This window comes from Sturnira hondurensis, unplaced genomic scaffold (genome assembly GCF_014824575.4).
Source record: "Sturnira hondurensis isolate 20B ecotype Veracruz unplaced genomic scaffold, ASM1482457v3 Scaffold0003693, whole genome shotgun sequence".
Lineage (NCBI taxonomy): Eukaryota > Metazoa > Chordata > Mammalia > Chiroptera > Phyllostomidae > Sturnira > Sturnira hondurensis.
Window position 1 is genome coordinate 9,996,578 of NW_028076324.1, and position 227,332 is coordinate 10,223,909.

The 227,332-nt window shown below is 51.5% G+C and overlaps 3 protein-coding genes across 7 annotated transcripts; 2 read left to right on the plus strand and 1 right to left on the minus strand.

The window, feature by feature from the left end:
• Positions 1-5,714: 5,714 nt before the first annotated feature.
• On the minus strand, positions 5,715-17,169 carry ARRDC5 (arrestin domain containing 5). Its single transcript, XM_037042629.1, has 4 exons — positions 16,535-17,169; positions 15,078-15,550; positions 13,632-13,828; positions 5,715-6,290 (listed from the first exon to the last, which is right to left on the minus strand). The coding sequence occupies exons 2-4, from the start codon at positions 15,328-15,330 to the stop codon at positions 5,754-5,756; spliced, it is 987 nt and encodes a 328-aa protein (XP_036898524.1). The 5' UTR covers positions 15,331-15,550; positions 16,535-17,169; the 3' UTR covers positions 5,715-5,753.
• UHRF1 (ubiquitin like with PHD and ring finger domains 1) lies at positions 13,692-55,336 on the plus strand. 4 transcript variants are annotated; one of them, XM_037042627.1, is made up of 17 exons: positions 13,692-13,777; positions 19,543-19,709; positions 29,550-29,813; positions 30,516-30,676; positions 32,707-32,922; positions 38,503-38,603; positions 38,716-38,902; positions 39,395-39,518; positions 39,611-39,718; positions 40,003-40,107; positions 40,882-40,988; positions 43,352-43,514; positions 43,592-43,729; positions 45,597-45,777; positions 45,854-46,011; positions 49,409-49,507; positions 52,619-55,336. In XM_037042627.1, the coding sequence occupies exons 2-17, from the start codon at positions 19,557-19,559 to the stop codon at positions 52,763-52,765; spliced, it is 2,412 nt and encodes an 803-aa protein (XP_036898522.1). In that variant the 5' UTR covers positions 13,692-13,777; positions 19,543-19,556; the 3' UTR covers positions 52,766-55,336. The 4 variants fall into 4 exon arrangements, with proteins under 4 accessions (XP_036898522.1, XP_036898519.1, XP_036898520.1 ...); XM_037042624.1 differs by lacking the exon at positions 13,692-13,777 and adding an exon at positions 15,662-15,682; XM_037042625.1 differs by lacking the exon at positions 13,692-13,777 and adding an exon at positions 18,086-18,233.
• A 4,925-nt stretch (positions 55,337-60,261) lies between these two features.
• On the plus strand, positions 60,262-186,786 carry KDM4B (lysine demethylase 4B). Of its 2 annotated transcripts, XM_037042630.1 has the most exons (24): positions 60,262-60,377; positions 91,240-91,339; positions 96,460-96,625; positions 102,181-102,356; positions 103,433-103,547; positions 106,070-106,263; positions 129,170-129,219; positions 133,112-133,215; positions 137,777-137,914; positions 155,544-155,740; positions 163,746-163,847; positions 164,198-164,397; positions 171,892-172,334; positions 172,587-172,707; positions 173,947-174,125; positions 176,644-176,863; positions 178,477-178,553; positions 178,858-178,913; positions 179,128-179,236; positions 182,820-183,005; positions 183,080-183,244; positions 183,679-183,798; positions 184,424-184,516; positions 185,798-186,786. In XM_037042630.1, the coding sequence occupies exons 3-24, from the start codon at positions 96,485-96,487 to the stop codon at positions 185,975-185,977; spliced, it is 3,366 nt and encodes a 1,121-aa protein (XP_036898525.1). In that variant the 5' UTR covers positions 60,262-60,377; positions 91,240-91,339; positions 96,460-96,484; the 3' UTR covers positions 185,978-186,786. The 2 variants fall into 2 exon arrangements, with proteins under 2 accessions (XP_036898525.1, XP_036898526.1); XM_037042631.1 differs by lacking the exon at positions 163,746-163,847.
• Positions 186,787-227,332: the final 40,546 nt, after the last annotated feature.

The following is a 227,332-nucleotide window of genomic DNA, read 5'->3' on the forward strand; positions in this document are numbered from 1 at the left end:
ACCCAGGCATGTGCCCTGACTGGGAATCGAACCACGATCGTGTGGTTCGCAGGCCTGCGCTCAATCCACTGAGCTATACCAGCCAGGGCTATTATTGTCTTAAATTATTTGTTATTATTTCTGTTCAGACCTAGCAGCTTCCTAAACATATTTTTACTCCCATGTTCTTTCTCAGCTCTTCCATCCCCAGGGTCAATGGAGTGGTTTTCAAACCCATTTTCTCAAATCCTCCCTCTCTATCCCATCAGCAAAGAAAAACACTCCAAGCATTTCTTCATGAGCCATACAATCCAGCCCAGTGCCCTTGACCTAGCATTTCTAGAGTTCAAAATGTTGAGCAATTAATGAGATGTGTGTGTCTGTAGAAACGAACCTTGAAGGTCATCCCTATTTCAGGACCTTGAAGAGGAAGAGGGGAGGCTCCGCCCGGCATGGCTGGAAGGCATCCTGAAAGAGAAAGCATTGATGGTGTGGCTTGGAAGAAAGCAGAAGCCAAAAATCCAAAATGAGATGTGGGAGAATGAGAAGGGCGTGGCATCAAGGAGGTCCAAGGAAGAGAACATTTGAGGAAGAGGGAAATGGTCAGCTCTAAGGAATGTGGGAAAGAGATTAGATAGATAGCAGGGGTGGGGTAGGGTGGGGAGGGGAACGCTTCTCTTTGCAGAACAATTCAGGTAGCAGATAGAGAAAGACTCTATAGGATTAGACAAATCGATGTGCAACCACAGCAATGCAAGTGACTCAAGCAAGGGGCACGAACAGAGGCACAACCCACTGGGTAAAAGATTGTAAGAGACAAGGTGGTCAAAGTCTTGGAATACCCTTCCCACAGATCGCTTATGAATTATAAATGTAAGAAGGACCCTTTCACGTGGAGATCTGGTGGACACCACTGGATCCAAGTGATTGGGGTTCACGTCATTAGGGGACAAGGCAGCATCGTGCACCTCCTGGTACCGTGCACCGAGGAGGACACAGCATCACTTCTGAAATCCCAGCCTGAATCTAATCAGGAGGAAACATCGGACTGTGGGAGATGCCAGCAGATAACTGGTCCAGCCCCTTGAACAATGACGGTGGGGAAACACAAACAAGGCAAGGGCAGTGCGCTGGGTGGAAAAGCAGACGGGACAGAAAATGCAATGTGTGACCTCATCAGAGTCTGCATTCGTCTCTGCCTCCTTGCCACTCCCCGCCTCCCAAACCCCCGCATATAAAACATGTCTTTGGTGAGAATATAAAGTGATGAGAATGTAAAGTGATGCAGCAGATGGTATAGCAGTTCCTAAAAAAAAATTAAACATAGAATTGCCATGTGATCCAGCATTTCACTCTGGGTACACGTACACAAAAGAATTGAAAACAGGGTCTCAAGAAATACTTGTCTACCGGCGTTCACAGCAACATTATTTACAAGAGTCAAAAGATGGGAAAAAAACTTAAATTGCGGACTGGATGAATGGATAAACACAATGTGGTTCCCGTCTGCCCACTGGAACATTATTCAGCCTTAAAAAAAGGAAGGAAATTCTGTTTTCTGCCGCAACATGGATGAACCTTGAGGACATGCTCAGTGAAGTAAGCCAGGCACAGAAGGACAAACACTGTGATGCCACTCACAGGAGGCCCCTGGAAGAGTCAGAGCTGTAGAGACAGGAAGTAGATAGTGGGGGCCAGGAGCTGGCAGAGTTTAATGGCAGAGTTTCAGCTTGGGAAGGTGAGAAAGTTCTAGAGACAATGCACGTGAATGTGCTTACTACCACTGAACAGTGCACTTAGAAGTGGTTGGGATGGTAAATGTTATGTTACATATATTTTATTACAGTAATAAAGATACGTGGGGCCCTGGGAAGTTGGAGCATGGAGCACATAGGTGAGAAGGCTCTGCTGCCTCTGTGGAAAGCCCTGAGAGCGATGATGATACTGCGGTTTCCCAGGAGAAGCTTCTGATGCTCAGCACATGGGGTGGAGCACAAAGCGTGGCGACGAAATGCTGTGATGCTGCAGCTTTCCTCAAGGCAGTTTGCGGGGGAGGGGGAGAGGAGAAGAGCAAAAACGGTCAATACCAGCCCTTGGAGAACCGAGGGGCAAGATCGTGTGTCTGTTGTGTCACTCCATTCCTTTTCACACGACTGGAATTCTTCCGAACAGAAAGCCGAAGACAAGGACAGCGAGGTGAACAAGGTCCTCCAAACCCTAGAGGTGAATACTACTGTTCTCTCCATTTTACAGAAGGGAAAACAAGCCCAGAGCGGAGAAATCACTTGCCCTAATGCAGAAGTAAGTAGGGATGTTACAGTGAGGTGAAACATCCCAGAAGGAATCCGAGGATGCCTCCTGGTTCAGAAGTGCCCCCTCCAGCCTGACAGCACCCTGCCTGTGAGGGGCACTCACCAGCTGGCTAGTGAGCTGCTCTTGGCATGCCCGGAGTGCTGCTTCCCAGCCCCCGGGATGAGCGGAGCCCTGAACACTGCCGTCATGCAGTTGACCCTTGAACGGTGCAATTGTTCACTAGTTGCGTAAGTGTTCTAGGGTCCACTTATATGCACATTTTTTTCAGGTGACCCACACAGTCCAAATCCACGTTGTTCAAGGGGCAACTGTATTTCATTCTACAGACACGTGGGGGCTGGGGTGGTGCTGGGGCCCTGTAGGGGACTCTGCTGTGGTTCCCCCTACTTCAGTTTCCCCCAGGTATAGAGCAGAGCTAGATACAGGCCTTCGTACTGCAAACAGTCAAGACTAGATACAGGAAAGGAGCTTGGAATTGGCTCTGCGGCTTTAAAGAATGCAGCCCTTCTGGATCCCGGGATGTGGGGATGGCCGAGGCTTGGATTCTAGAGCCTCGAAAACACTCAGGCTGGGGCTGAGAACATTAGGGCAAGCAAGACCATCCCCATGTCTCCCCTTCCCCCCAAAAAGCTTTCTTTTTGGGGGGTGAGTTTCTGGTAACTGGGACAGCCAGATGATACCACCCCAAGGGTGAATTCTTTCCTCTGCAAAGGAAAGATCACATACCCAAGCCAGCAGGTACATCCCCACTCTGGCCCAGCAGTAATGCCTCCAGGGAGCTAGGAGCCCCTGCTCCAACTAGCTCTGTTGGAGATGCCCTAAGAATGTGGTTATAAGTGAAGGGATCTCTCCCTAGAGCCCCCCAAAGTTGAAAATAAATTATTAAACCTGTTCATTCTGTTCGCTCTGCCTCCTCACCAAAACAACTTTTTTCATTTAAAACAGTGGCTCAGCCCTGGCTGGGTAGCACAGTTGTTTATAGCATCGTCCGAATACACCAAGGTTGTGGGTTTGATCCCTAGTCAGGGCACATACAAAAAGCACCCAACGAATACATAAACGAGTGGAATAACAACTTGATGTTTCTCTCTCTCTTACCCTTCTCCTCTCTCTAAAATCAATGAATAAAAATTAAAAAAAAAAAAGCCCTGGCTGGTGTGGCTCAGTAGATTGAGTGCTAGCCTGTGAACCAAAGGGTTGCCAGTTCAATTCCCAGTCAGGGCATATACGTGGGTTGTGAGCTAGGTCCCCAGTAGGGGGTGCGTGAGAGGCAACCGCATGTTGATGTTTCTCTTCCTCTTTGCTCCCCTCCCTTCCCCGCTCTAAAAATAAATTTTAAAAATCTTAAAAAATATAAATACAATATTAAAAAAATTTTAAATTAGCCTTTTCCTCTTCCAGCAACAGTGCCATTAGGCATTCACAATGGTCCAGCATTCGACAGACCGTGGAGGCTGTCCGACAGTACATCCTCTAACAACAAGAGGCTGTCCCAAAGCCCTGGCAAGGGAGTGGTTTACCTTTATTCCAAAAAGGTTGGGAAAGCAGCGAAATCATGTGGCATGTGCCCAGGCTGTCGACTTCCTGGAATTCATGCTGTGAGACCTAAAGTTCTGGTGGGTTGTCTGAAACGAAAAACCACGTCAGCAGGGCCTGCGGTGGCTCTGTGTGTGCTCAGTAATCCGTGACGGGAGCAAGCGTGCTCTCCTTACCGAGGGGCAGAAAACTGTTGTCAAAGTGCTGAAGGCATGAGCACAGAGTCAGAAAGCTAAATGAAAAAAAAAATGAAGCTTTTTTGAGTAATAAAAATAATTAAAAGGCTTAAAATTTTTTTTAAATAAAAAAATTGAAACAGTTGCACAGCTGGAGCTCCCCACCTCCTCTTCTGGAATCTTCCAGGATGCCAAGGTCGGGGTGGCTGCCACCATTCAAGTCTACATGCCTCCTGCCTGAGTCATGGGTGAGGCAGGCACACATATTTTGCAGCCTATTGCTGGGAGAAGTATTTTAGAATCACTAGCCCAAGAAAATGCACTTCGGTCCATTCCCCCATTTCTGACCATGCAAGGCCTTGTGGCCCGAGGCATAGTGCTGTGAGGACCTGATGGAGATTTTTAAAAAATCCTCACCTAAGGATATGTTTTTGATTTTTTTAAAAAGATTTTATTTATCTTAGAGGGGAAGGGAAGGAGAGAGAGAGAAATATCAATGTATGGTTGCCTCTCATGCGTCCCCTGCCAGGAACCGGGAACTGGCCTGCAACCCAGGCATGTGCCCTGACTGGGAATCGAACCGTGATTGTGTGGTTCACAGGCCCGCGCTCAATCCACTGAGCTACACCAGCCAGGGCTGTTTTTATTGATATTAGAGAGGAAGGGGGAGAGAGAAAAATAGCAACGTGAGAAATATTAATTGGTTACCTCTCACACATGGCCCGACTGGGAATTAAACCTGTGGTCTTTTGATGTACGGGACAGAGCTCCAGCCAACTGAACCATGTAGCCAGGGCTGATGGAGGTGTTAAGTCAAGGGGTGAAGTGGCCTGATTTGTGTAGAGACTCCTTTAGTTGTTTGGGGAATAGGATTGCCAGGTAAAATCTAGGCTGCCTGTTCAAACTGGAATATCAGATAAATAAGGAAGTATTTTAAGCATATGTATATGTTTAAAATGGTGTGGGCCATACTTATGATACAAAAACTTTATTGTCTCTTTGAAGTTCAACTTTAAGTGGGCATCCTATATTTTTATTTTCAGGGAGGGGACAAGGTCAGGATCCAGGAGACCCAGGTGCAGCTGACTGCACTGGTCCAGGTGAGCAATGCTGATGGACGATGGAAGCAAAGGGGAGGCCGAGTGGCAGAGATAAATGGCAGGATTCTGGGTAGATTTAGGAGAAAGAGCCCCTATGCCTTGCTGACGGATTGGACGTGGCAGGTGTGTATGCCTTTTGCTGGGAGGACTTCGGTTTTACCCTGAGTGCAGCTGGGGGAGCCCTGGAGCCCCAGGAGGGCTGTGAGTAGAGGAGGCTGCTGGAGCTGACCTGGGTAAGAGGCCTGCAGGTGCAGTCCTGCAACTCAACAACCACCTGCCCCTGTGAATTGCTCCAGTCCAGCATCTCCGCCTCAGCACTGCTGACATTTGAGTGTGGGTCAGTCTCTTGGTTGGGGCCTTCCTGGACACTGTGGGGTGTTGAGCAGTATCCCTGGACCCCAACCACTTGGTTCCAGGAGCACCCCCTCCCCCAAGTTATCATCCAGTGTCCCCGGGAGGACAGAACCACCCCTGGTCTGGGCACTGAAAGACCCCAGTGAAGAGGTAAAGTCTGGATGCTCAAATGGCTGGGCTTGGGGAGGTTTAGGCAACATGCCCCACCCTTGTTCCTGTGCCAGCCACCTGTGCCAGACAAGAAAAGGGCTGCTGGTAGGGTGATAAAGCTTTTAATATTTAAAAGTGTGGGCACTTAATTCTGGCAATCCTCGCTCGTGGATAACACTGACCCCTCCTGTAGCTGGCAGCTGTCCAAGTCCAGGGGGTTGCTGGTGATGATGATGGGAATCTTGGCCTTCACGTTGGTCAGGGACCAGGGCAGGTGGATGGTGCTGACCAGCTCGTACTGGGTGCTCATGATCTCGCCATCCCGCATGTCACTGCTCACGGACAGCACCAGGGGGAGGTTGAAGGTGCTGACAATCTTGGTGGTGTTGAAGGGTGTAATTTGGGTGTTGGCCTCCTGCCGGAGCAGTTCACTGCTATACACCCGTGACCGCCGCTCTGCCTTGGGTGTGAAGCCCTCATACTGCACGTGGGTGTAGAGGGCAAAGATGACGGTCTTGATGTACTTGCTGGTCTGGTTGTTAATCTCTGTGGTGAAGACGACCCTTTCTCCTGGCACAAAGGTGTTCTTTTCCATTTGGATCTGCAGGCAGATGGTGCCCTGGCTGCAGCAATTGTAGGAGACCTTCTTCTCAGTCTCCACAAACAGGGGGTTCTGGAAGGGGTGGGGTTGGGGGGAATGAATGGACAGTTGTGAGGGGCCATGGCCACAAGATGCACACGCCAGCCTAACATCACACTATTTTAGCTCCTCCAAGCCGTGAGTCTTTTGGGACTCTCCTAGGAAGAGGCATGGAGATGGAACCTGGAATCTTGGAGATTCTGTAGCCAAAAGCCCGGAGTCATCTCCCAGCTTCCTGTAATCAAAGTCCTCTTGCCATTCTGAGTATCAATTTTCTTATATGTAAAATAGGGCTAAGAAATCCACAAGACCCTAGCTTAATCCCCAGCTCCCTTACTCATTTGCTGTGTGACCTTGAACAACTGGCTTGACTTTTCTGAGCCTTGATCTTACAGTTTAAGCCTGAGCCTTGGGCTTATTCAAGTCGTTCAGATTTAAGAAGGAAATATCACAGACTGAATCATGAAAGAGAACCTGTAAAGCTGAAGTTATGTAACATATTAACATAAATGCCTCAAAATGCAGCCCATATATCAACTGGTAAGCTGCTGGATTGCAAATAAAGTCACATATAGCCCTGGCTGGTGTAGCTCAGTGGATTGAGCCTGGGCTGCGAACCAAAGGGTCGCAGGTTTGATTCCCAGACAGGACACATGCCTGGGTTGCGGGCCAGATCCACAATGTGGGCCACATGAGAGGCAACTACACGTTGATGTTTCTCTCTTTCCCTCCCTTCCCCTCTCTAAAAATAAATAAATAAAAATCTTTAAAAATATTTTTTAAAACGCCACATATACATTATGTTTAATGTATGGCTTGGGTAACATTTTATTTTTGATTTGTGGATAATATTTAAAAGATTTCATGTAATGTGGGAAGGCTTAGAATGAACTTGCGTGCTTATTCCCCTTAAGCATGAGAAGGAGAGCCTCCACCTTCCCATTAGTGACATGAGGTTGGTAACCTGGAAATGACCATGATGGGAGTATTGACACCAAAATTGGCAAATGTTATACATTAGGGCTCTCTTGTTAACCCCATGTTTCTGCTTTGTCAGTAGGCAGGACTTCTCCCAACTTGCTTCAGAGCACTGTTTTTTTTTTTTTTTTTTTTTTTTTTTTTTAAGATTTTATGTGTTTATCTTTAGAGAGGAAGGGAAGGAGAGAAAGAGAGAAATATCAGTGTATGGTTGCCTCTCATGAGTCCCCTGCTTGGAACTGGCCTGCAACCCAGGCATGTGCCCTGACTGGGAATCGAACCGCAATCGTGTGGTTCGCAGGCCCGCGCTCAATCCACTGAGCTACGCCAGCCAGGGCCTTGTTTTACATATTTTGATATTTTATATATTTTGAGCTGCATATGTCTCCTAGAAACTTGCTTTTTTTCCAGCTCAATACTCTGTTTGGAATGCGTTCACGCTGATGCCTGTCGTTCTCGTTCATTTGTTTTCATGAATGCAGCTGAGTGTTTTGCAAAATAGTTTATCCATCCCCCTGATAGACATTTATATTGTTTCCATGTGTTCACCATCATAAAAGTGCTAGAAGGAGCAGACTGAAGACAATTTTCTTGAGCTTACACCCACAAGTATCTTTAGGGCGTGAGTTGGCAAGCTTTTTCTGTAAAGGAACTGATAATAATTATAGTTTAGGCTTTTCAGGCCACATACAGTATTTGGCATATACTATTCCTTTACGTTGTTTTATTTTATGAATTTTAGAGAGAGGAAGGGGGAGAGAGAGAGAGACATTGCTTTGTTTTTCCACTTATGCATACATTGCTTGCTTCTTGTATGTGCCCTAGAGGGGGATTGAACCTGCAACCTTGGCATAGCAGGATGATGCTCCAACCAACTGAGGTACCCAGCCAGGGCTCCTTTTTTTAAAAAAAACCAGAACCCACAGTTAAAACATAGATTTTGACATTGTGGCAAAGAATACAAATCTGTATGTATGCTTCACCTAGATTGGTGAAAAAGAAGCAAGTTTTATGAAATTTTGTTTATCCTTATATTTCCTGTTCTACTCTATTCTATGTATTCTATTCATTTAAAAAATGTTGGTGGCAACCCTATAAATTTATTTTTATTTTTAGTCTACTTACCCTATTTTATTATTTCATATAAAACAAACATTTTAGCCCTAGCTCGTGTGCCTCAATGGATTGAGCAGTGGCCTACAAACCAAAAGGTTGCCGGTTCGATTCACAGTCAGGGAACATTCCTGGATTGCAGGCCAAGTTTCTAGTTGGGGGTGTGTGAGAGCCACTGCTCAATGTTTTTCTCACTCTCTTTCTTCCCTCCCTTACCTTTTTTCTAAAAATAAATAAAATCTCTAAAAGTTTTTATGAAAATTAGCTGGTTGTAACCTACCAATTTTTTTTCTGGAAATTCTATTTTATTCTTTCATTTAAAGTTGATTGCAACCCACCAAACTGTTTTTTTTAATGTTTTTGTTTTTTTAATATTTTATTTCTTTATTTTATTTTTATTTTTTCTTAGAGAGAAGGGAAGGAAAGGAGAAAGAGAGGGAGAGAAACCTCAATGTGTGGTTGCTTCTCACATGGCCCCCAGTGGGGACCTGGCCCACAACCCAGGCGTGTGCCCTGACTGGGAATCGAACTGTGACCCTTTGGTTTACAGCCCGCGCTCAGTCCACTGAGCTACACTAGCCGGGGCCAAACTGTTTTTTTGTGTGTGTGATATCCTCTTTTTTAAAACATTTTTTTACTCATTCATTTGAGAGAGAGAGAGAGAGAACGAACCATCAGTTTGTTGTTCTACTTACTTATGCATTCATTGTTTGATTCTTGTATGTGCCCTGACTGGGGATTGAACTTGCAACTTTGTAGTATCGGTACTCTACCCAACTGAACAACCTACCCAGGCTGATATTTTCTACTACATTTATTTTACTATGTGTTCTTTTTTCACATGTATAAATATATGTATATGAAAAATATGTATCTGTATATAAGTTTATATATAAATGTGACCCACTAAATTGATATTTTCTATTTTGGTCTTGGCTATTCTTTCATTTTACAGAAATATGCTTGCAACCTGCTAAATTGATCTTGCAACCCACTAATGGGTCATGATCTGAGGTTGAAAAACACTGTTCCAGGTCCACTGTGTTTCCTCTTGGAGACCTTGGGTGAGCCTCACCCCTTCTGACCTCAGCTCCTGCCCTCTGCCCGTGGCCCTTCTCTTTAGCCTTCCCATGCTTCCCTTCCTCTAGGAAGGCTCATTGTAGGGAGTTAAGGTTATAAATCCCTCTACTCTTTTTTTTTAAGATTTTATTTATTTATCTTTACAGGGGAAGGGAAGGAGAGAAGGAGAGAAATATCAATGTATGGTTGCCTTTCGTGGGCTCCCTGCTGGGAACTGGCCTGCAACCCAGGCATGTGCCCTGACTGGGAATTGAACCATGACCCTTTGGTTTACAGCCCATGCTCAGTCAGTCCACTGAGCTACACCAGCCAGGGCATAAATCCCTCTGTTCTTATTTGAAATTCTGTGGCATGCGTTAGGGCCCTCTAGGAATTAAAGAACTTGCTGCTCTAACTCAGGGCTAAGTCAGCAGTTCTGTCCTGGTTCTGGAGGAGGTGCTAAGAGATACCAGCGGGGGTCCAGGAGACCACCAGGCCTGACCAGGTGGGGTGGCCCACGGGCCCTGATTCCCAGTCACATGACTAATGCAAAGCCAACACTGGAGTTCCTGGTCCCGAGAGTGTTCTGGAGCCCTGTATTTCTTCAGCACATATGAAGCTTCTGGGGCATTCATTCGTTTATCTGGTTTTTATTTGCATCTGCTTGGTGCCAAGTTTAGGGAAAACGCATAGATAGCAGTGAGGGGATGGACACAAATGGTACTAATGAGAACAAACCAGGTCATTTCCGGTGGGGCCAGTGATGAGGCTGTGACCGGATGCAGATGGTGGGGTACAAGATAAAGGGAGTGGGGGTGGGGGGCTCCCTTACAGTTGATAGTTAGGAAGGGACTCTGGGACGAGCTCCTCTCCCAAGTGGCATTTAATGTTGGAAGAGGAGATAGTTCCCACTTCAAAATTCTAAAGGCACAAAGAGTGGAGGGGTGGAGAAATTTGAACCCTGCCATTAGTGGTGGGAAGGTAAAATGGGGCTGGCTGTGGAAAAGGGGCAGTTCCTCAAAAGGTGAAACAGTTACCACCTGACCCATCAATTCCACTCCAGGAATCTACTCTAGGAAAGAAGCAGACTCACGCCCACTCACTGCACTGAAATGTTTACAGCAACGTGATTCGTAATGACCAAGAAACGGAAGCAACCCAAGTGTCCACCAATGGATGAGGGGATACACAACATGTGGCCATTCATGCATTGAGTGAGCCTTAAACAAGGAGTGAAGTGCTGACACTTCCTGGACCTCGAGCACATGATGCTCAGTGAGAGGAGCCAGATGCAAAGGCCACAGAGCGTGTGATTCCACTTATTTGCCGTATCCAGAGCAGGCACATCCAGAGACCAAGGGTAGGGGCTGGACCCCGGGCAAAGGGAGGTTGGGAATGACAGCTAAGGGATGTAAGATTTCTTTTGGGGGTGATGAAATGTTCTAAAACCGACTGTGGTGATGGTTGCATAACTATGCACACTTTAAATGGGTGAATCATAAGAGATGTGAATTATATCTCAATAAAGCTGTTAAAAACAAAGTGGAAGGGGAAAAAGTTTCTTTGCTCTTAGCTCCGGGCTCCCCTGCCCCCTCTCAGGAGGCAGCATCTGTTGCCAGTTGCTCTGCTGCCCTTCCCAAGATGTTAGTTACACCTGCAAGGAAGTTGTTTTCACCACCAACGGTGCAGGCTAGACACGCTGTTCTGAACTGTGCTTTTTATTCATTCCACTCAGTCACTTGGAGATCCTGACAAGGAGTGCTGTCTCATTCTGTTTCTGTCTGTCTGTCTGTCTCTCTTGATTTACTGTATCTGCAGGGGTGTCCAACCTTTTGGCATCTCCGGGCCACACATTAAATACACAAACACTAATGAAAACCGATGAGCAAAAAAAGGTTTTAAGTAAATTTATGATTTTGTGTTGGGCCGCATTCATTGCCATCCTGGGGGTTGGATACCCCTGCTAGAGTTTTTTTTGTTTGTTTGTTTTTGGACTGAGTGCTTCTACTAAAACAATTCCCTTAGCAACAAACATTATACTGTTTCCAGTTGTTCTATAAACAGTGCTGTGGAAAGTCAGGTCACACAGGTGAAAAATATGAATAGGAGAAATTTCTAGAAGAGGAATGCGCATGTTTGTCTTAATATGGATAGATGTGGCTAAGTTGCCCTGCACAGGGCTTGGGGCAGTTTATTCGGTTATCAGCAGTGCAGGTGAGTGGCTTCCGAGAAAAGATCCAAAGGATAGAAAGGTCACTTCATAGTGTTCCAAGCAGAGGGACAGCTTGTACAAAGGCCCTGGGGCAGGACTGTTCCTGGTGTGTTGGAGGAACAGGAAGAGGCCATGTGACTGCAGCAGTGGTCAAGGGGGAGTCAGGGAGGAGGTGAGGGCACCTCAGGAAGGGTAGGAGAACTTAGGTTTGTACCCCAAGGAAGGTGGGCAGGAGAGGGTCATTACTTGGTTTCCTCTGCTCTGAGCAGGGCAGACTGTTAGGGGTTAAGACTCTGCCTCTACTTGGACTAGAGCAGTGGCCTCTGCCCTGCTCCCCCAACTCCTGCTCTCACATTGCTCCCCACACTCCATCCTGCCTCAGGACCTGTGTCCTCTGGCTGAAACACTACCCGCATGGCTTTCCCCTTCTCCTCTTTCAATTCTCTACTAAATCGTCTCCTCCTCCAAAAGGCCTCCCTCGACCAGTCTGGTTAAAACAGTACTGGGTAGTTAGGAAAAAAACAGTATTTACATACTCTCAAAACTTCTCTGTGATAACTCCTGTTGCTGCTATGATAGTGATTTTAGCTCTTCTCACTTCCTGGGCACCTCTTGTATGTAAACATTGTACTGAGTGCTTAGCAGTCCTTGCAGGCACCACTGAGGGAAGTATTTTTGCTGCTGCTGTTATTATTATTAATTATCCCCATCGTACAGATCAGGAAAATCTAGGCTCTGCTAGGTACTGTTAATTGCCCAAGGCCATCTGGCTAATGAGAGTCTGGTGGCGGAGATACAAAGTGGGGTCTGACCCAACGTCAGCATTTTGCCCCCAACTCTTGCCTTGTGCCCCCTACACTCCCAGACCAGCTCCGAAACGTGGCCTAGAGGAGGGTCATATTCTGCTCAAGGTCACACAGGGAGCAGTGACCAAGTGGGCCTTGAGTTTAAACCTGTCCATCTCGAGGCTCACCCCTGCTCCAAGCATCTACCTCTCCTGGCTCCTTCCCACACCATCCTCTGAGGTTGGCTGGCCTAGAAATGACCCTGTTACCCAGATACGAGTGCAGGTGGTGGCAGCGCAGTGAGACGCACTGCCCCGTGCCGTGCACTCTGCAAAGCCCTGGACTTGCATGAAGTCCACTCGCTGCTCCCTCCACGACCGAGGAGGCAGGCACTGTCTCTATGCCCATTTTACAGACTAGTCCTCAAAGCACAGAAAGACAAGGTCACTTCTAGAGAGTCACGCAGAAGGTAGGTGGGGACTCTGGGACTTTAATCTGGATCTCAGAAATAAAAGCAGCAGGCCTCTCAGCCACCACTCTGACAGCAAATGAATCCCCAGGAAGGTGAAGTGACTGTGGCCAACGTCCCTCTACCCGCCCAACTGTCGCCTCTGCACCTGGGCCTCTAGAAGCCACCCAGAAGACCTCTGCTCCGGCCGCCTGACGCCACACTCCCTTCCCCTGGGATGGAGGCCACCTCCTTCCCTTGCTTCTTGGGGTGGGGGAGGGGGGCACCATCTGCATTCTCTGAAGGCTCAAAGCCGGATGGAGTGCCCAAGCCCTCTTTCACCCAGAGGGTGACAAGGGGGCCTCGTCTCAGTCTTGACTTACTACAGGGCCAGAGACATTGGGGCCTAATAATTTCTATGGGGGGCTACCCTGGGCACATAGGGTGATATCTCTGGCTTACTCCCACCAATCCAGGAGTACACCCAGTCATGACAACCACAGATGTCCCCACACATTGCTCAGTGTCTCCTCGGCGGGGTGGGGGTGGTGGGGGGTGGTGGTGGGGTGGTGCAGAATCACCCTGGTTGAGTCCCACTGGCTTAGTTCCTGCCCTGATTTCTGATTAACATTTGTGAACTCACTGGGTGTGGACAGCCACTGACACCTTTCCTCCTTCCCTGCCAGGGCCTTCCTTCTCTGTCCCCTACCAGCACACACGCCCCCTGCCGCCTCGGAGCTTTGGGAACAAGCCCCACCTTGCTCCTCCCCCAGTACTACCTGCAGAATGTTTTCTCTGTGCAAGTCCGAAGTCCCTTGAACCAACAAGTACGTTCTCTTCTTCGCTAGAATGTGCTCCCGGCCCATGCAGGAGGCTTGCAGGAAGTAGAAGACATGGCCGATTTTGCTGGTGAAGGTAGAAGGAAGCCTGGGAGGTAAGTTGAAATGGAAATCAAAGGTGTGGCTGCCTGCACTTAACCAATTATCTGAAAGCAAAACATACCGATGCCATCAGAAGATTCTAGAAGGGTTTTTCTTTTTTTTTCTTTTTTCGTTTTTGTCTTCCTCTTTATTGTTTTGGTGGGGAGGTTGTTCTGGACCTGGCTTGTCTGTCCCTGAGCTAGGCTGAGCTATGGGCTTTTAGGGACCTGAATGACCCATAAATATTGGGCCAAGTGTCAGCTAGGCTGGAAGGGGCTGACCCGGATGGGTGACGTGGCTGGCATGGTCACTTCGAGACACTGACTGGGACTGGCTCTGTCCTTCCTTGGGCCTGAAAGACCAGTTCTCAGGATAGTCGCACATTCATACAACAAACACATCCTGAGCCCCGCTGCCCACCAGAGACTCCTCTGGGTGGTATCTGCAGCAGTAAGTGAGGTGGCCAGACGTTGCCCTCGTGGAGCTCAGTCTTCAGTGCACTGTAAGCACGGCCTTCAGTGTGCTTAACATTTGTTGTTGATTGAGTGGTGACTGAGGACCGGGAGAAACTCACATTGTCCCCATTTCTGTGACCTTATTTTTTTGTGCATTTCCCCAAAACCCTCTTATGATCGTGTTTTCCCCACCTGATGGCAACCCAATGACAGGAGGGACTGCGTCTGTTTTCTTCACTGCTGTATCCCCAGCACCTGGCATAGTGTTGTGTGCAGCAGGTGCTCAATAAATGTTTGAGAAATAAATGAATGAACCTATGGCAGGCTTGAGGCTGATGCTTTTGAGGGGAGATACAGTGTCTTGGAAATGGGGAAGGAGGGGTTCCTAATGCTGGGGTGGAACTGGGTAGGGGAAAGTTTTGTTGAACAAACCAACACTTATCAAGCACTTACTGTACGCCCTGCATTACTAAGCCCTTTACATGCTATTAAATCATTAAGTCCCCAAAGAAATCTTATCAGGCAGCACTTATTTCCATTCTCCAGATGGCTTAACTGAGACACAGAGAGGCCACATCTCACATCTTGCCGTTCCTCCCCCAGATAGCGTCCCGTCTGACTCATATCTGAGCTATGTTGCTCTTCGGAGAGACCCCCAAGACCAGTGACTTACGTCTTGTTATTTTTGTGTTATGTGTATCTGATGCTCACTGTTTTACACGGACTCCCTCCTAGGAAGAAACTGCATCTTTGCCCATTTCTGATGCTCCTGGGGTTTGCTGACCAGCTAGCAGACATGTTCACCTTCCAGACCCAGGTTCCCATTGTGGTTGGGGTTGGCTTCTGGCCTCGTCCTTACCTGTCACTGAGAACGTCTTCGTTTTGTGCACATAGTCGGCCTTGTTGTTGCAAATAATGTCTCTGCTGTAATCACGGGATGCCCCAGTTTCCTCATTCCACTCCACGTAACCCCTTCCCACGAGCTCCACCTTCACAATGGGGTCCACCAGGGTGCTGTTCAGGGTTAGAACTACCTGCCCTTTTATGCAGGAGCCGGCCAGGTAGACCGCATCCTTGGGCAGCACTATTTCGATCAACTTCACCACAGACATGGAAGGTTAGGCGAGTGGAGAAACATCCTCCCCCCTTCTCCATGCCACTGAGATGCTGGGTTCCTTGGCTGCAGTGAGGTCACTGTCTGTGACATCATCCTGCCAGGGTTCCGGGAAGGGGTTCCCACTGGCCAGGAGGAGGGGAGGCGAGGAGTGGGCAGCAGCTTGGGAATCCCAAAGTCCTCACTGTTTTGTGAAATGGTAGCCTGATCACCTTTTCCTAGAAAATAACAAGCCAACAAACAAAAACAACTATAAGATGCCAACATTCCCGCCATGCAGGGAACACCTGTCATCATGCCAGGGTTTAGGAGCCTCGTGTGGGAAGAATCCATCCAGCCACTCTGCCGAGGTAGGTGCTAAGAGCCCCAGGTACAGATGGACAGGCACGGCAAATGAACGCACAGATTATTTTCTGCCGCATGAGATGGCCCCCAAACATGGTATGTGTGCCTCTCAGGATTCACACAGTTTTAAGTCATACATAATCATTTTACTTTTAATAGTTCTGGTTTAGAAGAAAAATTAAAGATATAGCCAGGGCATGAAATCGAATGTGAACTGAATGAAGCCCCTCAGAGCACTGTGTGGCCCACCTCACATGGACACTGCCCTGAAGGGCCATCCTGCACAGCTGACATTTCTCATTCTGCCTGGTTCTCCTCCATTGGGTGGGAAGTGCCCTCAGATGGGGACTTTGTCCCAGTAAGCTTTGTATCCCCCAAAGTCTGCTGGACCCAGGACCAGCTTCAGAGGCAGGGGGGGGATCAATAAAAAGTTTGTTGAAGTTCTTCCTGACCTTCAAGAGCATATCATTTTGCCAAAGGGAAACCGAGACCCTTTACAACCTACTGGTTATTCCTGGTGCCTGATTGGCTTGTGGGCTGGTGCCTACATGGGAGAGACACTGAAACAAAAGAGACACTAGGAAGGGTCCATCATCCAGACTCTGGCAGGCCTCCTTTGTTATCTTTGCCATGTCTTGTTTTGAATTTATCTTTTGTGGACACCAACATCTTGTCTCCCTAAAGGTTTTGTAAGCGTCTTTTAGAGATGCTTGGCATAGTCTCTTATTCTTGTTTGTTAACTAACCCAAGCAATCCCTCTGACTGTCTTAAATGACTAGAGAAATGGGGCCCTGCATCACTAGTCCTTGTGGGCTTGTGTGCCGGGAGAGCCAGACACCTATTTCTGGGTCATTTACCTTCAGATATCCAAGGAGCCTGGGCTGTGCCCTTCACCAAATATACATGAAGAATGTATTACTCCTTTGGGCCATGCTGAGTTTTTGCAACAGCAAGCAAAGCAGATGATATGTTCTCAGCAGGAACAGGCCAGGTTCCTGTTGCAGGAGTTCTCCATTTGGAAGGTGTTATTTGCTTCACAGGCCCCAGTAGGCCTGCTTAATACTTGCTCATACCTGTGATGTGGGCTACACGTAGCTGATGGCTGGGCGCTCAGAAATACATTTGGCAGTACAGACAGAGTACAGGCAGCACAGCACCCTTTTCACAGAGATTAGGATGTGGTCATCTTTGGGGGAAGGCATGATTCTGTCCATACTGGGGAAATCAAAGAAGTACCAGCGCCAGGATGAAACGGATTCCACAGTCAGAGAAAACTTGTAAAAACATAAATGGGAATTCATCACTTTTCTACTCACAGCCCTCCCACGTTACGTGCTGAAGACCAAAGACCAAAGTCCTCCTGCTGGCCTGTGAGGTCTTATCTGACACCCCTCTGACCTCACCCCTCTCTACCTCCCATTTGCTGTGTCCGTCCAGCTACGTTGGCCTCCTTGCTGCTCTCCCTACAACTCTCAGACTTTTCCCGCCTCTGAGCTTGCCCTCCCTTCCTGGACCCATCTGTCCTTGGTTTCTCCTGTCAGATCTCAGCTCAAATGTCATCCTCCCAGAGAGGCTTCCCTCTGCACCTCAACCTGAATATCCTTTCTCTCCACCCCCACATGGCTACCAGTCACTCTCCAGTTATTGCATGTAGTGTCTGAAATGATTTGCTTCATTTATTCATTTCTTGCCTGTTCCCCAGATAAGAATTTACTCTCCCAGAGACCACCCACATGGTCAGCCTTGCCCACTGCTGGGCCCCCAGCTCTGAGCTCCCTGTCCAGCTGCTTTGTAGGTACCCAGCATGGGTGTCTGCCAAGAGTGGCCGGAGCACGGCAGAGGGGGCAGGGCAGCCCTTCCCTCCTGGACAGCCCGGAAAAGGCGGGAAAGTGAGGCGGAGAAAACCCAGCAAAGAAGTCCCGTGGGTGGGTAGAGTGGGAGTGATGGCGGGCCCTGACACTAGGAAATGGGGCTGGGGCAGACCAGGCCGGTCATCGGAGTGCAGGCAGTCCGGAGGCCCTCCACATTCTCTTGCAGTGTTTAGACATTGATTCCGGCCTTCCTTGCCCTACTAGTCAGTCAGTGCGTGCCCAGGCCGGAGGTGGGGGACGGGAGGTGCAGGAAACGACCTAGTAGGTTTGGGGGGTCTTTAGTGTCCGTAGGGCTCCCGAGGGCACTCATGGTGGGGGACCCAGGTCCTACCACTTGGCCCCGTTGTACGCTGGGCGCACCCAGCAGAGCGCGCAAGGTTGGGCGGGACCGTGGCCCGCTGGTGGAAGAAGCGGGGGATTGAGGCGGGGGCGCCCCCCACCCCCTTTCTTGCTTCGCGCCACTGCGGCGGCCAATCACCACGCAGGCGCCCGCCCCCGGCGTGGCCTCCCGCAGTCCCACAACTCCCAAACGCCGAGTTTTCGCGGGAAATAAATTAGAGCAGCTGGCAGCGCGGCGGGCAGTGTTGGCAGGCTGGGCGCTCCGGGTTTCACGAACGTCCGCGCGGGGTCCGGGCCACGCACGCTGTTCCATCACCATCGTCAGGTGGGCCAGGCGCGCAGGCAGGCGAGTGGTCGGGGCGGCCAGGGAAGTGAGAGGCTGGGAGGATTGGGGTGCCAGCCCAGGTCGGGGGTGGAGTGTGGAACTCGGACACTGGATGGTGAGACTTTGCAAAACTTTCCGGATCGGTCAAAGATGCACGGTCAGCACCGGTGTCCGCACGCTCCGCGCCGTGACTGCACTGCACGTGTTCTCGGGCTCTACCCTAGCCACGCCGGAGCTGGGAAGTCGCCCTCAGAATTCCGGACTTGGGCAGGGGCGAGAGGAACATCAGTGCAACCCTGCGGGGGTCGCGCCGGCCAGGTGGGGGAGGGTTGGGAAAGCCGCTGGGGAGGATGTCAGCCTCCGCGCCTGCGCGCGGGGCGCCCCGCGATTCAATTGTCGCGCCCGAGCCCGGTTTCGCGCGCCCTTAGTTCCCCGGGCACAACTGGTCCAATGGGGAGTGAGCGGGGCGGGGCGGCTTGGTGAGACAGAGCCAATGAGCGAGGTGTATCAAGTGAAGGGGGCGGGACCTGGCGTGAGGGGCCCCGCGGCCGGTCCCGGCGGTGGGGGTGGGCGTGGGCGTGGGCGTGAGCTCACAGGCGGGAGGGAGGATAAGAGGGTCTTGGAGGACTTGAGTCGGACTCCTGGGAACGAGAGTTAGCATCCGGGGCTGTTGTGGGGCCGAGGTGAGCCCTGTAGCGCGAGGGTGGCCGGGACGGGTCGGCCGGTTACCATGGTCACCGCGGGGCTGGTCCCGTCGCGCACGCGCGCGGCGGGGTTTGGGGGGCCTCGGACACCGAGGGTCGGGAGCTTACGTGTCTCCGGTGGGGTTCTTCCCCTTTGATTGTACTTAGTTGAGTTCCTAGGACTTCTGAAGTTCCGACCCGCGCCAGAGTTTTGGGTTTTTCTCATGTCAGTATTAATTCAGTGAAAGAAAGAATGAATGAATGAATGAATGATGAATGAAAAAAACTCGATCCCTCATCGTTTGGCTGTGTCCTTTCTCCTCTGGACGTTGGTATTTTTTTTCCTCTGAAATAGGGTGTGTGTGTGAGTTGGACTGAGGGGTCCAAGGTGCGGTTTGCCTTCCTGTAATTTCCCCTTCCTCCTAAATCCTACACTGGTGTTAGTCATTTATGAATTAACTCTCTAATTTACTCTGTCAGGCCGTGGGCCAGCTCTGGAAGTCTGTGGGGAGTAGGGAGCTGGGAAGGCGGTCAGGGAGTTTCCTGGTGTACACAGACTGGACAAAGCAAGGGTGACCCAAGTATGGCATGGCCTGATGGTGGTAGCGTCAGAACTGGCCGAGGGAATCCACTCTCTACTCTCTCAGCACCAGCAGGCACCATGTGGATCCAGGTTCGAACCATGGACGGGAAGGTGGCCCACACTGTGGACTCGCTCTCCAGGCTGACCAAGGTGGAAATGTTGAGGAAGAAGATCCAGGAGCTGTTCCACGTGGAGCCAGGCCTGCAGAGGCTTTTCTACAGGGGCAAGCAGGTAAACCCGCCCTTCAGGCTGTTCGACACCCAGCACCTTTGTTCTTATCTCGTCCAGGCTTTGCTCCTCAGCGGCCACCAGCTCATACAATCTCCCCCCTCATCCGGTCCCGCTTCGTGTCTCCACAGAAAACTTAAAATGCCTGAGCCAGGAACAAAGGCTTGACTCAGATTGAGACGCTGGGCAGGCAGCTGGCACTCAAGTCTGTAGCATTTAGACTCTTAAACTCCCTTTTTATTTTATTGCTTTTGAAACTCCTCTCGAGTAATTTCTAGAAAAAGAAGTTGGAGGTGGCCGACTGAGGGCTGATGAATTTCAAGGAAGAGCCTAGAATCATTACTCAGACACTAGGACAGAAGGGACTGGGTTCTTTGGAACACGCACTGGTGGGTCTCACGTGCATCAATTAGGGTTTGACCCCACAGGGTGTGTTTTCTAGAAATTTGAGTCAGCTTACTCAGAGGTGGGAGATGGTGCTTACAAATCAGGAATTTCTGCCACTCTAGGCTTGCTCTCGGTGGGGCTGCCTGTGAGCAGGGGCTGGTTCTTTCCGCAGGGGGTAGGGGCGGGGTTGTGGCCTTGCTCCTCTGTCTCCTTTCTTTGTGCTCTCTCCTCAGCCCCTTGTAGCATTTAAAATGGCCACCCTTGTTTTAGTGGCTGCCCAAATTGGGACACTTTCTTCGGTGGCACTAGGGGAGGTTTCCAGTTTTGTAGTTGTCTTTGTAGGGTGGTGGTGGGATGTACTGTGAGTGAGATTTTCCCGAGTGGGAGACGATGGTACAACAAAGTATTGGTCCAGTCTGCTGAGACCATCTTGGAGTTGGGATGGGCTGTAGGGACAGTGTTGTGCAGATTGTACTGGATTAAAAGTCTTCAATGGGGCTGTGCGCTGGACTTTGTTGTTGCATTTTGAACTGGATCCTGCCGCCATCTGGTGTCTAGATTGAAAAATAAACGCTCTGCTCCTGGGCATGATTTTTGGGGGCTGGGAGGATCCTGAATGCTTACTTGAAATGAGACCTGATGATTAATTTCTTGGGCTTGCCCCGCCTCCTTCCTGTAAGAGATAGGATGACTTGAATGTCTTAAGAATCTGAGCTAACCCTCCTTGCCTGGGGAGGGGAAGCAGATCCGAAGTCTTGGGGATTTGACTGGAGTCTCGTGAGTGTTGAAAAGAGGCAGGGCTGTGAGTGGAGCTCTGCTGGGCTACTATCTCCAGCCTCTTTGGACAGTGGCTCGCTTTTGTGGCATCCACACCGATCCTGGTTTGCCACTTAGTGTATGTGTTTAGCACAGGTCCTTTCATAGAGTTTCTGAAAACCTCTTGCCTGCTAAACAGTTCATGCTGTGTTGCAAAGGCAGATTGGATCCCATCCTCTCCAGTTTGCACATATTTTTGATTGCCTGTTGTGTGCCAGACACTGTGCATTTTAATTTTTACATTTCAAACATGCAGGAAACTTGAAAGGACCACGAACACATAAACCCCGACCCCTAGAATTGACCACTGATATTTTGTGTAGTCGCACAGCTCTCTGTGTTGTTGCTCTATCTGTCTGCCAATTCGTCTTGTTTTTTGGGATGTATTTCAAAGTAAGCTGCAGATACTAGTTCACATCACCCCTAGACACTTAGCATGCCTGTCATTACTAGAGTTCACTATTTCTTTGTGGTTCTCATTGTTTTTTTTTTAGGTAAAATTTGTGTATATCGAGACACGTCTTAAGCAGGCCATTTGGAGTTCTGACAAATGTCTACACCCACCGAACCAAACCCCTTTCTCCCTTTACTCATCACGTAACATTTGATCCATTCAGGTCTTCCTAATATTTTTGTAAGTTACAAAGCATGATAATGACAGCAAGACCAAGATGTGTTAGACAATGTACACCGTGCCTTTAATCTTAAGGCTCTTGGCAATGAAATACAGGGCTCTTAACATTGCCTTCTCACAGTGCAGCTTTTATAGTTATCAGAAGGTACCTGGGAAATGTAATTTCTGTAACTGCTGCCCATTCTCCTGCTGGTGCCCCATTTTGCAACTTTGTGAGGGAACATGTAGTCGTTTCTGTCTTCCGGGTAGGAAAGCCAGGCCTCAGAGCCTGATGCAATTTCCCCCAAGGTTGCCTGGCCAGGAACTGGCCTGGTTGTAGGAAGTGTGGACATTGAACAGGAGGGTGGGTGACAAAGGCATACAAGCAGCAGCTTGAGGCAAGTAAAGTCTGCAAACAGCACAATTTCTAGCAGGTGCAAGAGAGCTGTTGGTTTTCTAGAATGTTCTAGAGAGTCTACAAACCTCTTTTTTCTTTTTTTTAAGATTTTATTCATTTTTCTTTAGAGGGGAAGGGAAGGAGAGAGGGAGAGAAACATCAATGTGTGGTTGACTCTTGTTGGGTCCCCCACTGGGAACTGGCCTGCAACCCAGACATGTGCCCTGACTGGGAATCGAACCTTGATCCCTTAGGTCGCAGGCCCGCGCTCAATCCACTGAGCTACACTAGCTGGGGCTTTTTTTTTTCTTTTTAAAGAAATGGGGCATAGCAGTTAAAGTTCCGCAGTGAGGTTGGCTGAGACCATAAAGTAGAACACAGCTGAGTCTTTCTTCAGGCTATGGAGGGTTTTGTGACAGCTTATTTAGGCTGAGTAGGTTGGCGGTTGTGTTGCTCAATTAGCAGAACTAAATACAGGGAGCATAGGGGGAAGGGACTTTGGTGGTAGGCTCCACCGGGGCAAGGAGAGAGGCACCTGGCACTTGTTTTTTGGCTGCCCATAAAAAAAAAAAACAGTAGCTGTCGTTTCTGGCATAGCCTCAAACAGGCTCAGGTACAATGCTTTTCGCTTTACATAATCTTCTCAAGCCTTTTGGGCAAGTGGCTTGACCACTGACTCTGTGTTCAAATGGGGCTAATGTTGTGAAACGCACCATACCTGTGGCCTGTTAGAATTCATTGAGATACTAGATGTGAGGGAATGAGCCCCATGCCTCGCTTATAATAAGGATGCAATAAATCAGCTCAGAGTCTGTCCCCCTGGGCATGCCTGACATAAGTGTGGGTCATTCTCTGTGGGGGGGCCGACCTGGACACTGTGGGGTGTTGAGCAGCATCCCTGGCCCCAAGCCACTCACTCAGTGCAAGGAGCACCCTCTAGTTGTGACAGCCACGGATGTCTGTAGCTTTACCAAATGTCCCCTGGGGACAATCACCCCGAGTAGAGAACTACTGGTTTTGTAGATAATTTAGGAAAACGGCTTAGTTGGTCCTGCTGGACTCAAGGGCTCTGATACGGGCAGCCTGAAAGATCAGTTGGAATGGTATCCTGGGAATAGCCTTGAGAGGGTTCCTTAAGTCACCGTGACCCACCCAATGTCCCTGCTATATTGGCCTTTGGAGAGTGCTGCCTATCTTCCTGAAGGGCAGGGTCAGACAGCAAATAAGACTGGTTGGATTCCCAGTCAGGGTCCATGCCTGGGCTGCAGGGCCAGGTCCCCAGTGCGGGGCGTGTGAGAGGCCACCACACATTGGTGTTTCTGTCCCTGTATCTCTCTCTTCCTCTCTCTAAAAATAAATAAATAAAGTCTTTTAAAAAAGAAAAGAGAAAGAAATTAGAATGCATACATGCATGTTTCCTTGGTCATCTGAACGGTGGCATCGTCCTGCATTGTGAGGACCTTCGCTACCCCTATGAGGCTGTAGTAGTGAAGAGGCGCAGCCTGGTGGCATCGCAAGAGTTCTGGACTTAAAAATCACTGAAACGTTGCTCCAGGGCATGTCCTCAGCTTTGGCCCTACAGGGTCAAAGGGTGGCATTCACTTGTCATGCCTGTTTTGCCCTCTCCATGTCCATCATTGAGGTTTTGTTCACTCTGCTTGCTCCTTTTCAAGTGGGCAGTTTGTCGCCTCTGCCAGATCTTGGATCCTGCTCCCTGTGGTTTTTTTTTCCTTTCTGTTCTCTCTGTCTGTCTGATCTGCACTTCAGGTTTCCGCGGATGCCTGGAGGCTGAACTGGAAACGTGGGGGGCCAGGGCTGCATGCCCTGGAAGAGGGCGGAGCGGTTTCTCACTTCCTCCAGGTTCCCTTTCCTTCTCCAGCTCTGGGTCCGTCTTGGTACAAGGCTCACACCACCTCTGTTAAGCCCTTGCAGTCTGGTTTATGTCCCCTCTACCTCTGACCCAAATTGCTACCTCTTAAGCCAACCAGAGAAACCACCACATGCTGAACCCAGTGGCATTTTCTTTTTTTAAAAAAATATTCTATTTATCTTTTAGAGGGGAAGGGAAGGAGAGAAGGAGAGAAATATCAGTGTATGGTTGCCTCTCCTGAGTTCCCTGCTGAGAACTGGCCTGCAACCCAGGCATGTGCCCTGACTGGGAATCGAACCGCAATCGTGTGGTTTGCAGGCCTGTGCTCAATCCACTGAGCTACACCAGCCAGGTCATTTATTTTCTTCTCTCATATGTTTTGGGGCAGCACTTGGCATCCTGAAAAGTATCTCCAGAAAATGTCCTGGGGGGACAGAAAGTGGTCAGAAGCAATAGGCATGGTGAGCTTTTAATACAAGTTTCTAGAAGGGTGCTTCGTTGTTAAATTGTGTATGTGTTTGTTTCGATTTACACGATGTTCATGGCATAAAGTTCCAAATGTCCAGGAAGCATACTTGGGTTAAAAGAGAGAGAGAGACAGACACGTAATTTAAATTTCATAGGCAGTTTTGCCTGCAGACCTGAATCTGTAGTACAGAATTTTTTCTCCCAAAACCACACAGTCAGTCAGTCCTCTATATTTGCAAGTTTTGTATCCACAGATTTGACCAGCTCAGCTGCAGATCAGAAATATTCAGGGGGAAAATCCCCAGAAAATTCCAAAGAGCAACACTTGAAGCTGCCACGTGCCGAGCAGCACCCTGAATCCACGTGAATGAAGGGATGTGGAAGCATAGGTGTGCCCTGTGCCACGTGCCCTGCTGTAGGCTGTATGCAAATATAGGCTATGTTCAAATACGCCATTTTATACATGGGACTTGAGCGTCTTGACGATTTGGGTGTCTGTGGAGGTTCAGAACCCAGTCCCCTGCAGGTATTTTACAGCTACAGATATGTACAGCTGCATATTTCACTACAGGCAACTTAAAGGGTTTTCAGTGGGAATTTGGGTTATACAGGATTTTAACTTTAGACTTAATTTTAACATTGGAACCTCCAATGTAACGTGCAGCTCACTTGTCATTCAGTTTTAGTAGCTTTTATTAATTTTGTTGGCCATGGTTGGAATTTCAGGATCTCGATAACAAACCCAAACTGTAGATTGTTCAATCGCCTCCCGAAGACGGGATAGCATGTGATAGGCCCGGGCCCAGCCTCTCTCCATTGTAGTTGCTGAACGTTTCTGCACAGCTGTGGGGAAGTGGGTTGCGGGGAGAGGGGCACACAATACACCTCACCACAGCAAACACACAATACACCTCACCACAGCAAACAGTTGTGCAAGCCTCTTCCTCCTGACTGCAGGGCCCTTCTGGAAAGTTCCGGAAGTGACCTCTGGAAGCAGCTGGAGTGGCATGTCCTAGAGGTAGAGCTTCATGCCAGCTTGGCCCAGCCCGAGTGCCCCCTTTCCTGCCCACGTCCTGCCCTGTTCCTCTGTTCACACCCTTGCAAGGGTAGGCTTGTTGCCTCCTCCACCAAGCCCAGGCCCTGAGCAAGCCAGTAGGCTTCCGTCAGCCTGGCTTCCTGACCTGTCACCTGTCATGGAGGTGAGGGGACGGTCAGGTCCAGCAAGAGGCTCAACTGGCGGGAGATTATTAGTAGAAAAATACCACAGAGAGGAGTGGTGTTGGTGCTGAACCCAAATCAAAGTTCCCCTGCCTCAGCCTCTCCGTGACCCTTCCTTTCTGTACCCCTCTGCACTCCCAGGGGCCATTCTGATGCATTCTACCTCCTTTCTTATTTCTGCCTCCTGGTCTCCCACCCTGGCCTCTCTTCTCTCCAACTCGACCTCCGTCTGGCACTCTTTGTGAAACAGACATCTGTCCACGTGCTCCCTTCTGGCTCAGCTCTGCCACTGCCTCTCCACGGTCTGGGTGGCTGGGTTGATTTCCTTCCTGTCCCCAAAGTCATCCTCCTCCCTGTCGATGTGTGTGAGAGACACATCTGCTTTGTTGAGTTTCTCTGTGAAGCCACGGCTTTGCTTGCAAATAGTGCTTCTGTGAATTTGCCAGGTAGGGACACTGGTGTCTGTGTCCCTCAAATACATGGTGAGGGTCTCTCTAGCTTACTAGTTCTCACTTGGGGGCAACTCCCCTCAGGAGACACTGGGCCATGTGTGGGGACCCCTGTGGTTGTCACACCTGGAGGTGGCGTTGTGTGTGGGTAGAGGCCAGGGGTGCGGTTCCACGCTCACAAGTGCCGAGAATGGTCTCCCCACAGAGAATGATCAGCTCCGAATGAGCGGGGGCTTGCCTAACCACAGAGGTGCTGGGCCTCAGGGTACGCAAGTCTCGTTTATCCATCTGGCTTGCCCTCTTCTAGTTCCTCTGATGCAGTTACAGTGGGAAAACTTGTCTTTTTCCATCTTTTTAAAAATTAATACACTTCATTTTTGAGAGCAATCTTAGCTTCTCAGCAAAGTGAAAGGCAGGTTGAGACATTTCCCATATACTCAGGCAGTCTCTCCCATGTTAACACTGGGTACCAGAATGGTGCATTTGTTACAGTTGATGAATCTATATCAACACATCATAGTCACCGAGAGTACATAGGTTACATTAGGGTTTTCTGTTGGTGAACCCTAAATTCCACGGGCTTGTACAAGTATACGGTAGTGTGTATCCACCTTCACAGTACCACACACAGTAATTTCACTGCCCTAAAAATTCTCTGCACCATCCCTGTTTATTCTCCCTCCCTCTCCCTGCTGGCAGCCACTGGTCCTTCGTAGTTTTGCCTTTTCCAGAATGTCATATACAGATGCTCCTTGACTTACAGTGGGTTATAGCCCGATAAACTTATCCTGAGCTGAAAATACTATCAGTCAAAAATATCTTTGGCCTGACTGGTGAGACTCAGTGGGTTAGATGTTGACCAAAAACCAAAAGGTTGCTTGTTCGATTCACAGCCAGGGTACCTGCCTGGACTGTGGGCCATGTCCCCACTTGGGGGCATGCGAGAGACAACCAACAGATGTTCCTCTCACATATCAGCATTTCTTTCCCTCTCTAAAAATAAATAGTCCTTAAAAAAATATATTCAATATACCTAACCTTTTGAGCACGACAGCTCAGCCCCGCCCACCTCAAATAGAACATGCACCCTCACCTCCGGTCGGGCGCCTCTCACTGCCGGGCGCCTCTCACTGCTGCTGCCCAGCACCACGGGAGAGTGCCGGCTGCCTATCGCCAGCCTGGGGCAGAGTCCAAATTCAGAGTCCAGTTGTTTCTGAATGCATGTTGCTTTTTCACCATTGAAAAATTGAAAAATCAAAAAATCGTTAAGTTGAACCATTGTAAGTTGGGCACCATCTATAGCTGGAATCATGTACCCTTTTTGGATGGCTTTCTTGCCTTTTTTTTTTTCTTAATCTTTACTGAGGTTAAATTTATACCATACAGTTCTCCCATTTAAAGTATGGATTGTTGTTTAGTGTTCTGCTCTATATTTATAACAATTTGCAACCATCACCACAGTAAATTTTAGGACATTTTCATCACCTCTAAAGGAAACCCTGCACCTTTTAGCTATCACTGTGCTGTTCTCCATCTTCCTCCCCCAGCCCCTGGCAACCATCAACGTATTTCCTGTCTCCATGGATTTGCCTGCTCTGGACCTCTCACATACATGGAACCACACACAGTGTGGCCTTCTGTGTCTGGCTTCTCTCACTGAGCACCATGTGTTCAAGGTGCATGCACGTTGTAGAGAGTGTCAGTGCCCCTCCTTTTCATGGCCAAGAGATATTCCAGCATGTGCATGGGTCACCTTGCGTTTATCCATTCACTCATCTGTGGACACTTGGTTTGTTTCACCCGTAGGCTACTGTGAAATACACCGCTCTAAACATGGTGCACAGATTGACTTGTCTCTCTCTCTCTTTTTTTTTAAAGATTTTATTTTATTTATCTTTAGAGGGGAAGGGAGGGAGAGAAGAGAAATATCAATGTATGGTTGCCTCTTGTGAGTCAGCCTGCCGGGAACTGGCCTGCAACCCAGGCATGTGCCCTGACTGGGAATTGAACCCCGATCATGTGGTTCTCAGGTCCGTGCTCAATCCACTGAGCTACACCAGCCAGGGCTGACTTGTCTCTTTTCATTCATGTTACTAACCCGGTGTGGCTGTCCTTGATTCCCTGTGTTGCAGGGCTGGTGCCACATCTATCTCCTGGGCTTCCCTGTGGCACTTGGGCAGTGCCAGGCACATTGGAGGCTCTCACTTTGTGCTGGGCTAGCAAGTGGAGTGGGCCCTGGTCACCCAGGGGGGTTTCAGAGGGGCCCTGGCAGCCTCTGCAGCTGCAGGCAAGTGATGAGGTGTTCAGATGCATTTTTGTGGGGGAGAGGGGTCATCATCAGATTCTCAGGTTTGTGATGAAAGAAGAGTAACAACCCCTGGACCAAAGGATGACCTTGAACCCTGGAACTTGCTTCTGCTGGGACCCCCTCCCAACCTGGTGCTGTTTGCATATTAATGGCAACCAGCCCTTGGTGTAAATTGGGAAGGTAGTAAAGTTGAGTTTTTTTTGGTATGTGTTTTCCTCTTTTCCATTTTTTCTTAGGGCATTGCTTCTGAACTAGGTTGTTCTGCCCTAAGGAAGTTTAGAGACATCTGTGGTGGTTTTGACTGGGGGTGCTCTTGGCATTCTGCTTGGGGGCCAGGGATGCTCAACACCTTGCAGCATCAAGTGCTCAGGACGGCCCCCCACAGAGGACGACCGAGCCCCAGTGCACTGAGGGCACAGACCTGCCTGCCGGGCAGGGGCATAGAACAAGGTGTACTTGCAGGCCTTTGTTGGGTGCTGGTGGAATACTGTGAGGTAGTTTCTAATAAAAGCTAACTCCTTGGCCTTTGATGCCGTTGGGATGCAGCTCAGAAGATAAGACTCCTTCACACCTGCCATGTCACACCTTGGGGTGCAGATTGCTGAGCTGTGCTGGTTGCAGGGTCCTGTTGGCAAGTGTCTAGCATGGATAGAATTAGCATAAAGGTGTTAGTGGAGAGGGGTGGGGTTAATGGATCTGGGAAGCTGCCCTGAGTGGGTAAGATCTGAGCTGAAGCCTTACACAGGAGACTGGCGGATGTTGGGGTGTGTGTCTCCTTGGGCTCACGTAGGCCAGGTCTTCTCCCTGGGCACTGCTGACCCTGGGGCCTGATCATTGTCTGTGGGGGGGCCATCCTGGGCACCGTGAGAGGTTTCGCAGCATTTCTGGCCCTACCCACCCCATCGTGACAACCACAGATGTCACTAGACGTTGGATGCCCATGTCCCCTGTGTGCCGAATCATCTTCAATTGAGAATCAATGATGAAGACCATGCTCGTTTACTGTAACAAAAGTCGCAAAGCACAGAGTACTAAGAAAGTCTCCCCTGACACCCAGTGTGTGTCCACAGCACAGCAGGGTTACACCATGCACTCATGGGGACATTCACCGTATGACTCCAGGAGTCCTCATTTGAGACAACTCGGGGACCCTGGGAAAGGGGTATCAGTGTGCATGCCCAGGAAGGGACAGGTTCTGCTGTGCCGTAATCCAAGGGCCGATTTGGTCCTTTGCTTGGGGTGTGTTCCCGCTGCCTGTCATCAGCAGACATACTAAATGTGTGGTGGGTGGTGACCTCCGTTTCACTATCTCTGCAGATGGAGGATGGCCACACCCTCTTTGACTACGATGTTCGCCTGAACGATACCATCCAGCTCCTGGTCCGGCAGAGCCTTGTTCTCCCCCCCAGCAGCAGCAAGGAGAGAGACTCGGAGCTCTCTGACACGGATTCTGGCTGCTGCCTGGGCCAGAGTGAGTCGGACAAGTCCTCTAATAGTGGCGAGGTGGCTGCGGAGGCAGATGGGAAGACAGGCCTCACGGATGAGGACGTGTGGGATGAGACGGAGCTGGGCCTCTACAAGGTGAGTCTCCCGCAGAAGCTTTGGGGTCGGGGTGCACCCTGCTTGGCCGGTCTCTGCACCCCCAGGAGCACTGCCTATGCCCCTCTGTCTTCTTTGTCTTCCCCACCACCTAGCTGTCGCTCACGAGGGCTGGCCAACTCCCGTCCATCCCCGAGGCTGGGCACGCCCAGCCCTGCCATGAAAACCTCCTGAACTTCCTCTGGCAGAAACACGTGCTCTTCTAGGTCCCTTTCTGTTCCCTGAAGTAGAATCCTGGGTCCAGGCCTGCAGGTGTCTTCTGTGTGGCCTTTGCAGTGGCTGTAAAATTTCTGAGTTCACTGCCGTCCTCTAAGAGCATGAAATTTTACGTAATGATCTGGATTCCCAGCTTCTGTTGAGAAATGAGCTGTTATGACCTCCCTGTGTCCCTCTTGCTCCCAGGGACACTGGGGACATCTGTGGTTGTCACGACTGGGGCTGCTGCTGATATCAAGTGGGTGGAGCCAGGGAAGCTGCTTAACACCTCATGGTGCCCAGGACCGTCCCCTCATAGAAAGTGACCCAAATGTCCACAGCACCACAGCTGAGAAACCTGTTGTGGGCATTTGGGTTTGCATCCCGGGCCGAGCATCCAGTGCCAAGAACCAAACCAGGCTTTTGTCAGTGTTGCTGATCAGATTTCCTTTTCGGGGTCGGATGAGGGAACTTCCTTTCTCCTCACAGGTCAATGAGTACGTTGATGCTCGGGACACGAACATGGGAGCTTGGTTCGAGGCCCAGGTTGTTAGGGTGACCAGGAAGGTACCGTCCCAGGATGAGCCCTGCAGCTCCACCTCCTGTTCCACGTTGGAAGAAGACATCATTTATCACGTGAAATACGATGAGTGAGTGTCATTAAAGGCAGATGGGCCTGCAGTGTTGGCTCTGTGTATATAGGACCTGGAGTTTGGTACAGCCTTGGGGGTGATGGTCAGAGTTCGAGGCCTCCACCCTCATGCTTCCAAATCACATAGGAGGCCTCACCCTGGAGGACTAGTATCAGGGGACCCGAAGCGAGGCCGACCCTACTCGGGTTTCCTTGGAGAACTCTGTTCTGCTCTTCTAGTCAGAAGCCCTCCTCACCTGTTTCCTGGTTTATTTTATTCATACCACATATCACTGGTAGGTACCATGTGAAACCGTCGTACATCCTTGTCCCTCCCCCTCACTAGAGGCGTGAGTATTTACTGAGAGCTTACTGTGTGTCGGCTGTGTGCTGGACACAGGGAGCTCTTGTCTGTGGACACAGAGGCCGTCTTCGTAGGCTTGGGCTGCCGTGACGACATGCCACGTGCTGGGCAGCCTAAACAGCAGACATTTATTTTCTCACAATTCTGGGAGTTGGAAGTCCAGGATCAAGGTGTTAACGAGGTTGCTCCCTGATGAGGACCATCTTCTTGGCTATCTTCTCACTGTGACCTCACACAGAAAGAGAGCTCTGGTGTCCCCGCCTCTTGCAAGGACTCCAACCCCATCAGATGAGAGACGAACCGTTCAACCTCATTTAACTTTAATTATCTCCCTAAAGTCCCCACCTCCCAACACAGTCACAGAGAGGGCTAGGGCGTCAATATGTGAATTGGGGGGGTACAATGTGGCCCATAGCAGAGGGCAAGTGTGCCTGCTGCGGGGAGCTTTCACCTGTGGGGTCCCTGTTGCCTCTCCCGCCCAGTTTCTGTCCCATTCTAAGCTTAGCTCTGTAAAGATTGTTAAAGTAATTGAGTAGTGAATCACAGTGGGTACCAGATTCCCGTCCTCTTTGTGAGGGGATGCAAACTAAGGCCCGAGGGCCGAATCTGGCTCGAGGCCTGTTTCTGTAAATGGAGCTTTATTGAAGCTCATCAATGCCCATTTGTCTGCACATTGTTCTGTGACTGCTTTCTTGGTGATGGCAGCACAGCCGGGTATTCATGATAGAGACCTTCTAGCTCCCAAGGCCAAAAATGTTTGCTATCTGGCTCTTTACAGGAAAAGTTTGGCAAACTTTGTTCTTGGTAGTTTACTGGGGAAAATAATGAGCACTGGGTGATAGAGCTACACATCATAGATTTGAGGTTCTCCCCTCACAGTTGGAGTTTTTCACTTTGTTTCTGATAGGTTTCTTTCAGCCCAGTCATTTTATGCCTGTTTGAGGCTGCCGGAATATTCCTGCATGCCCCACATAATGACTTCCTGTTGCCCCCTAACTTCCCACATATCATGTTTACAGAAATGAAATACTGCATGCCCCCCTGTGAAAATCATTTTCAATACGTGCAATGTGGGAAAAGGTGGTTTTCTCTCCTCCAGTTTTTTTCTGTATCAGTTTCCTAGAGCTGTTAAGTACCACAGCCTGGGTGGCTCACGGTGACAGTTCATTCACTGACAGTTCTGGGGGCCAAAATCAGGGTGTCAGCCGGGGTATGACTCTGAAACCCGCAGGGGAGAGTCCTTCCCTGCCTCCTATAGCTTCTGGATGTGGCCACATTGGTCTCTGTCTCTGCCTTTATGTGTCATTCTTTGTGTCTGTGACTCTTTTCCTCTTATCAGGACACCAGTTACAATGGATTAAGGCAGTGTGACCTCATTGTAACTTAATTACATTTGCAAAGACCCTATTTCCAAATAAGGTCCCATTGCTGGGTGACAAGGGTTAGACATCCAGCATACTTTTTTGGGAGGACACAGATCAACCCGTAACACCTTCCGTAACTGAAACCTGTCTTGTGTGCCTCTGTGTTTTTGACACCAGCGAATAACAGACTAAGGGAGGGGACTTTACTTGCTGCTGTGATGAGAATGACCCACACCTGTGTTGTGTGCGGCCTTCTTGTCTGCAAGGAGAGAAAGTGGTCTGGCTTTACTTTGGGGTCTGAGTGTGGGGTTTTTCTCCCAGCTACCCAGAGAATGGTGTGGTCCAGATGAGCTCACGGGACGTCCGTGCCCGTGCCCGACACATCCTCAAGTGGCAGGAACTGGAGGTAGGCCAGGAGGTCATGGTCAACTACAACCCTGACAACCCGAAGGATCGGGGCTTCTGGTATGATGCAGTGATCATGCGCAAGCGTGAGGGCCGGACAGTGCGGGAGCTGTACGCCAACGTCAGACTCGGGTGAGTGGCTGCCCAGCCAGTGCTCTCCGGGCAAGGCCCTCCGTCTCCACCTAGCCTCCCCTCTGGGGCTCCGCTCCCGGTTCCTGCTCACCCACCCATGATCCTTCTAAGACAGACTCCCTCATGCTCGCTTCTCGGGGTCCTTTCTCTGAGCCCCACGTGGAGACTTCAGCCTTCCTTGTTTTCTTTTACTTGTTTTAGATTTGGCAAGTAGGTAATAACGTCAAATACATCAAAATCAGAAGGTACCAAAAACCACACAGTGAATATTTTTTTTCTTTTACTTGTTTTAGATTTGGCAAGTAGGTAATAACATCAAATACATCAAAATCAGAAGGTACCAAAAACCACACAGTGAATATTTCCCTTCTCTCTGTCCCCTGGTCACCAGTTCTCCCGTCTGGAGACATGACTGTTCCCATGGCCTTCCAGGGACATTCTGTGTATAAACAAGCAGACACAAACAGAACCAAGCACACGTAGCGGTGTGCTCCGCATCCAAGATCAGCAGACTGCAGGCCAGGTCCCTCCCCCTCCCTTTGCCTTTTCGAGCAAATCAAGTTTTATTGGCACACAGCTGTGTCCCTCCGCTCGCTGATTATGTGTGGCTCCTTTTGTGTTGCAAGTGTGCATTTGAGTAGTTGGGAAAGAGACTTGAGACATTTATTTTTTTGGCTCTCGGCAGAAAATGTTTCCTGGGCTCTGCTCTACTTTATCTTTCTGTGTGTGTGTGTATTAAATTAACACATAACGGGAAACTTACATCCTAACAGTTTTTAAGTGTGCATTTTAGAGGCATTAAGTACATTCGCATTGTTGTGCAACCATCAGCACTAACCCCCATTTCCAGAACTTTCTCACCCCAAACAGTGGCTGCTTCCATTGAACACTAGTAAATCCCCCATCACACCCCTTGCGCCTGACACCCACAATCTTTCTGTCTCTCCTTCAGGGACCTCGTATGAGTGGAATCACATAGTATTTCTTTTTGTGTCTGGCTTATCTCACTGAGTGTAATGTCCTCAAGGACCATCCAGGTAACAGCTTGTGTCAGGCCTTCCTTTTCAGTGGCTGAAGAACATTCCAGTTAGATAGCAAATACAGCAGTGTCTCAGGCACGGAGAGCAGGTGCAAAGGTTCTGGGGCAGGGTCGTTTCTGGTGTATTCGTGGCCCTGTGAGGAGGCCAGGGGGCCAGAGGGAGGAAGGAGTGGAGACTGGAGGCCTCTGTGTGCCTGGACGTTCAGGGTATGGCCAGGAGTGGTCCAGAGCTGGTGTTGATTCTCTATTGCTGGCAGTCATTGGGGCATTTTGAGCACAGGGCCTGCAATTAAGAATCTGCGCTCTGGCAGCCAAGCAGGGAATGGACAGCAGGGGGCAGCATGGCAGCAGGGTTACCAGGGAGGAGGCTGCAAATGATGTTATTGTGAAAAATGACCAACTTTTTGTTCTACTGCTATTGTTTTACTGCCATTGTTTCTTGTTTCCAACTTCATTGATTTCTGTTCTTGTCTTTACCATTCTCCTTTCCTTGGATTGATTTTGTTCTTTTTCTAGTTTCTTGAGGTAGCAACTTAGACTAGTGATCTGAGAAATTTCTTGTTTTCTAGTATAAGCATTTTAGTGCTATAAATTCCCTTCTAATCACTTACTTAACTGTTCTCCACACATTCTATGTTATATTTTCTTTTTTATTTAGTTCTCTATTTCTTTTTTCTAAATATTTTATTTATTTATTTTTTTTAGAGAGAGGGGAAGGGAAGGAGAAAGAGTGGGAGAGAAACATCATGTTGCCTCTCATGTGTCCCGTACTGGGGACTTGGCCTGCAACCCAGGCATGTACCCTGACTGGGAATCGAACCAGTGACCTTTTGCTTCACAGGCCCGTGCTCAATCCACTGAGCTACACCAGCCAGGGCAGTTCTCTATTTCTTTTATTTCCTTTGAGATTTCCTCTTTGAGACTCCTGGCTTATTTAGAAGCATGGTGCTTAATTGCCAAATGTTTAGAGATTTTTTTGCACTGTCTTTCTGTTATTAATTTATAGTTTGACTTCATTATGTCCAAAGAACATACTCTGTATGATTTCAGTTCAAGTTTTTAGAAGATTTTACTTATTTATTTTTAGAGAGAGGGAAAGGGAGGGATAAAGGGAGAGAAACATTCGTCAGTTGCCTCTTGCACGCCCCCAACCAGGGACCTGGCCCGCAGCCTAGGCTTGTGCCCTGACCAGGAATTGAACCCATGACCTTTTGGTTTGTGGGATGATGCCCAACCCACTCAGCCATACCAGTCAGGACTCAGTTCTAAATTTCTTGAGGTTTATTTTATGGCCCACAATAGAGTCTGTCTTGGTGAATATTCCATGGTTGTTTAAAAAAAATTTAGTATTTTCTGTTGTTGAGTAGAATATCCTGTATATCAGTTACATTGTGTTGGTCGAGTGTCTTGTTCACATTTTCTAATTCTTTCTGATTTTCTGTCCAGTACTTCTCTCGATTGATGAGGGGCTGTCCCAGCCGTTAGCAGTAGTTGTAGATTTGCCTATTTTTCCTTTGAGATTCATAATCAACTGTTGTTTGGTGCTTACACCTTTAGAACAGCTGTGTCTTCCTGGTCGGCTGGTCTTTTTATCATGATGTAACGTCCCTCTTTGTCTCTAGTAATTTTCTTTGCTCTGAAGCCTGCTCTGTCCAAGGGGAGTTGTGTGTGTGTGTGTGTGTGTGTGTTGAGTATTCCTGCTTCTTTAACAGTTAATGTTTGCATGGTGTATCTTTTTAAAAATCCTTTTACTTTCAACCTGTGTAGTTGAATTCCAAGTGAGCTTCTTGTAAGCAGCATATAATTGGGTCATTTTTTCATCCCCTTTGTAAATCTTTGCCTTTTAATTGGCATATTTAGACTGTTTACATTTAAGGTAATTGTTAGTGGCCCTGGCGGGGTGGCTCAGTTGGTTAGAGCATCTGGTATGTGAAGCTTGTGGGTTCAATCCCTGGTGGGGCACATGCAAAAGTCACCCGATGAATGCATAAATAAGTGGGACAACAAATCGATGAGTCTCTCTCAAAATGAAATTTTTTTAAAAATCATTTATTTATTTATTTTTAGAAAGAGGGGAAGGGAAGGAGAAAGAGTGGGAGAGAAACATCAGTGTGTGGTTGCCTCTCATGTGTCCCATACTGGGGACCTGGCCTGCAACCCAGGCATGTGCCCTGACTGGGAATCGAACCAGCGACCCTCAAAGGCCCGTGCTCAATCCACTGAACTACACCAGCCAGGGCTCAAAATTAATTTTAAAAAAAGTAATTATTTGTATGTTAGGGAATAAGTCTGTCATTTTATTGTGGGTTTTTTTTTTAATGTCTTTGTTTCTGTTTCTCTGTCTTTCCTGGGGGTTACTTAAATATTTTTTAAGACTGTCTTGATTTGTTTTAGTCTCTGGAGTGGGTTGCTTTTCATGGTTTTCTTAGTGGTTTCCTGAATTTCACCCCATAAATGTCTGGTGTGCTGGTGCCACTCTTCCCTCCAGGCGCCCCCATCTGCCTAGGCTGCCGTCACTTCTGTGCTTAGAGTGAACTGTGCGAGTCTTTCCTCCATTTAGATCCCTTTTGGGTCATTTATTTTTTATTTATTTTTTTATTGTTGGTTTGAGAGGGAGAGATCAATTTATTTATTTATTTATTTATTTATTAATTAAATGTTTTATTTATTTATTTATCTTTAGAGGGGAAGGAGAGGGAGCGAAACATAAATGTATGGTTGCCTTTCGTGCATCCCCTGCTGGGAGTTGGCCTGTCTGGAACTGGCCTGCAACTCCCTGACTGGGAATCGAGCTGCCATCCTCTGGTTCGCAGGCTTGTGCTCAATCCACTGAGCTACACCAGCCAGGGCCGGGAGAGATCAATTTATTGTTCCAGCTATTTACGTGTCCTCTGGTTGCTTCTCGTATGTGCCCTGACTGGGGATCCAACCTGCAGCCTTGGCGAATCAGGGTCTTTTCACCAACTCAGCTCCCCGGCCAGCGCAGCTTTCTTTTTGTTTTTTTGCCTTCTCCCTCTGTGCTCTGAGCCTTTCCTTTATACCTTATCTATTTGAAGAACTCCCTTTAGTTAAATCTGTGAGAGTGAGTCTGCTAACAGCAAGTTCTTTTGGTTTTCCTTCATCGAGGATGCAAGGATGCTGCCAAGCCCACCCTGCTGCATTGGTGTGACTCCCGCACATCCAGTCATCTCGTCTGTGAATATTTTAGAACATAGTTTTTAAAAATTGCTCTTGAAGAATGAAGAAATGTCGCTCTAGTGCTGTTATTACAACCTAGCAGTAATTTCTGAATAACACAAATTCAGTCATTGTTCAAACTTCTAGTTATCTCTTCTTTTTTAAAACCATTTCTTTGATTAGGATCTAAGTAATGTGCATAGATTTCAGTTAGGTTGGTACCTGTGTTTTAAATCTTAACAGTTTATTTGAGGAAACCTGGTCTTTTGTCCCCCAGACCTGCAGTCTGAATGTTGTCATCTCTGATCTCATGGTGTCATTTCCTTTGATGTGGTGGATAGATCTGGACCTGTGGTGTCTGGTTCCATAGCCATGGGCCACATGTGCCACCAAGCATTTGAAGTGTGGCCCTGACATGTGCCAGGAGTATGAAACACACACTGGGTTTTGGAGACTTACTGGTGAAAAAGACGAAAAAAAAAGATGTTGATGATTCTTCACTATTCATTGCATGCTGAAATAACATTTTGTATACATTGGGTTCATAAAACATATTCACACCAGTTACATTTGTTCCTATTTTTTGAATGGCTACTAGGAACTGTGGCATGGCCGTACCCACGTGGTGTGTGTTTGTGGTGCATAGACATTTCTTTTGGACGTTGTAGGTGTAGATGTCGGATTGACTCTTGGGAACATTGTAACTTAGAGGAGCTTTTGTATTTTTATCGTGCTAAATTGATCAGACTTTACCTTTATGATTTTTGCATGATGGACCCTGTTTGATTGGCTTTTCCCGCCCAAAGGTTAGAACTTACTCTCAATTCATCGTGTAATGAAACTATTTTATATGCTGTTTTTTTTTTTTTAAGATTTTGTTTTTATTATTAGAGAGAGGAAGGGAGGGAGAAAGAGAGGGCGAGAAATGTTGATGTGAGAGAGAACCGTTGATAGGTTGCCTCTTGCACACCTCCGAATGGGGGCCTGGCCTGCAGCACAGGCATGTGCCCTGACTGGGAATCGAACCAGTGACGTTTCGTTCTGAGGGAGGACATCCAGCCAACTGAACCACACTGGTCAGGGCTATGTGCTGCTTTCTTTTATCTTTGTTTCATTTAGTAGGACTTGGTAACTCTGCTTTCTCTCTTCATAATGTACAAATCCTTCGCCTTTTACTGATTTAGCAGAACTTGAATTAGCGAGGGGAGTAGCTACAAGAATGCACAGGTGCCCTGAGAAGCCCCTTACTTAATACCATTTGAGGTGCTCCCGTGTTCCAAGAATGTGCTAGGTGGCCAAGTCCCCTTGGAGGTGCCTCGGCAGGGCTGGCCAGCTGGAATGTTCTAATGGCTTGTCTCTTGCAGGGATAATTCTCTTACTGACTGTCGGATCAGTTTTGTGGATGAAGTTTTTAAGATTGAGCGCCCAGGCGAGGGGAGCCCTGTGGTTGAAAACCCGATGCGAAGTGAGTTCTGATTATGCCCCCTATGTCTCCCATGTTGAGTGTGGGGTGGGGGCTCCTGGTCCTTCTTTGTGTGGCCAGTGCTGCCCGGGCTGATCCTGGCTCTTGTGTCCAGGGAAGAGCGGGCCCACCTGCAAATATTGCAAAGATGACCCGAGCAAGACCTGCCGGGTGTGTGCCTGCCACCTGTGTGGGGGCAAGCAGGATCCTGACAAGCAGCTTCTCTGTGATGAGTGTGACATGGCCTTTCACATATTCTGCCTCTGCCCGCCCCTCAGCACTGTTCCCAAGGAGGACGAGTGGTGAGTGGATGCCATGACTGCTTCCGGGACGGGCTCGGGGCTGTGGCACTCAGCCCTCTGGGATAGGGGGTTGGTGGGTGCCAAGAAATGACGCCAACATCTGTCTGTCACCTAGTAAACCCACGAGGGACAGTGAGAAATGGGGTGAGGGAATATCTTGTGTTCCAGGTGGGGCCTACACCTCCGGGTAACTGCGGGGAAGGAGAGCCCGCAGGTGGGAAGCAGAGAGCCGAGCATCTCGGCCTCGCCCAGGAGCAGGTCTGTCAGCCAGGACGCTCTTGGTGCACACTGACAGCTGCGGATGTGGTGGAAATGTAGGGATGCCCCAGGCTCCAGTCTCAGCACCCTAACCTGTTAACAGTTGTCACTATAAAAGATTCCCCATCTTGAACAGTGTGGGATGGCAGGGAGCTGGAAGGAGCAGGTCGTGTCTGTGGGGTTAGCAGGTCCAGGGCGGGCCAAGGATAGGCACTGATTTCCCTGTTGTGACAGGTACTGCCCTGAGTGTCGAAATGATGCCAGCGAGGTGGTACTGGCGGGGGAGAAGCTGAAAGAGAGTAAGAAGAAGGCGAAGATGGCTTCAGCCACATCATCCTCGCAGAGGGACTGGGGCAAGGTGAGGTGGCTGCGCCCCACAAGCCCAGCAGGTCTGTTGCTCTCCCATGCTTGCTCACAGTGCTCTTTCGTCTGTGTTTCTGGAATGCACAGGGCATGGCATGCGTGGGGCGTACCAAGGAGTGCACCATCGTTCCATCCAACCACTACGGACCCATCCCAGGGATCCCCGTGGGCACCATGTGGAGGTTCAGAGTCCAGGTACCCCCAAACAGCCAAAATTTGGCCACCAGGTGCTGGCCTTCCAGAAGCCCCATTGCCTGCAGAGGGCCATGCCTTGAACAGGTGGCACGGCTGGAATTCAAGCCAGCTCCTTCTGTGCTGTGGCCCGGATTCAAGGGCGAGGTTTTTCTAACAGGTGTGACACATTCAGTGGGAAGGTCAGGCCCCTGGCTCTGAAGGCAGCAGACAGGGAGAGGAGGGGTGCGATTTTTCTGCAGCAGCCAGTCCGGAAGGAGCTATTTGTTTCTCGGTGGTTTTCACAGGTCAGTGAGTCAGGGGTCCATCGGCCTCACGTGGCGGGCATCCATGGCCGGAGCAATGACGGGGCGTACTCTCTGGTCCTGGCTGGGGGTTATGAGGACGACGTGGTAAGTGGGGGTGGTTTTATTTATTTTTTAATTGTGACATACCCATAACATAAAATGTACCATTTTATGTAACTATTTTGTTTTAAAATGTAACTGTTTTAAGAGTGTAACCATCACCACTATTCATCCCCAGAATTAATCTTCCCAAACTGAAATTCTGTCCCCATGAAACACTGATCCCCCATCCCTTTCCCAAGACTTGTACCCTCTGGCTTGTACCCTCTGCTTCCTCTCTCTATGACTCTGAGTCCTCCTGGGACCTTACGAGTGTACGAGTGGAGTCCCAGTATTTGTTCTTTTGTTGTCTGGCTTATCTCACTAAGCATAATGTCCTCAAGGTTCATCCATGTTGTAACATATTGTAGAATTTCCTTTCTTCTTAAGGCTGAATAATACTTTGTTGTCTGGATGGACCACTTTGTGTTTATCCGTTTGACCGTCAGTGGACACTTGGGTTGCTTCCACCTCTTGGGTGTGAGGAACGATGCTGCTGTTGAACGTGGGTGTGCAGATAGTCTGTGAAGTGCCCTGCTTTCAGTTCTTGGGGTCTCTACAGACACAGAAGCAGAACTGCTAAATCACATGTAATTGGGGGGAACTGCCGTACCATTTGCCCTCCCCACCAATGTACAGGATTCCTGTTTCTCCACATCCTTATCATAACTGGTTATTTTACGTTTTTTTGACAGTTGACATCCTAGCAAGTGTTACGGGTTTGTTTTCAGAGGAATCTTCCTCTGTGTGAGGGTTTAGCTTGCCCCCTCTCTGTTTCAGGACCATGGGAATTCATTCACGTATACTGGTAGCGGTGGTCGAGATCTTTCCGGCAACAAGCGGACTGCAGAACAGTCCTGTGATCAGAAACTCACCCACACCAACAGGTTCGCAGAAAAAAGATTTTCTTGTGTTCCCACCAACTCGTTTCTGTCCCATACTCTGGCGGCTACACAGGGAATGGGGTCGGTTCTGTTTTGGGGTATCACGTCCAGGAAGTTAGAATCCCATTAATAATGTGGCGGAATGTATGGATGCTGAAAATCCATTCAGTGCATAAAAATAAATTCTTCCCCAAAGAGGCCAGATAATAAATCTTTTGGGCTTTGAGCTACGTGGTCTCTGTTGCAGGTGGTCAGCTCGGCTGTCAGGGCTCCAAAGCATCTGCAGAACTTACGGAAATGAGCGAGCACAGCTTTGTTCCAATAAAACTTCATTTGAAAATTAAGCATTGGGCCGGAGTTTGCTGACCCCTCAATTGCAGGATGGGAGTGGTCTTTTAAAGCATAAAAAGTATCATGAAGCCCAAAGAAAAAGGCAGAGTTGATGACCCAGCTGTTATAAATGGCACTAGTAAAACTCATGAGTAAAATGAGAAGGCAGATGACTCTTTGGGGGAAAGTCTGCAACAAACGTGACCCATGGCATGTAAAGAGCTGTTGCAAACCAATAAGAAAAGCTAATAGGAAGAAAGCAAAGGACATTCACAAAAGAAATGGAAATCTCCAATAACTGTGAAAAATTACTCAACTTCAGTAATCAAAGAAATACAAGTTGAACTGATAGTAAAATACAATTTATTTCCCCTGTGAAATTGGCCGAAAATTCCAATGTGTTGAGAAATGCCAAGGCATAGACTGATGTTGCCTTGTTGGTAGAAATACAAATTGAAAATGATCTTACGACCCTTGAATTTCACTTTGGAAGTGTGTTATGAGACATGGGGAAGGGAAGTCTTATGAGTAGTGATTTTTATCATACCATTATGTTTCTTGTTAAAGGCTTTATTTATTTATTTTTAGAGAGAAGGGAAGGGAGAAAGAGAAGGAGAGAAACATCAGTGTGTGGTTGCCTCTCACACACCTGCTACTGGGGACCTGGCCTGCAACTCAGGAATGTGTCCCAACCGGGAATTGAACCAGCAACCTTTTTTTTTTTTAAGGTTTTATTGCCCTAGCTGGTGTAGCTCAGTGGATTGAGCACAAGCCTGCGAACCAGAGGATTGCGGTTCGATTCCCAGTCAGGGCACATGCCCGGGTTGCAGGCCAGTTCCCTGCAGACCATTTCCTAGCAGGGGACGCACAAAAGGCAACCATACATTAATGTTTCTCTCCCTCTCTCCTTCCCCTCTAAAGATAAATAAATTAAAAGAAAAGATTTTATTTACTTTAGAGGGGGAGGGAAGGAGAGAGGGAGAGAAATATCAATGTATGGTTGCATTTCATGTGTCCCCTGCTGGGAACTGGCCTGCAACCCAGGCGTGTGCCCTGACTGGGAATCGAACTGCGATCCTTTGGTTCACAGGCCCGCACTCAATTCACTGAGCTACACCAGCCAGGGCCAGCAATCTTTTGGTTTGAAGGCCTGAGCTCAGTCAACTGAGCTATGTGATAGCCAGGGCTATCATACCATTATGTTAAACAGCTAAATGTCAGTACCTGAATGTCTTTTTTTTTTTTAAAGGGAAGGGTTTGCTTCACATTTATTTGTCTAGAGGAATATTTTAATTTTAGTAGCTGTTAAAAATCATGTTTTCAGAAAAGATTTAATGTGAGAGAAACCACATAAGCTAACAAATAATCCTCTCTGGACACAAACTAAGAAATTTGTTTCAAAAGTACTATTTGTATTGAGAAACAGTAGCATAGTTGCAGCTTCTTTTTCCTCTCATCTGATAGAGAGGTTGGAGCGCAGAACCTGACCTCTGCTTGGTCTGCCCCAGGCCCCTGTGCCCTTGGCTGGGACTGATCTGCTGGGCTGCCTCACGTTCACCGCCTCTTTTGTCTTCTTGATGATATCCTCCCCACATGGTGTGCTAGTATCCTGTGGCTCCAGTGAAATACAAACTAGATAATTCAAAGTAACAGAAATTTTTTCTCATAACATATTTCTGGAAGCCCAAAGTCAAAATCAAGGTGTCACAGGGCTATGCTCCCTCTGAAATTTCTGTGGGGGTGCTTTCTCCCTCTTCCAGCTTCTGGTGGCTGCCAGAAATCCTTGGTGTCCCTTAGCTGCCTCCGTCCTCACATAGTTTCTTCCCATGTATGCCTGGGTCTCAATTTCTGTTTTTTCTAAGTCACTAGTCATTGTATTTTTAGGGTCCCCATCATCCATTCTGACCTCTGAACTTTATCTGAAGTCACCCGCTTTCCAAAGAAGGTCACATTCATAGGTTCCAAGGGTTAAAATGCCCTTTCTTTTGGGGGGACACAATCCAACCTATAGTGTGTGGCCCCGGCTTTCCCTGCAGGGCACTGGCTCTCAACTGCAGTGCTCCCATCAACGACCGTAAAGGGGCGGAAGCCAAGGACTGGCGCTCAGGGAAACCGGTCCGGGTGGTGCGCAATGTCAAGGGCCGCAAGCACAGCAAATACGCCCCTACCGAGGGCAACCGGTACGACGGCATCTATAAGGTGAGAGGTCCTCCCTGTGCCTGCCTGGGCTACCTCCAGTGTCAAAGGACACTGACATCAGCTCCCACCTCCTGCAGGTCGTGAGGTATTGGCCCGAGAAGGGGAAATCTGGCTTCCTGGTGTGGCGCTACCTCCTGCGGAGGGACGACAGTGAACCTGGCCCCTGGACAAAGGAAGGGAAGGATCGGATCAAGAAGCTGGGGCTGACCATGCAGGTGCGTGCAGGCTGTGCTCATCTGGCTCAGCAGTCCTGCTTCTCTCTCACCCGAAATGCTGTCTGGGGGCCGAGCTGGCCACACCTTGCTGTCTGCCCCGGTTCAATTCTTCAGCTAGTGGATATTGGGGGTGGGCAGATCATGTGTGCTTCTATGCGTTCGTAGGCTCAGGGTTGAGGTCCAGACTTCTTTTTGCTTTTGCTTTTTTTAAAGGTTTTATTTATTTATTTTTGGAGAGAGGGAAAGGAAGGGAGAAAGAGAGAAATATCAATGTGTGGTTGCCTTTCACATGGCCCCCACTGGGGACCTGGCCAGCAACCCAGGCATGGGCCCTGACTGGGAGTGGAACTGGCAGCCCCTTGGTTCGCAGCCGGTGCTCAAATCCACTGAGCCACACCTGCTAGGGCCAGATTTCTTACTGTAGTTGTCTCAGTAGACAGGTTTGTTTGAAATCAATTTGGGAGCCCTCCCCCCCCAAAAAGCAAAAACCAGAAACACTGGTGGAATATAGAGAAGTCAGTTGTAGAGATAAGGAGAATTGGTCTTACCCAGCCATCGCTTGCCTTTTTACAGAAATGGAGTCTTCCATCTCTGGAGAATTTACCCTGGGCCAGAGTAGGGCTTTTTGGCACTATAATTAGGGTGTTTTCTGTTTATTATGGTGAGATGCTTTAACGGCCCGATGAGTCTTTGGGGACTATTTAAGGAATCTTAATTGTCATTGAGACTCGGATAGTGCCTCCCCCAGGGGAGGGGCTGGGTCACAAGGAGTTGTCATTTGAACACATTGTTTGTACCAGGGCCAATTTCAGAAGCAGAGGAGCTGGGGAGGACATAGCTGTGGTACTAAACACTGGTGTCTGGTGGGAGTGGGGTTTTTATTGATAACTGCAGTTTTCATTGGAACTTAGTGCTTCTTTTAAAGAAGGTTGGAGATTTTTTTGATGAAACGTTTCAGAATCAGACATAAGTAGAGGACTACATTGCCTTAGATACAGGATTATAATGAAGTCATGCTTGTTTGGACCTGGAGCCCAAGGCTCATCAAAATGGGACTGGCTCTGGCTGGGTGGCTAAGTCTGTTGGAGTGTCGTCCTAGACACCAAAAGGTTGCAGGTTCGATCCCCAGTGAGGGCACATGCCTAGGTTGTGAGTTCAATCCCCTGTCAGGGGGCATATGGGAGGTTAACCAATTAATGTTTCTCACATTGATGTTTCTCTTTTTCCCTTTCTTCATTCCTTCCTCTAAAAATCTATAAACATCTTCTCTTCCTCAGGTGAGGATTATAAAAATAGGGTTGGATGGCAGCTAAGGCCCTGGGCAGTTGTTTGCAAATGAAGTTTCCTTGGGGCGCAGCTATGTCTCTTCATTCACAAATGGGTTCTGGGCTCTGCCTGCTGTTGGGCCCCAGCAGAGCTGGCTGCCCCACAAAACTGGCTGGACAGTTTGCCTACCCCTTAGAGGAAGTGATAAAGATAAGATGATCACATTGGCTGAATGTGACTGCTGCGTGAGCACTAACTTGTGGAGTGTGTCACTCTCACCCCACCCGGGGAGGGGGGCAGGTTCGCCCTTCGTTCCTGGTGTGTGTCACGATCGGATTACAGCTCTGGAGTTGGAGGGGTGGTGGTCTCAGATCTGAGGCTGTCAGGTAGAAGGAGTTAAGGTTTTTAAGTCTGGGTTGGAGACTGGGGAGGAAGTGACAGTGAGGTGAGGGGAGATGGGAGGTGGCAGGAAATGCAGGGCCGGGGTGGCTGGTGTCAGGGTAGGGCAGGCCCGGGTCCCCAAACCGCCCTCGGGAGTCTGGGTGGTCCAGCAGGTGCATCGCTTCAGGCTGATTCTCACAGCCGCCTTTGCCCTCTCCAGTATCCCGAAGGCTACCTTGAGGCCCTGTCCAAGAAGGAGAAGGAAAAGGAGAAAGAGAAGGAGAAAGAGAAAGAGAACAGAAAGAGATCGTCCAAAGAGATGGAAGATGAAGAGGGGGAGGAAGAGGAAGAGAAGGATTTCACAGCCCCCAGGAAGGGCAAACGAAAGAGCAAGTCAGAAGGTGGGTATTTGTCCGTGGGCAAACTGTCCCTGTGGCCTTGGGGCTTGCCCACCCTCACCATTCTGCTCTGTTTCAGGAGGTGGCAGGACTGGCGCCTGGTCCCTAGAAAGGACACCCAAGAAAACCAAGGTGGAGCCTTACAGCCTCACAGCCCAGCAGAAAGGCCTCATCAAGGAGGACCAGAGCAACACCAAGCTGTGGACCGAAATCCTCAAGTCACTCAAGGATGGGCCGGTGAGCACGCCATGTGGTCTGGGCAGCCTTCCCCCTTCGTTTCTCTTACTGCAACAAAACAGAGGGAACATCAAATGCACCACTTTATTTCATTTCTTAACCATTTCTCAGGGCACAGCTCGGTGGCATTAAAAACATTCACATCGTCATGCAACCATCACCACCACCGTCTGCAGAACTTCTTCATCTTCCCAAACCAACACACTCTGTCCCTATAGACACTACCTCCCTCCCCTCCCCCAGCCCCTGATGCCCACAGTCTTTGTGTCTCTGTGACTCTGACTAGTCACACATACTCTGTTGTGTCTGGCTTATTTCACTGAGAGTAACGTCTCCAGGGTTCATCCACATTGTGGCAGGTGTCAGAGTGTCCTCTTTAAGGACATTTCATTTAAGGACTAACATTTCATTGTCTGATGGACCACATTGTGTACATCCATCATCTGTTGCTGGACAATTGAGTTGTCACCTTTGTGAATCATGCTATTGTGAACATGGGTGTGCGACTCTCTCTCCTAGTCTCTGCTTCCAGTTCTCTTGGGTGTTTATAGATGTCCCGTGGTTTACGATGGGGTTGTGTCCCAATAAGTTGATCATAAGTCACATGCATTTGAGACATCTAACCTACCAAACATCACAGTTTAGCTCCGCCCACCATGAACGTGCTCAGTACAGGTACTTTAGCCCCTGGTTAGGCACAATGTTCTCGCTGCTCCTGCCCAGCACCACAGGTAGGTATCAGGTTGCGTATCACTAGCCCAGGACAAGATACAAATTCAAAATTTGAAGTACAGTTTCTACTGAATGGGTACCACTTTCACACCATTGCAAAATTGCAAGTCAAATCATCATAAATTGGGTGCTGTCTGTACCCAGAAGATGGATTGCCGGGTCACATGGTCATTTTTTATCTTCTTGCCCTTGGTGGGGTGAGTGACACTGATGGGTCACTGCAAATGAGTGGCTCATTGTCCTCTGGCCGCTTTCCTCACCTGGTAGGAGCTGGTTCTCCTTGGCTCACTGTCAGTCACACCCACACTGTGGGCAGTCTGCAGACGTCCTTTGCTCCTGGGCTTTTCTTCCTGGTCATCCCGTCGCAGGTTCCATCTTCATCCGCAGCCCTGCTAGCTCAGTGCCCTTGTCCTGCCAAGTCTCCTGTGGCTGCCATAACAAGTGAGCACAGACCTAGTGGCACAAAATGACACGAAGTTATTCTCTCAGTTCTGAAGGTCAGAATCCTAGAGTTTTTCTTTCCTTAAAAAATTTTTATTTTTTGCCCTAGCTGGTGTGGCTCGGTTGTAGCATTGTTCCATAACTGAAGGGTTGTGCCGTGGTCTGGGCGCGTATGGGAGGCAACCAGTTGGTGTTTCTTTCTCACGTTATTGTTTCTTTCTTTCCCTTTCACTTTTTCTTCCTCTCTCTTTCAAAACAAGGAAAAAATGTTGTCAGGTGAGGATTAAAAGAAAAATTTATCTTTCAGTTACAGTTGACATTCAGTATTATGTTAGTTTCAGGTACACAGCCATAGTGGTCAGACGTTTCTATGACTTACAGAGCGACCCTCCGTTACGTCCCGCATCCCCCTGACAGCGCACACATGGTTGTTACAATATTGTGGTTATATTCCCTATGCCGTATCCCCATGACTGTTTTGCAACTGCCAATTTGTACTTCTTAATCTCTTTACCTTTTTCACCTCCATGAATTTGTTCTCTATATCCATGAGTTTGTTTTCTTTTGCTCTTTAGATTTCATATATAAATGAAATCATATGGTATTTGTCTTTCTCTATCTTATTTCTTTTAGCCTAATACTCTGTATGTCCATCCATGTTGTTGCAAGTGGTAAGATTGCATTCTTTTTATGGCTAAGCAATATTCCGTTGTGTATATGTACCACCTCTTTTTTATCCGTTAGTTTTGGCTATTATAAATAATGCTGCAGTGAACACAGGAGTGCAGATACCTTTTTGAATTAGTGTTTGTATTTCTTTCAATAAATACCAGAAGTGGGATCTGCTGGGTCATATGGTAGTTCTAGTTTTAAAAAATTTTGAGGGCCCTGCATGCTGTTTGCTATAGTGTGCATTCCCAGCAGCAGTGCATGAGGGTTCCCAATTCTCCAGGTCTCTACCAACCCTCGTTGTTCTGACCAGTGTGAGGTGATAGCTCGTGGTTAATTTGCATTTCTCTTATGGTAAGTGACACTGAGCATCTTTTCTTATGTCTACTGGCCATCTCTATCTCCTCTTTGTGGAAATGTCTATTTAGTTCCTCTGCCCATTTTTATTTAATTTTTTTATTTTTTTAAGATTTTATTTATTATTATAGAGGGGAAAGGAGGGAAGAAGAGAGGGAGAGAAACATCAAATATGTGGTTGCTTCTCATGTGCCCCCCACTCGGCATCTGGCTTGCAACCCAGGCATGTGCCCTGACTGGGAATCGAACTGGTGACATTTTGGTTTGCAGAACAGCGCTGGGTCCACTGAGCCACATCAGCCAAAGCACCTTGGCCCAGTTTTAAACTGGACTGTCCTTTTTGTTAAGTTGCCTGAGTTCCTCATATAAGTATTTTCTGAATATTAACCCTTTATTGTATGTATCGTTGGTGACTGTCTTCTTTCATCCAGTAGGGTGTCTTTTTGTTTTGTCGATAGTTTTCTTTGCTGTGCAGAAATTTTTTAGTTTAAAGTAGTTTCCTTTCAGGGTCCTTAATTTAATCCCATCTGCATCTATAAGGTGAGAGTTACTTTTGCTGTGGAAGGGAGTGTATACACAGAGTCCAGGATTCAGATGACATTTTTGGGGACCATGCTTCAGCCAGCCCTGTGTTCCTCAGGTTGCCTTCTCCACAGAGTGTTCTTGACCACCTGCATTTGGGTTGGCCTCTCCCAGGCTTCCCGCTGCACTTCCCAGTACCGTTGTGACATTTCTGTCTTTTCCTGTTCCATCTTCACCCTTCCCCTACCAACAGGGCTCCGGTCTCTCTGAGGGCATAAGATTCTTCTGTTTAATCCACTGCTGGAGCCTGGCACCAGGCAGCACGCAGGAGCTCAGCACTATTTACCGAGCAATCGAGATCCGTGCTCTCAGATTACACTGATAAAGCCTGCTCTTGACCCTGACCCTGGGGATCCCACTCAGCACCATCAAGGCTATGACCCAGGCCAGCTCTGCCCACGGCCAGGTCCCCGGGCAAGACCGGCACCTGTCTTTCTCATCTTAGAATGGCAACCACACCATTTCTGTCTCCTGTGGTAGGGGTAGGAGAATGAAATTAGGGGACCCAGGGCGAGGCCCTAGCAGGGAGCCCCATTTTCTGAGGATTCCATTAACATGGTTGTTTATTCTAGTGTAAGGCTCTGCTGGTCTCATGCACCCTCTTTTCTGTTTTTAGAAATTCCTGAGTAAAGTGGAAGAAATGTTCCAGTGTATTTGCTGCCAGGAGCTGGTGTTCCGCCCGATCACAACTGTGTGTCAACACAATGTGTGCAAGGTGAGGGGAGTATGCGCAGGGGCTGGGCCACCACACCGCTGGCGCACGGTGTGGGCTTGTTGGCTCGGCTTCTTCACTCCTGGCTCTTTGCAGGGCTTCAGTGTCTGCTTTCTGAGTAGCCTCGATTATAGTTGTCTCCCGGCCTTCATTCAAGGGATCCCATCGCCCCGCTTCCCTGCTCCCCACCCTTCTGTGCCTCCCTGGTGCTAGGGAATCAAAGGCCGCTGCCTCGCCTGGGCCACCAAGCCCATCTGGGCCTTCCGGCACTCCTGTCACTTTGCTGTGTGATTCCAGCCACACAGGCCCTCTGCTGTACATTGGCTGGTACTCTTCCCTCAGCCTTTCATATATCTGGGGGTCCAGGGCAGGAGAGGACATGCGGCAGGCCTGGGGTTTGGTCATCATCAAAAACTATAAAGCAGGCAGTAAAAGCATGAGGCGCTTGTCTCCTGGAGGAGCAGGAGGAAGGCTTCTTGCAGGAGGGGGCCTTAGCCTGTCACCTACCTAAAGAGGGCCTCCGGGCAGCATTCCAGGCAGTTGGGATGGCATGTGTCTGGACCAGCAGGCTTGGCTGAATAGCTGGGGCCTATGGGGGATGTGGGGCTGGGAGGGGGGCCATAGGCTCTGCCTGGTGGTCAGTCATAGGAGGGAAACAGTGTGATGGAAGAGAGATGGGAGCTGAGATTGACTAGACTAGGGTCTCCCCCTCAGCACTGCAGACACTGGGGCTAGAACTCTCCGGCGGGCGGGGGGGGCTGTTCTGGACATTGAACAGTTGAGCAGCCTCCCTGGCCCCCATTTGATGCCAGGAGCTCCTTCAGTCATGACATCCGCAGATGTCCCCAGACGGCCCAGGGTCCCCCAGAGGAAAAGTCGCACAGTTGGGAAGCCCTGGTCTGTGTCAGTGGTTTCTCTGCAGTGTTTTCTGGCCAGAGTCAGTGAGTAGGAACTTACGGGCAGTGCAAGCAGATGGTGTTGGAAGGGAGTGTCCCTGCCTCTGGGTCACTCTTAGTCCCTGAGCTGCTGGTGACTTTGTTCTCCACCCTGGCCCCATTCCTTGCCTTGGGGCTGTCTTAGTGCCTCAGCTGTCACACCAAGGGAGGAACTAGGAACGTTAAGCAGTTTGGCCGTCAGGGTCAGGCTTTTACTTCTCTGCTCTTGGGCTCTGAATGCCATGTCCTGTGGGCTGTGTGACCTGGAGGAGAGGCTCAGGATTGGTGGAAGACAGTGAGGTGAGGGCTTTGGAGTCAGAGGCCAGGGTTTGACCGCCCCCCGCCCCCCCCCGCCCCCCGGCTCTGTCCCTCCCAGCGTTGGAAAGCCCCTCGGTTACCCCTTGTAAAAAGGGGCATAGCAGCACCTTCCTGGCCTGCTTCTGGCTCCAGGTGCCATATGCTAATGTGTTGTGAGCAAGTACGCGGAGGGAGGCCTGAGATGCAGGGGGAGCTTGCAAAAGGTCAGGTCTAGCTAGCACTGCAGAAATGGACCAGACCGATGGGGTTTCAAGGAACAAGCATCTCAGGGGTCAGTCATGTGTGTTATTTAAAGTGCCAGGGCTGTGAAGGAAGAAGGTACCGACTTTTATGTGTCTGCCCTGTTTGTCCATGCAACCGTAGTTAACGTCTTCTAGAACGTTATGCTGAACGTCTTCTCAGCATGGGTGGGGTTATGGGAAAATGACCCTCTACCCTGATGTCTCAGCACCTGATTTTTTTATTCTGTTAAGTTATATCATTGTAGTAAAATACACATAACGTAAAATTTACCATCCTAACAGTTTTTAAGTGTACAGCCTAGTAGTATTAAATATATTCACACTGTCATGCAGCCATCCCCACCATCCAGCTCTGGAACTTTCTCACTTCCCAAACTGAAACTTTGCCCCCGCTAGACACTAACTGTCCCTCCCCCAGCCCTTGACTCCCACCACCCACTTCCTGTCTCTATGTATCTGACTCCTCCAGGGACCTCCTGTGAGTGGAATCACACAGTATTTTGTCCTCTGTTATTGACTTATTTTATTGAGCATGTCTTCAAGGTTCATCTACATTGTGGTGTGTGTCAGTTTCCTTTTTAAGTCCAAATAATGTTCCATCCTCTGGATGGACCATGCTCTCTGTAACAGTCTCCTGTTGATGGAGGGTGCTTGGGTTGTTTTCACCTTTTGGATGCTATGAATCACGCAGTAATCCACAACCTGATTTTTGAGTGCGGACCTGAATTGTAGTCATGTTGAGTAGAAAACAGCTACCAAGGCTATAAACTTCCTATTGAAAAAAGAATTTGGGAATGTATAAAAAGGGAAACAAAAGCCTCAGTGTGCATCCCTGTTTAAATGTGCTCTGGCGCCCACAGGCTTTCCACCATGTCGACATTTGCTCCCTTCCCCACTTATCTGCTGCAGGTACCTGCATACTCCTGTGCATTGTCTCTGTCCCGGTGGGTGGGGTCTTACCTGTTCCTCTGATTGGGAAGTTGGCTCTTTGGGCCCATCTACTTCATAGCTTGGCCTTCACCTGGCTTAGTTTGAATCCAGAAATCTAGCTCAGTGCCAGGATTCTTTCCTTCCCCTCTTCATTCTCATTGACACATCTCATTGACATATCTATTGGTTATCTCCTATGTGTCATGTCCCACACTTGGTGCTGGGAGGGTCACAGGGAGGAGTGTCTGTTCTATTAGAAACACGGTGGTAAACAAGATGATGCCAGAGGGTGGAAGGTGCTGTTTCAAGGTGCACTGGGGAGATACCGGATTGGCTGTGTGCACTGGAGCCCCAGGTAGCGGAGGGGCATCAGGGAAGGTCCTCTGAGGAGATGACTTGAGCCAAGGCACAAGTGATGAAAGAGCCAGTGGACAAACCTATTAGGTGGTGCGACCTGTAAGTGCCAAAGTCTGGGGGCCAGGATGAGTTTAGTCTTTGAGGGGTGCTGGCGAGGTCAGGCTGGCAGTGGGTGGTGAGTGGTAGAAAGTGACACTGAGGATCAGGAGGGGCCTCTGGACCCTGTGAACAGTCAATAATTGCTCTCAACTCTGTCACGGGGGACACCGGGCGGCCAGGAGTGGCCCCGCTGACATGGACAACACATCTCACCTTCCTGCACTCTCTCATAGGATTGCCTGGACAGATCCTTCAAGGCCCAGGTGTTCAGCTGCCCTGCCTGCCGCTACGACCTGGGCCGGAACTACGCCATGCAGGTGAACCAGCCATTGCAGGCGGTCCTCAGCCAGCTCTTCCCTGGTTATGGCAATGGACGGTGATCCTCAAGCACTTCTCGCCTGGCGTTTTTTAAAAACGCATCAGAGGCGTCCTTAGCCCCTCTTGTTTTTAGTGGGCGTAACTTAAACATGTAGTTTTTCCTCTCCTCCCTAAAAAGCCTTGTCTTCCTGATTTTTTTTTTAAATCTATAAATTTTCATGAATATGTATTGTGGCTCAAAGAAAGAAAGTTAGACTGCTCAGTTTTTATCTTGGTTTTTAAAAAAAATATAAAGCCTGCAATGTATCAGCAAAAAAAATTTTTTTTCTTTTTTTTAATATAACAAAATATTTTAAATAAATTGCCTCTTAGTCCTGGAGTTACAGCCATTAAACTTGATTGAAAAACCAAGTATAGCCAAGTGCAACAAGGGCCATGCGATTCCACATCTGCATCACACGTCTTTCGTGCAGAGCAGCGGCCTCACTCAGTGACTGAAAGGACAAAAACAAAGCAAAAATAGACCAACATCTGGCCAGCAGGAAGTGAACACTGTCCATGATGGGGCTTTCGAGTTTGGACTAATGGTGACTTCTGTAGGCCTCTCGGGTACTGCAGTCTGGTCTAGCCATCGGGGATATCTCCTAGGTCCATTCATTGCCTGAAATATTCTCCAAGGTGAACATACTCCTCTCCACAGCGGATGACCCTAGTTCCTGTGGCCTCCACGTCTTCTCGGAGAGTTCTGAACTCAGCTGCATCTCTCTTCCTAACCAGCATGAAATGTCATGTGACGGATCTAGGCTCCACAGCCTCTGGAACAAGGGCTTGGAGAGTAGTGTCGGGTGTAGTCCGGCCACAACCAGGAACACAGACACCTTGCTCTCATAGAGTCAGTGAAGCCCTCTCAGAACTTGAGCGTGATCGGCACTCTCCAGTACCCACCCGGGTTAACGACGGCGCCTATAGTGTTGATGTGGACGCCATGGACGTGGAACATGCTCATCTTCCACTTCTCTTGAGCCTCCTCTATGACCTTTATTGCATCATTCAAGTTGAAGGATTCGTGTTCTTTTCCCTGACCTGCTGCATACAATTCCAAGAGATTGCCAAGATGTTGAGTTAATACCAGGGCTTCATTTTCCATCTGGTGAAGAACTAACTGAAGCAGCTCTTTTCCAGAGTCTTTGATCTTCAATGCCAAGCCATGGAATACTGTGTATAGAGTCCTTGAAAGACATAGCATCTTCATTAAGTGAGAGTCTCTGAAAAAGGTCCTGGGCTACTTGAACAAGATCCTCGGTTTTCTTGAGATGTGTCTCAAATATTTTCCTGTCCTCTTCTAGATACGCGAAATCATGGGCAGCAGTCAGGAATGCCTGAATTATCTCCTTCCAAGAGCTCAGGGCTGAAACCTCAGGTGCAACAACAGCGAACGCCCCTTCCCGTCACCAGCACAAGTTCCCCAGCCTTCTTACTTGCTGAGCGTGGATACAGTGTCCTGGGCCTTCTAGTGGGAAGTTTGCCATTAAACGAACCCAAATTACATGTATCAGAGGCCTGGCTCTCTGAAGCCATCGAGTTTCTACTTCTGTTTGCTGCAAATGCTGCCGAAGTTCTGCTCCCATTTTTTTTCTGAATTAGAAATGACTTGGCCTGAAGGCCACTTAGGTTCCTGATACCAAGTTCTCAGAGGTTCCTGCGAGAAGGCATTGACTGCCTAGAACAATCTTTCCTAGGTGTGTGGGCTTGGCCCCCAAAACTGAAAGCGAGCATACCCCCTGACAGCATTTTATTGCCCAAACCCAGCAGGACGGTGCCTGGTAGTGGTCCTGGTTGTGGTATGGCCCTGCTGTCATCTGTCAGGTCATCGTTGAAAGGGAAAAAAAAAATCCCACTCAGCCCAGTTTAAACTCTGGCCTCAAAGCCGTCCGCCACCAGTTGGCTTCCATGATTAAGACCTGCAGGTAGAGACCTGTGTCCCTTGAGCAGAGTTGAAGCCACACAGAAGCTACCTCCTCTGGACTGTCCTCTCTATGGGGCTGGGTGCGCAGCCAAATGCTGTCCGACTGGAACGCCACAGAAGCAGATGCACGAAGCCATGTTCAAGTGCCTTTGGTTCTTTCTTTCTAAACAGGGCTCATTTTTTTTTTAGCACTGTATTATTGAAAATGCCAGCCAGATCCTCAGACCAGCCAACCAGTTTTTTCCAAAACCGGGTGAGTAGGGATGAGTTTTGTCCTTCCTTTAAATTGAATTTTCAACTTGCCAATTGAGAGTTACAAGAGGAAATTTGTTTTTAAAGTAAACACTTTTAAATGAAATTTTTTGTAGTTTCTGTACATGTACCAAGAAATCTATAACTTAGGGTGTTTTTATTAATTGTTAACTTTTTTTTTTTACAAACTTTACCAAAGTTTGCAGCTTATACCTCAATAGAACAGGGATATTTTAAATCACATAACTGCAGACAAACTGGAGCAATATTGTTTAAAGTGTTTTTTTCCTCTTTATTATTAGGTTGTTAATGTATTAGGAAGAAATGGCAACATCCTGTGTAGGCATTTTCTAAAAAGTTTAATATTCCTCGTCCAGATTTTAGATTCTCAGAATAAATATCTTTTACAGTTGCATTTGTTTTTGTCTTCTATTTGCAAATTGCTTTGTAGCCCACCAGGCACTTCTGTTCCTATCATTTCGCTTTCTCTTAACAAAACCACAGGAGACAGACTAGGCAGGTGGCATCCTCCCCACTTTGCAGATGAGAAAACGAGACCCAGATGATCAAAGTGATGGGCAGTGGTTCTAACTGCTTCTCAGGAGGGGTTTGGCTTTGACCTTTATGGACAGGGTCAGCAAACTATAGCAATGGGGTCAACTCCAGCGTTCTAGCTTAGAGTGGGGGCGGTCACTTATTCTCATTAAGGTGGGGGCTACTGTCCTTATTTATGTTGGAGGAAGCCGAGACTGCAGTGGTCCCCCACTGGGAGATCGATTGGGCACGGGCTATGAGTCAGCGTCACTGGTCTGAATCATCAGCTGAGAAGTTGAAGGTCCCTAGAAGGGGTGTCTGCAGGCCTGGGGAAATTCGGGTACTCTGGATGTGCGGGGACTGATGACCTGAAAAGCTATTCCAGCTCAGTGGAGGCCAAGGGCGAGAGAAGGTATTGGTGCTGAATTCTGCGGAGGCTGTTGTTTACATTGGCCTGCTACCCCTCGCCTCTTATAGATGGTCAGGTAGGACATGGGCAGATTCGATTTAATAAAAAAGTTCTGCCCCTTTGTTCTTTAAAATGTGTCAAAAGCCCTTGAAAGCATAGTAAGTGCAAGAAGGCAGTGACAGTGATCATATGTGATCTCATATGAAATCTCTAATACAGGGACCCATAGAGGCTGATTAGTGATGCTGGGGGCCAGGTCAGGGGAGGAGGTGTTAGCTGAATGATGCAGGGCTTTTGAGGTGATAAAAATGTCCTAAATCTGGTGATGGTTGCACATACCCGTAGATACACTATAGTCCATTGACTGCACTTCAAATGGGTGAGTTGTACAGGATACAAATTATATCAAAAGTATGTCACATGTGAAAGTGAAAGTGGAAAAGATAGCAATGGGGAATGGAAGGAGGTCTACAGAGTCCTCAGATGGGCCCTACACAGGGACAGACCACACTGAGGTAGGTTCATTGTCAAGATTGTGAACTTTCATTTTCAAAGTTAATGTCATTGTTAAAAAATAGCAAACCTCCCAAAAATGTATTTGTGAAACTATGCAGAAATAATCACAATATTAGGCATATTTCTTCCCTGGCAGATTAAAAAAATTTTAAATAGCTTTATTGAAATATATTTCATGTTGCCATAAAGTTTACCCATTTAAAATGTACAGTTCAGTGGTCTTTAGCAGGTTTGTAGAATTGTGTGGCCATCATCACTGTCTGGTTTGGGAGGTTCTCGTCCCTCTGAAAGCAACCCTGCTCCATCCCCCAGCCCAACAACCATGAATCCACTCTCTGTGGATTTGACTGTTCTGCACATTTCACTTGTATGGAAACCATGAGATCCTCGGTCTTTAGTTGCCCCATGTTTTCAAGGTTCATCCACGCAGCGAGCGTCAGTGCTTCACCCCTTTTGTGACTGAGTGATCGCTGTGTGAATAGTTGGCATTGCCCTATTCATCTGGTTGACTTTTTAACATAGAACTTCCTTCTTTCCCTCCATTCCAGGTTATACATCTAATACACAACCCCTTTAGAACATTTGGCACCTGACTATATAAAGGAAAAGTCAAAATACACAGTCCTTCAACCCAGAGGGTTACCATTCTCAGGCTTTGTGTGTGTGTGTGTGTGTGTGCGCGCGCGTGTTGGTTCTGTAATGTTCAGCCTCAGAACTGCACACTCATACAGTTTTGACAGCCATTTTGCAGGTGAGGCATAGAGAGGTTAAGTGGCTTACCTAAAGATATGGAAAAGACAGGATACATGTATATATAAATTTATTTATTTTAAAATATTTTTTAAAAGATTTTATTTTTAGAAGGGAAGGGAGGGAGAAAGAGAGGGAGAGAAATATTAATGTGTGGTTGCCTCTCACATGGCTCCCACTGGGGACCTGGCCTGCAACCCAGGCATGTGGCCGTGACAGGGGATTGAACCAGTGACCCTTTGGTTTATAGCCCACAATCCACTGAGCTACGCCAGCCAGGGCTATTTTTAAATATTTTATTTGTTTTTAGAGAGAGGAAGAGAGGGAGAGAAACATCAATTGGTTGCCTCTCGCATGTCCCTAATCAGGGACCTGGTCTGAAACCCAAGCATGTGCCCTGACTGGAAATCGAACTGGAATTTTTTGGTTTGCAGGCTGGCATTCAGTCCACTGAGCCAGACCAGCCAGGGCTATATGTAAATTCAAAGAACAAAATGGGCATAGTGCTCTATATTCTGCCTTTTCAGTTCATTTATCAAGTAGCCACTTTGTCTAGCACCTTAGTAAACAAACATGTGCGTGTGGTCTGGTGTTTGCATATTTGTGTCTGTGCTCAGGAATGTGAAACACGCTACACGTGCCTAACAACATATGTTTGGAGTGAAATAACGCATCTTTCCATCCATCTCTTTCTATTCATCAGACACCTGGGAGTGGGAAGGAAGTCTGTGTCAAGTTTATTTTGTGGCTCTACACCTTGCCCTTTGGGGAAGGTGAAGACCAGGTATATAAATAAATAAATAAATAGGGTCAGGCCTCAGGGTATTTGAAGGCTGGTCAGTACCAGAGCACCTCCTGGTCTCGTTTAGGGAGAGGTCCCCAATAATGAGATTTGCACCTGTCTGCAAAGACACAGAGAAAACCGGGCAATTAGGTGTTTTCCCCAAACTGATTTGCCCATGTGAAAACTCCCAAGGTATGTCCTTCCTAATTTGCACCTGACACTTTAAAATGATGGTGATTATAGTTTTGTTTTCCCTAACATTATGAAAACTTTCAAACAAAAATTCATAGGAAAAAGGTCTAAGTTAAAATAAGAAAGTTGACAACCTATTTAGTTGCCTCAATAATAAATTAAAATTTCAGTCTGAAATCCAAACACCTGTAATTAACTGTCTAATATGACTAACTTGGAAGTAGGGAAAAAAGGCTTGTGTGTGTGAAATTCCTCTGTTACTGCATTTTTGACACCACGATCAATTTCCATTTCTGTCTTTCCCACTAGTTAGGGAGGTCCTTGGGTGCAGTTACTATTTCCTATTTTTAAGTTAAATTTTAACTACGTGAGAAATATATGAATATGATCCCTTGAGGATTAAAACCCGAGAACAGATCCAAGTCCTCACCAATTTTACCAACATGGATTTCTTGTGTTCCCGAAAAGATTAAGTTTCTTGCAGCTCAGGGGTGGCCTTTTTCTGTGTGTTGACAAAGATGATGTGTCCTTAGAAGCCACATGACATTGGTTTCTGTATGTATACAAAACCCTGGATCCTTCAGCTGCTCTGCAACATCTGTAGGGGATCATTCCACCACAGTACATGTAGTTCTACCTACTTTTGCATTGCTACATAGTTAATATTCCAGAGTACCCTGTGCCACAAGTTACTTAACCCACAGGGATGGATATTTAGAACAAAACAAAACAATGAAGAACAAATACCAGAAACAATTGTACACAGTATTACAGCAAGCATCCTTGAACATGCAAGTTCTGAAACTTTTCTTAGGGTACACGACCTCCAGGAATACAGTGTAGATGCACTGAAAATATTAACTAGAAAATGTCTAACTGCCGGGTTTATGCTGCTCCCTGTGAAATGAGAGCATGCCCACACCTTTCAGATAGCGATTAATAATGATTGTAATGACAGACCTCAATTTTCAAAAGAATTTTTTAAAAATTATTTTTATAAAGAGGGGAAGGAAAAGAGAGAGGGAGAGAAATACCAATGTGTGCACATCCCCTACTGGGGACCTGGCTCGCAACCCGGATATGTGCCCTGACAGGGACTCGAACCAGCAACCCTTTGGTTTGCAGGCCTGTTCTCAATCTCCAATGTTAACTAAGCAAAGCCACATGGTTCGACCTTTTCTATGCTTTCTCTCACTTATTTCTGGCAACATTCACGGGAATTAAAGCAGACGAGTGTGTGTGTGTGTGTGTGTAACCATCATGTGCACTTCACAGGAGAAAACAGGTCCAGCGCAGTCACTTCGCTGGAGGCCACTCACAGCGAGGCTTGGAGCTCAGGTGATCTTTGCACCTAGGTCAGGTAACACCCAACTCCTCGCCTCCCTTACGTTTTAGAGACTCGAGGGAAGGCACCTAACTTAATCCGGAAGGCTTTGTTTCCTTTGCAAAAGTTTGTTGATTGTGATGGAAATGAATTTGGTTAATTTTGGAAGGTGAGAGAGTTTGTTACTTGTCTTTTTATTTCTCCTGTTCTCAGTTCTCTAGCTTTGCAAAATGGGATGCATTGGGGCTATGCTTCCTATCTCTAGATTTTGCCGACTGGGGAACTCTGAGCCCAAATTCCGGATGCGGGACTCGAACTCCGTAGCAGCACCTCCCTGACAGGGTGCTGAGGTTGTGCACCGTATCACGTACTCAGCTGCCGGCTGATAACAAGGGCGGGGCCCGAGCCGTGATTGGCATACACTTCAGCCAGCCCGCTCCTCCAGCTGACCACGCAAGCCAATACCCGCTTTTCCCCTGCGATTCCTGAGGCGTCCTTGTCGAACTGAGGCTCAACCGCCGTCCGGTTGGTCGCGATTGCCTTGGCTGGCGTGCGCTGCTTCCAATGAGAACGAAGCCGGTCAGCGGGCACGTGGGGTAGGCGCCGGCGTGTCCTCGCCTGATGGCCAATGGAGAGGTGAACCCGGCGCCTGCACCCGCCCAATCCAGGCTCGCTGGAGGCGGCCCGTGCGGTGTTGATCGTCCTGGCGGAGGGGAGGGGCGGAGCTGTCAGCCGCAGCCAATGGACGCGCGGGCGTGGGCTCAGGGGCCAATGGCAGTCGGGGCGGGGCTGGAGCGCGTCCTCATAAGCCCCGCCCGGGGCGCTCGCGGAGGGCTCGGCCGCTAGAGACCGAGCGGGGCCCGGCCCGAGCGGTACCTGGAGGTGCGACGCTGAGGGCGGGGGGACGCGCGCCGCTGCTCCGGATCGGGCCGCGCGCGCTGCCTCAGGTGAGCCCGCGGGAGGTGGCCGCCGTATCGGAGCGCGGGCCTCGCCGTCCCGGCCGCCCCGCGCCACGCCGGGGGCTGTGGGCGGGCGGGCGCCCGGGACTCGAGGCCCAGGCCTCGGGTGAGGCCTGCTCTGGCCGCGGTCGCCTGCTTTGTCCCGGCCCGCGAGGAGGTTGGGGGCGTTAACTGCTTGGCCCGGGGCGCCTGCTGGGCCTAGGGCGGGGGCGGTGCGGCCGGACAATGGCGAGGCCAGGGGCGGGAGGCGGGGGCGCCCTGCTTGGGGTTGGGGCGCGCGGGGGCTGGGCCGGGGCGTCTCCGCCGGCCCCGCACAAAAGATGACAGCGTGGGTGGCCCGGCTTGGCTCTGTTCGGCTGAGCCCTTCTATTATTCACGGCAATCTTAATAATTAAAAGAATAATAATTATAGTAGAGAGAGCCCAGGCCCTGGGTGGAACCCTCCTGTATTTCCGGCCCTTTGGGCACGGTGGGGTTAACTGGGCGCTTCCCAGGGGCGCCCCCCGAAATACCCACCATTGCATCCCACTACCCTCCCGAGTCATCCTGCAGTGCCATCGCGGCTTCCAAACTTACCTCCCATCTCTGTGAGCCCCCCTAAAAGAAGCATGCAATCTGTATTTTTTATTTAAAAAAAATGTGTTCACTTGATATGCACATCACAGATTCCAGACGCGTCCCCCAAGTCCCTCCCCCTCCCAGCTCCATCGCCATCTCGAAGCACCCCCCTTTCTCTGTAGCAATAAATTGTGGAATCGGTCCTGCAACGAACCCCTGGGGCTGTCCAAGCCACCCCCGCGGGAGCTGGGGATGGATTCATTCTGAAAGAGACCTGTCGTGGGTTATTGAAGGTCCCGGGTATGTGCTCGGTGGGTGCGATGGCACCGGGGGTATTGGGGTACACATCCACCTGGACAAGGTGGAAGGTTTTGCAGGGGATTTTTTTCTTTTCCTGGAGGCAGGGGAGGCGTGGACTGCACCTTGGTGTGTCCCATCTGTTTTTTCCGAGGAGGATCCTTTTGTTTTAATAATTCAGGTGCACCTGGGGAACTGTTTTCCCCGAGTCTGTTCGCTGGAGCCTAAGATTCTGTTATTTGTAAAGACTGTGTCCTTTTCCATGTGTTTCTGTCAATGGCATTTATTTAGCAAGCTCCTTTGGGTCCCACTGGGTGCTGGCACTGTCTTAAGGTCTGATGATGCCTGCCTTAACAGCCATTTATTTGGCTGCCCCCAGGTTGGAGAAAGCCCCTAAAACAGGCTGATTAGATGACTCCTGTGGGCTTTTATCACCTTCGACTCCATGCGAGAGCTAATGACTCCCTCTGATTCTCAAATAATAGCTTCCTTCTGAGACATGGGGACGGTTTGTCAACTCACACTGGTTAGCCTTCTTTTGCCACCTTTGCAAAAGCAGTGGGCAGCTTCTCTTGTCTTTGCAGTTTGTCTTGTGGAACCCAAAGGACAGAGTGTAAAAGTCGTGGAGTCAACTTGTGATTATATGAGTAGAGGGTTTCTGAAACTCACTGGCCCTCTTCCTATGCTTCTGATTGGATGCTTGACAGATTTTGCTGCTGCCTGTGCAGGGTGCAGGAGACATCCTGAGGGTCAGACTACCCTCCCCTGGGGGAGGTCACTTGGGAGGAGGGCAAGGGGGTGGTAGAGGTGTGGTTAGGCAAATGCTCCCATCCCAGGTATTTCACTGGGTACGCAAGTGACTACTGTGTCAGGTGCTTTGTGAGTGTGTGCATGTGTGTCATTGTCAAGACTTGAAATGTATACAGATCTTAGTAACAATTGACTTGCATTTTTAAATCCTTGCCTCTTTGGAGAGTGGGCTGCTAGGGAGTAATTAAATGTTAGAGCTTAAAGTTATTGTGGATGGGACCCCACCCCGCCTTTGTTCTACTTTTCAGTTTCCTAGAAAAGATCCTCCCTCAGTCCCTGTGCCTTCCTGCGGGAGCCCCTGGGGCAGTTAGTGGCCCTCTGTGTCCTTCCATCCTCCCCCAACCCCCTCCACGCTGCCTATACTTGATCCCGAAGCTCTTCCTCCTCTGCTGGTTTCTTATGCTCCACCCTTTTCTGCTGGCTGGCTGGCTCTTCAGAGCCTCTGCCCTGGAGAGCCCATCTGTTACTATCAGAGCCCTCTGACACCTGTGAAGGGCATTGGGGATGTTTGAGTGCTGAGACAGGTTTTGGGGAGTCCCTGACTTTAAGTGGGTTTCAGATCTAGGTAGGTCAAGAGGGGGTGTGGTCACAGTTATGATGATGGTGTGGAGCCCCGTGTCCTCAGGGCTGGCTCATGGAGCAGGCAGGATGAGGTGATATGTGATGGATGGAGGAGGGGACCATGGGGTGGGCAAATGAGCATTTCTGATTGGCTTGCTTCATGGGATCTGTATGCAGAGCCTCAGTGCAGAGTTTAGAGCTTTTTTTCTTAGGAAAGTGACCTTGGACCAGTCACTTTCTTAACAAAATGGGGCAGTCAGTAACCTTCCCAAGTGTGGTTGGGGTGTGGAGAGTAAATGAACTGTGGGCAGATGGCAGGACCGTGAGGGTTCTGTATGCGTGCTGGGTCACTGCTGTACCTCACTGGGGTTCCTGGCTCTGCCCTTCCAGGGCCACAGCTCTTACCTGCCCTCCTCCACCCGCCAGTGCCTCTGCTTCTGGCCAAGGATGCCAGATAGACGATGACAGGGGCTGAACCTGGACTCCATTCTGACCTGCTGTTCTTGGCAGTGCTCTCGGCTTCCTGTCTTCCTCTTCATCCCCCACATAGGCTTCTGAGTCTCAGGACCTGTGTTCAAATCACTTCTCTGGGGCAGGTCACTTCATGTCTAGGGCCCTCACTTTCCTCATTTGTAATGTGGGTATAAGGTACACTCAGCCCCAGTAATTGTGAGGACCAAAGGGGATGAAAGGCTCTGAAGTGCTTTGCCAGGGAGCTGTGAACCCTGAGCTGGTATGCTACTGCTGAGATCCTGTCTGGTTCTGCCCCTCTGCCCTGGCCACACTGAGGGGGGATTGTTCTCAGTGTGGGGCTGACCTGGGCACTGTGTTGAGCAGCATCCCTGGCCCCAGCCCAAAACTGCATTGCCCCAGACATTGCCCAGTGTCCCATGGAGTCATACCACAGGTGAGACCCTTTCACTTAACCTTTAACACTGCAGCAGCCTGATGTTTGGCTATGTCCCCAATATACCTCAAGTTCTAGTTCCCTTTTCCCCCTTCCTCCCTTCTAATCTTTAATAGGAAGACGCTTGTATTGTATTTGCAAATTGTGTCCAGCCCATGCTCCTGGGCCTGGCTGTCCAGGTTCTTCCTGACTGTCACTCTGACTTTCCCCTGCCCTTCCCAGCCTGCGTCTTTCATTCCCCTACCCCCCAGGAGAGAAGTTTGCAGACACACCCAAGCCACCTGAGTCTTGCTGCCTGTCCATGACCCAGTCCATGGTACTGGGGTTTCCCCAACTGTTCTTGGCTTCCAGGAACCCACGGGTCCCCCACCTAGGCTTTCACACCCTTTTGGCCACCTTATCCCTTCCTGTCAATCTGCGTAACAGTTGTTCTGGACTTGAAGGTAATGTATTTCTTTAATCTTTGCCTCTTCCTGGACAATCTTTGCCTCTTCCTGTGAAGTCATTGGACTGTTAATGTACCAGTTGCAGAAACTTTGACAAAATAAAGTGAATTTAGCCTTGATGGTTTTAAAAAAGTTTGTTATCTCTTCAATTACTAAGGCCTGAGTGGATCAATGAATTGATTTTGTTGTGGGTAAATTGGTTTTTGAGTTTACTCCCTGCTTTGACTTGGCTGTGCTGGGAACATCTTGTTGGTTGGATAAGATATCCTGACTTGTCTTTTTTCATGCCTGCTCACTCAGGGAGCTTAAAAACCTTTAAAAATAGCCTTTCCTGTGTTCAGGAACCTCCAGTGGCTCCTCTTGTCCTTGGAAAACATTTCAGACCCCTTCCCATAACCTCCCTGCTCTTTGCTCTGTGGTCCTCTCCTCTCTCACTGTCCTACCACTCTCTGTTCCTGTGCCTGCAGGCCTTCAGTCTAACCAGCTTTTACCTGCCCACTCTTCCCTCCCTGGGGGCTTTTGCACTTGCTGCTGCTTCTGCCATTTCTACTCAGCTGGCTCTTTATCTTTTAGGTCTCTGCTCACAGGCCATTCCTGACTACACTGCCTAAGTTTACCCTTCCAACCACCCTCTCTCCTACCCTGCCTTTTCTTCTTTGCATTCAGTAGTACCAGCAATGCATCTTAATCTGTTTATGTGTTTGTTGTCTGTCTCATTCACAAGGGAGACCTTTTTCTGTAAAGGGTCAGAGAGTATTTTCATCTTTGCAGGTGAGGTGGCTTCTGTTCTGACTGTTACACTCTGCCATTGTAGCACAGAAGTACAGAGATGAAGCCCTGGCTGGTGTGGCTCAGTGGATTGAGCACGGACTGTGAACCAAAGGGTCGCCAGTTGATTTCCAGTCAGGGCACGTGCCTGGGTTGCCCACCAGCTCCCCTGTAGGGGGCATGGGAGAGGGAACCACACATTGATGTTTCTCTCTCTCTTTCTCCTTCCCTTTTCCTTGGTCTAAAAATAAATAAATAAAATCTTTTTTAAAAAAGCTAAAAAATATACAGAGATGAGTGGGTGTGTGGGTGTTCCAATAAAACTTTACTTACGGCCCTGGCTGGTATGGCTCAGTGGATTGAGCACGGGCCTGCGAACCAGAGGATCCCGGTTCGATTCCCAGTCAGGGCGCATGCCTGGGTTGCAGGCCAGTTCCCAGCAGGGGATATACAATACATTGTGTGTCCTTGGCAGAGGCAACCATACATTGATATTTCTCTCCCTCTCTCCTTCCCTTCCCCTCTAAAGATAAATAAATAAAATATTTAAAAAAACTTTACTTATGGATACGGAAATGTGAATTTCATATACTTTTTACATACCATGAACTATTTTTCTTTGATTTTTCCCCCCACCCAACCATTAAAAATATCAAAACCATTCTTAGCTTGTAAGCTATACAAAAACAACACACAATACATTGTGTTTCCTCGGCAGAGGCAACCATACATTGATATTTCTCTCCCTCTCTCCTTCCCTTCCCCTCTAAAGATAAATAAATAAAATATTTAAAAAAAACCAGGCAGTAGGCTAGGTTTGACTCACTGCCACAGTTGCTAAGGCTGTGAGGTCCATGCTATAGAAATGATGTCTGTCTTGGATGCTGCATGTCTCCCCAGCACCTCGGGCAGTCCCTGGCACACAGTAAATGTTCAGTAAACACTTGTGTTACATGAACGAACGTCCATCTTTCTTACTTCAAAGCATTTTTTAAATTGCTCTTTAGAGAGACTGAGGTCGGAGGGGCAGGGGAGAGAGAGAAACATCAATTTTTTTGTTCCCCTTTCTTTTGCATTCATTAGTTGACTCTTGTAATGTGCCCTGACCAGGGACCGAACCCACAACCCTGGCATATTTGGATGATGCTCCAACCAACTGAGCTACCCAGCCAAGGCTCTTACGTCAAAGCAGTTAGAGTCATAGTCTGTACTTTAAAAAAAAATTTTAAATTTTAATTGTTGTTCAAGTACAGTTTTCTGTCTTTTACTCCCATCCCAGCTTGCCCCTTCCCTCCCATTTCCACCCCCACTAGTTTTTATCCATGTGTCTTTCATACTTGTTCCTGTATATAATCTGTACTTTAAAAAATGGGTTGTGGGTTGTTTCAAGGTGAATTAAAAGTGTAGGAGATGTAAGAATGTTATGACTCCATCTACCAAAAAAAACTTCATAATAAAGGAGAAAAGTGAAAGTGTTGACGTTAATGGTCAAAAACTTTGCTGTTCGTGATGCTTTTTTCATTTTTTTGCATTGTACCCCATCAGAAGATCAGTAAGGAGTCTATCTGGCTGTAAAGAGTTTGTTTTGGCCTGGCAGAAGCTGAGGGTTTAAAAGGAAGACTGTTTCCCAATCATTCGGTTTTGTAAGCATCTGACCCATCTGCTTTACCAATACCAATGGCCCCGGCGGAAGGGGTAATTGTAGTCCTGGGAGGTGGTTTTTTGCACGGAATACTCATGAAGAAGTAGCTTTTGTGTGAGTGACATTTGAGCTTTGCAGGGTTAGTAGACAATGAGGTGGCTGTGGGATGGCCGTGCTGGGTGCGAGGTGACAGTACCACCCCTACTTCCTTGGCCTCACTCCCCTACTTCCACTTTTGGGAGGGAAGACTGGCTGAGAATGATTTTTGAGTCAAGCAGATCTTTAGCATCTCAGGTTTGGTACTGCCCTGGGAGTGTTCTGACTTGTCAGGGAGGCGCACTGTTAATTTACAGTTACGCCTTCTTTAGTTGATTGCAATAAACAACCTGGAGAGGGCTACTCAACTTGGCTTAACAAAGTTACTTGTCTTTATTTTTTATTTTTATTTTTTGGTTTGCCTTGGTTTTCCTCTGCCTCTCCATCTCCACCTCTCCCTCCCCACCCCTCTTGTCAGTGGTTCTAGTGGGCATAAGGGGCTACTGAAAAGTTTGCATTAAGCTGTCTTTTCCCCATGTGTGAGCTGTGCCTTTTGGTCTGTGACTCTGGGGTAGAGGCCATGAGTATGTTTTTTTCAGTGGGCAAAGAATAACAATCAGAACATGCGCCACTGAGTGCCACAGCATGGAACAGGTCTCCAGGCATAAAACAATGATAACCAGTGTGGCGTTCGGCTCCATTGGTCAGCACCAGTGATGGCAGTTAGGGTTCTCAGGTGAGCTTGAATGGCAAGCTGTAAAGGGGTGGGCACTCATCATTTGTCCCCAGCACCCATTTTCCTTCTACATTTACATTTGGACCCAAACGCCGCTTGCCTTCTGGGAAGGTAGGGGTGGAGGTGAGCCTGCCTTCATGGTTTCATGGCTGTTGCCTCCAGTCTCGGGGGAGAGAACGTGGAGAGGAATGATTCATGTAAAATGAGCTGGCAGTGGATCCGGAACTGTTCTTTGTGCACAAGAAGCGAGAGGATGGATCAGGAGGCCTCCTTTGAGCAGGAGCCAGCCCTAAGCCTGTAGCAGGCCCAGTGACAGCCTGAAAACAGGAGCATGCTGGGGATCTGCAGACAAGTGGGGTGGAACCAGGCTGCGCGCTCAGCCAGAACTTGGGACCCCAGCATGCTCAGCGCCCTGTCTGTACTGGGATAGCTACAGATCTGCTAGCCGGGTACTCTGAGTCAATGCAGGGGATAACTTGCCTTAGCTCCACAGTATGTGTGGGGGACCCCAGCTAGGCTGCTGAGCTGGGAGATTGCGTAATGTGGCTGCTGGCCCCTTCATTTTCCCACTGTTCCCCTGTTCTCTTTTTAAAATTCCATCTGTCAGAAAGGGTTGACCCTAGGTAGAGTAGGCTTCCTATCTTAGGTTGGTGGCTGCATGGATCTGATTATCTTGGCCACGAATCAGTCGAGAGAGAGAGAGAGAGAGAGAGAGAGAGAGAAAGAGAATGAGAATGAATCCCTCTATCTCTAGTTGGCTTGTGAGTAAAGCCCCTAGAATTTAAACTCTTGGTTCATTGCTTTATTCAAGCTCCATCCCCCTGAGGAAGAGTAAGAAGTTGGTAAAGAAAGCTAATTCTTTTGACACCTTTTTGAAAGAGAAGGCATCTCATTTCACTGCCTTCCTGGACTACAGCAGGTGGAAGCCACAGAATGCTCTTGGCTGTTTTGGCCTCTTCTTGTTCTTCCTGCACCAAAGGCAAAGCAGAGCCCTGATCCAAGCTGATGAGCAGTGTGGCTCATCGAGGAACTGACTCCTCGGCATGTCCAGCGCTCTCACTGGACCTCATGGAAGGAGGGACAGGTTGTTGGATGGACAGATGGAGCTCATTAGCTGTTAACAGGGCTAAAGCAAGTGGGCGTGGTCAGTTTCAGGCTGACTTTTGCAGGGACCTCAGGCAGGGTGGCCTTGGTGATGTGTTACTCAGTCTCTGCAAATTCCCATGCATGTCATACCTCAACCTCAAGGCGAAGATAGACAATTGGGAAGGGAAGAAGGCCTCTCATGCAGGGTTCTGGAGATCAGTGGCTTATTTTTGTGGTTCCGGCTAGGCTGTGGCATTGCAGTTGACACACAGCTATGGGACATGTCCCCAAAGCCTTTGGTCTGGCCGTGGGTGTCTGCCATTATCTAGTTGAGTGTGTCAGTCGTTGAGCCTTTGTGCATATGGCCAGGTGCTTGTGATGGCCAGATGAATGGCATCTCCTGCCCACAGGGTTGTGGAGCCATGGATAGAGCAGGACTGGGGGAAGCAGAGGGAAAGGTGGAGGCCCGTGGGGGTGGGACATGGAGCAGAATTGCAAAGAGAGATGGAAATCAAGCCTGCGGAAGCATAGGGGTGGGGCAGCACTTGTGGCTCAGGTGGTAACTGGGGAGGCAGCAGGAGAGTTGCCATTTGAGCTGAGTCTTGTCACCACAGATAGTGGTGAGCTGGTGTGCAGAGGAAGAAGGGCGCTTGGAGGGGACACTGGGGGCTATGACCTGGGAGACCCATGTGGAAGACCAAAGAGGAGGCAGAGGAAGCTGGAGGAGGCCTGTCTGTCTCTTGGGTATCTATAGGCCCCCCCAGTGCCAGCCTCTGAGGGGGAGCAGGGGCAACAGATCTGCCCTCAAAGAACTTAGAGTCTGGTTGATGAGGCAGAACAAAGTCATTCCATTCGTTGGGGAGAGCCATGTCACAGCTGCCTGATGATTTACTCTGGTGTGCTGACTAGACTTCTAATTTTTTAAAAGTGGCTGATGCAGTGGTCTTTAGAACATTTGCAGAGTTGTGAAGCCATCATCACCATCTAATTCCAGAACATTTTTGTCACTCCAAAAGGAAACCCCATACTTATTAAACTATCAGTCCCCACCTCCCTCCCCCAGCCTCTGGCAACCACTAACCTGCTTCCTGTCTCCATTGATTTGCCTGTTCTGGACGTTTCACATAAATGGAATCACATACTATGAGGCCTTTTGTGTCTGGCATCTCTCACTGAACATCATGTGTGTCGAGGTCCATCCACGCTGTAGTGGATGTCAGAGCTTCAACTGCGCAGATTGCTCACCCCATTGACCCCCTGGGCAGAGGCAGCACAGAAGACCTTTGTGGGGCTACATCTTGGGGGCTGAAGCAGGGAGGGGTCAGCAGAGGGAGGTAAGAATCAGGGAGCCTGTGGTGCATGGGTTGTAGGTTTGGGGTTGGGCTTCCAGGGGGCTGGAAGTCTGGCATGTCAGGCATGATGCCTCAGCTCACCTGCAGGAGGTGCCCATGCTGTCCTTTGTACATGCAGGTAATGGACTCCAGTGTTCAGTGGTGAGTCCTCACATCTCTGCCCTCTTCTTCCTCCAGCCCAAGCTGGGTAGGCTCCACTGGTGGGGGTGGGGCTGTGCCTGGGCCACTGATGGGTCCCCTGAGGGACCTCTTAGTGCAGCCACTGGCCCTCTGTGTATCCACTCCATGTTGCCCCAGCCCTGTCACTCTGGATTGTCTTGTGTCCCATAGGGTCTCCCTACACCAGCATCTACCAAGGCCAGGGTCAGAAGGGGCGTTCTGGTTCCTGTCCACCCTGGTGCTGCTGTCATTCCTCCCAGCCTAGTTGGCCATGCACACTCTGAGCTCTGAGTGGACCTCCCTGAGAGCTCTGTGTGGCTCAGAGGAAGACCCTCCTCTTTGAATCCTCCTCAGTCTCACCCTGCCTTGTGTCTGGCCAGCAGGTTTGAAAGTGGGCTGCCTCCCCTAGGCCACTTCTTTTTCCTGGTCTGTTTGATCTTGGCTCTGACAAGGTTGTGAGTATCTCTTAGAAGAAAGCAGCTGCCAAGTTCTGAGTACCCCCCCATGGTCCCCACAGAGCCCCCACGAAGCCCACCAGCTACCGAGCAGTTCTGCAGGTGGACTGTGGCTCCTGCCCTGGCATGCGCCTTCCCTGGATAGGCAGGTGTGCCCTTCCCTCCAAGGCCAGTGCCCTCACTGTGCCAGGTGATTTGTCCCACTTGCTTTGCTGGTGTTTTCCCTGTGGGGAAGAGAGTGTGTGTGTGTGTGTGTGTGTGTGTGACTCACAGTCCTCCTGGCAGAGGGTACAGGTGACCCAGGGTGTCCTGAGTGTCAGGGAGCTGCTTGTGGCACTGAAAAGATGCCATGGGGTATGTGTGTGAACACTAAGTGTCAAATGACAAAATTGGACCCCTCCCTTGAGCTGTATGCAGACACTAACTCCAGATGACCACAGACCTAAATGTGAAAGCTGAAGAAACAAAAACCTCCGGAGAAAACACAGCACCAGTATAAACTGATGGCCGAGGCAGCGCTGTCCACTATCCACACATGGCAGCCCCCATATGTAATTTGAAACTTTCTAGTAACCACATGAAAAGGTAAAAACAAGTAAAATTAATTTGAATAATGTATTTTATTGAACCCAAATATCCAAAATATCATTGTTTCAACATGTAATCAATATAAAATTATATTTCACACTTGACATCTTGGTGTATTTAACACTGGACATCCTGGTGTATTTCACATTCTGACATTCTTTGTCTGTTTCACACTTGACCTCCAGGTGTATTTCACACTCAGCACTACTGTGGTAGACCTCCACAGGCTGGTCCTTGGGAAGACTTTTGTCTGGGTGAACTGAGTGCTGTGATGGGGTCCGGGATGCTATAAATGGGAGTGCCTGGCATTTCATGGAGGCTGGCCCCTTCCCAGCCCCTCAGAACATCTGTATCTGTAAACCTGTGGCTGGGGAGACGAGACAGACCCAGTATAAACCAGCTACAGCCATGTGAGCGGTGAGTAAGGAGGTCGAGACCCACCATAGTGGAGCGTGGCTGTTGGAGACCCCTTTGGAGGGGTGCGAGGGAGGCCCTGGGGCTTTCAAGGAGGAGGTGGGAATGAAGCTGGTGCTTAGAGGAGAAGGAGGCTATGGGTCTGCTTGGACAGCACAGCTGACCTCAGGGAGAGCAGGGGCTGACTCCTGGAGGGCTTGTGTTGGGGGTGCTGTGCGGAAGTGGGAACAAGCTGAAAGCCCTGCTCTTGAGACTCTGGCCAAGCCACTCCCGGATGTTGGGCTTGATGGCCAGTCCACAGAGGATTAGGTGGCCATGGCTGTGGCCCAGTCTTTCCTGTGGTCCCTTGCATGCAGCCTCTCATCTTTGATGAGAGCTTGAAACCTTGTCCTGGCAGTGAGGGCAGAGGGTCCTGAGGGCCTAACCCATTGCAGTTCATCTGTGGCATGGATGCTGGCCATACTGGGGACTGTGAACTTGGGATTTGAGATGTTTCCATGAAGGGAATTGGGGGAACTTGGAATGCTGCTTTGGCCATAGGAAAGCCCAGGGGAGAGAGTCATGTACAAGCATAGTTTGGAAATAACATCCCACAGCTGCAGATGTGTTTTTTTCGTCATTGTTTTTTTGAGAGAGAGGAGAGAGAAAGAGAAAAGTTGATCTGTTGCTCCACCCATTTATGCGTTCATTGGTTGCTTCTTCTTTGTGCCCTGACCAGGCATTGAACTGGCAGTCTTTCGCTTTGTGGGACAATGCCTAACCAAGTGACGCAAGCCCATCAGGGCTGCAGACAGTTTTAAATGGCCTGAGGTCTCGAGGCAGGATGGTGAGTGGGGTTGGCAGCCAAAGGCTGCTATGTACTTGTGCACTGGGCTGGCCTGGGCTCAGATACTGCCTCTGAAAGTCTGGGTCCTTATCTGAAAGTCTGGGTCCTTATCCTTATCCTGGGTGATGGTGGAGGTTTCTGCTTCAAGTGTGAGATTGACGAGTTAACATGGGAAAATCCCTTAGGGAAGTAGTTCCCATCGATGCTGCCCCAGGGGATATTGGGCATTGTCTGGGGACATCTGTGGTTGTGACATAGGAAGTACTCCTGACATCTAGTGGATGGGTGTTGGGAATGCTGCTCAACCTCCTGCAGTGCTCAGGGTGGCCCCCCACAGAGGGTGTCCTGATTTTGAGCACACCTGGCTCAGAGCTAGCCTTCAGTAGATTGCAGCAATGATTTTTTTCCTCTGGGTTTCTGTTCTTCCCTTGATTGTGAATCAAGGTGTTGCAATAGAAGCTTCTAGAATCCCTTTCCATTCCAGAACAGCCTATGGTTTTTGGTTCTGCTATTCCATATTTCTGCTGGGAAGGAATTAAGGAACAATTAGAGTTATTGGAAGCCATCTTGAAAATAAACCAAGCCATCTTGGTTTTTCTTTTGGAGTTTCTTTATTTTAATGGGGCAGGTAGGAGGTGTTGACAGGGTTTTATGGACCAGGAAGCTGGATGGAATTCCTGGGGGAGGCTGGACTGGAGGCAGCCCCACTGGAACTCAGAGCCCTGCAGCCTGTTCTAAATGCCTCCTCAGGCTTTTCCTTCCAGGGAACTTGGGGTTTGTCGTGGAGCCACCAGCCCAGAGTGCTGTGGTCCTGGGGTGAATGGTGCCCCAGACCCACCTGTGTGAGGCCTGGGGTGGGACTGTGGGATTGCAGACTGACTCTTGGCAGTGAGAGGGCTGGGTTAGGTTTCCTATCTTTCAGCTGTCCTGGCTTGGGTTCAGGTGTCCTAGGTGTGGCCACCATGAGATTAGATACCTGGAGATGCTACTTCAGTGTTCTCACCCCTGTTGCCTGAAGTCCCAGGTCTCCTGGGTTGATTAATTTGGCTATTTTGCCAAAAGAAGTCCTGAAAACTTTGTGAGCAGCCAAGTTGCAATGGCTGCTTCCCCTAGTGAGACTCCTAGAGAGAGCTTCATTATAAAACTGTCTTCACAATATGAAAGTCAGCAGTTACAGCAAGGCAAAAGCAAAACAATAGAGGCCACCTATAGTCCCTAGGAAGCTTCTGGTGTGTGTATGCAATCAATATGGAATTTATATGGGTCCCTCTTTGTGGTCTTGGGGTCCACTGGTCAGTTTGGGAGTGACAGGATGTTTTTTTTTTTTTTGCCCTGAGAAGCTGATGTGGTCATTGAAGAGGCGAGGACCCCTTGTGGGGCCAGTGATGTGGTCCTGTGACCAACTGGCAGGGGGTCCTATTACATAGGCTGTGTGCTTGGAAATGCTGGGGCCTCACCGTGGTCAGGATTAGATAAGAGTGAGAGAGTGGGCATTGCTCAGTGACCTTGACCCCCTGTGCACTGCGCAGGTGAGAGGTGAGTGTGCATGCGAGACTGGGCCTGGTCGAGCACCACACTCCCCTTCTTCTGCCTGCAGTGTCAGCTGAGAATGTTCTTTCCTAGGTCAGTGGTTTGGCACTGAGCCTGCGCTGGGCTCTGGGGTTAACTTGAGTTGGGGCTGAAGGAGGCCTGGCAAGAGTGGGTGTCTCAGAAAACTGCCAGAGCCCTCAGCTCTTTGCTTTGGAGCAGCCCCACAGTGACTTGACTGGCTTAGAGAGGGCCTATTCCACTCTGATTGGTCCCTGAAATGCTGACATTGCACACTGAGGTGCCGGTGAGGCTGGTGGGGAAGCAGTAAGGGCTGTGGAACTTGGTAAAGTCTTCCCTGGAAAGGAGGGCTGTCCTGGGGTCCTGTAGCACCCCCTAGGTATAGGAACCCCTAGTAGCCAAGACACTCAGGAAGGCCAGGGAACTTTTAGGGAGACCAGCATTTCTGTGGCTTCCAAGGGGTCTTCTGGACCTCATAATGAGGCAGCATTGGGTTTGATGTCTCGAGCCACAGCTCACAGTAGGACCTGAGATTCCAAATTCTGTCACTGCCACTGACTGGGGGAGAACAGCACAGGTACCTTGAGCCCTGGTGTCCTGTGTACTTTCCTTGCCAGACGATGGCGCTCAGTAAACGAAGCATGTATATTCATCAGTGCTCAGCATGGGAGCTCCAACCCCCCACTACCAAGTAGAAGTTTCAGTGGCATTGTTACAGCTGGCTGACTCCACCAGCCCCAACTACGCAGAAGACAAAGGTGTACTACACCCCCCATGTAGTACAATCAGGAGCCTGTAGTTAGATGGCTTCATGTTTATTGTGCCAAGCTAGGTGCCAAGTAGCCAGCAATAAACAATGGCCACTATGTGATGAAGACAAGAGAGAGATTTGATTGCAGAACTTTAGGAGTGATGCTTCTTTAGACTGGGTGGACAGTGAAGGCCACTCCCAGGTGACACTTGGGCAGAGATATGAATGAATGACTTGAAGGTGCTAGCCGTGAGAAGATCTGGGACATGAAACCCCATGGGGAAGAACAAACAATAGTTGCAAAGGTCCCAAGGTAGAAATGAGCTTGGCGTGTTTGAGAAGGAGAAGGAGTCTGGTGTGGCTGAAGTGTGATGAGTTAGCAGGAGGGAGCAGTAGTCCCGGGGCTCACAGAGGCCAAACTGAGTGGGTCCTGCACCTAGGCTGTAGTGAGGCAGGGGGAAGCCTTGGGAAGTGGCAATGATGTCGGAGATTTATGTTTCAAAAGATTGCTTTGGTGGCTGTAGGGAGTAAAAGCAGGGAGGAAACTCCAGCCATCATCCAGGGGAGTCGTGACCCCATGACCATGGCTTAGTCTGGAGTAAGGGTGAGCAGGGCTGGACTTGGGATGGAGTTTAGAGGTAGCAGACCTGCTAGGCCTCATGAGTAGATTGGACGTGAGGGAAAGAAGAATCAGTTCTGACTCCCAGGTAGGAACAGCTGGTTTCAGTCTCCAGACTCACCACTTCATCCCCACCGTCCACTGTCAAAACTAGGAAATTGACTTGGTCACATACTGCAGCCTCGCTAAGGTTTCACTATTTTTATCGTACACTCATTTTTCTGTATGCCTTTGTGACATCTTATCTCCTGCATAGATTTGCGTAGCTACTGTCACAGTCACCATACAGAACTGTGCCTTTGGCATGAACAAAGTCCTTCATGCTCCCTCTCCTCTAAAGTCACCCCCACTTCCCACCTCCAGCCTCTGGCAACAACTTGTCTGTTCTTGTCTCTATGATCTAATCATTTTGAGGATGTTGGGGACCCTACATCATGTGTAACCTTGGGGGAGCGGCTTTTCTCTTTTGAGATCCGTCCCCGCTGTGTTTTACCAACAGTCCATTCCCTTTTACAGCACAGGAGTTTCCACATCAACATTATTTCATAACCCCTTTTATTTATGGAAGGTGAGCAGTGGTATTAACGCCCCACCTTTCACTCCTGATTTTAAATTTGAGTCTTTTTTTCTTGATCATTCAACCTCAAGGTTTGTCAATTTTGTTGATCTTTTCAAAGAACCAACTTTTGGTTTAGTTGATTTTCTCTATTTTCTATTTTAACTTCAGCTCTAATCTTTATTATTTCTTTTTTTGGCTTTAGTTCAGTTTGCCTTCTTCTTCCAATGTCTTAAGGTGGATGTTTGAAACATGGAGTTGAGACCTTCTTTTTTTAAATATAGGCAGCTGTAAATTCCCCTTTAAGTGCTGCTGTAGCTGTTTCTGTAAGTTCTGGTTTGTTGTGCCCTCCTTACTTGGATTTTCATTTTGAATTTGGTTGTTTAGGAGTTTGTTGTTTAATTTCCACATATTTTTGAATCCCCAAATTTAGTCTTTCAGAAAGAGCATTTTTCTGTTACTGATTTCTGATTTCCATTGTGGTCAGAGAACCTACTTTTGTGTGATTTTAATTCTTTTTCATGCAGTGAGGGTTGTTTTATAGCTTAAAATGTGGTTCATTCTGGAGAAGATTTCATATATACTGAGAAGAAAGTTTAATTTCCTTTGTTAAGGAAATTAAAAGGTGGGGTTTTCTGTAGATGTCTCTTGTCTTATAGTGCTGTTTGTCTTCTTTTTTACTGATCTTCTGCCTCGTTGTTTTCTCCATCATTGAAATTGGAGTATAGCTGTCTCAAACTCTTATTTTTGAATTGTCTATTTCTTCCTTCATTTGTCTGTTTATGCTTCGTGTGTTTAGACCTTTGTTATTAGGTGCATATATGTTTCTAATTGTTATATATTTTCCTGATGGATTGGCCCTTTTATTATTATTTAATGTCCATTTTAACTTTACTAACACTTTTGTGTTAAAGTGTTATAACCAGTCCAGCTTTCTTAGTTTGCTGTTTACGTGTTATACCTTTTCCATTCTTTCATTTTCAGCCTGTTTATATCTTTCAATCTATTACTGAATTTTTTAGAGAGAGAGGAAGAGAGGGGTAGAGAAAAAGAGAGAGAGAGAAATAAAGAGAAACATTGATTTGTTATTCCACTTATTTACACATTAATTGGTTGATTCTTCCATGTGCCCTATCTAGAGATTGAACCTGCACCCTTGGCGCACTGAGACAGCACTCCAAGCAACTGAGCTACCTGTCCAGGGCCTATATCTTTCAATCTAAAGAATGTCTCCTAAAGACAGCATGTACTTAGACCTTGTTTTTTTTTTTCCTTCCAGTCTGGGAATCTCTTGTCTTTTGATTGGATTGTTTAATCCATTTACATTTAATGTCATTATTGATTCAGTTGGATTTATATCTGTCATCTTCCTTTTGCTTTCTGCCTCATATCTTTCCACATCTCCTTCCTCCTTTACTGCTTTCTTTTGCATTAAGTGAATATTTCCTAGTATACCATTTTAATTTCTTTAATGATTTTTTCACTCTATTTTGGAAGTATATTCTTTGTGGTTGCTCTAGGCTTTATCATACATATTTTTATCAGATTCTACTTCTGATTCCCAGTATTTTTTGAAGCAAATCTTTGCTGATTTTTTTGAACAGTGCTTAATCAGGATTAAACTCACTTGATCGATTCACTGACTTGGGTGTTTCAAGGGTGCTGAGGAGTCCGCTTGCCTGAACAGTGACCTTCTTTTGTTCATTCCTCCCCGCACTAGGTGAGGTGACCATCTCAAAGCCCTCTTAGAGCCTGTAGTGACTGAAATTACTTGTGAGGTTCTGCCACGTCAGGACCAGGCTTGGGAAGGCCCAACTCTGCGTTCTCGCCCTGTTTGTGGTTCTGGCCTCTCCTCCCTTGCCCAGTCTAAGCTGGGCCACTGGTTGGTGGCCCTGATTCTACCACAGGATTCCAAATCTAGGTTAGTGTGTCATGCCTACTTGGAGGCAGGTCTTTGGGCTTTAAGGAGTGCTTGTTACTCAGCTCTGAGATCAGTCTGTGGAAGGCCAGCAGGGTGGTGGATTCTAACTAGATTGTTGACTGTGACTTCTCTTTGAGCCTAGGAGGGCTGCCTGAGGGGTGGCAGGCAGGTTGGCACCAGATGAGAACCAGGGACAGATGGAGCAGGTGCTTCTTATCACTGAGAACATGGGTAGCCACAGTGTTCTGGATGAGCTTAGATAAATCTTTAAATGGCCATCAAAATTTTGGTCACAATTTTGGGGAGCTTATGTGCATTTATTTTCTGGTTTGGTATTTAAAAATTTTATTTATTTATTTTTAGAGAGAAGAGAAGGGAGGGAGAGAAGGAAACATAGATGTGCAAGAGATACATTGATCCGTTGCCTCTCGTGCACCCCCTACTGGGGACCTGGCCTGCAACCCAGGCATGTGTCCTGACTGGGAATAGAACCAGCAAAGTTTTGGTTCTCAGGCTGGTACTTAATCTACTGAGCCACACCAGGCAGAGCTGTTTTTTTTTTTTTTAATTTTAAATAGCAGCTTTGTTAAGTGTAAGTCACATGCCATACAACTCACCATTTTAAAGTGTACAATTCAGTAGTTATTTGTATATTTACGGTTGTACCGCCATCACAACTATCTAATTCCAGAACTTTCTCATCATTCCAAAAGGAAACCCCATGCCTGTTAAACAGTCACTCCCCTTTTTCTAGTCCCTGAAGACCACTAGTCTACTTTCTGTCTCTGTGGATATGCCTGTTCTGGACATTTTCTATAAGTACAGTCATACTGTATGTGGCCTTTTGTGGGTGGCTTCTGCCATTGAGCATAATGTCCTCAAGCTTCATCTATGTAGTCGCAGGTGTCAGAACTTCCTTCCTTTTTAAGGCTGTATAATATTTTGTTGTATGGATGGACCACATTTTAAATTTTTATTTTACTTTATTTTATTTTTACTAATTGAGTTATTGAGGTAACATTGGTTTGCAAAACTATACAGGTTTCAAGTATACAACTCAGTAAAACATTATCTGCACACGTTCTCTCATTTTGTTATTCTGTTCATTCATCTGTCAATGGACATACATTTGGGTTGTTTCCACTTTTTGGCCAATGCAAATAATGCATAAAATGCATCATATGAACATTCATGTATGAGTTTTTGTGTTTTTATTTTTCTTGCGTAGATACATAGGAGTAGAATTGCTGGGTCAGATGGAAATGCCACGTTTAATGCTTTAAGAAACCACTAAATTGTTTTCCAAAGTGGCTGCACCATTTTTACCACCAGCAGTATATGAGGCTTCTAATTTGGCTTGGTATTTTAAATTTGACTTAGGTAAGCAGTGGGTACCATAATTGTTTGGCGATAGTTTAATTCCAGGATGCATTGCCTCTTTCCCCTGAGATCCACTTCTGTCTACCCGGATGGACCAGCCGGTGAGCTGCTGGAGGGACAGGATCTCTGGGTCCTAGGGACAGCTTTGGAGGCGAGCTCTAAATACTCTTTGTTTTTATTAAAGTATTGTCAGTAAAGACAGAAGTCTATGTGAGTTACAAATTTCTTGAGATCCTGAAGGCTCTAATGGTCATTGCTGAGTCAGGCAGAGGTCTTTCTAGTTCTTCAACTACATACTCCTTTGTTTTTAAATGGATATGTATGATTTCCTTGCCTGTTTTCCTATTAATGGGCACTTATATTACACAGACACACACACACACACACACACACACACACACACACACAGTGCTGCAGTGAGCATCCTTGCTGTTATCTCCTGAAGTGAACTTCTGAGAGTGTGGTAACTCAGAGCTACCTTATTTATTTTTTAAAATAAATAAGAGACACCTTATTTATTTATTTTTAGAGAGAAGGGAAAGGAGGGAGAAAGAGATGGAGAAAAACATCGATATGAGAGAGAAACATCTATCGTTGCCTCTTGTACACACCCCGACCAGGGACTTGTACACACCCGTAACCCAGGCATGTGCCCTGGCTGGGAAGCAAACTGGTGAACTTTTGCTTTGCAGAATGATGCCCAATCAACCGAGCCACACCAGTCAGGGATGGACACCTTTATTATTTTAAACATGTTGCTCACTTGTCCCCAAAAAGGTGGCCTGGATTGACCTTCCTGTGACATCTGGCGGCTTTCATCATACTAGTGACAGCCCCAGCTTTGCCCCTTCTTTTAAGCTATTACCTTCTACTCCCTGCTTTTTGCTAGTTTTTAGTCGTTGTCCAGTTCTTATATTGGGATGGTTTTTTTTTTCTTGACTTATAGCAGGTTTCTCAGTCTCAGCGCGATTGAGATCTTTGAGCAGGATCATTCTGTGGGGGGCTGTCCTGGGCACTGTGGAGTGTTGAGCAGCACCCCTAGCCTCCACCCTCTCCATGCTAGGAGCACCTTCCCACCTCCAGTTGTGACAACCATAAATGTCCCCAGCCATCACCCAGTGTCCCCTGGGGGACAGAATCACCTCTGGTTGGGAATGAGTGTTTTATAATAACCTGTTCTATATTAGGGCTATTAGCACCCTTTGGTGTTACACATTTTTTTCTCAGTTTCTCATTTATCTTTCAGCTTTATTTTTGATGTGTTATTACATTGAATATTTTAAAGTTTATTGCCAAATTTGTATTTTCCTATAAAGCTCCTGGTCTTGTGACCTGCCTAGAGAGGTCTTCCCCTCCCAAGATTGTAAAAACATTAGCCCATGTTTTTCTCTTTGCACTTTTATGGATTCTCTGAAGACCTGCAGTTTAAAGCATGTGGTGGGGACAGAGCTTTGTGTTTTCCACTTGTCTCCCCACTAGGCTGCAGGGGCTGGTGAGGCTAGTGGTTAGGACGCAGATTGAAAGCTGGGCTCCTCTGGTGCTGTCTGTGTGATCTTGGGCCAGTGGCTTCACTGCTGTGTGCCTCAGTTTCCCCATGTGTGACATGGCCTGTGATAAACAGTACCTGTTTCCTAGGATTTTTGGCTGATCAGATATGCCAGGTGCTTAGAGCCATGCCTGACTGCGTGAACTGTGCCCCCATCACTGGCCTTTTCATCCTTATTGGTCATCTCTGATCCCAGCGTAGCTCTGAAGGAAGGCCCAGGACAAACTCTTGAAGGAGGGTGATGTTCAAGGTGGTCAGCGAACCTGTCCAGGATCACCAGGGCTGTGAATAAGAAGCGGGATCCCTCCTGCCACATAGTTCATGTACATGTATGTCTTTCATCCCCACCACAGATGCTCACAAAATTACAAGGCACATTTGTGGAGAAACAAAGATTATTTTGTTAATGATTATAGTTTTCAGTGGTTAATTATAGAACATCTATGGCCTATACATATGTATAAAGAATGGACTGTTGGTGTTTTGAGCCTCTGCCAGGCTGGGTTTCTGGCTAGGTGGGGAGTCTGCTTGTTCCCCTCACCTCCCGGGATGTTGGCATCGTTTCTGTCTCCATGTGGCTCCAACTCCTTGCCCTGGGCTGTGGGCCAGGAGGACAGATGGCCTTTGCCCACACTGCTTCCTTAACCCTGTTGAGAGCCTAGTAAAGATGAAGCTGGGCTGGCAGGCCCTGTCTCCTTGTCCATGACGTTCCAGAACCAAGTGCTGGCAGCTATACCTGCATCCCTCTGGGGTTCCCTGGCCTTTGCCCAAGCACTTCCCTTTTATTTTTCCAATCCAAGTGCTTTTATGTTTTTAAGAAAAAAATTTGGAGACGTAATTTCAGATTTACAAAAGTGTTGGCAGGAATAATATGAAGAATTCCCTGATACCTTTCACCCAATTCCCAATTTACCATGTCTGTTTTTATTCCCTTTGTCTCCCTTGTTCTCTCTCTGTGCATTTTTTCCCAAACTGTTCCAGATAGGGACCCCTTTTCTCTAAATACTTCAATATTTACTTCTTCCAATAAGGTATTCTCTTATCAAATTATCAAAACCAGAAAGTGAATTCTGCTAAGTCTCAGAAGAGAATTCTGAATCACACATCGCGTTCAGCTGTCATATCGCTTTTGTTTCTTTTAATTTGGAACACTTCCAGAATCTGTCTGGAGTTCATGACTGATGTTTTGAAGATCACAGGCCACTTATCCTGTAGGATGTCCCTTGATATGTGGGTTTATCTAGTAGCTTCTCATGACCAGGTTTGGGTTACACACTTTTGGCAGAAATACCCCAGAAGTGATCTTGTGTTCTTTTCAGTGCACAGTATCTGGAGTCTCCTGGTGTCAGTTTGTCCTGTTCTTGTCATGTTAGCCTCCATCACTTGGTGTCTGCCAGGTTTTCCACGTAAAGGTACTATTTTACCATTTGCGTGTGCTAAAATTCTTGTGGGAGATACTCTGAGACCACAGCAGTGCCCTGTTCCCTCCAATACTCACTGCCTGTCTTAGCAGCAATCGCTGATTCTTGCCAAATGGTGATGGTCTAATTCCATCATTTCTTCTGCATTCATTGGTTGGCTTTGTACTGTATAGAATAGCTGTCTCTTCTTCCCCATTTGTCTGTTTATATCACTGTGGGCTCCTGGATTCTTACCTGACCTAGTAGGTTATAATCCATTACTTTCCTTATGTTGCTCCCAGATTTGTCCCGAGGGAGAGCCCATGCTGGCTCCTTGTTTCTTTTCGGCTTATCCCTACCATTCCTTGGGCACTTCCTTTCTGCTGGACACAGTGAGATGTTCCAGGCCTATCCTGTACTCACCCTGCCCAGAGCTGAGGTTGACCACTTCTGCAAGGCATTCTGGTTCTTTTGTGGACAATGTCACTTAGAAACCAAGATCTGGGTGCTCAGTGTGCTCATTGCCAATGGGGTGTCTTTGCTTCTATGCCATCTCATAAGCCAGAGATGGGAAATAAAGGTGTGAATAAATAAATACCCACCTGCATTAGCATGTATGCATATCCGTACACACCTATCAAACACACAGATACACACACGTCCATTTCATTTCTGCTTCCAGCTCTCTACGTACACACAACTGCCCATGGGTTCACACCAGTGCCTCAAGTTCTAGTTCCAAACATAGGCGCATTGCTGGCTTCCCCTTTCCTTTTAATTTTTTTAATTTAATTTTAAAAATATTTTACTTATTTATCTTTAGAGGGGAAGTGAAGGAGAGAGGGAGAGAAATATCAATGTATGGTTGCCTTTCATGTGTCCCCTGCTGGGAACTGGCCTGCAACCCAGGCATGTGCCCTGACAGGGAATCGAACCGTGATCCTTTGATTCACAGGCTTGTCTCAGTCTGCTGAGCTACACCAGCCAGGGCCCCTTTCCTTTTTAGTACTCCGCTCTCTGTCAGTGTGACCCTGTGATGTCACCTACAGTAAAATAAGCCTTTGGACTAGGAGTTAATATTTTTTTATCTTTATTTCCAAGGTATCTTGTTCCAAAAACTGTGTTTAAAAGTGACTTGGGTTAGTTTGTTCTTTTCCCTCTCTTTACTATGATTATATTATTTTCTTGAAATACAGTTCAGGTTATTTGTTTCTGTTTGTACTTTGTAGTAGGATTTCTCCTCCAATTCTTGTTGATTTCATCTGTGCATTCTCATTCATTATGTGGGACATTAGCGTGGCTCCAAGTCGGGACTGTGCAGAGATGTGATGTCACCCTCCCTGCACTCCCTCCCATCGCCACCTCTCCCTAGTCTCCCTGGTCTCTCCTTTCCCAGCTGCTCAGAGGAGCAGATGTCTATTTTCTTACATCTCCATCTTTCTCACACGAAAGATGGGGTTGCAGGGGTCTCTTGTGCTTTGCTCACCTCACTGGGAACTGGTTGTGGAGATGTCCTCGCTGCCTTGCGCAGCTGTGTGGTGTGTGCACTGTGGGGCGCAACGCAGTTGATGTAGGCTCTCGCTCGTGTGGGCATCTAGGTGGTTTCCAGTATCTTGCAGGTGCAAACGGGGCTGCAGTGAATTCCCTTCTGTGTAGGTGTTTTCATATTGTTGGCAGAGTGTTGTCAGGCTGAGTCTCTAGAAGTGGGGTCGCTGGGTCAAAAGATAAGAGCAAATGTGTTTTGGTAGCTTCTGCCGAGTTTTCTTCCAGGAGGTGGTATTGGTTTACTCCCACCAGCGCCGTGGGGTGAGAGGGTCTGCTCCCACAGCCTGTTCTACTTTATTTTTAAAGTATTTTCCCATCTGAGAGGTGACAAATGGGATCTGTGTAGTTTTAATTAGCATTTCTGAAATTATGAGTGAGGTTGAGCATTGCTTAGTATGTTAAAGGTCACTTTTGTATCTTTTCTGTGAATTTTCTCTTCATGCTTTTCACACATTTTTCGATTGGATTTTTGACCTCCCCACAAAAACCTTTAAAACTTTAATATAGTATATTAGGAGATGAGCCCTTTGGGGTATGTATTGCAAATGTTTCAGTTTCTACCTTTTTATGGTGTCTTTATTTGTTAGTTTAGAAACTGTGGAGTTGTTTTTAAATACTGATATAGTCAAACTTATGAATCTTTTCATGTATTGCCTCTGGCTTTTGAGTCCTAGTTAGAAAGCCTTTTCCTACCTTGAGCTAAAGGGGAATTGACCACGCTTTCTTCTAGCCCATGTGGTTGCATTCTTTTCATGTAGATCTCTTATCCATTTGGAGTTCATGGTTGCAAAGGGCGGGAGGTTTGGGCCTGACTTGATCTTTTCCCATATGGCTACCCATTCTTCCCAGCACCTCAAGATGCCACTGTTGTCTCCCTCTCTCCCTGATCTGTAGTCACACAGCCCCTTGGAAGGGTCACCCTCTAGAAAGTCATGTGCACACATGTTCTTTTCAACATGCTAAGTGTGTATTGTGTGTACCCACTTGCACAGAAGTTGGCAAATCCTGTTCAGACTTCTCACAGGTCACGAGACCCAGCTGGAACTCTCCGTGGTCCCAGCGCTCCCTTGGCAGCCTGTTCAGTTAGTCCATACCCTGCTGCCAGCTGCTGGGGTGTCGGCAGCCCTTCGTGCTCCAGATCTTGCAGAGGAAGGCCCTATAGGTCGTCTGGGAGGATGGGCAGGCTGCATGTCTGGAGCATAAAGGCCTAAGAGTGGACAGTTAGAAGTGGGTGGTATTTTTTAAAAAAGAGATGCTGCACCCTGGCTGGGTGGCTCAGTTGGTTGGAGCATCGTCCCATAAACCAAAATGTTGTGCGTTTGTTCGATTCCCAGTCAGGGCGCATACAGGTAGAAATTGGCTGATGTTTCTCTCTCACATACGTGTTTCTGTCTCTAAAATTGATAACCATATCCTCAGATGAGGATTAGAAAAACAGATGTTGCCCAATTGTCCTTCAGAGAGGTCCTTCATGGACACTGGGAGCACAGATGGATGAGGGCACTCACTCAGTGTGTGTCATCAGGTCTGCATTCTTTGCCTATGTGAGCCTCTTAAACGACAAGGCCCATAACAGCTGCCATATATTGAGGGTTTGCAATGTGCTAGGGTCTCCTTTAAGTGCTTTCTGTCTGTTAGATCATGTAACCCCCACAACTCCCGGAGCAGGGCATCGGTATGGTTATCCTGTTTACAGATTAGGAACCTGAGGCCTGGAGGTTAGGAACTTGTCCTAGGTCACACATCTAGGGCCAGAACCAGGCCTCTGGGGCCTTTACTCATCTTCATGGCCCCACCGTGGTTTCCAGGGAGAAAGCTTGAGAGAACAGACAAGGATGTAGTGTGAAAAGTGTAATCATTAAAACTCTTTATGAAGCTCTACCATCAGTCCTGTCCTCGCCATCTCTGGGGTTTTGACCTCTGTTCCTCTCCCTTGCTCCATGGCTGTGATGTCTTCTTATGTGTTTGTTTGGCCATTTGTGTATCTTCTTTGGGGAAGAGTCCATTCAAGTCCTTTACCCATTTGTAAAGTATGTTGTCTTTTTGTTGGTGAGCTGTAAGATTTCTTTATATACTCTCAGTACCAGTCCAATATGATGTACAGGATTTGCAGGTATCTTCACACATTCTGTGGTGGTCTTCACTTTCTTGATTATGTCCCTTGAAGTCAAAGTCCAATCTTTTTCTTTTGCTGCCTGTGCTTTTGGTTGTGTGTCTAGAAACCATAGCCTAATCCAAGGTTGCAAAGATTAATTCATGTGCTTGCTTCTAAGAGTTTTATAGTTCTAGCTCTTACATTTAGATCTGTGACCCATCTGAGTTAATATTTTGTCTGTGGTGTGAGGTAGGGGTCTGACATGATTCTTTTGTATGTGCATATCTGTGTTGTCCTCGCACAGTTGTTGAAAAGACTGTTCTTTTCTCATTAAGTGGTCTGGGCAACCTCACTGAAAATCAGCTGACTTTGAACATGCGGGTTTATTTCTGGACTGTCAATTCTTCTTGCATTGATTGCTTGTGTTCATCTGTATGCCAGTACCACACTGTCTTGATGGCTGTGGCTCTGCCAACCTGAGTGGTGCCTAGGCTTGGGGGTGGGCATTACAGAAAAATGGTGTGCGTTTTACAGATCCACGTAATGAGACTAGAGCCTTCTTCACTGGGATCCAGACAACCTGGGGTGCCTGCCGCTTCCCTAACTGAGCCTTCGCAGCTTCTGCAGTTGGATTTTGGTGTCTGTGAAGACATGGAGGATTTGGTGAAATTTGTGTAAATAGAGGTTCTCTGCCCGGTGTGCAAAGGCTATGAAGAATGTCACTTTTTTTTTTTTTAGTTCTTTCAAACAGGGGGGATCTGGACCTTGTATTCAGCAGCTTGGGTCTTTGATGGTGCTGAAGCTGGATTGTAGTGTGGTGTCTGCTTACTTTTTCTTATCAGTCTGGGTCTTTTTTCAGTGGGACTCTCCTCTTCCATCTGAAACCTGCCGTGCAACAAGCTTCAGAGGACAGAGGTAGAGGGTTTTTATTTTGAAATGGTTTTAAACTTACTGAAATGCTGCAAAGACAGTGCGTAGAGTTCTGTGTGCCGTGCAACCACCTTCCCAAATGGTAGTTTTTCACCACAGAGGCATGGCCCACACTAAATGACCAAGAAACATGGAGAAATAGTGTTTACCAAACCATGGGTTTTATTAGGACTTCACCAGCTGTCCCCCAACGTCCCTTTTCTGCTCCAGGGGTGCCATGTCACATTTAGTCATCAGATTTCCACAGGCTTTTCTGGGTCGGAACCATTTCTTATTCCTTTCTCGCCTCTCACTACCTTGGCACTTTTGGAGAGTACTGGTCAGGGGTGTCGTAGAATGTTCCTCCGCTTTGTCCGATGTTCCCTCCTGATTAGATGGAAGTGATGTGTTTGGGGAATACAAATACCTTCTCCATGCAACGTATCAATGTCCTGTCACCAGTGGTGTCGGCCATCACCCCTTGGTAAGGTGGTGCCATCCGGGCATCTACGCTGGAAGGTTACTCTTTTTCCTCTTGGGATTTGAGATAGTGCCGACATCCTGTTTCTCCTCAAACTTCTGCCTGTCGATTTCAGATCGACAATAATGATATGCAACCGGAATTACTTGGGCCTTCTCATGGCGACACATGTCATCCTCAGCCCTTCTCCACTTATGAATTAGAATTCTTTTGTAGAAAAAGGCTGTCCTTTCTCTCTTTTAAGTAAAGACCTATGCCTGTTTGTTTTCTCTGCAGGTAATTATCCAGTACCATCACTGTTTATCGTGTTGCTCGAATGATCCTCGCTGTGCTCACCGGGTGCCCATCGTCTCTCCTGTTTGATTCCCTTGTACGTCCTTTGTGTCTGGAGCCTCTAGCAAGGGCTTCCTTCCTCCTTGTGCCATGTGGTGCTCAGGCTTATCTTGTGTGTCTCCAACCACAACCCTGGAGTTGACAACTTCTTCAAGGAGCCTGGCTCCTTGTGTTGGATAACAGTATTGAAAAACTGTCACCTGGCTATTGGGTACACTCAGTGCTGGGGTGCCATGGCTTCCCTGGCCTGTCACTTGACGGAGCTTGGAGATGTGAATACCAGCCTGTGCATCCATGCCCCTTTGTATTTATAGCCGTGTCTATCTATCTGTGTATTTATTTTTCAAAAACCCACAAGCGTTCAAGTCAGTGGGTCCGTCCAAGGCTCTGTGTGGCCTCCCCACTCTGTGAGGGGCACAGAGACCCTGCAGACTTCAGCAGGCAGCAGTAGATACCCGCCCTTTTGGGGGCGACTTGGGGCTTGTGCTGTGAGAGGAGTAGGCACATTTGGGAGCTGAGCCCTCCTAGGTTATGGAACTGAGTACGCAGGCGATGGTTCCCTTCCTCTTTGGTCCTTAGGACGTGCAGTCAGCTCTCCACCTCTCGGACCCCAGGCATAATGCTAGGGCAAGAACGGTAGTGTGGCCTGGTGCGAGCCCAGCCCTTGGACCCACTCCAAGGGTCAGTGTTGGGTGACTGAGAGCTGATAGGACCAGAGGGCCCATGTACCGCACCCGGGTATGGAGGCCAAGCTGTGAGGGGGGGGTACCAGAGATGCTGCTACGCAGTGGCAGCTCCTATTGCCTCAGTGTGTAGGTGTAGCCGGATCTTTCTCTGGTTCCTGGTTATTTCCTTTCTGGCCCCACCTGCCTGCCCTTTGCATAGGAGGTAGAGAAGTAGCGCCTGTGCCTTCTGCTGCTTCTATCAGCACCTGTGGGCTCGGGGCGGGTGTGTCGAAATAACAACGTCATCTAGTAGTCAGACTGCATCTTTTTAAAGGAGAAAGGAGAAATGGTCACACTGCGCTTTTTTAGGGGAATTGGTATCTGATGGTTCACCACTGCAGACTCTTACCTGGCTGCAACCAGACTCCCTCTTGAGTTCTATTCTTAGTGCCCCAGATTTCCCAGGACCCACAGCGAGGTCAGCAGCTGGGTTGGGCCAGCCTGGGTGGCAGGAGGCATGAGACCCAGCCTGCCTGGGCCTTATTGACTTGTTATTCTTTGAAAAAATTACTTTGACTTTATTACTTATTTTTTAAAAGATTTTATTTATTTTAAGAGAGGGGGAAGGGAGGGAGAAAGAGAGGGAGAGAAACATTGATTAGTTGCCTCTTGTGTGCCCCTAACTGGGGACTTGGCCCACGGCACGTGCCCTGACCAAGAATTGAACTGGCGACGCTTCAGTCTACAGACCGGTGTTCAATTCATTGAGCCACACCAGCCAGGGCTGACTTTATTTTTCAAATACTTTAGATTTAGAGAGAAATTGAGCAGATCAGTTCTCAGAAACAACCCTCCCTCCCTGATCCCCCTTCCCCCGCAGTTTCCTTGTTATGAACATCTTACATTAGGCTGGTATATTGGTCAAAATTAATAAATACATTCTTAGTAACCAAAGTCCACACTATATCCAGATTTCCTCAGTTTTTCCTGATGTCTTTCTCTGTCCCAGGACCCCAGTCAGGATCTCATGGGACAGTTTGTTGTCACATCTTAGCTCCTCTGGCCTGGGATAGTTTCTCAGATTTTTCTTGTTTTTGGTGACTTTGGCAGTTTTGAGGAGGATTGGTCAAAGTCCCTAAATTGGGGTTTGTCTGGTGTTTTTCTCGTGGTTAGACTGGGGTGATGTGTTCTGTGAGGAGGACCTCAGAGGTAAAGGGCCCATCTATCCTGTCATATCCAGGGTCAAGTGTCACCGTGACTTATTACTGTTGATGTTGATCTCGGTCCCGTGGCTGAGCTGTGTTTGCCAGGTTTGTCCACTGTAGAGTCACTCCCCCTTTTGGAAGGAAGTCACTCTGTGCAGCCTGCACATAGGGTCCTCTGATCCCTCAGTCCGGGCTGCCTTGCGCCCTGTGAGTCTGTGCCTGGTTCTGTGGCTGGATCTGCATCCCAAAACCTGCAGGGGATCCTTCAGAGGAGCAGCGGATGTGGGTTAGCCTGGACCTTTGTCCCTTGTAGACATGCGTCAGGGTGGATAGAGGCCTCGCCTGAGCCTGTGGCCTGAGAACTGGGCCTTGACCTCAGTCCCAGAGCTTCTAACCTCCAGCTTGGAGGTTGGTGCTCTTAGCCCCCAGAGTGTGGGAGAAGAAGTCCCCACGTCCTTGGTGGCCCGGCAGCCCTGGGCAACAGCAGATTGGGGTTTGTCCACCTGAGAAGCACAAGGCCCTGGTGGTTTCTCTGCCTTTCAGACCATGTGCTGGTAGGTCCAGCTCATCCAATGGGGGAGACAGCATGCCAAGAGACAGTTAAAGTGACATAGGAGACATGTGATCCCATTGAGACATGAGAGATTGGGAGTTCACAGCAGAGAGACCTTTGTGCGCAGTGGAAGTGAAAACACCACTCACTTCCTCTGTGTTGAGGGAAATGCACACTGAAGGTAAACACTAGTCTCCTTTGCTGCCCTGACGGGTAACCACAGACTTTGTGACTTGACACACATTTATTATCTCACAGCTCTGGAGGCTGGAAGGCTGACAGGGTCTTATGGGGCTAAGATCAAGGTGTGGTCACGGCTGGTTTCTTCTGGAGGCTTCAGGGGAGCGTCTGTTCTTTGTCATTTGTAGCTTCTGAAAGCACCTGCACTCCTTGCCTTCTGGTCCCTTCCTCCATCTTCAGAGCACATCATTCTGACCTCTACTTCTGTGATCACATCTCCTCTGGCCCTCCCACCTCCCACCTGTACGGTGGACCCTTGTGATGACAGAGCCCACCTGATAATCCAAGATAATCTTCTCCTCTCAAGATCCCTCACTTAACCCCACCTGCAAAGTCCTTTTTGCCCTAGAAAGGAGCATTGCCACAGATTGTGGAGGTTCAGACATGGACTCCCTTGGTGGCCCTTATTCTGCCAGCTACAGCTACATGGAGAGATTCCACAGTAATCTGATCCTCTGACTTTAGCTCTCACCAACGTCAGGTACTGGCAGGGCTGTGGGGCAGCCATGCAGGTGGGAGAGCCAGCGACGGTTTACTGTGTCAGCCCTGATCCACACATTTCACAGCTTCGTGTGGCCTTTCAATCAGAGGTTGTGACCTGATAATAGACAGTAAAATCACTAAAATGGGTTGTGCTCAGTAACTTTAAAAACCAGATTAAAATAAGATGAAGAAATGTCAGTGTGCATTGTCTGTTGTAAGGGTATTGGTGAAACTCGTGCTATTTAAAACTCTTGGTGAATTGGAGAAAGGGTATGAGATTGAGTTCAATGAAACCAAGGGGCAAGCTGCCCTTCCTGGACCTGTCAGGGTGCTCAGGTTGTGGACAGCGTGTGCAAAGGCCCAGAGGCAGGGAACATCTGGTAGACCCTGTGCCACTGGGGTTCATGTGTCCGGGCAGCTGTGGTGAGGTGTAGGAGGGAGGGCTGGTGAGTCACGGCAGCTATAGCCCAGATTGTCAAGGGTCCTGAGGCACAAGTTTAGGGTCTTGTGCTACCACATCCATTCAACAAGTACTGGAGTGTCTGTGCCCTCGGTGGGGTTCCTGCCCTCAGGGGGTCTGCACAGCCCCTGCCAGGCTCTCCCTGTGTGCACTTCATGGGGGTGCAGATGGCGGTCATCTTGAGGTGTTGTCCATGGGACTTCCTTCTTGGAGGCACCCCTTCCCTGGCTGTAAGGGTTCATAGGAGGCAGAACTTGTAAACCTCTCCAAAGCTGCCTGTACCTTAAGGTTTTCAGAAGCTTCTCTGGCTTTATTTTTTCATGGAGGTTCTCATTTCTTCAGCTATTGATTAGTGGAAGATGAGTTTAAAACGATTTTTGTGTTCAGGAAAGTGGCAAGGATTTGGAAACATCTGAATAAAGGCGAGAGCGTCCTTGGGCTACATGCCACTAATGAGGAATTTGGACTTAAGCATGCAATCAGTTTAGTTAATTGTGCTTTGTATTTTGCACATTTTAGGAACCATCACCGTTGCTGGAACCTGACAGAAATCTGAGCCTCTTACTGTAGAGCATCTGGCACTGCACTCTCGCCATCGGAATACACCAGGAACTTTCAAGTAAGTGCAGGACCGAGGCGCCAAAGGCCACAGCGTGCTCCCAGTGGCTGGGGGTTAAGGTTGCCCCAGTTAGTTCCTGGGGTGTCCAGGTTCTACATGGCCTCAGACAAAGGACCCTGGAGCCCTCTGGGGTGGCTGTGCTGGGCTTCCCTTCTCTAATCTGCACGTTCCGTGTTTGCACTCTTGCCCTTTAGCATCTGAATCCTGTCCCTCACTTCTAGAAGCCCCGAGAACCACCATGCATTTTGATTGATGCTGGGGCCACCCAGACAGGCTGTCCTGTCTGTGTCATGTGGATCTGGCAGGACACCACTCTGGGCTCCCTGAGGGCCCTGTTCAACCCACCCGACAACCTGCAGAGGATGGTGACTGGTCACAGCCAGGGGTGGGGAGGGGAGGGGAGGTATTCAAAATGGAAGATTCTTTTAAAATGCATTTAAAAGAATCCTCAGCCCTGGCTGGTGTAGCTCAGTGGATTGAGTGCGGGCCTATGAACCAAAAGATTGTGGTTTGATTCCCCGTCAGGGCACATGCCTTGGTTGTAGGCCAGTTCCCAGCAGGGGACGCACGAGAAGCAACTATACGTTGATATTTCTCTCCCTCTCTCCTTCCCTTCTCTTCTAAAGATAAATAAATTAAATTAAAAGAATCCTCTGCTCAGCTGCTCTGGGTTTCAACTCCAGGCTATTCACCTCCTCCTATACTTTTTGATAATAAACCAGGGACAGAGGACAGTGAGTTTTACAGTGGTGGCCTCTGGTGGTGTCCCAAGTGGTTACTGGTAAGAAGAGAGGGAACAAAGTAATTACCTCCCAGATCACACTTTCTGGCCCACATGGGGTGGGGTGACAGGGTGGAGCGCGAACAGTCCTGTGCACTCCTGGCCACATTGGCTGCTCCTGGTGGCCTGAGAAAGGCACCTTTGTGTTCAGTCTTGACGCTGGATGCAGGTGATGTGGCTCATTAGGGCCAGGCGTGGTCTAGAACATGGCCTTTTCAAATGCATCGGAAACCCTGGACCACCTTTCAGAGCCACTCTCCCTTTCTCCCGTATGCGTGTCCCACCGCTGCTGCAGCAGGGCCATGACCCCGGGACTGCAAACGCCTGTGTTTATTCTCTTCCAGTCCTGAGGGTCGGAAGTCTGGAATGGGTCCTTTGGGGCTAAAATCAAGGTGTTGGAAGGGCGACTCCTTCTAGAGACTTCAGGGAAGAATTGACCTCTTTGAGTTTTTCAGCTTCATTGGGCTGCCTGCTTTCCTTTCCTTGGGTGTCCTTCCTCAAATCACTTCAGCCCCTGCCTTCATTCCTCTGTCATCTCATCTCCATCTCTCTGCCTCTCACAAGAAAGGACCCTCGTGATGACACTGGATCCCCTGGGGAATCCAGGATCCTCCTCCTCTCAGGCCTCTTCATCCCATCTGCCAATCCCTGTTGCCGTGGAAGGGAGCGTACAGTCCCGATCAGGATGTGGCTGTCTGGGGGCGGGTTGGTGATGTATTATTCTGCTGATCACAATCTTGTCTAAACCCCCAAACTCTTTTTCACAACAGCTGTACCTTTTACCTTTCCTGTCTGCAGTGTGTCAGGGTTCCAGTTTGTCTACGCCCGCTTGATCTTGTCTAGACTTGATACCAGCAATGTCAGCACTTGATATTGTCTGTTTTTTCATCCTAGCCATCCTAGCAGGGGTGAGCGGAGCTCACCGGTTTCGATTTGCATTTCCCTGCTGGCTAACATGTTCAGCCCCTTTTCACATGCTTGTTGACCTTCTTTGGAAAAATGTCTATTCCAGTCATTGGCCCACTTTCTGATGTGGCTGTTGTTGGTCTCTGTATTACTGAGTTGTTAGAGCCCCGCTGTCGGCATGACACTGTCCAGGAGCATGTTGCTCCCTCTGGACTGTTCTGCGAATTCCCTCCTGGGGGGGCTCTCACTTGGTCCAGTGCACCCCCCCCCCCGCCTTTTTCTAGTAAACTGAAAGGTTGGCCCAGGGCTGGTGTCCAGTCCAGTTTCTTTTTTATTTCTTCCATATGTACACATAGGAATTTTATTTGCCCTCATTCAAAATATGTGTCAAATGTTATGAAATGTTGGGATCACACACCATTTTACTTTTCTTCTTTATATTTACCTACAAAGCAACTTCATTTCAAAAGGCACAAATGAGAGGACAAAGTTCTGTAGCATTCACGGTGGAGCCGAGTCTGCGTGCTGGTGGTTGGGTACAGCATCTCTTGCCCGTGTGCATGTGTAGTCCACCTGCTGCTCGTCTTCCGCTTTTCCCTCCTACATGGAAACCTCCTCTCTGCATCGTCGTGCTGTTGGATTTGAGAGCTTGTGTGGGCAGGGCCCTGGGGCTGCCCCAGTTCCACCTGGGACAGGCTGATCTTGGGGAGGAGACTGACATACACTGTCATCTCCCACCAATGGTGTTGGGCATTTGCATGGATGGGTAGGAGGCAGCTTCTGCAAAGGCTGTATCCCCCTCCCTGTAGGCCTTATGACCCAGCCTTGGAGGAGAGGCAGCCAGCTGGCCAAGACCAGCTGGGCTAACCATGAGAGCTATTGGGTGTGGGTATGTTTTGGCACCTGTCACTCACTAGGGTGAAAGAGAGGTAGGACACTGGTATCTCAGGATAGCGTGGCTGGGCACCTTGCCCTCCCACTTACCTGCTGTGTGGCTTGGGCATGTGACATCCCCTCATGGGGCCCTGTATCCTCAGTGGATTGTGAAAATGGGCTTATTGTGTGGACTAGTGAGTCACCCATGTAAAACTCAAAGAACTCAACTCACAGGGCTGGGGGCCTGTGAAGTGCTGATGGGTCCTCTGCCTCTGGATCTGGACACCGGCGGCCATGGCAGAGTGAGGAACCAGCCTCTGGACTTTTGCCTGGCTGTCAAGGGCTTGGGACCAGGGCCTGAGACTAGGGCAGTCATATTCTGGCAGTAGGCCTCAGAGGATGAATTTGGTGGTCCATGGGATATGGTGGGTGACAGGCCCCCTCTTTGGAGCCCATTGCTCTGTGCAGGCAGAGGCGCTGAGCCTCTCCAGTAGGTGTGGAAAATCTTGAGGGGTGATGAGGTGGGATGGGCAGGAGTGGGTGGCTAGGGGTGGTGGGATCGCAAGGAGGGCCAGCTGGCTCTCATGCCTCGTTGTCTTACCTGCGGTCCCAGCCCATGGAGCCGTCTCCTTCCCCACCCTGCTGTCCTGTGTCTCCTCCAGAGCCATTAGCACAGCTCGTGTTCACACTGATGTTTGCAGTAGTATTGGGGTCAAGGTCTGTCCCCCCAAGGACAGACATGCTGTTCTGTGTGCCACTGTGTGCCAAGTCCCACAGTGAGCCCTGCGTGACTGTGTCTGGGCTGGTGGGGCATGTGGCTTAGGGCTCAGTGGGGTGGGTGCAGGTCCCAGGTAGGGATCCAGGGCCCGATCCCAGCTGTAGGCAAGGGGCCCACTGGGATGGCGTGATGGTCAGTCTTAAGGGCTGGTCAGGGCTCCAGTGGGGGCAGCCTGCTGAGTGGGCAGCCTGCCGAGGCTGGGGCCCTCTGGTGCCTGCTGCTCCAGAGGGGGTGATGGTGATAACCCCTCTCCTCTGATAAACTGTTTTTTTGTTGGTTCCCTGTGATCCCACCCAGAGCCATAGTCACGCACTATCACAGGTACTCGTGACCTGCCATGCACATGTCAGCTTTATGGCTGCCCCTCGAGAAGCCTCGAGACTTATTGTGGACACAGACCAGAGGGTCGCGGTGGGCCCCAGCCTGGGTGCAGTGTTGAAGCAGTGACCCCCCTGCTGCCTCTGACTGTGTATGTCAGGATATTTGGGGGCTCTCACCAGCCATCCAGCTGAGTATGACCCTCAGAAGGGGGCTTTAGCTGCTCTCCCCCTGGCTCCAGCCTCATGTGCCCCAGAACCCCCTGCCTGATGCTGTCTCTCTGTTAGGGGTGGGACCAGAACAGGGTGCCTGTGAATGCGAGGCCTCTAGATCTTTCTGGAGGAAATGGACTGACTACCTCAGCAGCAATTCCTAGGCTCGTGCTGCCCTCTAGTGCCCACTGAAGGGAGCATGTTTTGGAAGCCTGTGTCTGCATCTTGGGTCTCCAACCCTTTTCTGGAAACACTGGGTTTCCTGGCTTTCTCATTCCCAGTTTGGGGTGGGATGGGGACTTGGTTAAATTGTTCTCCAAGTTCTCAGGTCTGTGTTCACTTGGATTCTGAACTTTTTCAAATCCTGGAGGAGATCTAGTCTTTTGGAACCAGGAGAAATTAATTGGCCAATGGGGACCCTTCCCAGAATCAATCACCAAGCCCATTCCTGCTCAGAGTAGGCCACTGACAACCTCTCTGGGTCCCTTTAACTCTGAGGAGAGGAAGGGGCCACTCCAGTGTACAGCCTCCTCCCTGAGAGGAGTCCTCGTCCCTAATTACCTACAGGTGCCAGCAGTGAATCTTAGAACACGCAGGCCTGGCCACGTTCTTCCCTTCTGTGCCTAAATATCTCGGCATGGTTGTAACTGAGGGTGCCTAGAGCATTTCTGATTGCAGGAAACGAGCCATTCTGGCCAGGCCTTCTCCCCTCCTGGTTCCAGATTCCTGCCTTTGGCTGCTTGTGGGTCACTGGGCCTAGGTTTGCTGACAGCAGCCAAGCTAGTGCTGGAGTGACCTACATGCTGCACTGGGTGACCCTGCCTGGAGCTGTCATTTTCCTGCTCACAGGCTTGCACCTCAAAGGAAGGCAGACTCACATGCACCCAACCTCACTTACCTTCCGAAACCCACTGTGTGATGCTGTCTCTCTGGATGTCCAGCTCCAAAGGACATGTATTAAACTGAGCCCCTGACATGAAAAGCTTTTATTTCCTAGGGTCCCTAGCTTAAAATCAGTGCTCTGGCTTCCAGTATCATGTTGGCTTTTAGAACTGGGACACCTCTGTTTTTAATTAGTTGAAGTCATTTTGGACTTTTGTGCCAGTGCAGAGCAAGGAAGTCAGCTCCCAGTCTCCTCTCTGCCTCGCGTTGCTTCCTGGGGCCACAGGCACTCTCAGCGCGGTCGAAGGGGGCAGAGCACCCGCAGTGGCGGTGCTGCCATGCTCATGCTCTCTGTCTCCCCTCGCAGGTGTGGCGGTGTCTGAGCTGCAGCCATGGGGTCTGAGGATCACGGGGCCCAGAACCCGAGTTGTAAAATCATGACGTTTCGCCCAACCATGGAAGAATTTAAGGACTTCAACAAATATGTGGCCTACATCGAGTCCCAGGGAGCGCACCGGGCAGGCCTGGCCAAGGTGGGTGATGTCCTGGTCCTGGCACAGCTTTTCTGTGTGTGTCCGTCTGAAGGTGGTGCTTCCATTAACCTGTTTGCCAGACCACTCTGGCCTTACCCTCCTCCAAACATGATGGGGTTCTGTCCCTGTGCCAGGCTCTGTACCAGGCACCAGAATTCATAAATGCCTGGCACAGCCACTGTCCCCGTGGGAGTTGGCAGGCTGGAGCAGGGGCACACAGCCGTGCTGAGCCCAGCCCAGCCCAGCAGGCTGTGGCTGCCCACTCACCTCGCCTGGGGGAGAAGGAGGTTGAGAATCTGGGAAGGCTTCTGGGCAGTTGATGCTGGGGAGGCCTGAGTTTTGCCTTTATATTCGTGATAAAACAACTTATTTATTTTGTGTTTTTTGAGATCGTAATGTGCATGGGAGGCAAACTCAAACAGTGTAACAGGACAGAGTGACTAGTGAGTCTCCTCTTCCTCTGGTCCCTGTCTCCCAGATCCTGTCCTGGAAACAGCAGAGTTACCAACACCCTTTGTCTCTTTCCTTGGCATATCACACACATGTACACGTGTGTGGGTGTGTGAAGTCAGAGAGACACACAGGCTCGCCCTGTGTATCTTCCTGAAGTAAATGGTTGTGTTTCTTCTTGTTCACGTGGACCCGTGTGGCATTATTCATCTGATTGGGAAGCTTCACAACCTGTATGCTTAGGGCTCTTCTCATTGCCTCCTGGATGAGTATCACTTTACGTAGGATTCCCAGCTGTCTGTTCTTTACCCCAGAAGGTTGGTGACCCTTTTCTGTAGAGAGCTGTGTAGTGTTTTCTGCCTGGCGGGCCTGATAGTCTCTGTTGCCACCACTCAGCTCTGCCGCCTCGGATGACCCGCAGACCGGTTGGTAAACTGCTGTGCACCAGTGAAACTTTATTTCTGGACATCGAAATGTGAATCTCACAGAACTTTTACTTGTCCTGAAATAGTCTTATTTAAAAAAATTTCCCCAATCATTAAAAAGACGCCCCAAAACAAAATCACACATTCTTAGCTCGCAGGCTCTACAACAGCAGGTGGCGGTGAGGTTTGGACCACGAGCTGCCATTTGCTGCCCCGACACCTCCGGCTGGGCTGCTTTAGTTAGTAATGCCAGTTCCCGTCCTGGCGATAACTGTACCTTCCACCTCGGCCTCAGGAGAAAGGACAGCAGCAGGCCTGCAGTGCCCCCACCCCCCGCCCCGTGCATTTTGTCCATTGTGTACATGATAATACAGACAGAGCACATTTTTATCTGGTTTGGGGACCATGGCAGCCACTGTCATTTTGGCTTCAGTTCTCCCTTGAAATGGCTTCAGTGCTCACCACCGCCTGCATCCTACTTGCCTGAAGTTTGTCATCTCACATAAGAAGGGCTCTGGACACCCTGCGCTTGGCATTCTGGCAGGTTCAGAAGCACCCATTTGGGGCTTCTCTGCCCAGCAACCAATCCATGGTCTGTTGTCAATTGTCAGTGATGCTTTCCTGTTGCCCCGCCCACTGCAGGTCCCAGTGGTGGGGAGATTCTGAGGCCAGCGGAGTTCTGGTCCCTGTGGGGGTGGGGGGAGTCCCTTTCTTTGTTTTCTGTCACTGACCTAGTTCCACTTTTCTCAGGACACACCTGGCTGTCTGCCTTTGGGTTCACATCACCCTTTATGTAAGGAAACTCATAGCAACTTACTTAGTGTCTAATCCTCCCCCCATCACCTCTGCCACCTGTCCACCGCTGTCATTTCTGTCACCCTTCTGTCACCCGGTGTTGTCCACACTGTTGCCTTCTCTCTCTGCCTCGCTCCTTAACTCTCCCACTGCCTTGGTGCTTCTCCTTTGAACGCAGATGCCTCTGCTTTGGGCTTTTAATTCCAGTGGGCCGATCTTTTGCTAATTTATTTGGATGGATGGGGAACTGTTTGGGGATTTCAGTGAGGCAGGTGTTTTCCTCTGCCTCTTGTTTTACATGTTTCTTTTCTCTATGAAGTGGTGTTTCATTGGCCACCTTCTCTCTGGCTGATCATCACCTTTGGATGTGGGAACTGTTTCTGAGTCCAGTGGAGGGGGAGGCAGGGTGAGGGTGCAGGCATGGGTTCTCTGTGCCCCTCCTGGCAATTAGGGTCACACCAATGCACAAGCACACAAACGTCCCTTCTCCTACAAGCAGGGACAGCGTGTGGATCCAGGGAAGCAGGGACTTTGTCCCTGGGCACTTCCCATTTCTTCTAAACCTGGGCTGTGGCTCTCAGGGCTGCTGGTCTCCTTGAAGGAGGGATATGATGTCCTGCTGCACTGAGTCGGCTCCGAAGACTTGGATTGTTGCTCCCCATCCCCGGCCTTCACTGCTCATCTTTGTGTGTGGGCCTCTGTGCGTGTGCATGTGTATGTGTGTGGATGTGGGGGTTTCCTCTTTTACAAAAGCTGTATTTGGTCCCTTTCTCAAAACTCTGTGGGGCTCGTAGAGCTGCATGGGGGTGGGTGCTTAGCAGGTACAGATGGAGCTAGGGCCATAGCTAGAAGTGGCTTTGGGTGTGCAGGAGCCCCGCCTTGGGGTTGTTGGGCAGCCCAGTCATGTTCCCCAGCCCCTCTGCACATGCCTGGGGACCATGTCCACTGGGCTTCTGGTTCCTACACACCAGGGCTGGGAGCCTCCCTGGGCTGCTTGGGAAATGCTGGGGTAGGAGGAGCCAGGGAAGGACATGATGTGGGATGGTGGGGTGACGGGACAGTGGGGGGCCCTGTGGGAGGGGTCAAGGTGTTTTGGTGCTCAGGTGCATCCCTGAGGACAGTCCTGCAGCCAGGCAATGCCCTGACTGCTCCCAGCTGCCAGGCCTGCCCCCTTCAGAGTGGCTTTGTGGGGGCAAAGACTGTCCCCTCACTCCTGCCCTCTTGCAAGGTCCCCCATACCTTCTGCTGCAGCTGCCCAGACTCCTAGCTTTGCCACACAACTCACACCTTGGCCATCAGCTCAGTGTCACCTTGCTCATTTGAGGTATGTGGCCTTTTCATTCCTCCTTACTTGGAACTTGCCCTCCAGGAGCTTCAAGCAAGGGTCAGTCCAGGGCAGTACCAGGCCGGTGCACGAGGTGCCAAGTGGAGGCAATCAGAATGCTAGAGATTCTTTAGGGTGCGTCCATCAGATGTGCTTTGCCTGGGATTCTCCTTTTAGATCTGATCTTGCAGAGATATGAGAGAGTTAGGCCATAATACATTACTAAGAGATTTTACCAGAAGCTTTGGGTTCCAGTCCAGCTGGAAGTGGCCCTCCTTTCTTCTCAGAACCTGCTTAGAATGTGTGCAGGAAAGAAGTGTATGCATGCCAGTTGTCACACTTGTGTCTGCAGGCCCCTCCCTGGTTTTCAGATGTCTTCACACAGCAGTGAGTTAGGGATGGCACAGATGAACAAAGTAGCCTGAAGCTGTTTTTTGAAAGTGTGAATTTGGGAGTGACACACTCTGTTCATTTTGCCCTAAGCTGGGGTTAGGGACGGACCTCCTCTAATGGAACTGAAGGGGTTCTGGAGCCTGTCCAGGGTCTCGCACTTTCCTGCAGGAGGAGATCCAGGTTTTCTCCCACAAAGAGACCAATAATATAACTGAAAAGCAGCTCCGGGTCCAGGGCCCCATGGTGTAGGAGAGCGTCTCAGACTTCGGAGGCACGGCCCCTCTCATCTCTCCGTGTGTGTCCAGCCTTCAGCACGTGAACCTTCAGATTTCTCACTTGGACTCTAAGGAAACCTTTGGCTGGCAGGCTGAGTCTGGACAGTACTCTGTTGTCCCACGGTCTTCTACCAGACACGGGTGGCACCCTAGGCCCCTGTGGTGTTGTGGCTGCAATTGATGGCACAAGAGAGAAGGTATCCCAGAAGGAGTGTTCACTGAATGGTTGTGACTTTATTCCCATTTAACTCCATATTAGGGTCCCAGCCTCAGCACTGTTGATGCTGGGGCTGGCTCACTCTCTGGGAGGCCATCCTGGGCACTGTGGGGTGCTGAGCAGCCTCTCTGGCTCCCACCCACTTGATACCAGGAGCACCCCTCGTTATGACAACCACAGATGCCTTCGATGTCACCCAGTGTTCCCTGGGGGCAGGATTGCCCTAGGTGAGACCCACTGACTTCCTCTTACTGCTCTGTTGTTATTCATTTGTATTTTATAAGTGAGCCTATGTGTGCTGATAGGGGACACAGCACCTTTCTGTTGTTAACAGGCAGCTGGAGAGTAAATGTTTTTGCTGCTGAGCAAAACATTTTCTTCCACTGATGTGATAGCTTTGATAGCCAAATCCTCAAAATGGATTTCAGCCCTTCCGTAAGCTGTTGGCATACTTGGGCGTCAGTGCAGTACCTGTCCCTCATTGGGCCCTTACCCCCAGGGTGAGGGTTTAGCCTCTCCAGAGTTTATGGCTGATGCTTCGAAAATGGATTGGGAAGCCCTGGCTGGTCTGGCTTAGTGGATTGAGTGCGGGCCTGCAAGCCAAAGGGTCACTGGTTTGATTCCCAGTCAGGGCACAGGCCTGAACTGCAGGCCAGGTCCCCAGTAGGGGTCCCATGAGAGGCAACCACACATTGATGTTTCTCTCCCTTCCCCTCTCTGAAAATAAATAAAATCTTAAATTAAAAAAACCCCACAAATGGATTGTGTTAGTTCCTTTTCCCAAAGCTGTTGGGTGGCCTGCTGGGCACCCTGAAAGGAGGGTTGAAACATGCAAATGCCCACCCAGCACTGGGAGACACGAGTCCCAGCCGGTTCTGTGGGGCTTGCACAGAAGTGTGCCTGGCACTGAGGAGGCCCTCTGTCCAGCCCAGGGGTTGCCCTCTGACCAGGAGGCTGGAGGGGCTGGGAGTGCATTCCTGAGCCTAAGCACACCCAGGCCAGTGTTTGCTCAGAGGATGTACCCAGACCTAGGGCCCCTAACACCACGCTGTCTGTGCCGGCCCTTAGTGTCCTCCTGTGTGGAAGGGCAGGACAGCTGCCATCTACTCAGGGTAAAGGCCTGGTGGTTACCTGTTGGGACCTACTTCCGTGAAATAGTGTGCCTTTTCTCAAAGGTGACCTCCTCAGGTCCCCTCCCACTGAATCGTCACCCTCCCTTCAGTCTCTGGGATTCTTACCCAACCTTTATTTTACATTCTTAGTACTTACAACTGGCTACCTTTCCACCAAGTGTCATTTCTTGTAATATTTATCATCTGCTCTCTTCCATGGAGCAGAAGGCCCTGGTGGGTCTGTTTCCCATGTCCATCCCCAGCACCTGGAGTGGGAGTACCCCCAGCGGGTGTCAATGCAGTGGGTTCCTAGAACGAGTGTTGGACACATCCTGCTCCTTTCTGAAGCAGAAGGGCGCATCGGCCCTGCCCTCCAGTGTCAAAGGTTTTAAAAAGAACTTCAAGTACAGCTGACAGTGCCCACATTACTGGCACCAGGTCCTTTGGGTGTTTGATAAAGGCTGTCCTGGGTGTGCTTCCCAGCTAGTGGTTGCTGGTTTCCCAGGAGTGAGCAGTGTGTCCTCTGCTTGGTTGCCTGTCCTGACTTCCCCCTCGGTCTTACAGATCATTCCCCCAAAGGAGTGGAAGCCACGGCAGACGTATGATGACATTGACGATGTGGTCATCCCAGCCCCCATCCAGCAGGTGGTGACGGGCCAGTCAGGCCTCTTCACGCAGTACAACATCCAGAAGAAAGCCATGACGGTTGGGGAGTACCGCCGCCTGGCCAATAGCGAGAAGTATGCATCTGGGCCCTGGGCGGGTGTAGCTGGGGTTTCCTGAAACCCCGGCTTTCAGGTGAAGCCAAACCCTGAAGGCTTCTACTCCCCTGATCTGCAAAGCCCAGGGGCTCTGGGAGGGCTGAGATGGTAGGGAACACGCACACCCCCACAAAGCTCACGAACTGTCTGCTCTGGGTGCACTGGGTGTCTTGGCACCTCATGCTCAGAGCCCCCCGATTTCAAAGAGTGCAAAATCCCAATCCTCACCAGCCCGTGGCCACCTGTCTACCTCATGCTACCTTCAACATTCACTGCTGAAGGCTGCTCTCGGGGGCTCGCCCTGTCTCCTGTCCCTGGAGTGCATCCCCCACAGCCTTCCATAATGGCTCGGTTCTGTGGGGCCTCTTCAGAGAGGGCCTCTCTGACACGCATCCCTGCGTGCTGCTTCCCAGTTCAACAGGTTGCCCACATGGGCACACTCACGCACATTCTGTGTGCTCATGGGTGCACTCGTGAGCATTCACAGTGGACTCATGGACACACCACCAGTTTTCTCCCTCCTGTTCTGTTACTCCCAGCTCCCTGGCTCTCTGAAATCGTCTGTGCACTTCCAGCAGTGCCTTTGCTCTCAAACATAAGTGTCCTTTGAGGGCATGGTGTTGTCTGCCCACTTACGTACTGCTCCTGGCACCCAGGACAGTGCCTGGACTGTAATCGGTGCTCTAAGTGTTTGCAGAGCAGGGAGATGATGAGAAACAGTAGAGCCTGTGCCCATCCACCTGCTCCAGCTGCCTGTGGTGTGCTTTGTGACTTGAATGCCACAGGCCCGGCTAGCTGATGAGATGGGATGAGTGGGCATTGTTCCAGGCAGGGCCGCCTGCCCGTCCTACACATACCCCTGGGATAAATGCTCTCCCAGCACCAGTGGAGCCCCATTGCTGTTCTCTGGGGCTGTGCTCTTCGATGGCGGCAGTGGGTGGTCTAAGCAGCCCCTGTCCCTTGGTGTATCCAACAGATGCTCTGGGCCTGGCTCAGCTGGGATCGTCAGGCCCATGCTCAGAGCCCCCCATGTTCTGTGTGCTGTTCGCTCATAGATACTGCACTCCCCGGCACCAGGACTTTGACGACCTGGAACGCAAGTACTGGAAGAACCTCACCTTCGTCTCTCCCATCTACGGGGCTGACATCAGTGGCTCCTTGTACGATGACGTAAGTTCCCAAGTCCAAGAGGTTCTGGGGAGAATGAGGGACGCAGTTTCCATGGGGTGAAGAAGTATGAATGGAAATGGAGTTGAAAATGAAAGTTAAAATAAGACAGAAGCTTAGGTGGGCTTTTTGTTTGGGCTTCCACTACAACTATGTGCCCAGTCTTATAGTGAATGAAGAAGGGGTCCTGTGGTTTTTCTGATTTGCAAAATCTTTCTTACTGAGTTGTGGAGCCCTACCTGCCCCAATCTGCCACCTCTAGAACCCTAGGAGCCCCAAGTTCTCAGCTGGCCAGGCTGCCAGTGGCTTTACCTACATTTGGTCGCTTTGCTGGGCTGGGAGGCTCTGGGGACACCCAGACAACAGAGGGGGACTGGCCTTGGCCTAAGGACATAGACCAGATTCTGGTGGCAATGATGCAGAGGCCTAGAAAAGTGCAGGTGTTTAGCAGAGACAGATTTGAGTGGGACCTGTGTTTTTGAGGGGAAGTTTCCTTATATTTATGGGACCTCAGGTAATCCTGGGATGGAAGTCCTGGGGTTAATTTCAGAGTTACTGAGCCTACCTCCTGGGAGTGTTGTGCATGGGGCACCCTAGGCTAAAATCTGACCTTTTCCTGGGGTGGCCCTCACCCCAAGTTGTCATTTTGACGGTCATCTCTTACCAGGACACTCTCTTTCATCCACTCAGCCCGTGCTCACCATGAGAGCAGCTGATGAACACCACCTAAGTCCTGGTTTTGGGTGGGAACAGCGCCTCCTCCTGAGGAGGGTGGGAACCCTTCTGGATGCCAGAGGGGAGCCCTTTGGAACAGGCAGGGCTTGTGACTCCCAAAAGGTATCGGGAAAAAATAGGACCACTGCGTGGGTCTGCACATGTATCGCTGGCCAGTGTTTTATTTTGCCCAGAGTGGCTGCGCCTGTTCCACCCACCAGCCGTGAGTGAGAGTGCCTGCTGCTCCACATCCTCGCTGGCTTTGGTGCTGCTGGTGCCCTGGATTTTGGCCGTTCTGATAGGCGTGTAGTGGTAGCTCATTGTGGTTTTAATTTGCATTTCCCTGATGACATAATGAGGTGTAGACTTTTTTCATGTGCTTATTTGTCATTAGCATACCTTCCTTGGTGAGGTTCAGGTCTTTGGCTCATTTTTTAAGTGGGTTGTTTCTTTTCTTATTGCGTTTTAAAAGTTCTTTGTATATTTTGGAGAACCATCCTTTATCAGAAAATACTTTTTGTACATATTTTTTCCTAGTCTATGGCTTATCTTTTTAATCTCTTGAAGACCCTGCATTATTATCATCAAGTAAAAATTAAAAAATTAGAGCCTTGTCTGGTGACAATCTCTAGGTTTGCTCTCATGTGCAGCCTGCTGTCGGGTACAGTGGTGGCCCTGGGGAGGACTGTGTTGCCCAGTGCAGGCTCGTTGGGGCCAGTGCTGACATGGTGAGCGATACCTCCCCTGGGTTCCTGAAGAGGATGCGGGACCCTGTGTTTCCCACGCCCAGCCTAGTGCAGCAGTTTCCTTTTACAGTTGGGGAAACAGGCTCAGAGCAGAGAAATGACTCGCCCTGGTCACACAATGAGTTATTGCCTGGCTTAGACTAGACCCCAGGCCCCCTTCGCCTGTGGCTGTACTGTGGATATGTAGGCTAGACAGTGAGGTAAGGTGGGCAGGGCCTTAGGGAGGTGACCTGTCTTTGATGTGCCCTGACCTTGGGCAACTTCTGTTCAAGGCAACCTTGGGCTTTTTTTTTTCTTATACTGAGGGGCTGGCCGCTGTCCCATCCCATGTTCAGGGCTTCTGCCAGGACTCACCTTGCAGAGACCAGCCACTGGCCTGGACATCAGGGGCCCGGACTGTTCCAGGAGTGGGTGGTGCAGGGTGGGTTGGGATGGGGAGGACGCTGATGTTCCCTCAGCTGCTCCACAGGCTTGAAGGGTTCTCCAGGGAATGGAAGTTGATTAAAGCGTATTTTAGGAGCTCTTATGACAAGACACGGTTTGTTTGCTTGTGGCCTTAAGGATAGATTAGACTGGTAGGTGAAGATTCCAGCCTTATTTGCCTGGTTCTGAGAACCACCTCCTCCTCCATGGGGAAGGACCAGGAGGACTGTCTGGCACCTTCGCTGGTATAGCCCCATTTGGCAATTGTCTTCCTCCTTCAGTGTCACTGACTTTGGGGCACATTAATTACTCATGACCAAACTGCAGTCTTTACTGCCAAGATTAACACACAGCTCAGTGTGGAATCCAGAGAAAGCTCTTCCTGGCTGCCTGGCACAGGGCAGTCATTTGGCGTCTGCAGTGTGTGAGCAGCCCAGGACGTGTTTGGGTTACTGGGGTGGGCCAGGCTCTGAAGTGGGCAGGTGTGGGGCTGACTGCTGGCTCTTGGGATTTCATGGGGGTCACAGTGCAGCTGCAGGCTCCTAGGGAGTGACACTTCCCTTCTCCCACCAGTGTCTGGGGCTGATGGGGCCCAGGCGCCGAAGAGTGGCCCCACAATGACTCTGTGCTCACTGCCCACAGGATGTGGCACAGTGGAACATCGGGAACCTTCGGACCATCCTGGATATGGTGGAACGTGAGTGTGGCACCATCATTGAGGGCGTCAACACCCCCTACCTGTACTTCGGCATGTGGAAGACCACCTTTGCCTGGCACACAGAGGACATGGACCTGTATAGCATCAACTACCTGCACTTCGGGGAGCCCAAGTCATGGTGAGTGTCCAGCCAGCAGGTCACCCTGCTTCACAGGGAGGAGGGTCCTCGCTGTGTGTAGGCTCCTCTGGGGTCAGGCACACATGGGAGTGCCTTCTGGATGGCTCCCTGTGGCCGGGGCTCTCAGGCAAGGTGGGCCAGGATTGGAGCTCTGGTAGCTCAGGATCTTCTGCCCCTGCCCCCACTGACTCAGGGCAGCCTCACTTTACCCAGCAGTTTGGGGATGAGGGATATGTACCCCTCAGAAATGAGCTTCCAGATTCATGGAGCTCAGGGTTTGCACTCAAGAGAGCCTCCCACCAACCAGCGGCTGGTGCTCGACTCCTCGGCGCCTGCCCAGGCTGTCAGGCGCGTGGCTGTTGTACCGAGGGCTCTCCTGGGGCCATGGGCCTGGGGCCTGGGAGGCCTTAAGCACTGAGTCTCCCCTCACCGTCCTCTGGGCCTCCGGGTTGTGGGGTGAGGTTAGTAGTCGGCGCCTGCTGCCTTGGGGCACCCTGCTGGTTTTCAGGTGCTGGACCGGGGGTCCTGCAGGCTGGGTCAGTCGCCCAGCGCATTGTGTGTTCTGGGATCTCTGAGCTGAACACTTACCTTACATCCAGCTTCTGCTGGAAGCTGGCAGGCCAGGCACAGCTGGCTTCTGTTTGTTCACTGTGGTTTCTAGCAGACTTCCTTTTTTAATTTTTTTTAAAGATTTTATTTGTTTATCTTTAGAGATGAAGGGAAGGTGAGAAGGAGAGAAATATCAATGTATGATTGCTTCTCGTGAGTCCCCTGCTGGGAACTGGCCTGCAACCCAAGGCATGTGGTCTCACTGGGAATCGAACCATGATCGTATGGTTCGCAGGCCTGCGCTCAATCCACTGAGCTACACCAGTCAGGGCTCTAGCAGAGACTTATGAACTAGGGCTTCGTATTTCCTTGCCTCCCCCCAGCTGTCTTAGAGGTTCTATTATCACAATAATCCATGATGCTCAGAGGGGTGGGAGGGGAAGCCAGAGGCCTGGGAGCAGATTGTGGAGTTCGGGGCAGTGGGGAGCGGGGGCATGGGGACATAGGCATACCCTAGCCAAGGCACACCTTACCTTAGCTGAGCTGGTACCCACAGGCACATCCAGCCACTTAGAACTCCTAGAGCCCTTTGCCGAGTGGGGCAGAAGCTCTGGGCAGAGGGCCCAGAAGCCAGGAGGAAATTTTGTTCTGCTCTTGGCTGTGTGACCATGCTGTCCTCAGCTCTCAGTGAACAAAACAGTTCCCACTCAGACAGATAGGGCGGGATAGGAAAGCATTGGACATGGATGTGGTGGGGGCGTTCATATGAGCGTGTCAGGGCTACTGTAACAAATGGCCACACGCCTTAACACACACACACACACGCACATTTATTTTCTCACATTCTGGAGGTCGGGCATGTCACAGGGCTAATGCCCAGGTGTGGGCAGGGCTCTCTCTTCTCAAGACTCCATGGGAGAATCCAGCCTTTTCCAGCTTCTAGAGGCACTGCATCCCTGGCGTGTGGCCTCTCCCTCCTTCCTCCCAGCCAGCAGTATAGCCTCTTCCATCCCTGTGACCCTAACCCTTCTGTCTGCCTCTTGAGAACCTTACAGTGACACTGGACCCCCCACCTTGGGTAATACAGGGTCATCCCCATTCCAAGGTCCTTAATCTATCTATCTGCAAAGCCTCTTTTGCCTTGTGAGGTGCCATTTCCACAGGCCCTAGGACTAGGACTGGGATATCTTTGGGGCCATTATCTTGCCAGCCCTGGGCCTTCTGGCCTTTAAGCTGTGCTACTTGGAGCGTTTTGGGGGATCCCGTGACAGTTCTATGAGTTTCTTCTTTTCAGTCCCCTTCTTTCCAGTGGTGGCATCCTGTGGCTTTGTGTTAGCCCCTGATCATCAAAACCTCTGGGCTGGGATGTATTTGCCTTTTGGGAATCACTTTGGAGAGAGATTGACGGGTTGGCCTTTGCACGAAGGTCTGAATCTCATGACCACGAACCTGGTTCTGGGCCCTGAGGTAGAAGTGTTTCCTGGTCAATGGCACTGTCCTCGTGCTGCCCAGGAGATCCCAGTGGTGGTGTGGCTACCTTGTTCCTTCCCCTCTCCATGGTGAGGCTAGGCTGTGCCTCCATGGAGGCCCTAGCCCAGACTTGGTGGACAGGGGGCTGCACTCTGCCCCAAGAGCACACCTTTGGGCAGGAGGGCAGGACCTGGGGGTGCAGCTTGTGGGGCAAGTGGGTCTGCCTTTCCCCTGGGGCCTCTGCCTGCCTCCTCCCAGCAGTCAGCCTGCTCCCCATTGGCTGAGCAGGCTCAGTGCCCAGGGAAGCCTTCTGACTCCCTTTGTGGATCCACAGGCTGGGTCATGCTTGTGTGTGAGTGTGAGAGTGTGTGTGAGTCTAAGTGTGTATGTGTGCCTGTATGTGTGTGACTATATGCATGTGTATGTGTGTGGGGGGGAGTATCTGTGTATGTATGTGTGTTTCTGTATGTTGTGCATGAGTATGTGTTTGTGTGTGTGTGCTGGACCCACTCACTGGCCTGGATGGTACCTCCTGGTGCTGGTTAGTGACTTGGCCAGGTATCTGAGGGACTGTCTGCCCTCTATGTCCCTGTTTGGCCAGTGCAGCTCCCCTGAAGGCCAATAGATGGCGCCCCTGCCCTTCCTTCTGGACCATTGGATCCTGGATCTGCTGTGGAAATTTCCTAGGTTCTTTCGTCCTTTTTAGACTGGGCAGTGATTATCCCAGGGCCCCTTGGTAGCCATAGTAGGAGGAGAACAAGGACTCCGCAGGGCAGGTGGATGGACATTGGGGACACTGCCTCTGTTCTGCTCTCCTCAGCCCTGCGAGGATGCCCGATTTTAATTGGGGTCTGCCTGCCAGAGCAACCTTAAGGGGGAAAAAAAAACCTTTTTTCCTGAGAGAGAGAGAGAGTGTAAGTGAGCATGAGTGCAGGCCAGAGAGAAAGCCAATGTTGAATCCCGGCCCAGGCTGCCTGAGGGCAGGTTGAGCTCTCAGATGTGGCCCTGGGGACAAAGTGTGTTCTGGGGGCATGAGGCCCTGCAGCAGGCAGTGAGGGTGCTCAGGGAAGGGAGGCCAGCACAATAAGTGGTGGCAGGGAGCCTGGCAGGGAGGCCAGCAACTCATGAGAGGGTGGGGCCATAGCAAAGTGGGGGCATGGAGGGTGGTGGGAGGGTGGTGGGGCTGGCTTCGAGGGAGGTGAAGCATGAGACAGTGAGGTGGGAAGTCCTTGAGGGCCATCCATGGGAGGGACCCTGGGAATGTGAGGGGGCACAGCAGCCCCTCCCCAAGTGATGCAGCAATACAGACAGCTGGCTCTGTGTGCTCACCTCGTCTCACTCAGTGCTCTCCAGGCTGTGGCCCCTGCTGCCCTGTGCTTCATCCCTGGTTTTCTTGGGGTGGCCCTAGAGTCCAGTCACCAGCCTACCTCCACCCTTCCCTACGACTCGATTTCCAAGAGCAATGGGGAAACTGTCAACAGGGCCAGCATTGGACACAGCAGCATATCCTCTGAAGGAAAGAACGTTCCAGAAGGCACCTTGACCTTGGTCTTGGTTTCTGGTCATGAAAGGAAGTGGGATTGTACATGGGGGTCTCTTATACTAACCAAGTGTGGCCAGTGGAAATGGGCTTCTCTCAAAGTGTGGCTGTGTAGGGTCCAGCTGCAGGGCCTCTGCCTCCCTCCCCTGCCAGACTTCCTGCTTCCTGCCTGGTCAGCTCAGCCCAGTTGTCTTGCTGGGCACCGTTCTAATTCTCTCCTTAGGACTGGGGTCGGGAAGTTGGTTTCAGTGGCTTCCCACCAGAACATGGGCACTGTGAGGGCAGGGCCCTTGGACTCCTTATTGTGCCCAGTTCCCAGCAGGGCCTGGCCCAGAGAAGGGCTTAGTGACCACCAGGGGACGTGGGTACTGGGACCGTGTTAACCCCTCAGCCTCTCAGAGCCCCATTGTGCTGAGGTTTCCGCGTGTGGAGCAGGTCCCATTTCTGTGGGAGCTGGTCCTCCTGGTCATGCTGTGTCGTGGGGCTGACATGGACACCAGCTGGGTGGGCAGGTGAGGTGTGCTCTTGCCCCTGGACTTGGAGCTCAGGAAGCCACTTGGAAACCCCCTGGGAAGGCGGTGCCCTGCTCCCACCTCTCCCCTGGGCCCTTGGCATGGGGATGTTCTCTGGCAGATTGCATTCACGCGTCTGTCTCCCTAATATATGTACTGCTTTGCTTGTGTCTGCAGTAGCTTAATTGCAGCCATTTTGGAGTATTTCGGTAGCACTTTTTTAAAAGTGTCGACGTCCTCAGGTTTACAGCATTTTATGAAGCCTTTCTGGGTCTGTTGCTACTTCAGTAGTGTGATTTGTGTGTCAAAGTGACGTGAACAGCCTGGTGTCGATAAAAGCATAGAATTTGCTTGGAAAGGCTGGCACTATGTGGTGCTCTCAGGCAGCAAGGATAGGAATATCTGGAGCATTTGAGTACTTCAGAACCCTTTGTGAGATGGGGATTTAAAATAGACTGGCACTAGTACTCACTGAGGACTGGCCTTCCCACTGCTCAGCCTTCCTGCAACCCCTCAGCCTGTTGGTTACTGAGGCCAGTAGGGTGGGCTGGCATAGGCCTCGACCCTACAGGGCAGCGCCTGGGTGGTGGGCAGCCCAGGGCTCAGTGTCCAGAGGTTGTGCCCTATAGAACCTGCTGTCCTGGCCAAGTTCCCACCTTAAAGCCCGTGAGAGGTGGTGGCTTAGCCAGAGATGATATCCCCACAGTCTTGTCCCCACAGAGTGGTCCCAGGGCCAGGGCCACTCTGTCCAATGGCCTCCCCTCAGCCATCTGCCTCCTGGTTCAGTCCCTGTGGATGTCAAGCCTGGTCAGCTCTCAGGCCTGTCATTGGAAACATCAGTTCCATGTGTGACATACCTACCTCGTGTTTCATGCTGTTGCTCAGATGTAGTGCTACACAGTGTTTCTAGCAGTACCATCAGATGCACCACCTGCCACCTCCTGTCCTCCCTGATGTTTCCACGTGTCCCCAGGAAAGAATTCTGGGCTAGAAATTAGAAAGCACTGGGCTCTGGTCAGCTCTTGTCTCCCTGGGCACGTCTGTACCATCTGGAGTGTGCTGTGCACCTTGGAGACGAGAGTAGAGTGCCTGCCACCCTCTGCAGGGTGCCCTGGCACGTACTACTGCCGTCGCAAGGAGTCAGTCACTTGGCCCTGCTATGGTTCGGGTCTGCCCCTCAGGGCGGCAGAAGGTGCCTTGCGTTACGTCCTGTGTGCCTGCATGTTGGGCGAGGGCTGGCAAAAGCTTCAGGGTGCCCTGCCGTCCCTGACTCACAGGCCAGGCTGGGAAGGTGGCAGCCTGCGAGGGTGGGGCTGGCAGGGGCCATGAGCTCAGGTGCAGGAGCTGAGGACCACTGTGAAGAGCAGAGGCTGGCGGCTTCTACGGTGGTGTGCAAGATGGATGAGGGGCTAGGAGCCAGTGCTCTAGGCTGCTGAAAGCTGCACATTGGGCGCCAGGGCCCCTCTTGGGCTGCTACATTGATGGCTGGGCTGTAGGCAGAGCTGTCCAGTTGCTGTTTTCCTTCCTGTACTTTAAATGCTGTAGTGAGATAAAGCCCCCCCTAGGTGACAGAGGCCAGAGCAAATGTGTTTTAACTGAAGGGAGATCAACACAGTTTAGGCAGGGTCGCCGCCCCTTGCCTCCAGTCCCTCCTCATCCTCCTAAACTTCCTCTGGTTCCACGTGCTCTTGGAGGAGGTAGAGATTCCTGTTCCCCTCCAGAAGGGGGTGTGCCCAGTGGAGGATGCTCTCCTGTCTCTGGGATTGGCCCTCAAGGCTCTGAACCTTGGCCTTCAGGCTCCAGACTCTGAAGCCTCCCATGAGGGTGGCAGTACAAATTTTCCTGAGTTCTGTCTTGGCTTCTGCAGCTCCTCCATCTCTCCCACGTTGATTTGCCTGGGATACAGTCTTCCAAGTCTCTGGTGTTAGTGTCCCTGAGTGGGGGACAGGGGAGAGAGTCTGACTGTGCTCCATAAAGAGCATGGAGCCCTTGCTAGCGCTTAGACAATCCTAAGGTACAATGAGCGGATCCTTCTGTGCTGGATTGGTGAAGGGTGAAGGGAATGCTGGTAAGAGAGCCTGGGAGTCTGGGAGATTGTCTCAGAGCTCTACCCTTCACTGACCTTTCAGAAGCTTGATTGAGGCTCCCAGGGGCTTGGAGAATTTTTTCCCTTTGATTCAGTTACACTTAGAGTTTTTCTTTGGCATTTTGCTCAGAGGAGTTTCAGAGGAGAGGGATTGAGCAGCCTTTGCTGCCAGGAAACTCCCAGCAGGCACAGCCATCTCTGCCCATTCTTGGAACTCTGGAGGTGTGTGTGTGTGCAGGTGAGTGAATGCATGAGTGTGCATGTGTGTGCCTGTGTGTGCACATCTGCATATATGCATTTGTGCATTGCACCGGTGTACACATGTCCTTTGTGCATTGAGCTTGTGTGTGCACGTGTGCATTTGAGGACAGATGCTCCCTGCCTAGGGGCACAAGGAGGAAGCGTGCATGCACTGACTAGCTCCCGTGTGACCTGTTCTCTGTCTGCAGGCTGGGCAGGAGGCTGGATGGGCTTGGCCTAGAGATTCATGGGTCAGAGCAAGGCTCTTTGGGGGGAAGGAAGGCTGTTGGATCTGGCCTTTGGGGACCTCTCTGCAGGCCCACCTGAGGCAACATCAATCTTCTTCCCAGCTGCACCTCTGGCAGCACTGAATAATCCCCCCACCCCGTGAGCCCAGGTGGGGGCCCGAGAGGGGCCAGGCACCTCCCTTCCTTCCTCCTCCCTACCTGGCTGCCCAAAGCCATCTCCCTAGGTCTCGCTGTAGATGGCACTGGTAGACCACAATGCCTGGCATAGGCCCTATGAGGACCTCTGCTTTGTCACCAGGGAGGCAGACTGGGAAGTCTGAGGTGGGTGATGGAGCAATAGGAAGCTGACCAGGCAGCAGCCCGAAGGCCCTTGGGGGAGAGTGCTTGCGCCTGGAGGAGGCCTGCTTGGCCATGTGCAACTTCGTGGCTTCTGAGACTCCAGGGCGGCTGTTACAAGGTGCCTGACTCAGGCACAGCCCACCTCCAGCCACAAGGGTAACTTCTCCTAGCCACCTTTCTCTGACAAGATCCCAAAAGGCCCCATGATGGCAGAGAAAGCTCAGTGCCAAGGTTGGTAGGAGCCTGATGGCTTCACAGATTGGTTTCAGTAACTTAGCTTTCCAACACTGCACCGTCACCAGTACAAGATGTGAGAGCAAATGGATGTGCGGATAAGATGTGCTCCCTCCTCCCCTCACTCACCCTGGCTGGCCGAACCCCCGCTTGGGTGTCCGGACGGAGTTGGTGTGGCTGTGGCACCTGGGGAGGCCAGATATGGATAAAACCCAGAAAGATGTCAGGAGGTGGCTTGATTTGTACCATGTTAACACACTGGGGAAGTCTAGCTGCTGAGCTAAGGTGAGAGAACACAGCAACAGAGTGTTTCAGAGCAGAAACCTTTTCCCGAGGGCAGAGGCGAGCCTGTCCGGGGGACTGTGGGATGCTGGCCTCATACAGGGGGTCATGGAGAGGCGGGCGCAGGGAGCAGCTTGGCCACCTTTCCAGAGTTTCCTTTTCTGACTGTAACAGTGGCCGCGGCATCAGAGTGGTTGTCCTTTATTCCACTTGTGCCTAAGCTGCTTTCCCACTGCCACCTCTCAAGGCTCCTGGGTGTGGGTCAAGGTGACCAGTGAGACACCTGGCTTCAGAACTGGAGTCCTCCGTCCTGGAATGCTCTCATATCCTGGCAGTCCTTGTATTTGGCTACCCTAGAGTGTGTGTGTGCATTCATGTATGTGTGTATGTCCACGTGGTCACTGAGAACCCAGGGTGGGGCTTTTGTTTCCACTTGGGAGTTGCAGCTGCTTGCTCTCTCCCTTGGGAGCGCAGAGATGGCGCAGCGCTAGCATAAGTGGTTTAACCAGATGGCCAGGAGGGCCTGTGCACACAGGTGCTTACAGGAGGGATAGCTGTGTCACCCCCGCTCAGGTCCCCTCCCTGTTCTCTTCATCTGGCCCTCATCCTAATGCTGGCCAGAACCACACTGTCATTCCGATGCCTCTGGCCCCGGCTGTCAGTGCTCGTCAGGATTGTGTAGTGAATGTAAAACCAAGAGCTGGTCCTGGCATTCGGAAAATTAACTCTGGATGCCAGAGAGACCTTCAAGTTTCACACTGGGCAGCCAAGTGCCATTGGACTGTGAGATTAGGATTGCATTGTCCACCACGGTGGGCGTGGCAATGGGCAGTTTCAGAGAATTTTGTACAGCACAACACTACGCAGGGGTTTTTTAAAGATTGTATTTATCCATTTTTAGAGAGAGGGGAAAGGAGGAAGGAAGAGAGGGAAGTGAGAGAAACATCAATGTGTGGTTGCTTCCCATATGCCCCTACTAGGGACCTGGCCTGCAACCCAGGCACGTACCCTGACTGGGAATCGAACTGGCAACTCCGCTAAGCTGCACCAGTTAGGGTACACTGCACGGTTTTAATCACAGATCCTCCCATTCGCCTGACTTGCTTCTCACCAATCTTCCCCACATTGAACCCTTAACCGCCTGGCTGAACCTGGCAGTGGGTCACGTGAGAACACATGTCTCATGCCACTCAAGTGGAGCAGGGCACCCAGGAAGCCCAGTGTGTTTTGGAGAGCTCACCCAGGGGCTCCCACTCCTCATCGCCATCTGTCCCTGTGGGCTGGCTCCTTGTGTGCTGCATCATACTGGCAGGGACAGACACAGTTGGTGTTTGTTCAGGGAATGCAAAGTGATTTTAGCATCCAGTTGAGCTGAAGAAGGTCAGCCTTCTGCTAAGGAAAAATCTCACCGTGTGCTCTCCTCCAGAGCCCCCAAGGCTGGAGCGGGGCTTTGATGTTTCGGACCTGGCGTTGCCATGCTGTGGGCCTGGACAGCTGGGTGTCACTGTAGCCGATTGAATTGGGAAATTGGCTTTTTGTTCGTGGGTGGAAGGTCCCAGGATAGACCGGGACCAGGAGTACTTGATGCAAACATCGAGGTTGCTGCCTTTTTCCTTAGATGTTTGTTATGAGCTTGTCTATTTATGCACTGTTTTGGTCATCTACGGTTTCTTTTTAAAGGCTTTTTGGGGGCTGTTTTAGGTGTAAGGAAAAGCTGAGGATGATAGTACAGAGGCTTCCCGTGTGTCCCACACCTGGTCTCCTTATTATCTTCCATTAGTCAGGTACATTTGTCATAATTAATGAATTAACACTGATATATTTCTACTAACTACAGTCCATACTGTATTCAGATTTCCTGTTTCCCCTGATGTCCTTTCTCTGTCCCCGGATCCAATTCAAGATCCCACGTGACATTTAGTTGTCGTTTCTCCTAGGGCCCCTGTGGGCTGTGACAATTTCTCAAACTCCTTGGTTTTGGCGAGTTTGCCAGTTTTGAAAAGGAATTTTGTGGAAAGTCCTTAAGTTGAAGTTTGTCTGGTGTTTTTCTCATGGTTAGACTGGGGGGGCGGGCTCTGGAGGAAGACGCCTCAGTGAAGGGCCCTTCTCGTCCCACCGTGCCCAGGAGGGTGGTGTGTCACCGTGACTTCCACTGTTGACGTTGACCTGACCCCCCTGCGGAGTGTGCTGGTCAGGTTTCTCCACTGTAGTCACCCTCTCCCCCTTTCTGTGCCATTCTCTTTGAAGTGGATTCTGTACTTAAAGAAATGCTTCCAATATCAGATTAGGGAGGAGAATAATGGACGGAGTGGCCCTGTGCCTAAACCCCAGATTGGACAGATGCGAGCCTTCTGGCACACTTCTGTCAGGTATGTTTCATCTCTTGCCTTTCTCCTTTCCTCAAGTTGGGGTGGTTTTAGTTTTCTGTTGCTCCATAATAAATCAGCCCAGAGTTACGGCTTGTGTTGATTATTAGCTTACACTTCTGTAGGTCAGAACCAAGGCACAGGCCAGCTGGGTCTTCAGTTCAGGGATTTAGAGGCTGAAGCTGAGGTATTGGTGGGCTGGGCCCTTATCTGGGAGCTCTGGGGAAGGTCTGCATCTGGGCACATTCAGGCTGTTGGCAGAGTGAGGTCCCGGTGTCTTCACTGGCCGGCAGCCTTGGGCTGCGGTCTGCACCTGGAGGCCACTCTTAGCTTCTGCTGCAGCGCCAGGGCAGTCTTGGGGGATTCCCCTCACCCTTGGTACCTCTTAGGGGCTCACCTGCTTGCGTCCACGCCCCCTCCCACCCCCAGGGTTATCTCTCTGTTTTAAGGTTTATGTGTGTGCGACCTTAATTTTAACAACAAAACTCCTTCACAGAAGCACTGAGAGGAACGAGGAAGTAACTGAGAACAGTACGTGAGCCCCAAGGGCCAGGAGTCACAGGGGCATCTGAGAACTGTGCCTGTCATATGTGTTCCCTTTGTCGGAACCCTTTTTATCATGAAACATAACATGGCACAGAAAGTATACAAAATATGTACCAAAAATACACGTACTTGTGCACTGGTTACCGAAGGGCTCCGAAACCCACCCCTCCCTCCCCTGCCCTGCACTGGGACCCCCCCTTGAGGCTGCTCCCCACCCAGAGCTGACGACCACCCCCCTGGCTGTGATGGTGCTGGTGCCATTGCTTCTGAGTCATTTTTCTGCTTGTGTCTGTGTCCCTGGCAGTTGAATGCAGCTGGATTTGAACTCCATTCCAGTGGACTCATTTGTACCTTGAATTCATCCCTGTTATGTGTGGCAATAATTTATTCATTCTCATTGCTGTAGAATTTTCCATCATATGATTTTTTCCCCACCTGTTTATCTCTTCACTGTTGATGGACATTTGGGTTGTTTCCAGTTTGTGGCTGTCGCGAATGACAAGTCATCTTTTACCTGCCATGATGTAAGAAGTTTATTATATATCAACACAGGATGATGTGATGAGAAATAATGATAGTAGTGGCCTCTTGTGATGCTTCCTGCATGCCAGGTGGCGCTTGGAGCAACTCCTTGTGCTTCTCTGTGGCCCCAGGCTGTCCTCTGTCACTGGTGATGCACAGGCACTGGCTTGGGCCGCTGGCTCAGAAGTGGTGGCACTGCGGTGTGTAAAATAGGCTGTTGGCCTCGCTTGCATTTCTAGCCACTGCTCCACCCTGTCCCTCAAAGCATTGTCCTTCAAATCAGGAGGGGTGACAGTTTCTGGCCAGGCAGTTGCTCAGCTTTGGGGACAGAGTGCGCCCTAGTTGGCAAAGTTGGTCCGAACTTGAAGTTCTGTAGTGAAGGGCCCTCTTCTTATAGTGTTCTTGATCACTGGATCAAATTCCTCTAGCTGAAATCGAAACTGGTTGGTTCTTATGGGAGATGGAGGGGTTGATGTGGGAAAATGGGGTTGTAGGCTGACAGAGGCTCTGCCACTTTCCACACAGGGCTTCCAGGTTACCCTGGACGCATGGGTGCCAGTGGGGCAAGAGGGAGGGAGTCTTCAGGGAGCTTTGCTGGACAGGCCTGGGAGGCAGCGTCCGTCACTTCTGCCCACATCTCATTGGCTGTTGTCCAGTTACATGGCCACAGTGCTTGGAAGCCTGGGAGCCCTGGAGATGGAGACAGGGAAGCTGCAGGGATGAGGAAGCCTATAGGAGGAGAGGGAGCAGGGCATCCCAGGAGGGGCCCAGCTGGAGGGTAGGCAGCTGGATCAGGAGCTGGGGGTCTGGAAGGTTCCTGAGCTGGGAAGCTACTGTGCCAAAGGATTCCAGGAAGATTCCTCTGGCCAAGAGGGTAAGTTAGCATGGGAAGGAGGATCCAGAGCCTAAGTGGGGGTGGGCAGGCGGGTGAGTCTTGCTGCCTGGTTGCCTGCCTACCCCACTCGGGTACGATCATCTCCTGTCTGTCTGCCACTCTTGGCTGTGGCTGCAGGCATCACTGGCTGTAGCATAGCCCTGCTGGATGGCTTTGGCAGGAGCAGATGGCCCTTCATTTAGTCTTTTGTTCAAAGTAGGTGCTTTAGAGTTGGCCGGTGATGCTCCATACTGCTGGCACTATTGTGAAGCTGCTGGATTTTTGATTCAGGGCAGCTGGAGCCAAGGAAGCCCTCCTGGCCCCCGCATTTCTGGTTCTGGGCTGAAGCACACCAGACAGCGAGCCGGAAGTCTTTCCCTGCCCACCACTCTAGAAACTGTTGGTTTTTCTGTTTGAAATGTCAATCTGGAGATCCACCCACAAGCAGGGTTTAGATTAGGAGTTGATTCAAACTGTGTGTGTGCAGAGGGGGGTGGTCTGTGGCTGCCGCAGGGGTGGTAGTGAGGGGCTTTCTGCTGCAGAAAAGGGGTGTTCTGGCCCAGAGTTGCTTACCCCCACACGTGTCACTCTTGCTGAGCCTTGAGTGATCTGGGTTCTATTTGCAGGGTCTGGTTTCCATGGCAAGGTTGCTGCCAACAGATTTCAGTTCCCCAGAGGGAGCTGCCTGCGAGTGTCTTAGTAGGGGAGTCTGCATGAGCTTTGCTCACAAACCTGGCAGTGAACGTGTTCCTCTCATGTTGGCGCATCACCAGCAGGTAGGAGCCCTCGTCATCTTAGGATGTTGCGGGACAGGCACAGGACAGAACTAAAGGTGCCTGTGTCGTCAGGACGAGACATGCTAATGGCTCTTGTCCAGCAGCTTCCCTGCAGGGTTCGGTCTTATGCTCTCTCCTGCCTGACTGTGAGCCGGACAGAGCTGAACCAATGCAACTTGCATTTGAGCTTGACCTTCTCCGAATCACTGGGGCCCAGAATGGCTTGGGAGTAACCCTGAGTGCCCTGTGGCTTTCACCTCCTGGGTGGTAGGCTGAGACCCAAATGGCCTCCCTCATGGAATCCGGAACCCCTAGTGGTCTGTTTGTAAAGATTGTGTAACCCTCATACCCACTCTAGAAAGCTAGTGCCCTAATTAAGAGGGCAGGTAGAGGACACTCAGGGTCACCTCTAGCGGGGCCTGTCCTTCCAGTTGCCAGGGACCTCTACTGCCAGCGTGCATCCACATGAAGTTCAGTAGGCCTCATGCGTCTGTGTGACAATGAAGGCAAACACCAATCACGTCAGAAGGCATTTTAACAGACCTGGAGTCTCCCACGTTGAAGGTGACTACTTTCAACCCACAGAGACCTGGATGTCAGCCACCCTCCCAGGCCTGCACCAGCTCGTTCCCACATCTGGTGCTCATGCTGGTACATGTCGGGTGGCTGACGTCAGCCTCTCTAGCTCCTCTCCACTCTGGTCAAATAGGAACCAAGATCTTTCCCTTCTGAGCCAGCAACTCCTGTCCCTTCAGACATTTGTCTTCTCAGTAGACCTGTCCTCGCTGTTTCCTGTTCAGACTACCTTGTGTGTCCCAGCAGGAATAAATCCAGGGTGTTCACTGCTAAGGCGCAATAGGAGGCTGCCCACCAATTGTTTTACAAGCAGAAATTCGAGACAGTTCTATGAGGAGGAGATCAAGGTCTTTGTAAACAACATCGAATCTCACCTGCACCGTGTCCCATGAATAGGTCTCCCCAGGCTGGCAGCATAGGCCCTTTCTCGCCACTCTTGCCAGGTGCTCAGTTGTCTGTTCCTTCCTTTCAAAACCTCACCTGAGAAGGGCCCTGAGCAGCTTTAAAATAAAAAGCATGAAAAATGAACACGCTTGGCATCTTCCATTCTGTCACATAACAAAAATGATTCACAGGCCTATAATAAACCAGGCCTGGGGATCAGATGCCTCCAATTCAGCGATTAATTGCAGGCTCAACACTACTGGCTTTGTAAAATCTGTTCCTTTAATTAAAGTGGGCTGGCAATGTGTGCAGCCAACTCCTGTTCCCTGTGGCTTTGCCTTGGTGCTATGGGACCTCTAGGATGTTGAGCCATCCTGGGTCCCTGTGGGGAGGTGCTGCAAACCACTGGGACCCAGTAGAGGTAGGGGCAGGCTGGGGGCAGCCCTGGTGCCCAGAGTGCTGACCGGCCACTCCCCAGTCTCTAAAAGGACACATATCCCCTCCTGCCTGCAGTGCACCTTTGCCTCCCACCAGCAGGGCACTTCATTTTGGCATCCCTGCTGGCGGCCATCTCCATCCGAGACATTTCTTTTACACCAAGCAGATGCTCCTGGGACTCTGTTTATCTTGTGTGTAGGTTTCAATAAAAATGTCATTATTTCAAATCATTGACACTGCTGGTGTGAGATACCAAATTCCATTCTCTGTTGCCCTGGAAAACGATCCATTAAAGATAAAGCTGCCGCAGCTCAATAAGGTCCTTTCCTGGGAACAAGCCACTCTGGTGCTGGGCTGATCCTATCTCCCCAGCAAGTATTCATATCTGTCCTGAGGTGGGGACAAATGAGGGAGGCTGTCTCCCTGTTGACCGAGGCTCCTCAGCACTTAAGATGGGATTTCCTGATAAATTGGACCACTATCCATTTGCTGTCAGACAATTTCAGTTACTCTGTTAGGGAGGGAGCTTTGTAGCCCAGGCTGGGCTCCTATGTGTGATGGTAACCAAGTAGGGGTGCTCCAGAGTCCCCCGCTAGGTTGTGGCTTCCATGTGTGCACCATCTGTTCAGTGGCCTGGAAATGTACTTTCATTTCACTCCTGGGTGTTAAGAACAGGGCCTTAGCCTCCCCTTTCCTCCCCTGGGCCAGGTCCTCTGTGGTCTTCCTTCCAGGCCCAGTGGGTTGGTGACAACTGTTCTTCCCCCCCTCCCATCAGGATAGTGGACCCCAGGGTGGTGGCTGTCCATGCAGGCCTTCAGACTTGCTCCCTCATGTTTCCAGGGCAAGCCTATCTGCCAGGTGCTTTTTCTGATATCTTTTATTTTGCCAGGTGATATATGGGGTGACTTCTTTTCCTATTTATCTCTGCCATCTGGGCAAATACTAGCAGGGTTTTTTTTTTTCATATTTCAACCATGATGATAAGGCCACTCTGCACATATTCAACATAATGACCCCACTGTGCTTGTAGTCAGTGCTGTGGTCACAGTCAGTCACCACTGCTATCTTATTTACTGAAGAACTTGATCATAGGTGAGTGTCTTGCCCTCTCCTCCTCTCTACAGAGGCACCAAGCAGTGTGTCACCTAGCAGCACCAGCCTCGCAGAGAAGTGTGTCAGTTCTCCCAGGTCAGACTCTGATTTCGTCAGCAGTAGGCATTCACCCAGGTTTATGTTTGGCCTTGTTTGTGGTAAGGAATTTCTGCTTTCAATCCCAGGTGAGAGGCAGAGGGGACTTTAGTAGGTTTTATAGTCTGTTGTGAATGTTTCTGGTGCAGCCTAGCTGTTGGTGTGTTGATTTTTAAAATTGTGTGCCCTTGCTGGACTGATTTGTTCTGTAGTTCAGCAGCTTATTCTCTTAGTTTTCCAAGTAGAAGGTTGTTACCTAAAAGAAAAAAGTTTGCCTCTTTCCTTCTAGTTGTTACTCCTCTTTTATCTTTTTTCTTGACTTATTACATTGGCTAGTGTCTTCAGTATGGGCTGTTAAGTGGCTGTGATAGTGGGTGGCTTGCCTTGTTCCCAACTTTCCTGAGTGCCTTCTATCTCACCAATGAAGCGTGACCATGGGTCTTTCCTAGTTCTAGTTGACCCAGAATGTTTATACTGAATGGTTTAGAATTTTATATAGATTTTTATTTGCCATCCTGGTGATAAACCCTTGGTCTTCTAATACATTTGTATGTCTGACTTGCTGATATTGTACTTAGGACTTTTGCAGCTATGTGAGACTAGCCTGTGTGTCATTGTCCTCTGTTGGTGACAGGGTTTCTCATTCATTCATTAAAAAGTGTGCCAGATTCATAAAATAAGTTCACTAACATCTCATGCTCCTGCCTGCTTTTTAGTGTAAGTGGGCACTGGCCCTTAGTGTGAAGGTTTACTAGGACTCAGTAAAACCATGAGGGTGTGGTGCTATTTTCAGCATCTGTGACCTTGTTTTTTCAGGGTTTCTGGTTCGTCTGGTGGGGCTCATATTAACCTGGTGAATGCTGTGGTCCAAGGCATGGAAGATGCTGAAGATCTGAATGTGCCTGTGACCTGAGCCCAGCACCTGGGGTGGGGACTGTGGCTCACTTCTCCTATTTCTTCAGGGCTGGGCCATTTTTAACAGCTTTACCAAAGTACTTTAAATGCCATACGTAAAATTCCATACATAGAGGTCACTTAAAGTATTTGGACACTTTAGTAGATCAATTGACATGGTTGGTCTCAGTTGCTTTCACATTAGGGGTGACCGCCTGTCATTGTGTTTTTGACCCTTCCCCTCCACAGTGCAGACATGTGGAAAGCGAGGCCACCCGGGCCCAGCTCAGCTCCAGCCAGCTTGGAGAAGGTACCTCTGTTGCTGAGGGCTCTTGGGGAAGCCTGTTCTGAGACTCGGTCATTCTGCTGGGCCCATCCAGGCCTTAGAGCAGAGTGTTGGAACTGTCCCACTGACTCATGGTGAGAGAGGTCCCAGGCTGTGGCCACATAGGGGCTTTGTGTTTGGGGACTGCAATAATGGTGGCTTTAATGTCTTCCTGGCACACAGGGCTCTGACAGGGCTCCTGGTATTTGGAGCTGCCTTGGCCTCCTGGGCTTATGCAGGTGGCCTCCAAGTTAACACGTGGTGTTGGCACTTCAGTGGACTCTGCCTTCTTGTTTCTGTTTCCGTAATCATGGTGTGTTAAACCGCGACAGGCCCGTCGGCCCAGGCCTTGTGCAGACACTGTAAAATTAACTTCCTCACCCTTTGACACGCATCAGGCTGAGCTGACACTTCCAGAGGACTCCTGGCTGGACCCCTGCTCTTGGCATGGGTTCCTCAGCAGAGAGGGAGGGTGGGGAGATGAGCCTTCTTATCACCAGCTCCTAATTGCAGGGAGCCTCCTGCCAGTGGAAGCTGTCAGGCCTGGCAATGAAGAAATTCCGGGTGCTATTGTTACTGGCAGAGTCGAAAGAGTCTTGGCGCAGGGGGTGGAGAAAGTCAGTGTTATGGTGTTGCAACTGCTGATTCTGAGCAAGACCATCCCAGGAAGGGGCCCTGCAGAGACTGGGGGTCCTTGTGAGGAAGGGTGGTTGGGGATTTAGAGCTCTGACTTGAGAGCCTGGCCCCATCAAGTCTCATTTTCCTTGTAGCTGGCAGGATGGGGTGCCAGGAATTACCTTATTACCATGGAAATGCTGCTCTCTCCACAAGAGAACCAGTCCCCCTGTGAGAGCCCTGCAGCGCAGAGTGGCTGGCAGGTACGGGGAGATGAGGGGCCAATGGCCAGACCAGCCAGGGGGCTAGTGGGGCGTGTGAGAGTATTTCTCTGGGGTTTCACAGTCCTTGTCCTGAAGATTTGCCCTGTGACCATGGAGTTTCTTTCTGCTCTGAGAGGCAGCACACACTCTGGCATTGCCTGTTCATGGCCTGGGAGAGGAGGGGCAGAGGCCAGGCCCCACCGGCCTTGCTTTTTGAAGTCTTGCATGGCTGCCCTAGGGTAATGACACACAAGATCCCAGGGCTGCTGGGGTTCAGCTGGCTGCACAGGTACTGTGGGACATGCACACAGCATAGCCCTTCCCTGGGGCATTGCCTTACCCACCCAGACAGGTGGCTCCAGGCATCCGCTACTCCTGGCGGGTCCAGGGTGCGGCAGGGGGGAACGTTGAGAGGCCAGTTGGTTGCCTGCAAGGCCCAAAGCCCTGTCACATGTCCTCGTAACTAATGGCCCCTGAGCAGGTCCCGGCTCTCCAAGATGCTCTGTGTTCCTCTTCCTGACACACTCATTTAATTCTTAACTCACAAGGCATTTGCTTATTTATTTTCATTGTTCTTGATAATAATTCTAAGCCATTAGAGGGGAAAATTATATTCAAAAATGCTGTTTCACACTTTATTTGTTTGATGATTTAGAGCGATGGAAAGTAGCACATTTGCTGGCTTTTATAGTCTGATAATTATTCACATCCATCAAGCCATTCCAGGGGAATAAACAAAACACCAAGAAAATGACACTATTAATAGCGTCCTCCCCGGCAGATGGGAGACTTCCTCTGGTGTGTTGGTGAAATGGAGGCAGCCTGCGCCCCGGCCTAGGCTGGCAGCCCTGCCCACAGAGGACGCATTTCTTTCTGATCACCTGGCTGTGTTGAGAGCCACCCAGCCACCTGGCCAAGGCCCCTGCCCACCTAGCACTCACAATGTATCCGGTGTCACAAGTCCTGGAGCTTCTTTATTGGTCCTGCAGGCACTGGCATGACCTGCACAGGAAGAAGCCCTTGGAGGGTCAGGGCCTCGAGGTATCCCCAGGCCACCAGCCTGGACTCAGGCCTTGCCTTGGTGTAAAATAGGAACTTCGTCCCAAATGACCAGTCACCTGGACTGGTCCTCTACAGTGTCCAGTCTTCCCAGTATGTTCCTGAACCCCAGTAAATGGGTCAGATTGTTGGGGGCCTGGACCTCTGCTGTTGCCTTGTGGACAGATTTTTGGGTTTCAGCTGTGCCTTTTTTGAGGTGGCCATAATTGGAGGGGGTATATTCACTGCCCCAAATACCCTGAAAGGCAGAGCCTTGAAACCTGGAGAGGCATAGAAGGTGGGGGACACCCATCTTCCCTGGCCAGCCCAGTCCTGGAAGGTGGCATCTGGATCTCAGTCTAGCAGTTCACTGTCCTACCATCTGAAGCGTGTTTCTTCCTCCCTTCCCTCCCTTCCTCCTTCTCTTCCTTTTGGCGAATTGGTTTGTTGGCCTGTCTGTCATTTATGAAACTGCTGCTGTAGTTGTTTGTTTGTTTAATACTCTCTAAGGATATGTTTATTGATTCTAGAGAGGGGGATGGGAGAGAGAGAGAAAGAGAGAAAACCATTGATTCATTACCTCCCTTACATGCCCTGTCTGGAGATCAAGCATATCCAACCTAGATATGTGCCCTGACCAGGACTCGAACCCACAACCTAAAACCTTTTGGTGCATGGGATGACTCCTCAACTAACTGAGCCACCTGGCCAGGGCTATAGTTGTTTCTTGTCTTTTTTTCCTTTTCTTTGTTTAAAGATACTTTTTAGAGAGAAGGGAAGGAGAAAGAGAGGGAGAAAAACATCAGAGTGTGGTTGCCTCTCACATGTCCCCCTACTGGGGACCTGGCCCTTGCAACTTGAATTCCCATTCCCTTTGGGAATTAAACCAGCGACCTTTTGGTTTGCAGGCCAGCACTCAATCCACCGAACCACGCCAGCCAGGGCAGCTGTAGTTGTGTCTTACCCACCATGTGGCTTTCCACATATCTTGGGTCCCCATGGCAGGGCCCGGGTTCTGGGCTCCTGTCTCTCCTGTTGCATCCTGTGAGACTTACATCTAGTCTAAAAACATGTTATTTTCTCACGAAGCCCCTGATGTGTGCAGAAAACTGACTTTCCACCAAGGGTGTCTGGCTGACAGTGCGGAGTTTGCCTCTTTTGGCCCTGTGGGCGATTCCATGACACTAAGCCAGAATAACAGAGTCTGTTGCATCCTGCTGTAGCCCCTGCAGGGTCACCTGGACTGGTCACCAGGATGCTGTTTCAACCATGCAGCCAAAGATACGAACCAAAGTTTCTGTGACTTTCTGGTTTAGAGTCACCCAGAAGAACTTTATGTAAAAAACCTTCAAAAGCGGAAAGTAGGGAGGGGCTTTTAAATATGGAAATAAAGACACCTGTGGTTGGGGGATAGCTCTGGAGAAAGTTCCAGAGGGACAATTCTGGACTGGTTAACCTCAGGGCCAGGACTTGCTGTGTGTCCCAAGTGATGGCCAACATCTCCCCTCGGAGGTGCCTGTTGGGACTGCCCTTGGCCACTGACTTCTATAGCCAGGCTCCCACAGGCAGGGCCTGGGGCTGTGTCCAGAGGAACCTGGGTAACCCTGCACAGTGGCCTGTCCCTCTTGCAGCCTCCCCCAATTTCTGCCTCTACCTCTGAAGCCCCTGGCTCTGTTCTTCCTCCCATTCTGCCCTATTCCTTTCTCCACACATGTCCAGATTGTTCCACCATGACCCCTGGGCTGGGCTGCAGTCCCTCCACACCCTACCACTGGTCTGGACTGAGCTGACTGCCCAGGGGGCCCACCAGACACTGCTGTGTCCTAGGAAGGGAAAGCATGTTGACTGAACCTGGGGGGGGATGTAGCCAGCCTTGGAGGAGGCATGGGGGCTGATATGCACGTGAGGGGACACCAGCCTTGCTGGAGAAGACTGCTTGTGCTGGTGGAGAGAGGCCTGGAGGATGCAGGGGAGGATGTGAGAAGCACTGAGGCTGAGCTGGAGGAGGGAGGGAGGCCAGGGGACAGCACCCTAGCCTAGCCCTGAGACACACAGGCACCCAGAAAAGGCCAGGCCAGAACACCCCATGGTTGTCTGTCAAGGAAACCACATAAGAATCCTCTGCCATCCAGCTCACGAGGGCTGTCACATATAAAGAGAGACTGCCTGGGGTTGCAGGCTGGCAAAACTGATTGGTTTTTACCCTGAAGTGACCTTGTGGTGGGGACAGATCTCCTAGAGAGCAAGACAGACTGCCCCCATGTTGATGACCAATATACTGACTCTGCTCTGTGGCCCTGAGAACTCACTCACTAATGTCCAGACAGATGCTTCTTGCCCTGAGGTTAGTGAACACACTTGTCAACCTCAACAGCTGCTGCTTTTTCCCCTTTTTTCCTTCCAGAGCCAAGCCTGAGAGTCAGGGATGACCCGACCTAGTGGCATGATGCTGGGCGGGACTGTGACAGGGTACCACGCACAAGTCTCTGCTCCAGGGGGCCCCAAAGAGCCTGGGGACTTCTTTCCTAGGGCAAATGTCTGTCCCTGTTGGGAGGCCAGCGCTGTAGCTGGCTCACTAAGGCCCCCATATCATCAGGCTCACTCGGGGTCCCCAAAGGGCCGTTCTTGGTGGGAGAGGGAACCCTTGGTGCAGAGTTCCGGAGTTTCTCCCAGCCATTGAAGGCCAGCAGGACTAATAGCTATTGAGACAGAGTCTTTCCTGTTCTTCCCTCCTCTGACTGGCTCATCTTCAGTGCTGTGTTGGTAAGTGGTGATGGGGCTTCTTGGTACCACCAAGGTTATTGCTGGATTATTCCAAGCAGTAGGAGGCACTGCTCACTCTGGGACATTGGAGCCCAGGAATCCCTGTGGCTTTGGCTTCCCATCCTTGAGTCCTTCCTAATCTCCCCAGGGGCTGCTCTCCTGAACGTTCAGCCCAGTGTCCTGCAGTCTGTGCTTTCCGATAACAGAGGAGCCACGTTCCCTTGTATTAAACTTTTAACATCCACCAGATTCAATTAATCTTATCTTTACAACTCCCAATTACAGGCGGTAATTAAGTGAAAGCAGCATTGTAGACTGGGGATACCGCATTAATCATCACATCCTCGGTGCCGGGAGTTAGGCCTTCCAGTCCTCTGGCGTCTTCCCAGAAGGGACAGAGTGTTTCATTTCCTCCTCTGGGGATGGAAATCCCACAAAGGTGCTTTGGATTGGGGTTAACTTTTATTGTTTTGTGTGATAAAAGGCTATTTAAAAAAGAGTAATCTCATCTTTGTCCAGAGGATGGAAAATTCTCTGACAATAGCAGGATCCAAGGGGCTGCGGCCATCTCCTCGAGGTCCCCGAGTGTGCCCAGAAATTAATTATTTGTGTCCTGTTAGATTAGAGACAACACGATGCTGAACTAATCTCCTACTCCCGCCCCCTTTATTTTATGAAAGAGGAATAATAAGCCTCTCAGTTGGAATGGGCTTAACCAGCACCAGCATCTGGGCGATCGTCCATGTTCTGTGTGGGTGCCCATCCTTTGCTGACACCCTGAGGGAGGGGGAGGGAGTGGCCCCGTGATGCGTCGTCACATTTGATCCGTTCCAGAGTGTGAGATAGTGGCCTTGTTGTCCTGGTGCAGGTCTTATCCTGGCACAGGTCTATCCCCTCAGCACCACTGACTTTTAGGGTCCAATCATTCTTTGTGGGAGGCCGTCCTGGCTACTGTGGGGGGTTGAGCAGCATCACTGGCCCCTAACCACTTGATGCCAGGAGCACCCCCAGTCATGACAACCATGGGGACATGGCCCAGCATCTGCTGGAGGGGAACAGGATCGCTCTGGTTGAGGCCCACTTTTCTGGAGTCCCTCCTGGACAGACTTGGGTATGCTCAGCCCTTTGTGTCATTAAGGACTTGTGCCGCCTGCCTTTGTTGGAAAGTTGAGGTTTTCATCTTATCAAGTCCCCTGAGGGGTTGGGGGTGGCATGTCAGTTGGGTTGGGGCTGTTCAGCACCTCCCCTGCCTTCCCATCCCAAGCCTCAGCATCAGCAGGATGTCACTCTTGCTTCGTCTGTTTGCAAACTTCCACCTCACATCTTTTTTTATTTATGACAGAGCCTCATAATCTTTCACATGTAAAATGTGAAAAAAATGAAACTTATGAAGTGGATGACAGATGAAATTTTTCTCCTTCCTGAAGCCTCTTTCCCCTTTGGCTCCTGGGACTGGGAGGACAGGCTGGTGACACGAGGTGGACAAGTTCCCCATTCCTACAGCTCCAGTCCTCTGCTTTTATTTTATTTTATTTTTTTGCTTTTTAAGCCTCATCGACATTTAACATGTTAATTAGGAATGTCTTCATTCCTGGCATTTGAGAGTGCCGTCACAACCTATGGGTTCCTGGTCCTTAGCCCTCCCGCCTCACCAACCCCTTCTGTGGGGAATTCCTTCCCTGAAAGCCCCTCACTTGCCTCATAGCACTGAGCACAGCTGCAGTCACCTCTGCTCTGTGTAGGAGCTGTGTGTCCCCCCGAGGCCACTCAGGCTCCCTGGGGACTGACAAGTGCATGGTGACCACGAGCTCACTTCTGACATGCCTTCCTTCTTGTAGGTACGCCATCCCACCAGAGCATGGCAAGCGTCTGGAGCGGCTAGCGATTGGTAGGTGTCTGTGGCCAAGGGCGGGGCCCTGGGACCTGGGACTGGGCAGGGCGGGGTGGGGAGGTGGGAGTGGGGGAGGCAACAGTTGTCCCTCCCGGGTTTCACTGTGTTGGGGTTTCAATTTCAGGGAGCTGCAGGATGTCACTGTCTTATTTTACCATTTTCTTGCACCCCGTGGCTTACCCTTTTCTGAGTCTTCAAGTCTTTGCTCAGTCTTGAAAACAAGCAGTGAGGGGCAGCCTCCCCTGGGCCCCAAAGCCGCACCGTGGCTTCAAGGACCTGCCCTTTTATGTGGGGTTTGCCTCACCTGGGCTCCCTCATCACATGTTCCTTCCAGTAGCTATTGTCCCACCACCTGTATTCAGACCCTTGCTGGGGACTCATGGGGCCAACAGATTTGTCAGAGGTGGTCCCAGACTGTGTGTGTTGAGGGATGTATAGAGACCTGCCAGACATCTGGCCGGAGGGTGCTGAGGCCCCTGCTGACCCTGATGAAGGGGCCGGGCAGGTGATCTTCCATTGCTCCTGTTCCTGGACCCTGCTTTCTGTCCCAGTGGTCTAGCCCTCGCTTGTCACTTTGAGAGCCGGCCTGTCCCTCAAAGGCAGCACCCAGATGGGGGGTAGGGGGGCATAGGATTGTTTGAGAGCCACTCCAGCAGCACAGGGCCCATCTGCTCATCCTGACCCTCTGGGCTGCAGTAATGGGCAGCTCAACCCTCCCTGAGCAGCCTCAGAAGCTTCTAGAAACCATCATTCAACATTGATGCATGCTCCCTCACTGCCAGCTGCAGTCCTCTGGCCCCTCCTCACACCTCACCAGAAAATGCCCATCACACTCTCTTCCCCTTTCCATTGGTGTTTTAACTTTGGAGATGGGAATGGTGGATCTTTCTGGAAAAATAGGGGTCTCTTGCCTTAGCTGCACTCAAGAGTTGTGTGCCTCCTCAGCAAAAACTACATGCCAATGACATAGGTCCTGAGAATGGAGGAAGGGTGAGCAGGGCACGGGCCCCTCAACCTCCCAGGAGGAAGGTGTCGGTGTTAACATTTCTGTCAGAAACCTGAACGTGGAAAGAGCTGAGCTCTGTTCTCCAAAACATGCCCTCAAGGTAGAAATGTCACAGTTACAGACAGGGTCGATTTCACTTCATTATGCTCTAAAATAAAAGCAAATTTAAAATATTTTCTCATTATATATACTTTTTAAATTATTATAAACTTAGTGACTTAACACAAATACCCTCAATTTTGTTGTAAACCTTAAACCACTCTTTAAAAAGTTCTAACTTAAAAAAAAAACCCACCACAGATTCATTTGCTTATAGTTCTGGAGGTCAGAGGTCCAAAATGAACCCTATGGAGTTAAAACCCAGGTGTGGGTGGGGCTGGTCCTCCCAGAGGCTCCAGGGAGAACCGTTACCTGCTGTTTCCCCAGGTCCTAGCCGTTTCCAGCTCTTAGCAGCACTGCACCCTTGGCTCTTAGCCCCTCCCTCTGACCTCACAGCCAGCAGTGTGACTTCATCCATCTCTGACTCTGACCCTCCTGCCTCCCTGTTATGGGGACCCTGTGATGACACTGGGTCTCCAGGAAACCCAAGGTCATCCCCATCTCAGGGGCATTAATTTAATCTCATCTGCAGAGTCCCTCCTGTCAGGGAAGGGAACATAATCACAGATTCTAGGGATTTGGACAGGGACATCTTGGGTGGCCCCTTGTCCAGCCTACAGAGCCAGAGAGAAAGCATCTCTGGGCAGTCAGCGTGAACACGCTGTGGGGCTCACATGGCTGGCATTGCCTGACCATTGCCGACAACTTTTCTAAAATCCAGCAGCTAGCCACATGTTGTCAGTTAATGCACCTTTTCTACTGGAAAAGCTGTGCATGATCTGAGCACAAGCTAGAGAACCTGGGTACGATGAGGGGCCCTGGCTACCCCAGGTGGTGCCCTGGCCGCTCTCTCTGGAGCTCGGCCACACTCCCTGCTCTAGTCCTGCAGCCAGGGAGGGCCCCGAGGCCCATGTAGTTCCTAACTCCCAAGACCCTGTACAGCTGGTAGGAGGCTTAGTGGCCTGGGCTGGGAGATGAAGAGTAAGCAAGCTCTGAGGTGTGTGGGAGGCCACCCATCACTGCTTCTTGAAAAATAGGAACTCATTAAGTCACTCCTTGGCAGGGTGGAGCAGCTTCGGAAATCTGAGGAACTGGGCTGCCGGCACTGGAGGAGGGTCCGGAAGCCATAGTGAGGCCTTCCTCTAGAGCCCCTCACACAGGCCTCTCTCCCCTCCTTGGAGGAAGGACAGGAGGTTGCAGGGCACGTGCAGGTTGCCGTCTTTGGTGCCTCTTCCAAACTTCATTGGGGGCAGGTGCATCTGACTCCATTATTGAGATGGGTGGAATGAGTTTGCGATTAATATGGAAAATGAATAGCTGCACTCCAAATGGGCTCACTGGGAGAGTTGTGGAGCCCACAGAGCATTGATGTGTTGGTGCATTATTGGTGCTAATCACTTAAAATGTGTGCCTTTATTAGAGCTTTAATGAGAGCCACTTAAACTGTGCATTAAAAAGAGGAACTGCAGAGAGGCCGGCGGGCCAGGCGGCGGGCAGCCATAACTCTAATTGAAATGCTTTTAGTGCAGGGGAAAGTTGCAGGATTCGGTAATCTTTGCACTTTTCAGGAGCTCGCCATCATGTCCTTGCAGCCAGGCTCCATCTGCCAGCCCGGAAGGCAGCAAAGCCCACCCTCCCCATGTCAGCGTGTGCATAGGGCCATGTGCTTTGCACATATATGTACACACACACATAATAGCGTGTCCTCTTTAACCACTGACACATTGAAAGTGTGTATCACCGTCTGGGCCAGCTTCCAGAAGGATCCTTGGGCCAACCATGCCACAGGGTCAGTCCTGGAGGCTGGTGGATGCTCGGGCACATTCTACACCTCATCCTCACTGATTTCTTGTGGTGACCTTTCTTTGCTACCTCTTGGTAATGGTTTGCGATGAGGAGCCCAGCTTCCTTCTGGTGGAATTCTAGACTTGCCTTTCTTTAGCTACAGGATGCAGGTGTCATTGATTTGAGTTCAGCCAGCAAGTGGTTTTGGAAATGTCCCCGAACTGCACTAGTTAAACAGCATTTCTGAGCAGGTAGAGCTGATGGTCCAAGTTCCATTTGTTTATAAATATTATCTTAAGTTGGCTACGTGGTGTGTAGTCTTGGACAGAAAGCATGCCCACATGCAAGCTTCGTAAGAGAGGGTTAGGGGCCTGAGCTATGGACGCAGCCAAGGACTAGAGGCCTCAAGTGGGTCAGTTGATGGCCTGAGCCTGCGTCTCCTGACCTGCCCAGTGGCCATGGAGACTGTGTGTGCAAAGAGCCAAGAGAAGAGCCCGGGCAACTTGAGTGGCCTCCACTTTGTGGCAGACTCGGTCATGGTGTGTGTGGTGGGGAGGGTACCACCCATTCCTCACCGATCATGGCTTGTCTGGTTCGAGAACATTAGCTTCTGTGTCCCGTCTCTTGGGCTGTGCTCTCAGGTGGCTGAGTGACCATGTGGATGCAGCGCAGTTGGTCGTTTGGAGGGGAAGTCTGTGCAGCCACGCCATACCCCTTGCCCCCTGTGTGACTGTGCGTGTGTGTCATGGGTATGCGCCCTGTCACACAGACAGCCCTGGCTTGCCTTCTGTTCCATTTTGACTAAGTGAAGGCCAGGGAGTGTCACCATTGCTGTCACTAGCAGGCACATGGCTATGGGATAGGGTCTGTCTTTTGGTTCCCTTGGAGCTGCCAGCTTAAGCTCTAGACTCTAACAGGAGGAAGGAGCTGCCCAGAAAGAGTTGTCCTGGCCCAGGCCCTGTCTTGGCCCTTACACTGATGCCTGTCTTTTCACTCCAGGGTTCTTCCCTGGAAGCTCCCAGGGCTGCGACGCCTTCCTGCGCCACAAGATGACCCTCATCTCGCCCATCATCCTCAAGAAGTATGGAATCCCGTTCAGCCGGGTACGTAGGAGCTGCTCCAGGAGAAGCTCCTGGAGCCTCAGGCCCAGGTGACCACAAACATCCCAGGAAACTGGCTTTTTAACCCTCAAGAATGTTCTAGAACAAGGGCAAGCCAGGGAAGGGCCACATTGGCTGGGCAGTCAGCCTCCAATTCTTCCTGGTGGAGGACAATGGAATAGGGGAGAATCCAGTGGGGCCTTGATTTTCCCTCCCTCCCCCTCCCAAACCCAAACCCAAACCCAAACCCAACCCAAAACTAAATAGCCAGGGTTGGCCAGTGGGTTGTCTTTCTGCAGGGTCCTGTGGGGTCTGGGTTGGAGAGTGGAGGGGCAGTTCCTGCAGACTTTCCAGGAAGCTGTGGAAGACCCGAAGACCTGGGGCACGTCCATCTCCTTCCCAGTGGGGGCTGGGTTCACACCACCTCCTTCACCCTTGACCTCTGGCTCTGACCACAGCCCAGGACAGATGACCTTGAGAGAATGAGTACCTGTTTATAAATGAACTACTCTCTGGGTTTCCCTCGAAGGGGAGCCTAAACTCGTTTACTTTAGTGCTCCATGGGGGTAAAGGCCGATGATGAATAGTCCTAAAGCCAGGGGGCCTGGTTGGCAAAGAACCCACTGCCCTGTGAAGGTCAGGTGGACAGGGGTGAGCACCTGAGGGCCACCAGTGGGTCTCAAGGGCACCTGGGGCTGGAGGTGGCTCTGACCTGGGGTCAGGCTCCCCAGCTGTGCACTCCAGGCAATTCTTTCTTGAAGGACAGGCCTCCTGAGCAGAAAAGTCTAGGCTTGCGTCCCTAATCTGTCCAGGAAGGAGGCGTGTGCTGGGAGCCTTCCAGATAGGCTGAGAGCCTGGGGAGGGGAGTCCTGTGGGAGCCTGGGTTCCAAAGGCTTCATCAGAATGGCTTGTCAGGGATAGAGGCCAGTTCCGAGATCAGACCGTCACACCTCGCTCTCACCTGAGTGTCAGCACATCAGAAATTGCTTCTTGCCGTGGCTGGTGTAGCTCAGTGGACTGAGTGTGGGCTGCGAAGCAAAGGGTCACTAGTTTGGTTCCCAGCCAGGGTACATGCCTGGGTTGCAGGCCAGGCCCCCAGTGGAGGCAATCACACATTGATGTTTCTCTCTCTCTCTCTCTCTCTCTCTCTCCCTCTCTCCCTCTCCCTCCCTTCCCCTCTCTAAAAGTAAATAAATAAAAATCTTAAAACAAAAAAGAAAAGAAATTGCTTCTGAAATCCCAGTTACACCACTGGCAGTGTTAGTGCCCAGGTCCGGGATTGGCTCTTTCTGCGGGGCTGCGACCAGAAAGTGACTCCCAGCCATCGCTTGGTCATCGAGTCAGGCTACTTTGCTCCGAGAAATGCAGGTTTTGCATTTTTTCTCTTGTCTTCAGTCAGAACACCCTTTGTTCCCAGGAAGCTCATGGACAGATCCCAGCATTGCTCCCCTGTGGCTCGTCAAGAATGTTCTCCAAAGAGGTGCCTCTGGGACAGGGATGCAGGGGTTGCCTGGTGCCAACCCCCTTTCCTTCCTGTGGCCAGCAGGGCTCGGGCCTTTGTCTCTGGGCTCCGTGGATGCCCCATCAGGGTTCAGTGTGCACCTCTGATCTGAGTTCCTGGTGGTCTTCGAGGAATGAACCCATACTCCGCTTATAAATCTTTGTAATGGTATTCACCTCTAGGAGAAAAGGCAGATCAATAGCAAGCTTTTTAAGAATTGAAAGTATATTTCTGGAATCTGCCATTGAGTTCCTCATTTATTCTGTGTGCGCTTGCACAAGAAACCAAATTCTGGTCTTTCCCCATGACTGGCACTGGGGACTGACGCTCCCCTCACTTCTTATCACTTTGCTGCTCAGACTATCCATCATCCCCAGTGCCTTCTAATTTACTGTCGGGATAGTGTTGATGGCAGTGACACAGAGGACAGACACTGTGGGCTTGAAATGAAGCCACTGGGACGTAGATTTTCTGACGGGAACATAATCTTCTTGTCTTAACTGAGTGCCTCTTCTGTTCTAGGCCTCAGTTTATGGGGGCGGGGGGTCAGGATAGGGAAACTAAACCCCAAAGTCAGCCTGAGCCTGGAGTGGGGGCACCTGGGGTTGTCAAGGGTGGCATCCCTGGGACCTAGCTATGCCCTCAGAAGGCTCTGTACTCTCGCTACGTGGAGCCATGCCCTGGTGGCAAGAAAAGGGGCATGCAAGTCAGCAGTGGAGAAAAAGTGAGATGGTGCTTTCCAGGATCTGCCCAAATAAAATAAGGAAATCAGTAATTGTGGTAAAAAATCGAAGCTCTAAGTGCTATGGCAGAAGCTGGCCCAGAGAGTCCTGGCCGTGGGAACCTTGGGGATACATGAGTGTTCACTCCCCCATCCCCTGTGGCTGCTTCATTCCCTGCACAGCTGTCACTTGGACAGGAATTTAAAAATATAACTTAATGCACACCGACTTCCCTTGATTGGTACAATTCATTATTTGAAAAGAAAAATATCTTAGTGTTTTTAAGGGCTGGCTTTTCTCCAGGCTGTGTCAGTTTTGATTGATTTTTGACTCTGTGGTTGGCTTTTGGAAGTCTTCCCCCATCCCTCCTGCTACCCATTCTCCCCCAACCAGGATTTGACATCTCGCTGGTACTTAAATGAATCCAGTGATTCCTACTCATCTCTCAGGGGGAATAAGTAAAGATCAGCAGGCCCGAGAACCTACAAATCAACAATAAAGAGATGAACTGCCAGATAAATAGGGAGTGGTGAAGTCTTGAATAGATTTTGCACAAGGAGACATACGCACAAAGCAATATGGTGTGACTTTCTGTTGATTTCAGAGAAAGGTGACCAAAGCCAAGAGGAGATCCCACTGCACACAGCCAGGTGCTGAGAGGGGAGCAGAGGGAATTCTCACCTACTACAGGTGGGGGTGCAAACGGGCAACCTCTGTGGGAAAGCAGTTGGTGGTTTCTTGGACATGTGGCCATGCACCTGCCCTGAGACCCGGAGGCCCCTCTTTCGGGTCTCCTTAGTCAAAGGACATGCAGACTACGTCTTCGAGGAGACTGGCCCACAGGCGTTCCCAGCAGTGCTACTCACCAAAGCCCCCAAGTCTGTCCACAGGAGAGTGAGCACTAGTGACACATCCCTGCCACAGCATTCCCTTTAGGAACAGAAAGGAGAGAAAGACCAATGTGCACGAGGGTTGAATGAACCTCGAAGAGCAAAGAGGCCAGATACCGAAGTACAGACTGTCTGATTCTGTTTATGTGAAACCCTAGAAAGAAACGGGATCTGTGGTGCAGAAAGCACACTGACGTGAATGGTCCTGAGGCACTTCAGTTCCCAGGGTATGTGACATGCTGTGTTTCTGTCTGGGGCAGTGGTTACTCAGACTTTGCACAAGCTGTGTTCTGTGCCTTCTATTGACTGTAAGTCAAAGGAAAGACAGGCCCCCCTGACTTCAGAGAGTTGCTCCCATGCCATCAGCCCCAGCCTCCACAAGTCCCGGAGAGTGAGTGCTAATGATGCGCAGTATTGTTTGTGGTCTGTCTTTAGGCACAATCATTTTTTGAAGTGGCTTGATTGATGGGCACAGTGGCACAGTGGCAGGGGGTAGTGATGGTGGTCATGGGAAGTGTTCCCTCCCTGGATGGGGGGGCTGAGGCTGCAGCCCCCACCTTTTCCTCCAGGTTTCAAGTGGTAGTTTCAGAAGCATCAATTTGGAGTCCTTGTGGGCTCCACCCTGTCACTCATGCTCAGCCCCTGGAGTTGGAGTCTCTGTTTCAGTGTCTGGTTGTCCAGACCATTTGAATAGGTCTAGAAACATCAACTCTCTCTTTCGAGATCTGACCTTGACATTGTTTCCCTGTACATGGTGACGTGCTTCTTTGGTCTCTAGGACCTCATCTGGAAGGCCCCACTTCTTGGCAGAGAGAGGACAGACTCTGTGTTTATGTTGGCAAGGGGATTGAGGTCATCTTGGGGCAGGTCACTGCACTGTGTGTACGCTCCGTCCTGTGCTCAGAGGCTCTGCAGCTGCCATCAGTGCTGTCTGTCCACTTGATGTATGGGAACATCCCACAGTGGGTAGGAAATGTGACATGGCCACCTTCCTCCAAAATGGGAGACTCCCTCCCCTCACCAGAAATAAGTGCCTACAGTGGCAGCACCCAGCAGCCCCTGTGTCTGCAGTTCACCCCTCTGAGGAGTGCTAACTGCCTCCTCGGGGCTCAGGCTGGGCTGTGCTGAGCAGGGGCTGGTAGTGAGCTGTTAACCTGGCTACCGCCGTACCTACTTTACCAGCCTCGTGGGGAGTTGGCTGGAGTTTTTGAAGTTAGGTAGAGCCACCTCTCACTTGGCAGACTGTTGGCTCCTGAAGCCAGGGCCCCCTGGCACTCACTGGGAATGCTCCCAGCCTACCTCCCCCTTCTGTGTTCCTTGGTGGTTGCCACCTGCCTGTCCCCGCCCTGGGCCAAGTGTGGCTTCTGCTCCACGAGCCACACACAAACCCTTCTAGCTCTGGCCCCCCTCACCTGTCAGACCCCCTCACCTGTCGGACTCTTCTTCCCCAGATCACGCAGGAGGCTGGTGAGTTCATGATCACCTTTCCCTACGGTTACCACGCCGGCTTCAATCACGGATTCAACTGCGCTGAGTCTACCAATTTTGCCACCCTGCGGTGGATTGACTATGGCAAGGTGGCCACTCAGGTAAGTGTCCTCAGACACAGTGAAAGACTCTAAAAAGGGGGCTGGTCCCTCGCAGCTGGCTCTCTGGGGCCCAGGCCTCTGCAGTGGCTGGGGGCCCAGACTTCCTATCCGGGTTTGTTTCTGGGATCTCAGTGAACTCATCCCCAGAACATTTGTCGCCTAGAAGAATGGGGACAAGCCCTGAGTGGGATGGGTATATGTGTGGGAGATAGAGCCTGGGCGGGCCTGGGACCAGGGGCTTCCCGTCTCCTGGAGGAGCCCCGACATGGCAGACCCTGCACTCTCTAGGCCTGAGGACTGCCTGCTATGTTGCCACCCCGGGAGGGTACTGAAACGTGAGGAGACTCCTTTGATTCCCCCCCCCCCACCCAGTAATTCGCCATTCCTGGTCTCCAAGGGCTGATTATTGGCCAAAAAATGTGACATCTGAACTGAGATGTTCTCAAATTCTTATTCTCAAATTCCCCTAGCTCTGAGTGCACCTGTCTTCGTGGTTTTGATTGACAGCTTGGAGGGTATAGGAGGTCTATGGAGCTGTTGGGTGTATGGCTAGGTCGTGCCTGCCTCATCTTCCTCTTGCTTATCTCCCCCTGGTAGCTTTGGAGGTCTGGGTGACAGGATATACACAATGCTCATGACCTGCAGGCCTACCAGTCAAGTTGGGGTTGACAGGACCTTGGAGGAAGAAGCAGGAAAGAGGACTCTTGGGCCGGCAGCAGGCCCAGACATTTCTCAGCGGCCAGGGCCAGGGGCCTTCCTCCCAGAACTGCCACTGCTGCTGTCGATGCCGATCTCGTCTGCCCCAGAGGAAGATGGCAGGTCTCTCCCATCAGTGTGGACTTGTGCCGATCTTCCCGGCTCACAGGTTTCAGCCCCTTCTGGCCCTCAGTCTCCATGACAAATACAAGCCAGCCATTTGTGGACCTTTCTCTGTGGCACTGAGCACATGGAAATGGAGAAGCCCCTCCAGCTGGGTGAAAAATCGGGCATTTCCTGCCAGCCTCTGAGACTGTGGAATCTTGGGTTCTGCCACAGAATCACTTTGTTGTTCCCAGTCAGGGTGCAGGGGCAGGACAAACTGTGTGGTCACTGTGGACGGAGTATACCTGGAACCCAGAGCCAGACTCATGTAGCATTTTCTAGACCTGAGACCTTTACAAAGAGGGTCTGAGCTATAATGTTCAGTGCAGTGGCCATGGGCTACACGCGGGCGTCTGGTGTTGATATGTGGCCCCATTGCGTGCAGATGCACTGGGAGCACAAACACGCACAGTGTCTGAGACCCAGGTGTGACAAAGAACAGGAAATATCCCATCTGTTTATATCGATTATGTAGCCTGATACTTTTGTATAGCTTGGGTTATACAAAATGTATCATTAAAGTGACTGTCACCTGTTTCTTTTTACTTTTCGAATGTGGTGACCACAGACATTAAGATTACAAAGATGGCTTGCATTATATTTCTATTGGAAAGTGCTGTTTTAGACGAATCGGCTAGACTTTATTTTTCTAATTATCTTTTTCGGGCTTTACTATTGTAGCGCAGTTTAGAAAAGGAAATGGGTTTTGTAGCGAGGAAGACGGGGGAGGCGCTTCAAGGATTTAAAAGCATTGGGCTTTTTATACTTAATTCAGAAAATCGTGGTGGGATTGTCACGGACAGAAACCCTGCGCATCACTAAAGGAGGAGACGTGGATGGCAGGATTTGCCTGTTTGATGTGCAGGAGTGAATACCCGGGGCGGGTGGTTTTGTTGTTTGTGTTAGGTGGGGGTGCCGTGAATGCTAAGACTCAAGGCAGAGGGACTCCTCAGGACCTGCCTGTGTGCACCCTCTGCCTCAGTGGGACTGGTGTGGAGCCATGAGACTGGGGCCAGGCTTGTCCTGGGGAGGCTGTCAGAGTTGACACTGAGTAGGGCCAGTGGGGACTGCCCAGTTTTTAAGAACTATTTTGGGTTCTGCCCATGTTCACAAACAAGTGACATTTGGGAAGTACAGAGCCTTAGATTGGGCCTCCACGCTTACATTGCCAGGCAGTGTAGCATGAAATTACCGAACAAGAGGCCTGTGGGCACTCAGAATAAGCTGGGGCTCAGGGCGGGTGTCCAGGCACCGTGCAGGGCTCCCTCAGAGAGCCGGCCTGACTGCCCAGGCTCCTGCAGCAGGAACCCAAGGGGTTCAGCTGGGGAATGACCACTGGCTACCAGGCGTCCATGTGTGGCAGCCCTGGGTATCACCTCTCAGGCTTTGGGATGTTGAAATGGGGCAGCTGTTCTTGACTCTTGCAGTAACTAGTCCAGACTGCAGAGACCGCCAAGGCTCCTGGCCTCACAGATAACACGCAGCAGCACATCAGAGGCAGGACCTCGGAGAGGCTGGGCCGTCCTTCAAGTCAGCTGGCAATCATTCCCCACCCCACCAATGAGTGGGTGACATCTACCCACAAGGGCCCACTGGCTACAAGAGCAGGGAATAGCGAGCAGACATTTAATTTCCTTTAGATGGGGGTTTCTTCAGCCAAATACTCAAACCCAGTACCCAGTAGCTCCTGCGAAAACCCACCCTAATCAAAGGGCAGCCCATCTTCCTCACGGTTTCTGGACCACAAGTTTCTGTTACTGCTGCGTGTCTCGGGCTGTGGTGGAGCGTGGGTGGGACTGGGCCTCCATCTGGAGAGCCGGGCATCCCTGGCAGTAAACAGCAAGGGCTCCTACGTAATGACTCAGAATGCAAGCCAGTCTGTTGGGTGAGCAGAGGGGGCCGGGGACCCCAGAGGAGGAGGTAGGGATTACTGAATGATTTTTACAGCTTTGGGGAAGGGGTTGGGATCATCCTGCCAGCTTCATCCATCATCTCCAGAGACTTGGAACTGATGAATACATATTGTCCAAAATTAGAGAATAAGGCAAGTAGAAAGAAGGGAAACAGACCTTGCATTTCTACTCAGCCATGAAAAGGAGTGAAGCTCTGACACCTGCTACAGCGTGGATAGGCCTTGGACGCACGGTGCTCAGTGAGAGACGCCAGACAGGCAGGCCACACCGTGTGTGGTTCCATGTATGTGACACGTGCAGAACAGGCACACCTGCTGGTGGCGGGCTGCTGGTGGGCCCTAAGGGGCAGGCTCCTCACGGTGTCCGCCATCCGTGGGACGTGTGTGGTTTTTGATGTAGCACTCCTCCCTTTCAATGAGTGCGTGGTGGTTTCACGCATAGGGATGGTCATTGGATCAGCAGTTAACGATGGTGGAAAATTTATGTCTGAGACCAGAGTGGACGAACCCTTGGGATATTATGCAGCCATAAAAAGGGGTTCACTAGGTTTATTGGTATAGAAAGATAGATATGGCACTTTGAATAAACAGGTTTTGGACCCTGAGATACAGTCCCATTTTGTGAGTAGGATGGGGGTAGGGGTAAGGGAATTTGCCCAAATATTGGTAGATGTTAGGTAGATATGGTGGAATTTGGCATGCCTCTAAAATATACACTAATTTTCAATATGTTTCTGTCTTTTTCTACAGTGTTTTTTAAAAAGACAAGTGCAGGTTTGAGGGGGAGGTTGGAGTGATCTTGGCCTTTCCTGGGTACTCCCCCATAAACCCCTGCAGCACCTCGAGGTAGAAGGGTTTTGTCGTTGTCATTGCTATTAGTGGTTGTTTTTTGGTTTGTTTTTAAAATGGGAGTAAAAAGTCAAGCCGGAACCATGAGGACCTAACAGCAAAGCCAGCCCTGGCTGCTCTGAGCCTGGCTTTCTTCTCCCCAATGCCCTGTCCTGGAGAGAGGGAAGCATAGAGCGTCTCATGCAAACCCAGCCCACTGAGCACCTTGTGTGTGCTTAGGAGGGGGCTCCAGAATGAGCAGGGACTGCCGCCAGCAGGGAGAGGGTGAGAGTGTAGAGCTGGCAGGCCCCAGGGGCCCAAGGGCTCTAATGGGCCTGAGGTCAGAGTAGGCTGCAGGCGTGCCCCTGAACCAGCCACACTCATCACCATGTGCCCTTATGGTCACACACTGCTGCTTTTGTTGAGTGACCTTCTTCCTCAGCAACATTTCCTGGGTGGTAGCTTTCTCACTGTCTGTCCCTGCCTGCCCCCCCCCCCCCATCTCTCCCTCTGTCTCTCCCTCTCTCTCCCAGTTTTACTGGTGTCAGCAACAGGCATCAGTCTCTGACTCTGGGCCTCATGACCTTGTGAGGACCAGAGAGAGGGAAAGAGACTTTGCTAAGGTCACAGCAGCAAGAGGGCCAGACACTGAACGTCCTCGGCCTTCCTCTGTCTCCCTCACCCAACTTGGAGGCCTGTGCCTCTGCTGAGTGCACGAAACACCCTCCCTGCCCTAAGTGTCTCCCAAGCCAGTAGCCTCCTCCTGGTGGGTGCCTGGTGCTTGGCCCGGGTGCCTGGTGCTTGGCCTGGGTGTCTGGAGTGGCCTCTGGGGGCGGGGTTACTTGATTCAGAGAAAGATTCCTGGCACATGCTCAGATGGTGGTCTTTGTAGTGGGATTACCAATAAGGAGATGAAAGGGTTGCTTCATTCTCACTCAGGGAAAAGTACCAGCCTTTTTAGGACAACTCAAATTAGTCCTACAAGGCTGCACGCCTCGTTGGATTAGCTTAGCGAGGCCCTAGCTGCTTTCTAGGTGGGTGGTTCTGGGCAAAGCCTGACAAGACCTCTCCCCTCCTTCATGGGCTCTTGGCTGTGCTAAAAGAGTTGCCTGCAGAATTAAACAGTGAGAGAGATTTAAAACCCAGTTTGCAAGGCCAGAAGCCTGGCTGCACTTAACTGGTTTTTCAACAGCTGTCTGGGCTCTGCCTGCTGAGTGCACAGCCTCCCTGGAAATGTGAGCTCCCCCTCAGAGGCATCAAGCAGGGAGGACATCTGGAGGTGGCCCTCATTCCCTCCACTCCTGAATCCAGGGTGGGGGGCCTCTCCTGAAATCTCAGCCTGGGGTGCACCAACTTAATCACTTGTACAACATGAACCGAATTATTTCTGCTGCCTGCAAGAATGTGTGCCTTCTATTTGGTAACAATGCTGCCTGCTCCAGACTGTTAACCTGGAGGTCAGAGGCAGGTGATGGAAGGTGAGGATGGGGGTGGAGATGGATGGAGGAGCATGGAATGGGCCTGTGCCCTGAGCCTCTGGGATCTGAGTTGCCTGCCTTGCCTGCCCTCACCTCTGCACCTCCCTTACGCTCTGATTTATGGGTTAGGTAACCAGGTGTACAGGGTCCACAGTAAATTGCTGTGTGAAACCTGTGTGTTTTCCTCTCATTCCTTCCCCTAGAAATTCTCGTCACTGTCCCTGGTGGTTCACTTGGAGCCTGTTCCCGCGGAAGCTCAGGGTGTTCTAACACCCATAGTGGTGTAGGGAGGACCAAAGCTGAGACTGGGGGGAGCCCGGGAAGCTGGCCTTGGAGCCAGGACCCCCTTCCCTGCTCAGTTTCATTTTGGAAACAAACTCAATGTTTTAGAGCGCCCATTGACAGCAGGTGGGATCCACTGAGGAAGGGTGGGTCTCAGGTAGGGTTTCCCCGTGGCACTGTGACATCGGGGTCCAGTTGTTCTCTGGGGCAGGCATCGTGGGCACTGTGGAGGGTTGAGCAGTATCCCTGGTTCCCACCCACTCAGTGCTGGGAGTACCCCCAGTGTGACAACCACAGGTGTCCCCGGAAACTGCCTAGTGTCTCTGGGGCCAGAGTTGCTCCAGGCAAGAGCTCTGGTCTAGGAGGGTGGATCTAAGGTGTGTTTTTCAACCTTTGTTGCATTATTTTCACTCCCTCACCCAAATGCTTTTACACCATTTTTTCCTAATTACCCCTCGTTTTAACACCGTAGACTTGCTGTGTGTCTGCTTATGGGCTCTTTGTGCATCTGTGCTCTCTACATAGGGAGGAAGCAGTGCTTCCCCCAGTGAGGAGGACGCACAGGAGGGCAGGTCTGGGGGATGCCTTTGTGGCCCCTGCTGTCTGGGCATGAGCAGGACTGATCGCTTGGTGGGCTCCCCTGAGAAGCACCTTCTCCCCAGTCTGGAGGCTCCAAGGCTGCAGAGGCCTGCTGCCCTGGCCCAGCCCGGGCGGGCCCGAGATGGGGGCCTCTGGTCTCCATCCTTCCTCTTCAGCGCCTCTCTCCACACCCCCCACCCCTGTTCCTGCTCCTGCTCCTCCATATGCTTTCTCCCCTGGCACAGCTCCACTGTGACAGGCTTCGCGTTTGTTCAGGCAGGAACATGTCTCAGAGTCACAAGTGTAACTGCAGCCCTCTCCCCTGTGTGAACACAGCAGCCTCTGTCTTTTTGTGCATGCTCCCGTGGTTCTGTTCATTCCGTCCGTGGCGATGTGTGTGTCCGGAAGAGCGGCAGCGCCCATCTGTGGTTCCTTGAGCGCTGGATGCTCAGTGCTCTGACGGGCCTCCACTCTTCTCCTTGACCTCCCTGGAACTTTGCAGCTTTCTTTGTGGTGGGTGACAGAGGTGTCTTTATATCCTGTCGGCCCGGATCCCTCTCTCTTCCTCTATGCCTGTCCCTGTGTCTGGGGCTGTCCCCGGGTTACAGGCAACTGTGTTCAGACTCCCCATTTGCTTGGAGGGAGGGCTTCAGAAATCATGCTCTCCTCACCCCCAGGCATGTGGCCATGCGGCTCTGGGAGAAGGAGGCTGGCTGGTGTGTGGTCTGCTCGTGTCAGTGGGTCTGCTGCTCCTCATCATCATGGTTTTCTGCTTTTCCTGGTAGAACTGGGAGTCTCTCCCCCTTGGCTGACACTTGGGACTGGGTCACTTTGGGGGACCATCCTGGACAGTGTGGGGTGTTGAGCAGCATCCCTGGCCCCCACCAGTGGCACCCCCAATTGTGACAACCAAAGATGTCCCAGACATCGCTTTCTGTCCCCTGGGTACAGAGTCACTAGGTGGGACCCTTTGGGCTAGCGAGGCTTCTCGGTGGGTGAGCTCTTCCTTCTGCACCCTCCTCTTTGCTGCCCAGGCCACTGTTGGAGCTGTTAGCTGGTGAGCTCTGGGGAACAGAGGCTGCCTCTGGCTCAAAGGGAGGATCAAGGCATTTTCTAGATGAGGTATGGTCTGGGTGGAGGGCCTTCGTGGGCAGACTGAGCATGTGGCCCCCAGTTCTGCCTCCTGCATTTGCCTCCTTCCCCACCCACCTTCCAAGGGCTGTCTTGCTGAGGACAGTGTGTGTTTCTCGGCCTAAGTAGATACTGTGGCAGCGGATGAAGTTGGTTACCAGGTCAGGCTGGATGGGCTCCCTTCTCACTGGCGGCAATGGAGCCTGGAGGAGAGGAAGGATGAGTCTCAGCAGGAGAAGGGAGAGCCCAGAGATGAAGAGGGGCTGAGGGCTGGTGTGGCACTGGGGCCTGGCTCTGTCCTCTGAGCAGGCAGTGGCTGTTAGTGTTATGGGAAGACTTTGGAAGTGCCTGGCTCAGAGCTTCCTGGGTTGTTTATTGTTGTTATTAGTATTTATTGTTATAGTATTATTAGTAGTATTATTATTATGATTGTCATTGTCATCTGTGTAGAAGGGGCGGGAAGGCAGTCACAGATAGGCGGGAGAACCTTCTTGGCTCTCCAGCTGAGGCCAGACCCCCCCAGGACAGGGCACAGGAAGAGGAAGGGGACAGGTCCTGAAGGACCAGGGTCATGCCCGTGGTCCCTGGCGAGGCTGGCAGTGACACATGGATGAGGCTTCCTTTATGTAGAAGGGGAAGGAAGGTGGCATTGGTGCTTTGGCCTCCTCAGGGGGCTGTGTCCTGCCATTTGAAGATCTTGCCTGGTCCTTGGCTGTTGGGTCTGGCTGGCGCTGGAGTGGTGGGAAGCAGGCCCTGGAGCCAAGGACCAAGGGGCCCCCTGCTGGCATCCAATTGTTTTGTTTATGAAGCGCTTCTGAGAGCTTCCAGTGGATTTCCTAATGAACTGGTTTGTGGTGGCGGCTCTGCCGCAGGCTGGTAATCGCATCAGAAACAGGGGGCCTGTGTCTGTGCGCCCTTGGAGCGGAGCAGATGCCGCCTTCTTGGCTGGGTTTCTACCCCCATCTTTGCGTAGTTAACGCTTTGTGGGCTGAAGTGCCAGGTTATGCCCCTCAAACTTCACCCCAGTCGGCCAGGGACACATGTCTATCACCCTCATTGTTTGACATGCACTCAGCAGTTGTCCTGCAAGTCTGTGCTCAGCAGCTGGAAGGCGTGGGATGAGACTGACAGGGTGCAGAGGAGGAAACGGATGGGGGGTGCTGGAAGGATTTCTGACCCTAGAGAAAGTGCACAGAGCAAAAGGGACGCTGGGGCTGCGCAGCGAGAGGCAGGCGGGCCAGTGCTGCCGAGGGGAGGAGAGTCCAGTTGGCGCTGTGGGGAGTTCATGTCCTGGGCCCCTGTCACAACATGCCATGAACTGGGGAGCTGGGCGGCACAGTTGGTCCTCTCTCATCCTCCCTCCAAGGGCTCCAGGGTGCGGTGGAGGGGGAGCTCTCTCCTTCCTCTCCCTGCTTCTGGGCATGGCTGGAAGTCCTTGGTGTCACTTGGCTTGTAAACACATCTCTCTAACCTCTGCCTCTGTTGTTACATGACCCTCTCTCTGTGCAGCTCTCTCTCTTAGAGGGACATCAGCCATTGCATTTAGGGCCCACCCTAGTCCTGTAGGTCCTCACCTAAACCAGTCTGCAGAGACCCTATTTTGAAATCAGGTCCCGCTCTGAGGTCCCTGGTAGCCGTGAATTTGGTAGCGCTCTTCAGCTCTGTGCCCCTGGGAGCATTGGGGGTGGAGGGCCGGTGGTGGGAGGCAGAGAGCAGAGTCCCAGAGGGGAAGGAGAGAAAGGGAGTGAGACTGCCCAGATGTAGGCAGGGTAGGGTGGGGAAGAGGGACAGTTTGGGCCTGGGCGTCAGGGCCAATGCTGTGGGACTCTGCGGTAGAAGTGGTAGAGGATGCGGGGGAGCCAGTGGAGGGTAAGTAACTGGGTGCAGGGCAGGCCACTTAGTGAGCAGAGAGGAGGAAGGAGCAGTGCCGGATTGTACTGTCCAACACTGGCAAGCCTGAACCACTCTCTACACGTGCAGCCATTTAACTATAAATTAATTAAAATGAAGTGACCTTAAACATTCTGGACCCTAGTTGCAACCGCAACTTCTAGGTAAGAGCCACTTGGGCTAGTGGAGACCACATCAAACAGCACAGATAAAGGACAGTTCCCTTCCTCTCAGGCAGCTCAGCAGGACATCCCCATTGGAGGTGTCCTGGGCAGTGAATGGGCACAGAGTCTGCAGCTCTGTGGCCAGGGCTGGGAAGTGCTGACAGTGAAGGGGGCCGTTGGGTTTGGATGTATGACCCTGAAGGTGACAGCATGTTGCCAGCTGGGAGACAAGCCCATACCTGGCCTGCTCGCCTTCCAGCACCATGGCCACCCTCCCCAACCCCCCCCCACTGCCACCTGCTGTGGGGCTCACTGTTCCTGAGGACCCCACCCCATGCACAGAGGGCACTTTCAGAGGCTGTTGGACCCTTTGGGCCCCACGCAGCTGTGTGTGTCTACCTGGCTCCTGACTTAGGGCCGGAGCAGGTGCTGCTGCTTGATGAGAAAGTAAGAGGGTCCCTGAAGCCAGATGCTGCTGGACTAGTGATTTCACTGAACCACATTTAATAATTTTCTTTTTAGGCCTGTTACCGCACTTTCTCACTTTGTTATTTTATGTGAGCAAACTCTAATGTCTAGTCAGCCTTTTAAAAAAAAGTGGCCTTTGATTAAAGCTCAGTGCTGTTTAAATTGAGGAAATGTGGCAGATAAGACCCCAGGGCTCCAAGGTAGCCCAGCTTATCACTTTATTCCAGGCTCATCAGTCATTATAGGGGCTGCCTGTGTGTCCCAAGAGCCGGGGACAGACCACTCAAAGCTCCCAACAAGGAGTGTGTGGCATTCTTTTGATTGCTATCAGTCCTGCTATGACACTGCCACCTTTCCTGAGGTAACCAGCCACCAGGGCCCTGGTGCCTCAGTGCTGCCAAGGGTCAAAGCCAGAGAGGAGTATGGAGTATGGAGCTGGGCACCCTGGCAGGGAGGTTTGGAGCGGGTTGGGGGTTGGGTGTTGGGCAAGGGGGAGGGGAACAGGGTGGGAGGTAAGACCAGGGGATTAAGGGCCTCTCACCTGCTGATTTGAGACCCGCTTGTTGGATAGCAGCTCATGAGTGGTGGTGAGGTGCTGTGCATACCTCATGCTGTGGAAATGACAAGTAGCAAGATCCTCCGAGTTGTACTGGGCATTCACATTCATTCCTGTGACAAGGGTAAGTGTGTTTTGCTTTCAAGCCTGGAGGGGTGGAGTCCAGGCAGCCAGTCCTTGGTTATAGTCCTGCAGTGGGATCTGCAGCAGCTGTCAGGGTCTTATGCTGGTGGCCGATAGCTCTGGGAAGTGCCCTACCATGTGTCCGAAGCATGGGGAGCCCAGGTCCCTTGGGCCTTCTGAGCCTGCCCTCTGCCCTCTGCCCTCTGCCCTCCGCCCTCCGCCCTCCACCCTCCACCCTCCACCCTCCACAGCTGGGACAGCTCTAGCCGAGCACTGCTGGGCCCCATGAGCCACCGGCTCTGAGCCAGACGACATTCATTTTCTGTGTTTCATGCTTTGGAAAGAAGCGTGACTCTCCCCAGTGCCTTGCTTTGCCCCAGTACCAGTAACAGACCTCCACCCTACCCTGTTTTCTCATTTTCCTCCCACTCAGCAGCGGGTCCTGGGAGACCCTCCCATGGGTATCAGGCTGTTTGATGTGTCAGTCTCCAGTCACAGGGCAGCAGCCTCCTGCCCTTGGCTCAGTGCTCACATTAGGCCCAGGGCCTCTAGACTTGGTGCTTGTAACTCTTGTCATTTGGAAGTGATGCTCTGCGCGTCTTGTGGAGCTTCTGGCTAGAGCTCTCAGGACCCCTGGCCTTTTATATGAGTCTGTGATAGGCTTGAGCCCCTGGGGTCACATAGGCCAGTGCTTATGTGACAGGAGGCTCTGTGTGGGGGGGGCACCCTGTGTGGTGTGGGGAATGCCCTGGGCCCTGGGGTGGCCAGGGTTCTGCCCTGTGAGGCTCCAGCCATGCCAAACCCTCCCTGCCCCATCTGTCCCCACTCTTCTCCCTTCCTGCTGCCTCCCTTCCCACTTCCCTCCCTCCCTCCCGTCCCCTCTCTGCTTGTCCTGTCCCCTTTCTCCCTCTGCCCCTCTTCCTGTAGACCTGGGCACATGCACACCAGGATTCTGGAGGACCCTGGTAAGTCCTGGAAGCTTAGTTGTGGGGTAGGCAAGGAAGCAAGAGAAGGGGCCCCCTCCCAGGGCCTCATCTGCGCAAAAGTGCCAATAACTGGAGTGGCAGGATGAGGGGAATGCATAGTAGGTGCTCCTTCCTGGCACCCAAGGTCAAGTGGACCCTGAGTGGACATGGGCCTTCTCTGTACCCACATTCCTGTCTCCTCACATGTGTGTATTTCTCCGAAGTTCTGCTATCAGCTACCGCAGGGCAGGGCCCAGCATTGTGTGGTGAAACCGCATTAATTCAGCCTATTAGCTCAGAGCGGATAATAGTTCAGAGGATAGTAGTGGAGGATGGTACTCATTTTGAGCCAAAAGTCGGAAACTGTTTTGCTCTGGATTTTTATGGCCCCAATTGCAGAATCTAATCTGAGATCAGTGCCTTTCTTTTTAAACATCCAAAACCTTGGGGAATTAAAGGCCCTTAGATGGACTGCTCTGCAGGCTCAGGAAGCTTGAAACGATGCTCTGTTGTGGAGGAAGCCACGCCTGTAACCAGACCTCCCTTAGTGACATACGAATGTTACTGCTCCTTACTGCTCGTAGGTGGGGCATATGGGAATTAATTCAGTGAGAAGAGGAACCCCCACCCACACACCCACCATCACAAAAAATAGAACAAGAAGACCCCACCCAAGGCTTTTTTTCACCTTCTGCTGTAGGCAGTGGCACAATAATTCTCAGTGAATTGGGTGACCCGGGCCTGATGCCTTATTCCTGAGATGTCATTTCAAAGACCTCTGTCCTGTGTTCCTGCATTTATGAGTACCGGATTTCTTTAACACAAAAAAACGCTGGGGCAGCCCCAAGCAGAATGTGTGAGATCTGTGGCTTGGGGTAAGAGCTGGAGCCTCAGCTAGGAGGGCGACTGTGCCTTCAGACAGCACGGGGCAGCCCCCACTGGGCCCCCAGGTCCTCTCTGAAGCAGGGTCTGGGCCCAGGTCTGGGTGAAGTGTGCAGCTGGCCCAGGCCCACTGAGGTCCCGTTGGGCACTGCGGGGGGGTGTTCCTCACTGTGAGTGGCCAGCTCAGGTTGCAGGTGGCGGGAGAAGGAGGGCAGGTAACCTAGAGGTGGAACCTGGGCCGGGACTCTAGGTGCTCCTGGCACACGGTGAGAGTTGCATTCCTGAAGCAGGGGGTGGGGAGTGTGCAGCCGCCATGCTTTGTAAAAAATAGGACAGTAGTAATTCCCACCAGGACACCATCTCTGTCAGTTCTGACTTCTGTAACAAAGTATCGGAGACTGAGCAGCTTCAACAGCAGACGTTTATTTCTCACAGTTCTGGGCGTTAGACAGCTGAGATCCGAGTGCCAGTGCGGTTGGTTAGAAGTTTGAGGTCCCCGTGCCAGTCTCCCTGGTTTCTGGTGAGGGCTCTTCCTGGTTTGCAGACCAATGACTTCTTGCTGTATCCTCATGTGTTGGGGATGGGGGACTTGGGAGAGATTTCAGGTCCCTTCTTACTTTTCTTAAAAGGACACCAGTCCTGTAGGATCCCACAGGATCCCACCCTTAGGACCACATTTGACCTGAACTGTCTCCTAACACCCCCATCTCCAGATGCAGTCACATTGGGGTTCAGGGCTCCAACACAGGAATTCAGGGGACACAACTCAGCCCATAGCAAATGTCTGTTGCTGTTCATGTAGCTCACTGAAGTTGGCATATGGGAAGTGTACCGCCGAGGCCCTTAGACGTCAAGTTACCCTGTACAAATTATGACTTAAATCAAGGTTGGGCACATTTTCCATAAAGGATCAGTCAGTGAATTTTGGGGGATTGCAGGCCATGCAGCCTTCGTGTGATTGCCTAGCTCGGCTGTTAGCAGTGCCAGCATGACTGTGGATGGGGCAGTGTGCCAAATCTCATTTACAAAGTAGGTTGGCAGGCTGTATTTGCCCACATCCTTTAATTTGCCCACTGTCTTAAATCACATACCTGCTCCATAGAGAGGTATAGAAAAATAAGTGACACAAAATTTTCTTGACTCCACAAATGAAAGAACCGTGTTTTGTGTTTAATGAATGTCCTTGGCTTTTTCTAAAGGTTTTTGCTCTTAATTGGGGCTTTACTGTATTCTTGACTTTGCATTTTGTATTTTTTCAGATACCAGATCCATCCAAAAACGTTGCTGTTATTTAGTTGGCACCGGCGGGTGGATTATCATTTATCCAGTCTGTTCACAATTGTCAAACAGCATGGTTAGAGTTTTTCTTGCCTGTGAGTGAGTGTGTGTGTTTCTCTCAGTAATGAAACGGAGAGTGGCTGTCTGGATTTCTGACTTCCTTGGGCGAGATCCCTAGGAGGGAAGGTCAGACACACTTGCTGAAAGGAGCTGCGTGCATTTTGTTCAGGGCTTGTCGGGGCTGCGCCTCCATCTCTGTCTGGTTGGCAGCTGGTGGCTGCTGTCTTCAGCAGCCTGGCCTTGCTGGGGGCTGCATGGGGTGGCTGTGGCCAAGCCATCCTGTCCCTCCCTCCTTTTCTGGGGGAGGGAGGCATGCAGAGGATGGAGCTGTGCCTTCTCTCTGATGTCACTTGAAGCAGCACTCGCTCCTCCTGTGTGCGAGGAGTGTCACTGAACGTATCCCACTGACTAATTAAACTGGTGCAGGCAGCTAGCTCCTGGAACGGTGGCGCTGTCAAAGACTCGTTGAGGCGTGCTTCGCGGGCTGTCAGCCTCTCTTGATGTTAGGCACCTTCTGAGAGCTAGTTTCTGCTCACAAGTGTTGGGGCATTGAGAGGGGTGCCCACCCAGTCCCAGCCGGAGTTGTGCCTCTTCACTCTGCTGGCATCAGTGATGAACAGGGAGGGGCCACAGGTGCCAGGCCCAGGATCTTGGGTTGGGGGTAAACGTGTGGGGGGCTGAGCCCTCAGTGGGCAGGCCCGTCCTGTGCATGGGAGGCCCACCCCAAGGCAAGCAGGCAGGCAGGCAGGCCTGGGGAGGGGACCCTCTGATAATGCAGCTTGTTTCAGTGCAGACCATCTTTGGAAATAGACCATCAGTGGGACCCAGGCCACTGCATTCCCCACCCCACCCCCCACATTCCTGCCTCTTGCCTTTATTCCTTCATCTGTCCCCAGATGCTCCACTCAGCACTAATGAAACCACCAGCCACTAGGCCCTGGCTGATTTGAGCAGGACTGGCTGCTCGGAGTTCTCATTACTTAGTGGCTCCCTGAGCAGGAGCCCCTGCCTCTCGTAGGTCAGGTGGCTGAGTGCTTTGTTCGTTCATGATGGTACAGAGGACCCTGGGGTGTGCAAGGGGACCCCTCAGACCTCCACCCCCGTTGGTGCTTGATTTCTCCATCAGAAACTAACGACATGGCCAAACTCCCTGGAGGTACAGTCTGTCTCTGTCATGGTGCTAATGGGGGACTACCAAGTCCAGGAGCTGGAATGAGAGCAGCAGAAGCTGTCAGTTTTAGTCAGTCCCAGCAGATCCTTATGAAGTGGCCTGTCCCAAAGGTTTGGGGGCCTGACAGGGGCTGAAGGGGGGGGCAATCGAGGGAAAATGATAGTGCAGTTTTCTCTCAGACTCAATTGCCTCCCTGGGCGCTGCTCTGAGGCTGCTGTGAGGACCCCACCTGCCACCAGCCTCTGACCTCCCACCCACTCCCAGCCCCTTTCCGGGACAGGGTGGAGGCTCTGGGCGTGCTCCTGGGCCCGAAGTGAGACAGCTGTGTGTTGTGTTTCCCTGTGCACGTGGCCCCCAGACAGAGGATGGCCAGGTGTGGGGAGCTGTTGCAGGGTCTGCCATGTTCAGCCCCTGAGAGTTCCTATTAAGGAGTTGCCTTGCAGCCCTGGCTGGTGTAGCTCAGTGGATTGAGCGCGGACCTGCGAACAATCACGGTTCGATTCCCAGTCAGGGTACATGCCTGGGTTGCAGGCCAGTTCCCAGGAGGGGGCGCACAAGGGGCAACCATACATTGATTAAAAAAAAGAAGAAGAAGTTGCCTTGCTCTGACTGGTGTGGATCTGTTGGTTGGGTGTCATTCCACAAGGTGAAAGTTTACTGGTTCGATTCCTGGTCACAGCACATGCCTGGGTTGCAGATCCAGTCCCTGGTTGGGGAGCATATGAAAGGCCACTGATCGATGATTCTCTCTCACATTGATGCTTCTTTCCCTCTCTTTCTCTCTCCTCCTCCTCTCTCTAAAGATAAATTCTTAAAAATAAATAAATAAATAAATAACATTAAAAAAAAGAAGTTGCCTTAGCAATTTCCCTACTCAAACCGTTGGGCTGAAACAGAGTGAGGGGTCTGCAGTGGCCTGCACCCCTGAGTTCAGCTGCCCAGCCCACAGAGGTGACCGTCACTAAGTCCTAAATCCAGGAAGCTGTCACTTCCCTCCCTTGAGACCCAAAGGACCCTGACTTCTTCCTGCCATTTTCTCACCAGGTGCCTGTGGTCCCCAAATCTCTGCTGCCAACCCTTGAAAAACCCCACCCTACCCAGAACCTGCAGAGGGCCTTGAGGGTGCCTGTCCCAGTGGCTTCATGGCCATCGGGGCTCCAGGCCGTCGGGGCAGTTGGCTCCCTAGCTTGGTTCACCTGTCCCCCTCAGTGGGTGCACACAGGCACTTTTTCCAGTTAGAGAAAAACGGTTGCAGAGCTGCTGATACAAACTCCTTAAGCTGCTATTGGTGGTGACTCAGAGGAGCTCATGGCCCGGCCAGGGTTCCGAAACACAGGCACCGTCTGTGGTCTTGCCACTCTGCAGCCGAATTACACTGCCAGCCTTTCTGTGTTGTGCAGCATTTCATTAAATCAGTTGAGCTAGCTAGGAGTCTCTTGGCCATAAATATTCCCTCCCTCTCGGGGTGGTTGTGTTATTGCTGTTTCCAAGTCTTAAGCCCCGAGATTCTTCCTGGGGGTGGGGAGGGTGAGGGGCGCTAGGTCTGCAGGAAGTTTTCCAAGATGTTTTTTACTGCCTTTCCTGTACCCCCAACCCCAGCAGACTTGGATTTGGGGTCATAAATACTTCACTGTCTCTGGAGAAAATTGAGGGAAGTTTGAAGGGCTTGTTAGGGCAAGGAACATAATTGTCTCACTTAGTTAAGTGTTTTTTCCTTTCCGTTTCCTTCATTTCCATTGAGAAAGTGGCAGTGAGAAGGTTATAAAAGGAGGGAAAGGTGTACATTTAAATGGAAACGAGTTGTAGATGCAGCTGGAAGTGGGTTTCTCTTGAGCCTATTTATTTGACAAAGAGGCAGATAGTGTGGCCATGAGAGTTCTCAGCTTTGGGGGGGCTGCAGTGCAGGTGTCCCCAAAGGGCAGCTATGCTGAGGCCTCCTGTCACAGTTCTAGGACAGGCTCATCCCCAGGTATATGTGTCCTGAGAAGGAGGAAGGACTGTGACTACTTTAGAGGGAGGCAAGTGCAGCACCCCAGGGTTAAAGGCCACCCCTGAGGTTCCCTCATCCTCTGTACCTCCTTCTCAAGCTTCTATACAGCCAGTGGAGTCCCCTTTTCCAGAAACCTGCCACCCATTCCAGGGGCTAGCTACTCTATCCTCTGGAACTAGACCAGAAGCCAGCAAACCACAGTCTATGCCAAATTTGGCCGCCACCTCTCTTGTAAATAAAGTTTTATTGGTGCACAGCCATGCCCATTAGTTCATGTAGTGTCTGTGATGATTCCCAGCTACAGTGCACAGTTGAGAGGTTGTGGCAGGAACTGTGCAGCCCACACAGCTGAAATCATTATCACTCAGCCCTTTATGGATATTGTTAGCCCTGTCCTAGACCAGAAGTCCCCTCTGTGTCTCCCTCCCTCTCACAGTAGGATGCTTTTCTGGTCTGATCTTGACCGTGTTCACTGGTAAACAGGAAATCAGGGCCACTGGGTTCCTCTTACTGATTGAAGGCAGATTCTGGAATTCTTGGTTGGCTTCTCTGGCCCACAACTCCCCCAGGTATCAAGTGTCCCCTGGTTACCTGTGGCGTGGTGCCTACTGCACATGCCCAGTCCTGGGGGCCACCATAACATTGTCACATGGAGGGAGGAGCTCTGAGAACATGCAGTTTGTTGGAGGGGGTGGCATTCAGAGCAGAAAGGGCGACTGTTTGAGTATGTCCTCACCACATGTGTTTGACCCTTGTTTGAAGCTTCTGGACACAGGAGCCCTCCTGCTCAGGGCAGTGTGAACTCCAGGCTTCCTGATACTCGTTCCTTGGCACCATGTGCCAGGCCAGTGGACCAGAGACTCCCATTTATGGAGTACCACTCAGAAAAGGACATTCAGCAGCCTCACCTTCCAGCTGGGGCTGGAAGATGACATTTCTTGCCTCATGGTAGAAGCTTTAGTGTGGGAGGCCTTGCCGTCAGGCTCAGAGGGTCTCTCCTGCCTTCTGTAGTGCACATGCCGTAAGGACATGGTCAAGATCTCCATGGATGTCTTCGTGCGCATCCTGCAGCCGGAGCGTTATGAGCTGTGGAAGCAAGGCAAGGACCTCACAGTGCTCGACCACACCAGGCCCACGGCCCTGAGCAGCCCTGAACTCAACACCTGGAGCACCTCCCGGGCCTCACTCAAGGCCAAGCTCCTCCGAAGGTGAGTTGCCAAGGAGCTGCCCTGTGCCTGGCCCCACTGGTGACCACAAGTGAACCCCACCCCTGCCACTCCCTGCTGGCAGATGGCTGTAGGATGTCCCCTCTCTCTCCCCCTTTCCTTTCTCCTCTTCCTCCTCTTCCATATCTTGCTGCTTCTGAGTCAGAGTGTGTTTCTCAGGCCCTGACTTCTCTTGTGTGTGCAGTTGGTGGGCCTTGCAGCAGGCGGGGTGTCTATGTTGTTAGACTCAGTTTCCCTCTTGCTCCTTGTCCACCAGCTCCTAGGAGGCTGGCCCTTTGGCCCTCGAGCCATCTGGTCCCCTCTCTGGGATGCACACACTGTCCCTCTTCCTCTCCTACTGTGAGCCTAGGTCAAAGAGCCTTATGTCTTTGTGTCGGGATTGCCGGGCCCCTCCTTGGCTCTGAGTGATGGCAGGTACTGTGCTTGAGCCATGGGGCACAGAGGGGCCAGTGCTTGGTCTGTGTGGGCCTCTGGCTCCTGCCATTTTGCCTTTTGGTTGCTCATTTTGGAGTTTCTGATAATGTGCTGCTCGGATTCACAGTCATGGAGGTCCTGAGAAATTTGACCCCTAGGGTTATCCTTTGCCAACCCCATTCCATCTCAGGGAGCCCCCTCCTTCCTTGCCCCTGCCTTGTAAGACAGTGTGGTGGCAGCTGTCCAACCTTGTGCCTGGTGTCCAGTGGGGGAGAAGGGGGGAAGTGGTCGCACCCTCTTGGCATCAGCACCCTGGCCATGCGGACATGGGTGGCAGGTCTGGGAGGAGGAGGAAACTGACCTCCTGCCAGGAGTGAGACAGCAGTGAGCGCTGTGCTCCTGACGGCACCTTGCAGCCCTGGAAGCGCTGGTCCCCATTTTGCTGTCTTCTCTGGGAAACATCCAGGCTTTCAGGGCTCAGAGCTGCTTAGACAGAGTCCCAGTGGACTCATTTTTGGTGCCCAAGGAAGGTTCAGCAAGTCCTCACTGGGCCCCAGTGTGCACTGCGGCAGGCAGAGGCAGTGCAGAGCAGCCTGGCCAGTGTTCCCATGCAGGGCCACTATGGACGTTTCCTCTTACAAGCACTCAGCTCCACGAAAGCCACGGAAGGCTGGACATTCCCTAAATGGTGAATGTGGGATGCCCCAATAAAACTTTGTGGGCACGGAAATTGACATTTTATATCATTTTCACGTGTCACAAAGTATTATTCTTTTTATTTTTGAACTATTTAAAAACAGAACTTTCTTAGCTGGTGGGCCACATCAAAACAGACAGTGGTGGAGCCGGGCCTCAGGCAGGCTTCTTTTGTCCCCTCTGATGATGGACAGCTGGTCCCAGGGCCTGGCCATTGAGCGGGTGGAGGCTCGGCCAGTTTCTTCCTTCGGCTGTGCCTGGTTGGTTGCACTCCCACACTACACAGAAATGCTCTTGGAACTCTTTCTGGGATAAATCATTCTGGCTAAGTGGTCATGCCTGGTCCAGAACCCTCTTCCCTGACTGGGCTGTTCTAGTTTTCAACATGGTCGTCTGTGAATCCAGAATCTTGGGCAGTCTTGGCTTCACACACACTTTCCTCATCCTTTGGCCTCTCTCACCGAGAATTTGCCATCAGCCCAAATTACTTTCACGTCTGTTCCCAATAGCCCACCGGAGGTGAGTCTCTCTTTTCTGATTTCTTTTGTTGTCTGTCCTTTTGATTCCTGCTATCCTGTGTGTTCTCATGAACAGCAACTTCTCATTGCTTTTCCTGATCCCTCCAAGAAGAGCAAGCTTGCTGCACAGAGCTGGATGCAGCATTTGCATATTGGCTAATTGACTGTGGCTCGATCTAATTGGTCAACAGAGCAGATTGCCAATAAACAGGCACATAGTCCAGAAATGGATAGGATTAGCGGGCCAGGGGCCCCTTGAACAGATCCTTCTGTGTGCAGAGGAAGTTTCCTCGCAGGCCCCCTTCCTGCCTGCTGTCCCTGGCTGCTCCCCCAGCCCAGGAGCCCTCAGTGGGCTCCTGGCCTGCTTGTCATGCTCTGTTCCTTTCTGGAGCGCTCCTCTGTCGCCTCAGCCTCTTCTGCCTCCCACCTGGGGAGCTGTAATATTACAACAGTGGGACTGAAGAACAAATTAAGTCATGTTCCCAAGGATATAATTTTCTTTCAGGCCTCCAGTATGTAAAATAAGACAGATCCCCTTTCCTTTCTAAGTCATGGGGCAGCTCTCTCCGAAAGGGCTGGTTGGAGGACTGACCGGGTCCCTGCACCTAAGAGTCAGTGACTCGGAATTGCCTGTGCCTCTCCCTCCTTGTCCATGCCCGCAGTACATGGCCTTCCTGCCCCTGCCCAGCTGCACCTGCTAACACTGACGGGGATGCCCCCTGAGCCTCAGAGAGTTTGAAGGAAGGGTGGCTTGGGCTAGATAGGGGTGAGGGCGAATGTGGATTCTAGACCAGGGTTACATGTCACTCCCCACCAGCTACTGTCCCCTGCCCCTCTGCACTGTGGACACTCGGACTGGTCATTCTCTGTGGGGGCCCGTCTGGGCACTGTGGGGTGCTAAGCAGCATCCATGCCCCCTCCTAGTCAATGCCAGGAGGTCCCCCATCCTAATGACCACAGATGTCCCTGGCACCAGCCAGTGTCCCTGGATGGGGAACCCTGCCCCAGATGGAGGGTGTGGCATTGTGGTGGGCTCTATGCCCAAAGGCTGCCCCCACCCCACCCCTTTGCCTGTCCCCCTTCCGTCTCACCTTGTCCTTTGGTCCTACAGCTTATCCCTGGTCCTACTGAGACCATCTCAGCCAGGTCCCACCGCACTCCCACACTGAGGGTCCAGCCTTTCTCACAGTTCCCCACACTGTGCCCCACGTGTCATCTGGAGCAGAGGCCAGGCACTGGACCCTCTGGGAAGAACAGTCTTCTCGGTTCTTGTCGCCCTTCTGTGGATCTATCTTCCATGCTTAAATCTTGTCAGATAACTGACCCTCCTCCGTGACAAATAGGGCCCAGAGCTGCTCCTTGTTGTGTGGCCTCTTCAGCCCTCACCATCAGGCAGGATCCCTGCCTTCCTGGCAGAGGCCACCACAGAATCTGGGGCCTCGCCCAGGCTTGTCTCTGCCAGGCTCTCCCCCACCCCCTTCCTTTCTGCGGTCTTTCTCTATGTGCAGACTGTTTTTCCTCTCACCTCCTGTTACTTCCAATGAGAATATCAAGAACCCAGTCCACTGAGCACATGTGGCAACCCGTGTGTGTTCAGCCCGCTGCACGCACGCTTGCAGACCCTGTGAGCAGCTACCACCATGCTAGTGCGGAGAGGAGGACAGAGAGGAGACACACTCTCTCACCCACTGGTCCCCGTCCCACCCCAGCCCCTGCTGGCTCCACTGGCTGTGACCCACGGGGGAGGCCATCAGCTGACTGTGGCCAAGAGCCCCCTGTCCTTGCACGCCCACCTGCACCACTTCTCGCCACCATCCTCAGATCACCATGGAAACAAGGAGACAGGAGCAGCTCCAGTGCCCCCTCTGATGCCTCCTGACCTGGCGCTGAACACCATTGCGCCTCCTAGCTTACTCCCAACAGGGCCACCCTGGCCCTGCTATGCTCCTGAGACCTTCCCCATGGAAACAGCTTCTGATCACTCAGGGACGAGCCCTGTGACCCCTGGGGCTTGCCAGGCCCTGAAGGAGCTTGTTGCCCCAGAGACTTACTGAATGTTTCTCAAATTGTTTTTCCCCAGAATACCCTCTGCAATTTTTTCCAAGGCAGAAGCCTCTAAATGCCACATGTCTGCTTATTGGTAGGGACAAGGAGTACTGGGAGGAAAGGGAGCGCATGTCCTGGGGCTGGGTAAACAGAAGGACCATGGGGTGCACAGCTCACAGTCCCTGCACCCTGACCCAGGGGCTTCACGGGCACAGCAGCCTTGGATGCCCCAGATTCTCCCTGTGGAGTCCAAAGTCCTGGGTAATAGCGGTCCTGTGAGAGTTGACAGCCTGCCATAGGGTATGGAGGGACTTTGTGCTCTGGGCCCTTTGGTGACCAGGCCCAGAGGCAGTCTGAACCCACTGCATGGGGCAGGGGCCCACTCTGCCACTCCTGCCTTCAGGGCCCATGGACAGCTGCTTCTCTCCTGGAAATATTAGTGCAGGTGTTTGGACTCAGTTCCAGTTTTTGGTTTGTGTAAACATAACTGAGTGATGCCTAATTAAGCCTGACAAGTGCATTTATCTCCCTCCTCCCCTGAAATGCCACTAAAATGACTATAAATGAGTGACAAAGAATGGGAGAGGGGACCATGACAGCTGAGCGGCAGCAGGAGACATGGAAAAGAAGGAAAGGACGGGCAAGTGATACCTGACTTGGCAGGACAGAGAAAATTCAGCCCAGGGGTTGGCAGACGAGGCGTGGCTAGTTTTTGCTGAGGGACTTTGGGAAGGCACAGGGTTCTGAGATTTGGGCACCTCCCAGGACAGGAAGGCTGAAGGCAGCTGTGTAAGGAGTTGCTGGGCTCAGGGTACCCCCACCCCCCTGCATCTCTCAGCAGAGAACAGTGGCCCTGCTGCCTCCTGAGGTCAAACCTGGCCAATTCTGGGCGGGAGGGAGGGGCCTTCCTGAGGGTGAGGTTGTGGAAGCCTGGCTGCCAGCCCCATGTGTCCCCAGGCCCAAGTCCAGCAACTGTTAGGGTCCTCTCTGGGTCACAGAGTGGCTCAGCAGAGCAAAGCTATAGATTCTGATATTGGGGGTCCCCCGTGAAGTGACAGGGCTCTTGTCCTCTCCATCCCCTTCAGCAGGCCCTGTTCACATACACGCAGCCACCAACGACTTTCTGAGTCCCCTGCACAGCTCAGCCAGGGGCTCCTAAACCTCCGAGGGCTCTCTCAGCAAGTGTCTCAAACAGAAGGGAAGCACTCCCCAGGGAGAGGTGCGGCCGTGAGCAGAAGACTCACACACTCTCCCCAGAAGGGGGTGGCTGTGCATTAGTGATAGACACACCTGTTGCTATAAAAGGAAACATTTAGGAAAGAGATGGCTCTTAGACATTTAAAAGGAGAGCAAAGGAAACATAAGAGATGGGTTGGGAGACATCTTGGAAACCTCCTGGAGGGCAGGACAGCAAGGTCAACCTGGAACACAGGCCAGGGGCTCAACTGAGAAACTCAGGCCTCGACTAGGAGTTTCAGGAAAAGCAAAAAGAACATTTCCTGGGAACCCCATTGTCAGATTAAAGTTTGGCATAGGGGAGGAAAATTATGTACACCTTAGCACGTGACCACTCTTGGATTAAACAGAAGGTCTCTAGAACTTCTGGAATGAATAAACAGATATGTCAGCATAAATAAGAAGGGATCCCAATGACATTGGGCTTAGTGGTCATAATGCTACAAAAATTAGAAGAGAAATAATCTTTAGCCTGAAAATATGTACATAAGTCAAATTATCAACTGAATGTGCAAGAGGAATGAGGATATTTTTCCTCATTGTGCTCCCTGGGAGCACAATCCCAGGTTTCCCCTCCTTCCTGAAGAAGCTCCTGGAGGGTGTGCTCTAGCTAATAAACAAGGGCATCAGCCAGGAAAGACACAGGGTCAGGGAAAACCAAAGCAACCAAGGAGACTGCAAAGCACTCTCAAGATAAGGATGCCACCAAGGAGTGTGGGATACCTTGTGTAGAAGACCACATCAGAGTTTGGAGATAACCAGGAAAGCTGAGTGCCTGAGAGAGGGTCAGTTACTAACTCCAGGAAGAGCGAAGAATGCAATGCAAGCAATGTGGATTAACAATATTTACAGCGTCAGAAAAATGTAAACATGAAATTTCACCACAGCTGAAGATGGTGGCAAATTTGGGCAGAAAAGCTGGCGGGTGTGGGAGCAGGAGGTGTGGCCATATCCTAAGTGTCTGCAGCTTGGTAACTCTCAAAGGAAGCCAAACCAAAAAAACAAAAACAAAAGGAAGCAGTGTTGCGGAGACATATGGAAGTAACCAAGAGAAGAAACAGAAGAGACAAAGGTGTGGTGTGTGGGGAGCAGCCAGGGGATGCAATTCTGGCCAGAAAAAGGTTAGGATGTGCCTGGTGGATGCCTCTCCCTCCTACCTGTGGCACATTGGCCACAGATTCTTCCCACATTGACCTCCCTCAATGTGTATTCACACAATGGGTCTGTCTTTGCATGTGGGCCTTCAACTTGCTTTCACCCTGTGGGAGAGCATGGCCCTCTGCCTAAGTCTGTCCACCTAGTTCTACCCATTTGGGGGTCTCTGCATTGGGGAGGCCGAGTGGTACTGGGGGTGTGGCTCTGGGGTTGGGGCTCCCTAGAGCTCTGAGGTCAGTGAAGTATAGGGAGACAGGAAGGTCTGGGCTCCCTGGGGCAGATAGGGCCCCAGTAGAGACACCCAGGTCAGCCCTGGGAGGGGGTAGACAGGCCAGAAGTGGCTTCCAAGGCTGGTTCTGGAGTCAGGTGAGGGGAGGGGAGGGTAAGAGAGCACAGCAGCGGACTGGGCAGCCACAGGAGGCCGACGCCAGGTGAGTCGGCAGTAGGAGGACATCCCTCTACTGGGCGCTGCCTGGGGCCAGTGTGAAGGTTTGCTCTGGGCGCCTAGCCCTGCAGCCATACGGGCCACAGTGTTCCCAGACTTGGAGAGAAACCTCTCCTCAGGTGACAGCTGGTGACAAAAGCCAGCTGCATCTGACAGGTCCTGGGGCTTTCTGTCAGTCTCTGTGGGAGCCATCTTCCAAACTTACCCCATGTGGATTCACTGGTGGCTCTGCTGTGGTGGAGAGCATCTCTGGTTCCCATGTCCCCTCCCACCCCACCCCCACACCGCCTCCTTTGCAGTGACCCTTGCACGCCATGCTGTGTGTGATGCCATGCCGCTGCCCATGTTGCTCGATCCTTCCACTGCCCCTGCCGCCGAATGCTCCCTGCTTTTCGCCTTTGGTCATGGGGTGGTTCATGCCGCAAACATCAAGTGGGGCTTGTCGTGTGCCCACTGGGCTCAGAAGAGATGGAGCAGCAGGACCAGGGCCCTCAGGTTAGGCAGCCAAGCCACGAGCACAGCCAGCAGAGGTTAGTGTTAGGGGACAGTGAGCAAGGGGTGCCCCAGAAGCCAGCATGGAGAGCAGGGGCAGGCTGGGGAGGCAGCAAGGAACTTCTCAGGCCCTGCTGCTGCAGGCCCCTCAGAGCCTCCCTGGGCCCCCACCCTGCCCTGCTCAGACAGCCCTGCTGCTTCTTGGTGAATGTTGGTCCTTGGAGGCGTGACTGCCACAGGGTTTTCAAGTCCCAGTCTGACCCCCCTGGGCCACGTGGAGAACTCATAGATGGAGGGAAGCCACAGACAGCACCTCTCTGGGAAACACCAACATTCTCAGGCTGCTGACTGGGAACTCAGGCTGCTGACTGGGAAAGACAAAAGAGTGGTTAGTGGGGGCTGGCTATGAGGCCTGGAGCCCGCAGCCATGTGGGAGCCACCCCCGCCCACTCCCTGGGGGGCCTGAGTACCCTGCCTGAGGTCCTAGGGCACCACACATCTGCTGCCAGTCTAAAAGCTGCTCTGTCTCCTCCCTGGAAGGCGCCGGGACTCCGCTTCCCAGAGCCTCTGCAGGAGTGCCTTGGCCATTGACCTGCAGGCCCACCCCTTCGTTGCTTTCTTTCCTCCCTTTTTAACCCCAGTTCTCCCTTGTTTTCACTAAAAAGCCATTAGCTAAGCCTCAGCTTGACTTCTCAATGGGGGCCGAGGTTTGTCCCTGCTGTCCCAAGGACTGTCACACCCTGAGCCTAGGCTAGACGTGGAGATGTGACACCCCCTGGCCTGAGCTCTGCTCTGGAGGCCAGTGACAGGGTGACGAGGGGCATGGGAGCAGGCAGTTCCCTGGCGTGGAGCTCCTGAGTATGGAGAGGCACATGGAGCAGGGGTAGCCTGAGGAAGCAGGTGCCCCAGCGGAGGGCCTTAGATGAGGCGTCTTGGGGAGTTTACACCAGTCCTAGAGAAAAACTCCCTAACATTTACATTCTAGACAAATTAGTCTGAAAGAAAGCAGACACTGGAAAAAGACTGAGGAGGAGAGGAAACCAAATCTAGAGAGGAAGAAAGAGCAGAGCAAAAAGCCGGGGCTGTCGTAAGTGCACCTTTTGTTTCATTTGTCGTCTGGGCATTTTCCACCAGCTGCCGTTCCATTGTGTTCACACTCCGCCCCCCACCCCTCCACCTGGGGGCTCCTGGAGCCCGGGGTTTGTCCAGCCATCCCGTCTCCCGCTGTCATCAGCACCCGCTTGACATGACCCCCACCATCCCTGTTGCCCACCCTGTCCAGGCCTCTCTCCACCTCCCCTGCCCCATGGAGCCACCTCCTTGGGGCCCTCTGCCCCCCAATTCTGGTTGTGGGGTTCCATTTGGATGAGCACAGACCTGGGGCTTCTCCCCTCTGCTGTTTCTTTCGCCTCCTGTCTGATAACTCTCCGTCTCCAGGTCTCACCGGAAACGTAGTCAGCCCAAGAAGCCCAAGCCAGAAGACCCCAAGTTGCCAGGGGAGGGGGTGGCCGGGACGGCCCTCCCGGAGGAGACCTGTGGTAGTGTGAAGGAGGAGGGCACGCAGGAGGCCGACCCGGAGGATGAGGAGGAGGATCCCCAGCTGCTGCAGGGCCGAGAGACAGAGGGCGCCGCTGAAGGTTAGTTCTAGTTTGGTGGGCAGGCCTGGCCTGGTGCCCACGCCCACTCCTTCCTGACTCCCGACCCCCAGCTGACGTAAAGAGCCAGCATTCACCATGGCCACAGAGTCTCTGCTCCTTAAGAATCCAATTCATGACCTTTCTTGACTGGGTGAGGCATTTCATAGAAATGTCCATTCTAGAGGTGCCAGGACAAGTCCCTCTTCTCCCAGAAACTGAAGAGAGGCAGTCTCAGTTCGTTTGGCTGTTACCACAGGACGCCTCAGGCCGGGCGGCCTGGAGACAACAGACGTTTGTTTCTCATGGTTCTGGAGACTGGGGATGAGGTCGGGGTGCCAGCGTGGCCGCGCTCTGTGAGGGCCCCCTTCCAGGTCGCAGACAGCTGCCTCCTTGCTCTGGCCACACTGGGAGGAGCCAGTTAGCTCTGTGGCTTCTGTTATCAGGATGTTGATCCAATTAACGAGGGCCCCACCCTGATCACCTCCCACAGGCCCCGCCTCCTAAGGCCATCACACTGGGGGGTGGGTTTCAGCACATGCATCTGTGAGGACACAGATATTCAGCCACCACAGAGGTATGACCTGCCTCATTGTGAGGGAGGATGGCCTGCTGTTTGTGGCCAGATGCTGGAGAGCCTGAACCGAGGTTGTGGTGGGGTATCTCAGGAACACACCCTTCACAAAGCGCAGGGCGCTTTCAGCTGTGGGATGTTAATATGTGAGCACTTTAAAGGTTCTCACTCCCGTGTTTTACAGTGTTTCCTTTGCGATGGCTGGTTTCAGTTTTCTAATTTGTAGCTTCAGCTGCTCCCACGTTTGCACACAGCTGCTGTCCCCCAGGATAACGTCGGGGCCTTCTCTTCTCTGGCCCTTTCCAAGCACTGGGCAACGGTGGGGGCAGGGGTGACAGGTCGCCTGGCAGTGGTACCTCCGACCCAGTCACAGACCAGAGCTCAACAGGGGGTTCTGCTGAGACCCTCCATTTCCCTCTTCGTGGCCATGACTTGGAACACACGAGCCAGCATGGCTCTGCCTGTCTCAGCGTTGTGCACCCATCGGGGTGCAACATCGAGGGGACTGCCCGTGGGTCACGGTCTGAGGCAGGCATATGCACCCCGATGTACCCACAGGCTGATACTGAGGTTCCCAGTTAGGGAGTGACTGTCCCCTGACTGGCAGGGTAAGTATCCTTGAGGAGGCCCCTCAGGCACTCACAAGGGGGGAGACCAGAGACTGTCTGGGTGAATTTTGTGCTAGCACATTCCCAGATGGTCTAACGCACAGCTGCCTAGTGGGGTGCCACGCCACTGTCTGCTCGGCGTGCCCAGGAGGCAAGATGGAGAAGGCGCCTGGTTGGAGAAGAGGCACGCACCAACAATAGCGGGGCATAGGTGTGGTCCCCTGCATAGGAAGGGGCCCGGGGGCTGAGCTGTCAAGTCACTCGGAGATCCAGTGGAGGTGCCTTGGGAGCCCCCTGCACAGAAGCCAGGGCTCACCCCTGTAGGCCTGCCGTCGGCAGGTAGCATCACCGTCAGGGTGCTGCTTATGGTAAAAGCACCCGGAGAGTGAGCGCCTTGGAACAAAGCTGAAAAAAGTTAAGGACCTTTATGGAGAAAATCAGAGATGTTTTTGAAAAACAGGAAGAATTGCTAAATAAGTGGAGCCACGTGTATTGGGAGAACGCCCCCGCATGAAGGTGCAGTTCCCCCATATTAGCTGGGGGCTCTCCTGCTCCTTTCTGGGTCCAGCAGGGTGTGGGGGAGTTGGTCTAAGTGTGGATGGACAAAGAGAGCCAGAAATGTGGGCTGGGGGTGGGCGGTGAGTCTGGAGCCTGGCCATCAGTTCACAGGACAAGAGTGAGGACACCCTCCATGGCAGGTGGGAGAAGTGAGGGCCACCGTTCTGTGCTCAGGGGGCATATACATCCAATGTCCCATTTACGTACAGTCAGAAAACTCCTTGAGCCAGGCGGCAGATTGTGGAGGGTGTGTTTGTGTCTCCTTGGGCTACCTCATAAAGCACCCTGGAGGGAAGGTACAGGGACTCTGAGGCCAGCTCTCCTCTCGCTGGTCTGGAGCCATCAAGGTGCCGGCAGAGCTGGTTCCTTCTGAGGCCTCCGTCCTCTGCTTGCAGGTGCCCTCTTTGCATTCATTCGAGTGGCGTTTTCCCTGCGCCAGCTTCTCTGCCCAAATGTCCCCCTTTGATCAGGACACAAGTCCCATTGGATTAGGGCTGCCCTGATGACCGAACCTGAACTTGTGACATCTGCAGACTCTAAATAAGGCCACATTCTGAGGCATTAGGGGTAGGACTTTGGAATAGCAATTTGGGGTGCGGGGACACAATTCAGCCCATAACTGAGAGTAAACACTCTAAAATCAAGAGAGAGGAAGCAACAGGTTACTCCCCGAGGCTCCTAGAGTTTGGAGGCCGAGCTGAGCGGGGCACATGCGCTGCTGTCCTTCAGACCCTGCTCTGGCGTTGTGTGCTCCAGGAAGTAAAAAATGTGACCAGATGTGCGTGTTCTGTAAGGTAGTTGGGCGGTTGAGCTTGGTTGTCATGGTTAACAATGAGCTCTCCAAGGTGGGGCCCTGGACCAAGGGCCTCACGGGGGCGCTCGCTGCCTGAGCAGGATGTTCCTTGTCCCTTGAGAGTAAACCGTGTAGATAAACCGCAAGCCACGTAGCAGGGACACATGCTCTCCTCACCAGTTGTCTGGCATCTGTACTCACTCCTGTTCCCTGACAACAGCCTTGTCCCAGGACCCCTGGAGGTTTTCCCCCAGGGGCTTCAGGGTCTGCATTCCAGTGATGGTCTCGATGTCGTGTATGGTGTCATGTGGTGGGGCCTCAGCGCCATCCTCCAGGGCTGTGGCTTCCAGGAGCTCCCAGAGGCACCTGGACCCCAGGAAGGATGGGGTTGTTGCCGGGATGGCGTCCCTGCTCAGGCTGGCAGTGCTCCCCAACTCCAGGCACCCCATCCCTATCTCCTGACAGCCCTGTTCCCAAGAAGGAGGAATTGGGTTGTGGGCTCTTCCTCTAGAAAGGACGCCATCCCTTTGGGGCACTGGACGTAGCTGCCACCGCTAGAGAGCTCTTGCTGTGGTCAGGAGCATCCTGGGGGCCACCTCTCAAGCCCTTGGTGGGAAGACAGGTCTCAACACACTGAGTGAGTGTTTGCAGTCAGGGTGACAGAAGCACACGTCGGGGAATGAGTGGGAGACTTTAAAGTGGTTTCCAGACTTCCTTAACACCAGCTTAATGTCCCTAAAAGCGTTAAGTGCTGAGGACCATGTCAGGTGTGAGCAGTAGTTTGTGTTTACTGTCACTCACATGCTGAATGCTAACAGTGTCGCAGTCCTGGGGGTGGGGCGGACCAGAGGAGGCCTGGGGGGATGGGAGGGGCCCTGGGCTGGTGGATGGTGCTCTAGGCCTCAGGAGGTTGCTTCCCTGCTGGCTGCTGCTGTCCCCACTCTTCACCCCTGTCCACACCTGCTGCCCTGGGATAGCCCCACAGTCTCCCTCCCCCGCTCACCTGCTGTGCCCTGACGTGGGGCCGGGGGCAAGTGGGAAAGTGGCCGTGTCAGTTCTGGTTTGCTGGGACAGCAGGGGCTCCTACCCACCTGGCCATGGCCATCTCACAGGGCTCTCGCCCTACCTGTGGCTCGTCACGGCCACTGTCCTTTCTCACAGCTTGAGCGATGGGGGCAGCAGGGCAGTGCCAGGATGCAGGAGGCTGGTCCCACCATGGTGCCTCACTGCTCCCAGGCAGAGCGTGCGGCCAGAGGAGCCCCATCCCAGTACGTCCCAGGGCCTCGAGGAGACAAGAGTACCCAGGAGTATGAGCAGTAGCTGCCGTGGGCAGTTGCTGGTCATGGAGCACCAGGCTTCAGAAGTGGCCTGGCAGCTTGCGATTGGCTTTAGGACCGGACAGGAAAGGCCGCTGTGTGCTGCAGGGAGGCGACGGGCTAGGCTTCTATGAGGGGACTGCGGGTTTCACTCAGAGACACATCCTGCCATACAGGACACCCCCCGGCACAGTTCAAACGGGCCTCACGTCCTGCCAGGGCACGCCCTGCCCCGGGCTGTGCACACGAGGGTCGTAGAGTTGGCAGGAGTGACCTATACCATGGGGACCAAGACCAGCTCGCCCAGGCTGCCCAGAGGGTGGAGGGGTGGGGGTGTCATGTCCCTGAATCAGATAGCAGTCGTGAGGCCACCGCCCCTTCCTGTGGATATTGTGCAGCTGAGGTTGAGCCTGAAGTTCCAGAAAACCAGGTGCTCTCACGGCACCCCTAGGTGAGCTTTGGTACTGTGGAGGAACGGGGGGGGGCGGTCCTCAGAGAACCAGGCAGGCCAGTAAAGTCCAGTGGTGGGGGCATTCTCGGCTGTGACATCCTCGCCACTCCTAAAAGTAGTCCTCAAAGGGCCTAGGCTGGCTGGCTGTGGGAGAGGCCCCTGAATTCTGCCCGCCTTTGTCTCAAACCTGAGTGGGTGGGAGGCCGCACATGCTTGGGAGAGACTGGCTAAGACCCTAAGCCCCCTTTTTTTTAAAAAAAAAAATCCTCATCCAAGGATCTATTTATTGATTTTAGAGATAGAGGTGGGGGAGGAGAGAGAGAAACACTGATGTGAGAGAGAAACATTGATCACTTGCCTCCTGTACAAGCCCTGACCTGGGATCAAACATGCAACCTAGATATGTGCCCCGACCAGGGATTGAACTCACAACATTTGGGTGTACAGGATGATGCTCCAACCAACTGAGCCACCTGAGCCAGGGCTTTCTCCTTTTCTTCTTTCCTTGATCCTAAGCCTTTTTTCCATGTGACATCCCTGCTCCATTTGGAGGCTGCTTCGAGCTCTGGCAGATAGGGGGCTGGCTGAGGTCTGACAGTGTGGTCCCCGGCTGGGAGCTGCCAGGGTTGTGGGGGAGGTCCCATGGTGAGGACAGAGCCCCGAGGCTTCACGTGTCCTTCCTGGACTTGGGCTTGTCCCCTGCAGGACCCTCCAGGTGTTTTTCCCCCTTGGCTTCCCCAAGCCCAAGAGATGTGAAGAAAAGGCTGGTACTTGTCCCTCTTTGACGTCAGTCTCCAGCGCAGAAAGTAAATTGGACCCACCATCCTCAGGAAGATAGGCACAGTGCGATTTCAACAGTTGCGCTGTGAGGGAGGGAGGGAGAAGGGAGGGAGGGAGGAATACTGAATTTCCTTAGAGAACACAGTGTTTATCCGAAAGTGCCTTTTACATAAATAGGGCAGTGCCTCTGGGACCAGCCTGTGGGCTGCTCCTACAAATTAGCCCCTGCACTACCCTGGGCACTGACCTCCCAGGCCCTTGGTCACCTCCCAGTCACTTCCTGGGGCTGTGCAGCTGTGAGCAGGCATCACTGAGTTATGCTTCACAGCTCTCCCTCACCATGCAGCTGGTTGGGGAGGGGCCTTTTGTTGTGGAGAGCCGTCCAGATTTCACTTCTGGAAGGGAGGCAGCATCTATTGTTTCCTTTCCTTGGCCGTAGAACTGGACCAGGCTCATGAGGGGCAGGTGGGAGGGGGACATGGGGAGTGGTTAAAGCTCACCTAGGTGGGGCATCAGTGAGGGAAGAACCCTTGGTGCCTCCAGAAGGCTCAGGATCTGAGGGCTGGGCCAGGAAGGGGGAGTTCCCATCGCCTTCTGGCTGATGGAGCCTCTCTTGAAAATCCCAGGTCCTTGCCAAGGACCCCCTGGGCTATCCCAGCAGCCAGTGCAGGGCTGCAGCTGCAGATAGGGGAGGGCAGGGAGGGGAGGGGACTAGGGCACCTCCACTCGGGTCCCTGAGGCCTGCCTCAGAGCCTCGGGAGCACCCTCGTTGCAGGTGATGGGGGTGATTTGGCTCCTCCTGCAGTCAGATTCCTTGCTCAATCCCTTCTTGAGGTCAGTGCAGATCAGGGGTTAAGTGACTAGCCTTCACCCTAGGTAAGGTCATCAGCACTTGTTCCATCAGTCATCTTTGGCTGAGGAACAGCGGTGACATATGGTTGGGTTTTTATAGCAAGAGGTGAAAATGCGGATGCCATGCTGCAAACCAGAACTCATTACATTTCCCGTTGTCACCAGTCTCACACGGAGAGGAACGGGTCCTTGACCTCCACTTGTACTAACTTTCCCAACATGAGACTGTTAGACACAGGTTCCCCTAACCCACCTGAGGCCTATAGCACCACCACTCGTCGAGGGTTGTCCAGGAACCCAGTGCGGTCTCAGGCAGCGGGAATAGTGGGTCCCCTGGTTTCCAGCCAGTGCCCCTCCTTATGTGATATCCTGAGTCCCTGGGAACCTGGGACACACGGATGAGCTTTGTGCCCCTTCTCCAGATGGGGCAGGCAAGGGCCAGTGCTGGGGGTTTCCTGCTGTGCTCCCGGCTCTGGGCCCTGGTAGGCCATTTCCAGTCCTTTTGTCTTTGAGAGCAGAGTCCCTTATGCCGTCCGTGTGTTCCTCACCCTGAGCACAGCAGGCTTCATGAACGTCATCACCAGCAGAGTCCCCTGGGGTGCCACGACAGTGACCACGCACATTTATTTGCCAAGAGTTTTGGAGGTCAGAAGCCTCATGGAGGTTTTGTGGGGCTAAACCCACATGTAGTGGGGCAGGTTCCTGTCTGAGACTCTGGGGGAGAATTGTTTCCGGCCTTTTCTAGCTTCTCCAGGCACCGCATCCTGGGCTTGTGTCTCCTTCCTCCATTGTCAGCCTCTCTCAGAGCTTTCTCCCGTGGTCACGGCTCCCATTGGCCGCAGCTGGGAAAGGTCCTCCGTCTTTAAGGAACTCCGCTAGTGTGCTGGGTCCACCGAGACGGTCTCCATGAACTCAGTGCCATTTGCACAGTCACGCTGCCATGTCAGGTTCCACATTCACCCGTCCCAGAGCTGGGACGTGGATGTCTCTGGGGCCACGGTTCCGCCGACCACACACCATCCTGGCCCCCAGTTACATAGCACTGCAGATGCACCTCGACTGCTTCCAGACCTACCCTGTCATCGTTCTAGAAACCCCCCAGCACCGGCCCTTGGGGTGGGAGGGCGTCTCCAGCCCTGCAGGCTCATCTGGCTCTGGTGTCCCACGCACGGGCCACTCGTTTGTGGTTTACCGTCTGAGTCTTTGCTTTGAAAAACTCTACAAGTTGTGTGTTTTCACTGTATAAATACACAAAACTCAGATATCTGAAAGCAATCCTGCCTCTTCTCCCCTCCCCTTGGGAAAGACACACCTCTTTCTTCCACCTCACGCTGATTTCAGAAGGTTCTTTGTGCACCTGCAGAACCCAGAGGGCGGGGTTTCCCCCAAGGCTTGGGTACAGCTGCCAGTGTGACCTGGCAGTCGTTTGAACTTACCTAAAGCCTCTGTTCTTTTGGGGAAGGCCAGAGGGGGCTCCAGACAGCTCCCACCTGGGCTGGCTGGCTCACAAGAGGGTACATGGCCTCTGGCTTCAACTATGATGGGTCTTTCCTCTCTCCTCACAGAGGACAGGAAGGGCAAGCTGCGGCCAGCCAAGGCCAGGAGCGACCGGAAGAAGAAGAGCCCCGTACACCCTCACCACCCACTCTTGCCCCAGCTGCCACCACCACTGCCCACCCAATTCCCCACTGAGGAGGTGCTGCCACCCCCACTGGAGCCCCCAGTGCTGAGCCCTGGCCCTGAAGCCACTGAGGAGAACCCCCTGCCACCTCCCCTCAATGTCGTGCCACCTGAGGCACCTGGCGAGGACCTGGAGCTGAAGCCACGCCCCATCATCCCCATGCTGTATGTGGTGCCGTGGGCCAGCCCAGCCACATGTGACAAAGGTCGAGTGTCCTGCCAGCAGGCCTCTGAGCACTTTGCCCAGAAGGGCCCCACCTGGAAGGAGCAGATGGCCCCCATGGAGCTGACGGGGCCTGAGGAGGAGAGCGGAGCCGGCGAAGTGCAGGTGGGATGCCCTCGAGGGTCCCTGGGGCCAAGGGTTCCACCTGTCCCTGTGCACTGGCCACAGAGCCTGGGAAACGGCCCCTGTGGCTCCTCAGAGGCAGCAGCACAGGTATGGTGTAGAAATCACCGTGACTCCTGCTGCCTCCCCCTGGGGTCTCTCACCCCCTACTGGGGAAACTGGGGCGCTGCCAAGCCAAACTCTGCTCTAGTCCCCAAGCTGTGACTCAAAGACGCCTCCTGTTCTGTGTTTCAGGTGTCATCAACGTTTTCTAAGTTAAAGATGGAGATCAAGAAGAGCCGGCGCCACCCTCTGGGCAAGCCACCAACCCGGTCCCCTTTGTCAGTGGTCAAGCAGGAGGCGTCCAGTGATGAGGGTGAGGGAGGATTCTTACCTAATGGGGCCCCAGGCTACAAATAGCTCCTGCTCTCTCACCTGGCACCTACCCCTCTGCCAACTGCCCCACTGGTCCCCCCTACTGTCACCTCCTTAAGCCAGGCCTTTAGCTTCTGTCACCAGACTTCCTGATCCTCAGACCTAGTCCCGTACACACAACCTGCAGGACCTCCCTGCAGAGACAGAGGCAGCCCCTGTTTTTTCCTCATGTGACCTCCCCCAGCAGGCAGATGTTATTAGAGACACCCAAGGCTCCAACCCATGGCTGGCCACGAGTGGGTGACACGGCTGGGGAGCTGCCAGTCTCAGCAGAAGTGATTCTTCCTGCCACTGAGCTCAGCCTCAGACCTTGGAGGGGTTGGAACAATGAATGGGCTGTGGGAGCTGGAGCCGGAAGGGTGGGGGCTAGGAGACGAGCAGCGTGTGTTTAACACTCGGCCGAAAGTTGGAGCTGCTATCTCAGGGGCAGAAACCCTGGGAAGCCAGTTTTTCATCTTCCACTTTAGCCTTCTGCTTGAGATGCACGTGGAATTTGAAAATCATCCAGATGGCCTTTTTCTATTCTGAGTCTAACTTGAGGACTAGTGTGGGGAGGGTTCTAGAAGCTCCATGGATCATAGGGTCCAGCTCCCAGGAATAGAAGGGATCTCGAGGAAGATGAAGGCGCCCGGGGTACCTCCAGGAGGCTCCGGCCTTACAGTCAGGAGAGCAGCGCATCAGCTGTGCTGGCCCAGCTGCTGTGAAGGCTGGGGCCCTGGGACTGAGCACCGGGTTCTGGGACAGGCTCCCAGGGGAGCACTGAATGAGAGAGCTTAGCAAACAGCAGTGGGACCTTGAGGGTAGGGCTGGTAATGGAGGCCCCAGGGGATGATGGGTATGGGCAGATGAGACACCTGTTAGGGGCCTCCATCTTACCTTAACAGGACTTCCTGTTGACACACCCCCTCCCTGACTCCCAGCCACACTTCTCTCTTGGACCCTTTGAGCTCAGGAGGCTGTACCTGACCTGCCAGGGTCTGACCCGGCCTGTTTCCCACCCCCAGACAGGACCAGCTCCCCACCCCGAGCCTGGGTGGCCTCTTTGCAGAGACTCAGGGGCCATTAAGTGGAGACCTGTCACCACGAATGCTTGTGGCAGTAAAACGCCCGTCCTTCGAGGCAGGGGATGGACCCTCGAGCATGGTTTAACCTCTGCCTTCCTTCTCCCCACTTACTCTAGAAGCCTTCCCTTTCTCCGGGGAGGAGGACATGAGTGACCCTGAGGCCTTGAGGTCCCTGCTGTCCCTGCAGTGGAAGAACAGGGCAGCCAGCTTCCAGGCCGAGAGGAAGTTCAACGCGGTGGCCGCCCTGACTGAGCCCTACTGCGCCATCTGCACCCTCTTCTACCCATACAGCCAGGTGAGCAGGTGGCCTCACGGGGCCACACCGGGCCCAGGAGCATCTGTCTGCTCTCCTACGTGCCAGCGTTGGCTTGAGCTGAAAGGAACTCTGGGGCAGGCTATAGGGAAGAGAACCCACTTGCTGTAGAAGCCACAGTGGGGTCAGTGAGAGCCCAGAGAACTGGAACGGGACAGGTGGGGTGGGACAGTCACAGCACAGCAGGCAGAAGCCCTTGGCAGTGCAGTGTGTGCTGGAGCCCCACCGGTATGGGCCACATAGAGAAAGAGGCCAATGTCTGAGTTTTATGTGTAGGTACTTGTCAGTGGGCATAAAAACAGGGCCTTGGATGGAGGGGTTGGGGTACGGTGTGCATATGTCACAGCCACTGTTCTCGAAATTTCAACGTGGCCTGGTGCTGCGTGGGAGCTGGCGGGCAGAGGCGTGGTGACCAGCTGAACCAGAGGCGGGCAGGGGCCAGGGCAAAGACCCCCACATGGCACGGCTGGGACACCAGTGGTACGAAGACCTGATCCATCTCCACTGGGCCAGGCACCGCGTCCTGCACACTTTCCAGACTACCCGCCTCTGTCCCGTGTTTCCCAAGTTGGGGAACTTGGCCTTTCCCTGCACTTTATTCTGTGCCGTCAGCCTGCCCAGTTTCCCTCCTAACCTCTTATTTCATCCCCTGTCCCCTCCCCAGCCCTGACCATAGCCCATCGTCGGCTTTTTTCCGCCTCAGGCCCCATTCTTACGGGTAGTGTCTCCCCATGGCCAGACCAGGGGTTTGGGAGGCTGCTGCCCATACACTCCCTGGCTGGAGACTCCACCAGGCTCACCATGGCCTTTGGCCTGGCCATGTGCCCCCATGGCCTTCCTCCACTGTGACACCTGCCCCTTCTCTCCCCAGCCCACACGGCAAGCAGTATGCCCTGTGATGCCCCCCAGGGTCTTCCACCCACCCAACCCCGTGCCTTGCTCGGCAGATTTTTGTTCATTCTTTGAGTTCCCTTATCTGCTACTTCTTCTGGGAAGCCTTCCCAGACCTGCTGTCTGCAGGCTGGCTCTGGGATGTCCCACCCTGGGCTCCCTTGGCCTCCCCTGGCCTTCCTCTGCTTTTGCTCCTGCCTCTGTTTTTACCTCTGGATAATGAATCCCAGGAGGATACAGCCAGGTGTTGCCTGCCTTTTTGCTTCCCCACCCCCAGCCTAGCGCCCAGTATTTTCTGCATACTAGCTCAGCTGCCCCGAGATCTGTGCCCTGTGCCGGCGGCAGCACCCATCTCCAGAGCTCCCTGGACCCACTGCCCCTTAGCAGATGCAGCATCCGGGGGAGGGAATTGAGTAGCACCCAGATGTCCTCTCTGGGCACGTCCCCCTTAGTGCTGCTGGGCAGGCTGCCGGGAGTCAGAGTACTGGCACCTGCAGCTTCAGGTGTGGATCTTCTCAATTCCAGCTGTCAGCGAAGAATCCTGACTTTAACCAGCCCACCGTACCAGTGGGTTTTGTGGGCCAACCACTTCCGAAACCCGGAGTCCTCAGACCCGGGACCAGGTCTTACCAGCCCCCGCTGTAAGCAGGGCTGTGGCTAGATATTCTGCCTGTTTGGAAATGAAAATCATTCTCGACTAATGGAGGCGACTTAGAGGGGTGGGGGGAGCCTGATGTGAGGCTCTGATTTCAAAACTGGTCCCCTAATCTGAAGTGCCATCACCCCCCCCAACACCTGGCATTGTCCCCCAGTGGAGTCTTTCTTCCCAGGTCAGGAGCACAGGCAAACCCTCTGTCACACCTTGAGGGCATCAGGGAGCCCTGCCACCCTGTGACAGGCCTGGGGTGCTGGATCCTGGTGGTGTGGGCAGGGTGGTCTCGCCACGTCCTCTCTGTGGGATGGGATCTGGGGAACCTGTTGGAGACTGGGGAATAGTCGTTGTGGGGAATAGTCATTATCTGTACCCACACACGTGCACAGATAACATGCCTTCAGGTGGTGGTCAGGGTCACAAAGACAGGGGCAGGACAACCGGCTGGGGCTGCTGGTCCCATGGGCAAGCAGGGTGCGGAACAGAGATCCGGGGACTCGGGGTAGGGGAGATAGGGCATGCACAGGCGCTGGGGCAGGACGGTGCCTGGCGGCAGGGTTGTTGGAACAGGAGCAGGGCCCACGTGGCTAGAGGGAGAGGGGAAGGGGCTGTGGGGGCAAGGCTGGGGACAGCAGGATGGTAACGGTGCTGCATTCGGATGTGACCCTAGTGGGGGGGTTTCAGTGGGGTCAGGACAGGGTTACGTTTGGGGGAGCAGGGTTGAGGGGTGGGTGGGGGGCTGGTATACTGAGGAAGCCCTCCAGGGGCCACTCCAGGTGTCCTGGTAGGAGGCCCCAGTGCAGCACCTAGGAAGGTGGGAGGCAGGCTGGGGCTGTTTGGATACAGAAATCACACGAAGCGTGGACTGAGGGAGGTGAGGATGGCCCCGAAGCTGAGTTTAGTGACAATAGGTAGCCCCACAGAGGGCTCTCCACTAAAGGTACCCCATTTCTGCAGTCCCTACAGATGGAGAAGGAGGCCCCACAGGCCTCCCTTGGAGAGGTCCCCTCCATACCACCCTCCAAATGCGGCCAGAAGACACGGCCACTGATCCCCGAAATGTGCTTCACCTCCAGCGCCGAGAACACAGAGCCACTCCCAGCCAACTCCTACATAGGCGATGATGGGACCAGCCTGCTGATTGCCTGTGCCAAGTGCTGCCTGCAGGTCCATGCCAGTGAGTGGGGTCCTGGACGACAGGCAGCCTGGGCTGAAGGAGGACTGTGGGGGCTGCAGCGTGTGGCCCCTGCGCACCCTCCTAGGACGGTCACCCTTGCCTCTGTGCATCAGGGAGTTCTTTCCTCCTGGGCTGTAGTTTTGGAGCTTTCAAAGGACCTGGCATCAAGGGGCAGGGTCTCGGCCTTCAAGGGCAGACTTCCTGTCCTTCCCCCTGGCCGAGGTGGACCTGCCTGGTCAGCCTCCTTCTAGACAGTTCTGCTGACCCCTGCCCTGCCCTGCCCTCTGGGGCCTGGGAAACAGCAGGAAGAGATCAGGTGCTTGTCAGGTACCATGACGATTTTCAACTCTGCTTTGTGGCCAGAGTTGATGGTAAAGTTGCGGTTCTAGAGAGGTCCAGGGTCTGATTTATCTCTGCTGTCAGTGACCACCCTCTCTTAGACCCTGAAGCCGGACCATGACACAAGGAGACAGGAGAATGGATTCCTACCCCCTTCTTGGGTGTGAAGGCTGGAAATGGGAGGTGGAGCTCCCCGGAAGGAAGGAAGCCTTATGGAGCCATTTAATTATGTGTGGCCCCTGCCCTGTGGAGGAAGGCAGCTGTAGGTCTCTGTCCTTCATTTGTCTCCACAGAAGCTACCCAGGCCTCGTTTTGTCTCCTGTCTGCAAGTCTCCTGGCTCAGCCTCAGTGGAGACACTCCACTCCAGGGCAGGCTCCTGGGGCCACTCGGGGGGGCCTGTGGGTAGGGTCACAGGGCAGAGGCACCCTGCTCACCGTCCTTAGGAGGCAGAAGGCTTAGCACAGGTATACAGGTATATTCCTTGAGACCTGGCCCTGTAGGGAGGTAGAGCCCCCACTTCCTCTAGGAGCCAGGCCCCCCCAGGTGCTGACCTTGGCTGTCTGCCTTGGGGGACAGAGCAGGGTGTCCAGTGGGGCTCTCAGGCTCCTTGTTGTCCTTTGGGGTCTCCATGAGGACACAGAGCCACATTTCTGTGGCCCCGCTCTCTCCCTGTGTTTCTACCAGGGACCCCTCTGCACCTGGCCACTTCCCACTGCAACCAGTGGAGCCCCTGTTTGGTGGGTGACAAGCCCCAGATGACTGAGGGCCCCTGAAGTGCTGCTGGGCAGTGACCCCAAGGGTGAGGCAGAGTCCCTTGGTCTGGGGCATGCCCCTTTGTTTGCCCTCCTCCACTGTGCCCTCTCCTCGTTTCCGAGCCACAGCCACGTTCTGGGGCGAGTCGCCTTGGTAAATCAGATCCTCTGACTTGCAGTTTCAGAAGTGGCTCTTCTGCCCGAACGCTGGGCCACCCCAGTTGAAACACCAGTGTCCCCAAGGCCAGCTTTGCATGTCATGCAACTCCTTGGTCACTTTCCCAGGGTCTCAGCTTAGCAGAGCTTAGGAGGGGGACACTGAGGGGACCCTGCTCCCTTCCCAGCATCCGTTTCCAGACTTTTCTCCCGCTGTGTGCCATGCTGTGGACTGAGGCAGAGGGACAGTGAGAGCGGTCCCCCTCAGTGCCGAGGCGGGGCTCCAGAGCGCCCCTTTGGCCTAGTGCGCAGCTGCAGTGCCCGGCGCGTCCCGACTCAGCCAGCCGTCCTCTGCTGTCTTCCAGGCTGCTATGGCATCCGCCCAGAGCTGGTCAATGAAGGCTGGACGTGTTCCCGGTGCACGGCCCACGCTTGGACTGCGGTAACTCGCCCTGCGGCTGGGGTGGTACTCTGAGAGCCATCCAGCCCCACCAGGGAGCCAGGCCTGGGCCCTGGGCTTGCCAGATCCCGCAGAGTGACCCTGGGCTGGTGGCCTCACCTCCCTGGGTCTTGGTTTCTTCACCTTGGCAGTGAGGGGGTGGAGCCGCCGCACTCCTGGTCCCTCCTATAGTGGCTGCTAGTTTGAAATGTAAGGACCGAGGGCGGGGGATGGACCAGGCCCCAGAGCAGCGTGGGGGCAACCCTTCCCTGCGCCCCCTCACCACGGGCTTGTCCGGTCCCTGCAGGAGTGCTGCCTGTGCAACCTCCGGGGAGGAGCTTTGCAGATGACGACCGACAGGAGGTGGGTAGAAGGGGTGCTGCTGCTCCTCAGGGCCTGAGTTGGGGGAGACCAGGGGAAGCACTCACTCAGACTGTCCCTCAAGGTCCTGCAAGCTCTGACTGGCCAGCAGCAGCACTGTGGACAGGGGCAGTGCCCACAGAGGGGAATGACATTGGGGAGAGGGGAGATGGGGGCACCCATGACCTCTGACCCTACCCCTTCCCACCTTCCCCAGGTGGATCCATGTGATCTGTGCCATCGCAGTCCCTGAAGTGCGGTTCCTGAATGTGATAGAGCGCCACCCTGTGGACATCAGTGCCATCCCTGAGCAGCGGTGGAAGCTGGTAGGATCCCTTGATCTTGTCTCGTTGGGTAGGGGAAGCACAGGAAGCCAGGTGCCATCAATTTCCATTTGACCAAAACTATTACCTCTTGAATAGTGTCAAAGGCACAAAAGTCAGAGGGCACAGAGATGCCCAGAAACACACAGGGTGCCTTTACACACCCCAGGGCAGGTGCGGTCTCCACCTATTTCATAAGCAGAAGCCACACACACTCCACCCTGTACCTTTCTTGCTGTCCAACTGACCCCTCTTTGTTTTAATTGTGGTGAAAACACTTAGTGTGAGATCTTCCTTCTGAACAAACTTCAGTGCACAGCACAGCGTCACTAACCACAGGCGTGCTGTAGTGCGGCAGAGCTCAGACGCTAGCAGTGTGCGGCTGGGGTCACACACCCGTTTGCTAGCCACGACCCTGCCCTGACCTCCCCCCCTGGCCCCTGCTTTTCCGACTCTGACTGTCGAATGGACCTCGAATCAGTGCAGTCCTGCCTCATGTGTCCTGTGTCTGGTCTTTCTCTCTGGGCACGATGCCATTAAGGCCCGTCCGTGTTACCACGGATGGCAGGGTTTCCTTCTCTCTCATGGCTGCGTCATGTTCCAGTGTGTGTGGCTGGAGCACATTTCTTTACCCCTCCATCCCTCGGTGGACACAGGTTGATGCAGTGAACACAGGTGTGAGTATGAGAAATACAGTTCATCCTTATATCATTATTTATTAATTACTATATTATTTGCCACATAAACAACTGTAAACCCTCCCCCCCCCGCCCCGGGCATATCTCTTCAGTATCCTGTTTCTATTTCCTTTGCGTATGTACCCAGAAGTGGACTCGCTAGGTTGTGTGTCAGGGCTGTTTTGAATGTTCTGAGGAACCCCCACACTGTTTTCCCTAGTGACTGCTCCAGTCTGCCTCCCCCAGCAGTGCAGGGGCTCCCTTTCTCCACGTCCTCACCCACACTTACGTCTTGTCTTCCTGACGATAGGCTGAGAGGGCTCCTCGTGGGGGTTTGGTTTGTATTTCCCAGCGGGTCGGTGGTCTGAGCACCTTTTCCTGCACCTGTTTGCCACCTGTATGTCTTCAGAAAAATGTCTGTTAGGTCCTGCTCATTTTTAAACTGGGTTGCATGTTTGCTATTGAGTTGTTAGAGTTCATAGCTAGCCCCTCTTAGTTCACCTCGAGCTTGTGGCCATCCTCAGCCTGGGTGCTCTTACTGGTAATGGTCACCCGGGCGAGCCTGGGGGCAGCAGCAGGCAGGGTGGGCAGAGTGTGGCCATGACAGCGTGCACTGGCTTCCGTTCCTGGGTTGGCCACCGGCCAGCTGCGTGACTCCAGACCAACTTCTTGAGCTCTCTGTGCCTCATCCTTCCCATCTGTGACAGAGCATGGCACGGTGCTTGCTGATGGCCTCACGGTAAAGCACAGACGATGCTGTCTTGAACCCTGGTGCCTGCTCCCGGTTTATCATCACTGTGAGTTTGTGGCAGCCGTGCTGGGGCTGTGTCCCACATTCAGGGATGTGTGGCACCCCAAGGCCCTTGGCTGGGGCATCTGAAGCATCCATGGCTGCTTTCCCTGCCTGGTTTATTTCCCAGCTGCCTGGGGCAGTCCCAGGGTACTGATGCTCCTCCAGGCTTACGGAGGGCAGAAGGCAGAGACCTTGGGCTGTGGGCAGTGGGCCTGGTGGGGAGTCCTGTGGGAAGGAACAGGGATATCCACCTTAAGCCCAGAGGTGCTGGGCCACCAGGCAGGGCTGAGTGGGGGCTTAGGAGGATGGGGCCTCAGCATGGAGTGCCGGGAGCCGACAGGCAATCACAAAGAGGCCGGTGGCCTGCAGGTGATTAAGAGCGTAAAAGCTGCATCATTCAGGTGGAGTGATGGTGCGGCGCACAGCCTGTGATCCATCCTCCCCCAGACGCTTTATGGAGCATCTGACATTTCCAGCTTGCAGCCTCTTCATTACCAGCACTTGTAACGATGAATTAAAAATCCTTTTACATGAGGCTTGCTTGTACTGCCTAATGGAGCTGCGTGAGGAAGCCAGCAGTTAACTCCTGCTTGCCCAGCTGTCCGCCCACCTTCCCGGGGCCACACACAGGCCACATGCTCGGGAACAGCTACTCCTGGTCATCATCCATCCGTCTGTATCCCCAGTACTCCCTGGCCACTGGCTCTGGGGAGTCCTGGTAAGTAGGGGCTGGCTCTGTCCAGCCGGTGGTCTGAGCCATGCGCTCACCCCCTCGCCCAGCTGGCCCGGGCCCTGGAAAAACCCAGACACCAGGCAGGCCCTGTGCTCAGCTCCTGACAAATGGCATGGTGGGGGCCTGGCCCACATTCTTCACGACACAGAAACTCAGGATAATGAGCTGTCACCCATGGGGGCAGGGGGATGATTGTGCCTTGAGTCAGGCCAGGCCGCTGGCTCTCTCCAGGGCTTGATTGGGGCAGGTGACATGTGTGAAATCTTGAGCCCTGCGGGCTTCCAGAGGGACAACTCCTCCTGGGGCCTCACAGGAGCTGTGCTCGCCTTTGCTGTGTGGAAGGCCCAGGACTGGAGTGTGTTGATGCAGTGCGGGGCGTGTTATATGTCAGTGCCTGTCACCCAGGCCAGAGGGAGAGTTAGGTATTGGCAGTTTAGTAATGAGACATCACTGTCATTGATTGATTCAGCAGCTCCTGCAGCGCCCTTGGCCACCACGCTCATCTGGCTTTTGAGCAGGTTTACAGAGCGATAAAAGCAGCTTGTTCAATGCTCAGAGGGACGGGAACTTGGCATCTGCTGAGTGGGGGCGTTGGGGTGACCCTGAGTGTGAAGCCGTGAGAGCGGGTCACTCCAGGCAGGGGGCATCCCCTCACAGGCTCCCACAGCGGGTGACAGGCTTCACTCAGACCCCCCCCATGCTTATGAAGATAGCTACTCTGCAGTGCTTTGTATTAAGATTAGGATAAAAATTTACCACTTTAAAGTGAGCTTAAAATTCACTAGCTTTTAATATGTTCACAGAGTTGTACAACCATCACCTCCATCTAATTCTAAAACACTCACCCCCAAAAGGAAATCCATCCCATTATCAGTCACCCCGGCCCCTGGCAGCCCGCTCCCTGTGTCTGCAGATGTGCCTGTTGGACATGTCACAGGAGAGGACCACATGCTGTGTGTGTGGCCTTTGTGTTTGGTGTCTCTCAGTTAGCACCATATGTTCAAGGTCCCCCCACGCTATATCGGGTGTCACTGCCTCACGTTTTGCTATGTTTTGCTTTGGCTGGAAATAGTCTTCTGGTGTGTGGCTCGTTGGTGCCTGTTGCAGACACCTCTGCAGCGGGGCCACTGGAAGAGGGCTCTGGAGTTGGAGGGCACCACAGGCCAAGCTGGTTTGCGTAGTCTCGCCACCGTGGTCAAGAGTCCAGCTAAAGGACTCCCTGGGCTTGTCCCTGGGTCACTCCAGCTAGCCAAGGCTGGGCTGCTGTGGCCTCTTGCAGCCCTGGGTCTTGGGGGTTACTCCTGGGGGACAGTCCTGGGGGCGAGCCCTGAGCAGGGAGCCAGGTGCCTGCGTGAGTCCCCTCTCCCCTCCCTGTCACCCCAGAAATGCGTGTACTGCCGGAAGCGGATGAAGAAGGTGTCCGGGGCCTGTATCCAGTGCTCCTACGAGCACTGTTCCACCTCCTTCCACGTGACCTGCGCCCACGCCGCCGGGGTCCTAATGGAGCCAGATGACTGGCCCTATGTCGTCTCTATCACCTGCTTCAAGCACAAGTCGGGGGGCCACACGGTGAGTGCCCAGCCCTCCTGCCCTCTCACTGCCCGCCCACCCCAGCACTGATGCAGCCCTCTGCCTGCCCCCAGGTCCAGTTCCTGAGGGCTGTGTCCTTAGGCCAGGTGGTCATCACCAAGAACCGAAATGGGCTTTACTACCGGTGCCGTGTAATTGGCACCACCACACAGACTTTCTACGAAGTGAACTTTGATGACGGCTCCTACAGTGACAACCTGCACCCTGAGAGCATCACTGTGAGCTCGGGCGGGCACCAGGAGGGTGGGGCTGCTGTCAGGAAGCAGGAGGTTGCGCAGCTCTCACAGGAATGCCCTGTTTCCAGGGTCACTGTGACCCTACCGGATGGGTCCAGGCAGGAAAGCATGGCTGGTTCCCACGGGAACAGAGCAGGAAGCACCGTCCATCTACACGGGCCTAAGCAAGGGCGGTGCTCCAGGGCAGACAGCTGCCACCACCCTCGCCCCGCCCCCTCCCGCCCACCCACCCCCTGCCCAGCGCCGGCTCCTGTGCGTCCACATAGCCTGAGTTCGTCACAGAGCACCACTGGCTTCTCGCTATGGTTAAGGTGCAGGCAGCGCAGCATGGGGAGCACCCAAACCCGACGGAGCCCACGGGTGCCATACCCTGGGGCCCGCCACCTCACCTCCTGCCGAATTCTTGCTTCTGATAGAGTAGAGACTGTGCCCGGCTGGGACCCCCGCCCGAGGGGGAGTTCGTTGAGCTCCGGTGGACTGATGGCAACATCTACAAGGCCAAGTTCATTTCCTCTGTGACCAGTCACATCTATCAGGTGAGCAGGGTCCTGACTTCCAGGTCAGGATACAGAGGACCTGCAGGCATGAGTGGGGCCCTCGCATGTCCTGTTGGGGACAGATCCACCTTTTGCTTGCCTAACCGAGAAAGTCAGGGCTTACTATATTTTTAAGCTGGAAGGGGCCTCAAATTGTTTAATATTTTCCTCTTGACAGACGTTTTCTTGATTTGTGTGTATGTGTGGTAAACAGAGACCACATAAAATGTACTGCTTTAACCATTTTTAAGCATGTAGTTCAATGCCCCTGATTTTTTTTTAAATGAAGATGGTTGTGAGTCCCTCCCCATGTTTGCGGAAGGGACATTGTACACAAGTGTGGGATCTTAGAAGAAGAATCACGCCTGTCCCAGCAACTGCAGAGGGTGGCTGCAGATTCTTTGCTGATGTGCTTTCTCTTATGTTGTCTGTGCCCCCATCACTTTTAACCACCCCCTGTCCCCTCGCTGCTCTTACTTGACGAGTGGGCACCGGAGCGGCCAGTGGGGATGCCCCTGGACTAGCGCCCCTCTTGGCAGCCGAGGGTGGTGGGGCCTTGGCAGGGACCATGGGAGCCAGTCAGTGACCCTGAGGCACCAAGCCTGAGAACTGTGCCCCTCGGCAGGTGGAGTTTGAGGATGGGTCCCAGCTGACAGTGAAGCGTGGTGACATCTTCACCCTGGATGAGGAGCTACCCAAGAGGGTTCGGTCACGACTGGTGAGTAGCTTCATGAGGTGGGCTTGGGGCGAGCTGCCTGCAGAAGCCCTTAGCAGGCATCAGGGATGTGGCCTTGACCCCCACTGGGGGGCAGCTGAGGGCTGCTCCCAGGGAGCAGCCTGCTCTGTGGCAGGTGGGGGCGTGCCGGAGGGCCCTTCCCAGTGACAGCCCAGCGAGGGGAGAAGATAAACCTGCACCGCCTGCCTCCAGGCACATTGTGACGCGCCCGCATTTGGAGCATCTGCCGCTTGCACACAGGGTCTGAGCTCCGAGGGTGGTGGTGAGGAAAGAAACGCTTTTCCAGAGCTCATCCCTTTTCAAAGGGAACAGTGAGTCCTAGAGGCGGGAAGCGACCAGCCTTCTCTCCTGGCTGCTGCTGTTCTCTTTCTTTTGTGTTTAATCCAAAGACCAGGTTTTGAGGAGCAGGCAGCTGCATCTGTGGGTGAACAAGCTCAGAGTGGGTGCTGGTGGGGGTCGCACAGCTGACCTCAGATGCCAGGTTCCCCTGGGAAGCAGACAGGAGCTGCTGACAGAGGAGCAGCTGTGCCCCCTGCCTCTGGGTGGCCCAGCCCCGCTCCCAGCCGGCTGGGGAGGCCTGCCAGGGGCCAGGGCCTGGAGGCACAGGGCCCCGTGTCCCACCTGCTAAGAGGCTCACACGTAGGTGTGGGGTTTACACAGAGGCAGGAGCACTGAGAAGCCATCCCCAGTGACTGACTGACCCTCTAGGAAGGCCATTAGGTGAGGGACAGTGGCTTTGGACCCCCAACAGGGCAAGCATGCAGTCTAGCCAGGTGCCTGAATGTCTGGGCTGCTAACTCCCTACTTCAGTCTGTCCAGGCTGCGATCACAGAACTCTGTAGACTGGGCGGCCCACACAGCACACAGAATTTCTCACAGTCCCGGAGGCAGGCAGTCCAAGATCAAGGCTCTGGGAGATCTGGTGTCTGGAGACCCACCTCCTGGTTCACAGACAGCCCCCTTCTGGCATGCTCATGTGTCAGAGAGACAGAGACAGAGATTGTGTGTGTGTGTGTGTGTGCGCGCGCGCGCGTGCGCGCGCGAGCGCTCGCAGGCACACACCCTCCCTGGGATCCTTTTTATAAAGTTGCTAATCCTGCTCATAAAGGTCTCACCCTCATGACGTAATGCCTTCCCAGGGACCCTACCTCCTAATGCCCTCACATTGGTGGGTAGAGCTTCAACGCAGGATTTGGGGGGACACAGACTTTGCGCATGCAACCCCCCTTCTGCACTAACCCTGTGCCATCTGGTCTCCCACAGTCGGTCAGCACCGGGGCGCCACAGGAAAGCGTCTTCTCAGGAGAGGAGGTGAGGGCCGCCAAGCGCCCGCGGGTGGGCACCACACGCGCTGCCGCTGAGGACACAGGGCGGAGCCCAGACCTCCTGGCCTTCATGGAGAGCCTCCTGCAGGCACAGTGCCAGCCCAGGGCCCTGTTCTAAGCAGCCAGTCGGCCGCCCAGCGCCCCTTGGCCCAGCAAAGCCGCGGAGGCGGGCCCTGGCATTTGCTTGCTGTGAGCTCCTGTCCTCGCCTCCCTGCCCCGAGAGGCTACCTCCGTGCTCTGCGTGGACAGGAGCAAGCAGGATGCTGGCTGCAGCCCCGGACTCAGGGAGTGGGGCCACGCCGCCTCTGGGGGCCGGCGGGGGCTCGTGCCCCCCCCAATACTCAGATCCGTAAACCACGTGAGTTCTTCTCGAAAAGGTGCTACTGCGTTGCCTGCCTCCTGAGCAGCCATTGAGATTGTGACTTCTGTACATAGATCACCTTTGTGAGGTTCTTTCTATAAATACCTATTGTTTAAAAAAAAAAACACAAGTAAAAAGAAAACAAAGAAGAGGAAGGAATCCCTAAAGTTGTTTTCTAGATTTGTGGCTTTAAAAACAAAACAAAATGTTCTTTTTATCAGAACCGAGACATGCTGAGGGAAACAAAAGCATCTCATTTTTTTGTTGTTGTTGTTTTAAAATCTTACTCATTTGCAAGCAGGCAGGGAAGTGCGGCGAGTCCTCGAGGGTTGGGGGTGGGCAGTCCAGCGACTGGCGATGGCCTGGCACCCTGCTCTCGCCCTGACTTCATGATGGTCTGAGCAGCTGGCATCACATCCTCGGTCCCCACCAGGGCCCAGAGTGCCGTCCTTCTCTGTGCCAGGCAGGAAGAAGCTGGTGGAGTACCTTTCAGTGGCCATGTGCTGGCCGTGGTATCCCTCCTGTTTGCGATTGCCTTTGTGAAATAAACACTCTTCTGGTTCGTTCCCGCTTTTGCTTCTTCCCCCGTGGGCACCATTCCACAGCCGAGGCCTGCAGGATGTGCGGGCTGTCCCTGATGCCACCCAGGCCTTGTTCTGTCTGTTCAGGGTGGCTGACCTCCTGCAGCTGGAGTAGGTGGGCGCCTGGCTTCCCGGAAGGGAGGACATGGAGCTGGGTCAGGCCTCCCAGGTGGCCCAGATCTGGCTGTTTCCCTGCTCAGTGAGGCCTGTGTCCCGGGCTCCCAAGTGCCCCTGCTTTGGCTGTGGCCCTGTGTGTGCCTAGGGGAAGGGGGAGGGTTTCCTGGGATGCTGAGGGGCTGGCAGCGCCCTGTGGTCTGTCTGTGCCCCAGACGCCTAGGAGGGAGCAAGCGAGAGAGGGCTTCACTGCTTTCACACGGGAGGAAATCTGCGCCCTGAGAGTTGTGGGTTGAATTGAGGAGAGGGAAGAAATGTGCTTTTCGCATGAGCTCAGGAAGGACGCCGCCAGCTCAGCCTGCCTGCTGTCTCCATCCCTGCCGTCCCTGCTCTCCCCTGCAGAAGGACTGAGAGTGTTATTTGCTTGTATAAAATTTTTTTTAATTAAAAAAAGTGTTCTAACGGTTACCAGGCCAGAGAGAACTATTTAAGGAAAATGGAGAGTATGTAAATGAGCCGAGAACCTTTCATTTCCTTGGTGGGGGGAGGAGGGCAGGTGCCTGAGCCAGCAGGGGCGGGGAGGGAATGAGGGGAGTCAGCGAAATGTGGGGGTCTCCCTCTGCATGCAGCAGCCCTGCCTGGTGGCGCTGTCACTGTATTCATATGTAGTTTGAAAATGCTATTTATATTGTAAAGAGAATAAAAAGAAACAGGCAGATGCCTCTGTGGCCCTTGGGGTTCTGGGGGTTCCAAGGGATAGCCAGCCCCATGGCGGGGGCTCTGGGCCGCGCCCCTGTCTTGGGTTTCTGGACAACGTGCAGACAGGCCGCCGCACAGTCGAGCGGAAACGCACTTCCCCACCAAGCACCTCTATCTCTCTGTGGGAAAACAAGGACCCACCCACCTTGGTTTTTCTGACCCAAGATTAAGGACGCGCTGTATTTTTGCCTGACTTCCCTGCCTCTAGGCTCATAATGATTAAAGGCTCGTGAGCACTGCGATTGCAGGTCCATGTCACTGGTGTGTCTTCATTCTGACGGTGCCGGGCAGCCGGAAGGTGGTCTCCCTCAGGGGGCACAGCCGTGGGGCCTCCCCAGGGTGGGGGGCTGGGCAGCAGGTGGCCTGGGAGCCTCAGTGGCTCCCAGCCCTGAGGGTGGAGGAGGGGTCCTTTCTCAGCTGGGTGTCCGTAGCTTGTCCTTACAGGCATGCCCCCTCCACCCCCAGAGGCTGTCTGGTCCCACTCTCAGGCAGGTGGATGGCAGAGGTGGCAGAGGTGGCTGTGGCAGTGGGTCCCTTCTGCACCACAACCAAGGCAGGACCCTCTGTGTCTGACTCCTGTCTTGTCTGGAAACAGTGGCTGCCCTCGCTCCTGCCTTGTCAGCCTCTGCCCGGTTCCTGTGGCATCCGAATGGTGGGTGTCTGTTGGGCATGTGAGACTGTGGGCTCTCCCAGCCCTGGGGTCAGTCGGGTCCCTGGCATGTGTGGATATGTCACCCATCTAGCAAGTATTGGGGACAGCACCAATGTAGTGGTGCCAGTGGGAGAGGCAGGCAGTGAGTGGAATGTGTGGGATGTCCCCAGCAACATGAAGGACAGAGGGGAACATGATAGGGTATGCGGTTACCAGCATCACACTTTACACAGGAGTCCTGAAGGAGATGAGGGAGTGAGCCGAGGGGACAGCCTGTGCAAAAGCCCAGGGGCAGGACTATTCCCGACTCGGTGGAGGAGCAGCCAAGAGGCCTTTGTAGCTGCAGCAGAGTGAGGGCGGGGGAGGGACGAGAAGACAGGGGCAGGTCATACAGGGTCTTGTGGGCCGCAGGGGGCACTTGGGCTCTTACCCCAAGGGAGGAGGGATGGGACCTGGCTCAGGTGCTCACAGGCGCCCTCTGGCAGCTGCAGTGAGGACAGGTGGGGGTGGGGGGGGCGAGGGTGGGAGGTGGGGACTGCATCAAGCAGGCAGAAAGGTGGCACTGGCCCGGGCTGGCATGGGACGGGCTGGGGGTAAGGGAGATCAGCTCAGACAGAACACAGAACCCTCGAGAGAAGACATGGGGCCAGGGGCCAGGGTCGGTCTTCAGGAGGTGTGGGCTCACAGGTGGCATGGTTACTGGACGGTGAGACAGGGCTCTGGGCTGAGCCCCAGGGTGTTGGCGCAGCACGGCAAAGGGGAGCAGCCAGTAATGTGGGCGCACCCCTCTCCAAACCGCAGTCCTCCCTCTTGGAACCCCAGTCCTCCCTCCCTGAGTCCTCAAAGGGCAGGTGTGGCCCGAGCAGAGATTTCCTTTGGTAGAATTTCCATCCAGCCACCCTCCCCACTTCTTAGACCCCCCTCTTGAGGGAGAAGCTGCTGTTGCACCAGACTCAGTTGCCCCATTTGCTACCGGGGCCTTCTGTGTCACTCACCAGACAGGTCAGTGTGCTCCAAGTCTGCACAGAGCTCGGTGGACACTTCCAGTCCTCGGCCTTGGGGCGGGGCCGCATGGCACAGACGGCAGACCCAGATGGTCTCGGCACGGCTGCAAGATGGCCTGCCATCACCATCATTCTCTGAAACATCGTAAAACGGAGGTGTTCGGGGCTGGCCCTCACAGTCAGCAGCCGAGGCGGAGACGCTGGGCTGGGTCCCCAAGTGTGCAGCCGCATGGAGCCAATGGCATCTCTTTTACCCTGGGCACGGGGCCCTGTGCTCCATACCAGAGTTTCATGCATTTGTTCACACAGCAGATAGTTCCTAGGCAACTGCCTTGTGCCAGGACCCGCGGAGATGGCTGACCCAAAGGGAGACACGGTCATTGTTTTGTGGAGTTTAGAGTTCAGGAAAGCCAGCAGAGGATGGAAACCTCAGAGACCATAAATAATCTCTGACGTGTGCCTTGAAGGATGAGAATGGGGGTAGAGTCCTGTTGGATGGCACGTCTAACCGGACCCAATGCCTCACAGGCTGGCCTGTCAGAAAGATGGGGGTGGGGCCAGGGCCACATTGTGTTGAGTACCACCCCCCTCATTGTCCTCCTGGGCAAGGCCCCCAACCTGAAGCCCTTGGGCCAGATGCAGCCTTCCACCTCTTTTGATCAATAATGTTCTGTCGACAGAGCCATGCCCACTCATTGAGCATCATCTGTGGCTCTCGCTCTACAACAGCAGAGATGAGCAGTGGCAGCTGAGCTCCCCCGGTCCCAAAAGTCAGGTGTATTTAGCATCTGGCCTTTTACAGAAAAGATTGGTGCTCATCCCAGACCCAGTGACCTGGGGGGCCTCTGCACCTTCCTTGTGCCTCTGACAAAATCATTCTCCCACGGGGACAGATTTCAGTGCTGAGACCCACCTTTCTCTCAAAGTTCCGAATTAGGACCCCTGGGTCCTAGCACACTCTCCCCACCCCCACCCTGCCCTTCTTCCTCCAAGAAGCACAGAAGAGAAGACCGACCAGGGATGCTCCATTCATCCACCATCCATCCCCTGGAGGCGCTGCCCTCCACATCTTCGCCCCTCTGCTCCTCCTGCTGTCTGCTGGCAGGAGAACCAACGATGTCTGGCGTCCAACTGCTACAAGCCACCCCTGTCCCCAGGTGACCACCCTTGGCCGGTGCAGCAGAGGATTTAGGCCTCCCTTGGCCTCTGCAGTCCGGCTGTTCTCGGCTTGGATGACAGTGTTGAAATCGCTCCGTGTCTGTTCCTCCACCCCTCCCCTCCCCCTCCCCAGTGAGACCAAGGGGGGACCTCTGGCACCCACCCCAGAGAGCATTATTTATAGAGCAGATTTACTTAGCACTTTTGCTCTGTTAATGGAGAAAATGAGAATCATTTGCTGCCACTGGCAGCGGGGAGGGGTGACACCCGGCGGCTGGCGGAGGCGAGGCAGGGAAGAGTGAGTCTGGGTGCCCACGGCCTCCTCAGTGCAGCATCCGCCCTGCTGCTCACCAGGTGACCGGGACAGACGACTGCCCTCCCAGCCGCTTCCTATGGGGACAGAGGAGGGGCCGCCCCCCACCCCTGCACTGTGCCCCAGTTAGAAGATCTGGTTCTCTCAGGTCAGCCCTTCTGTACCGACTTCACGTGAATACCGCGGTGAACACATGAGTAAGTCACAGGCGCTGGACCCAGGCTCCTCTGCATCAGAGAAAAAAACCCACAGATGATCACGGGGACTGGAAGCTGGAATGAGCCTCATGCTGGGTTGGAACCAGAGTGCCGGTGATAATTCCTCGTGGCTGCTCTGTGGAGAGAGATTTCCTAGGCAGATAGAAACACACGGGCAGACAGGGCAGGCACAGAAGGGGATGTGGATGTGTGCGATGGCGTGCGGACTGGGATGCCCGACGGCAGCGAGCACACCCGGCACCTGGGTCTTGATTTCTAAATGCCCTTCTCTGATAAAAGGAACCAGACCCTTGGAGAAATTGTTAACTTTATGCCTGGAGCAGGAAAAACACATACTAAATCTGGAGTATTTTGTATTGCCAGAAAGTAGGAAACACACACACACACACACACACACAGGAAAAAAGGAAGATGCAGGCCTGAAGAAAGGAAGGACACAGGACCCAAACCTAAGCCATTCCCAATGGCCAAGGCCAGAAAAATTTGAGCAAGACAAATTCGAGTATTGGATTAAACCTATAAAATAAAATATCCAAATTGCTACAGATAGTTGAATTGATAAATAAAGGGGCTGGGGGAGAAGGGACAGCTCTTCCCTACAGATGATCTCTAATGGTTAAGAAATGCAAGCCGGGAGAAGGGAAAGGAGCCTCCATTCAGTCACTCAGCAAACACGGACAGAGAACCCTCGCTGTCTTGGCTCCGCTCCAGGAGCCTGGGCGCCACTGGGGCAGAAAAAATGCCCCTGCAGCTCGCAGTCTCTCAGGGAAGGCAGGACAGATAACCAAGTTATGGAGTAGGTGAGAAGATGGTAAATGCTACATGAAAAAGGGGTGCTGGGGTATGATTTCTATGTAGGATATTCAGGATCTCACTGAGAAGGTGACATTTGAGTAAAAACCTGAAGGAGTGAGTCAGGTGTGTGTCTGGGAGAAGAGATACCCAAGTGGAAGGCACAGCCTGTGCAAAGGTCCTGGGGCAGGACGATGCCTGGGTGTTAAAGGCACAGTTGAGGAGGGCTGTGTGGCTGAAGCAGAGTGAGTAAGAGAAGAGAGGGTAGGGGTAAAGAGGGAAAGGAGGCCGGTTGTGCAGGACCTCGTGGGCTGTGGGGAGAACCTGGGCTTTCACCTCAAGGGAGGTGGGAGCCCTGGAGAGCTGTAGGCAGAGGAGTTGTAAGACCTGACTCAGGTGCTCAAGGCGCCCTCTGGTGGCTGTGGTGGGAGGGCCGACCACGTGGGGCTAGGGGAGATAGGGGAGGGAAGGGTGGGACCAGGGTGCAGGGGACTGCGAGGTGCAGACAGGCAGTGATGGGGGCTGGGCTGGTAGAAGGAAAGAAGTGACCAATCTTTGGGGTCATCAGGATGGAGGTTACTGTGACTCTGAAAAGGGACAGTTAAGGTGGAACAGGGGTGTGCAAGCCTGGTTGGAGGAGCATCCACATTTTTACCCACAGAATGGCCCTGTTCTTTGCTAAAAAGTAACATTCCGTTGTATACATAGGTGTGATTTGTCTAATCAATACCCTATTGATGGGCACTGAGGTTATTTCCAAAATTTCCAAGTTAGGAATAATGTTACAGCCAAGCAGGTTTCTTGTATGCCTCTTTTTCTAGAATAAATTTCTTTTTAAAAGTTTGAGGGAGGGGGCTTGGCTGGAAGCACCTACAGTTTAAATTCCCACAGCCAGATGACACCCCCTGTGTGATGGCAGAGGGTGCCTCGTTCTCTCACCCCTTGGGACATGAGCTTGAAGCAGCCTGTGGCCTTTGCCTATTGGGTCAGTGCAAAGCAACCTCTGACCCTGGTTTAAACCTTCATCCCTCTCATAAGCTGAGCATCCCTTCATATGAGTAGAAGCCTTTTGCCAGAACCACCTTAAAACATATTTTAAAAGTTCCCCGATGACCATTTCCCACTGACTGGATGGATGTTCAGTCCTTCACCACTCTCTGTCCACCTGGCTCAGTGTCACTGCCTGAGTTACGGGCCAGGGACCTCACCCTGGCCAACTCTTCCCTTATTTGATTTGGGAAATTAGAAAAAACCAAGCCTGTCATTACCATGTAGCGAAAGCAGTGGCAAGCAGCTGGTGACTTACCATTTGAGACCCAGGAAACGCAGGTGTGTCTTGCCAAAGGCCCGCGCCATTGCCGTCCGGTGGCAGCTGGCAGGTCGGACCTCCCCACTCTGGGGAGGCGCCGCTCACTCCGCCCCCTACTCCTGCCCCCTGAGCACCGCAAAGAGCCCTGCGTTGGGTTCCCCAAAGCTCTCAGATGTCGTTTTAAAGTTTGTCCTGAAATGAACCTTCCATCTCATTCTCCAACAGGGAAAAGAAAATTGTGCGTGTCACCAAAGGGTCGGACCCCTGGTGACCGAGCCATTTGTGCAAAAGCTCAGTTTTCTTAAGGAAACCCCAATTCTTTCTCAGAGTGAGGCCTATCCGCCCAGAGGGACAGGCCAGGCTGCTCGAATGGCCGGACACCTCCCTGCCCCACGCCCGAGAGAGAGCAGCCGTCTGGAGCGGCAGCCACGGACAGAGTGATCACTATCACCAAAAAGTGTTACCTCGAAGCTTGTGTTCCAGCATCGCGTGGGAGCACCTTTTCCCACGAACAGCTGCATCCTTCAGCGAACAGACAGCGAAGTCTTGTCGCTGCTGCCTAGCCTGTCCCTCAGCTGACGAGGGACATGAGCCTGTTGTCATAATCATCATTTCCTTCGTTGCTGTGTCCCCAGGAGAGAAATCACTGGTGCTGGCCGTTCCTGACGCGTAAAGCTGCACAGAATTTGTAGTTGACAAGCCACCTCGTGTTTGTGTAGCACTGGCGCCTGCTGGTTGCTCCCCAAGCTGATGGGCCTTCAGTGCTGACTTCACCCCCTCCTTCCCAAGCTACCTGCAGCTCCCAAAGCAACGCTGAACTGTAAAGACCCTCTTGCTTCTAGTAGGAAAGGTTTTTAGCTACTAAATAGGGCAGATACTATGGCAGTGAAACCCAACAGACATCATTAAGTGCTTCTGCCTCATTCTTTTCCTCGATTTTAAAGGCTGAGAAGTCAAAATACTTACTTTCCCAAACTTCCTTATAGCTATGCATGGTCATGTGATGTGGTTCTGGGTGATGAGACCTAGGTGGTTGGGAAATTCTGGGGAAGTTTTTTTTTTTTTAAAGATTTTATTTATTTATCTTTAGAGGGGAAGGGAAGGAGAGAAGGAGAGAAATACCAATGTATGGTTGCCTCTCATGAGTCCCCTGCTGGGAACTGGCCTGCAACCCAGGCATGTGCCCTGACTGGGAATCAAACTGCAATTGTGTGGTTCACAGGCCCATGCTCAATCCACTGAGCTACACCAGCCAGGGCTCTGGGAAAGTTTTTTATATCCTCATGGAAGGGACAGTGAAAGCTGGGGTTGTCCCCTTTCCCATTTCTCTTACCTCTTCTTCCCAAGTGGAATGTGGGCATGATGGCTGGAGCCACAGCAGCTATTTTACAATCACAAGTGTAAGAAGCTGCAGGATGTCCCTGACAGCATTCATTCATTCATTGGATTGGTAATGTTTGCCTGTTTTCATGGCGTAGACACTCCCACCACTGCTGATTTAAAGCTACTGACATGTTGTTTAGTGCAGAATTTGAAAGAGAAGCAGGGTAGCACACCATTATAAAACATTTCCACCAAACAGAAAAAATAATTATAAAAAAAACTCAAGAGCACAGATGATAGCAAAATGTAGTAAAATAATTAGCAAACAGAGCTTTAAGTGGTTTTTTTGTTTTCTTTTTTACTTTCTTTTTTTAAATATATTTTACTGATTACGCCAGTAATTATTAGTTGTTCTAATTCCCCCCTTCACACCCCTCTACCCTGCACACCCCTTCCCCACCATTCCCCTCCTTCAGTTTATGTCCATGTGTCTCCAGTTCTTTAGATTCTATATTTCCCATACTATTCTTGACCTCCCCCCTATCTATTTTCTACCTACTGTCTATACTACTTATTTTCTGTACCTTCTCCCCCCTTCTCCTCCTCCCACTCCGCGGTTGCTAACCCTCCATGTGATCTTCATTTCTATGGTTCCGCTCCTGATCTAGCTGTCCTCTTAGTTTGCTTTTGTTTTAGGTGTGGTTGTTAATAACTGTGAGTTTGCTGTCCTTTCACTGTTTGTATTTTTTATTCTCTTTTTCTTAGATAAGTCCCTTTAACATTTCATATAATAAGGGCTTGGTGGTGATGAACTCCTTGAATTTGATCTTATCTGAGAAGCACTTTATCTGCCCTTCCATTCTAAATGAAAGCTTTGCTAGGTAAAGCAATCTTGGATGTAGGTCTTTGTATTTCATGACTTGGAATACTTTTTTCCAGCCCCTTCTTGCCTGTAAGGTCTCTTTTGAGAAATCAGCTGACAGTCTGATGGGAACTCCTTTGTAGGTGACTGTTCCCTTATCTCTTGCTGCTTCTAGGATTCTCGCCTTCATTTTCATCTTGGCTAATGTAATTCTGATGTGCCTTGGTGTGTTCCTTCTTAGGTCCACCTTCTTTGGGACTCTCTGAGCTTCCTGGATTTCCTGGAAGTCTATTTCCTTTGCCAGACTGGGGAAGTTCTCCTTTATTGTTTGTTCAAATAAGTTTTCCATTCGTGGCTGTTCCTCTTCCCCTTCTGGTACCCCTATAATTCGTATGTTGGAACGTTTAAAGATGGCCTGGAAGTTCCTGAGCTTCTCCTCATTTTTTTTGAATTCTTGTTTCTTCATACTTTTCTGTTTGGTCATTTTTTTTCTTCCTTCTGGTCCACTCCCTTAATTTGAGTCCCAGTTTCCTTTCCATCACTATTGGTTTCCTGTGCATTTCCCTTCATTTCACTCAGTTTAGCCTTCATTTGTTCCTCTAATTTGTGAGTAAAATCAACCAATTCTGTGAGAATCCTAATCACCAGTGTTTTGAACTGTGCATCTGATAGGTTGGCTATTTCTTGGTCGCTTAGAAGTATTGGCCCTGGGGTTTTGAGTTGTTCTTGAGCCATGATGTTTTGGTCTGTTCACACCTGTTATGTATGAGGAGTGGAGCCCTAGGTGTTCACCAGGGCGGGGTGACCTAGTTGCTGGGTTGTGACGCTGTATGTGGGGGCAAGGTCACGGAGGGGCAATGGCGGTCCCCTCTGCTGCTTCCCGCCCCTGGAGCCTGCACCATCTATCTCACTGCTCGCTCCTCCACCTGGTCTACCTGCACGCAAATGTGTGACCGTGGTCAGCCAGCTGCCTTGCGCCCTCACTGGGTCTGCCTGTCGAAACCCCAAGCCTGGGATCTGCCCACCACCGCCCGCGTGCCTTGGTCGGTCCGGCTGAGTTTTTCTGTGCAACCCCACTCAGCCAGTCACTGGCTCCGCCCCTCTTACTGTTCTGGCTGAACAGTTCATTGTTGTCGGACTGCCATATAGTTCAATTTTCTGTGTTTTGGGTGCGTTTTTGTTACTAAAACTTTGTTGACTTTAAACTCGATGGTGCGAGGAGGCACAGTGTTTCCACCTACGCCTCCATCTTGGCCAGAAGTCCAGAGCTTTAAGTGTTGATTGATTTAGTTTTAATATATTTATTCAGTCATAAGTTTCTATCATTTTATTTTCCGTAATGGCTGTTTGACAACCAGTTTGCAAAATTCCTGAAAATTTCACAATTGGCCCTTGCAAGCTGGAACGAGCCCGCTCCTGCGCACCAGTGCGGATGTGAGCGGCCTTCTCGTGAGCAGCGTGGTGTGGAGGGGCACCTGCATCTCGGGTTTTCCTTTGGGCCCTAGTGACCAAGTCTGTTCATTCAGTACTGGAATTGCGCATCCAGCGGAGCCCAGAGGTCGCTGGGTTTTGTCTGAGAAGTGTTGTGCTGGGTTCTGACCTGTTTGCGGATGCTCAAGTGCTAGTGGCCCCTTGTCACCTTTTCAGAGCACCACCCAACCATCAGCTCAGTGAGAACAGGCCTTGAGTGGCCCCAGAGCTGATCAATGCCGGCTTGTCTCTGTGTTCTCCATTCACGCCCTTCCCAGGGCCTGCCAGAATCCCTCTGCTCACGGCCTGAGGAGTCCCGGCAGGTACCGGTCCTCAGTTTCCTTCTTGGGCTGACCTATGGCCGCTGCTCACACTTACAGCATGTTCCCTGGTGGCCGCATGTACCTTGTGGCTTATAAACCACAGACGTGTCCAGTAAGCCCTCACTGAAGGCTCTTGACAGGCTCTGCAACTTTAAGCAAAGCTTAAATGGTGTACTACGGAAACCAGTTGTACCACAGACTAATGGACACAAACCAGAATTAAGTTCCTGTGGCATCGCCGAGCGAAAGGACAGTATTCGAGACCTGCTGTGTGTCTCACGGATCTGGGGGCAGGAAGTCCAAGGTCAAGGTGTTGGCAGATCTGGTGAGACCGCTCCCAGCTCACAGACACTGCTGTCTCGCTGCGTCCTCATGGGTGGCAGGGGCAGGCCAGCTCCCCGGAGTCTGGTGTCGGGGCAGTGACCATGGACAAGTGGCTTCCCCCTCATGACGTAATCACCCCAAGGCCCCACCTCCGGACGCCGTCACACTGGGGCATAGGTTTGGCACACGAAGTCTGAGGGGACACGAGCATTCAGTCCGTAGCAGAGAGCGGTCTGCGGTATGTGCCATGGGGAAGTCATTTGGTGGTGACTGATTTTGTGAACTGCGTGAAACTTAACTTTATACGGTGGCACTTTCCATCTCATTGAGTATTTATGCTTCATATTTCAGTGCCAATCTAATATTTTCATTTTCTTTATTGAGCCCTAATTTAGATTCCATAAACATATCTTAAGTAATACGGTTCCATAAGTTTGGAAACTGCACATCCTTGAGTAACAAAATATAGGACATTTCCCTCCTTCCAGAACGTTTTCTCATCCACCCTCCAAGCTCTCAGGCAACCAGCGGTCTGTTTCCTCCCGCTGCAGATGAGTTTAGATTAGTGGCAGCTGTGCCACAGCTGCCCGAGGGCGGAGCTACTCCACATGGAGTCGTTTGTGTCTGGCTTCCTTCCCGCAGCACAACACACGTCTCTTCGTGCTGCCACGGCGCGGTCCTTGTTCACCGCTGTGTAGTATTCCATCGTGCCGCTGGATCACAGTTCATCTCATTGCTCAGTAGCTGATGAACGTTTGGTGATGGAAAGTGAAGCCGCAGTGAACCCACTTGCGCCCACGGATGTCCGTGGGCATTTTGTGCGATTTAGCTTCGGATTCCCCTCCCTCTCACAGAAGCCTCTCCCACCTGGGGGACGTGCTGCGGTGGTTTCCAGCGCCTCACACTTCTTAAGAGCATCGCGGGGGCGATCTTCTTCGTGGTAGAGCAGAGGAGAGACAAAGGCTGGAAGGTCAGGGGTGTTACCAGCAGCAGCGGCAGTGGGGGCAGGAAGTGGCGGGGCCGATGACCCAGGGAAGATCTCTGCTTCGCAGGTTTTGCTGGCAGAGCTGTGAGGCGTGCCAGTGGGGAGCACACCGGGGTTTATCCGTGGGGACGGGGGTGGGAAGCAGGAGGCCCTGTAACCTCCTAAAGGGCCACAGTGATGGGCCCAGGCGGGACTGGGGGCCCAGCCCTGCACCCCTGGACGGGGCTCGTGGCAGCCTGGAGCAGTGGCCGCGGCCGGGATGTGAGCTGCTGATACCGGGGCCACGGCGATCTGATGATGGAATCGGTTCCGAACAGCTGCCTGGTGACAAGTATAATAAAGTGTATTAATGAGGCCATTATTACTCCCTAATTAAAAGCTAATAACTAAGAGTTAATTGCCTTTTAAAGATGAAGCTAGGTTGAGCTGGGATTTATCTCTGTTTGCTTTGGCTTGCCTGGATAGGCTGATATTTGGGAACTAATTAATTGAATCGAATCTTACAAAAAAACTAATAATCTCCTTGTGCTGTTTGGGCCGTGGGATTGAAAGGTGGTCGCTGCACGTGAGGGGCCTGGGCCCTCTGTCCCTGCGAGGTGGGGAAGCTGCAGCGGGGGGCCTGGGGGCTGCTTGTCGCCCTGTTTCTTGGTCACTCACTGTTGGCTGGCTGGGGCCCAGGTGTTGACTCTGGCTGGGGTCGGGCTGCCCAGAGGCGGCCCAGGGGCAGACAGGCGCAGCTGAGTCTCAGATCCACTTTCATCGTCATCATCATCACCTTTTATTGTGCAATAGCTTAAGACTCACAAAGTCTGCAAACAATAGCACAGAGAAGTCCTGTGTACCCTCCTCCCAGCCTCTCTCGATAATTGTGTTTTATAAAACCATAGTACCTTATTGAAACCAAGGAATTGTATAGTACAGTTAACTTAGGCACAAGGCTTATGCAGATTTTACCATTTCCTTTTTTTAAAGTTTTTATCTGTATTTTTAAAATTAATTTATTTTTTTTAATCTGTATTTTTTAAAAAAATATTGGACCCTGGCTGGTGTGGCTCAGCGGATTGAGCAGCAGCCTGCAAAATGAAGGGTCACCAGTTCAATTCTCAGTCAGGGCGCATGCCTGGGTTATAGGCCAGGTCCCCAGTAGGGGGCACATGAGAAACAACCGCACATTGATGTTTCTCCTCTTCTCTTTCTCCTCCCCTTTCCTACTCTCTAAAAATAAGTAAATAAAATATTTAAAAATATGACAAAATAAAAAATATTGAGATATGTAAGTCACATGCCAGAAAGTTCAGCCTTTTCAAGTGTACAATTCAGTGACTTTTATTGTATCCACAAGATTGCGCAACCGTCCCCTCTGTATAATTCCAGAACATTCCATCACCCCAAAAGAAACGTCCCCATCAGCAGTCCCTCTCCCTCCCCTCCCCCAGCCCCTGACACCCACTAACCCACTTCCTGTCCTCATGGACTTGCCTGCACTGGACGTCTCACCTGAACGGGCTTCCGCACCGCGTGGCCTTTGGTGTCTGCGCTCCCTCCCCGGGCAGTGTGTTTACAGGGTCCCTCCGTGCAGCACCGAGAGTCAGAGTCAGTCCTTCCTGTGCACACATCTTTGTGTGGACTTGTTTTTCACTCTCTTTTTGCACAATACAATGCTGTGGGTAAAGCTAACATCTTTCTCTGCCTCCCACCTCTTTCCTGGCCTGGACCCTCCCCGTGAGAGCAGCGCCCCCCCCCCGCCCCCCCCGCCGCGTGTGCGGGCCTCCTGCACGTGGCGCTGCGTGTTTGTTTACAGATGTCCACGTGTGCCACGGAAATAAGTGCACGCGGCCTCTGGGGATGGTCTTCATGAAGACGAAGCCTCCGTTCTGATGCGATCTGGCTGCACTCCTTGTCTGTTCTCGGGCAGATCCCCACAGATTTACCTCCTTCTTCATTCTTTCCTTTGCTCTTACAAAGTGAGTTACAACAAGTACAAAATAGCTCTGACCTTAAGAGTACAGCTTGAATAGTTTTACACACACACACACACACAGGGTCACCATCACCCTAAAAACACAGGACAGGAACCCACAAACTCGGGCCCACCAGCTGTATCTGGCTCCCTGCCCATTTTTATACAGCCTGCAGTCTACGAATGTTTTTCCATTTTAAATGGTTTTTTAAAAGGCAAAAGATGACAACTTATCTCACCACGCATGAAAGTTGCATGAAATGCGACTGTTTGTGCCATGAAGCTTTATCGGGACCAGCCACAACCGCGCCTTGTCCTGCTGCCTGTGTCTGCGTTCAAATGGCAGTGTCAGCTGGGCTTTGAGGACAGGGTCTCCGGCCCACGAAGCCTGAAGTGTTTATCTCTTCTCCGGCCTGTGCAGAAAACATTTGCCAATCCCTGCTGTGCCAAGGCCTGACTGGCAGGCCTCCTTCATGCTCTAAGGCTCAGAGAGGTCAAGAGCTCTACCCAGGGTCACACAGCTAATGCCCTTCTCCTTGGCTGTGACTGAATAATACTCAAAATTTTGCTCAGTCATTTGTTCTTTTTTTTAAAAAAGATTTTTTTTAATTTATTTTTAGAGAGAGGGGAAGGGAGGGAGAGGGAGGGAAACATTGATCCCTTGCCCCCAGCATGCCCCCAGTCTGGGACCTGGCCCACAACCCAGGCATCGAACCATCAACCTTCTGGTTTGTGGGCCAGCGGTCAATCTGCTGGGCCACACCAGGCAGGCCTCAGTCACTTCTTTATGTCACAGATATTTAATGGTGTCACCTCTGCCCATCCCAGGCTGCTTGAAACTGGGGCCTCAGACCCAGCTGCTTTGGAGACTCCAGGCTGAGAGGAGGCAACACCAGAACCAGATGCCCCTCATCCTATGCGTCCGGAGCTGGGGGAGGCCAGGGTGGGCTGCAGTGGGGCCCCCAGAAAGGTGCTTGGGGAAACCAGTGTTTGGAGGGTGAGAAGGAGTTCCCTGGGGAGGATAGTGTCCACCACCGTCACAAAGAAACCGGGGCGCGAGGAGGGCGAGGCGGGCCAAGTTTGAAGACAGCTGGAGGCACGGTGGGTCTTGAACTCCACAAGGGTTCATGGAAATCACAAAGCTGGTAGCACCCCTCCCCGCTGAGTAGCCTTCTATGGCTCCCCATTCTCGGCTTTTAATCCATTTATGTTCAAAGTAATTATTGATCAGGTAAGATCTCACCGTCGCCCTTGAGCTCCTTGGTTTCCGGCTGTTTGGCAGACTTGCCCCTCCGTGCTTCTCGCCCTGTGGTCCTCTTGTGCGAGGGGACGTCTTTCGGTGCTGTGAGCCAACGTCCCCCGTCCTTTGTGTCACCACTCAGGGTTCCTCTCGTGGTCCCCACGAGGTGTGCAAGGGTTCCCTTGAGATGGTAACTCCCTGTTGTCACCTGGTAGCAGCCTCACTTCGATGGCGTTCTGAAGCTTTATGTTTACTTCTGCCCTTCATATCTCAAGTTTCCGGGGCTGCAGTTTGTATGTTCTTCACCTTGTGCACCCAGTCACAGATTATGCTGGCTGTGGTTATTTTTACTGCATCTGGTTTTTAACTTTTAAATTAGAGTTGGGCCCTGGCTGATGTGGCTCAGTTGGTTGGAGCATCGTCCCATAAACTGAAAGGTTTCGGGTTCGATTCCCACTCAGGGCACATGCCTGAGTTGCAGACTCATTCCCAGGTCAGGGCATGTGCAAGAGGCATTCGATTGATGCTTCTCTCTCATGCTGATGTTTCTCTTTCTCCCTCCCTTCCCCTCTCTTTAAAATTAATAACATGTCTTCAGGTGAGGGTAAAAAATGAATAGAAGTAAAAATAACTAGACTTCTGGCCAAGATGGAGGCATAGGTGGAAACACTGTGCCTCCTCACACAACCAAGTTTAAAGACAACAAAGTTTTAGTAACAAAAACGCAACCAAAACACAGAAAATTGAACTATACAGAAGTCCGACAACAACAAACCGTTCAGCCAGACTGGTAAGAGGGGCAGAGCCAGCGGCTGGTGGAGCAGGGTCACGAAGGAAAGATCGGCCGGACCGACCCAGGAGCACGGGTGGCAGTTATCAGATCCCAGAAGTGAGGTGGCAATGGGCGGACCCAGTGAGGGGACAAGGCGGCAGGGTGATCTTGGTCACACATTCGTGCACAGATACACCAGGCGAAGGAGAGAGCAGTGAGACAGACCACGCAGGCCCCAGAGGCCAGAAGCAGCACAGGGGACCGCCATTGCCCCTCTGTGACCCTGCCCCCACATATAGTGTCACAACCCAGCCACTGAATTGCCCCGCCCTGGTGAACACCTAGGGCTCTGCCCCTCGTACATAACAGGCTCGAACAGACCAAAACATCATGGCTCAAGAACAACTCAAAGCCTCAGAGCCAATAACTCTAAGCGACCAAGAGATAGCCAACCTATCAGATGCACAGTTCAAAACACTGGTCATCAGGATGCTCACAGAACTGGTTGATTTTAGTCACAAATTAGAGGAACAAATGAAGGCTAAACTGAGTGAAATGAAGGGAAATGCACAGGAAACCAGTAGTGATGGAAAGGAAACTGGGACTCAAATCAAGAGAGTGGACCAGAAGGAAGAAAGAAACAACCAAACAGAAAAATATGAAGAAACAAGAATTCAAAAACATGAGGAGAGGCTTAGGAACCTCCAGGACATCTTTAAATGTTCCAACATCCAAATTATAGGGGTACCAGGAGGGGAAGAGGAGCAGCCACGAGTAGAAAACTTATTTAAACCAATAATAAAGGAGAACTTCCCCAGTCTGCCAAAGAAAATAGACTTCCAACTTCTGCCAAGATGGAGGCATAGGTGAAAACACTGTGCCTTCTCCCACAGCCAAGTTTGAATACGACAAAGGTTTGGAGAACAAAGACACAGCCAAAGAACAGAAAATTGAATTATACGGAAGTCCGACAACTACCAACCGTTCAACTGGACGGTAAGAGGGGCGGAGCCAGCAGCGGAGCAGGGTCGGGCAGGAAAGATCCCCCAACCTAGGCGCGCAGGCAGCCTGGAAACAGTCGGGGTGTGGGGCAGACTGACCGCGGTCGCACATTCGCACACAGTGAGACGGACCACGCAGGCCCCAGGGGGCGAGGGCTGACGGCGGTGGCACACTCAAGTGCAGTGGCACAAACTCGCAGGCCCCGGTGATGGTGGCAGCTGCAGTGCCGGTGGGGGCCTCGGCGGCAGGCGGCAGACGGGCCGCCATAGTTCCTCGTTGACCCCGCCCCCGCATACAGCGTCACAACCCAGCAACTGAGTTACCCTGCTCTGGTGAACACCTAGGGCTCCGATCCTGCTACGTAACAGGCACGAACAGTCCAAAAGATGGAGCAAGAACTCAAAGTCCCAGAGCCTATAACTCTAAGCAACCGAGAAATTGCCAGCCTCTCAGAAGCACAGTTCAAGACACTGTTTATCAGGATGCTCACAGAACTGGTTGATTATAGTCACAAATTAGAGGAACATATGAAGGCTAAACTAATTGAAATGAAGGGAAATGCACAGGAAACCAATAGTGATGGAAAGGAAACTGGGACTCAAATCAATGGAATGGACCAGAAGGAAGAACGAAACATCTGACCAGAAAGGAATGAAGAAATGAGAATTCAAAAAAATGAGGAGAGGCTTAGGAACCTCCAGGACATCTTTAAACATTCCAACATCCGGATTATAGGGTTACCAGAAGGGGGAAAGAAACAGCCACGAGTGGAAAACTTATTTGAACAAATAATAAAGGAGAACTTCCCCAGTCTGGCAAAGGAAATAGACTTCCAGGAAATCCAGGAAGCTCAGAGAGTCCCAAAGAAGTTGGACCCAAGAAGGAACACACCAAGGCACATCATAATTACATTAGCCAAGACTAAAATGAAGGAGAGAATCCTAGAAGCAGCAAGAGATAAGGGGACAGTCACCTACAAAGGAGTACCCATCAGACTGTCAGCGGATTTCTCAAAAGAGACCTTACAGGCAAGAAGGGGCTGGAAAGAAGTATTCCAAGTCATGAAATCCAAAGACCTACAGCCAAGATTGCTTTATCCAGCAAAACTTTCATTTAGAATGGAAGGACAGATAAAGTGCTTCTCAGATAAGGTCAAGTTCAAGGAGTTCATCATCACCAAGCCCTTATTATATGAAATGCTAAAGGGACTTATATAAGAAAAAGAAGATGAAAAATATGAACAGTGAAAGGACAGCAAACTCACAGTTATTAACAACCACACCTAAAACAAAAGCAAACCAAGAGGACAGCTAGATCAGGAGTGGAACCATAGAAATGAAGAACACATGGAGGGTTAGCAACAGGGGAGTGGGAGGAGGAGAAGGGGGGAGAAGATACAGAAAATAAGTAGCATAGATGGTAGGTAGAAAATAGATAGGGGGGAGGGCGAGAATAGTGGGGGAAATATAGAATCTAAAGAACTTGAGACACATGGACATAAACTGAAGGAGGGGAATGGTGGGGAAGGGGTGTGCAGGGTGGAGGAGAATGAAGGGGGGGAATAAGACAACTGTAATGGCACAATCAATAAAATATATTTAAAAAATAAAAATAACTAGAGTTGTGTGTCAATTTTATTATAGAATCTATCTTTGACCATCTACAGAGTGGGGCAAAAGTAGGTTTACAGTCGTTCGTATGGAAAAACCATACAATAACTGATAAATAAAAACACAAGAACAAACTGTGTTTCATGTACTCACAACTGTAAGCCTGCCTGTGCCCCACCCTGTGCTAACCAGGACCAGAGAGTTTTATACCGCCTTCGTGTGTGTTTATGGAGTCACCGGGCGTCCTTTGCCTCCACTCAGAGGACCCCCTTCCACATTTCCCGAAAAGCGGGTCTGGCATTGCTAGAACTCCCTCAGCTTTTGTTTGTCCAGGGAAGTCTCTCTCCTTCATTTCTGGAGGACAGCTTTGCCAGATACAGAATTCTTGCTTATCAATTTTTTTCTTTCAGTATTTTGAATCTGTCATCTCACTCTCCACTGGCCAGACAAGTTTCTGCTGAAAAATCTGCTGATAGTTTTATGGGGGTTCTCTTTTGAGTCACATGCCACTTTTCTGCTCTCGGTGTCTATTTTTGGGGTGCCACTGGCGGGGAACATGAACGGGACTGCAGGCTCAGTTCCCGGACTCTGGAAGCCCGGTGGGCGGGCTATGCAGCTGCCTGGCCTCCTGTCCGGCTCCCTTTCCAGCCGGAGGGGGCGCTGCACGCAATAGGAGGCGGAGCTTGGACTAGCTTCTCTGCCCTGACTGGGCAGCAGGATGGGCCCTAATGCGTGCAAGGGGGACCCAGCTCAGGCAAAGCCGGGCACTGAGGTCCATGACCAGGTGCAGCTGCTGGCTTTGCTCTGTAGTTTGGAAAGCCAGACTGCCCTCTGCTCACTGTGAGCAAGGCTGTGCGGTGGCCCAGGCAGCTCTGGGCAGGTTCCCTGGCCAGGTGGGCTGCCAGCTGTATTCAGCAGTAGGCAGAACTATGAATGAGTTTTCCTGCCAGATGCAGCAGGAGAACCAGTTCCAAAGGGCCACAGTGACCTCTGTGGTCCTGACTTGAGCCCGCCCTTGCCCCAGGTTTCCTGCTGGACGGGGCTGGCTGGCGTTGCTCTGGGTGATCAGCTCCACACGCCAGACTCTAGGCTCCAGCCTGGCCGTGCAGTGTGGCTTAATACGTGTTCTGCGTGTTCCCAGCTGGTCTTTCTGGTCAGGTGGGGCAGGGGCTACTCAGCTCCATCCTGGAAGAGCCACCTGTGAGCAGCCTCCCAGGTGTTCCCAGCTAGGCTTTCTGGCCAGGACTGGTAACTACACGCAGCAGGGAGTGGGGCTATAAATTAGCTCCTCTGTATAGACTCCAGTAGACTCTAGGCTCCAGCAGACCTGCACCCCCTTGCTCCCTGGTCAGCCGGTGCCACTGTCTCAGCTCCACGGGTAAGCAAAGCTGCTGGCTGGGTGACTGCTCCCCAGATCCCGCGGGTAGAAACTTGGTCAGCCCAGACCAGAGCGCTGGTTTTTGCAGGCCTCTCCTCACTTCGCCGTCACTGCTCTCCGCCCTCACCGCCCTCTCCCCAGTGGTCCAGCCCCACAGGTTCCCCTGCACTCCCCGGGGGTTGAGACCAGAGGGGGGTTCCAGGGCAGTGACCCAGAGGGCTGAGTGAGCCGAATGTCTGCCCTGGGCTCTGTGCTGCCCCTGGAGGGGCCGCAGGCTCAGGGGGGACCTTTGCCTGGTGCTGCTGTGCGGGGAGGGGCCTGCTGTTGCTTCTCTGACCCTTTGGACGCAGTTTGTCTTGGTCTCTGTGGTGCGGGGGGTGCTTCAGGCTCATCCCCACGTTCCTGGGTTTTCCCAGTGGGTCCTGAAAACATTTGGGAGTGACCTATGTGGCCATCTTGTGACATCACCTCCCTTTTTGTTTTTATGCTCCAGGTGTGGCCACCTGCAGGTCCCTAAACTCACCTCCTCTGGGCCTTTGTGCCTCCTGTGCCCTCTGCCCAGGACACTGGGCTTCTCTTCTTTACCCGTCTCCTGTTTATTCTCTGCCTCTCAATTTGGATGTTGCCTCCTGCGGGAAGCCTTCCCGGCTTCCTAATTTTGATGAGTTACATACCCACCTCTCTGTGAGCTCCAGTTGCCAAGGACAGCTGTGTTTACTGCATAGATCTGGAGCTGTGGGTATGTGTTTGAGTGTGTGCAAGGAGTCTGAATCTTCAGAGGATTCACAGAGAGGAAGATGTATTTGTAGACTGGGATGAAAACCAGAAAGGGCTTGGCAGGACAGGGAAAGGGCTGTTGGCAGGAGGAGCAGCCCGAGCAGAGGCCTGGGGGCAGGACTCAGCAGAGTCGGTTTGAGGGGTGGCAGGCCCGCTATCTGTGCCTGGACCCAGCACCTTGCTCTGATTGCCCTGCAGGTGGGCACTGGGCCATCTGCCAGGGCCCAGAGCGCAGCAAGAACAGTGGGAGAACGAACGAAGGACCACCCTTCTGTGCACCTTGTGGTTGGCAAGGCTAGTTCACACTTGATGTCAGCCAAGAGGCTGAGAAGGCTAGTTTAAGTAAAGCTTTTGCCAGGGTCGTGGGCACCGTGTGAAGTGGCATTTCCCAGCTCTTGGCCCCAGGAGGTCCTTGTGCACCTGTTACAGGCAGGTGGCATTGAGAGCTCTGCAGAGACCCTGCCCCAGGGCCACTTCCTCACTCTTCACGAAGGCGTCTCCCAGGAAAGGGTCTGATCTGGGCTTGCAGCTTCACTGCTGGAAAGGTTGATCACACATAGGACCACAGAGGTCAGTCCGTGTTTGTTTTTGTTTGTTTTGTGTTTTTTTTTAATTTTCATTTTGAAATAAATTATGTAGATTCATTGGACATTGCAAAGATAATACAGAGAGACAATGCAGCCCTGGCCAGTGTGGCTCAGTTGGGTGGGCACCGTTCCACAAAGCAAAAATTTGCCGATTTGATTCTTGGCTGGGGTGCAGGCCTGGGTTCGAGGGTTTTGTCCCTGGTCGGGGTGCATGCAAACTGACCAGTGTTTCTCTCCGCCTCTTTCTCCCTCCTTTCCCTTCTCTGTAAAAGTAAATAAAATCTTTTCTGTTTTAAAAAGATAATACAGAGAGAATCCCAGGTTCCTCCAATGGTTACATTTCACACTGTTACTGTATGGTTGCAAAACCAGGAAACAGACATTGGTACCATGTCTAATTCCAGGCAGTGTTATCACGTGTGGGTTCTTGTGATCACTGTGCAACCCCTACAGAACTGGCCCCTCCCACAGAGCGCAGCCCGGAGCTCTCTTCCTATTCACTCCGTTCCGAGCCCCGAAGGCCACGGCGCTCTCTTCCACCTCTACAACTTTTGTCATGTCAAGAATGTCCCGCAAAGGGACTCACAGGGTATGCAGCTCTTGGAGACAGGCCGAAATCAAAAGCGGTGCCCTGGAGACCCAGCCAGGTGCTGTGTGTTAGCAGCTTGTTTGTTTTCATCGCCGAGTAGCGGTCCGCGGTAGGACGGCCGCTGCTTGTTGGGTGGTTCACCCGTTGTGGGGCGTCTGGGCTGCTTCCAGGCTGTGCCCGCGACGATTAAAGCCGCCATGAACGTGTGTGTCCAAGTGGCGTATGGACTTCAGTTTTCATTTGTCTGACTGAATGCCCAGGGGTACAATTGCTGGATCATATGGAAAGCGGTTCGTGTTTAAAGAACCTGCCAAGCTATTTCCCAGAGGAGCTGTACCACTTTGCATTCCCACCCGCCAGGCACAGGGTCTGGTTTCTCTGGGCTCAGAGCATCTTTCATCTCCACTCAGGCTTGTCCCAGAAGCCCCACAGCCCACGCATTCGGGGGGGGGGAGGGGAATGGTTCCTGCGTCCCAGGGGAAGGTGTGGGAACGAGAGAAAGACGTGGGCTTGTGATTCTATTTTAGGAAATTGCCCTAGGCTTCCTCCCCCCAACCCTGCCTCGTGCTGGGGACTGCGTGCCTGCCCCTCCCCCACCACTCTTTCTGCTGCCGCCTGGTCCCTGTGCGCTGGTGTGCGGAGGGGCCTTTTGGAGGTAATTGGGTTTGGATGGGGTCACGAGGTTAGAGCTCCCGTGATGGGATCAGCGTCCTCTACGAGGATGAAGGGACTGGAGAGCTCTCCCTGTGTGTGTAGTGCGAGGACACGGGCAGGGGAGCGCTCCCCGCCCCCACCCTGAGGGCGCTCTGATCTGGGACTTCCAGCCTCCAAGCCTGGGAGAATAAACGCCTGCTGTTTAAGCCGCGCTGCCAGGTGGAATTTGTAATGGCCTCCGGAGTGGACCAGACTGGGCGGGAAGACCACCCCCCGCCCCCCAGAGCGCTGAGCCTCCTTAAGCTCACGGGATCAGAGATGCACCAGGCAGAAAATCCACATAGATCAGGGGCCAGAATTTGGCGCAGTAGCTGGAGGGGTTCAGCCAGGACTGTATCTTCAAAACCCAACTCTGCGACTTGCTTCACTTTATCCTGTGGTCCATACGGTTTAACTTACTGTGCAACTACGGGCAAGTCCTTTGAACAAGCACATGTCACATGCTTGGAGGGCAGTGTAGGCCAATTTCTCCACCAACAAATGTTCACAATAGTGACATACACACCTTGATTTTTGCTGTGTAGTCCCAGGGGCATTTTGGGGGGAAAATGGCGGTTCCATTAGTTTTCCTAAAAGCCTCTCTCTCAATTCATTGGCAATCAGATCTTTCTCTTTGTTTTTTTTTTTAATGTTTAGTTTTGATAGAATTATAGACTTTCAGAAAATTGCAAAAATAGTCGGTGGTCCGACGCACCCTTCCCATGGCCGCCCCGGTGGCAGCATTGTGCACGGCTCACAGGGACGCTGAGGCCACTGCTGGGACCAGACCGTGGGGACTCGGTGTCGCAGTTTCTCGAGTTCACATTCCCATGTGTTTCATGCGGGAGTTCCTCGCAGTTTCATTCCATGGGTGGCTTCGTGTACCCACTTCCACCATCATCAGCATCAGAATGCAGAGCCATTTCACCCCCACAAAGCCGTCCTCTTGTGCTATTTCTTTCTTTTTGTAAAAGATTTTATTTATTTTTAGAGAGAGGGGAAGGGAGGGAGAGAGAGAGTAAGGAGGGAAACATTGAACAGTTGCCTCTCGTACACGCCCTGACTAGGGACCGAACCTGCAACCCAGGCATGTGCCCTGACTGGGAATTGAACTGGCGGCCTTCTGTCTTGCGGTAGGACTCCCAGCCCACTGAGCACCCCTGGTCAGGGCTCGTGCTATTTATATTAAGGCTGCCTCCACTTCCTCGTCCCCAAGAAACCACTAACCGGCTCTGCGTCTCTAGTTTCTCCTTCTGAGAAGGCTGTATGAATGACACCGGACAGCAGGCGACCTTCCGAGATGACCGTTTCACGCTGCCCTGTCCAGGTTGCTGCAAGGACCAGTCATTTTTTCCTTTTTATGGCTGAGCAGTAGTCCAGGTACCATTTTGCCGGAGTTGGTCCAACCGTCGAATCACGTGAAGGATGTCTGGTTTCTGGAATTTTGCTGTTATGAACAGAGCTGCTATGAACACTGTGCACACGTGTCTGCCCGAACACATGCTTCCATGTCTCCGGGCTGGACGCCAGGGACGCGTTTCCTGGGCGGGGGCCGCTCTGTGTTGGCGTCACAGAGGCGTCCAGCCCGCCCCCAGCGGCTGCGCTGCTGCACGTTCCTGGCAGCCACGTGGGAGAGCCAGTTTCCCCACATCCGCTCCGGCTTTTGATGTTGTCGTGGTTCTGTTTTGTTGTTGGGTTTCTTGGCTTTTTGTTTCTAGCTTTTCTAGTAGGTGTGGTGTGGTGTCTCACTGTGGTGTTAGTTTGCATTTCCCTGTTGGCCAGTGATGGTGAACATCTTTTCATGTGCTTATATGGTGTCAGATCCCGCTCTTGAAAACAAACATTGGGGTGCACCGCACAGTAACAGACACCTGTCTGTAGTGTGTGTCTCGGTGGATTTTTACATTTGCATTGAGTGTGATGACCACCCAGAGCAAGACACAGCCATGGCCAGCCCCTCACAGGGACCCTGATGTCCCCTCCCAGTTACCTCTCTCTCCCAGCAGTAACCACGGATCTGACCCTGTTCAGTATTCCCTGCTGTGCAGAATGGGGGCCTCCAAAGATGTCTGCAGCGTGACACAGAGCCTGTGAACATGTTGGAGTGTGTGGCAAAGGTCAGTCAGGTTTGCAGAGGGAATGACGGTTGCTAGTCAGCTAACCTTGAAATAGAGGGAGGTCAGAGAAGCACTGGATACGCAGCTGCGGGCTGTGCGGGTGGCGAAGGGGCCACGAGCTGAGGAACGCGGAGGCTCTGGATGCAGAGAAGGCAGCACACAGACTCTCCCCGAAAGAACCAGCCCTGCAGACACTTCAGTTTTGATCCCACGAGGCTGTCTCACACCGAGAGTGGAGAACGAATGCATTGAGGTTGTGGGAATGCATGGAGGTAAGCCACTGCATTCTGGGTAGCATGTTGCAGCAACAATAAGAAACCAAGGCAGTGTGACGGACGAGTTTGTTCTGCTCTTGGACTTTATGTAAAAGCGGTTGCACAGAATGTCGTCTTTTGCGTCTAGCTTCTTGTAACAGAATGTTTTTGAAGTCTGTCCATGCTGTATGAGTATGGCACTCCTTTTCTTGATAAACGCTGTCCCATTTTATAGATGGACTGGTTTCCTTGCCCGTTCATTCACTAGGTGGCTGCTGCACTTGCTCCCAGTGCGGGGCTGTGATGCACCGGCCGCCGTACATACGATGTGTGTGCAGGCTTTTGTGGAAACATATACTTTCATTTCTCTGGGTCAATACCTGGAAGTAGGATGTGTGGGTCCTAGCGAAGCAAATCATCAAGTCTATAACGATCTGCCAAATATTAACAAAGTGGTTCCACCATGTTTTGCATCCATCCCCACCTGTGATATGTGCGAGTTTCCATCGCTTCACATCCTCGCCACCACTTGAGATGGTCAGTCTGTTTAAACTTTAGGTATTCCAGAGCCACACTGTCCAGCGCAGTGGCCACTGGCCCCAGGGGGCTATTGAAGACCAAATTAATTCAAGGGGAATAAAACAACAAAAAAAATCCAGTTCTTTAGTCATGCAGGCTCGGGAGCCACGGCCAGCTGGCCACCACAGAAAGTTCTGTTGGTGATCTTCCAGTGGCCACGAAGAGGTATCGTGTTATGGCTTTAATCTGCATTTCTCAATATCCTTTTACAAATCTGCCTGTTTCTTAAAACCATCCAGAGCTGGATCCTGTCACTGTCGGCCAAGATCCCTGCTAATAGCCTCTCCCACAAAGAGGAGGCCTCCCTCTGGGTGCTGAGCGCACAATACGACACACGGATGATGTGTCGTAGAATTGCGCCTGACACCTATATAACTTTATTAACAAATGTTATCCCAATACATTCAATAAATGTTTTTAAAGGAACATTTGCAATAAAGATGAGAACATCTGAGAAAAAAAGGACAATATTTCCAAGTCTCCTTTGCAAGTAGATGCGATCTTTTGACTATATTCTGGCCAAAGGAGATCCTAGCAGAAGTTCTTCAAAGGAAGGCTCCTTTAAAGGAAGCTGATTCAGATGAAAGACACATCATTTTTATCCTTCCCTCATTTCTCCTTCCTGCTGTCTGAATGCAGCATTCCTGCTGTCGGAATGCAGGTGTGATGGCTGGAGCTCTGGCCGTCACCTTGGATCCTGAGGTGAGTCAGAGGAGGGTGAAAAGAAGAAAAAGCCTAGGACCCTAATGCCTGTGGATGTGCTCACCTTCAGATGCTCTGTTTTTCTCGTGTGAGCCACTGTCTGTCTTGTTTGGACCACTATAACTTTGGTATTTACTATTTTTCTTAGTTTGGGTTCCCCAGAAGGAGAGCCTGAAGCAAGGATTTGGGGGCAAATAGTTTACAGGAGAGGTGATCCTGGGGAGGGGGGTGGCAAAGTGAGTTGAGGAAGGAAAGGAGCCAATACAGAGTGCATTTGTGAGCAGGTGTGGGTAGCGGGGCCCCCTAGAGACAGTGTGGAGCACACCAGGGTGGCCCCACCTGAAGAACGAGAGAGCTGGGGCATCGTCTACCAAATCCCACCGGCCTATAAATGAGGGGTGAGCTTTGGCCAGCAAATCCTCAGCTCCCCTGCCCACTCTGCACAGGGCTGAACTAGCTCCTGCAGCCAGCAAAAAAAATCCTATAGGCAGAGTTGGGGTTTCGCAATCTGCTTTTGGTGTTGAGGGGAGCGTGAGGGTGTGGCCAGGGTGTGGCTGCGTCCTCTCACTCAGCAGTGACTGAGGCATCTTCCAGGGCTTCCCATCGCTCTTAGGATGAACTCCTCCATGTGGGTCTCAAAGTCCTGCATCCCTTGCTTCCTGGACCTTATTTCACATTCCACTTCCCGCCCACAAATTCCTAAAATGACCCCTTACATCTCACAGGCCCTTGCTCAGGCTGTTCCCTGGAGCACCTTTTACCCGTCCTTCTCCTGACCAACTCCTATTTGTCCTTTGGGTCATAGCTTAATTCCTCCTCCTCCTCCAGGAAGCCTCCCCTGATGCCATCATCCAGTTTGATGGCATCCATCCTGTTCCAGATTTCCCCACCTTACCATGCTGACCTTGGAGAACTTCTCACAGCCATGTTTATACAATTTTTTTGTAGATGATTTAGAGTTTTGTCTCATCCACCTGCTCCCCTAAGAGCAGAAAACACACCCTGGCTCTAAGGTACCCAGCCCGAAACCTGGTCTGCAGCAGGTGCTCAATATCTATAGGGAAACTCATGAGGGCAGACCTTCCTTGGCCAGGGGAGTGAAGCATGCATGGCCCAGATCACACAGCGCAGGCCTCGGGCATCCTTCCCGAGCTTCCACAGCGCCCCCTGGGGGCCTCCTTGGCCCTCTCCTTCAGAGCTCCCATCACTGAGAGCAAATGTTCCTTCCAGAAGTTTACCCTATCTGCGTTCATCTCCTGTGCAGGCTAATTTTATTAAAGCTCCCCAAAGAGAGAATTGTAAATTCATTAGCGCACATCTTGGACCAGACCCTCCTGTACGCTGGGTAAAAAGAGATTAGAAGTCAGCTGGGCCTGGCGATAATGAAACAGAAGACTCTGAGACATAATTCTTAATTAAACTGTAATGAGATAAGAAGTTGTCGCCGGCTTGCGGCCTGGCCTGAGCTGCCCATGTTCTCCCTGTAATGCTGTGATTTACGATTCTCTTCCCTCAAAGATGTAATTAGTTTTTTCTTTCCTCTTAAACAAATCCTGAACATTATTTAGATTATTTAAGAAAAAAACAACCAAAAACAGGCAACCACGGGGGGGTTGTTTTTAGCCTGGTGGGATGTAAACTTCAATTTAGGGGAAGTGAATGTGGAGGTCCGGGGTTGCAGATTCCAGGAAGCAGAGCATGGTGGGAGGCAGCGCCAGCCCGCCAAACTTGGCACATGGCTGGCCTCTCAGACCAGGGCCGCTGAAGCTCTCCCATCTCCCTAGAGGCCCCCAGCCACCCTTGGTTTGAGGTGGCTGTGGCACTGTGGCCGGTCTCACGGTGCAGGAACATTTGGTTGAGTTCTGTCTCCCGGTCACTGTGCCCTGTGCTAAGTACATGCTGTGCCTCATGGGACTTTTCCATCGCAAAGGACAGAAACCACTCCCAGCTGTCTTGGTGGGGAAGGGAGTCAGGGGAAAGGTAGGTGGGGGACTCAGAGTGGAAATGGGGGACGGTTAGCTTTGATGCACGGCCTCCTGCCATCTCCCTCCTCTCGTGTCACTTACATCAGCTTCAGAGCCAGCCTAAAGGGTGGCCTAGACTAAGCCCTGATAGCCCCCTGTGCAGACTGGCATGAGGTGAGGGGAGGACCCATCTCTTCACCAAAAGAGGGTGCCATGGTACTCCCAAAGCCCCATGCTGAGGGAGACTTTGTAAAACAGAACCCGGGGTGACTGAGCATGGTGCTGGGGCCCCCAGGGGTGGCCGTCTGCTGTGGGACTCTGTCGTGTGAAGATAACGGTGTGTGTGTGTGTGTCTTGGGGGTGTCTGGGTCCCCACTAAGATATCTCATGTTCATCTGGACAGCCTGCCCCATGTCAGGAGTAATCAAACCCACTAACATTTGCTGAGCTCCTCTGTGTCCCTGACACAGTGGCCAAGCATTGTATCAGTCGGCACCGCTACATAGCAAGTAATCCCCAAATGTACCAGCTTCAAACAGCATTTGTTATCTCACAGTTTATGTGGCCTGGACTTGGGGTACAGCTTTGATGGATCCCCTGCTTGAGGGTCCCTCAGGCTATAATGAGGTCTTGGCCAGGGGCCACAACCTCCTTTCAAGGCTGACCTGAACAAGAGTCTGCTCCCAGGCACACTCCTGCGGCTGTTGGCAGGATTCAGTGCTTGCTGGCTGTTGGCTGGGGCACCGTCTCTCCTCCTGGCACGAGCATTCCATGTGGTCGTTCACTTCATCACAGCACACGAGTGAGTGAGCCAGAGAGTGTGAACAAGGCAGAAAGGCTAGACATTTTCAACCTCACCTTTGTGATAGAATGACATTACATCACGTTTTATTTTAGTCTGTGTATTTGAAGCCAGTCACTAGGTCCCATCCATACTCAAGGGGTAGGGATCCCATAAGGGTGTGGCCACCAGGAGGCAGAAGTCGGGGGCCGTGTCGGCAGCTGCCAGGCCATACCATGTTTGTCCTGTACGCCCCGTGTCCGTTCACAGCTGGGTCCTCACAGCTGGCACGGTGCCCGCCTCAGGTCAGGTGCTCGGTTACCAAGTGTTTGCCAGACTTCCAGATTCATTCACTCCCTCATTCACTCATTTGCCTGCTCAACAACTATTTACTGAGCACCAGGGGACTGACCTGGTCTGGGGCGGGATGTCTATGAAGACTTCTGGCAGAAGTGTGAGCTGGAACCTGAAGGGTGGGTGGGAGATGCAGAGCCAGGCAGGGTAGGGGCTGCGCTCCAGGCAGAGGGAACAGCCAGGACGAAGGCCATGATGGGGGGACGGCAGGAGAGGGAGGAGGGAGGCTGAGAGGGAGGGGTGTGCCTTGGGAGGCCCTGAAGGGCAAAAAAAATTTTTAAACTGAGATACTTTACAGGATAAAATTCACTGCTTTAAAGTCTCCAAGTCAGTAGTTTTTAGTACCTTCACAGAGTTGTGCAATGATATCATTAGTATCTAACTTCAGAACGTTTCCAGTAGCCCAGAGGGAAACCCTGTCCCCTCAGCAGTCACCCCCATCCGCAGCACCCACGAACCCCCTCTCTGTCTGTGTGGCTGTCCCTGTTCTGGATGTCGCACATGTGGCATCGCACACAGTGTGGCCTTTGTGTCTGGCTTCTCTCCCTGAGCACCATGCGTCCGGGGTCTGTCCATGCTGTAGCAGGTCAGTGTCTGGTTCCTTTTCATGGCTGGACATGTCTTGTGTGCCCACTGGACAGCACTGGGCACGTGGGTTGTTTCCACATTTTGGCCACTGCGAATCATGCCACAGTAAACGTGCATACAAGGTTTTCTTAAGGTTTTTATTCATTTTAGAGAGAAGGGAAGGGATGGAGGAAGGGAGAGAAACACTGATCCGATGCCTTCAACGCCCCGAGTCGGAGATCAGGCCCACAGCCCATGCATGTGCCCCGACTGGGACTCAAACCAGCGACCTTTCGGTTTGCGGGATGACACCCAATCCATGGAGCCACACCAGCCAGGGCTGCATACGTTTGAGCAAACATGTTTCCAGTTTCCAAGGGTGGCATTGCTGGGCTTTATGTTAATGCTATGTTTCGCCTTCTGAAGGACCTTCGAACTGTTCCAAAGCAGCTGCAGCACTTTAAATACCCCCCAGCAGCAAACGAGGACTGGACTTTCCACACGCTGGCCAGTGCTTGTTAGTGCTTGTTAGTGCATTCACTTTCTACGTGGCCCTCCCAGCGAGTTGCACGTGGAGTCTCTCGCAGAGGTTCTCTTGGCTTGTAAGCCTGGGGTGGGGGTGGGGGGCTCTGCTAGTAGGAAGTCACGGCTGCAAGAGCTCAGACCCGTGACTGGGTCCCCAGGAGGTGTGGCTGATGAGTGCCCCAGCTCTCTGCCACTCTCCATATGAGGAGAGGAGGGAGGACCCCTCCATGATCCTCTCCCGCTCAGCGCCCCATATGAGGCCCCCAGGATGGGAGGGGGGATTAAGCCATCCCAGTCGTCCCAGAGCTGGGAACCTGCTGACCTCAATACTGCAAGGTTGGCCATTCAGGGGGGTTATTCAACCGGAGCCCCAACCCACTCCTGAAAGGGCCGCCGGAGAGGCTGGCAGCCAAGCGCTGCCTGGGAACAAAGCCCCGAGGCGGAGGCCCCTTTGCTTGTGGGGTGAGGGGGGCACAGTCTCGCCTGAAGCCCTCTGGCTGCAGCTGCCCATTGTCTGTCCCCCATTGAAATGCAAAGAGAAAATTAGAATTCGCCAGCTTCCTTTCTCCTCTTTCTTCTGGATTTTAATGAATTCAGTGGTTACTGGCTGAGCAGGTGAAGAATGTGGCTTTTGAGGTGTTTTATAAAAGAAGGTTTTTCGATTCCAGGCTGGTCCTCCAGTTCAGCCTCCATCCGCAGAATGTCCCCACAGCGCTGCGTGGTCCAAGCGGCACTCTCTGCTTTGGGCTGTTTTGCCAGTGTCCACCACCAACTCGCTTCTCCTTTGGGTTCACGAGGAGACTTTGTAGACCTTCAAATGATGTTGTCACCAGCCCGGGGCCTGGCCCTGAGTGGGCCTGCCTCTGAGTGGGCCTGCCTAGAGCCTGAGGGTAGTGTGTGGGTTGCTGACTTCGCGGGGGAAGGATTTCACAACACGAATCCAGGTGACTACGAGGGCACGTTCATGAAACCCGGGACAGGGAAACAAGGAAGGGCTCGGCACAGANCCAACCCACTCCTGAAAGGGCCGCCGGAGAGGCTGGCAGCCAAGCGCTGCCTGGGAACAAAGCCCCGAGGCGGAGGCCCCTTTGCTTGTGGGGTGAGGGGGGCACAGTCTCGCCTGAAGCCCTCTGGCTGCAGCTGCCCATTGTCTGTCCCCCATTGAAATGCAAAGAGAAAATTAGAATTCGCCAGCTTCCTTTCTCCTCTTTCTTCTGGATTTTAATGAATTCAGTGGTTACTGGCTGAGCAGGTGAAGAATGTGGCTTTTGAGGTGTTTTATAAAAGAAGGTTTTTCGATTCCAGGCTGGTCCTCCAGTTCAGCCTCCATCCGCAGAATGTCCCCACAGCGCTGCGTGGTCCAAGCGGCACTCTCTGCTTTGGGCTGTTTTGCCAGTGTCCTCCACCAACTCGCTTCTCCTTTGGGTTCACGAGGAGACTTTGTAGACCTTCAAATGATGTTGTCACCAGCCCGGGGCCTGGCCCTGAGTGGGCCTGCCTCTGAGTGGGCCTGCCTAGAGCCTGCGGGTAGTGTGTGGGTTGCTGACTTCGCGGGGGAAGGATTTCACAACACGAATCCAGGTGACTACGAGGGCACGTTCATGAAACCGGGGACAGGGAAACAAGGAAGGGCTCGGCACAGAAGCGCAGGAGAAGCTCAGCAGGAGATCAGAAAAGAGTGGGGCTTGGAGACAGGTCCAGGGTGTTGGCCAGGGACGAACTGCCAGCTGCCTAGTGCCCCCTGGTTGCCAGTCCTGTGGGGACCCTCAGAGTTTAGGAGATGTGTGCCTGTGGGGGTGGGGAGGAGGGAAGGGAACGGCATGGGCTGCTCCCCAGAGGGAGAGTGCAGGCTGAGGCCTTGGCCTTGGGGCCTTTCTCTCTCTCTTGCAGGCGGGGGAATCTTAGGGGGGTCTCAGAGGAGGGTTTCAGCAAAATACTCATTAGTTTTCCAGATGTGCCCTTTCAGGGTCATGGTGTCCACTGATTGGTCAGCACCAGGGCAGAGGGTCCTCGGTCATTGAAGCTGGTCCTGGCATCGCCCACCTGGTTCTGCTGCTTTTCTGGGCCTGGAGTGGAAACACCACTGAGGCCTGGATGTCATCTCTAGGGCCTCACCTAGAGACTGACATCTCTGGATGTCACCTGCTGCATCTGGCTGTCAGTTGCTGGGCAGTTTGTTCGGCTCTCTGTCTTAGTTTTCCTGTTCCAGTTGCCAAGGACTGTCCCCAGCTCCTTACTGTCCTGCCTCAGTGCTGCCTGTGTACCTGTCAGCTCATCCTAAAAATAAATACACAGGAGAGTGTGTTTGCAAAAGGCTCGTCCGACGAAGGACCGTTATCCAGAATATATGAAGAACTCTCAAACCTCAGTCACTAGCTCACATCAGATTCAACAGTGAGAAGCTGAAAGACGCCCCTCTAAGATTAGGGCCACCTCTCACGTGGCCAGCGGGTGCAAGAACGCCCACGCTCTGTCTCCTAGCCAGAGCAATCCGGAAAGAAAAAGGAGTAAACGCCATCCTAATGGGAAAAGAAGAAGTAAGATTATCCTCTGTTTACAAACGACATGGCACCACACAGAAAAAACCCTAGAGGAGCCACCAAACCGTGGTCAGGACAGTGAGTGAGTCAGCCCAGTTGCAGGATGCAGAGGTTCAAGCACAGGAACGAGCTGTGTTTCCAGACGCTGGCAATGAACTATCTCGGGTTCGATTCCCAGTCAGGGCACGGGCCTGGGTTGTGAGCCAGGTCCCCATTTGGGGGCGTGTAAGAAGCAACTGACTGGTGTTTCTCTCTCTCTCTTTCTCCTTCCCTTAACCCTGTCTCTAAAAATAAATAAAATCTTTAAAAAAAACGAAAACATTCCATTTACAATAGCACCAAAAAAAAGTGGAATACTTAAGAATAAACTTAACCAAGAAGGCAAAATCTGTAAACCGTTGATGAATGAATTGAGGAAGACACAAATAAGTGGAAAGATATTTTGTGTTCATGAATCGGAAGGATGAATGTTGTTTATATGTCCATAGAACCCAAAGTGACCGCCCATATAACATCAGGGCACATGCCTGGGTCGTGGGCCAGGTCCCCGCTCAGGAGGCAACTATGCACTGATGTTTCTTTCCTCCTCCTCCTTCCCTTCCCCTCTCCTTAAGCATAATAAATAAAATCTTTTTAAAAATAGAACTTATTTTAGACAGCAATGCCTTCAGTAGTTGGTGGATAAACAAACTGTGGAACATTCAGACAGCCGGATGTTATTCACTGCTAAAACGAAACGAGCTCTCCAGCCATGAAAAGACAGGGAGGAACCTTAACCGTGCGCTACTAAGTGAAAGCAGCCCGTCCGAAAAGGCTGAGGCTGCACGACTCCAACTCTGTGACCATCTGGAGAAGACGGAGCTCCCTGGGCTGCAGAGGATCAGAGGCTGCCAGGGAGGGGTGAGGAGGTGGAGCACAGAGGGCTTTTAGGGCAGCGAAGCCACTCTGTGTGATGCTGTGAGGGTGGGGACACCCGTCATACAACTGCCTAGACCCACGGAGTGCACGGCACCGGGAGTGAACTCGGGGTGAGGACATGTCTGCGTTTGCTCCCCGAGTGCAGCAAGTGGCTCGCTCTGGCGAGGGAGCTTATGGGAAATCTAGACCTTCTGCCCACTTTTGCTGTAAACCTAAAACTTCTCCAAAAAACCAAGTTTATTTAAAATATATATAAAGGCAACAACCCTGGCTGGTAAGGCTCGGTGGATTGAGTGCCAGCCTGTGAACCAAAATGTAGCAGGTTCGATTCCCAGTCAGGGCACATGCCTAGGTTGCAGGCCAGGTCCCCAGCTGGGGGGACATGAGAGGAAACCACATATTGATGTTTCTCTCTCTCTTTCTCCTTCCCTTCCCCTCTCTCTAAAAATAAATTAAAAATATTTTTTAAAAAGCAAAAAAAATTAGGAGATTAGAATAGCCAGCAATCCTGCTCCTGAGTGTTTACTCAATGGCAGGCTTTTTCACTGCAGCATAGTATTCCACCATCCTGTGGAATGACATTCCGCATCTTTGTACAAGAATGTTCACAGCTTTGGTCCCTAAACTAGAAGCAGCCTGAGCACTCATCAACAGCAGAGTGGGTAATCCAGCCACAGATTATTACATGTGCAGCAACAATGTAGTGGGAATCATGTCCCAGACGCGCCCACTCCCCTTCCCTGTCTTCTGTATGTCTTCAGTCACAAGCTGCCCAGGCCCCAAAGGGGGCGTGGACCCCACCTGTTAATGACAGAAGTGTCAAAGAAGTCATGGTCATGTTTTAAAACAGCCATATCTCACTGGAAATATGCCATCAGCTTAGAGGTGTGGGTTTCCCATCTCTTTGTCCTGTGACTTTATAATCATGTGTGTGTCCCCTCAAAAGATGTAGTGTCTTTTTTTTAGATAATTACTGATAATCTTTCTTCCCCTCCCCTCCCCTCCCCTCCCCTCCCCTCCCTCCCCTCCCTCCCTCCCTCCCTCCCTCCCTCCCTCCCTCCCTTCCTTCCTTCCTTCCCTGCCCTTTTATTGTAGTGAAATACACATAACACTTGCCACCTTAACCGCTTATACATACACAGCTCAGTGGCACTACGCACACTCACACTGTTGTACAACCATCGCCACCATCCCTCCCATAACCTTTGACCTTATAAATCTGAGCCCCCCACCCCATTAAATGCCTCTCCCCACTACGACTCTGAGACTATGCAAAATTCTGTTTTTATGTCCTCCCCCCCTTTTCTCCACCCTGTCCCCTCTAGTAGCTGTCAGCTTGTTCTCTGTACCTATGGGTCTGTTTCTATTTTGTTTGCTTATTCATTTGTTTTGTTTTAGATTCTACATATAAGTAAAATCGTGTGGTATTTGTCTTTGTCTAGCATAATACCAATGTCCCCTGGGTCCATCCATGCTATTGCAAATGGCAAGCGTTTGCTCTTTTCTGTTACTGAATATACTCCGTTGTATACATGCTTCACTTCTATATCCATTCATATGTCAATGGCATCTAAGTCACTTTCGTGTCTCGGCCATCAGTAGTGATGCTGCAGTGAGCATAAGGGTGCAGGTGTCTGTTTGAATTCATGTTTCTGTTTTCTTCAGATGAATACCCCCAGAAGTGGGCTTGCTGGGTCATAAGGTACTTCTACTTTTAATTTTCTCAGGAATCCATATACTGCTTCCCACGGCGGCTGCACCAATCCGCATTCCCACCAGTGATGCATGAGGGTGTCTTGTCAATACTCGTTGTTGGCTTATTGACGATAGCCATTCTGACAGGTGTGAGGTAAGATTTCATTGTGGTTTCATTTTGCATTTCTCTGATGATTAGGGACATTGAGTATCTTTTCAGATATCTGTTCCTTTGTACCTGCCCATTTTTAATTGAATTGTTTTTTTGGTGTTTGTTAGGTTGTATGAGTTCCTTATGTATTTTGGAAATTAACCATTTATTGAATGTGTCATTGGTGAATATCTTCTCCCATTCAGTAGTTTGACTTTTTGTTTTGTTGATAATTTCCCTCACTGTACAAAAGCTTCTCAGTGTGTCCTGGCTGGTGCCTGCACTAGTTGGAGCATTGTGCCATGCACCAAAAGGTTGCAGGTTTGATCCCTGCTCACGGCACATACCTAGGTTGCTGGTTCGATGCCTGGTCGGGGCATCTGTGGGAGGCAACTGTTGATGTTTCTCTCCCTTTCTCTCTAAAATCAATAAACATATTTAAAAGAAAATTTTAGCCCTGGCTGGTGTAGCTCAGTGGATTGAGCATGGGCCTGGGAACCAAAAGGTTGCTGGTTCGATTCCCAGTCAGGGCACATGCCTGGGTTTAGGCCAGGTCCCCAGTACGGGATATGCAAGAGGCAACCACACATGGATGTTTCTCTCCCTCTCTTTCTCCTTCCCTTCTCCTCTAAAAATAAATTTAAAATCTTTAAAAAATAAAAAAAGAAAAGAAAATTTAAAAAAACTTTTTGGTTCGGTGTAGTCCTGTTTCCTGCCCTTGCCCAGGGGCACATGGCCACAAAGATGTGAAGATCAGTGTCGGGGCATTTACTGCCTGTGATTTCTCCCAGAAGTTTTATGGTTTCAGGTCTTAAATGTACAACTTTAATGTGTTTTTTTAAGCTATTACATTTTATTTTAATTTTTTCTTTTTAATATATTTCATTGATTATGCCATTATAGTTGTCCCATTTCCCCCCTTCACTCTCTTCCACACTGCACACCCCACCCCCACCCCCCCTTTCGTTCATGTCCACGTCTCACAAGTTCTTTAGATTCTGTATTTCCCATATTATTCTTGCTCTCCCCCCTGTCTATTTTCTACCTAACATCTATGCTACTTATTTTCTGTATCTTCTCCCCTCTTCTCCTCCTCCTACTCCCCTGTTGCTAACCCTCCATGTGATCTTCATTTCTATGGTTCCGCTCCTGATCTAGCTGTCCTCTTAGTTTGCTTTTGTTTTAGGTGTGGTTGTTAATAACTGTGAGTTTGCTGTCCTTTCACTGTTCCTATTTTTATCTTCTTTTTCTTAGATAAGTCCCTTTAACATTTCATATAATAAGGGCTTGGTGATGATGAACTCCTTGAATTTGATCTTATCCGAGAAGCACTTTATATGCCCTTCCATTCTAAATGAAGGCTTTGCTGGATAGAGCAATCTTGGATGTAGGTCTTTGGATTTCATGCCTTGGAATACTTCTTTCCAGCCCCTTCTTGCCTGTAAGGTCTCTTTTGAGAAGTCAGCTGACAGTCTGATGGGAGCTCCTTTGTAGGTGACTGTTCCCTTATCTCTTGCTGCTTCTAGGATTCTCGCCTTCATTTTCATCTTGGCTAATGTAATTCTGATGTGCCTTGGTGTGTTCCTTCTTGGGTCCAACTTCTTTGGGACTCTCTGAGCTTCCTGGATTTCCTGGAAGTCTATTTCCTTTGGCAGACTGGGGAAGTTCTCCTTTATTATTTGTTGAAATAAGTTTTCCACTTGTCGCTCTTCCTCTTCCCCTTCTGGTACCCCTATAATTCAGATGTTGGAACATTTAAAGATGTCCTGGAGGTTCCTAAGCCTCTCCTCATGTCTTTGAATTGTTTCTTCATTCTTTTCTGTTTGGTTGTTTCTTTCTCCCTTCTGGTCCACTCCCTTGATTTGAGCCCAGTTTCCTTTCCATCACTGTTGGTTTCCTGAAAGGAAATGCTTTCATTTCACTCAGTTGAGCCTTCATTTGTTCCTCTAATTTGTGACTAAAATCAACCAGCTCTGTGAGCATCCTGATCACCAGTGTTTTGAACTGTGCATCTGATAGGTTGGCTATCTCTTGGTCGCTTAAAAATATTGGCTCTGGGGCTTTGATTTGTTCTTTTGTTTGAGCCATAATGTTTTGGTCTGTTTGCACCTGTTCTATATGCGGGGCAGAGCATTAGGTGTTCACCAGGGTGGGGTGACCTAGTTGCTGGGTTGTGATGCTGTATGTGGGGGCGAGGTCAGAGAGGGGCAATGGCATTTGTACTGCTCTCTCTCGGATTTCAGTCGCCTCTGCTGCTTCCTGCAAGAAAATTGGGCCCTTTTGGTGCTGGTTCCCGGGTGTGTGGACCTGTGCACCCTCCAGGACCCTGTGGGTCTCTCCAACAAACTCTCTGTGAGCCTGGGAGCCTCTCCCAGCACCTCTACCCTGAGAGTTTTTCCAATTGGTGCTTTTAAACTTTAATTCCCATCACTGGGGGTGTAGCCTACGTGGTCTGTCTCACTGCATGCTCCTTTGCCTGATTTATCTGAGTGTGAATGTGTGACCGTGGTCAGCCAGCTGCCTTGCAACCTCACTGGGTCTGCCTGTTGCCACCCCGTGCCTGGGAAGTGCCAACCACCACCTGTGCACCTAGGTTGGTCCGGCCGCTATTTACTGTGTTACCCTGCTCCACCCACTGCTGACTCTACCCCTCTTATCGGTCTGGATGAATGGTTCCTTGTTGTCAGACTTTGATACAGTTCAATTTTCTGTGTTTTGGTTGCATTTTTGTTACTAAAACTTTGTTGTCTTTAAACTTGGTTGTGAGGAGACACAACTGCGAGGAGACACAGTGTTTCCACCTACACCTCCATCTTGGGTGGAAGTCCACCTTTAATCTGTTTGTGTTTATTTTTATATACGGTGTGAGAAAGTGGGCCAATCATTCTTTTTTCACCCACTAATTTTGCCACTATTATCCTCATCATCTCCTTCCTTCTTTGCTTTAGCCTTTTCTGAAAGCGTTCACTGCTAACCTGTACCAGGGAACAGTGTGTATATCCTAGTGGTTTCACAAATGACTCTCGAAAAGCACCTTCTCTTACATAGGCCATTGCGAGGCAGAGAGGGAAGTCCGTCCGTGCATGGGGGCAGGAAAGAGCCAGTGACCTCGGCCTGACTTTGCCTAGAGAGCAAGGGTCGGTCCTGCAGCAGTGTGTGTGTTTGTGGGGTGGGGGGTAGACCTCTCTTTCATGTGGAAAATCTCATTTTTTCTGGCCTGTGAGCACACAATCATAAATCTGCGTGACCTGGGTGCTGGACAAGAAATTGGGTCCGAGCTGTGGCCAGAGAGGTTCTTTGTTGAGCTGCGCCAACGTCGGAAATAGGCCAATCACTTTGTATGGTGTCTGTGTAGTGCATTTTATTGGGTTTTCTTATTTCTACTACAATTGAAGACGATTCTTTCACATCTTCTGCAATGATGAGAGCTTCGCCTAGTCTAGCTCACTGGTAGCAAGAGACTCGCTGGCCTGCAAAGCCTAAAGTACTTCCTTCTGTTTTTATTTATTTATTTTTATCTTAAGATTTTGTTTATTTACTTTTAGAGGCAAAGGGTGAGAAAAAGAGAGGGAGAGAAACATCAGTGTGTGGTTACCTCTTACACGCTCCCTACTGAGGACCTGGCCCACAACCCAGGCATGTGCCCTGACAGGGAATCGAACCAGCGACCCTGTGTTTCACAGGCCACCGCTGAGACCACTGAGCCAAACCAGCCAGGGCCCATCTGGTTCTTTACAGAAAAATTTTGCCAACTTCTGAAGTTCCTGCATTATCAAATTAATTTATCAAGTCATGAATCACTTACTTTTTTTTAGTCAAATGCTTGGAGGTGCTGTTTCTCCCCTTTTCCTTTGGTAGCGTTGGTGTTTATCATTCCGGATATGCGAGAACACTGTGGTGGCGCAATGCATACCGTCCTTCCCCCAACCTGGAAAGCGAAACACGACACACCTCCAGGGTTCACCTGTGCACTCTGTGGTGTACCCCTCCCTCCTGCCCACGGGGAGCACGGGCCCTGAATCTGTTTACCGAGGAGTTTTTCTAGTTTTATAATTTAGCTCTTACATTTAAGTCTCCAATACATTTTGAGTTAATTTCGTGTGTGATGTGAGGCAGGGTCCAGTTTCATCTTTTTGCGTGTGGATGGCCAACGGTCCCAGCACCGCTTGTCAAAGAGATCGTTCTTTCCTCATCAGACGCTCTTGGCACTCACGTCAAAAATCAGTGGTCATGGGTGTGAGGGTTTATTTCTGGTCTCGCAGTTCTGTCCCGTTAATCTGTATGTCTATTCTTATGCCAGTATCACAGTGCTTTTCAATTATAATTTATTGATCCTGCTATTACAGTTCTGATTTCCCCCCTTTGCCCTCTCCACCCAGCACCCCCACATCCTCAGGCAATCCCCCCACCATTGTTCATGTCCATGGGTCATGTGTGTAAGTTCTTTGGCTACTCCAGTTCCTGTACTGTAGTTTACACCCCATGGCTATTCTGTAACCACCTATTTGATTCTCCTCATTTCAGCAGCTCCTTGCGTTTGTTTCTATGTATTAGGTAGAGCTGCTTTGACTCTGTTTCTTGATAGCGTGTCCTAACGTAGTAGGTGTCTTCTAGGGTCCAGTAGCACGGCCTCCCCTATCACTCAAGCTGGGTAATTGAGGTGCACCCTCTGTGTGGGCTGAGTACACTCTCCTCTTGTAGCTGAGTGTTGGTTGCTGTTGGCAGATCAGTGGGAGGGATTTACCCAGGCCAATCAGCTGCAAAGACTGGCTGTGACCACTGACCACCACCCACTGCTCTCCGTGGAGGATCAGCTGAGCGGGGGGCAGGGTGGTGGTGGTCTGATGTGGTCTGTAGGTGTCCACTGGGTGTGCAGGCTCTGGGATTTCCTGGGTGGTGCAGGGCAAGGTCAGCCCCCACCTGTGTTCTGCCCAGGGCCACCCTGCCTGAGCTACAAAGCAGTCTGAGACGGCTGCTACTTGTGCTGGGCTTGGAGATTCCCAGGGGAAGCCAAGCTGTGAACCTTAGCTGGCTGCTGCTAGTGCTGGGCCCAGGGCTCACTGAGGCCAGCTGTTGCTCGTTTGAGGGGCTTTAGGAAGTTGTGCAGCAGGAACCAATGCCAGCCATTCATATGGAAAAGCATTTTGGGTAGTTGCATAGTTTAGTTGCA

What these genes read in the sequence shown, in the direction of transcription:
- UHRF1 (XM_037042627.1), top strand. Translation starts at nt 19,557, where the DNA reads ATGTGGATCCAGGTTCGAACCATGGACGGGAAGGTGGCCCACACTGTG. An exon ending in TATCACGTGAAATACGATGA is followed by an intron (nt 30,677 to 32,706) that starts GTGAGTGTCATT and finishes TTTTTCTCCCAG; the next exon opens with CTACCCAGAGAATGGTGTGG. An exon ending in TGTGGAGGTTCAGAGTCCAG is followed by an intron (nt 39,719 to 40,002) that starts GTACCCCCAAAC and finishes TGGTTTTCACAG; the next exon opens with GTCAGTGAGTCAGGGGTCCA.
- ARRDC5 (XM_037042629.1), bottom strand. Translation starts at nt 15,330, where the DNA reads ATGTCTGTGGTGAAGTTGATCGAAATAGTGCTGCCCAAGGATGCGGTC. An exon ending in GAAGACGTTCTCAGTGACAG is followed by an intron (nt 13,829 to 15,077) that starts GTAAGGACGAGG and finishes TTTTGCTTTCAG; the next exon opens with ATAATTGGTTAAGTGCAGGC. An exon ending in CGGACTTGCACAGAGAAAAC is followed by an intron (nt 6,291 to 13,631) that starts ATTCTGCAGGTA and finishes CCCCAACCCCAC; the next exon opens with CCCTTCCAGAACCCCCTGTT.
- KDM4B (XM_037042630.1), top strand. Translation starts at nt 96,485, where the DNA reads ATGGGGTCTGAGGATCACGGGGCCCAGAACCCGAGTTGTAAAATCATG. An exon ending in CGGCCCACGCTTGGACTGCG is followed by an intron (nt 178,554 to 178,857) that starts GTAACTCGCCCT and finishes CGGTCCCTGCAG; the next exon opens with GAGTGCTGCCTGTGCAACCT. An exon ending in TGCACCCTGAGAGCATCACT is followed by an intron (nt 183,245 to 183,678) that starts GTGAGCTCGGGC and finishes TGCTTCTGATAG; the next exon opens with AGTAGAGACTGTGCCCGGCT.